The sequence below is a fragment of the Rousettus aegyptiacus genome, unplaced genomic scaffold (genome assembly GCF_014176215.1).
Source record: "Rousettus aegyptiacus isolate mRouAeg1 unplaced genomic scaffold, mRouAeg1.p scaffold_m13_p_1, whole genome shotgun sequence".
Lineage (NCBI taxonomy): Eukaryota > Metazoa > Chordata > Mammalia > Chiroptera > Pteropodidae > Rousettus > Rousettus aegyptiacus.
In genome coordinates this window covers 64,390,563-64,655,132 of record NW_023416284.1, presented here as the reverse complement: position 1 = coordinate 64,655,132, position 264,570 = coordinate 64,390,563, and the positions used below count along the sequence as shown (strand labels likewise).

At 34.9% G+C, this 264,570-nt stretch overlaps 4 protein-coding genes, 1 long non-coding RNA gene and 1 pseudogene across 17 annotated transcripts; 3 read left to right on the top strand and 3 right to left on the bottom strand.

The window, feature by feature from the left end:
* Positions 1–22,794: 22,794 nt before the first annotated feature.
* Positions 22,795–99,409, bottom strand: RPAP2 (RNA polymerase II associated protein 2). Of its 2 annotated transcripts, none has more exons than XM_016134273.2 (13): positions 99,275–99,409; positions 98,527–98,569; positions 88,078–88,192; positions 86,620–86,718; positions 86,351–86,416; positions 84,393–84,481; positions 74,646–74,681; positions 71,905–72,835; positions 67,184–67,266; positions 64,466–64,546; positions 55,515–55,583; positions 31,170–31,319; positions 22,795–23,247 (listed from the first exon to the last, which is right to left on the bottom strand). In XM_016134273.2, exons 1-12 carry the CDS (start codon positions 99,345–99,347, stop codon positions 31,178–31,180), a joined length of 1,827 nt encoding a protein of 608 aa, XP_015989759.2. In that variant the 5' UTR covers positions 99,348–99,409; the 3' UTR covers positions 22,795–23,247; positions 31,170–31,177. The 2 variants fall into 2 exon arrangements, with proteins under 2 accessions (XP_015989759.2, XP_036092263.1); XM_036236370.1 differs by lacking the exon at positions 99,275–99,409 and adding an exon at positions 89,780–89,841 and having other exon boundaries at positions 98,527–98,565.
* On the top strand, positions 60,278–60,397 carry LOC118606750 (annotated as a pseudogene).
* A 41-nt stretch (positions 99,410–99,450) lies between the features above and the next one.
* Positions 99,451–132,763, top strand: GLMN (glomulin, FKBP associated protein). Of its 4 annotated transcripts, none has more exons than XM_016134275.2 (19): positions 99,451–99,532; positions 100,353–100,428; positions 100,845–100,970; positions 105,303–105,419; positions 107,108–107,216; positions 108,164–108,404; positions 109,619–109,721; positions 115,894–116,081; positions 116,825–116,878; positions 118,251–118,281; positions 118,387–118,476; positions 119,381–119,422; positions 119,525–119,598; positions 120,799–120,883; positions 121,390–121,496; positions 122,283–122,346; positions 131,482–131,605; positions 132,296–132,378; positions 132,498–132,763. In XM_016134275.2, exons 2-19 carry the CDS (start codon positions 100,390–100,392, stop codon positions 132,612–132,614), a joined length of 1,794 nt encoding a protein of 597 aa, XP_015989761.2. In that variant the 5' UTR covers positions 99,451–99,532; positions 100,353–100,389; the 3' UTR covers positions 132,615–132,763. The 4 variants fall into 4 exon arrangements, with proteins under 4 accessions (XP_015989761.2, XP_015989763.2, XP_015989762.2 ...); XM_016134277.2 differs by lacking the exon at positions 99,451–99,532 and adding an exon at positions 99,543–99,717; XM_016134276.2 differs by lacking the exon at positions 99,451–99,532 and adding an exon at positions 99,543–99,921.
* LOC118613643 lies at positions 124,367–126,401 on the top strand. Its single transcript, XR_004955599.1, has 2 exons — positions 124,367–125,253; positions 125,300–126,401. It is a non-coding gene; the product is annotated as an uncharacterized LOC118613643 (long non-coding RNA).
* A 500-nt stretch (positions 132,764–133,263) lies between the features above and the next one.
* On the bottom strand, positions 133,264–160,634 carry CUNH1orf146 (chromosome unknown C1orf146 homolog). 6 transcript variants are annotated; one of them, XM_016134279.2, is made up of 7 exons: positions 160,574–160,612; positions 158,396–158,465; positions 145,438–145,549; positions 136,050–136,143; positions 134,668–134,836; positions 134,206–134,284; positions 133,264–133,574 (listed from the first exon to the last, which is right to left on the bottom strand). In XM_016134279.2, the coding sequence occupies exons 3-7, from the start codon at positions 145,504–145,506 to the stop codon at positions 133,440–133,442; spliced, it is 546 nt and encodes a 181-aa protein (XP_015989765.2). In that variant the 5' UTR covers positions 145,507–145,549; positions 158,396–158,465; positions 160,574–160,612; the 3' UTR covers positions 133,264–133,439. The 6 variants fall into 6 exon arrangements, with proteins under 6 accessions (XP_015989765.2, XP_015989767.2, XP_015989766.2 ...); XM_016134281.2 differs by lacking the exon at positions 160,574–160,612 and adding an exon at positions 158,042–158,109 and having other exon boundaries at positions 158,396–158,972; XM_016134280.2 differs by lacking the exon at positions 158,396–158,465 and having other exon boundaries at positions 160,574–160,634.
* Positions 160,635–172,892: 12,258 nt separating this feature from the next.
* BTBD8 (BTB domain containing 8) lies at positions 172,893–263,998 on the bottom strand. 4 transcript variants are annotated; one of them, XM_016134283.2, is made up of 18 exons: positions 263,648–263,998; positions 258,030–258,227; positions 246,930–247,165; positions 239,823–239,940; positions 219,945–220,034; positions 211,286–211,366; positions 209,977–210,073; positions 205,976–206,064; positions 205,465–205,567; positions 194,401–194,583; positions 193,592–193,738; positions 192,589–192,718; positions 190,138–190,199; positions 185,375–186,083; positions 185,038–185,125; positions 184,477–184,616; positions 180,835–183,159; positions 172,894–179,558 (listed from the first exon to the last, which is right to left on the bottom strand). In XM_016134283.2, the coding sequence occupies exons 1-18, from the start codon at positions 263,794–263,796 to the stop codon at positions 179,092–179,094; spliced, it is 5,412 nt and encodes a 1,803-aa protein (XP_015989769.2). In that variant the 5' UTR covers positions 263,797–263,998; the 3' UTR covers positions 172,894–179,091. The 4 variants fall into 4 exon arrangements, with proteins under 4 accessions (XP_015989772.2, XP_015989771.2, XP_015989769.2 ...); XM_016134284.2 differs by having other exon boundaries at positions 193,601–193,738; XM_016134286.2 differs by lacking the exons at positions 239,823–239,940; positions 258,030–258,227; positions 263,648–263,998 and having other exon boundaries at positions 172,893–179,558; positions 246,930–247,036.
* Between the last annotated feature and the right edge of the window lie 572 nt (positions 263,999–264,570).

Below are 264,570 nucleotides of genomic sequence, written 5' to 3'. Positions count from 1 at the left end.
TTTTGTGTTGCTTTCTCCCACTGGAGTGGAGTTTCTCGAGGAAGAGACTGTGTCTGATTCTCCATGGTATCCCCCACACTTAGCATAAGACCTGGCAGAGTGTTCAGTTCAGATAATTGAGTGATTATGGCTTTTATTACTGCCCGAGTCTCCTGAAGTACAAGTGCCTTGGTTTGGGGAGGGAGATGTTCTGAGTGGACAGGACTAGAAGCTTCCTGACAGTTTACAGCAAGAACAGGATATAAGATAGGGGCTGAAGAATAAGAGAAAGTATTCAATAGTGGTGAAAGGAGCCTGGTGCCATCAAAGGAAGGAACATTTTGCACTTTACATATATTATCTTATTTAATCCTTTAAACAGTACCAGCCCCATTTTACGGGTGAGAAAATTGAGGACAGGATATAAAGTTCCTAGCACAGGCTCACATGGTGAGTAGCAGAGTCAAGATTCAAACCCGGTTCTGTATGAGTTCAAAGTCCAAGGTGTTATACACTGTGCACATTGGTAATCAGGTTGGTATGGTATGGTCCACACCTGTCATTTCTCTAGACCCTTCAGGGGTATCTGGAAAAAGTTTGTGTCTAGTAGCTTCCGAACAGAGATACTTAAAGGCTTTTAGCCTCTTGGTAGATAGCAAGTGACAGACCCAGTGTCCCCATCTTCAGACACCATGAGCCTTTTCACTTCCATATGCCCTGAAAGGGGTGCTAAGGCTTCTAGTTTATCTGAAGGGAGTTAGTCTCTCAGGCTTCTTGAGAAGGCCATCAAAGCCTGTGGGGAGTCTCACCCAGCCAAGCCTTTCCCAGTTCTCCCTCAGGCAGCTATGACAGTCCTTAGTTTCCTCCTGGTCCCTCCCTGGTCCAGATCAGCCTTGGTTGCTGTGTCATTTTAGGACCTGCTAGTCTGAGCAGACCTATGGGGCAAGGGCCCCAGCCCTTTGGTATCTGAGCTTTGGATATTTCTTGGCAGTTTTGAGTACTTTGCGATAGGTTGGGGAGAGCACCATAGGACAGTGGTGGGAGGCTAAGGGACTGCTGGAGTAAGGAGCTGTGTCCAGGGGCAGGCCAGCTCACAGTGGATGCTAGTCCTTTAGTCCACAGATGTTCACTGATGCTACCTAGGTATCGTTTGGTCTTTGAGGGCAGGGATGCTAGGCCTGAGGGAGGCACTGATAGTAATAATAACAGCTACTTTTTATCCAGATCTTCAAATTCACTTAATCCTCTAACAACACTGTGAGAGCACTATTAACAGTTGTATTTTATAGATTAGTCAATAAAAAAATAACTTGAAGCTCAGAGAGGCTACACATAACCACTGAAGGAGTTGGGATTTGAATGCAATCCTACATCCGTTTATCTCAAGCCTGCCAAACTGCCTAGGAAATATAAATTCCATTCCCACCATTAAGGAGCTCACAATCCTTGTCTGCTCTGCCCAGCCATTCAACATTGTCTCTTGTCATTGCCCGCCTCACTCTGTGCTCCAGGTGTACTGAAATACTAGCAGTTCCGGCATGCATCATGTTATCTCTGAGCTCCAGAACTTTATACATGCTGTTTGCTCTGCCTGAAATGCCTTCTACCCCTTCATTCCCATGCTAACTCCTTTTCATTCTTCTGGTCTCAGCTTGCTTGTCGCTGGGCTCTCTAAGGCTGGGGACCTCACACTTCTTTTGGGTGGGGGCATTGCCTGGTTAACTGCACTTCCATTTCCCCCCTTCTCTTGAAGGAAGTTCTTGGACTCTCTAGTTTGGGAAATTCACTTCCCTGTAGTTAGCCTACTAGTTAATGTGACTGACACCCCTCCCCACAGCTCCAGGCCTAGGTCTTGTTGTTTAAACCAATCAGTGTGTCTCATTCTGCCTGTCACTGCGATCAGTTCAGGGATAGGGGTATACTCAGAAACAGTGAACCAAGGAGAAACTAGAGAGTTTAAGAGTTACCAGAAAAGTCTACCTTCTTTTCTGTGAGGTCAAATGAGGATGGACGTAGCTATACAGAGTGGCTATGAGCAACCTAGAATTTAATAGAGGAGAGGCTTAAGGGGTGACATTCTGGTGGGAATAGAGGCTAGGGAACTCAGCTGCTATTATTAAAAATAGGATCTTTTGTCCCCCACATTTACTTTTTTACTTTCAACTTTTTTAGAACCTTGGGCAAGAAAGAAGGATGCTATTTATGGAGGCCCATTGGAGTTGCAGCATTATCTTTGTAGATACACACAAATGGTCTCCGGTCATTTAATACAATATACTTTTTAGATTATATTCACTTACTTTTTAATAAAAATCAACTTTTAAAATCTGAATGACAAATATTTCCCTAGGTATTTTATTTCTCTATGACCTTTATGGTGCAAAAGTTATAAACATTTATTTAGTCAAATATATCATTTATTTTTAGGGCCTCCAACTTTCCAGTCTTTGTCATGAAGGTCTCCCCTATTCTCAGTTTATAGTCTAGTCTCCAAAGTGTTCTTGCAATATATTTTACTATTTTACTCTTTACTTTTTTATTTTTTGTCTATTTGGAATTTTATTGATTTGGAATTGTGTGTTCAAGGGTACTGTGTTAGTAGGAGTCAATTCCACTGTGAGCAGCTATAACAGAGACCTAAAAAATAGTGCATTAAATAGAATAACATTTATTTCTCTTTTATATAAAAGAAGTCTACTGTAGTCCATTCAGGTGCTAAAGTCCTCAGGAACCTAGACTGCTTTCAGCTTTACATTCTGCTATGCTTTATCTGTGGCTCTCATTATTACGGTCCAAGGTGAACTCCAGGCGTCACATCCATGTTCCAAGCAGAAGGATGGAGGAAGGGGTAGATGAGACAAAGGGCACATCTCGGGTATATCTTAAAGAAATTTCCCAGAAGCTGTTACACAATAAATCTCCTCATCGTATTGGCCATAACTGAGTTATGTGGCTATCACTAGCTCCAACGGATACTAGGAAATATTTTTATTCAAGACCAAAATTCTAAAGATTACAAAGATTTTTATTCCAAATGAAGATTCCAAGATGGCCTTAATAGATGTTAGGATGAGCAATCAACAGTTTCTGGTGCAGGCACATTTGTGGGGCAGTGGGGGCATGTGATTTTTTTCTGTAGCACTCAGCTACCAGGGCAGAAAAGAGAAAAGAGAAGGTGAATGGCACATGATGCAGAGGTTTGAGAGGCAGAAAAAGGACAGGAGTGCCAGCAGGGTATGAATAAATGAGCAGTTTAAGATTGATTGGAAAGGAGAGGAGGCAGTTTTGGGGATGATGGATCAGGAGAAAGAGGAGGGAATCAAAGGATTAATGATCTCAGAGAGACTGAAAAACAGATACACAGCTAGAGGGCTGAGAGGCTGTGTCAAAGAATGGCAGTGACAAGAAAAACAGTGTGGCTGTGGCAGTGGGTGATGGATTTGGAAGGGAGATCAGTGTCACTCAGTGTAGTAAGGTAAGGCATGGCATGGGAGGGTTCGGCCCCTGCAATGTGAACTCTCCAAGAGAGTGGCAGGAGTAGGGAGACAGAGGAATACGGGGAATCTGGTAAGCCAGACAGTGTGAGCCCCAAAGGAGTTACACTGGAGGAAAGTAATGGTCTTGAGGCACAACGGGGGTGTGAAGACACTCACCCCACCTTCTGGCTTTATCTGCTGACCCAGGTAGACACACATGTATGAGAGAACAAAAAGTCATCATTAAGGGAATGACCAGGTCTCAGAGAGGTCCAAGAAGAGGAGAGAGCCTTCTGTGAGAAGGTGAAGAATAAAGGGGATTGATTTGCCATGGAATAAGGGATCCAGTGGGCACAGAGGAAAGTTTTGCAGGGAAGAGGAGAAGCTGGCATTTGGGAGAAGAGACACAGAACAATATTCGTGGGATTGAGAATGAGAGAGAAGAAATGAGAAGGCTTACCTTTTGGACAGTGACTTAGGCCTACAAGATGAAACATCTAGATATAGAGAGTCCACACAGATCACTGAGGTCAGGTTGTTTGGGAGACCCAAGCTGCAGCACCAGAGAGAGTCGGGCTGTGCAGGACTGATGTCCAACTGAGGGATGGGCTCTAGGTGGTCAGAGGCCACACCAAGAATTTCCAAAGACCTAAATGTAGAGCAGTAACAGGCCAAAAAGAAATACTTTCCTTCCTAGTAAGCCTCCCTTGCTTAGCTCCTAAGGCTTCCAGGATAAACTCTGAGCCCAGAAACAACCATCACTCACCCTCTCAGCTCCAAAGAAAATCCTGGCTGCCCAACAATGCCAGGAATCATGCTCTTCTAACATCCATTTTGATTTAAAATCTTTTATGTTTGAGATGGGCTTTTCTTTGTTGACAATGGGCTGGGTTTGGACTGTACATTAGGTGTGGAACTCCTGGCTTGTGGTAAATCCTGATTGGAAAACAATATAAACACATTTCCTGGTGAATGTATAAATATATATGGAAGTTGGTTGTTCCCCTCCCCACCACCAGTGCACACGTAGAAGCAATTTGAAGCAATTGACATGCTCAGCATCTGGCCCTCATAAAAGACCTAGAGTGAGTCATGATTTTTTCAGCAACACAGCAGGCTTGTCTTGCTTGTGGAGAGAATTATATTTACCTCCCATTCTGCTTGTGACCCTCTCTATTGCTTTATGACGATCAATCTGATTTGTATGTGAAGAGACTAGTGAGATAAGAATTTGGGGAAAGGGAGCAAGATGAGGAGGAGGAACCAGACAGCTATATATTCAAGGCAAAACCACCAGTTTTAGGGAGAATGATCTGTTTTTGCTTTTGAGGAGCCAGCAAAAAATGAAACAAAACAGTGGAAAGAACCTTGTCTTGTGAGTTAGGAGTCAGCCTTTACCACTAGCTGGAGGCCACTCAACCTCTTGGCACCTCGTTTTGCTCATCTGATAATTGGGACCAATAACTGCTGTCCTATCAAGTTGAGAGGGGAAAGGAAGAGCTCTTGCTCGAGAGCACTGTTGGGTGCCAGTTGTGGAGTGAGCTTCTTAATGCCATCTGATTTAATGCCTAAGACAATCTATGGGGAAAGTGGCATCAGACCATTCTTCAGCTGAAGGAACCAAGACATGGATAGGCTCAGTAAGCTTGTCCAAGGTCACAAAGGTTATCGGGACTCAAACCCACATCTGTCTGGCTCCGAATCCTGTGTTCGTCCCATTAGTCCATGCTGACATCAGGTCAAAGGACATATTCTAGTTTCCCCTGAGGAAGGGAAAAGCAGAAGGTGGCTTCCCTACTCCAAGGCCCAAGGTGTCCCTATGTCCTTTCCTTACAGAAAGCCCAGCCAAGCCCACTTGTTACTTCAGAGCCCTGCTCTCTGTTGTGGGAGCAGGTGGGTTGTTAATCTGATAAACGGCTTCCTGCTAAGGTGGGAGGGTGAGCCAAAGAGCTGCCGAATTGCCCTCCAAAGTGGCAGGTGGGAGAATCTAGTGCCTTCACCCACCAAATTGCTCTAGGACTGTGAGCTGAAAGGGTGAGGGCTTTGGGTTCGGCCAGCCCTAGGTAGGAGTCCTGACTCTGCCCCTTGCTAGCATGTGACATAACTTGTCTAACCTTCAGTTTTCTTATCAGTTAATATGGAGAGTGCTCACCTTAATTTTGAATATTAAACAAGATCATGTGAGAAATGCGCCTAGTATCTTATGTCATATGTACATTATACACAACTAAGTGAAAAGCAGCTGTCGTTTCCATGGAGGGGACCTCCAGGGGAGCTATTAGAACACTGAGTAGCTTTTGTGTCCCATCCCCTAAATCTACACCATTGTCAGTTATTTATTCATTTGTTCATAAAAAATGTCTTCTAAACACTTTTTCAGCTTCTGGGGAAAAGCACGTATGAGCCCTTGTGGAGTCCCCAGGTGAGCTGGAACCACATGATGGAGACATATCTGGTTCAGTCACAGAGGGAGCAAGGTCTGGAATCCAAACCTGACCACCCTAGTGGGGTCTGTTAGAAAGTCTGGCATTTTAAAGTCCAGGCCTCCTCTCCATGTGTAACAGAGGTCTTACGGAGTTGTGGGGCACACCCCTTCCTTAGTGGAGACAGGAAAGAGGGGGCTGCCAGACTACTGAGGAAAGGAGGAGGCAGTGCTCTGGGGATGTGTGATCTCCAAGGCAGCCCTGGGGGTGCTTCCCATCTGATGCTGACAAAAACCCACCACCTTTGACGGAGAGAGACCGATGCCCCTAGCTCAGAGTTTATGGGATAAGTTGTCTGAGGGAGGCATTTAGAGAGTGTTAGGTGTTGCCATATTTGCAGTGGATGGTAAATGTATCAGAGAGCTGTTCTAGCTCCCAGCCACACTCCCTAACTCACAGGTCACCTCGATGTTGGACAGATCAGTGAGCTCTCCTGTGAGGCAGTAAGACAGGTGCCTGGGTCCAGACATGGACCCAGAAAGCGCTCATTGCCAGTCTGCTTGGTAGGAAGACCAAGGTGTAGCTGTCCTGGGGATTGGGTAGGGGTTAGGCACAGAGTTCACCCTTCTGTGTTTTCCAGAGCTTCCATGCTCCAGCCCCTTCCCATCCCCCTCTACCCCACTATCCTGCTTGTTCTTCAGCAGCCAACACCTTCACCAAGATAGCTGGCAGTTCCTCATGAGCCCCTGAACACTTGGAAGCTCATTCCCACATCACTGATTTTGTTTGCAATTGGATCCCTACTGTTTCACTTTTTCAGCCATAATAGCTCATCTCTCAAGCCCAGTTCTCATTCTGCCTTTTCCAGAAAGCTTTCCTTAACCTCTGCAGCACATGCTGACCTTCCTCCTCTTGCAGCTCTCATTTTAGTGACTGTTCATTAGTGATCTTATTCATTGATTCGTTCAATGCATTAACAAGTTTTACCTGTTCTATATGAAAAGTACTTTGCAAATCCATCCATATCTATCCATCTCTATTGCTTCCATCTTAGTCACCTCTTACTTGGATTATTAAATACCCTCTCAACCCGGTCTTCTTGCTTTCACTCTGCCTTTCTTCAACCCCTCCATACTCTATGGGGCATCCTGTGATCTTTCATAAAGGTGAATTAGCTCCTGTCACACCCCTGGTCTCTTTCAGTAGCTTTCCAAACTCCTTACTACAGCCCACAGGCTCTGCTAATCTGCCACTTGGGTGCCTTCTCAGCCTCTTCTCATCCAATCATTCCTCTTGCTCATTTCGCTTCAGGCACCTCAGCCTTCTTTCTGTCCATTCAAAAACCCAAACTGTTACCACTGCCTCAAGGCCTTTACCCTTGCAGAGCCTTCCGCCTTGAATAATATCAGCAACTCAGTGACTACCTCCTCCTCACCACTCAGCGTTCTGTTCAGCTGCAACCTCCTCAGTGAGATCTTTCCCGAATACCTTGTCTAAAGAACCCTTGCCCAACTCAAGGCACATTTTATTTTATTTTCTGTTCTATCATTATCATTTTCTGAATTCGTTTTTTTCCTGTATTGTCTGCTTTTTTCCACTAAAGAGGAAGTGCCTCCAGAATAGAAACAGTGTCTGTCCTGTTCATTGTTGTATCCTCAGAGTTTAAAATAGTGCTTAACATGTATGACACCAAAAAATATTGCTTAATAATTTATTATGTGGATATTAAATGTCTCCTATGTACGAAGCACTGAAAATCAGTAATCAGTACTATTGATTAGAGATAGAAATGCTGTCCTTGAAATAGGGTTTCTCAAAGTGATCCATGAAACTGGTGGACTGTCACGGAATTCGCAAGTGGTTTGATGGTTTTAGAGGAAAAACTGAGGAAACAATTTTGTTCACATATACGTAACTAATTTAAAATTTAAGATTCCTATAGAAATTACTGTTTTAATGAAATTCATTGCAAGGTTTGTATTGGTCAGTTCATCATAGCTAATTTCAGTTATCGACTATAGGTTATTTTGGATAATGTGTTTCAAATCATGACAGTGTTAAAATTCTTAATTGTAAAAATCTACCTTTTGCTGTTACTTTTGTGTTGCATGAAATCTCTCAGAACTCAAAAGGAGTTCATTAAAGAGTAAAATTAATGATGAAGGTATCAATAGTGCAATACAGAATAATTAAGTATAAATATTGAATATTGTTACAGTATGAATATACGCTATCAATCTGTATGAGCTAGGACAAAATAATCTATAAAAGTGTTGATTTTGCACAGTAAGTAGCTGAAAAAGAGAAACCGTAGTAAAAAAGGAAATATAGTGCTGAATGTTTGAAAATTGGGCTTTATTGGGTTGTAATTGTCTCCAATGGCCTTGTTTCTTGTGACACTTTGTAGTAGCACAAAGCCATCAAATTTTGACACAGTTTTCAAAGTTGGTCACCACTCTGGTAAATCAAGTGATATTTTCCAGAGTAAGTGTAGGAAACTGATTAATTTTGTCAGTAAAGGTAGAAAAAAGACCAAAACTACAAAAGTATTGTACAGAATTGTACTACTTAGAGCAAAATCCCATAGAAGTCACATTACTGTGAAGACACTTGAATTATAAGTGAAGTAAATGATTAAGTATTGAGCTTTGAGACAAAGCAGAATAAGCTTTTGGCACAATTTTATTGAAAGAGCCTGCTGAAAGTAAGTAAACAACTAGATGTGGAACTGAATTATGGTTTCAAGCCAGTTATCATTGCACTGACTATAGTGTGACCTTGGGCAAGTCACTCAACCTCTCTGTGCCTCAGTTACATCATTTGTTGAAAATTGGGTTATTAATTTACCTCAGAAGGTTGTTAGGGTGAACTACTTTAGTCTATGTAAAATACTTGGAATAGTGCCTTGTATGAAGTGAGTGCTAAGTGTTACTGTTAAAATCATATACCAGCACTAGTTTGAAACATATTAAAATGATAAAAATTGTGCTGAATCTTAAAAAAAGTTTCTACTTAATATTGGTGGTCTCTATGTCTTTATGTCCCATTAAAGAAATAACCCTGTAAGGTGTATATTATTCTCCATTTTCAAATAAAGAAGCTGAGGCTCAGAGAAGTTAACCACCTGCCCAAGATCAGGCAGATAGTTACTGCCAGTTGCCTCAGTGTTAGCATTTTAATTGGGCCAGGCTGACTACAAACCACAGTCTTTTCCCATTTTGTCTCCCGTGCTCAGTGTTTACTGAATGTTTTATAAGCCCGATCTAAATCTCAAGCTCCTGTGGCCAGTGAGGGAGTGAGCAGGGTACCCCTCTCTCTCTCTCTCTCTCTCTAAATGCCTCATAGAGAAATTGCACAGGGCAGGCACCTTGGAAAGGCACTCAGGATGGGAAGGCCTGGTCCATGGTAAGTGCTCAATAAATATTTGTTGAATGAATGAATATGCTCTGGTTCAGGAGCCCTGGGAAGATGTTAAGACACTCCCCAGAAATGCAGGATGGGGGTGAAGGGAGAAGGGGAAGCTTCAGGGAGACGCTGAAAGCTCCATGCTGCTTAGACTCTAAAACTCAGGCTGCCCTGTCAGGCCTGCCCACTCCCATCCCCCGTCCCCCCCCCCCTCCCCAGCCCTCCTCCCAGGGCCTGGGGCTGAACAAGATGAGACTGAGTGTGATTGCATTTATTTATCTAGTAAATTCCATATATTCCTGAAAAGTAATCCAGAAACCTTTACAGACCATGATATTAATGCCAACTTTATTACTTCCACCCCCAAAGTGGCTCAGAACCCAATGTGTGTGAGCTAGAAAGATCTTCATTAATAGCTTCTTCTCCCACTTAGTAAACATTCCTTCTCTGTCTTAGAGGTTTTCCCTGAGAAACTGTTAATGAGACTGAGGTTGTTTTCCCAAACTGAAAAGCCAATGGCTACTCAGTAGCCCCATGGTTTCTAAGCCTCTAACCAAATGTGGTGACTTCAAATAAAAGATTTCTGGGCCTTAAAACCAAATTGCACACTGACTGAAACCAGACCCCATCCACAAAGTTCAGCTCTCCCTGGCAATGACCCTTGTTCTGCAACAGAAGTGGGGGTGGAGGTGGAGGAATCTCGGTTTTGCTCACCTAGATAGGGCCAGGTGGGTTTTGATTGAGTCCTGTTTTGAGCTCCCTCTTCAAAGCTCATTGGGCTTTTTTGTTGCCATAGACTAGTAGTTTGAGACTTGGTTTCCAGGAATTGCTCTGTTAAAAGTGGCTGACCTTGTGATCAAGACCTCTCTAGGTCTTTGTGTTGTTTTAAAGTGAGGGATTTAGATTAGCTCGGTGATTTTCAGTCTTTTCCCTAGTAGCAAGACTTTTTGTACAAAGGAAATCTACCTGGATTCCCAGTATGGAAAAGAGGTAGAGCTGCTCTGGACTCTCCCCATGTGTGGCAATACTGAATGTGACTCTAAAATTATGTGTCTTATTTTTTTCCCCCCAAAGATAGATGGTATGTTAATAAGATAATGGGAAAAAGACAATAAATAAATAAATAAATAAATAAATAAATAAATAAATAAGGATGTGTTAGGGAGTAAGTTAATATAGATCACAGGCTATGTTTTTCCACATCAACATGAAGATAAAAAGTATTATCTATTAGTAGTAAATTTTCTCCTGTCTTATAAAGTGTGACATGAAACTCTATTGTTGTACATATGCCAGCTTCAAAAGAATAACATTTTAGTACCTTATATGGACACCGTCTTGATGGTATGACCCTAGTAAGGGGTCAGATGCACATCCAAGGGTTTGGCTTTTCCTTCTTATCTAAATAATAAAAGTTTTCACTGCTGCAACTTCATTTTATTGCTATCTTATTTCTGTCAGAGGCCCTGTGAGCTTAGTTTGGTCAAGGGACACCCAGAAAATAACCAGCTTCCACTTTCTTTAATTATGCAAACTAGAGCTAGGTGACTGAGATCTAGCCTTTAGTCTGTAAGACAGAGGGAGTTTTGCAAGCCCTAGGGGAGTGCGGAATTTCCTGAAGATGTTGCAGGGTGGCTGGCTTTGTTTTAAATCATACAATATTCTCCTTCAGTTTAGTTATGACTGCAGAAGTGCCAGGAAGCAAACTGAAAACTAGCACCTTGGAGGGGGCTTCTCTGTGGGCCGGGGAGGTGAGGCCAGCTCACTTAGAGGGAAGGGCTTGCTGCTGCTGCTGCTGCTGCTGCTGCTGCTGCTGCTGCTGCTGCTCCTGCTCATTCACCTGAAGGTATTTTGATCCAGTCCTGTCTCCCAGTTCCTTCACTGGGTACATTTTCTAAAACAGTTGTTTTTACTGAGAGCAGAACACACGCAAAGTATTGAAAATTGATAGAACTGATACCTGGGCAGGTTGAAATTTTACAAAAGTTCTTACTTTGCTAGTTTAATTTGGAAAAGAACACATGAATTCCCAGAGAAAACAAGCTTTAGTAAGAAAGAATTTCGTCAGGTTATTTCATCTGCAATCACGCAGCTCACTGCCCCAAACCTCTTAGCCTCCATTTTGTGTTTTAGTGAAGGAGGGCCTGGACAGCAGATGCCCCAGGGGTCAGTCCCCACTTCACTCAGGCCTCCCTTGGCACATTTCAGATGAAAGTCACCACTGCTCCTCACCTCACTCAGTCTGGCAGAGTGGGCTTCTAGGTAGCTTTTCTTTTTCTACCAAGGCTTATAATGTGAGACTATTAACATTTCAGATTTCAGAAAGGCATCACTTTCCTTGGGTCTAGGTAAATCTTTAGAGAAGTGATACTGTTCTCGAATGAGCAGGAAGATCTCCTGGTTTTTGGACATGACTATAAGCAGAAGATGCTAAATAATACCTTACAGACTCTACTAATTATATTAAAGCAGAAGATGCTAAATAATACCTTACAGACTCTAATTATATTAAGTCTGGTTGGATTTTTATGTGTTTGAGAATCTCATTGGAATGGAATTATTCAAAGGAGAAAATTTTAAAGTCATTCTCTGAATATAAAAACATATAAACCAGTTCCTTATTTAAATAGAAAGTGAAACCGAATAACACTGTTTACTTTTCATAATAAAAGCTATTTAGAATTGAAGTCTTCTTCCCTGAAAGACTAACAGGGTTTTCGTTAAATATCTCTTCTCATTCTTTGAAATTTGGAGTTCATGAGGAAACCTGGAGTTTATGTTTTACTGAAGGTGATGTTTACTTCTATAATGAAGACTGCCACATGAGGGTCAGGGGATGGTGTTCCAGAGAGGAGACAGTGTAGGTTGCGAGTCAGCAGAGCACACGACTGAACCAGAATGGACCATCAGACGCCCAAGACCTGGGGAAGCAAAGATCTTTCTTCAGAAAACTGATTCATAGGTTTTTCATTTATAGGGTGGTATAGTCACTTTCCAGCCCATCTGCTTGAACATACATTACTCCAGTAGAATTCAGTAGAATTCTACTGAACCAGAATGGACCATCAGACGCCCAAGACCTGGGGAAGCAAAGATCTTTCTTCAGAAAACTGATTCATAGGTTTTTCATTTATAGGGTGGTATAGTCACTTTCCAGCCCATCTGCTTGAACATACATTACTCCAGTAGAATTCTAGTCCTTTCAGCCTGTTCCAAACCCTAGTTGACTCCATCTTCTTAATCATGTTTGTAGCTTTTCCAAAGTGTCTTCTCCAACTTCAGGCTTTTGTGTCTTAAAAAGAACATACCCTGGGGCTTACCTGCCTCTGGGCCTTTCCTCCTGAGGCTGCCCCTGCCTGGGCAGTACCTCCCCCTTTCCAGCCTGCTGTCTCCGCTTTCTAACACCATCTATCCTTCCCTACCATCACAAACGTCCCCTCTCTGACCACAGCATACTCTGCCTTTTAGGTTATGTGACCATTTAATTTAATGTCCAAATCAGAATACTTTTGAAAGTAAAAGCCTGTAAGTAATAATGATGCATAATTAATGGATATGAACTGGGGACTGTCCCAGGCAAGCAGGATGTTCCTTTTTAGGGCATTTACCCTAGTGCCTCCTTCCCATAGGCAGGCTGAAGATTCTGAGGGCCATGACCGTCTTGTCTCTGCACCCCCCTTCTCGTGTCCAGCCAGTAATTTAAATGAAATTTTTATTTTGAAAAAACTTTAGATTTACAGACAGTTGCAAAGATAGTACAGAGTTTTGTATACACTTCACCCAATCTCCCCCATCGTTTACATTTTGTATTTTCATGATACATTAGTTAAAACTAAAAAATTCCATTGGTTTATTACTATTAAACTCCAGACTTTATTTGGATTTCTCGTTTTCCATTAATGTCTTCTTTCTGTTTTTATCTAGATCAGGACACCATATCGCATTTAGTTATGTCTCCCTTGGTCTGTGATAGTTTTTCGGTCTTTGTTTTTCATGACCTTGACAGTCTTGACAGGCCAAGTTTCCTGTAGAAATGTCCCCCGAACTGGATTTGTCTGTTTTCTCATGATTAGACTGAGGTTATGATTTTGGAGAAGAATGCCATAAAGGTGAAGTGTTCTCATCACACTTATCAGGGGCACATGATATGCACAGGACATCACTGGGGATGTGAAACTTCATCACTTGGTGAAGGTGGTTTTTCCCTTCCCTATTTGGGAGCAAGTCACTTAGTTTAACCCACTCTCTAAGGGTGAACTATGCTCCACTTCCTGGAAGGGACAGTATCTACATATAATATTATTTATTTAAAAATCAATATTTTCTGACAACTGTATTTCCATTTTCTTTAAGGGCCTGTGGAAGAACAGCTTAAGGTGACAGTGATTTTTCCTACCCATTCAGTAGCTTGAGCAGTGGGAGCAGCAGACCAGTCTTATCTTGTATTTTTGCTCCCCCAGCTTTAGAACTAGCCATTTTCCCAAGAAACCTTGGTTCCTTTTATCGGATAAAGATCTTGGACTTTTAGAAACCAAGATCTCGCATGATTCTTTGAACTGAACTGAACTGAACTCTGTTTCAGTCCTCCCAAGCTAACATAAGCCTGGCAGTAGTAGCATGGGAGGCAGATGCAAAAATGCTGCTGGCCCTGTAGTAATCTGGTGGCAGAGGTGGTAGTGTTCTATATGGCTAATGTTTCTATAATGAGCTGTTGGCTCCTTACCTGAGAGCCCTAGACCTGCAGGGTATGGGAAACAACTAAAGAGGTGTCTCTCAGCACAGAGGGGAGAGTGGGATACAGCGGCTTCTTCCCTTCTTTACCTTGGAGAATTGTTACTAGTAGGTCAGAAGGAGGGGCCCTGTCATTATTTATGATTTTCTAAAATTTTTATTTTAAGGTATAACTGACATGTATTAGTTTCAGATGTATTACACAATGGTTTGATAATATATAAGTATTGTGAAATGATCACAGTAATTCTAGATAGCATGGCACCATATATAGATCCCCCAAATTTTTTTGTGGTAAATTTTGAAATCTACTCTCTCAGCAACTTTCAAATATGCAATACAGTATTAACTGTAGTCACCATGCTGTATATCACATCCCCAGGACGTCTGTATTTTATAACTGGAAGTTTGTCCCTTTTGACAACTTTCCCCCATTTGCCCACTCCTCACCTCTGGCAACCAGCAATCGGTTCTCTGTATCTGTGAGCTTGGATTTTTTTCATTAATTTTTAGATTCCACATATAAGTGAGAGCATATAGTATTTGTCCTTCTCTGCCTTATTTCACTTAGCATAATACCCTCTAGATTCATCCATGTTGTCACATGTGACAAGATTTCATTCCTTCTTATGGCTGAATAATATTCCATTGTACGTATGACAATTTCTTTATCTGTTCATCCACTCATGAACACTTAGGCTGTTTCCATATCTTGGCTTTTGTTAATAATGCTGCAGTGAACATGGGGGTGCATCTTTTCAAGTTAGTGTTTTTGCTTTCTTCGGATAACTACCCAGAAGTGGAATTACTGGATCATATAGTTATTGTTTTTTTGAGGAACCTCCATACTGTTTGCTCTAGCGGCTGTACCAATTTACATTCTCACCAAGAGTAGGCAAGGGTTCCCTTTTCTCCACATCCTCTCCAACACTTGTAGTTTTAGGTAACAGCCATTCTAACAGTTGTGAGGTGATATTGCACTGTGGTTTTGATTTGAATTTCCCTGATGACTAGTGGTGTTAAGCATCTTTTAATGTACCTGGTAGCCATGTTTATCATCTTTGGAAAAATGCCTATTTAGATCCTCTGTCCATTTTTTAACCTATTTCCTATTTGTTCTGAGACTACTCACCAGTGGTGCTTGTAGCTGCAGCATTTACCCCGAACTGTGCAGATTACAGTCCTAACCTCACTCTCAAAGTTTACACAAAATATTTCACTTTTATTATTTTTGCATTGCTCTAGTGTATCCATAGTCTTTGGAAACAAATGATATCATTCTACTTATAGCATTGTTTTTAGTAGTGGTATTTCCATTTACGATATATAGTAATTCTCGATCGCCGAAAATGTCGAATTCTAGAAAACGCAGCACTCCTATGCGCGATGTTAACATTGTTTTCGAATAGCTGTCAGCCAGATTTATTTGATGAGTCCCATTTATGTATATATTTGTTACATTAGGATTAGAGACAAGCTGTTTAGAAATGACTCCAAGAAGTTTTTATATTTTTCACATTGAAAACCAGATTTGCTTTAGCCTCAGAGCGTTTATATAAAATGAATTCTAGCAGTGAACTGCATTTTTTTCCTAAATGAGAAATGTTATTTTTTTTAAGCAATTAAGTTGTATGATTTTTCTATATATTTTGGATAGTAACCCCTTATCAGATGTATATTTACAAATCTTTTCCCCTTCTGTAGTTCCTTTTTGTTAGTTTTCTTTGTTGTGCAGAAGCTTTTTAATTTGATGTTTTATGGTTTCATATCTTACATTCAAGACTTTAATACATTTTTAGTTATTTTTTGTGTATGGCATAAGATAATGGTCCTGTTTCATCCTTTTGCATGTGGCTGTCCAGTTTTCCCAATGCCATTTATTGAAGAGACTATTCTTTCTCCATTGTATATTTTGGCTCCTTTGTTGTTAATTGACCATATATGTGTGGGTTTATTTCCAGGCTTTGTATTCTGTTCCATTGATCTGTGTGTCTGTTTTTATGCCTGTACCATAGTGATTACTGTAGCTTTAATATAGTTTGGAATCAGGGAGCATGCCTCCAGCTTTGTTCTTTGTTGAGAGTGTTTGGTTATTCAAAGTCTTTTGTGGTCCCATACAGTTTTAAAGACTATTTGTTCTATTTTTGTGAAAAATACCATTGGAATTTTGATAGGGATTACACTGAATCTGTAGATTGACTTGGGTAGTATGGACATCATCTATAATTTTGAGCAGGTTTATTAAAACAACTTATATACAGAAAGTTCACCTGTTTTAAGTGCACAAGTCATTTATTTTTAGAGTTTACAAAAAATCAGAATTTAGTTTTAGAACATTTCATCACCTCAAAGAGATCCTTTGTGCCCATTTGCAGACAATCCCTGTTCCCAACCCTGGCCCATGCTTTAAAGATTTTCCTTTTCTAACATTTTATGAAATGGAATCATACCTTATATGGTTTATGTGTCAGACTTATTTCACTTAGTGTAATGTTTCTGAGGTTCGTCTGTTTATAACATGTATCGGTACTCCACTGTATGACTTATTTTTTCTTCAATTATAGTTGACATTCAATATTTTACATTAGCATCAGGTATACAGCATAGTGGTTACATATTTATGTAATTTATGAAGTGATCCCCCATCAGTCTAGTAACTCACTGACACTATACATAGTTACTAGAATATTTTTGACTATGTTCTCTATGCTGTACTTTACATCTCTCTGTCTTGTAACTACCAATTTGTATTTCTTAATCCCTTCACCTTTTTCACCCAGCCCCCAACTGCCTTCTGGCAACCATCAGCTTGTTCTCTGTATTTATGAGTCTGTTTCTGTTTTGTTTCTTTTGTTCTTTAGATTCCACATATAATTGAGATCATATGGTTAGTCTTTCTCTTATTTCACTTACCATAATACTTTCTAGGTCCATCCATATTGTCACAAATGGTAGGATTTCATTCTTTATTATGGCTGAGTTCTATTCCATTGTAGATATGTACCACTGCTTCTTTTATCCAGCCGTCTATCAATAGACATTTAGGTTGCTTCCATATCTTGGCTATTGTAAATAATACTTCAGTGAATTAGGGGTGCATGTATCTTTTCAAATTAGTATTTTGGATGTCTTTGTATAAATACCCAGAATTGGAATTGCTGAGTCATAAGGTAGTTCTGTTTTTAATTTTTTGAGGCACTTCCATACTGTTTTCAATAGTGGCTGCACCAGTTTGCAATCCTACCAATAGTGCACAAGAGTTCCCTTTTCTCCACATCCTCACCAACACTTGTCATTTTTTGATTTATTGATGATAGCCATTCTGACAGATGTGAGGTGGTAGCACATTGTGATTTTAATTTGCATTTCTCTGATGATTAGTGATGCTGAACACCTTTTCATGTCTTCTGGCCATCTGTACATCCTCTTCGGAGAAATGTCTATTCAGGTCCTCTGCTCATTTTTAAATTGGATTGATATATATTTTTTTGGTGTTGAGTTGTGTTGAGTTCTTCATAAATTTTGAGAGTTAACCCCTTGTTGGATATATCTTTGGTGAGTATATTCTCCCATTGATTGTCTTTTCATTTTGTTGGTTTACTTTGCTATGCAAAAACTTCTATTTGATGTAGTTCCACTCATTTTTCCTTTCGTTTCCCTTGTCTGAGGAGATGTATCAGAAAAAATATTACCTAAGAGCAGTGTCACAGAGTTTACTGCCTATGTTTTCTTCTAGGAGTTTTATAGTTCCAAGTGTTGCATGTGTTTAATCCATTTTGAGTTTAATTCTTGTATATGTTGTGAGAAGGCAGTCTGGTTTCATCTTTTTTCATGTATTGGTCCAGTTTTCCCAACAGCACTTACTGAATAGACTCTTTCCCCATTGTATATTCTTCTTTTGTCATATATTGACCATCTAGTCTGTTCCAATGCTCTATGTGTGTTTTTATGCCTGTATCATGCTTTTTATTACTATAGACTTGTAGTATAGTTTGACATCAAGTAGTGTGACACCTTCTCCCCCCCGCCCCCACCTCAGGAGAGCTGTGGCTATTCAGGATCTTTTGTGGGTCTGTATAAATTTTAGGATTATTTTTTCTAGTTCTGTGGAAAATGTCATTGGTATTTTGATAGGGATTGCATTGCATCTATTGATTGCTTTGCATAGTATGGACATTTTTAACAATGTTATTTTTTCCTATCCGAGTTCACTATATGTTTCCATTTGTATCTTCTTCAGTTTCTTTCTTCAATGTCTTATACTTTTCCGAGTACAGGTCTTTCATCTCCTTGGTCAAATTTATTCTTAGGTACTTTATTCTTTTTGATGCAATTGTAAATGGGATTATTTTCTTAATTTAACTTTCTGATAATTCATTAATGGTGTATAAAATGAAACTGATTGCTGAATATTAATTTTGTATCTTGCTATTTTATTGAATTCAATTTCAGTTCGAAAAGTGCTTTGGTGGAATCTTTTAGGGTTCTCTCTATATAGTGTCACACCATCTGCAAATAATGACAGTTTTACTTCTTCCTTCCAATTTGGATGCCTTTTCTTTTTCTTGTTAGATTGCTGTGGCTGGGACTTCGAATAATACTATGTTGAAAAAAGTGATGAATGTGGACATTCTTGTCTTTTCCCTGATCTTAAGGAAACACTTTTTTTGAAAAAAATTCTAACTGAATTATATCTTTTTAAAATATATATTTTTTCAATTATAGCTGATATACTGTATTAGTTTCAGGTGTACAACAGTGATTAGACATTTATATAACATGAAGCAATCACCCCCGATAAATCCAGTATTCACAGACACCAGTTATTACAGTACTATTTTACCCATGCGTGTGTTTAATCCATTTTGAGTTTATACATCCCCATGACACTTTTGTAAGTACCAATTTGTAACTCTTAATCCTCTCCACACCTTCACCCATATCCACCCGTAATCCAGTAACCATCAAAATGCTATCTAGAATCTTATTTCTGTTATTTTGTTCTCCAGATTCCATATATAAGAGAAATCATATAACATTTGTCTTTTCCTGTCTTACTCCACTCAGTACAATACCAAGTCAATCTATATTGTTGCAGATGGCAAGATTTCATTCTTATTTTATGCCTGAGTAATAGTCCACTGTATATATGTATCACCTCTTCTTTATCCATCCATCCATTGATGGACACCCAGGTGGCCTCCATACTTCACTATTGTAAATAATGCTGCAATGAACATATGGATTCTTCTTTGTCTCTTGTTATAGCCTTTGTTTTAAAATCTATTTTGTCTGGTTATTAGCATTGCTATCTCCTAGTATTTTTTCCATTTTCATGAACTATCTTTTTCCATCCCTTTCAGTCTGTGTGTCTTTCGATCTGAAGTGAGTCTCTAACAAGCAGCATATGTAAGGGTCTTACATTTGTAGTATTTTCTTTGTATTTCTGTGGTGTCAGATATCACTTTTATTTCTAACTTATTTGGATCTCTTTTTCTTGATGAGTCTGGTTAAAGGTTTATGAATTTTGTTTATCTTTTCAAAGAACCAGCTCTTGGTTTCATTGACCTTTTGTACTGCTTCTTTTAGACGATATTTTGTTTATTTCTGTTCTGATCTTTATTATTGCCTTCCTTTACTCTAGGTTTTGTTTGCTGTTCTTTTTCTAGTTCCTTTAGGTGTAGGGTTAGATTGAGATTTTTTTGTTTCTTAAGGAAGGCCTGCATTGCTATGCATTTCCCTCGTAGGACTGCTTTTCATTGTGTTCCAAAGATTTTGGGTCATATTTTCATTTGTCTCAATGTCGTATCTTTTGATTTCTTCTTTGATCTCATTGTTAACCCATTCATTGTTTAGTAGCATGTTATTTAGCTTCCTTGTGTTTGTTTTCAATTTCTTTCTTGTAATTGATTTCTAGTTCCATACCATTGATGGTTGATGAAGACACTGGATATGATTTCAATATTCTTAGATTTATTGACGCATGTTTTGTGGCCTAACATGTGGTCTATCTTGGAAAATGTTCCACATGTACTTTAAAAGAATGTATATTCTTTTGCTTTGGGGTGAAATGCTCTAAAAACATCAATTAAATCCATCTGGTCTAAGGTGTCATTTAAGGCAGCTGTTTCTGTATTTTCTGTCTGGAAAACCTATCCATGGATGTCAATGGAGTGTTAAAGTCCCCTACTATGACTGTATTACTGTCGATCTACATCCATCAATACTTGCTTTATATATTTAGGTGCTCCTGTGTTGGGTGCAAAAATGTTTACAGGGATTATAGCCTTTTGTTAGATTGATCCTTTAACATTATGAAATGTTCTTCTCTTATTATAGCCTTTGTTTTAAAGTCTATTTTGTCTAAGTATTGCTACCCCCCTTTTTAAAAATTTCCATTTGCATGAAATATTTTTACATCCCTTTTTGTTTCTTTTGATCTGAAGTGAGGCTCTTGCAAACAGCATATGCATGGGTCTTGTTTTCTTATCCATTCAGCTAACCTATGTCTTTTGATTGGAGCATTTACTCCATTTACACTTAAAGTGATTATTAATAGGTACGTAGTCACTGCCATTTTATTATTCATATTTTCTGTTTTTTTCTTCTTCTTAAAGAAGTCTAACACTTCTTTGTAGTACCGGTTTGGTGGCAATTAACTCCTTTAGTTTTTTCTTGTCTGGGAAGCTCTTTCTCTCTCCTTCAGTTTTAATTAATAGCCTTGCTACTTTTCATCACTTTGAATATTTGTGGCAATCCCTTTGGGCCAGCAGAGTTTCTGTTGAGAAATTAACTGACAGTCTTATGGGAGCTCCCTTATAGTAGTTGCTTTTTTCTTGCTGCTTTTAATATTCTCTGTCTTTAACCTTGGGCAGTTTAATTATAATGTGTCTTGATGTGGACCTCTTTGGGTTCATCTTATTTGGGACTCTCTGTACTTCCTGGACTTGTCTATTTCCTTTGACAGGTCAGGGAAATTTTGTCATTATTTCAAATAGGTCTCAAGCTCTTGCTCTCTTTTCCTTCTGGTACCCTTTGGACTTTGTGTATCTATATACCAGTTAACGCTTATTTGGGTTTCCCAAATATGGTTAATGCTGCTATGAACATATGCCTGTGAGACTGTGTAAACGTTTTTATTTCTTTTGGGATGGAACACCAAGTGGAATTTCTTAGTCATATGGTAAACTCATGTTTAAGAAACCATGACTGTTTTCCAAAATAGCTGCAGTTTTACATTCCCACCAGCAATGGATTAGGGCTCGTTTCTCCACATCTCACCAACACTATGATAGTGTGTCAAGTGATATCTAATTTTGGTTTTAACCTGCATTTCCCTAATGACTAGTGATGCTTAAGATCTTTTCATATGCTAAGCCATTTGTGTATGTTCTTTGCTGAAATGTCTTTTCAACGTTTTGTCCATTTTAAAAGTGAGTTGTCTCATATTTGAGTTTTAAGAATTCTTTAGTTTGGATATAAGTCCTTTATAAAATATAATTTGAAAATATTTTCTCAGTCTGTGGTTTGTCAGTTTCTTAATGTTAAAATTTTGATGAAATTCAACTTATATATTCCTTTTTACACTATGCTTTTGGGATCTTACTTAAGAACTCTTTTCCTAAATCAATGCCATGTAGGTATTATCTTGTTTTCTTCTAAAAGATATATAGTTTCTGCTTAACATTTAGGTCTCTGATCCATTTTGAATTTATTTTTGCATATAGTAGGAGGTAAGGGTCTAAATTAATCTTTTTTGCATCTGATACTGGTAGCTTAGCTGAAAACCAATTGACCATATGTGTGTGTGTGTGTGTGTGTGTGTGTGTGTGTGTGTGTGTGTGTGTATATATATATATATATATATGAAAGCTTACTTCTGGACTCTAAAGTTCTGTTCCACTGATCTTTATATCAATACCACACTGTCTTCTTGAATACTGTAGATTTGTAGTAAGTTTTGAAATCAGGAAGTATTTTGCATTTTCAGAATTGTTTTGGCTATTCTGGATCCTTTGATTTCCCTAGAAATTGTAGGATTGACTTATCAATTTTTCAAAAAACTCTGTGTTGGGGTTTTGACAGGGATTGCATTGATCTATAGATTAATTTGGAGAGCACTGCCATCTTAACAATGTTGCATCTTCTAATTTATGAACACGGACTATGTTTATATCTTTAATTTCTCTGAATGTTGTATAGTTTTCATTGTACAAGTCTTATACTTCCTTCGTTAAATTTATTTTTAAGTATTTCATTCTTTTGGTGCTATTGTGGATAGAATTCTTCATTTCATTTTTGGATTTTTCATTGCTAGCATACAAAACACAATTGATTTTTGTATATTGATGTAGCTTGTGACCTTGCAGAGCTTGTAGTTGCCTGTTTGTTGAGCTCTCTGTTCTACCAGGCTGTTTTCTGGCCCCTTTTCATGGCTTTGCTTTTAGCAGCTGTTATTTTTTCCACTGTCCAAGAGTATATAGATCTCGTTTTGTTTCTTGGCCCTCTAGTAAAGCTGCTCAAATTGTCTGTCTGAGGCCCTCCACAGCTCCAACTACCCTGGAGGTCCTGCTTACCTGCATGCTTCATATCCATTTTGAAGCAGTGTAAATTCTAGAGATTGTCTTTCTTGAACACAAACTACAGATTCATTTTTTTTTTTTTTTTGAAACTTCCTTGAGTCCAGAAAATTTTGGGAAACTCTTGTTTTGGACTTGTGAGGTTAACCACATTCTAGCACAGTCAGCTTCTTTAAAAGACTAATGACTAGACTTCCAAAGGACTTTCTCTTAGATTGTATTTATTAACCTCTTTACTGTTTTTAAGAATCTAGAGTTTTGATTATGTGGCCAAAATAAGACTTTTCTCAATTTTTCAGTCAAGTGATGTGATGGTTGGAATCATCCAGAAAAAATACAAGGTCAAATTTTCTTGAATATTCATTTAAGCTTCAATATAAGACTTTGACTTTCATTTTCAAATAAATAAAAATACCATGTCTTATAGCCAGGGATGCATAGACTTGGTTATCTTTGTTGGGATAATGGCTCTCCTCTATCTTGGGAAGTCACTCTGTACAGGTAAGAGATGAGAAGGCAGGGGTTTGAAATCTAAAAAGGTAAAGATTTTTCTGGGAACAAAGCTAGTTATCAGTTAGCACCAGACCATCACTGTGGCTAGAATTCCAGAAATGACGAATAGTTCATTTTCTATTCAGTCTTCATGGATTATACCTGTGAAGCAAAAAAGGACAGTCTGAATAAAACACCTACTTTACCAGGTTTAGGGAACACTGTTGCTTTCCCAATATATTTCATTTTCCCTCATTATGTAGCAATAATGATTTGGGTGGAATACACCCAAGGTCATATTCAGCTCAAGGGGTATTAGGTCTTGATGGGTCTAGGTCAATAAGAAAAGCCTCTCTCTGACCTCCCCCCCCCCCCCCCCAAACATCTCTTCCCAGAATGAAAGGGTTAGCTCAGAGTATTCTTATGGCCATATGGATTGGTTCAGGGGTGTCCTCAATTAGTGTGAAGTTCAAGACTCACTTGGGACAGTATAGTATATAATATGTAAAGCTGGGACCTACTAAGCAACTTTGACATCTATAGTAGACAGCTTCTAAGATGGGCCCCCAATGATCCTTGCCTCCTGGTATTCATGTCCTTATACAATCCTCTCATCTTGAGTGTGGGCAAGGTGGTGAGTTTTTAACCAGTCGTGGTTAAAGCAGCAAAAATGCTGGGATATCACTTTCGAGCTTAGTTACAAAAAGAGTGTGGCTTCCACCTTGGATACTGTCTCACTTGCTCACTCTGAGGAAAGCCATATGCCAAGTTGTGAGGTGCACTATGGAAAGGCCCATGTAGCAAGGAACTGTGAGCAGTCTCTCGACGACAGCCACTGAGAAATTGAGGCCCTGAGTTCAACACGTATGAGGAACTAAATCCTGCCAACAACCACATAGATGAGCTTAAAAGGGGATCTTCTTCCAGTTGGGCCTTCAGATGATATCATAGACCTGGCAGAAAGCTAAATTGCAACCTCATGAGAGATTGGGTCAGAAGCCCTAAGCTAAACTATGTCCATATTCCTGACTCACAGAAACAGATAAAAAAAATAGTTTTAAGTCACTAAGTTTTGGAGTAATTTGTTAAGCAACAAAAGATAATATATCACAAGAAAGATTGGTTTGGGCTGGATTTTGTTCCCATTATTTGTAACTGAAAGTGTATTAACATATACTAGCTAGTAGAAGTAATATAATCTTGAGAAGGTTAATAGACATTAAAATCTTGATGTTTAAATGAACTTATAGCTTACAAAAACCACGCAAACAGAACAAAACTGATTTGTGTACTCACGACCATCGCCATTTCTCATGTGGAAAATTAGGTCATAAGGCCAATTCATTCAGAATTCCTTATAATACTGACAAAGCCTGGGAAAAAGTTTGATTATTTATATAAACAGTGGTCACAGGGAACTCCTAAGTTGGCTTAAAACATCTTGTTGAAAGTCCTTTAATATCATCTGTTTACATGTTTTAAATATGCTAATTAGAATGATTAATTGCTACCTATTCATTAAAGGAGGTCTGAAAGGACCTCTAGTTAGGCATTCTTTGTTTTTAGTTTATCTGGGGGAAAAAAAAAAAAAACTCATTCAATAAAGATAGGGTGTCATGAACTAATGAATGATTAGTTCAATTCTTGGTATCTGAAGCCTAATAAAATAAACTCCAACCTCACTACCTTCTTAGAAGGGCCTTTGAATTGATGCTTACTTAGGCTAATCTGAGTTTACTCCCCAAAATTTCTGTTTTATGGGAAAATTTGAAAGGTCATATAAGTTGGGAGGCACTTACAGTGCTGATTCTTTATATTCTAGTTTCCAGCAGGTTCAAGGGATACTGCACTTTCTTGCCTGCCAAAATATCTCCCTCAAATATCATTTTCATATATTTAAAGATTTGCTTGAAGTTTTTCTTATAGACATTCAAATAAAATATAAAATGATATATATCAAGTATGCTTCTGGAAAGAAGACAGCCTTGAAGGCAGAGGTGAGAGGGAATTTTCCTTTTTAAAATTATGCAGTTGTGTATTAATTTTAACTTTTATAAAAAGTTTATATTGCTTTTATAATTTAAAAATTGGAAATTAAAAAAAAACAAGTTCCCTGAGAGGGTCTCTTTTGTAGTTTAGGATGAATTTCTTCAATCATAACATTAAACCAACACCTATTAGGTGGGTCCAAAATAGTGGCATAGGAGGAAGCTCCCTCTCATGACCACACCACATGTACACCTACATTTAGAGCAGTTCCTCCTGAGAGACAACAGAAGGCCGACTGAAGAGCTTCTGCACAACCAAGGAAAGAGAAACCAACTAATGAAGGTCGGTGGGGAGAGCGATAGCACTTTGGGACCTGAGGGAACTCTCTCGGATCAGAGATGCTGCTGAATGCCAATGTTTACATTCCCCTTCCACCTGGATAGTGCAGGCAGGAGCTCTATGCAGGTGCTCTGGCAGACCTACGAGGCTGCTGGTATGTGTGGACTGGACTACCCTGCCTGGACCTCTGCTCTGGCTGTGGACAATAGCATCAATGGGGTGCTGCCCGCCCCCCAGAGCTCGATCTGGCAGGACCGAGGGGTGCCAAAGCATGCATGCGCTGGATTGCCCTACTAGAACCTCAGATAGCCACTGCATGTATGTGTACACTGGGCTACCCTCCTCTCCCCGGCCAGCCTGCATTGTAGGTACCCACCCTGACTCCAATCACTTTGCCAAAACCCAGAACACAGTCTGCACAGAGGTTGCTTCTACACAAGACTGCTTTTTCAAGATTGGGAGAGAAGGGTATTACATCTCATTCATAGGAAAAATACAAAGTCAAAATTGGAAGACAATATGTTCCAAATGAAGGGAAATCCTATAAGGCTATCAGCTAATTTCTCAGCCGAAACTTTACAGGTCAGAAGGAAGTGGCAGGATATATAAAGTGCTGAAATAAAGGAACTTGCAAACTAGAATCATATACCCAACAAGGTTATCATTCAGAATGGGAGAAAGAGAGTTTCCCAGATGGGCAAAAACTAACAGAGTTCATCATTGCTGACCTGGCTTTATAAAAAATGTTAAAGGGTCAGCTTTAAGCAGAAAGCAAAGGCTACAATAAGAAATTAAGAAAATACGTGAAAGATAAAATCTTGCAGGTAAAGGCAAATATATAATGCACTGAATCAGCCACTTAAAAAGCTAGTATGAAGACAAAAAGTAGCAAAATTAACTATGACTATAATAAATGGGATAAAAAACAAAGATCTAAATATCACATCAAAATCAAAGCATGGAGGGAGAGTAAAAATGCAGTGCTTCTAGAATGCATTTGAACATAAACACCTATTAGCTTAGAACAGACTGTTATAGATGGATATATATGAACCTCATGGTAAGCATAAATCAAAAAATTAGATAAAGTACATATAAAACAAAGAACGCCAAAACACTAAAAAGCCAGCAAGCTACAAGGGAAGAGATCAAGAGAAGAAAGGAACAGAATTACAAAAACATTAACAAAATGACAGTAAGTACATACCTATCTATATTTACTTTCAATTTAAATGGACTAAATGCTCCAATAAAAAGACACTGAGTGGCTGAATAGATAAAAAAAAAAAAACCCCAAAAACCCAAATATATGCTGCCTACAAGAGACTCACTTCAGACTGAAAGACACAAAGACTAAAATTGAAGGGATGGAAAAAGATATTTCATGCAAAAAGAAATGAAAAGGAAGGTAGGGTAGCAATACTTGTATCAGACAAAATAGACTTTAAAACAGAAACTGTAAAAAGAGACAAAGAAGGGCATTACATGATGATAAAGGGGGCATTCTAACAAGATGATGTAACAATTGTATATATCTACACACCTAACATAGGAGCACATAAAGATAATATATTAACAGACATAAGGGGAAAAATTGACTGACAGTAATACAATAATAGGAGGGGACCTTAATATCCCACTTACATCAATGGATAGATAGATCATTCAGACAAAATCAAGGGAACAGTGGCCTTAAACATCACATTAGACCAGATCAACTGAAACACTTCATCCTCAAACTGCACAAATATGCAGGCTTTACAAGTACACATGGAACATTCTTCAAGACTGATCACATATTAGGTCACAAAACAAATCTCGAAAATTCAAGAATACTGAAATCATACCAAGCATCTTTTCCTACCACAAGAAGAAAACCAGAAAAAACACAAACAGGAAATAAAAAAATACTTTGAGACAAATAAAAATGAAAATACAACTTTCCAAAATGTATAGGATGCAGCAAAAGCAGTTCTAAGGGAAGTTCATAGTGATATAGGCCTATCTCTAGAAACGAGAAAAATCTCAAATAAACAACCTAATATTACACCTGAAGGAATTAAAAAATAAGGACAAAACCTAATGTTAGTAGGAGGAAATACACAAAATAGACTAAAAAAAAATTAGCAAAGATCAATAAAGCTAATAGCTGGTTCTTTAACAGGATAAACAAAATTGACAAACCTTTAGCTAGACTCATCAAGTATATAAGAAGGCCCAAATAAAATGAGAAATGAAAGAGAAGTGAAAAATAACACTAGAGAAATACAAAGTGAACCATTAAAGAATACCATGACCAATTATATGCTACCCGGTTGGACAAACTAGGAGAAATGGATAAACTTCTAGAAACATACAGCCTTCCGAGACTGAATGAGGAACAGGAAATCTGAACAGACCAATTACTAGCAATGAAATTTAAGTAGTAATCAAAAAAACTCCCAACAAGCAAAAGTTCAGGACCAGGTGGCTTAGCAGGTGAATTCTACCAAACATTTCGAGAAGACTTAATACATGTTCTTCTCAAACTATTCCAAAAAACTGAAGAGGAAGACTTCCAAACCCATTCTATGGGGCCAGCATTACCCTGATACCAAAAATAGACAGACACTACAAAATAAATAAATAAATAAAAATCACAAGCTAATATCCCTGATGAATACATATGCGAAAATTCTCAACAAAATATTAGCAAGCCAAATTCAACAATACATTAAAAAGATCATACACCATAATCAAGTGAGATTTATTCCAGGGATGCATGGCTGGTTCATTGTCTGAAAATCAGACAACATTATACCACATCAATAAAACCAAGGATAAAAATCATATGATCATTTCAATAGATGCAGAAAAAGCATTTGACAAAATTCAACATCCATTTATGATAAAAATTCTCAACAAAGTGAGTATAGAGAGAACTTACCTCTACATAAAAATGACTATACATATGACACACCCATAGCTAACATCATACTCAATGGTAAAAAGCTGAAAGTTTTTCATTTAAGATCAGAAACAAGACAAGGATGCTTATTCTCACCATTTTTAATTCAATATAGAAGTTCTAGTCACAGCAACGAGACAAGAAAAAGAAATAATACTGGAAAGGAAGAATTAAAACTGTTTTCTACTTACAGATGACATGATACTATATATAGCAAACTGTAAAGACTCTACCAAAGAACTATTAGAACTAATAAATTTAGTAAAGTAGCAGGATACAAAATTAATATATAAATCTATTTCATTTCTATAGACTAATAATGAATGATCAGGAGATATTAAGAAAACAATCCTATTCATAACTGCATCAAAAATAATAAAATACCAAGGAATAAATTTAACCTAGATGAAAGACCTGTACTGTGAAAACTGTAAGACACTGAAAAAAGAAATTGAAGAGGACACACAAAAATGGAAGACTATACCATGTTAATGGATTGGAAGAATATCGTTAAAATGTTCATAACTACCCAATGCAACCTAAAGATTCAGTGCAGTCCCTTTCAAAATATCAAGGGCATTCTTCTCAGTACTAGAATAATTCTAACATTTATATGGAACCACAAAAGACCCCAAAGAGCCAAAACAATCTTGAGAAAATAGAACAAGTTGGAGTATCACACTCCCTGATTCAAACTATTCTACAAAGCTATAATAACCAAAACAGTATGACATTGGTACAAAAACAGACACACAGATCAATGGCACAGGTTAGAAAGCCCAGAAATAAACTCTTGCTTATATGGTCAATCTACAACAAAGGAGGCAAGAATATACAAAACTTCTTCAATAAGCACTGCTGGGAAAACTGAATAGATATATCATAAATTAAAAAAAAAAAAAGGAAGGAAAAAACTGAACCACTCTAGTATATCATACAAAAATAAACTCAAAATAAAGACAACAATGTAAGATCTGAATTAAAAAAACTCTTAGGAGAAAACATAGTAAACTGTTTGACATCAGTCTTAACAATATCTTTTTGGAAATGTCTCTATGGTCAAGGGAAACAAAAGCAGAAATAAACAAATGGAACCTCATCCAACTAAAAAGCTTCTGCACAGTGATGGAAACCACCAACAAAATAAAAAGACAGCCTACTGAATGGGAGAAGATGTTTACAAATGACATATACAGTAAGGGGTTAATATCCAAAATATATAAGTAACTCATGCAACTCAACAACAAAAAAAACCTGATTAAAAACTAGGCAGAGGAGCTGCATGGACATTTCTCCATGTGTCTTATGACCAGCAGACATATGAAAAGATGCTCAACATCAGTAATCATCAGGGAAATGCAAGTGAAAACCACAAGGAGATTCCACCTCAAATCTGTCAGAATGGCTGTTATCAAAAAGGCAAGAAGGAAGTGTTAGAAATGATGCAGAGAAAAGGGAGCTCTTGTGTGGAATTGTAAAATGGAACATAGTATGAAGATTCCTCAAAAAATGAGAATGATCATGAAACCCAGCAATTCCACTTCTTAGTATTAATCCCCAGAAAACATTATTTGCAATAGCCAAGATATGGAAACAATCTAGGTATCTATTGACAGATGAATGGATAAAGCAAATGTGACACACACACACACACACACACACACACACACACACACACACACACACGCAAACGGAATATTACTCAGCCATTCTTTTTATACAAAGAATGAAATCTTGCCATTTGTGACAACATTGATGGACCTAGAGAACATTATGCTAAGTGAAATAAGTCAGAAAGACAGATACTATATAATTTTCCTTATATGTAGAATCTAAAAACACAAAATAGGAACAAACAAAACAAAAATAGACTCATAGGAATGGAGAATAATCACAATTGCCACAGGAGAGGAGGGGGGTGAGATGGATGAAAAAGGTGAAGGGGAATAAGAGGTACAAAATTCTAGTTATAAACAAACCAAGGAGTTGTAATGAATAGCATTGGGAATATAATGAATAATATTGTAATAACTCGGGATGGTGACAGATAGTTACTAGACATAGTGTGGTGATCACTTCATAAGATGCACAAATGCTGAATCATTATGTTGTACACCTAAAACTAATAAACTGTTGTATGCCAACTATATTTTAATAAGAAATAAAATTTTAAAAAGCTACCTGAGTACTTAAGAGTGTGTAAAATGAGAAGAGCAGGGAGAAGAGTTATGATTAAGGCAGGATGAGGGAGGGGACATTCTGATGGGCAGTTTGGAAAGAGGTAAGAACTTGGGAGAGTGGCGGAGGGCTATATAACTGGGAGCAGTGTTAGGATTCAACTAAGTGAAACTTGTAAATTCACTTATCTGCACAGGAGATTACCAACATATTGGCTGGGTTGTGGGGTGATTTCCTCGAAGAGGGAAGTAGGATGAGGATGTTCTCAATGGGTCATTGCAGTATTTGGGATAATTGCTACTTCCTGGGAAGAAACTTACTGGATGGACATGCAGGATGGTCTAGGTTTGAGTATGAAGGTGATAGTGGGAGCTTCCTGGATTGCAAGAAACAGAATTAACCATGGTAAACTTATACAGGAGGAATAACAACAAGGGTGGGGCACAAAGTAACAACAGTGGAGACAGGAAGTGAGTGGGGCAGCTGAGAACTAAGAGACGTCATGATCTTCTTTAGCAATTTAAAGACATCTTGAGGTCTGTATTTGGTTTTCAAAATTTCCAATACAAAAAAAGAATCCAAACAGGCAACAAATGAAAAATAAATCAAACTAAAACACAATCCAACTCACCGGTCTGGTTAACAGCTGGTTCTAAATATGATGGTTAAACTTTCGAGGTCTTCATTTTTTAAATGTAATTCTTCCAGAAGGGTGGCTATAAACTGTGTAAACACCACATTTTCTTGAGAATGCTTCCGAATGCCAAGAATTGGGGTCACTCTGAAACAACCAAAAATATTAAATATATATCCATGAAATGGGAAGGACTAAGGGGGCTTCCATCTTCAACATGGCGGAGGGGATTTTGTCATGGCAGAGAGATGAAGTCTCTCTAATATAACGGTATTCCCAGAGAGATGGCTTTACTAACAAAAGCAGAAGAGAAATCTCAGAAAAAGAATGAAAGATCAAACATACTGTTAAGTACAGAAAGAAGCCTAAAAGCCTGAGTCTATAACATGTTCTGCATCATGCCAGCAAAAACTACCAAAACTGTATTCGGAAAAGAAAATGAAGTCTTTCCAATGGGGAGAGGAGGTGTCGAGAGAAGCTTAGAGCTAAGAATTACTTTAAAAACTTAATATATAAAAATTAAGACTACCTTTTGGAAGAAACCTTAATTTTTATTTTTAAAACACTAAATAGATGAATTACATCTTATAATGCACTTAATCTGACCTTCAAAAGGAACATCGCTTTTTCTCTAACCATTTCCAGTAAATACCCCAAAAGATTGACTACATATAATAGATTCTTAAAAGTAATTTACATTGAAATGTGATTAGTAAGATGATTTAAAAAAGTGTCTAATCTAATCACAAAGACGAAAAACCATTACTTTCCATAAATATATATATATTTTTATCTCCAGAGATCTTGCTTCACAGAACCTTTATAAGTTACATTCTTGGAAAGCTTTCTGGGAGAAATTTTTTTCCCCCAAATAGTCATACATCCCACAAAGCTCTTCCAAATGCTTATTAAATCTTGGTCATTGTCACTGGGCACATCTAATATAAATAACTCTGATTTAAATCAATAAATCTCAAAAAAATCAGAGCAGAACAATTCTGCAGTAGTATGTGGAATTGGAAATGTTATTTTGAGAGACAGATTTCTTCCTTGCTTGGCCACTTCACACAGAAAGCAAAAGTAAAAATTTTCAGAATAGTCCGGGGATTGCCGAGACTTTGAAGAGATGGTATATTCTCTATCTCTCTGAAAGTGTCTTAGCCAGAACTGGTGGACGAGGTGATTTTAATAGTTCAGTGAAATCCTGAGTTCTAAATGAGAGAAGCACTGTAGTATATTTCCTCCTCGCCTCTTCTTTAGAGCTATGGGATGGAGTACCAGGTTCTTATACTTCATGAGTTTCATCTGCTGGTATTTCTCAAAGGTAGTTCATACTGGGAAACAAACAGGACTATCCAAGCCTTCCAACACCAAGGCCAACCTGGGCACTTGGATGAATGTGGGCAGTTTTGGCCAGCTTTTCCTAAGGCGGCTGCCTGCAGAGAAGGTGGAACCAGAAGTCAACTCTGGTTTTTCCCATACTTAGGTGATGTCAACATTTAAAATATAAAGTTGCTCCTTCCCCACAGTAAGACCAAAGATACTGGGGGATGAGATAAGATTGGCAAAATAAAACCAAGAAGTCAGAGGCAGTGGATTAGATATGTCAACTCTATAGAAACCTAGCTTTTTGTGTATGCATTTAAAATGGTACTTAGATGACACATCCTAGACAATTTCTCTCACTTTCAAGGAGACTAGAATTTGTTCATATATGATAATAAAGTTTTCTCAATTAATTCTCAACTTGCCATTAGTATATTTAAAACTTAACCCTCAAGTTAGAAGTAACTGGTGACTACTAGACTTTTCAACCTGTGTGCTCATAAGAGAGAAAATGAGAAGAGTAATAAACGGCTTGTAAGAGAATTGTTCTATCAATTGCCCTAGTTAGAAAATATTTTAGAAATAGCAATACTCCTCTAGCAAACATATATTTACTCTATAAATTAGTAACTTCATTATAAGATGTGTTCAAATTTACCTAAAATTTTGTTCAGAAAGAAAAACTAAGGTTAATGGGAAGCTTTAGGAGTTTAAAAAAAAAAAAGCAACAGTGCAATCCTGCTCCAGGCTTCTGAGCCAATGGCCTATGATGCTGATAATCAGGCATTCTTAATGAGCCTGGATCTGCTTTAAGAATCTTCAAAACGGCTCTGAGCAACCACTTCGACTATTTAGAACTTTTGAGATGAAACCTATTCACTCCCCAGTCTAACTGCAAACCCTAGCATAGTTCTAATTTTAGCTCTGCCAGGCATATTTGTTAATGATTTTGGCAAGTTGAACATGAAAGCCTTAGGATCTAGCTATAAAAGAGGGCTAATGATACTTAAGTTCCTTAAAAGTTACTACTGCGAAATTTAAGTAGGATATTGTAGATGAACAGGTTTTTTAAAAATCAGTTATAATGACTATAATATTAACATTTACAATATGCTACCTATGAATACTTACTATGTACATGGTCTAAGCATGAATTATTTCCTTTAACTACACAGTGGTGCTGAGGAATGTAGTTATCGCTCCCATTTTATGGATGAGGAAATGAAGGCACGAAAAATTGAAGTTCCTTCCTTAAGATCACAAAGTGGCAGGTCAGGGCTTTGAACCTAAGCAATTTATCTCAAAAAGCCCATGCTCTTAATATGTTAGTTTTCATTCTTTGTTGGCTGTAGAGCACTCTGTACGTTTAATCTTTACCTGACTGATGTGTACTGAGGGAGGCCTCAAAGAATATGCAGAAAGAATAGAATGTTTTAAATTTGCTTTAGAGAACTGGAGGACTACAAATATAAAAATGGCAAGTAGCTGGCCGGCTGAAGTGCTAATGGAGAAATCATACAACGTCTGGTATCTCTTGGGAGATAGGTATATCAGCTTGGGACCTGTAGATTTCTGTAGCAAGTCATTAAATGGATATATAGCAAACTTTAGGCATTTGGAGCCAGGATTTCCTGACTACTCATAACCCTGGAGCTCTAAGTGTTGTTGCATAATTAGACTCCTGGAAAGTTAGCTAACAAGATTTCCTTTAACTTTATTCCCTTGCATTTCCCCTATAATCTTTAACTGAAAAGACACCTTCTTCCTCATCCCCCAGTCCCTAACACAGCATGTAAATGATTAGAGAACTACACATTAACTTTCTAAAAATTTTAAGTTGATTTAAATCCTTTTGGGAATAAGGTGTGAAATATAAATGAATAACTACTCTAACAGTTCTTGTGCACCTCTAAACATTAATAATTTAGTGGATTACTCTGAGTCATGTAAAAATTTTCTCTTTAAAATCATCTTTTCTAGAAACCAGGCTCGTGAATACAAAAAAAGGAAAGTTCTGACAAGTTATAGTCATAATGAACATATCAAGAAAGATGCTGAACCTTGAAAAATTTTATAGTATACAGTAATTTTATGAATTCATTCAAAAGAATTACTTTGCTTCAATCACCAAAATAATTTACATTTAAAGTTGAATAAGGACTATATACAATCTTTACATTTTCCAGATTCCTTGGCTCATCTACTTTAACATGTTTTATTACTTTATAGCAATTGACTGCCTGCCCACTCTTCCAGCCTGCTGCTCACTGGGTATTTGCTGAATTTCCATGTCATCTCTGTAGCCAGAGGCCTACTGCACAGATAAATCAGAGGCAAGATCAATCTTTATGGTTTTGGACAATGATGGGAGTTGGTTGTAGCCATTGCCTAAGATGCTACTACCAAACTGCTGAGACTGTTTGGTAGTAGCATCTTGGGTAATGGCTACAACCAGCAGGGTAGCAGCCCTTAGCCTTTCTGACACCAGGGAAGGGTGCTCCTGTAAGACTCAAACGCCTGATAATCTGAGGTGGAGCTGAGGTGGTGATGCTAGCACTGGGGAGCAGCTGCAAATACAGATGAAGCTTTGCACACTTGCCTGCCACTCAACTCCTGCTGTGTGGGCCAGTTCCTAACAGGCCATGTGGGGGTTAGAGACCCCTATTTTAGGATATATGCAGCCCTGATAGGTGCAGTTGGGCTGAATGTAGTTTGAGGACCTACCTGATATAGAAGAGCATTACACTGAGCTTGGAGACAGGGTTCTATAGAGTCTGCTTTTTTAGCAGTGACCATGGAAGAGGGCTTTGGAAGCCATGAAGGACTAAAGCAGTACAGTCCCTATGTATGCTCAATGACAAATAAAGACAGAGTTATTTCTGTAACTATTCTTTTCATGGCCCAAAATGGTTTCTTTTATTGCTACATCTAAAAGCCCCTTCTTAGTTCTCTTCCCAGTTGACTCTGCAGTGTTTGATGTCCCTGATCATTTCCTCTCTTCCTAGAATTCTCCTCTGGCTTTTGAGGCACTCTAGGTCTTGGCTCTCCTTCAACTTGATTCTTTACAATCTCTCTTGTTGGCATTTCTTTTTTCACCAGCCCATGAATGATAGCTCTTACCTAAAGTTTCACATTAACTTTCTTCTTTGTACTGCATCCCATCTTATGGCTTTGACTATCAACAATTCAAATCTCTTAACTTCTCTCCTGGGATTCTTCTTTCCTTGGATGTCCAACAGGTACCTCAAATACATATACTCAAACCTGAATTTCTAACCTCACATTTTCTTCAAAACCTTCTGATATCAGAAACTTAAGTCTTCTTTAAGTATGACCCCGTAATGTCCTTTGTCTAATCAGGTGCCAAGTCCTGGTGACTCTCCTCTGAGGTGCTCCTAAATTCATTTCGTCTTCTCCATTCTCACGTCCTTGTCCTAATTCGGATGTGTTCTCTCTTGCCTGGACTAGAGCTACAGCCTCCTAAGTGGTCTCCCACTCCAATGCATTCTCCTCCACATTGCCATCATGATCCTTTCTCACAGATTTCATCACTTTGTGTTCTTGCTTTGAATAACTACTTGTAGGAGAAATTCAATTTCTTTGGGTCTTTTTCCTTACTCCAATCCAGCCAAACTGACCAACCTTGCCTCAATTATGCCAAGTTTTAGTCTAGAGTAGGTGCTTGGTATTAGGCTGTTATTATTGTTCCTGAATGGGGTGTATTCTTATTCTTTTTAGGTCAAAGAAAGTAGCAGAATGTAGCCTCAAAACAAGAACTGAACTGTTTTTGGAATCTATACTTCTTTTCAGTCTCCTCTCATTAAGAATTAAATGATCTAAGAAAAGAGACTCAAGATCCTTTCTTAATGTAGTGATTTGGTCCCTTTACACAAGACTGTAAATAAACTACCTCCATTATCTCGAAGGAAGGAGATTCTATACTTCTATGTGTAGCATTCTGCAATGGTTAACAAATTTTAAATTTTAGATATTGTTCCTCATATATAACCTAAATGTCTCTTGCAGAATTTTATTTTCTGCTTCACAGAACTTATCTTGGGGGCAAGCTCTTAATAGCTATTCCTTCATATTCTAGAAAATGGTTGTCAATTAATTCCAAGTCCTTTTACTCTTTCCTCATAGATAACACCCGACTGCTCCTTATTCAGATTGGTATTCTTCCATATACCCCCTTCTAGTTTCTCATTTTCCTAAAATGTAGTGCCCCATAATATATTGTCCAGATTCATTACTTCGAAACATAAAACAACACATTTTCCATCCACAAAAAGATATCATAAAATCTTACACATCTGAGTTATCTTTGAAGTACAATCTAAGGACCTTATCCAACACCCTCTTCCCTCCCCATTTTTGTTTTGTTTTTTGTTAAATTGACTCCCCAGGCTCCTCTTTTCCCCTTAATTCTTTATCTGTACACTATTAATTATGATATGGTAATCACTTATCTGTTTAACCTTGTCATTAAAGAATAGATCCCACCCTATTATATATATATTGAAAAAGATTCGAGCTTCTGTTCCAGTCCTGCAACTTCTAATAGTGAATATAAAAGAAAACCACAATATACTGGGCCCAGATAACTACTTCTGCTCAAATAAAAAACAGTAATATACCACAGTTGGTATTTAACAATGTGTTTTATGTAGGAAATACCTTTAAAACAATAGAAAATGTGACTGTCCGTAAGTAAAACCAAAAGATTTTTATGTTTCAATTTGTTTCCTTCAAGTTCTTTTAAGTATGAATAAAAACCTCTAAAGATGACACTAAAAGGATGGCTTACCACAAATAGTCTGTGTGCTGCAGAACATAATTTGAAAAAAAACTACATAATAACCAGCAAGGTATAAATCACAAACGAAGGAGGAAAGTTCTCATGAAAACGCCACTGATTCAAATCTCTATTCTGAAAAGGCTGTCAGCCTTCTATGACTAGCTCTTTACCATATGGTAAATGGCATGACAACAAAAGCAAAAAGCCAAGAGTCAAACTGTATCTTAATGATAAGACCTTTATTTAGCTGACTGCTCCACATATGCTGCACATCAAAAAGAGAATGCAAGTCAGGTTAGGACAAGTACTCTCCATTTGTTATTACTAAGCTATCAAACAACATCTGGTTAACAGGAATTATTATACACAGTAGTAAGAAGAGTTTCAAAGTTTGACAACAGAGAGATTTTTCATTAAAAAGTGGCATTTTTATAGATCCTTACATCAAAGGATTTGGAGCTGTACAAACTCTTGATTAAGCCTCAGAGAAAGTTACCCATAATTTTGTGAATCACTGGTTTGTATCTTACCAATAGAGAAAGCTATATAAAAAGAGTTAAAGTTGTGGTTTATTGAGCAAGTGGAGCTTAACAACTGATGAACTGTTATCTCTCTCTCATAGTGCAGTAAAAGTTAGTAATGAACTTGGATTTTTCAATGGCCTTCCCAATCGTGGTCCCTAGTGCTTTGCTGAATGCACTCATTCCTACTGGGGAATACACAATGCAGCACCTGGAACACTGGAAATCATAGCACAATCTAAATTATGCTTTTTTGAATAATCTGTGTGAAATGTGTGAAGATCACATCAGACACTTGCCTGAAATGATACAGCACAGACATTCCTTACCCTATCCTCAAACTAAGAGAAGCAAAAACTCTGGGAATTTTATGGGAATTTATTATTGATTTCTACAGTCCCAGAATCAAACTGGTAGGCTGTTGTAAAATGACAGTGAACAACACTCCTCATACCCAACATAATCTTAAGGGAAGAAAGAGCTATGAGAACGTCTATGTGAATAAATGTAACCAGAAAGCATGCTTCTCTATGGTTTGGGGTTGGAGGAAGGGACGGGAAGTGAAAAGCCACACACTTTCCGTACCTATCAGATTTGAGAATTTACTGGGTTCATACAGAGTTCTGTTGCAACAGGGAAACCTGTTCTGCTGATTACCATGCATAAAGGTGATGAACCTGCAGAGACTGCTGAAAGATAATACTGGGCTTAAAATAATTTTTACACATTCATTCTCTCATCCCTGGGAAGTTAAAGCTGGAATGGAAAGGTAAGAGGAATATTTCTGTTAAACAGAAATACTTTCAACATTTACAAGTATAGGCACTATCTATGCCTGTCACTTTATAATTTGAAACAGAACAAATATAATACTTGACACTTTAGGGGCTTAGAATCAAACAAAAACAAAAGTCTTCTGGGACAGATGAGCCATCTTTATTAACAACGGCCTGGGTAAGTGAAGAATCTAAAAGATGAGGTTTAACTAAATAGTTTTAAGAGGCTATACCACCATTTAATTTCTTCAAGTGTGACTTAGTCCCAACCTGTACAGCTAGTTTCCTTTTGACAGCTGAAGTAACTGAGGCTTTGGACAGAATAAGGAATTTATCCAGGGACCCACTGGTTAAGAACAGTGCTTAATCACAAAGGCATCTCACTTATCAAATCTCACTATTCCTTTCTTCCTACATGGCAGTAACGATGATCACTTTACCCACATTTTGTCTTCTTGTAAAAACTAAGTTGGGATTTTCCCTTCTTCTCTATATTAACAAGTGCTAAGTGGTAAAGTATTAAACCAGAATACCTGTCTGAACAAACATACACTCAAAACTGAAACAAAGAGCTGTGACCAGTAAGTAACACGATGGGTCAAAATGTCATCTATTTTCAGAAATGTAAGGGCCCACAGAAACCCAAGACATTTTGCAAAATGCCTGTCTCAGATATTAAAAAAAAAATTCTAATATAAACTTTCAAAAGGAATTTATCTGTATATTCAGGGCTCTTTATCATGTGAGTAATTAGGATTTCATATTCAACATAACTTTTTCTACCTTGCTTGTTTCTTACCGGGGAAAACGCAGAAAATTCAATTTATCAAAGATTCTCTAAAAACATTTGTTGAATCTGTGGCCCCTGGCTTCCTCCCAGAAGCAACACAGCAGACTCTAGGGCACAGGGAAAGAAACAAAAAAATTCACCCTGTGGAAGAGCTTTTCTTTTTCCATAAAGTAACACGGACTGGGCATGTGCCTAGGTAATGACTTCACAGCACTTCCCTAAGTTGCCGTTGACATTAAGGAGACAGTACACACGGCTTTATACCTGACAAGGAAGCAAATGCCAAGAGGTCAGAGCTGAGTTTAAAATTCAGATACTTTAAATTGGGTGGTAGGTGGTTTCTGAATTAAAGGAAATTTGTTTCCCTTGAAGAATGTTAGTTCTTCTTCCCAGTTCCCTTTGTGGCAGGTTCTTAACCACTGAGTCAAACATAAGAAGCATCCGTGATTTCCAAGTTTATAAAAAGATTTTTTTTCTTTATGAAACTAACTTGTTGGTTTCAGCCTTTCTGTGAAGTTGCTATAAGTGTGAACTCCAAAGCGAGGTTCAAGTGACTTTCTTAAATTAAGGTCAGGCTGTCAGTAAGAGATGAGTAAAAAACCCCAGAAGTACTCCCCACTAGTCTACACTTCTAACCACTATACCATACAAGCTCATGTCTGATTCATTTTAATAACTGAGTATATCTTGTGATTTCAAAGGCCCACTTGTATATGCTTTCAATAATTTTTGAAATGTCATAAATGTGCTAATGAAAACTGACAATTCTATTATTTCTAATTCATCCTTTTTTCCTGACAGTCAAGAAGCACCTTTCCAACACCATTAACTAATGCAGACTTTGGAAGAAAGCTAAGAAGTACCTCTAAGCAAGCAAATCCTGGCAGGCATAGCTAAATCAAGTGATTTAGCATATCTTTACTTAGCACACTAATAATTGTGCTAGAATTAAAGATGGTGACTCTCAATTCTGTCTGCACAAATTATTATCACTTGGGGAACTTAAAAAATACGTATGTCCAGGCCCCACCCCAGACTAAAGCATCAAAATCTTAGAATCAGGTATTAGCATTTTTTAAAAAAGCTCCCTATGTGATTGTAATGTACAACCGGTGTTGAGAACCACTGCTGAATTTCTGAAGTGAATAAATTTGTACAGTTCTGATCATCTGTTATACTTGTTAAGTATTCTACTGGAAGAAACTGAATAGCAAAGGAAATGGGATCTTCACATAAATACCTACGTAACAAAGTAGAAGGTAATATGGTCCATTTCACATTTGAAGACTAGGACAGACAGCTACAAAAAAGAAAGGCATTTTAAGCACAGGTCACAGTGCTAACAAAGATGCTTACAGGGAGAAACAGAACACAATGTAGGGACATAAAAGAGAAACAAGTTGGATAGGCATGTTGGACCACTTTTGGAGGGTCTTGAATTTCAAGCAAAATTATGTGATAGGAGCTGGGATGTCACTAGGTTACTGAAGGAAGGCTTACCCTGACCAGAATTAAGCCTTAGGGAGATTCTTATAGCTGGAGGAAAAATAGACTAGCTGAAGGCAAAGATACAAAGCAAGACCTGTTCAAGCAGTCTAGGCAAATAATGAAAGCCTGAAGCAAGCTAGTAGCAATGAAATGGAGAAAAACAACTGGATAAGAGAAGTTACAAAGGCAGGACTTAGCAACTGATTAGATATGGGAGTTAAGGGCATGAGAAGCACTAAAGACAAATCGGATTTTAATTCTAGACAATTAGAAAGATGGAAATGTCACCAGAGAAAAGGGACATTTGAAACAGAAATGAGCTCAGTCTCAGATCTGAGCATTTGAATTACTTGAGGGATATCTGAATAGAGATGCCCAGGAAAAAAAATTAAAAAATTTCGTCTTCAACCTAGGAGAGATGTCAGAGCTGAAGATAGAGCTTTGAGGGGAGGGACACAAGAAGTATTTGGGAAGACTAATTTTCTTCCTAACTCCATTATCCTGTACCGATTATGTTTGTGTTGATTTCTTAAATTAATCTCTTTCACCAGCACTCTTTTTGAATCTTTTGCATCCTTGTTTTAGCTTTTCTAGTCATCAAAAGTACAACCCGAGATCAATGGTACAACCTGCTTTCTCCATACCTACAACAGGGTAGCTGAAAACTACTGGGGATGGGGGTGTGGGAAAAAGAAGGGAACTCTGAAGGCTGATACCACTACAAATCTGTGATCTCTCATCTCATCTGGGCCCTCAGTGTCACTTGTCAATTTTCTTTGACATTGGTTAGTTCCTTTTCCAGATCCTCTCAGTGACTACTCTGTTATCACTATTTTGACTCTCTACCCAACCATCATCTCTTTACTCTTAGAGCACAATCTCATATCCTACTTTGTTGAAAAATGAAAATGTCAGGTATGATTTCAAAATCTCTCCCTTTGACTTACAAACTTACCTATAATTATACATCCTTCATTTATTTTCTTCCTGTCTCAGATGACACAGTGGTTTTCTCCTGTTCAAGCTACTCCATCTGCATGTGACCAGGATCCTAGTTCTTTGTGCCTCCTCTGGGTCTCTGTTCTACCACACGTATCTATACTCCCCACCCTCACTTTCAGCTTCAGATTGTTTTTCTTTACCATATCTATCTTCTCCATATCCTACAAACATGCTTAAGTCTCTTTTATCCAGAACAAATTGTTACTGTTCTATCTCTCACCTATCCTTATCAAGAAATCTACATTCACTGACTCTACTTTCTCATTTTAATTTGGTATATGGATGTTCATGTATTCCTTCAAATTAAAATAAATTTTTTTTCAAATAAAAATTTTTTTCCAAATGTGTACTTTTTTCCCTTGGGGAAAGAAATAAATATAACTATTCCTACTTTCAATGTATCTCAATGTATCTATGTATCTCAATGTATAACCTTAGCTGCAGAAAATGTCAGTGGCATTTAATTTTATAATTTTGGGAATTTTGGAGCACGTGGCAGTTGTGTATGTCTTAGTGTTTCAGATAGCAACATTTTTCTCTGCAAGGAAACCATGGGAATACTAGTGTTTGCTTTATTTTTATGAAACATTTTTGCAGTGCAGCTGATCTGTCACTCACCACAATTAAAAACCTCCATGTAATAAACAAGATTATAATATGGGGCTTAAAAAACTCATCAGATACAAAATAAGTAAATAAATGAAACTGAAATAGTGCAGCCATAATATACAAAATGATGTGATTTTACCTCCACAGAAATCGCAGGTGTTCACCAAGCAGTTTGTAGCAGTTCCTAAAGTATTTTTACTCCAGTGGAATTACTGCTACTAAACCTTATATATTTTGGTATGTCTTGTCTTGTAAGACAGCATATACCTGAGTTGTATTAAAAATGACAAAAAGCGAACTCTCAAATTCCTCATTCAAAATGAATAGTGGGACAACGCGAACAGCAGTAGTGAGAACTAGATAACACCAACCCCGATTTTACCCTCTGGTCTTTATAACTTGCTCTGAACCTTTGTAAAAATATTTTAAACACATAGCAAAATGGAGGCATCTTAATTTTTCCTCTAAGAACCATATGACTTTACTGTTGACTAAAGCTATCGGAATGAGAAGAGTCAGAGGCAGGAAAAATATTACAAAGGTATTAAGTCTCTATAATATACAATCTAAATGGAAGTGTTTAAAGACAACAGAGAAAAAATACACTAAGCAATTAAGATCTTGAACTTAATAAGTACTCAATATATTTGGGAACAATAATTTTTTTCTTTTTATAACTTTTATTCAAGTTTGCAAGACTAGTTAATAAAAATATAATCAGTAAAACTAGTTAAAGTTTGCCTCTAGAGTGAAATTTTCCATTAGGACTCATTAATATTTGATAAATGCTTCCAATTCAATGAACAAATACCAACAAGTAAAACGTTTAAAGAATTCTCCAGAATTGTGTCTGTGATGCATCAGATAAATAAAAGATTTAGTGTCACATCTACATACTTGGTGATTAACTGCTTTCTGATTTTTCTATCAGTCCACAGAAGATAAGAGTAAGTCCATGGGAGATGAGAAAAGTATTTAAAACAAAGTTTTGAATCAAAGAAAAATTTTAAAAAATTAAACTGTTCATTAATTTTACAATTATGAGTTAAAGGATAATCTCACATTTACAAAATCTGATTGTTTTTCATTAATTTTATTAAAGGTTTTACGAAAATATATTTGTGAAAAAGCAATGCTAGATTTAGTTAAAAGTAGTGATTCTTTTTAGCCTGAAGAGTCACATTCCTTATCAGACTATACCTACCCTGGAAAATATGAATCATTACAGAGACACAGGGTCATTGTCTTTCCTTTCATTTATAATACTAAACAACTAGTTTTGTTTCTCCTTGTGCAATGAATTTTACCAGTGCTACCAATTGTGTTTAAGTTCATAACATCAACAATAATTTATCCATTTTTCCCATCCATTCATTCATTTGATTTATTCTACAAATACTGAGCGCTTATGAAACGACAAACTGAGTGCTTCGCACTAGGGAGACAAAGAAATCTATGCAATATCCTTGGAGATTATGTTTCGATAAGAAAACAGTTTCAAATTCACCTCCCTTACTATAGATATCTTTCATGGTTTAGTACTGTTTACACATTGTCCAAACACAATTTTTTAATGAATGGAAAGTATCTTATTCTCATGTGGAAACGTGTGTGTGTGCGTGTGTGTGTGTGTTGGGGGTTTGGGGGTGTAGTACATGTATATGTCCCTAACATTGACTTGTGGGTCAGAGAAGGCAGGGAAGGTAAAAATCACGAATATGAAAAAAAAAGTTAATTACCAAAATTAAATATAGTATATACAGGACGATATCAGAAATGCTGTTCTGAGTTAATTTTATGAGGGCAGATCATTGACCTGTGGTGGTGATGGGGTAAGAATCAATCAGAGCAAGTAATCAAATAATACCGAAATGGGTTTTTAGAAGGAGAAACATAAAAAAGGTTGGTTCGATCACTCTTAAAATTAAGTACAGGAGGCAAAATGTTACCAAATAACACTGACATTCAAGGCAAGGAGAGAGTAAGCTGTGGAGGAAAGTGGGTAAGGGGATGGGCAATATGGTTAGGGGAAGAAAAAGTAAAACCCAAATATGACTTCGATGACATTCCCAGTTTCTTCAGGGGCCATATCCCATCTGTTACTCTGTCTTTTTAGTACTCCCAAGACTGCCTAATATCTTGCTTCTGCTACCAAGATGCTCAAGCCTATCCTGAGAGGTCTTCTGAAGATCTGCCATATCCTATCAGGTTACAACCCCTCTCCCTGTTCCTCTTCTGCCAACCACATGAAAAGACTGGTCAACATCTGCTACATCTGATATCTTCATAACTGTCTACAATCTGGTTTCCATGCCTATCATTCTATGGAAATTGCTTTCTTGAAGGTCACCTACAACCACCTAACTGCCAAAACCATAGCCATTTTCAGTCCTTCTCCTTGTTCAGAAGATAATTTACCTGGCCCTCAGAAAGGTAGTTACCACTTCTTTCGTGAACGTCAAACCCATTTTGGATTCCTTGACAGTGTTCTGTTTGTCTACATACCTTTCTGAGGTACACTGTGCAGTGGAAAGTGCACACGTTTTGAAGTTAGACAGGTCTGTGACTTAGGACAAAGTACTTGTCTTCCCAAAGTCTGCTTTCTTCCTTTGGGAGGTGGGACATGATCACTGACCTCACTGAATTGTGAGGATCAAATGAAATGATGTACAGAGTCCAGCACAGCATTTCCACAGAGCTGATGTTCAAAAAAATGTCTGTTTCACCCTTTTTTGCTTTCTATGTATTCCTCAGACATCCTTGGCATGGATGTGGATATACCACAGGTTCTACCTCATGTTGACTCTGCATTTAACACCCACTACCTCTGCCACCTCACCCATCTCAATGCTGACTTCAAAATCTAGGTCTCTGATTTTCTTTCCCATTCTTCGGCACTAATTCCACATTTTTGACTGCCTACTACAGAACCTCCCAACTGCCTACACCTTACACGGGAATAGCCTTGTAGAATAGTACCATCTCTTTCAATTAGCTCCTACTACCCACTTCCCTAAAGCCACCAGTATTTTCCCAGTCATCTGTCTTAACATTGTGAAATCATGTTTGACTTCCCCTCCCTCATCCCATTGCTAAACCTTTTAGCTTCTGGATCTGTAACGTCTCTGAGCATGTCTCTCCCATTTCATTTTCATTGTAATAATTTTAGTTCACTGCCTCAGTGCTCTTTGGTTAACTAGGCTGTTACTAGCTAAGGCTTTGAGATCAATTTCATAAATTGTCTGGACAAGAGCCAGAATGCAAGAGATTAATGAAAAGTGTTATAATCACTGACATCAGACTAGCCCTTCAAGAACTTTAGTTAAGTGAATGGATGATAGTCTGATGGGTCAGTGAGGTTAAGAATAAAGGATAGGTGTGTTTGTTTTTTCCATTTTGTTTTCTAAACTTTAAATATAAATCAGCACTTGTAGGTAGGAGGTAAGGAGTCAAAAAAGAGCAAGAAATAGCTTCCTAATTAATCTCATTCATTCATTCTGCCAGATATTTATATAAATCTATGATCTAGACACAATGCTTAGTGCTGAGCATACAATGGTGAGTAAAATCAGACACAGAACCAGCCCCTCAAATCTACAAGTTGAGTAAGGGAAGCAAATTAATCAAGTAGTCATACAGTTAAATATGAAATTGAAAACTGGACAAGTATTAGGAAAGATAAGTTCATGATATTATGAAGGACTATTTATAAAGATATTTGATCCAGTCAGGGAAGTCAGAAAAAGATTCCTAGGGAAGAAACATTTCCAAAGAAAAAGAGGAAGGAAGGACATTCTGGACATAGGGAGTAACCTGTGTCTCATGGTGAAAAAGAGTATGATGAGAAGGGCTAAAAGAAAGGCAAAGTGGCAGGAATGGGGCGAACAAGGTAGGATGCTGTGAATGAAGCTGGAGAAGAAGGGTCTGGACCACGCAGGGCCATGCAGGTCACAGTAGAGCCTTTTCTTTAAAAGCCATGGAAGACTTTGAAGGGTTGGTACAAGGTGAAAGACAAGATCAGATCTCATCTGACCTTAAATGACTTTCGCTGTCCACTAAAATGAGTTTACTTGCCAGTAAAAGATCTATCTCTACAAGAGATCCGACTTCCCGACCACTCTTTCCAGTTATCTGGTATTTTTAACTATATCTCTCTTTGCTTTTTTCATGCTGTAGTTACCTCCTAGAGTGTCCCCATCCTTTCCTTTCTTTCTTAAAACCCTTTCTATCTTTTGGGCCCATTTCAAATCCCACTTCTTTGTAACCTTTTTTGATCTTCCAAGTTGAGATCTTTTGCTTCTTTGAACCCATACAACATTTGTGCTCCTTTTTGCCATTTAATACATTCAACTTTTTATTGTACTTACCTGTGCTCGTGTTGATCTCCCCCTCCCAGGCTATAAACTCTTTGAGGGCAGGAGCTTTGTTTAATTTAACCTTTTGCATCACTCACAAGGCCTAACAGACAGTCTTACCCATAAACATCTGTTGGCTATTTTTTTGAGTCAGATTTCTAAGTATTTGGAAACTTTGCCATTATTGTATATAAGCCTCTGCACTGATTTATAGTTGTGATGCTACAGCAATGTGTAAATCTCATCTCTTTTTCTGGTATACATAGATACTACTTATGCTGGTTTTCATGGCATCATATTAAAGACAAAAAAAAAAAAAAAAATCCAAACAAATTCTTAAGAAAAATCAAGGCTACAAGTAAGGTACTTCTCAGAAAAGAAACTCAAGTTACTTCACCTAACCTAGTTCAAAAAAGATGTATCAATGAACATTAGGGATCTTTTCATAAATGAGGAAAAAAAGTAAAAAGTAAAAGATGAAAACATACTAGAACTACTTCAAAAATTTTCCTAGATGTGATCTGAACACAAATCAGAAATTCTCACATAAAATAAGCTTTCCAGACATCTCTATTCATTGATAAGATTTATTTCCAGAATAAAATATAAAGAATAAAATAGAAGTGAGAGAAAAGGGTCCACAGTTATAGTGAGAACTCTGTAAGCAAGATATTTGTAATCATTTTTACATTAAAAAAATCAATTCACACATTTTATTTTGCTTTTTACCACCTTTAGTATAACGCTGAGATACTAAACTACTTCACTGTTTCCTTTTGCATCCAGGGAAGGTTCCTCATCTTTGATATGGAGAGCAATATGTCAGCTATGTCTGTAGTAGAAGGAATCTTGGAGCTGTTCTCATTTACTTAAAATCTTTCCACAAAGAAAAGTGACTAGCCATATCATTCACCGCATGTCTTTGCGGAGCTTAATGATTGAGACACCTGACAAATTAGTAATACTTAGGCAGTGTCACCATGGGTCACTATCAGCAAAATTAAATCGTTTCCTATGCTAAATATACTCATGTGTGCTGTTTCTTTCAGTAGTCTCAGACATACTGCATTACAATAGCTTCTTATTACATCTCACAGTTGAATTCTCTCTGCCAAGTTGATTTAACCTGGATTTAGTCCAACCCCTCATATTGCCAACAAGAAAAATGCACAATAAGGCTAGTAAATTTGTGCGAGGTTGTACGCTGCTACTGTAAGGAAAAAAAAAATAGGATATCATCAGAATGCAACTGATTTTAGAGTTTTAAGAGACCCTTAATAGCAAATGTGGCCTCTGGGGTAACGGAATTACATTTAATAAAAATATTATTCTTGATAAAAATTATTTACCTAAAGTTAAATTGCACTTAGTTTTATCTTAAGCACATAGCTGAAGTCCCAAAATTTGAAAGAGGCACGTGAGGCTATTATTAGTAAGGACTTCTAAGAAAAATAAGGTAGACAAGAAGAACGTACCGTAAAGAAGCATGGGCTATTTCAGAACTACTATCTAGAAAATTGAGATAAAAACTTTGATTATAAAAGACTATGATAGCCAAATAAAATAAAATGTATTTCTTATAACAGATGGTTTATGCCCTGATAATGTTTGCATTTAATGCTTTAGGATTACCTATTAATAAGGAAGCAGAGGATGCTTTCCATTGATATTTCTAATTCAAAAGAAACACGCTCTTTGTAACTCACTTTGCAGTGACATATTATACATAGGTTTGCTTAAAGGGCTGGGCTGTAGTGATTTTAAAACTTTATATCTAAATCCTGTTTATGACAGATATATAGGGCGGCTTTGTAGATGAGAGTTGGAAAGCTTTTTGTCAATTGTTGCTATGTAACAATTTCCTTAGAATAGCGGCTCCACCTTTTTTCAGTGTTCTAAGATTGAAGTCGAACCAACCAGTAGAGTCCACCAGACAATGACTATCACAGTGTTACAGCACAGAATCCTGAGGCTAGAGATATTAGTGCCCTTAAGCTTCTGTTTCCTAGCTTCTTCTGCTCTGTCTGCTCAGTGAGCTAGGTCAGGATGTGAAGATGTCACTGGTAGATATGGAGACTGACTCCTCTCAAGTCAAGGCTGTGACTTACTCATTACTGTCACCATTGCCACTGCTGCTTGGGATGGGGAAGTGGAGAGAGAGCACATCTCTTTGCTGAGAATCCTTAGTGACTTTAATATGTATATGGCTAAAGGCTGCAGACTCTCCGTCACTTATGGATAAAAATAATAACATAGAATTGCCAAAAATACAGGAGAGTCTGAGGGGGAAAAATCATTGCAGAAAGTAGGCTTTGTTTAAAAATTTAAGTATTGTTTTTACGTAGGAAAATGTCTGGTTTCCCGCATAGCCCTGCTGGCTGAGAGTAAAGTTACTTCAATTAGAACAAAATTTTTTAAATATAAACTCTCAGCAATGAGCATAGGGAGGTTGGAAATAATGTAATCATTGTTTAATCCTCAGTAAATAGGTAAAAACTTAAACTTAACAATGATAAAGGTACTGTGAGAGTAAATATCCAAAGATAAATCCAAGATTTACACAAGCAAAAAAAAAAAAAAAAAGGAATTTTATGGATATGGAAGAATCTAAAATAAATACCACTAGTTACATGGTTCAGATATTTATTAGGTCTCACGTTCAACACTATGATTTTCTGTGTGGGGGCTGGGGTAGGGCTCAAAGGTACTCATTTTGCATATGTAGAAATTCCCATAAGAAATTGATATTGCAAGTCCATGAAGGTCTAAAATCAATTAGCACTGGCATATTTAAGTTTGAAAGAACTACAACTACAAGCCTCTAAAATGGCTACTGGGTGTGAGGCAAGAAGATGACCTTTAAAGTTAAATCTATGGAGCCCCCATACATTGTCAGTGGAAATCTGAAACTGAAGTATATATCCCTAGGTATATACTTCAGAGAACTGAAAATATATGTTCACACAAAAACTTTTATACAAATGTTTCATAATAGCCCAAAAAAGAAACCCAAAGAACCATCAACTGAATGAAAAAAAATGTATTATCCATAAAATAGACTATTACTCAGCCGTCAACAAGAATGAAGTACTGTTACAACATGAATGAACCTCGAAAACAGTATGTCAAATGAAAGAAGCCAAACACAAAATGCCACATATTATATGATTCTGTCTATGTGAAATGTTCAGAATAGGTAAATCCATAAACACAGAAAGTAGATTAGTGATTGCCAGGAAATGGAGGAAGGAGAAATTGGGACTAAACCAACAGATGTGAAATTTATTTTTGGGGTGATGGATATGTTCTGGAAGTAGATAGTGGTGACGGTTGTACAACACGGTGAATATACTAAAAACCAGTGAATTGTACACTTTAAAATGGTGGATTTTATGTTATATGAATTACATCTCAATAACAATTCACTTAAATATGTAAAATTCCACAATCACAAGAAAACATAAAAAATTATTTCAATGCTCTTCTACTACAGTCTCAGAACTAAACTGGGAATGTTAGGAGAGAGGCTTTGGAATACTTCTGAGAACCAATAAATTTCTAAGGAACTATCTCTTCATTTTTCATTGTGTGTTCACACATTTCCCTAAGGAAATTAGTGATGGGCGGGCTATGAAAAAACAATATGCTGAGGCAAAAAGCCTTAGTCACACCTTTCCATTCATGCCTGGTACCCTAGGGAAGTGACTCTCTCGAGTGTCTATGTGTATGATGGTTACTGAAAGTGGCTGCCCATGTCCAGTGAAGGCTTTTGTTTAGTGATCATGGTTAAGTTGAGCTTGTATAAATACGATTTCCCAGGACTTACATGCTACTCCCCGAACGACGGGAACACTCAAAGCTTTTAGGGGGAATAAACTATTGCATGGACTCTGCCTAGGAAGTGGGCCACAGTTCACTGGAAACAGACAGTTCAGATAAATAAAATGAAAGCAGACATTTTGGGAGATCATCTTGAAAGCTTTCCATTAGAGAACATCAAGGGCATAAAACTATGAACAGCCTGTATGTATGTTAGACTGCCACAGCCACTCTCTACCCTCTGTTCTAAGTAATACAGAGTAAGTATTCATTTTTCCTTCATTAGATAACCAAATTGTTCTCACAGAATCTCTCTCCCTGGCTACCCACTAAGCAATATTTGACTCCTATCTCCAATTAACCATACATAGATCATCGTAACACAAAGTAGTGGCCTATTTATAAAGGTTCCATATTAAGCTTGGGTGAAAAGGTTGCATTTTAAATACAAGAAGTCTTTACAGAAACTGATTCCCATTGTTGGTATGTGGGCTGCACATAAAGAAAGTCAGGCTAAGTTAACCTACTTCTTTATACCCTTGGTCTGGACCTTTCCCTAGATCTCTCAGCTTTAGATCAACATCTGCATAATTTTATCTTGTGTTACAGGTTCAAGTATAATGACAAAGGTGAAGGAGGACTGGAAAGACTAAGGGCAAAAGGAAGAGGGAAGAAGAACAGAGACTGAACTGAGAAAGGTGTCCTATAGCTATAATGGCTATAAAATCTCAAAGTACCAGTTAAAAATCTTTTCAGAGAAACTATTCTGAATACAGTGACCATGAAGACAAGTGATTCTTTGGTTTCTGTTTTCCTATATTAAGGGTAAGATGAAAATTATGAGAAATATAAAGACAAATATATGATATATAATGAGGAAACATCATAAAATACCCTTGATTATAACTATTATGCTTTCTAATTTGGTATATAAACATGTCAAAATATATAAATACATTAACTATTACACAATAGAATACATAAGTACTATTTTTAGCAGACTTTCTATATATAATTATATACATTTTTATGAAAAATCATGCATCAAGACAGTGGAAAGAGCCTAATATCTTATTAGGTAATTATTTATGTGGGAAAATTAGATTCAGCTTTGTATTATTTCAACATACAGTATGTAAAAATAAAGTCTGATTAAGTTCAGCTAAGATATAAAATTACTATAACCAAGTGTTTAAACATTAACATCAATTACTAGGTTAGTTTATTGCATTTCTAATCAATTATTTTAAAAAACTGTGTCATTTTTCATTAATATAGATGTTCTATATGTAAAGAGTTCTTGAGAACCTTTGTCAATTATAACTTTTATTAAATAAAAATTAGTGAACTAAAAGGACATTAACTCCTTCACTGTTAAATAAATGTATACTGCATAAGCCCTGCTTTTAATAGGTCTTTCCCTGCACTCTTGGTAACTATTTAGGGTCTGAATACATAGTATAAACATTAAAAATGTTGCAGTCACAGTGGCCATGCAAATCCTCTGGCAGTAGTGAGAAATCTAAATGAAGTGGAAATGGGTCATGATGTATTTTTATATATAGGTGCATTTCACTGAGTGTGTGAAGATCAGGCATACCAATTTGATTTGATCAATTCCTTTCTGATATTATAAGGTATAACATTCTCATCAGTATACAGTGAAATTACATGTTATAGTTCAAATTTTAATGTTACTACATCTATGAAAGTACAAGGGAAGTTACCAGGAAAAAATGATTTGCTACAGAAACATCTTATTTACTAATTTTATAAATATAGATGTGAAAATTCAAGACTTAGCTTTCTTTCTTTCTTCTGGACTATCATGTTTTGCTCAAAATGCTGATTTTTTTCCCTCTCCAACAAAAGTTATACTTGAACCAGTATAACAACATACTAAGAAAATTTTATATGTACATATGTGTCCTTTTCTGTTTTCATGAGGAATTTTGAAAACAGCTTTCACGCATTAAACAAATGCTAGTAATAACAAAACTTTGCAATATTCATATACAAATAGTACCACTGCTGTACTAATACTGAACATATTTCCTTATTATACATCTTCAGTGACTAGAACTCCTAGTCAGAATCTTTTTCCTAGCTATAAAGACTTTCAAGAAGTTCATTTTTTAATATAAATTCTAGAAATTTCTACAAGTAATGACTAAAAACATTCCACTAGAAATTTGAGAACAGATACAAAGGTTTTCTGAGTCATAATTATGTGGGGAAAAAAGATAATCCCATGTATGCCTATATTCAGTCTTATAGGCAACAAATTAAAAGGCTGAATGGTTGGGTTACTTTACTGCTCTACGAATATATAGGAGTGTGTTACCTCTTTTCTCTTTATCTGTTCATGTCTCTTTGAGTGTCTAAAATCTCCATATTTTTCACTGTGTTTATGGTTCTTTATCTAATGCTGGCCCTCATGCCTGCTTTTTCTCTCTCCTGTGACAAAGTGCCTTCTATAAAAAGTAATAGTGAACTGTAAGTGGGAGGAAAGAAGAGTGTAAATATAAAGTATAATTATACTTTATAAAAGTCAATGGGATTAGTTTTAACACCATGAATATATTTTAATTTTATCCGCATCTCATGTAGTAATATTTACTCTAAAAGGGTAATAGAAGGATAAGGCTGAAAATGAAAGGGGCTCTCAGTTGAGTCACAGATTTCCTGGGCTGGGAGTGGGGGGTGGGGGAGGGGAGTGGGCAGAAATATGAAAAGCCAAAGGGGACTTTCTGAGAAAAGAGGAAATAAATAAAATATGGGGGCAGGAGACAGAAGTCTTAGAAGCTGATGACCAAAGAATAAGGAGATTGATTCAGCTAGTGAAGATACAGAATGTACAAATGTAGAATGGAAAGAATCAGTGATATCTTATGAGGGCCTCTGGCAAAAGTTAGAATTATGAGAAAAGAAGATTTGAAAGGCAAAAACCAAGGAAGATCTAGCTGACTTGGTGTCTACAGTGACTGAGGATTTTTTAAAAAGCCAAAAGAGACCTAACTGAAAAGAATTTTGATTGTCCAGAAATCAAAAGGACCAAGGACTAGGAGAAAGATGGGTAGATCTAGCTGTAGGTGTTAGGGAGTAATGAAAGGATTCAAGGCAAATGACAAAAGTTAATATAGTGTTTACTGCTAAGAACTAAAGACTGATAGCACAATGTGAAGCATACAATACACCTAAGATGTAAGTAGTCTGTTTCTTGAATTAAGTTACTATTTTTATGGGTCACTGACCCTAAAGAGGTTCCCTACACTATATTCAAAGTTAGGGAAGTCAAACAGCACATAAAGGACTAGCAAAGTTTTCATTATTTTGTGTCACATGGGTACCTTTATTAAATCAAATACTAGAGGTTTATTTATTTATTTTTTATGGAAAAATCATGTGAAATTTTATGTAGACTTTATTATTTCATTTCCACAATTTTTTGTTCCTTGCTATACATTTTGGAGAAGATGTGGCAAGAGTCTGATACAAAAAAAGTAGGACCTAGAATGTGTCATCCGTAAGCAGCTGCTCATTAAGATAATACTTCCAGTTACTGGCTTAGAAAGCAAGATTCTGAGATTACTGCTGGGCCTGGGCTTCTGACTTGTCAACCAAAAAAGTTACTTCCTCTTTAGCATAATGAATTGCAGAAGTACAGTTAAACAGTTATCTATGAGGGTTTATTAGCAGGCATAGGATATGGTGGGTGAGCAGAGATACTGATTTTTTTTTTTTGCCAGTGACCAAAATATTTACGAATTTCATAAAATGGAATGAACTTTCTAAAAAATTAATAAGATCTGTTTCACAAGTAACCAATTCAACTGGAACATTGAATAGTAGAAATGATAAAAGATTTGTTCTTATGGTTGATAAAAAATTTATATCAAGGCATTCAAGTAAAGTTATTTTCTATGTTCTGATTTAATGAATCATGTGAGTTGTATCTGGTGAGGTGACATGAATGCTGGCTCACTGAAGCCTACTCTAATGCTTACCAGCACAGCCTTCCTTGGGACAGTGAAGCCAGAATAACATGTCAAACTAAAGTAATATCAAAGTAAGAGAAAGCAGGGCTGGAGATGCTATGAGGTTGGCTCATAGCACTTCCTGACCTGTGAGTGTCCAGTACGTATTCAATGTCCTATGGGCTTCAATGACCTAACAAGCACCAAGTAGCAACAATGCAGTAATGAATGGTCTTCAAAAGAAGACTTTCGCAATTCAAGCTGAAAAACACTACACTTACTAGATGTTGTTTTAACCCTATTGAAAGACATCTTTAGAAACCACTAGTGATTTCTTAAAAGGTGAATGACTATTAAATGTTTTATATATGCTTGTGCAGTAATCATCTACTTCAGTTCCTTTAAATCTGCTTGATTTTTAAAGATATACATTAATTTGGAAGATAAAACTTTTCTGATGCTATTAATGATAAAATGCTAAATAAAACTGAAATAGCATTAGATATGTTGGTAAAAATACAGATTTAAAATAATGAGGCCCATTTGATGTTAATAAAATTCACTATTAAAAGTGAAATTAGACTGTTCTGTACATATCCCACACAGGGATGTTATTCTTTCAAAAAAACATATTTATTTGTGAAGAAAAAGGCCCTCAGAAGAAAAGATAGTAAAAAAATATAATGATTACAGCTTATCAAAATATAGCATACCACTTTACATAAAAAAGTTATTGTATCATATAGGAAAGGAAAATAAGGCACAAAAACTAAGTACAACATTTTCTACGGATATTTACAAAATCAATGAACGACTTTGTTTTTCTCTAATCAAAATTCTTCACATTTAGTTCTTAAGAGTTAAAATCTGAAAGTACTTACAATAACAGTAACACCACAGCAATTAAGGTCCATTCTGCAGGTTTGTGTATAATATTTCTATTTGTTAATCTGAAAGACAGCAAGACAAAATTTACCAAAGTTTGTTTCATTTATATATATAAACCTTCTATTTTTAGAAAAATCCAATTTATGCCATCATATACCAAAGAGCACTATTTTTTATTTTTGCTATATTTGACAGGAAAGAGTCAACAGCATAATAATGTGGCTTGATATTAATCATCTGATAATGACCATCTCAAGTAAGTGCTCCAGCCCTGCTTTCTATACTCATAATAATACTGTTAGAAAAAATGGAAATACAGGAACAATATGGGGAACTAAATTGCATGGTTTATTAAAATATGCACACATACACACCTTATCGTAACCATGTTCTTTTTTCCCTAATAAAACATTTTATTAAAACTTAACAAGGTAAGCAATTTCTGATTTTAATTTTAATTTACCTTTTGCACCTTTCTACCTTGTGCTAGATTGGCAGCAGGCAATTAAAGGATGTCATAATACATAATTTACAGAAGTGAGAGTTTACTTAATAAGTTTTAAGACTTTATCAAGAAAACTTAAGTTGTAAAAAATCAGTAGTAAATTCTACCACTTAGCAGTTGATGACCACAAAATACATCGTAATTACCTTAGTTTCTCAGAAGGCATTTAGAAAGATCACTCTAAATAAAAAACTATCAATCAATAAGAAAAAATGAGCCAATAACATCTAATAAAAGGCTGTTATCCAAAATCACAAAGGACTCCTAAAATTTAACAACAGGAAAACAAAGAGGTCAATGAAAAAATGGGCCAAACACCTTACTGAAGATAAACAAATGGCAAATAAACATAATAAAAGATGTTCCATATCATATGTCATGAGGGAAATGCAATTTAAAACAATGCAATACCACTCTACACCTATTAGGATGGCCCAAATCCTGAACATCAACAAAACGAAATACTGACAAGGATGTGGAGCAAGAGGAATTTCCACTCACTGCTGGTGGGAATGCAAAATGGTCTAGTCACTTTGGAAGACAGTTTGGCAGTGCATCATAAAACTAAACATTCCTACCATAAGACCCAGCAATCATGCTTCTCGGTATTTAACCAAAGGTAGGTGAATGGATAAACAGTGGCATATCTAGACAATGGACTTTATGACAATGGACTATTACTCAGTGGTAAAAAGAAATGAGCTAACAAACCACAAAAAGATATGGAGATACTTTATATGCATATTACTAAAGTGAAACAAGCCAGCCTGAAAAGACTATATATTATATGATTCTAACTATACAACATTCTTGAAAAAGTAAAAGTTTGAAGATATTAAGAAGATCAGTGGTTGCCAGGGGTGTGGGACAAGGGCAAAGTGGAGTGGGGCAGATGAACAGGTGGAGCACCGAGAATTTTTAGGGCAGTGAAAATACTCTATGATACTATAATGATCGATACATGTCATTATACATTTGTCCAAACCCATGACTATACAACTCCAAGAGTGAACTCTAATGTAAACTATGAACTCTGGATGATAATGATGTCATCAATATAGGTTCATTGAGTATAGCAAATGTATGACTTTGGTGGTGAATGCTGATAACAAGGAAGACTATGTATGTGTGGGGGTATGGGGCATATGGGAAATCTCTGTTATGAACCTAAAACTGCTCTAAAAAAATAAAGTCTTAAAAAAATCCATCTAATAAATATATGGACAAAGAAACGAGCAGGTAATTTACAGAGTAGGAAAACTGAATTTTAGTAAACATTTGAAAAGGGGCTCTCGATCTCACTAACAATCTGGGAAATTAATATAAAAATAATTCACACCATCACATTTGCAAAAATACTAATAATACCAAGCAAGGTTGAGGAAGACATGAAAAAACAGTACATTTAACCACTGTTGATGTGAGCAATTGAACAACAATATGACAATACTTAATAAGGCTGAAAATGCATAAAGTAGCTCAGCTATTTCATTTCTAGATATAAACCCTAAAGTTCTCCCACTGATGCATAAGGAACAGTATATGAAGATAGTGCAACAGGACTTGTAATAAAAAAATAAGTTGTGGCACTTTTAAAGAATGTTAAATAGCTATCAAAATGAATGAACTAGACTTACATAATTTGAATGAAAGACAGCAAGTACAGTATCACATTATTTATATAAATCAAGAACAGACAATACTTAATATTATTTATGGACAGATCCATATGTAGTAAAAGTGTAAAAACAAAGATTAGAAAGATATACATCAAATTCACAGTATCTGTTACTTTTGGGGAGGAAAGACTGGATCAGGAAAGTGAACAAACAGGAGGACTTTTGCAATGGCTATTCCACCTGCCTTCTTTCCCCGGATAAGTTTCCTCTACCTTAAGGCCCATCTGGACCACCCTATTAAAAAGTGAAACCTTCTCTCCACCCCCCAGCCCCAAATTTCTGACTTCCTTACCTACCCTCTCTATATTTTTTTTTCCCTGTACTATTTCTTACTTTCTAACATATAATTATTGTTTATTATGTTTTCCCTGAGGGTAGGAATCTATGTTCTTTACCTATTTATTCTAAGTACCCAGAACAAGTGCCTGTCAGTAGGCAATTACTTTTTTATTAAACAAATGAATTAGCTTAAAAATGTACATCTGAATCAAAGACTAAAGAACATTAAAATCTATTATTTGAGTGAATATGTGTATCTTTGTTAATATGAATTTTTTTCCATAGTAAAAAATTTAAAAAAGTCTAGAAGATATAAAATTACTATATAGTGGTTAAAATGTTTGACAGACATGGGTTCAATACACAGATCTGTCACTTAGTAGTGTTTTACCTTGGACACATTCGATGGCTGTAAAACTTTTTTTTTTAATTTAGTAGAACAAGAACAATAGTACTACCTACCTCACAGGGTTCTTGTGAGGACTGAATGTTTAAAATACGTCTTAAGTTGACAAATTCAATGGACAGTTCTCAGTCCTCACCTTAATTCATCAGCAACATTTGACACAATTGATCACTTTATTCTTCTTGGAACACTTTCTTCATCTGGTTTCCACTTGCCTGATTTCCCTCCTTCTCACCTGCACTCCTTTTCCGACCTTTTAATTTTGGATTGCCCCAGGTACTCTGCCCTTTGGTCTCTCATCCCCTCTATATATGCTCATTCCCTTGGCAATGTCATCCAATCTTATAGCTTTAAATATTAGATAACTATAGGCTAACAATTCTTGAATTTATTTTCTCTAGTCTGGACCTCTTCCTTGAATTCCGGACTTCTATATCTAATGGTTTACTTTACATTTCCACTTGAATGTATAATAGGCATCTCAAAACTTGGTACAGCGAAAACTGAGCGAGCTTCTTTCCCACACAGTCTCAGTAAATGAGATTGTATATACACCCATCTCAGTAAATGACTATCCAATCCTTCCAGAATCCAGTGACTCAGACCAAAAATCTTATGGTTAACCTTGATTCCCTTCACATCCTATGTCCAACCAGTCATCAAACCTTGACGGTCCTATCTTCAAAAGAGAATCTGATTATTTATGACCTCCACTGCTTTCATATCATTTGGTGCATATCATTTCTTGCTTAGGTTACCAAAACAGCATCCTAAAAGGTCATCTTGCCTCTGCCCATTTACTGTAATTCTCAAATCATTACCTAGAGTAATGCTGTTAAAAATGTATGGCAGATCATGTCATTCCTCTGTTCAGAATCTACCAAGTGCTCTCTCTCCATCTCAGAGTAGAAGTCCAAGAAGAAACATGGCTACAGACCTATATAATCTATCTATGCCCACTCCCTGACCTATACTTTTCTGACTGTATCTCTTTGTACCCTTGCCTCTGTTCATTTCCCCAGCCTCACCAACATTCCTAATGTTCTGTGAACACACCGGGCCTACTCTGTCTCCAAAGTCTTTGCACCTGCTGTTCCCTGATATGTTTTCACAGATAGCAAGATGGCTTGCTCCCTTACCAACTTTTAGATCTTTCTACACATGGCATCTTCTCAATTAAGTTGTCCCTGACTAGCCTATTTAAAATCACACCTTCCTCCCTCCTCAGTACCATTCCCCTTACCTCTTATGGGATGACCCGGGTAAGGGGAAAGAGAATATCACTACCAACAATAATATATATATTGTTTTAAAAATTTTACATATCTTCTCCATTAGTATAGTTCTGTGAGAGAAGGAATTTTGTCTGTTTTGTTCACTGCTTTGTTCGTAGCAACTAAAACAGAATCTAGCATATAACCAAAAAAGTCATAGAAGAATAAGCAAGAAAAAAACTGGTAAATGTATTTAAGTAGAATTTTTTTTTCTATTTTATTCAAATCCTCCAAAGTTAACATAAATTTAAGATTTCATGAATTCATTTACTCATTCAGCAAAAATGTATTATGTGCCTGCTCTATCTACATCACTATTTTAGGCACTGAGGAAAACATGACAATAGTCTTTGTTTTCACTTCAAAGTACTTCTAGTACTTACAGACCAGCAAAATATTACATGTTTTTATAGTTTTCCTTTTGCTGAGTCAAAATAATTTCAAGCACAGATGCTAAATGAATATATTTACTATTGTCTGAGTGATAATTCAAAAAGGAAAATAAATATTTGATAGAAAACATTTAAAAGTTTCAAAATATAATTTGAAATTCAATACAGATTAAGAAAAATGCCTTGATTTATCACTGATGAAATTTAAAAAGGACTTTTGTGTCTATAGTCACACCTTCCTGAACAAGCCCGAATCCCATCTGATCTCGGAAGCTATGCAGGGTCAGGCCTGGTTAGTACTTGGATGGGAGACCACCTAGGAAGACCAGGTGCTGTAGGCGTAAACAATAAAAAAATAAGGGATTGCAAACTGACAAGGTCCTTGCAATCTGTGAGGTCAACCTAGGGTTGCCTCGCCTAAAAAAAGAAAAAAAAAAAAAAAAGGACTTTTGTGTCAAGATATAATTTTCATTCAAACCAGATTTAGAAAAATATCTTGATTAAACAATGAGGACAGTGAATCATTATCAAGCAACTTCTGATGGAACCACTATGACAGGTAAATCAATGTAACATTCCAGATAAATGACTGTGATGCAATTCAGTGGAAAGGACAGCTCTATTCACTGGGGAAAGATTCTATGAAGAGCTGAAAAAGCTGCTTTATGTTTAAGTTCTAACAGGCTTTCAACTCTGGCTGCACATAAGAATCACCTGGGGGGCTTTTAAAAAATACTAACGCAGGAGCCCAACCCTAACCAAATGAAACTCAATCTCTAGGGGTGGAGTCAGGCATCTGTAGTTGTTAAAAGCTCCCCAGGTAATTCTGATGCACAATTGGCTTGAGAATCACTGTTCTACAAGTTCCTATTATTGATTATCATTTCAAAGTGAAGGATATGGTTATTTATGTCAACTCTTTTCCACTGCTAGTATTGACTGAAAAGATCTCTCAACACTAGTCAGTCATCACTATAGCATTTTTTCAGACTTCACTTAGAAGCTCTAGCCTATAACTTCACATAGTTACTGAAGTTGTACTGCCAGAATCTGAAGACCCCCAATGAGTGATCTTACCAGAGGTCATTCTGTACTTTAAGTAACTGACATTTCCCTAAAAAGCAGCAAAGTCAATTTAAGCAATTTTTATTAAAGCTATAGACTTTGACCTGTAGGTAGTAAGGATTTCAAAAATAAATTAACATCATGGTTTTTATAACATCTCCTACACTAAAATAATGCATAACTTTGGGGCTAACTTGGATAATTTTGAAATCCCAGACATCATATTGTTTCTTCTAGGCTTTATTTTAATGTAAATAATGCAGAACCTGAAAAAAATTTACACAATAGGAATGACAGAAAAGGGTGATAAAATAATAGTTTATAAAAGGAAAATGATGACATCTGAGTCTCTTCATATCTGTAGTCTGTTAGCTACCTCTTAAAGGACTGATAAACACTGTGATTACTGTTTTGGCTAGTCCAGGTGTCACCAAGGCTTTGTTTCATAGGTAACAGAACCCTCTTAAGTACAGTTCTTTCTTGGAGTCTAGACAGGTGATAAATGAAATGACATTTTTTTTAACATTTCTGATATTAATGACTACCAAGACAACAAATGATAGATTTCTATTTTTTTTTTCAGTTTTAATAAGGTATAATTGACACATAGTAATTATATATATTTAAAGTATTCAACTTGATATTTTGATATATGTATATATTGTGAAATGATCACTACAGTCAAGCTAAATAACATATCCAACATTTCACCATACAGTTATCATTTTCTTTCTTTTCTTTTCTTTTTTTTATAGAGAGAACACTTAAGACCTATCCTCTTAAACTTTGCGGTCTAAAACCAACTACTAGTTGTGTGATTCAAGAGATTAATCTCTCATCTCATCTGTAAAATGAGGATAACACTATTTTCTGCATATTAAATAATATATGTAATTTACCAAGTACAACCTGGCACACAGTAATTAATGACTACATATATTGACATGGACCAAACATTAGCAAAAGACCAAAAATCACAGGCTGGATGGTGGTTTCCAACCTAAAGTACCTTAATTCTGAGGGCATATGAAAGTAATAATGGGGCAATCTTGCAGCTGTGGCCTAATATCTTTCTAATGGGCTTCTAGTAAGTTCTGAGAACCTCAGAGTAATTTTTTTTTAAAAAAAGAGAAGATATGCAATTAGATCTATAGAAAAACAGTTCTAGAAAATATAGTCGAAGTAGATTAAATTACTTGTTAATCTATTCTAAATGAGCAGAGTAAAATTTGAAGTACAAAATTCTTATTTGTAGTTCGAGAACCAAAAGCTTATTCTAATCTCTTCTGATAAATCTTCAGTTACTTTACTGTCTGCAAGAAACCATATGGGAAGTTCTTTAAAAATCAGTGAAATAGGGCATCTGGTCTTCATCTTTCCTCAGCTAACTTTTCTGTTAATATGATACGTCCTGAAAAATACTGAACAAATCCTAAACTTCAGTGCTTCCACACAGTATATACCTATTCAAATTTTTCATTAATGTAGACAGTTGAAAAGTACCTTTTTTTTTTTTTTTTCTTTTGAATGTATAGTTCTGGGACTGGTGTAAGAGAGAGCATCTAAAAAATCAAGTTCTCTCTCTTCATCACTAATTGGGACACAGAGAAATTCAACTTTGGTCTTGACATAAGAACCCTCTTTTTGGCAAAGCATTTACTTAGTCTTCTAAAGGCATAGGCCAGTCTGATAATCATTTCTGGCCTTCTTAAATTTATATGTGATAAATGATCTTGTGATTGCACAGCTTCCATGATATCTAGTGAATGTAACAATCTCAGTAATTAGTACAATCATGTCATTCAGATTTACTGTTATTACCTGAACATTCACTTTCAAATATAAACATTTAGATGAAATACAGTGAAAAATATATCCTTATATGTTTATCAGTCAACAGAAGAATATGCTGCAGTAATTAATGTTTATTAAAACATAATTTTATGTATAAAACAAATAGTAAAAATTTTCAATTATTTAGGAAAAGATAATATTATTGAATATTAAATAGATTACTTTCTCAAGAACATATCTTAAAACTTGTTTATAAAAATTTAAATAAGGTAAGAGAATTAGATTTTATAATAAGTCAATCTTTACAGAACTGTATTATGTACTAGCATTTATAACATTAAAAATAACTTTTGAGAATTGTATTTAAATTTTGATTACTTCCATTTAAGTCATAAGTCTTTCAAGAAAAAATCCTATTGGGAATTCTTCATATCTTATGATTATGAATTTTAAAAAGTCACTTCAAAATATCATGAGTTGGAAAAACATCACAATTATGTAAACAACAGATATGCAATAATCCAAATCTCTAATCGAAATAAAAAATGCTAAAGGCAAAACTGTTAGAGGAAATTGAGATATCCCACACACATTTTGTTTAGTCAAACTTCACAACAAAGACTACAAACATGTCTTAAGACAACTTCTATAGCCCTGACTCTATGAAAGATAAATATCTAAATGTAAAGTGTTACACGTGATCCTTTTCAGTATCTGAAGATGAAGAATTCTGAGATTTGCTTAAACTATGAATCCTAGTTCCTTCGAGTAAATACCGTATTGAAAAAATGTTTTCCTTAACTCCTCTGGCACACAAAAGGGTTAGTGATTTTTTTAATGTGTTAGTTGAAAAACAATGTCTATTTGGTATTACCGATATACAGTACAGTGACTGCAAGAGAAATCTCACAGCTGACAGTGCCAAGAAATTGTTTCTGTACTATAATTTTAAACTTTTAAAACCTTACTACTACTATTGATAATAATAAACCATAATGATAATTAATTTTCTGGATGAAATGATTCTTCTATCCTAGTTTATTCTATGTTGGTGCTATCTGGCTTTAGCCAATGACAAACATTAATTTTAATATTTGGTCACTGGCATTTGGCTAAATGTGTATTTGGTACACCTCTATTAATAAGTATTCCTAGGCCTCTAAATAAATAAGTATTTAGAGGCCTATACCTAGCTAGGCCTCTAAATATTTACTTCTTGGTAAAGAATCTAGCAGTCTTAGCCTGGCTGAATATTTTTACCCCAACTCCACAATTGGTATTCTCTATTCTTCCTTTCTTATCCCTTTAAATCTGTTGCACACAATTCCATATTAAATTACTCACTGTTTTGTACTGTTCACTGTGATCACCTTACCCTTATCACCTTACCCTATTTTCTCCCTGGAGGAGAAAACAGAACTGTATTTTTTAGATCTAAGACACTGAAAGTCACTCACTTTTTTCATGCCTTAGTTTACCTCTGGATTCTGCAAGGCAACCACATTAAAGTCAAAATAACTGAGAAGGAAAATTATAATATTAATACCAACCTGAAAGTTCGGACAAGATTTTTAAGTTGTGTGTAAACATCTCCTAATGTAACCTGAAGAGGCCCCAAAAGTCCAGGCAATCTGAAAATAAAAAATTACATTTCTTTTAAAATATAATTTAATTATGTAGATTTTTGGGGGGTCTTACCTACATCTGGATTTTCTTTAGGTAATAATGGCAGTTAAGCTAGGCTATGACTGGTAAGATGTTATAAAGAAATATTTCACAGTAACCTCACACTCCACTTTGTAGTCTATACTACAGTGTGAGACACTAAAATATAAAAATGTTATTTTGGCTATCTATATTTTTATCTCTAGTTTTTCTTACCTCTTTACTTTCAAATATTAGACCAAATAGAAAGAACACAAGGCCAGAGGAATTGCCCCCAAAATGGTCAAATTGTAGAGTGTAGCATATTTCTCTTTATTAAATCTCTATGGTGGGAGTGAAGATTGGTACATTTCTAGAAAGCAAGTTGACAATATATATTGACATTTTAAATATGTATACTCTTTTGACCCAATAGTTTTATTACTATGAAAAAATTTATCCTAAACAAATCATCAGATAAACATAAAAAGATGCTTGTTGCAAAAATATTTTTAGTAGTGAAAAAAATGGAAATAAATGTTCATCAATAGGAGATTGGTTAAATAAATTATGATATACCCATACAGAATAGAGCCTTTAATATGATAATGTGAATCTATTTCTTTAATGTGGAAAGATATTCATGATAAATCCATATGTAGTATTATCCCATTTTTATGAAAACAAATATTACATAATGCTATTGTATATAATCCATAGGATATACAAATATGTTCCATTTCTTCAAGGTTTAAAACGGATGGAACTAAAGAGAATATAGATATACCACATATATCACATATGTCAAGGATAAACATCAAAATATGAATTGTAGCTATTGCTGAATTGTAGGGTTACAGGTGATTTTCACTTCTATATACCATTTTGTACTGCCTATATCTTCTGCAATAGCACATACTGCTTTTCTTTTTTAAAACTTATGAAAGCTGCAAACGTGTTTCAAAATAGAATAGCCATAATAACCCCATATATCTATTTTCAGATTCAACCTCCCAATTTTACTTACATGTGCTTCTTTTCTTTTTTATTTTTGGCAGTAATATTTTAAAGTGAATCCCTGACATTGTCACTTGACACCTAAATACTTCCTTAAGTATACCTAAATAGAAGAGTATTTTCTAATATAACCACAATAAAATGATTATACCCAACCAATTAACAATTCCTTAATTCATCTCATATTCAGTATTTATTTCATTTTCTTTGATTATCTAAAAAAGTCCTTTTACAATTGGTTTGTTCCAATCAAAAACCAAAAAAAAAAAAAACTTTTATAAGAAAAAAACTCAACTGCTTTTCCAACCAACCAAAAAACCTCTATGTCATATAATTATTTTATTTTCAGTGTTTTTTGTGTGTTTCTTTAAAGTTATTCAACCTCTTCTCAAATTCAGTTCTTGTGCTAATATTAATTTTTGGTTTTCTTGCAGGGGTCCTTTTGATATCTTCTGTTACAGCCATAATCCAGAAGAACAGAATTTCTTCAATGACATGTCTATGTGGTCTTAAATTGGGTATTTTTATTAGCTAAAATTCTATAAAACTATTTTCAGATAAATCCCTATCTACTGATTAAACAGCAGTATAGATAATCCATCCTCATTTTCAAAACCTATGTAACTAAAGGGCTGATATCTTCTTGTCCTTTAAATCATATAGATGGTGACTGTTTTCTAACCTAGTATTTAACAGAAACAAATATACAAGTATAAGGAATGTAAAAAAGGTAAAACAATAAAGATTTATTATATATGAAGACACTAACATATAACAGGGGCTCGATAAATATTAAAGATTTATTATTTAAAATGCAAAACTTAGAGGAGTAAGCTGTTCAAAAATATTATGGCTTCCAACAATATGTTTTTCTAATTTTTGAACTACTACCAAATTAAGGATTCTCTATATGCACGACACCTTAAACAATGCCTAAACATGCCTTTCCATGTTTTCTGCTAAACAAAGAAAATGCAGGTTGATAAGTTCAAGAGAACTCACACTGCTAGAAAAAAAGATTTTTAAGCTCCTTTTGAAAGAGAAAGAAACCAAGATTGAGATTTTTAAATGTCACTTATGACTGGGCTAATTACAAGAATAGTAATTTCCACCACAAGAAGCTTAAAACTAAAGTGCAAAGTTGAGCTTAACAAAATCTCAAGTTGCTGAGTGTGAAATGCTTCTATGACTATGTATGCAGAGTGAGTTAATAGACCGTTAAAACCTTATGAAGTCTTATTCACATGTGAAACTGATGTGACACATTTACCACAAATCAGTATTTAAATGGATCTACCTTTGGTATTTTTTCCCTGACTTCATTGGATTATTAAGTGGAAGTTAGGTAGCTTGGTTTTCTACTCCCATAATCTCAACCTTCCTCTTTATTTTGTGCCTCCATGTCTTGACACAAAACTTAATTTTAATATTCCCTTGGTAGAATATCTTAAAAAATCTAAATTTCTCAGGTGAAGAAATTCATGTAAACTTTTCGCATTATTTTTCAAACTGTTCAAAATTCAAGGATAACACCTATAAATTATGAACCCATAAATACCAAGTTAATTTTAAAATATGTAAAAGTAGAATGACAATTACATACTTACACTTTACTCAATTTTTCAAGTACGATGCGTTTCCTGATCTGGTTCTGAGAACTTGAATCTATCAGTGGAAAGGTGGGATCATGCTGAATCACATTTTTAAACAAAGAAATACAAAATCATGAATTTACATTCGTCCTCTGATAATAGTAACATTAAAACACGAAAGTTTATACCTGTGATACAGTAGAATAAAAACTAGACTTGAGAATTAGAAGATTTAAATTTTAATATCAGTTCAGTCATTAGGCTGATGTTAACTTGCTTGAGTCATTTATCCTATTTAGTGAATGTTTTCTCATTTAAATAAAAGGAATATTAATACCTTCTTTATTAAATGAGAAAATATAGACAGAAGGATTTTGTAAATTGCTAAATGCCATGTGACTGTAGGAGATTAAAAGATTACAATTAGCAAATACTATAAATATATAATGGGGAATTCCACTTCTAGAAATGGCAGACAGGATAATTCAAACCCCTCCTCCTGCTGAGAAATGAAAAAGCTGGGAAAAAAACCCACATTTGTTTGAAAGCATCAGAGGGCTAACAAGGCAGTAGAGAATTATGGCCTTACATTTTGGAGAAGGTAATTCCAGAGAGGGCACTGTCTAATTTCGGACGAGTCAATGTAGATACTGAGAACCTGAGTATTGCTTTTCTAATAAATATTAGAGTTTGGGGCATGCCAAAAAGGGAGAGGCACTAGCAACCCTCCCCAAGCTTGAGACTAGGCCTTACAAGGTTCACACTTTAGGAGTAAGAATGATTAGGAAACAGACGAGCCCTTACAGGGGGCGAAACCCAGCTTCAAATCATCTTAATTTCTGAATGGATTAAAGTGATTTGGGACTGCTACAAATCATCTGCCAGAAGCAAACAAATCCATTTGAAAGGAAGATAAACATCAGCCTAGGTCTCAAGTTATCGTTATAATTTTTAGTATTCAATGTTTGCCACATAATAAAACATAAGAAAATAAGATATGATGATCAAAATCTGAAATGTGAGCCTGTAAAAATTAACTCCTAAGAAATCCAGATAATGAAGTTTTATCAGCTTTATTTAAAATAACTCTCAATATATTCAAAGAAAATGACAAGACTGAAAATTTTGGCAGAGAACCAAATAAAAATCCTAAAACTGAAAAATATAACACTTAAAAGTAAGAACTCAATGGATAGATATAATACAGTAGAAATAACTGAAGAGAGAATGCTTAGAAAATATCCAAGAATCACAGTCACACCCCACACTTTCCTCCCCTTCCCCACCCTACACACAAACAGGGCAAAGCACAAAAGAATATGAGACAAGATACAGTGAAAAAGACTAACATAACTGGAGTACTGGATAGACGGGAAAAGGAGAATGAAACAGAATATCTGTAGAGATAATAACTGAGGATATTCCAAAACTGATGAAAGAAGTCACAGATTCAAGTATTACAAAAGCCATAAGAACATAGTCACACCTACGCAAAGCATTATAAAATTGATGGTAACCAAAAAAAAAAAAAAAAAAGTCTCAATGTGCTAAAGAAAGAACACAATATTTTCAAAGCAACAGCAATAAGAAAAATAAATGGAAGACAAAAGACTAGGAAATATTTTGTTACAAACAAAAACAGAAAATTCATCATGAGCGAACTGGCACTAACAGAGACAAAGGATATTCTTCAGGCCCAAGGTAAATGATCCCAGGTGGAAGAACAGAGATGCAGGAAGGAATGAAAAACAATGAAGGAGTAATTTAATTGGACAAATCCAAATAAATACTGACCCTAAATAATCTTGTAAGATTTAAAATGTAGAGAGAACACAAGTACACAACAAGAGCACACAAGAGGGGATAAATGGAGTTAAAGTTCCTACGTTTTTACTGTCGAGCAATAAAAGTACTAACTTACATTGGACTTTAATAAAACAAAGATTCAGGTTTTAATCCTTAGGGTAATCACTTAACAATCAGCAAAAGAATGTATTAAAAATAAGCTAAGAGAAGGTAAAAAGTCAATAATGATATTTAATACAAAGAAAGAGGAACACAAAACAGGAAAAACATGCAATAAGCAATGAATGAGATGGTAGATTTAAACCCAAATATATCAATTACGATATTAAATGTAAATTGACTAACTTCTCCACATAAAGGACAAAGATTATCAGCCTAGATTTTTAAAAAAGATAGTCCTTGAAAATACTAAAAGAATGCTAGTGTCAGCAAAGCAGACTCTAAGAAAAAAAAAAAATCAGTGTAGAGAAAGGTTACTCCATAATGCTAAAGGTTCAATTTTCCAGGAAGACTTACAATCTTATATTTGTACACAATAACGTGATTTCAAAATATTAAAAAATCATAAAACTAAAAGGAAAAATAATAAACCCATAATTATGATGAGAGATTCTGACCTACCTCTTCCACCTGATGGGATAAGCTATCGAACAAAAAATCAATAGTGCTTCTCAAACTTTAAATGTGCATACATTTCCCCAAATAAAAATGTGAAATCTGATCTATGCTCCTCACCATAAACAAAAATCAATCCCAGATGAATTGCAGATCTAAATGTGAAAGGAAAAACAACAAAGCTTCTAAAAGATTAAACAACGTAGGCTAAGCAAAGATTTCTTAAAGAAGTCACTAAAGGGAACAATTAATAAACTAGACTTAAGATGCCATTAATGAGAGTGTAAGGGCAAGTCTCAGAGTGAAAGATGGTATTTACAATACACCTAACTAAAAATGGGTTTGAATCCTGATTATATAAAGAATTCCTACAGATCAATAAGAAAAAAAATACCTAGATACTCCTAGTAGTAAAATGGAAAAAAGCCTCAAACAGGGACTTCACAAGAGACTATACAAATGGTCAATATGCAAATAAAATGTTCAACTCATTAATCATCACAGAAATGTATTATAGCCAAAAAATCAATACCACCAGAATGGTAAAAAGTAACAACATCAAGTACTGGTGAGAATGTGGAGTCATGGAAACTCTCATACAGTGGTAGTGGAATATACACTGGCACAACCAATTTGGGAAACTATTTGGCATTATCTAGTATATTATCTAGTATAGCTGCATACATTATGACCCAGAAATTCCAGTCCTAGATATATACCTAACAGAAATGCATGCACATTAGAAAAAAACATATAAACAACAGCATAATTTATAATAGCCCTAAACTGAAACAGCTTAAATGCTCATTAATATAAATTGTGGTACATTTCTATAATGGAATACAATGCAGCAATACAAGAATGAACTAGAGCTACATGCGGCAACACAAATGATTCACGAACATGATGCATGAAATTGGACACCAAAGAAAATATATATTGTGTGAATCCATTTACATACAGTTCAAAATTGGCAAAACTTACCTACACCATTATAATTGCCATTCATTTTGGAAAGAAGTAATGATTAAGAGAAGGCATAGCAGGGCTCTGGTTTACTCCAATTTCTTGGCCTGGGTAGTATTCATTTGTGGTAATTCAATGAGCTGTACACTATTTGCATTACACTTCAATGACAAAGTTTTAAAATGTTATGCAAAGAGGAACAGTCAAATTTCAAGCAGTAATTTTTCCTCATCACAGTTTATAAGTGCAAAAATGATAAATCAAGGTAAATTTATTCAGCTAACTGACAGATCAATGTTTCTCCAAACATAACACAAATACAGTTGAAGTGATTTCAAATGCAGTACTGGGCGAGGTAACATCATGTGGAAATATAAGAAATGTCTAAATTTTTACTATATGTTCACTTTTACCCTCTAAGTCTAAATCTGTTTTTAAATTTAAAGCCACATTTACTCAGAAATCTTTACTAAGTTTTGTGGTAAAAACAAGACTATCACCTACTCCTCTTCATGCCAAATGACTTCATTTCCCAAACTACACATCAAGCCAAAATGGGTAACAGAGATGCTGAAAAGTCTCCCTAAATCTCAGTGGGATACATTCATTCTCTAAATATAAGTACTATTTACTGACTACCAATTATATGTCAAGCAATGTGATAAACGCTTTATATACATTATCTTTAAAATTCCTAACAAGGTAAGCTATTTATATTCTAATTTACAGATGAGCAAACAGACTTAAGAAACTACCTTTTCATACAGCTTAGTAAATGGGAGTAGATACTGAAATCTAGATCTAGATGAAGATGCTCTTTCCATTTTCTCCTATGTCTGTCATTTCCCAACAAGTCTCCTTTACTGTACTATTTTCATTTATATTTTAAATGGGCATGCTTGCCAAAATCAATGCTATTATTTTACCATTCAACTAGTAAGTCCACTCCACTGCATTGAGTCCTACTGGAAATAAAACACAAAGATCACACTCCATGTAGAAATCTGAAAGAATACATACCAATAAAGAAAAAAAACAAGTCTCTTCAGAAGTTCTACATATTATATGAAGGACTTGGTTTAAAGAAAACTATGTCCTACAATTTTAGACTATTTCTACATTAGAGAAAAATGCTGAAAGTTTCTTGAAAATTTTCAGAGGCAAACTTCAACTTATTTGGAAAATAGTAATGCCAGTGTTGGAGATGGCATTTTAAACCAAAGGACTGACTAAAGAAGCTTTCTAAAATTTTAACAATTATCTTTTTAGTATTCTTCCTGCTCCAAGATTGCTATGGTGAATGTTACGTATGTTAGCAGCATGGAAAACTTATTCTCATGAAGACATACCTCTTCTGAGTCTTGTGATGTGGTGGTTTCTTCATTTAAAATGTATCGTCCTCTATAAAACTCCCGGATCCTCAGGTTTAATGTTTCAGTTTCTTTTTTCAAGTTCTCATAACTTGGTAGTGGTTTAATGGCAGTATCGGAGGCTCTAAAAGGCAAAGACTCATCCAAGCTGTCCTGAAACTTCTGCAAGGCAGGGGAATGACTACCTGGGTCAGAGTTTATGTCATCTTCATCAAGTTCTTCTTTAACCAGAGAGGCTGAAGAGGGTTTCAGACAAACAGAAGCATAATTCTGGCCATACAAAAACCTCAAAGTTTCTTCTGTCTTCCACTCAATCAAAGTCTCCTTCAGAACTTTAAGTAAGTTTGCCTTTGCAACTTCAGGACACACCTGCACTGAACTAGAAGCTGACCTAGAAACTTGGTTTGATTTGGCAAATTTCCTCTTAAAATGCTCAGCACTTTTCTTACTTATGCCTAATAGAGTTATTTCGGAATTGTTTTTATTTTCAGCAATTTCTGAAGCTTTTAATTTTTCTTGTAAAGAACTATTTAAAAAAATCTGAGTATTTACTTTCTGTAGAGGAAGTTCACAAGCAGCAGCTTTCTTCTGATTATCTAATCTGCAATTGCCTAACTGCTCCGTGACATCTATTACTGTCTGTTCTTTGCCTTCTTGCTTGAAGTTAGCTTTTTGACCAATTTTCTTTTTCACTATGCTTTTTTTGTGCAGCTGTGGCCTTATACCTGTTGCATTTGGTCTGTTTCTTGATAGAATGGAGGAAACAAAGTCTTGCTCATTATCACTGCTACTGTCACTATGAGTGCTAGAAGAACTGGATTTATACTGCTTCTCAAAATCTCCAGGACTGTCAATATCTGATGTTTTAATGGCCTTACAGCATAACTGTACTTCTTCTCCAGAATGGCCACTGTAGAAGGAAAGAAACAAAATGACCATAATGGAAATGCAGAATGTTCCGCAGTATTTATACTTTGTATCTTCTGAGAAAGAAATTTTTATTCCCTAGGCAAAGCCTTATTTATAGGCTTATATTTATAAGTTTGCACACACACACCCCCCAGAAGAAAGCTACAATTCCATCATTTCTCTATATCTTATTTGATATAGTTCTCTTCTTTCCTTGTCTCTCCCCTAGTGTTTAAAAAGTATTAAAAGAGTACACTAAAAAGAAAAAAAACACACTTGATAATTCTATCCTACTAAATTATTTTGATTTGGGGCTGCTCTATTTCTGTAACTGTTTTAGCTATCCTTTTTTAAAAAAGGGTTTTCTTTAGAAACTTCACTAGTGGTTTTCAATTTCAATAAATATTTATAATAGGACACACATAAAATAGGAACTCTGTTTAGGCTTTGACAGGTAAGAGATGTCTAAACATTTTCCGATGCTTGTTGATAGTTACACAGAAAATTCCATAAAATAAAAACTATAAAAATGACACAACAGAAAATAAAGTTGAAAAATAAAATTTATCGATGAAAGATATTTCTTATGAAAATCTAGAATTACAACATAATGCTAACAATAAAAGATTAATTTTTCATTTGACTATAGTTCTTCAATTTTCAGATTAGGTTTTTAAAAGAATTAAGAATTAGTGAAGGCAAAGAGTAGCTTTGTCTATACAAACTTGAGCTAAAGGACACATGAGCAATTACTATCAAGCAAATGCACGTATAGAACTTTAAAGGGTTCGGAAGAGAAGGATTTTGGGTCAAGAAGCATATATAGAGGGTGGTGACAGGCTGTATGGGAACTCTTTACTTTTCAAGTAATTTTTCTGTAAACCTAAAATTGATCCCCCAAAAGGCTAACTTTTAGAAATATTTTTAAAAAATTAAACAAAATAAAATAATGCAGTAATAAAAAAAAAAAAGCATGCTGGGGGGGACATGTGTAAAAGAAGAAAATGAGTTGAAAGTGAGGCTGCAGATTAGAACAGAGAAAAAATGACAATGTATATTCAGTATTAGGTATCAGTTTTTAGTTAGAATCTAGCCTTTGTAGTTATGAGACCTGTATTATGTGAGTATAATTTCAAAAAAGTTAGAACAATTAAACTTTTATGCATTTCATACTTTCTCTTGGAATTTAAAGGTAATCATATTTTTCTATACTACTTTGAAAATTAAATTAAAGATATACATCAATAAATAAATATCTCTCACTTGTGCTAAAGTCCACATAGTTAAAGTAGTGACAGGAAAATTTATTCTAGGATATAAAAGGATGTGTTTTGAGAAATGATTATGGTTGGGCAAGCAAGAGCATGAGGAGAGCTTAGAAAAAAAATCACAACTTGGAATTTCTATTAATGCTTAGATACTCTTTCAAATAATTATATAATTGATATATTGTTTTGAAAACCTATTAAATAAGACTATAAAAATCTTTCAACAAATGTAATTGGCACACTCTAGTTGAGTAAGCATCACAATATCTCTGATGGAAGCTTTGTTTGTGTCATATTTCAACAGGTTCAATTAGACTTCCTTGGTAGAAACAGCTGTACAATAAAGCATACAGATCAAACACGTCAGCTTACTATCACAAAAGAAAAAGCTGTACGAGGCAAATATTTCTTTGTGTGGGCTAGAATGGGCACTTACATAATGCATCAGCACAGGAAGTCCAAGAGCCCATATCACTTGGTTTACCCTTAGTGTTTCTATTAACATGAATATATAGAAGGTAAATGATACTGATTCAACCATACCTTTGTCCTTCCTGTAGCAGCTGAAAATTAGGATGCCTGTGACAAAAACACAGAAACGGAAAACTGAAGGCAACTAATATGTCACACTTTCAAGTGGTTTATCATAAATACATTAGATAGAAAACGGAACTAAAAGGAAATAAGAGACAAGGTATTGTGAAATTCATCCACAAGAAATCTGGATTAATACTCTTATCCAAAATTTACTCACATTTCAGAATTAAGTTCAAATTCCATGAGCCCAATAAAGTTTTCCCTAATCTGTTAATGTAAATCACTCCCTAAATTCCAAAATCATTGTCTGTACAATCTGTATTAATCATGTACTCTTCTATGACATAATAGAATTATTACCATTTTAAATATTCCACTTTTCATACGTTTAACTTTGGTTTTGTAAGTAGAGTACAAGCTCCTTGGAAGCACAGATTACGCACTATAATTCTCTTGTATTCCTTTATATGGTTAATAAGACTTTTTGCCCTAACTTCTGAGAAAGCAGTTGTATTGTGGTATGGATGTGAACTATGTGGACCAGGTGATTTACGTTAACTCTAGGAATAATTGTGCTAGCAATACCAGAAATCATATTTGGCTGGGCATCATCGGGGAAGAAAATGCTCTTAGAAACCCAAATATAAAAAGGAATAACAACAAATGAATCCAAGAGAACAGGGAAACTGTAACATACTTCCAAAGTGACTCAGAAAAAGTGCCTTCTAAAAGACTACAAAACATTAAAGTAAAAATACAAATAACTAAATAAATGAAGTGATAGTCCATGTTCATCAAAGAAAGACTCAATATTGTCAAGATGTCTGTTCTTCTCAACTTGATCTATAGATTCAATGCCATTCAACCATAATCCCAGTAAATTATTTTGTGAATATCAACAAGTTGATTCTAAAGTTTTAATGGAGAGGCAAAGACCCAGAATAGAATACATAACACAATCTTGAAGGAGAAGAACGAAGGTGGAGAACTGATACTACTTGACTTCCAAGACTTACTTTAAAGTTACAGTAATCAAGATAGCGTGGTAGGGGAGAAAGAACAAATGGATAATTGGAACAGAACAGAGAGCCCTAGAAATAGAACCACATGAATAAAGTCCACCAACCTTTGATAAAGAAGTAAAAAGCAACACAATGGAAAAAAGATAGGCTTTTCAACAAATGGTGCTGGAACAACTGGGTATCTATGCACAAGAAAATGAATCTGTACACAGACCTTGTATCCTTTACAAAAATTAACTGAAAAGGAATTACAGATGTAAATATAAAATGCAAAATTATAAAACTACTAAAAGAACATATAGGAGAAAACCCGGGTGACTTTTTAGATACGACACCAAAGGCACAATCCATGAAAGAACTGGTAAGTCAGACTTCATTAAAATTAAAAATTTCTGCTGAGAAAAATACCACAAGAATAAAAAGACAAGTCACAGCCTAGGAGAAAGTATTTGCAAAAGACATATCTGATAAAGAACTGTTATTCAAATATCAAAAAACTCTTATAATAAGAAGAAAACAAACAACTCAAATGAAAAATGGGCCAAAGAACTTAACAGATACCTCACAAAAGAAGATATATAACTATGGCCATGCCACCCTGAACACGCCTGATCTCGGAAGCTAAGCAGTGTTGGGCCTGGATCGTAGTTGGATGGGAGACCAACTAGGAAGACCAGGTGCTACAGGCTTAAAAAAAAGATATATTAAGAAAAAAATATATACGGACAGCAAATAATCATATGAAACGATGTTCTACCTGATATGCCATCAGAGAAATGAAAATTAAAACAAATATGAGATACCAGTACCCATTAGAATAGCTCAAATCCAGAACACTAACATCAAATGCTTGTGAGGACAAACTCACATTTATTGCTGGTAGAAAGGCAAAAAAGTACAGCCATTTTGGAAGACGGTTTGGTGATTTCTTATAAAACTAAACATACTCTTACCATATAGTCCAGAAATCATGCTCCTTTGTATTTACACAAAGGAGCTGAAAACTCATGTCCACACAAAAACCTGAACATGGATGTTTATAGCAGCTCTATTCATAACTGCCAAAACTTGGAAGTAACCAAGATGTCCTTCAGTATGAGAGTGGAAAAACTGTCACATATCCAGACAATGGAATATTTTTCAGTACTAAAAGAAATGAACCATCAAGTTATGAAAAGACATGCAGAAAACTTAAGTGCATATTACTTGGGTGATAATGATGTGTCCATGTAGGCTCATCACATGTAATAAGTATACCATTTTGGCGGAGGTTGCTGATAAGGGGGTAAGGTATGATTTATGTAGGGACAGAGGGCATATGGGAAATATCTGTACCTTCTCCATTTTGCTGTGAACCCAAAATTGTTCTAAAAGTCAATTAAAAGGAAAAAAAGTACATATAAAAAACTAGGTGTGTACTAAAGAGAAGCTAAGGCATGAGCATAAATCTCATTAAAAGGCAAAATAGAGCTGCAACAAGGGCCATATTATAAAAATCTTCAATTAAAAACAGCTGAGCTAAGTGAATAAAGAAACATAAGTCATTTGAGTTTGACATTTAAAGGCTACCAGGCAAAAATGTCAATTATGAGTATTTTCCTATAGAATTAAACAGCATAGCATCAATCATATAACTGTTACCTATAAAATCCATTCATCTTTTGTTCAGTCTCAAGTGTAGGAGGCAATGCAGGGAATGGACTCTCTTGGCAATCCTCTCCTTAGTTATGGGAGGCACTGATGACTGACCAAAGCGTGATTTCCTATGGAATTCCTTCTCAGTTAGCACACATTAGGAAACATACAGGATGAAATCAATATTTGCCATCCTCGCTCTAGAGATTCCCCCACAGTTCAGGAATTCCCCAAGACCGATGATAAAAAATTTAAGAGGAAAAGGTAAAATAAGGCAATGGCAGTGAGTGCCTGAGAGTAAAAATGTAATCTATTTTTTTTCTTCTTTAGCTCCTCAGCCAATTGAGGCATATTCTTTCCTAATCATCCAAATTACTCTGTTTACTCTACTTCTTCCCACTCAACAGAACTCTAGTCATAGAAGCTCTATGGTTTGGTGTTGCTCAAAGAAAACAAATGACACTGCTTGGGTGGTGATCAGCCTCAACTGCTCCAGGGATATTTATAACTCCCATTAAGAGTTTTTTTTTGGCCTAAATAATATGCTACCATCTACAATAGAGCTGTTTTATTGTCTGTTGACTACTTTCTCCCACTTTCACTTGTAGTTCTCTAACTCTTCCTATCCTGCATCCCCACCCAAGTCTTCCTGTCTAAAATTATCAAGGTTCAGGACCAAGCGGCTGTCTGGCATCTGGTCCTAACTGGGTCTGAATATCACTGTAGGAAAGAAAGTATGTATAGACAGTGATTCTCAATAGGATTCTTACACTAAATGGCTAACCTGAAAATGTAGAGTATATCCCTTAATTTGACAAATTCCTTCAAAATAAAATTATGAACTATGATATATATGGACTATGCTGGGTATCATAAACAATACAAAGAATTGGTTCCTAGTCTTAAGGACTTTACAATTTAGTGGGAGGAAAATGTGTGTTCTATGAGCTTTATAATATTAATCCTCATAAGAATGACATAGCTACTACTATCATCCCCATGTTATAGATAAAAATCCTGAATACTAAGAGAGTAAGTAATTTGCTCAAAGTCACATAGCTTGTAAGAGGTAAAGCAGGAATCAAAACCAGACAGCATGGCTCATAATAACTATACTGTTCATCATTTTGTATGAACTGCTACAGGAAATTAGAGAAGACAAACTTCCTGCTGAGCCAATAAAGAAAAGCTTCAGATTCAGCTGGGCCTATAAAGATCGACCCTGATTGTATGTAAAGGCATTTGAGGCTAATCCTATGGATTTTACTCAGGTATTTTAATTCTGCAAACCTCTTCCTTTTTTCTTTCCTTTTGTATGTTTCCCTTTTTAGCAAATCCATCCTATCTCTTAAACCCTGTCCTTCAATCATACAGCCCCTACCCCTTTCCTTGTAAGCCTTCTTTAAAGAAGTCTGCACTCATCATTTCCAATTCCTTATCTCCTATTCAGTCATCAACCCTCTGCCTCCTGGAATCTGCAGGCATTACTGAAATGCCTCTTGCTAACATCACTAGTTACATAGGAGTGCTAAATTCCATGGATATTTTTCAGGATTTTTTTCCTTTTTAAAGAATCGGTATGAAAGGAGAGCTTGAAAAAAATAGAAAACAGGAATAAATTATGAAGCAAAGCCTTGATGAGAAAAGAATGGATTCAGTAACATAGAGGATACTATATTAGCAATGAGGAGGCAGAGAAATGAGAGCGAATAAAGAAAATAATGTTGAAGAGATTCTGCTGGATCCCCTTAAATCATCTCAGTGAAATTATCTACTAAGGAGTGAGGAAAAAGGTCAGAATGTATCACATGGTCGGTAAGAACTAGAAAAAAAAAAAAAACAAGCACAAAGTTAAGAGGAGACAGAATGAATTAGAACAGGGCCAAAGGAATGCAAAGAAAGCAGGTTTTGGTGTTAGACAAATCTAGGTTTAGATCCGAAAGTACACGTATGAGCCAAATGAGTCTCTAAACCTTTCTGAGCCTCAGTTTTACCATCAATACATTCCCAGGGATGCTGTGAGGCCTGAATTAAATAATACAGCTTGCCTGAAGTGCTAATCATCTTATTTGAAAACTTTACCCTAAAATATTCAGCAACCTAGGCACAGCAAAAAAGGATGACATTTAAAAAAGGAGACATGGTAGGTTAAAGGAGAAAGAATCTGGGATTATTAGAGAGGACAATACTGTAACTGCTAACTGTAGAGCTCAAGAAAACACACACACACACACACACACACACACACACACACACACACAAATTTAATGAGGGTCTGCCAACCTAGAACAGAGAGAGGTAAGGTAGAGACAGGAGGTCAAAACGAGGTCAGAAAGCACACTAAGGAGTAATAGCTGTAGATGAGATAGAGGTTGTGGTCAGAGACTGAAAGCTCTTATTTCAAGATCTTGGAGGTAGAATTGTTCCAAATAAGAATAAGGTCTAAGTATGGCTGAATTAAGAGGTATCAAAATGTAAACATTATTCTAAATCATGCACACAATTTAAGACAGTTTTATGAGAAATCTCTATATAACTTGATAGTTTTTGAGAAAAACACTAAGAGTTAAAAGAAAATTCAATCTATAAAGAAGGGGAAAATTAGAATATACTAAATGCCTATTATATGGTAGGTTTTTTTTTTAATTGTGACAAAATATATAACATAAAATTTATCCCTTTAACTTTTTAAGTGTACTGCTGTAGCAACAAAGTATATTCATATTGTTCTGCATCTATCACCACCATCCATCTCCAGAACTTTTTCATTTTTCTACACATTATGCTAGGTGGTTTTATATACCATTTTATTTAATCTTCACCCAACTTACATAACTTTTTATAGTGGAGGAATCTGAAGCTTAGGGAGGTTAACTGAGTTCCTAAGGTCAATAGAGCTAACAAATAGTAAATCCATTATTTGAATTTAGGTCTTTCAAGGTCTAAGCTCTTTCTACAACATGTTGCCTCTAATTAAAGTCAGAAAAAAGACACCAAAAAGTTAATAATACTTTTGCTTAAACCCTTTCATAGGAACTGAATATACTTCACCAGCTATTATTTTCCTCTCCTTTGTTTCATTTTTCTGACTATAGTAAAAAAACAAAACAAAAAAACTACATTAAACATTGCTTCTAGATATTGTATGAGTGAATTTAAGACTCTCCCTGATTCCCAATCCACAAAATGAAGAATAGTACTCGACACTAATATAAACTGAATTTAACGATGGAATAAAAACTTCAATATAAAACTTCACTTGGTTTTTGCTATGAGCTGTTTTAAAAAGAATAAGGCAGCAAGTATGTTGCTTTTCTATCCTTTCTTAGATGACATTCGAAGCTTTTTGTCATTTCTTGTTGCTCTAAGTATCTTCCACTCCTTTCAAAGTTTATGTTGCCCTGGAGATAATTCTCAATTTAACTGCAATAAGCTCAATTTTAAAAACAAAAATAGGTAATCATGTTAAAGAATACCTTCAAGCTTATTCTTCATAAACATTTTCATATTATTTTCATTAAAGTATAATAAATTAGATGAATAACTTTAGCATAGTAAATCTAAAACTAAAAATACCATACTAAAAAACCTTGTGTGCATATATGTACATACATGTGTGAAACGCTTAGAATAGGTATGCTGTATGTAAACTAACAGAAGCAGCAGGCTACAATTGCCCTTGTGGTGGCAATTTTTCAAATATATTTGAGACATGTTAAAACCTGTTTCAGAAAGATTTTACTCTGTATACCCAGCAACGGAGGTTCAGGAAGAGGTTATAGAAGTTGTTCTGCAGAGGTTTTTTGGCTTCCGCACCTCTGAGATTATACTGTTTATTGCCAAGAAATATGTGTGAAAATCCCCTACTCTGAGCCACATGATGGCGCTTTTAGCTCTGTCAGCATTAACCATTCACCTCAATTTGAGCTTTAAAAAAAATCATTATTTGATTCTCAACATTTGTCCTTCCTTCTTAGTTTTAACTCCTGATTTTTTAGGTTGCAATTCAAGAAACTTCTTTCTTTCAAAGATCTGTCAGAGCCTACACTCAACCAAATGGAATTTATAAATGCTACTGTGTGACTATCTAAATAAGCATATTTAGGAACAAAACTGTATGTGGTCTGTTTCTGGCCACCAAGTGGGTAAAAAATTTCTAACTCACAACTGAGTCATGACCCAGGCCATCTAGGTCAATGTTTTGGCTTTGACAGGGCATCAGGAGACATTTTGTGAGAAGTATTACTGCTCTCCATGACATCAAGGATATATTCCAGATATTATTTTCATACCTTAATAAAAATGAGAGATTAGAAAATCTCAATGGCCCTTTCTGACTCCAAAGCCTCAATAGAAATATGAACCTAGAATACATGAATTTGTCTCAATCTTTCTTAAATCTATTTATACATTTTTACCAATGAGATAGAGATTATGGTATGAAACAATATCTTAGAAATTTTAAGAGACACTATAGGTTTTGGATTTATGAATCTGATGAATAATTTTATATAATATAAGAAAGACCAAACTGTCAAATTTAATATTCTACTTGCAAATAATGTGTAAGATCATGGTGTCCCTGCAGATGTCAACTTTAAGTTGTTCTGGACACAGTATAAAACATTCCAGCTTTTTCTTCATAATTTAAGATCTCTGATCCAATCCTTTTATCAGTGTTTATCTTTCAGACCAAAAAGTTCAAATTCTTTAAGTCAATAGCTTTTATTCTATATTCCCAAATGAGACAAATTTCCCTACAAGGACAAGATAGCAGTATAAATTTCCTTAGTCTTAGGCTGGTAATTTTAATTTTTATAATTTTTATACATAAGACATTTCCTTACCTAGAAAACTTTCACTATAGCAGCAGCGACTGACTCAGAACTGTAAAACATTAGAACTAAAGGGAATTAAGAGATTAAATGCAACTTTCTACTTTACAAATGGGAAAACTGAGGCTTAGTGTTGATAAGACTTTCCTACAGTAAAACAACAAATATTCTAAGCTACATCCAACAAAACAGTGCTCTTAAAACTACAGATCAGGACCAAGCAATTAATTGGGCTGCTAGCAGCATTTTTAAAAAGCAACAGAGTACAAAATATCAGGGGTTTTTCATGAAGGATAAGTATTATTCCATAAAACTTTTGTTTCAGTTTTATGTATATGTTGGATATACTGTAAACACATTTATGAGCAGTTAAGAATTGTGTAAGTCACTGCAATAAAATGTCTAATTTCAGTGCATTTTAAAATTTATTCTTATTTTTATGATTAATAAAACTAACATTAATTAAATAACTATAATTTAAAATATGATGTAATTTTTTATTTATTAATAACTCACTTTAATAAAAATCTCAGCATTAAATACTAAATGCTGCCATTTAAAAAAAAGGCCATTTTCCCCCTTTAAAATAGGTTCTGAATGTTGTACCCCACATCATATGTGAACAGGTTTTCTTTAAAGTATCACATTTCCGTTGAGCTTATATGTACAATTGCTAGACAACCTTTTTAAAAAGAATACTGAATTCTAGACTTCTGATCATTAGCACATAAAAAAATATCACTCTCTGTGAAAACACAGTGACCTCTAGTGGATTCATTAAATAAACTGACATCCTCACCCCTAAGAATTTAGAAATTAAGGTAACACTGGTGCCTCTAGATATAAAAGATACTGATATGGTTGTATATTGACAAGCATTATACATAAATAAGGGCTATAGTTATACTATGTAAAATGTGACAATTTAATATTATAGCTTACTCGCTGGTTACTACCAATCAAGTGGAACATGATAAAAGAATCCTGACCTTGTTTAGAATCTATCACTAGCTTAAGAAATACTCTTTCTGAACCTGTTTGATAAAACAGGTTGGATCAAATTACCTCTAAAAATCCTTTTGGTTCTTTATAATTATGATCCTTGCTTCTTTAATTCATCTTATACACCAATGCCAAGTTATATTATGTTCAAAAATATCAGATGGCTCCCCAGTACCTGAAGATAGGTCACACTTAGCTTGGACCCTTTTTATATACCATTATCTTCTTGAAACAAGAAAGTCAGATAGGCTGGTAGAGAAATGATGAACAACTTAGTCTTCTTTATGTTTAATTCAACTAACAAAGGCCATTGGGTGGTATGTTTTACATATTCTAAACCACACACTATTGGATCATCATGCAAAAGTGTCTGCTAACTAACATATTGTCATTAATACAATTGATGCTAGCTGAACTTACAGTAGTACCATATTACCCTGTGCATAAAATTAAGACTTTTGTTTTTTTTTTTTCAGGCAAAGATCTTTAGTCAATTTACATCTCATTACATTTGTTATTAACTTTATTTAGCATAGATAATTATACAAAAACCTATTTTACCACAAATGACACTGCCTTGTTATAATATTCTATCAAACATGAATTACTTGGGACATTATCTCATTACTTTAAGCCTTTGTTTGGAATTTCTAGACAATATAGTTTAATTATATGACAATTTTTGTTACTTTTTAAATATTACTATGCCATTTGCCCCGCAATAAATTCTCTCAAATTTAGCAACTACTAAAATATTGTAAATGTTTAAACACTTCTCAAGAGGCAAAATCTCAGGAATGCTCATACACTTTTTTGCTAAAAATGACTCTCAACTGGGACTCTTTAAATTTATGAAATATTACATATTTTTAATAAAGGTTGAATGAATTAATAACCTGAACTTTTTAACCTTAGTACATAGTTTCCTAATGAACGTGAGTTCATCTAGATTCCAAGATCTAGTTTCTTTTAAAAAAATTTAACAGTTATTCCAGGACTATTATATTAATAGAATTAAAAGAAATAACTGGCAGAGCAGGAAGCAAAGTTTAGGTTTTGTGATTAAAGCTAAAACTACAAATAACATTTATATGCAATATTATTAATAGCTATGCTTAAAATATAACCATTTCTTCACAATTAAAATAGATACTGTGGTAACATACTAAAGAAAATAACCTATTATTCTCTGCATATCTCAAAAAGCAGAGAAATTTTTAGAATACATGAACAAAAATATACATAATGATTTAAATTACCTTTCTTGTTCTCGCACCCATACTGGAGTTTTAGGAATTTGTGCTTGGAAAAACTTAGATGCTTTGTAACAAAAATTGCTGCAAAAACACTGAAAAGAACATTTTAAAACTAGTTTTAAACAACACAACTTACGTACAGGAGAGTATAAAACATAAATATGTAGTTCAAAGAAAAGAATGAAAACTCATTACTCTACCATTCAATGTAAGCCACTGTGTGCTCCTCCCCAACGCCACCACTCTCCCCAAAGGGTAACCACTGTCATAAATTTTGTTACTCATTCCCTCACTTTCCTTTAGTTTTTTTGCTAACTGTATACATATCCATATAAAATCTATTCATTCAATTTTGCCTTTTAAACTTTGCCTAAAAAAAATCATAGTTATATATATTCTTGTCATCATTTTTTCTAATTGTTTTTGAGATTCATTCATATAGTTGTAGCTTATTCATTTACACTGTGTATTATATTCCACTGAGTAAACGATTATTATTTATGGATAACTGAATTGTTTCTCATTGTTTTGTTATTACTGCAATGTCACTATGAATCTTTTTATACAATTTTTTAAATTAAAGAAATTGTGGCAAAATATAAAAAAATTTATCTTAACCATTTTTAAGTGTACAGTTCAGTGGCATTAAGTTACCTTCTCACTGCAACCGTCACTACCATCCATCTCAACTCTCTTCAAATTTCGCAAAGCAAACTCTACATCCATAAAACAATAACTCCCTCCTCCTCTGACACTTCTTCCACCTCTTCTGACAACCACCATTATACTTTGTCTCCATGAATTTGACTACTCTAGTTACATTTAAGTGGAATCATATATTTATCCTTTTGTGCTGGCTTATTTCACTTAGCATATCTTCAAATTTCATCCATGTTGCAGCATGGGTCAGAATTTCCCTCCTTTTTAAGCTGAATGGTATTCCATTCTATGCATATATCACATTTTGTTTATCCAACTAGGAACACATATTACCAAGAATTTCCTTAAGATATACACTAAAGAAGAGAAAGGCTTGGTCATAAAGAATATAGAAATTTGACTTTACTAGATGACAAACAGCTTCTCAAAGAGATTGTCTGACCAGAAGTACAGAGTCACTAATATTGTCAGATTTTTATAATTTTGCTAATTTGGGGGCTATGAAAATTTAACTCAATATATTTTTGCTATTTTCCTTATTACTGATAAGACTAAGTACCTTTTCATATACTCATTAGTCATTCAAGTTCCTTCTATAAAATTTTCTATTAGGCTGTTTGACTTTTTCTCATAGATTATATATTTTGGTTATGAATCTGTGGTCAGATATGTGAGAAATACAACTCCTGATTTGTAGTTTATATTTTCACTCTTTTTTGAAAACTTCTAATGACTATTTATTTTAATGTAAAAAATTTATCAATTTTTCCCCTACAGTCTGCAATTTTCTATCTTATTTAAGAAATTCTCTCTAGTCCAAGTTTATAAAAATATTCTCTCTTATTGTTTTTGAAAAGATTTGTCTTTTATGCTTGGGTCCCTAAATAGACTAAAATTGATCTTTGTATGTACTCTGAGATAAAGGTCAATTTTCATTTCTTCCATTTGGTAACTAGTTGTGTTGGTACTACTTATTAATCCATCCTTTCTTCACTGATCTACAATACTCCTGTTGTCATATACCAAATGTCTACATGCAGTGATTATTTCTTCTTTTCTATTGCTCTACAATTTATTTGTTTGAATTTGTTCTAATATATACTTTTGATTTTTAAATGTTCAAGTACTAATTAAAGCAAAAGCAGAGTTTTTTTTAAACACCTTGAATAAAATACTTATAAATGAAAAACTTCTACTGTGACTGTTTTCTAAAAAGCAAGATTTTTAAAGCTATTTTTAGAATTGCATTTAGTATAATATTTAACATTAACTGCCAAATTGAAAATAGCCTTTAAACTTACCTTTCTTTCAGTAATATCATAGACTTTATTGGTTTTGGTAGAAATTTTATATTTCTGTTTTGGTACCTAAAGAAAAGAAAGTATGGCTTACAAAAGAATTCAAGTAATAAATTTGAACTTATGTTACAAGATTAAGTTATCTATATAACATATCTTTGGCTCACCCATGTCATTAGTTCAGGACCTCAGTTTTACTTCTTGCTCTTTCTCATTCAAAGTATTTCATTGAATATAAAAATTAAAAGTCTATATTTAAAAAAATTACTTACAATTCCTAGCTTCTTCTGACATAAGGGATAACCACAGAGCTTGATAATAGAACGCTCATCCACGACATCTCTGTAGTGAGCAGGTGTAATAAACTTCCCCTGTAATGAAATAAAAGGGGGCATTCCCCACCCCCGGCCAGATTATTGGAAAAAGTTCATTTATCAGCTCTCTAGACCCCATAGATCTCATGTGAAAACACAGGGATAACAACAGTATCTATCTCAAAAACAAACGATAGTACCTATCTCATAAGTTTGATGTTAGAATCAGAGGAGAAAATAAAGAAAAAAACTAAGAAAAGTGCTCAACACATAGTAGTACTCAAAAAATGTGAGCAATTATTTAAAAAGAACAAAAAACAAAAACTTCTGCCACAGCAGACTATGCAAATTTGTAGATTATACAATTCATGAAATAATTCTGAGGCAGGAAGAAGAAATGGTGCTATAGTGATTGTTATCCCAAAGCAAAATATTACTAGTATATATTTTTTTAAAAAAATATTAAATACATAAAATAAAATTTTACCTATTTTTAAAGCACAATCTTAAAAAAAACAAAGTTTATCAAAGGTGTTATTGTGACTTCTAAACAAATTTTTGTGCGAAATCTTCCAGTTTCTAAAGAAAACTATACAAGAGAATGGTGACATGATAGTTATAAACTAACAGTATTTTTATGTTGATATCTTCATGTTCAAGTAATCTCAAATCTTGATATTATTTTTGAAGTTTTTGTTTTTGAAAGGACTGAAAAACTTTTTGAAAGTAATATAAGGTACTTGTTTCAAACTAAGCATTTCTGAATTGTGTTTATCTTCTTTATAGTCATTATGTATGAAGATTCTGATGCAGTTACCCATGTAAATTTAATAGTCATATTTATATTCTTGTTTTGAAAAATCTCTGAGCCACACTAGGAATTACTTTTGCAATAGAAGCTCTGAGTTTTAATTTTTCTTTTTTTCTTCTCGAGGATTATGAGACTATAACAGAAATTTCCATTCAAACTTTTAACTCAATAAAACCATTAGGTGAAAACAAACAAAAAAAATTTATGCATTTTATAATTCTATTGTTATGTGCTAAATCATAAAGGATCTGTATTTCAGGTCTAGAATATCGAAATTAATTAAATTATATTGACAAAAACATTAATCTTCTGTTACTAAAATAGGACAACATAGAATACGGAAAATGACATTGGGATCATAAATGCAAATGATAAAAATCAAATTAGATTAGCAGACTTGCTAAAACAACTACTACTAAGGGGTAAAATATGTATGTTATTTTTCATTTGTGTATTTAAAGTCATTATGCAAGGAATGCATAATTGATTATTTTGAAATGCATGATACCATGATACCTGCAAAGATTTCAATAATGCAAGGAAGTTTCAGGTTGCACAGATTTAAAGAATTTATACTACAAAAATAATAATTTGTCAACACATACACATTCCCTTAAGAATTCTTCTGTAATATTTTCTTCTAAAAGCTGTTCAACAATATTTAGAGCTTTTCTCTCAAACTCAATCTTCTTTCTCATAGTTTCTTCCAGTTCTGCTTTCCTAAAATTAAAAAATGATTATTCAAAATTTAAAAATTCTACTTTTAAGTTTTATCACAGCTAATTGGTTTAAAACAGTAACAACTTACTATTTTGCTATTTAAATTAATATCATTCAATGCTGTTACTTTTGATCCAATACTTTTCGAAAAGGAAACAAGCTACTTGTTGCACTGTACAAACAGAAGGTCTGACATAACTAAATTATTTGATTTCCAGAACTCAGAGCACAAAGAAGAACTTAAAAAATTCTTATAGAGAAGAAAATGAGGTGAAATTTTTTAACCAGTTAAGAGTTTATATTCTATTGCTTCTATGTGTACCTAAAAAAGGAGGCTTTTTCTCCTAAATCCTTAGAAAAAAAGAAGAGATTAGAGAGGAAAAATACAACTTTGGCTGTTCTTACAAGGAAAAATTTATTAAGTATCAAAAGTCAACAGATGGCCAGTTTAACAGGACAGAGTCATATTTGCAAAGAAGTGTTTGCTTACTTTTATTGTAAAGTCTTATTAAATAATTACATCGACATGATTGTGTGGTTTAGAAAAACAGCAATCTTCCTGGAAGGGCTGGTACTTATCATGGCATCCATGGAATTCTGTCAGCCTTTACTTGCCCCACACATTATGTAACATAAAAGCACAGGCTGTTAGATCAAACAACGGCCCCAGGACAGTGGTTCTCAGTTCTAGCTACATATTAGAATGATCTGATGAGATTTTTTTTTAAAAAAGATACCATGCCCAGGTTCCACTGCAGGCTCATTAAGTCAGAATCTCTGAGGCTGGGGCCTGATTATTGGTATTTTCTTAAAAGTCTTCCAGATAATCTTAGTGTGCAAGCAGGGTTGAGAATCACCACCATAGGACCAAAGATACCAATTATTTTGGTGATGCATTTGCTCTTTCTGCACTGGTTTCTGCTTGTTTATTAGAATAATATTTGCTGGCCTCTTGGGCCTTGCCTCAGCTCTTATATCTGGACCTGGAATGTACTCACCATTTCTCCCTACATTCACTGACTTCCAAAACTTTAGGCTCTAATTCCTTGCCCAAAGCAATATGTTTTACGGAAACAATTTGAATAACTGACACAGGACGGCCAAGTAGGAAAAAATAAGGACATTAAAACTTAAAGGAGTTCTGAGGAAGATGGACTAGGTAAAAGCAGGGTTCGTCTCCTCCCAGGTCTGCATTGAAATTACAAACAAATTATAAAATAATCAATGCGGAGAATCACTTAAGTCCACCTGATCATAACACCAACATCTGATAATATAAAGGAGCCACATGGAAGCCGGTAGGAGGGGCAAAGTCTCAAATCAGGCTGGACCCGCACCCGCGGGTGGTGGAGCATCACCGGGAGGGAGAGCGAGGTTGCAAAGGCTCTCCTGAAGGAGAGGGGGGTCCTGGTCTCATCTGGAGCTCCCTAGCCCAGGGTACCAGCCCAGGAAAGAGGAGAATCCAATAACTCTGACTATAAAAACCAGAGAGGATTCCAGCCTTCTGGGTAAGCCAGAAGGAGACTGAATCTCTAGATGCCCCTTTGAAGGATCTGCTCACAGGCTTTCTGACCTGCAGACACTTACCCGGGACACCAGTTGTGGGTCAGAAGCCCACACAGGATTCATACTGAGAAAGTCTGCATTACCTGGTGCGAGAACAAGGGGTGGAAAGGCAGACATCATTGTGCTTTAGTCCAGGCCCCCTACAGGGAAATTTACAGACCAGACCACTCCCACAGAGCCATTAGGAAGCACTGGTTAGAGGGCATCATTCTGCCCCACCCGACCTGCAGATTGCCCAGAGCTTTTGTTGCTAGAGGGCTGCCAAGCCCTGCTCAGATTCAGGGCCAAGCATTCACAGTGGGCGGCCAGCGCTGTGAGCCCCATTTCCAAGATAGGATCAGACAGATCACTGCTGCCAACTCGAACTTGGGCAGATATCAAGGTCTTGTAGGGCAGTCCCAGAAAGCAGCTGGTCTGGCTGTCATCTCAGACTTATGCTATGTGGGAACTCACAGTTACCAAAGTTGCAGCAAGACTGAGGCTGTATTGCTCTGACTGCCATTGTCTCTCTGAGACCCCGCCCCACCCTACCCACAAATTGCCCCAGATGGCCCATTGACAGTGAACTGCCACAGCCCTGCCCCTCTCCTGATCTCCCGAACCACACAGGCAATAAAAGTTGGCTGGCACAGCATGGAAATCAACAGCGGGCAGACCTTTGCTGCCTGTAAAAGTTGTAATATTGTGTCCAGGGAGCACAGGGGTCTGTGGGACCACCCTAGACGGCAACTGGTCTCACTGTGATCTGTATCTACAGCAGGAACCCTCAGGCAAAGAAGTTGCAAAACTGAGGCTGTACTGGCAGATGGACCTTCTCTCCCTGAAATCCCGTTTCATCCAAGCCACAAAGTGCCTCTTGTGCCCTGCTTGGCTCTGAGGTTGTGAATCAGTGCAGGCAACAGACTTCGGCTAGAGCATGAGCTTATTTCGAGGAAAACAGTTGCAGACAGACCACTGCTGCCTGTATGAGCTGATATCTCTCTTAAGGGGAATGCGGGGGTCTGTATCCGCCTAACAGGCCTTGACTCTCTGAGCTCCTGCTCCATCCAATACACAAAGTGCCCACTGCATATTGATAGGCCGCTGCTCCTGCCCTGGTGCAGCACATTTAGGCTCAGTGTGGGCAGCAGCTGACCTTGCTATGAGTGGAAGCTAGTACAGTGAGCCACAGAAACAGCGTGGGCACGTAAACTGACACTGCAGTGGCAGGGGGACATTTACTCCTGGGGTCCCTGCGCCACCCAACGTGTGTATCACCCAGAGGCTCATCTAGTTTCAGAGACTTACAGGCAACTGACAGGCAGCATCAGGCTGTGAGAAGCACTGGTCCCTATGCTAAATTGCCATAGGTCAAAGATGGAGGATAACTGACCGCTGCCTAATGTGTGTCTCTTCCACATACCTATAGATTCAGCATAGGCAACAACCATCTGAGGATTGCTCTGTAGTTCTCACTGGGTAGCCATGAGCAATCAGAGCAGTGGCTGACCTTGGCCTCCAGGGGAGCCCCTCCCATGGGGCCACAAAACCAATGCATCTGGAGGCTGGCACCAGACCACAACAGAGCAACTCCTGACTAGTCTCATTAGTGATACACACAAAGGGTGGTTGCAACAAGTACACAAGCCTGCTAGGGCAAATCCCATTCAGTAGGGTCAGTCCCCACACATCAACTCTTACCCTGTGAGTACACCCAATTTCCACAATTGGTCAGCCTGAATGTTAATCCTATCCATTGATGTACTAACAACAATAAAGGCTTGACGATGACATAAGATCACACACAAATCACACAAAGGTCACGTCCAGAGGCCCCCGCATACGCGATCAGGGAGAATGTGCCACTGGGCCACAGAGGACACCTTCCACATTAGACCATCTGGTTAAGGCTGAGAGATGAAACAAATATTCCTGACACATAGAAACTAACACAAAGAGGCTAATAAAATGAGAAAACAAAGAAACATGACACAAATAAAACAACAGGAGAAAACTCCATAAAATAAACTAAATGAAATGGAGGCAAGCAACCTAACAGAGACAGAGGTCAAGATAATGGTTATAAGGATGCTCAATGAACTTATGGGAGAATGGATGAGCACAATGAGAATCTCAACTGCATAGAAAAGGAAACAGAAACCATAAAAAAGAACCAGATAGAAATGAGGAATACAATAACGGAAATGAAGAATACACAAGAAGGATTCAACAGCAGATTGGACAAAGCAGCAGATGGAATCAGAGAATTGGAAGACACGGTTTCAGAATACACTCAATCAGAACAACAAAAAGAAAAAAGAATTTAAAAAAATGAGGAAGAGAGAGAACAAGAGATTGAGACTCTACTTGAAGAAATGACAGAAAACTTCCCTAACCTGGGAAAGGAATTAGACATACAATTTCAGGAAGCACAGAGTCACAAACAAGAGGAATTCAAACAGATCTACACCAAGACACATTGCAATTAAAATGCCAAAGGTCAAAAACAAAGAGAGACTTTAAGAGCAGCAAGAGAAAGGAAGCTAGTCACTTACAAGGGTACCCCCATAAGAATGTCTGCTGACTTCTCAATAAACTTTGCAGACCAGAAGGGGATGGCAAGAAATATTCAAAGTTATGGAAACCGAGAATCTACAACCATCTACCCAGCAAGGCTTTCAATTAAAATTAAAATGGAAGGTGAGATAAAGAGCTTCCCAGACAGGAAAAAGCTTAAGGAAGGAATTCTTCACCAACACGCCAGCATTACAAGAAATGCTCAAGGGACTTCTGTAAAAAGAAAAGGGGTAAAAAAAAAAAATCAAAATAACGAATATGAATAATAAAATGGCAGTAACAATGTACCTATCAGTAATCACTTTAAATGTAAATGGATTAAATGTTCCCATGAAAAGACATAAGGTAACCAATTGGATAAGAAAACAAAACCCATGCATATGCTGTCTACAAGAGACCCACTTCAAATCAAATGACACTCACAGACTGACAGTAAAGGGATGGAAAAAGATATTTCACGCAAATGGAAATGAAAAAAAAAAAAAAAACCCGGGTAGCAATACTTATATCGGATAAAACAGACTTCAAAACAAAGGCTATAATAAGAGACAAAAAAGGGCATTAAATAATGATAAAGGGATCGATAAATCAAGAGGACATAAACCTAGTAAACATATATACACCCAATATAGGAGCACCTATATGCATAAAGCAGTTATTGACTGACATAAAAGGAGAGATCAATAGTTATACACCCATAGTTGGAGACTTTAATGCCCCATTGACACCAATGGACAGATCTTCCAGGAAAAGAATCAACAAGGAAACAATGGGTCTAAAAGACATATTAGAACAGATGGATTTAATAGATATTTTCAGAGCATTTTACCCCAAAGCAGCAAAATATACATTTTTCTCAAGTGCACATGGAACATTTTCAAGGATAGACATGTTAGGACACAAATCAAGTCTCAATACATTTAAGAATATTGAAATCATATTAACCATCTTCTCTGATCACAATAGTATGAAACTAGATATCAATGACAAGAAAAAAACTGGAAAATACACAAACACACGGAGGCTAAATAACATGCTACTAAACAATGAATGCATTATTAATGAGATCAAGGAAGAAATCAAAAGATACCTAGAGACAAATGAAAATGAAAACACAACTCAAAATTTATGGGACACAGTGAAAGCAGTCCTAAGAGGGAAATTCATAGCAATACAGGCCTACCTCAAGAAACAAGAAAAAACTCAGATAAACAATCTAACTTTACAATTAAAAGAACTAGAAAAAGAACAGCAAACAGCCCAAATTGAAGAGAATAAAGGAAATACTAAAGAATGTAAAGGAAATAAATGAAATAGAGTCTAGAAAAACAATACAGAAGATAAATGAAACCAAGAGCTGGTTCTTTGAAAGGATAAAATTGACAGACTCTTAGCCAGACTCATCAAAGAAAAAAGAGAGAGGACTCGAATAAATAAAATCAGAAATGAAAGAGAAATAACCATGGACTCCACAGAAATACAACGGACCATAAAAAAATACTACAAGCAATTGTATGTCAACAAATTAGACAAAATGGACACATTTCTAGAAACATACCATCTCCCAAGACTGAGTTAAAAAGAAACAGAAAATCTGAACTGACCGATTACCACCAATGAAATAGAATCAGTAATCAAAAACCTCCCCCCGCCAAAAAATTCTAGACTAGATGGCTTCATAGGCAAATTTGACCAAACATTCAAAGAATTGTCACCTATTCTTCTCAAACTATGCCAAAAATTTCAAGAAGAGAGAAAGTTCCTTAACTCCTTTTATAAGGGCACTATTACCTTGATTCCAAACCAAAGATATCAAAAAAGAGAAAACTATAGACCGATATCTCTTATGAACACTGATGTAAAAATCCTCAACAAAATATTAGCAAACTGAATTTAGCACTAAATTAAAAATATCATACATCACGATCAAGCTGGATTTATTCCTGGGATGCATGGCTGGTACAATATCCGCAAATCAATTAATGTGATACACTGCATTAACAAATCGAAAGATACAAACAATATGATCCTATCAATAGATGTAGAAAAAACATTTGATAAAATCCAGCACCCATTTTTGATAAAAACTCACAGCAAAGTAGGAATAGAGGGAACACACCTCAACATAATAAAAGCCATATATGACAAATCTACAGCTAACATCATACTCAATGGGGAAAGGCTAAAAGCATTTTCCTTAAGATCAGGAACAAGACAAAGATGCTTACTTTCACTACTCCTCTTCAATACTGTGTTGGAAGTCTTAGCCACGGCAACATGACAAAAGAAATAAAAGGCAATCAAATTGGAAAGGAAGAGTAAATCTCTCATTAGTTGCTGATGACATGATACTATATATAGAGAAGCCTAAAGATTTCACCAAAAAACTGTTAGAACTGATCAATGAATTCAATAAAGTAGCAGGTTACAAAATAGAAGTCAGCGGTATTTTTTATACATCAATGATGAACTTTCAGAAAGAGAAATTAAGAAAACAACTCCGTTTACAATTGCATCTAAAACTATAAAATACCAGGGAATCAAATTAACCGAGAAAGTAAAAGACCTCTTTTCAGAAAATTATAAGTCATTGAAAAAAGAAATTGAAGAAGATACAAATAAATGGAAGCATATACTGTGTTCATGGGTAGGAAGAAACAACATCATTAAAATGGCCACAATACCCAAAGCAATCTATAGATACAGTACGATCCCTATCAAAATACCAATGGCATTTTTCAGAGAGCCAGAACAAATATTCCTAAAATTTATATGGAGCCATAAAAATCCCTGAATAGCCACGGCAATCTTGAGAAAGAAGAACATAGCTGGAGGTATTACACTACCTGATATCAAACTATACAATAAGGCTACAGTAATCAAAACACATGGCACTGGCATAAAAACAGAGACATTGATCAATGGAACAGAATAAAGAGCCCAGAAATAAATCCATACCTATACGCTCACTTAATATGTGACAAAGGGATAAGTATAAACAATGGGGTAAAGACAGTCTCTTTAATAAATGGTGTTGGGGAAAAAAAAGAAGCTGGACCACCTTCTTACACCATATACAAGAATAGAATCAAAATGGGCTAAAGACTTAAATGTAAGGCCTGAAACCATAAAACTTCTAGAAGAAAACATAGGCAGTAAACTCTCTGATATTACTAACAGGAATTTCTTTTCAGATATATTTCCTCAAGCAAGTGAAACAAAAGACAAAAATGGGACTACATCAAATGAAAGGTTTTGTACACAGCAAAGGAAACCATCAACAAAACAATAAGACAACCGACTGGGAGAAGATATTCACTAATGATACATCTGATAAGGGGTTAATATCCAAAATATATAAAGAATTTATACAACTCAACAACAAAAAAACAAACAATCCAATGAAAAAATGGGCAGAAGACCTGAACAGATACCTCTCCAAAGAGGAAATACAGATGGATAATAGACATATGAAAAGATACTCAAGGCTGCTAATCATCAGAGAAATGCAAATTTAAACCACAATGAGATATCACCTCACACCTGTCAGAATGGCTATCAATAAATCAGGATGCAGAGAAAAGAGAACCCTCATGTATTGTTGGTGGGACTGCAAATTGGTATAGCCACTATGGAAAACAGTATGGAGGTTTCTCAAAACATTGAAAATGGATATATTTTTTGACCCAGCAATTGCACTTCTGGGTATTTATCCAAAGAAAACCAAAACAATAATTTGGAAAGCTCTATGCACTCCAATATTCATGGCAGCACAATTTACAATAGCCAAGATACGGTCACAACCTAAATGCCCAACAACAGACAATTGGATAAAGAAATTATGGTTCATATATACAATGGAATATTACTCAGCCATTAAAAAACATGAAATCCTACCATTTGCAACGAAATGAATGGACCTAGAGGTCATTACACCGAATGAAATAAGTCAGACAGAGAAAGATAAATACCATATGATTTCATTTGTATGCAGAATCTATAAGGAACAAAAAGAATAAACTAATCAAAAAACAGACTCACAAATATAGTGGACAATTTGGTGACAGATAGAGGGGAGTGGAAACACCTGTTCTCCCATCATTTCATAAAGGCCATGCTTACATCGAAAAAGTATAAAACATGAAGAACACAAATGAAAAGGCTTTTCTTTATAATGACTATATTTAGCTTTATGAAAAATATTTTATTTTTCTTATTTTGCTGCCTACCAGTAAAAGTTATGCCATGTACTAAGGTCAGCACACAACTTGCATTAGCAATTGCTGATTTAAACATTAACTATTTAAACCTGCAATAACAGCAACACTGTTCTTAACTAATGGATACAGTACAGCTGCTTCCCATGGATAACCTTGTTTCACAGCTGCCCTATCTGAAATAATGATAGGTAGTGTGGTATACAGCAGTGGTCCTCACACTTTTTGGTCTTGGCACTCCTTCGTACTCTTAGAATTAGAACTTTTGCTTATGTACATTATATCTGCCAACATCTACCACATTAGGATTAAAAATGAGAAAATTTTAAAGCGTTTATTTAATAATATAGCAGTACACGTTAACATATTTTTAAACAAAAAATTTAGTGGGAAGTGAAATTGTTTTATAATTTTGTGAAGTTCTTTAATTTCGGGCTTAAAAGTATTCACCAGGATTGAATACAGAAGTATTCTGCAGTTGGAATAAATTTCAAAGGACCACTTCCCTCAACAACTTTTTGTTTAATCCTATAGATTTTTAATTATTTGATCATCTTGGATGAACTGCTCAAAATACATTTCAGCTTATTATTTTCTACAAATTGTAGTGCTCAGAACAAAATATAATCTCAAGTTTGTGGTCAGATCAGTGTTGAAGAGAGTTGCAAATTACCATCATTATCAATATTAACTAAACTTTACTCTTCAGTATTTCCTAAAGCCAAGTCAGTATAATCATGCTCCACAAGGAAATAATAGGTATACCTCGTTTTACTCTACTTTATTGCACTTGAGAGATGTTGCATCTTTTACAAATTGAAGGCAAGACCCTCTCCCAGCAAAAAGATTACAACTCGCTTTATTGCAGTAATCTGGAGCTGAACCTGCCAGTATCTCTAAGGAATGCCTGTACTCTCCAAAACAAATACTGAATTCATCCAATTTCTCCATTCTCAGATCACCATCCCTAACATTCTAAAATTTTTTACACTTAAATTCCACCACTTTATTAGTTTTCCCATTTGCACTAAGAAAATCTAAATTTCTCACCATAGCCTGCCTACCAGGTACTGTACGAACGGAATCCTGTCTCTATAACCTTTTCCAATGGTCCTTTCTTCCCCTGCTCAGAATGCTACACATCACCCTTGGTATCTCTGCTTTCTTCAAATGACCAAGACTTTCCTTTTCACACATACTTCCCCTCTGGCTACAGGTCTCTCCCACTACTTTGGTTAACGCCTACTTAGCCCTCAGGTCACGGCTTAATTATTACTTTCAGAGAAGCCTTTTCCCGAAAACCCACCACCCTCCCTGCCAACCTCCGGCTAAATTGGACTCCTGTTATTCGGTCTTTCTCCTTTACAACATTTATCACAATATGTAATTATGTATTTATTTATAATTATTTAATTGGTATTTGTTTCACTAGACAAGAATTGTGTCTATTCTGTTCAAAACCATATTCTCAGGGCCTAACATAGGACTGGCATACCTTAATTTTTGAAAGAATAATTAAGGCAAAAGCCAATACTTCATAAAATGATATTTCATAGATATTGTATTTTTCAATCATTACTCCTAGTCTAGAAAACTTCTGTGACAGAAGATAAATCTGGCCTTTTTAAGAGAAGCTAAGAGACAGTACAAGACAACTTTTTGTTGAAAATATGGACATGATGTAAGCAAGGAACAGAAAAGGTTTCCAAAGATGTGGAAAAAAAGAGTACCTGGTTAGAAATGTTTATTCACATACATAGACACTTTCTATATTTATAGACACTTTCTACAGATACTTGTATTTTTACCAGAAAACTAAATGCATCTGATTTGGTTTTTCTTAAAGAATGGAGTAGGAGGGTGTAACGGTCCACATGAGAATTTACAGTGCTTCCCAGATCTTTTCCTTTTTAATAATTTTCTCTAATGGGAGCACTCATTGTTTTTAAAAATGCGATAAACAGCTAAGTAAATGCAGTTGTCAAGTTCTCATACCTTTTAGAAGTATCTTGTTGCAAAGCATTTGTCTGTTTAGTACCTAAAATTAAAAAACAAAGTTGATCAGGTCTACACAAACACACCAAGTTATTGGACAGATTCCTAGCCATATAAACTGTATACCATCTTTTCTTCTTTTCCATATATTTCATTTCCAATTCTGTGTAAATCAAATGAAATAGGAATGGAATGCAATTTGTTTTTATAAATTAACTAGTTTCCCCCCAAATTTTCCTGGTTAACACGTATCTCTTTCCGGATTGAATTTTCTCCTTTATCACAGGTGCAGAGTTAAGCACTCCTGAAAATCTGAGACCTGGATACTTTTAGAGATAACCTCTGTCGCCCAAATGTTCACTCCCGGGCAAGAGAGGAAGAGGTTCTCGAATATCTGAGAGAGTCGGGGCAGTAAAATTGGAAGGAGGGCCAGTGCTAGGTTCACGGGCTGCTGCACAGGGCGGGCCGACGCTGCCCTGGTCACTTGCCCACCCTGGGTTCTCAGAGACTGGAACACAGCCCATTCTGGGGAAAATCTTGGAACGCTAGTGTAAAGAATTGGGGGTCTGGCAAGAGGTGTTTCCCAGGAGGCGGGAGGGCTGCGGTGGGAAGAAGTGCGCGGCCTTCTCTGCCGGAAGACCCCTTCCCCTGGGGCAGCTTTTCCGGGGCACCCCGCGCGCCTTAGTCTGGAACTCTGTTGGGGCTCAGTTTCCACGGTCAAAGAGTGGGAACAGGCCCTTTCGCCTACCTGCAGGGTTTCGAGGGGCGCGGGGAACCCGGGCCTTGAGGCAGGCCGCGCGAGGCCGAGCGGACTCAGCCATGGGAAGCGTCGTTAGACGGCTGGGACCGACCCAAGCGTCCCCTCCGAGACCCCGCCTCCGCTCGCGTAGCGCGAGGCGGGGCCGGCGGGGCGGGGCGGGGCCGGCGGGGCGGGGCGGGGCCGGGACGGCGGCCTACGCGCCCCGCGGAGGTGGAGGAGGATCCTGGGAGGCCCGGGGCCGGGCGGGTAAGTGGACGTAGCGGGAAGTCCCGGTGGGCCCGGGCTCGCGGCGACCCTTGAGCCTTGCTGGATGCAGCCCGGCGAGGTGGTGGGGTCCAAACGCCAAGGCGAGCGGGAATCGGGAGAAATGGCTTCCCTTGGATGCCGCCCGCACGCGCACTGGGGTTTTATCCGCTCTGGAGCGCGCTGCGGTGAGGACCCGGCGGACTCGCGCCCCACTGCGGGCCTGGGGCCGGGCCTTCAAGCCGGGAGGAATGGTGGCCTGCGGGGATGGAACAGGTTCTCCTAGAGTCGCTGTTGGATTTCACTGGATTGATTATTTGGGAGACTGCATCTATTAAGGGTGCTTCTGTCACACTGGGGGTGGAGGGCATCTGAACTTTCACCCCCTTTGGGTGAGTTGTGTTGACTTCAATTTTTGTCAAGGGGGACGCTAAAAAATAAAAAATTCCCTATTGATTAGAACTGATTTCTGGCCTACCTTTTGGAATTGTTTTCAGAAATGAAATACTTTGCCTTTTTAATGCACTTTATGTAGTCCATATTTGCGATCTTCTTGGGAGTGCTCTAGAGGTTTTTTTTTGGATGTATCTGTCAAAACCACAATAAGCAAAACTATTTTTAAGAAAACTTGAAAGATGCGTCAGGAGTTTATTTAAAATAGAGTTTATATTTCCTTAGGTTAACATACTACTATCAGTGAAAATATTTCAGCTTTAAAACTACATTTTTAACATATTTACTAATAGTTTATCAGAATGAAATATCACTTATTAATACTGCAGTGTACAATATCTCTGATAGTTAACAGTGTGTTTCATATCAGTACATTTCAGTATCAAAACTAGGAAAAATAACGAAGAATGGCGGTGGAGGAACTTCAGTCTGTAATAAAAAGATGTGTAAGTAATTTTTTCCGTTTGTAAAGTTAAATACCTTTCAAAATATGGGAAGGGCACGGATTATTTTTAATTATATTTGCAGTCACTCAAATTGTTTATCTTCTTTAATCCTTGCTTATTTTGACCTATGAATAAATAGCATGAGGACAAGAAGGCAGATTGGATTATTTCTCCAAGTGACATACTTGTCTAAATAACCTTTAAAATTTTTAATACTGATCCTTATTACAGATTTCTTTGAAACAGTGATACTTCCATTAAAGAATTTATTAGGCTAATCCTGATTTTCATGTATATGCATATGTGCAATTTACCTAGCTTTACACGGATTTACTTTTTTTAGAGATAAATCAAGTAGTTACTGAATTTTTATTTGCCTAAACATGTTTGGTTTTTGTTTATTTTGTTTTTGCCAGCAAATCCTAGAAGAGCAAGACTTTAAAGAAGAAGATTTTGGCCTATTTCAGTTAGCAGGCCAAAGATGCATAGATGAAGGGCACATAGACCAACTATTAGAAATTATTCAAAATGAAAAGAATAAAGTAAGTACAATCTTTGTGCGTTACTAAGAAGAGAATAGCCACATGGTGCTATTATTCATTTATTCATCAAACATTTAAGAATCAAATTTCCATAGTAGGAAACTGGAAAACAAAAAAGGAACCAGGACTGTTCATATACTTTAAGGTACCTAGAGCCTGGTAGAAGAGATAAACATATAAACAACTAATAGTAAGGAGATAGAATAAATGAAATAAGTGTTATAGTTGAAGTGTAAGTAAAATGTTTTAGAAAAGCAGGGATTACTTCTGGTTAAGGCATCAAAAGTGGCATTTGGATCGTTAATTTACATTGAGAAATATAAATATTAGGCTAGATAATAATCTTTGCTGATCTGCATATTCTGTTTCTGAAGCCTGTATATAGAAAACCAAATATTAAGTGAGTTTATATTTTGGATACGTAGAATCAGAATGGGGAAGAGCTGGATGACCGGGCCAATATCATCCACCTACAGGTGTCTAAGAAATCATTCTCCACAATGGGAAAAGATCTTTTTCGGATCAGAAACAACTTTTTCTTGGACCCAGTATTGGCACTACTGCCAGATTTTGTGTCTCTGGACTCCTTGCGCAAGGAAAGACAATCTTGTTTCCAGGAACATACTCTTCATTTATAATACTATTCGTTTCTACAGAAGTTTTCTTTGTTGCTATCACAATCTAGTCATGTTGGCCTGTGATTATATCCAGGGCACCTTGATTGTATTTGGGAGATTCCTAAAACTTTAAAATCACACATTGTTGTAAAATCTCTTAGTATTTAAAGGGCTTATCCCTTTTTTAGTAATGTTTTTTTAAGAAAAATTAGGACATTTTATTTAATACATTTGTTTTTGATGTGTTTATGGTACCTTTGTAGCCCTAAATAAAGTAAATTTAATGTTTTCTTTAACTCCTTAATTTTTTCCAATTGAGTTCTCAGAAGATAACCTTTGAAAGTATCTTGTGTTTAGCTAATAATAATAAAGTTGGTAATAGTTAATATTATTTACTATGTGCCAGATGCTGTCTGTCTTAAGTGTTTTACATCTGTTAACTCTTTTAGCTTTTCCAGAATCCCATAATGTACTGCTATTCATTTTGTAAAAAAAGGAAATAGTCACTGAAAGATAAGACTTGCCCAAAATAACTCGGCTGTTACGTGCCATCCAGGATTCAGACTTGTGCAGTATAGTTTCAGAGCTTTTAACTAACCACTCTGCTCTGCCTCCATCTGGCACCATGTAGCACTTACAAGGAAGTTTTAGAGTCATATAGAGGAGACTCATTGATGTGGGGGTGAGAGAGAGTGAGGTGTCAAAGACAGCTGGGTTTCTAGCCTCTGAGAGGATAATATATCCCAAGCAGAATAAGGCAGAATAAGCCTAAGAAGACCTGAAGGAGGATAAATAAGTTTACTTTGGAAATGTTGAGTGTAAGATGCAGCAGGCAATTGAAAAGGTGTGTGGAACTCAATAGAGAATTAGGAGATTAAGATGTAGACTTTTCTATGACTATCAGAGATTAGGTGATTGTGATAGTTTAAGCATAGTGAGGCTTAGTCTTAATAGCTTGAGAATCACCTTGGTAATGTGCGATCTGCTAAATTCAAAAGTTCAGATATTGATAGAATAGCATTTAAAAACTACAACTTATTTATTTATTTGCCAAGTGGTACAATCAAGATTGATCAAGATTTACTGTTAATCTGCTTTGTGTTAAAAAAATTTTTTTTTTAAGCCACATGAATAGTTTGTTCTGAGGCACACACTACTGGATTTCTCAACATTGGCACTATTGATATTTTATAGCAATCCACCCCCCACACCACCCCCGCCCAGTACCCAGTAATGACAATCAGAAATGTCTCAGAGATTGCCAAATATTCCCTGGTAGGTAGGGAACAAAATTGCCCCCATCGAAAGCCACTGGTATAGTGGGAAAAACATGGGCTTTGGAGCTGGAGAGACTTGTATGCAAATCCTGGCTCTGCCACGTTTTAGTTGTTAGACATTGGGCATGTCAGTAATCTCCAAACTATGGCTTTCTCATCGGTCAATTGGAGGTAATAATCTCACCCTGTAAGGTTGTTAGTATTAAACTAAACTAAACTATGGATAGTCAGTATTTATTCATAATCATAACTATTTACTGTTTGTGTAATGACTTGGAAACTTTGTAGCCGAAATTATATTTGTAAAATATTTCACCAAAATTCCTTTTTCAGTTCAGATGCCTAAAATCTTACTCAAATCTGGAATTTCTCTTATAGTTAATTATTCTCAGATAATCACTTACAGAAAAGGAAAGACATGTATAGTCGGAAAATTAGAATCTCACAGGAATTAAGTCTTAAAAAATAAGTTTTTGCTTATTTAATAAGTAATGGACAAATAAATGTTTAGTAATTTGGAAAAAAAACACATAAGTTCCTGATTCATAAAAACCTAAATATTAAAATCCAAGCCACACAAAAGTAGAATAAAACCGAACAGAATATCAACTGTTTAGAGGGAAAATAATTTATTGTACTTAAAAGTAAAAGATACCATTCAACCTGTATTTATGGAACACTTCTTTTGTAACAGGCCCTACTCTAGATGCTGGGAGTATGTATAGCAGTGAACAAAAATCACTGCCCACATGGATCTTAAATTCTAAGGAAGATATATACACGATGAATAAATAATGTAGTATGTTAAAAAGTGATAAATATCATAGGCAAAGCATGGTAGGGGGTTGGACTGTGTTGGGTGACATTGCATAGAGGTTTAAAAAGAAGCTTGGTGTAAACTATGGGACTATTTGGGAGAAGAGTGTGCCAGGCAGAAGAAATAACTAGTATGAAAAGGATATTAAGGGATCAGCTGAGCTGTCTATCTCATTAGGTAAAAAACGTGATTGTTTTGCTGTTTGTTTTTTTTAAACATTAATTTAATTCTTCATTTTTGTCATGTTTCCAACATAACTCTTGATGAGTAAAAAGAATGGCAAAGTACCTTTTTTAAAAATGTAAATGAATATTTATTTTTAAAGGGGAAATCCATATTAGATATAAAAGCAGTAGAAAAGGGACAAAAGAAAAAAAATCAGTATATTTCACTGTGTAAAAAATAAGGACAACCAAAATCAAATAATTATTTGTCATAAATACACCTAGGTAAATATTAATATATATGGAGCTCATGCAGATTGATAAGACAAACACACTAAAATGTTCAATTAGTTAAAGAGCAAAGATATAAATAGTGTTTCTTCTTTTGTGAACTATATGTTCATGTACCCTAACATATTCTGTTGCTAGTTCTCTAGGACATGTTAAGTCTTATACCTTTATACATTGCCATTTCAGAGCCGTGAATGTATTTTCCACCTATCTATGCCTGACAAACTTCTGTATTTCTCTGACAAGACTTAGCTTAGCCATCACCTCTTCTAGGAAGCCTTTTGCCTTCCTCAGATGGAAGTGACTATTCTCCTGGTATACCTTATACTCTACTTTTGTTTATCATCTTACAAGATTGGGGTCACAGAGTGGGTATTGTACCTATTTATCTTCCTAGATATGTGTTGTGTTCTTTTTTTTTTTCCCCTTAAAATGAACCTAGGATGTAAACTATAATGATAGAGATCTTAACTGATATATTTTCTTCCTATTTCTAATCCCTAGAGTATTCTAGGGAGCCGACATTGTATATGCTTGATAAATATTGATGAGTTGAAGTAGAATGCAGGCCAAAGAAGTGGAGTATATTTTTGATAGTTTTGAAAATCAGTAATTTTGATAATGAATGTTAATCACGAATTGTAAACTTTCACTTGTATGGTAAGCATTCTGAAAGATCTTTGAAAATAGAAGCATTATATGTAGGAGAGAAAATTAATGAAATGGCACCCTCTCCTTCTACATAAGTTACATGATTATAATATATTTAGAGATTCTGCAAGGAACTTTAAAAGGTTCATGAGTTCATGAATATTGGCTGGATTTCCTTATGAATCAGGGGAGCAAAATTCTCCATGAAAATTAAGTACTTGCACATAGTAAGCAAATTATCTTGTTGGAAATAGAGGAACTATTTAAATTCTGGGAAAGACCAACTTGATTAAAATTAAAGGCCCATTTACCTTTCTTCAGTAACAGTATTAAAAGCTTTTAAAACGTTAATATTTTTTAGCAGCCTACCCTAGGAAGTCAATGGTGAAATGTTGTAGGACTCGCTTGCCTGTCTTTTCCATTTAGAGGAAATTTCTAAACTCCAAGTTAAGAAAGCTCACTGTGAGAGTCCTATAGATGGCAGTATTTGCTTTACTCTGAAAATGTTATTCCAGGTCATCATCAAGAGTATGGCCTGGAATCTTGTTGGTCCTGTTGTTCGATCCCTTTTATGGAAAAATAAGGAAGATGATAAAAGAAAACATTTTCTGATCCTTGATTTATTGATAAAGGTAAGTTAACAAAACTAGATTCTCTTTGTCCCAATACAAAGCAGTATTTTATAATGTTTTAATTATATGTCTTTAATGTCTAATGCTTGTTTTTGATGAGAAAATTTTTAGTTCATGAAAATACAGGAGGGAACTCTTTGAAGAAAAAGCCCAGCTTTATTGATTGGATGGGCAAGTTCATGTCCTATTCCTCAAATCTTCCAGATGTAAGAATTTTCTAACCATCTCAGATCCACTAATTCAGAAGCTCCAAGGAGAGACCTAAGAAGCTTTATTTTTAATAAGTAGTTTATTGTATAGCTGTGGGATTCAAGGTTTAGAGAGGTAGTTCAAAGCCACATTGATTTTTTGGCAATGTTGGAACTAGAATCAAATCTCAGTACTCTTTCCTCTGTGGTATGTTCCCTAAAAGAATATGAAAAACCAGAGAAAGATAAATTCCATATGATTTCACTTATATGCAGAATCTAAGAAACAAAAGAAACGAATAAACTAAATGAAAACACTCACAGATACAGAGAACAAACTGGTGATTGCCAGAGGGAAGGGGGTGTAGGTGTAAAAAGTGAAGAGATGAAGAAGTACAAATTGGTTATAGAACAGTCACAAGGATTTAGAGTATAGCATAGGGCAGCAGTCCCCAACCTTTTTGGCAGGGACAGTGTTCCTATGAGAATCTAATGCCCAATGATCTGAGGTGGAACTGAGGTGGTAACACTAGCGCTGGGGAGTGGGTGCAAATACAGATGAAGCTTCACTTGCTTACCTGCCACTCACTGCCTGTGTGGTCTGGTTCCTAATAGGTACCAGTCCGTGGCACAGGTAGGTATATAGTCAATATTATTGTAATTGTTGTGTTTAGTGCCAGATAGGTGCTAGAGTAATCAGGGGGGATCACATCATGGATTGCATAAATGTCTAACTTTTAAATTTAAAATAAATATATGAAAAACAATGCAGCGATCACAATGAAAAAAGGAATAGGAAGGAAACTAGTTGTGACAGACAACTTCAGAAAGTGACTCTGGGTAAAAGATTAATAGTTATAAGTGAAAAATGATGATTAAAAAGATAAATTTTGAGAAAAATGACAAAAATCTACTTAGAGATCAGTGCACATAAACACAAATATATACTTGGAAAGAGGGGAGTCCATCTACATATTAGCTATTAACTATGAGGCCTTTTAAAAAGGTAAGCGAGGTGATAAGACATGGCCATTCAGAAGGCAATGTCTTCTCTTTGTCCTTCTCTGTTCAAAAAGGACAAAAGAGACTGCATTCATCTAAATACCCTGACAACGTGAGAAAAAAGGTCCACCTGACGGAAGCTCTGAGAAACTTCAGAGTAGACAGGAAAAGCTCAAGGAAACCTCAGCTCTGGTGATCAGGCTCTCCTTTATCATTCTTCTAACTTTTCTTTTAGCCAGGAATTTAAGTCTCCAAAATGTAGTTGTCCATTAGAGACCCTTTGACTTTTGAATTCTTGTTTTGTTTTGGTTTTACAGTGATTTGACAATCACAGATTCTGTTTTGCTACTGTATTTTTTAAACAATAGTATGAAGTATTTTATTGTTAAGCAAAAAATAATTATCTTTTCTCAGTATATGCCCTCTTTTAAAAATAGTAATCATGTGGCTTTAAATACAACTTGTATTAAACAGGTTCAATTGTGAATATTTTTATAGTTATGTAATCCAAAGGAATTATTGTTGGGTTTGCTTGAACTGATTGAGGAGCCCTCAGGAAAACAGATATCCCAAATTATTCTTCTTTTACTTCAGCCATTACAAACAGGTAATGAATATTTAGATATCTAAGTGTTTTTTTTATTTTATCTGTATAATTGCCTTGATATTACTCCAAAATGTCAAGACTATACCAAAGTAAAGTTTATGACTAATTAATGAGTATTCTGCTTAAACTGTAGTAGCAGTGCCAATTTAAATACTCATAGATGACAATACCTGGCTCAGAGTGGGTACCCAGGAAATATTTTATGGAATGTCATTCTGTTTTTCTTTGTGCTGTATTATAACCTATAGCTTTTGCCTTCCCTTCCTATCTGCAACTTAGATATAGAATTTTCCCTATAAACATATTTAAAAGAGTGCCTCAGTGATGAATGCAATACTCAGTCTTGGTTAAGAACAGTATCAAGCAGGGCATTGCTCATCCTTGGCATTGGGAAGTTAGGGTTGAGAATAGCAGAGGTATTACCGAAGAATGAAACAAGTATGGTAAGTAACGGACCTTAGCAACCAGCACAGACTTGGAAAGAGACTACTTTTTAATTTAATGACCTACATATAACTCAGTCTGGTAGAAAGGCCCAGAATCAGAAATTAGAGTAAATCTGTTTTAAGTATGAATGCCCAGCAGCTTTGTACCACATGAAATACTCAGTCTTACAGTGCCTTATAATTTATAAGACACTTTCTCTTACACTTAAAACAACCAAAAAAAAAAAAAAAAAAGGAAAGCATTTCTGTCCTAAATTTGTAACCTGTTTTACACATACTTAAACAAGATTTCATGGCATCTGTTGAAGAATGCCACACCCCATTATTTTATTCACCTCTAAGAAAACACTGTCAATTAAGCTATATATATGTCATCCTGATTTCAGAGTTCTTAAAATATGAGAAAATATGTATTATAATGCTACATCAGTTGGACTTTTTGTCCCATCTTTAGTGTGCTTGATGAGGCTACCTCAAGTAACAACTTGGTCTCTGTTTTAGTAATACAGAAACTTCATAACAACAAGGCATATTCAGTTGGATTAGCATTGTCTACCATTTGGAGTCAGCTATCTCTCCTTCCTGTTCCATACTCAAAGGAACAAATACAGACAGATAACTATGGCCTTTGTCAGTGTTGCAAGGCCTTAATAGAATTCACTAAGCCTTTTGTGGAAGAAGTCATTGATGACAAAGAAAACTCACTGGAAAATGAAAAATTAAAGGACGAATTACTTAAATTGTAAGTATATTTTTAAGAACATTTCACAGTGGATCTAAGTAATTGATAGTTCAATTATTTTATATTTCTTTGTTTCATTTGTTAGCAATGGAAATAAAAATCTGGTTTCAGTTTTTGAATTTAGAAGAATATGGGGTTCATTTGACATGGGCATTTCATGAGGCATTGATATTTTTAAAACTTAAAAATTCATTTGTTTATATTTTATGAATTGGCTTTGCTCATCATAATAAGTGAATAATAGAAGTGGGGAAAATAGATGAACAAATGATCTGGTCTCGCTGTGAGAGAATTGTGTTTTCCCTCTCCCTTTGCAAGCGAAAGCAGAAGAAGCACCAGATTGTTGAGTGTACCACTTGACTGCAAAAACAATAGAGTATACAGTAGGGGAACTATAAACTAATCATGCCCTGTTCAATATGGCTTTCAAACATGTGACGTATGAGTAGTCCAAATTAAGATGTGCTCTAAGTATAAAATATACTTGGATTTTGAATACTTGTTATTAAAAAAATACTAAATTATCTCAATTTTTATATTGATAGCATGTTGAAATATTTCAGATATGTTGGGTTAATTATTAAAATTAATGTCTCTTATTTCTTACTATTTTTAATGTGACTGCTAAAAAATTAAATTATATATGGGGCTCGCATTATATTTATATTTGATAGTACTAGATTGTATTATTGAATTACATGGGCCAATAATTTTACTTTTTAAATTTTGGAGACTAAAACTACTGTTAGCTTTATGTCCTGTCAGGTTAGGACATTAAAAATTTTTTACTATTTATAAAACCCATTTCATGAAAGGAAAGATATTTTCACTAAAGATACAGGAAAAGCTTTATCACAAAATAAAGTTTGGTTTTCTGAATAAAACAAATACAGTTTTATGAAAAAATTACACTGTCCTGATTTTTTCTTGAACTAATGAAAACTACATGGACTAGCCCCGGTCCTCAGACAAATATTCAGTGTCCATTGGTATAGTCCAGACATGAGAGTAAATCCCACCACATTGTAGCAAGGTGTTCTTGTGCTCTCCTCATTACTAGTATAAAGGATCTTGTATCACCAGTTTGAAAAGCCATTGATTTATTGGTGCTTACATTATTTTTTACATAAAATTAACTTAGATGTGCTTATTGAACTAGATGTTTTATACTTACGAAGTGTTGTATTCATAGTTACCCATTTCTTATACCTTAGTTGTTTCAAATGCTTGAAATGCCCTTTGCTGACAGCACAATTCCTTGAGCAGTCTGAAGAAGCTGGAAATGATCCTTTAAGGTGTTTTGCATCTGAAGTAATAGTAAGTACAGCTAATTTTATCAGCTATAAATACTGCTATAATGCTGCTATATTCTCATGTACTACATCTGAGCATGTACATTGATACATTTAATAGAGCAATATGTATTTTTTGTATAATAAATAAACAAAAAGAAGATAAACAGCAATAATTTCATTACCCAAATATAAATAATAGCAATACCTTCCAGACTTTTTCTGGTTTTATAGTTGTAAATAAATGTTTACATATATAATTTTTTCAGTGAGTATTATACATACTTTTTTGTAATCTATTTCATTTTTCTTAGAATACTATGAATGTTTTTCCATTGGCTTAAAAGTACTCCATGGTACAGATTTAGCATAATATGTTTAACCTGGGCCATGCAGTTCAACACATATTTTTTACTATTTTTCATTACTATACAATACTCCACTTTTTTTAACTGTCGAATCTGTGATAAGTATCCTTTTAACCAAATCTTTGCATGTTTAATTGTTAAATTAATTCCTAGAAGTGGAATTTCTGTGCCAAAGAATATCCTCACTTTTAAGGCTCATGATAAATCCTCTCAAAATAACTCCAAAATTAAGTAAATTTTATTTTAAATGCAACTTGATTTTATGCATCAAGAGTATTTTAGAATGTTCTGAGATTCTAATCTTAAATTTAGAAAAATATGTACTTGAGATTGATAGCCATGAATTTCAAGTTAGAGGTGTAATTGTGGCTGTGTTCGTTTGCATGAATGCAAGTGCAGCATAGGAGGAAAGTTGGATTTAATTAACTTGGAGTTTTGAGAACTGTGTGAGTTCTAGAAAGCAAAGGAAGGACAAGAGCACTGAGCATGTATGCAAGGGAATGACTAATGTTGGACAGTAGAATTTTAGCTGAGTAAGGAGGGAAGTTAAGATATACTAAATGTGAGAGATAATGGAAAGACGATGGGCTCACTGGATTATAGGTCCTGTTGGAGTTAGGTTACTAAAAGGAATAAGATGAAAATATCAGAGATTAAAGAAAAGGATACTTGAAATTAATATTATGGAAAAGTTACAGTTCCTAATAATAGTGTCACATTATGAGTGCATATTTTAAGGAGAGGGTAGAAGCCAAGATCACTGGACTGGACAAAATGAAGTGCCTGAGATTCCAGGGAATTAGAAGATCTTTGGTTGTACATTCAAGTCACATAATTGTGATAAGTGTGATGTTGGAAAGCCAATTAAGGAGTGACCTTGGAGTCTGCTAATGACTGCAACAAAGAGGGGGAGAAGTGGTATGGTCCCATGGAATGAGTTTCAGAGCTGAGAGATTTTTGAGAGGATTGGGTGGAATGGTCTGGAAGCAGCAAGGAAAACAGATATTTTATTTCGAGGCTCAGTGGTACAATGGATATGAATGAAAAAGTAACAACCCTTTGAGAGGGTTGTAAAGAAAACAGTTATTTTCAGAGGAGAACCAGATTTCATTTAGAGCAAGAGAGGTGAGAGACTATTTAGAGAATTGATTTTGCTAATGACTGAGTTCCATAGTCTATGTTCGAAGGGTGTCTAAAATTTGAGGAGAGGTAGGAGAAAAGATGAGGAGATGCCAGAATTTTAGGGTAACTGCATTCTGAGTATGAGAGATGATTTGGTGACTGATAAAAATAGGGATGCATACTTTGTGTTAATGCTGATGGTCAAGATAGTAGTAGAGAGGCTATGAATGATAAGGGAGGGGAGGGCAAGAGAGAGGAGGGATGTTCCTAGGTGCACGGGAGGGTCTGGGGCCTCTTCATTGTTGCCAGTGCTAAAGTCCAGTATAAATCCCCCGGGTACAGTGTAAACACCACTGTATATAATATATGTACCCTGTTTTGAGAAGATAGCTGTGAAAGTTGGAAACAGTTAAAGGATTTTAAGCCTGGGAGTGATGTGATCGAACTGTGTTTCGGACTCCTCACTTTAATGGAGAGTGAATTTAAGCATGATAAGATTGGAAACAGGGAGACTGGTTAGGTGTCTTTTGGTTAAGTGAGAATGATGAGAGGAGCCTGAATATGAAATGGTGGTGAAGATGAAGAGGAGAAGGCAGATTTGAGAACTTTATAGTAGATAAAATTAACAAAATTTGGTTATCGATTTAGATTTAAAAGAATAGTTAAAAGGTTGAATCATGGATAAGGTTTTTGCTTGGGTAACTGGGCAGAGGTAAATAATTGAGACAGAGAATACAAAGCAAAGTGCAGGGAAATTGTGTGCTTTAAAAACATTTTTTTATTATGGAAATTTAAAAACATTTCAAAAAGTGGAGAGAACAATATAATGTATCCTCATGTACCTGTCACTCAGCTTTAACAGTTACTGACATTTTGCCAATGTTTTTTGCTACAGTATTTTATAGAAAGTCCTAGATATATCATTTCATTCATAAGTCTGTATGTTTCCCTAATTGGTAAGGATTTTTTTAAAAACCATGACCACATGCCATTATGACACATAACAAGATTAACAATAATTTCTTAATATATTTCTAATACCCAGAGAGAGCAGATTTTTAAGGAGGAAATTTGGAATAAGAGTAGATGAGATCCCCTAAAGAGATAAATCAATGTGAAGAGAGAAAAGGACTCAGGACTGAACCCTACAGAGTGCCTGCCAGTGCTTAAGATGAGCCCATCTCTTTGACCAAAGAAGAGTCGAAGGGTTGGTAGAAATATCACAGAAACTGGGGTAGTAGAATTTTAAGAAGAAAGAAGTGATTGATAGTGATAAATGCAACAGAGAGAGTCTATAAAGTAAGAGCTGAAAAGCATCCATTGGATGTAGGAAGATGGTATTGGTAATCTTAGCAAGAACAGTTTAGAGAGTTGGAGACAAAAATTGGTGGAATGGATAAAGGAGTGCATAAAAAAATGAGGAAAAAGATGACTAGTATAAGCTATTCTCTAAAAGAGTTTAGAAAAGTAAGAAGAGGCAACAGCTAGAAGACATGGCCGTAGGGTAGGAAAGTAATAGGGGAGATAGGGAGCATGTTTATAGGCCAAAGGGGTGGGAATCATTAAAGGAGAAAAGAAGTTTTCTCGCATGACTGAAATAATGTGTCTTGAGGAGAGCAGACAGCTGGGCATATGGTCCAGGACACCTGAAAAGGAGGAGGTAAGAATGGGTGTGCATGTAGAGAAATTTGTAGCAGGAATGTAATATAATGGAGGGGAATCGGACCCAATGGCCTCAAATTTCTAGGTAAAGGAGACCTCTTAGGAGTGAGTAGGTAGAAATGAGGATTGATAAGGGGCTTCGGGAAACTGGAAAAGAATTGGAATACTGAGGGAAAAGGAAAAGGAGATGGCAGAAGACCATGAAAGCATAAGTAGTGCTGAGCACTCGACTGTGGTTGGAGACTACAACTGTAGTGACAACAAGTATATTTTTGTGTGATTTTTCTATACTCAGCTCCACGGACATAGTAGAGAAGGTGGAATATAGCAGTTTTTCCAAGGCAGGCATTTTATTTAGCATAGAGTGCAGGTAGTTCAAATGACCAATAGTGTATTGGTTGGACAGAGAAAGAAGGGGAGTTAAGAGGGGATGGATGGGTAGGTTAAAATGAAGGACTCATAGGACTGGAGAAGTCAGAGGTAGGAAAGCAGGTTGGTAGGAGAGACAGGATAAGAGGTTATGGTTAGAAAATGAGTTGTTGGAGTTTAGATATCTAATATGGAATAGCTCTGAATGTTGACAGATCCAAAATGGAATTAGGTGTTGAAATGAATTCGAAATTAAGGTCACTAGAATTTAGAAATCAAGAACCATGAGGGTAGCCTGTTAGAGGAGTTATCTACATGAATATTCTACGTTCCCAGGATTATAGCAGGAGTTGGATAGAGGTAAAGATTGTGGGCAGATACCAGAGTCTACAATGAAATGTGGGGAAATGACCAGGATGTCAGCATATGACGGAAATAAGGACAGATAAAGGGCATTATAGCATCTGCCTCAAGCTTTTGCTTGAGAGTACAGCATGAACCAAAATAATCCTAAGCCTTTGCCCATACCACCCGTCCCAGCTGCTGCCTTCCTGGCTGTGTGATGTAAGAGGGGTGAGAGTATGAGCAGCTCCCACCAGAAATCAGTCCAGTTTAATTAAATCAATGAGATAGAGCAAAGTATCCTATGTAGAGTTTGAAGGTGTCGGGGAGAGTTTCTGAGATCTCAGTGGAGATCTTCCTTACAAGTAAGGAGGCACAAAGTAATAAAGAAGTAAAGGTGAAATCAGGGTAGGAGATAAAGTGAGGAGGTGCCTTCTCAGAAGTACAGCTACTTCTTAGAGAAGTACAGTTAAGTATGGAGTGCTTGAGATTAATGGCCTCAGCCATCCCTCCTTTGGCACAAGTTGTTTTTGGTATAGAACTGCTTGAATGTCCCAAGGGTTGCAGCGTAGGAATATTTCTGAAAGTGCACAGGCTGCCATGAGAAATTGTGGAGTGGCAGGTAGGTGCTGGGTCTGAGCAGGACTGTTGAATAGTGTGTGGATAGATGGTGAAGGCCCTAATTTGGACACAGGTGGACTCTAGATATCCAAAGCAGCACTGTTTACATATGACGTTTTTAAAGAGGCTAACCTTAGCTCTGGGGAAAAAAACGCATGTTGCATTGGCTGCATGAAGAAGTGGAGCTTCATGATTAAGAGGACATTTGGAATATGAATAAACTTTTTATGGTATAGCTTAACAAGAATGTGTAGCTTTGAAAATCAGTATAGCAGTATATATTTAACATCTGGTAACTGAATTGCAGTCTCTTGTGACTGAAGATAATTTTCCATGCTTCCTTTTTGTGTTCTGAAATGACAAATGGAGCCATCTGGGATCAGCAGATTTTAACTCCCTGAAGGCTGGAAAAATGTTATTTGGCTTTATAATACCCTACAATGTCATGCCTAGTGCTTGGCACTCAAGCATTTATTAAATGAGTGAATATGTAGAAGGTATTCGTTCTAATTTAGCTGTTTTTTATTCCCTTCTGACTTATATATAGCATTTTGTTGTGGCCTTAACTTTTTGTAGAGCTCAGTAAATATTTGACATTGGTAGTATGTCATTTTCTAGAAAAGGAAACTGAGGCTTTAGAGAGGTTAGATAACTCATCTAGTGTCTTAAAAGTAGTAGGTGGTAGCACCAAAACTCAGTTCAATTCCATTGGATTCTGAAGGTCAGGTGCTTTCTAGTATACTAGAATTAGAAATAGTATAAGAAGCATAGGAGTGACCTTTTATTTCCTGAGTCTCTCTTTTTCTCCTTCCTTCCTTAATAAAAAGAGGTAAAACTGTAGTCCTATCCACCAATAAAGGGATGCTTCTCTTTCTCTTAAGAATGACACAAGAGCCCATACGACCTGAGATCTTAGCACTGTTTCCTCAATCTTTGCTGCCACTGACTAGTATTTCTCCTGCCCACTCTAGGTAGACAGTGGTCAGTGGAGCATTGTCCCCAGAATATTCTTCATCTGAGTAGTTAACTATCATTTCATGATATCTGTATGTCTCACATTGTTTGGGTTGCTATCAAATATTTCTGAAGCACTGATAAAATATGCATAACAAAATTTACCATTTTAAGCATTTTTAAGTATACAGTTCAGTTGCATTAAGTACTATGCAACTATCACCACCATCTATATGTGGAACTTTTTTGTATTCTCACTCAGTTCCTTCAGTTATTGGCAAAATTTTATCTTCTTGAAGTTATAAGATTGAGGTCCCCATTTTCTTGCTGGCTGTTGGTCAGAGACCATTTTCAGTTCCTGGAGGCTGCCTGTAGTTCCTTGCCACGCAGCCTCCTCCAGAGGCCCTCTCATAGCATGGCAGCCTAGTACTTTAAAGTCAGCAGGGGTGAGTTTCTGACTGTCAAGAAGGGCCTGGACACTCTTAAAACTTTACCTGATGAACTCAGGCACAGCTAAGATAGTCTTTCTCAAAAACTCAGTCAACTGATTTTTGACCTTAATTACAGCTGCAAAAACGCCCTCTTTTGTCATATAACAATCTAATCATGAAGTGGCATCTTGCCATATTCCAATGGTTAGAAGCAAGTCTCACAGGTTCCACCTGAAGGGGGGGGGGGGTGGATTATACAGGATGTGACTATGGTGGGGGCCACATTAGCATCTGTCTGCTATAGCTTCCTTTTTTATCCATTTCACAGGGCTTTTTATCAGCAATTGGACACCCTTTCCCCAAAATGATTTTTAATCGTGGAAGGAAAAAGAGGACTTGGAATTATCTTGAATTCGAAGAAGAAGAAGACAAACAATTAGCAGACTCTATGGCTTCTCTGGCATATCTAGTATTTGTACAAGGCATCACTATTGATCAGCTTCCAATGGTCTTAAGGTGGGTAGTAGTGTTTGGCTTATTCATGTATTCTAAAAGGAGTATCATCAAACTCATTTATTTAATGTCCAATATATGTTTACTAGTGTAGTGAATGAAGCATAAACAAAAGCTATCTTTTAAGTAATGCTGCCTGTAATCTGTTAAAGCCAGTATTAGTCAAGTAGTGAAAGGGAAGGGGGTAGTATTGAAATAGACATGAGGGAATGATAGGGACAAGAGTCAAAGTGTTAACTGGGCTTTGTTTTGAAGCTGTTGGGATCATCCTGGGCTATAAGGGAGAGAACTGGCCAGTTACCTATGGGGTAGTCTAAATTACCATCTTTTTACTGGATTATTGATATAATCCTGAGTGGACATTTATCAATCCTTTAATCCAACTCATTTTAAACACACTAGGAAATGAAGCTTTAGAGTAGTCCCTTAATGAAAACCCTTCAGTGGCTTCTTATTGCTCTAAGAATAGAATAAAGTCTAAATGCCTTCACATGAGACAAGCTTCACAATATCTGGTCCCTGCTTGATTTTCCTGATTCACTTTCTGCCACCTGCTCATTCCTATGGCAATTTAAAAAAAAAAAAAAAAAAAAAAAAAGATCCTATTTCCAAATAAGATAATATGCTGAGGTACTGGAGGTTAGGATTCCAACATATTTTTTTTGAGGGGGACACAATTCAACCCATAACAGTGTGTATGTAAAATTTATAAAATTTGTGTGTCTGTATGTGTGTTTCTATTTTAGCCCATCGTACCTTTTGCAATTTAATATGGAACATATTGAAGTTTTTTTGCAAAGGTAAGATCATTTCAGATGGCATCTTGGAATTCCATAGTAGTACTAAAATAATCCTTGTCAAGATCAGTGGAGACTACTTTCTCTTTGCCAGGCCTTAATTAATTAATTGGTTATTTTATAAAACAGTGAAGTAGTATTCACAACAGAGACAAAAGGTAGTGAAAGAGGTTTTACAACAAAATCTCTTTTATTTTAAACCAAAGATAAGAAAAAAAAAATATTGTCTTATAAGTCGATTTCAAATCATCTTCTTAGGTTTCTTCCCTTAATTCAAAATTTGGTAAATTAAAACACTTTTATCCCACTGTAACCTCCACCATCTAAGGCGAAGTGGTCAATGAAAGCAATTCAGGGAGCATTTGAGATCTTGCTCCCTGGTGTATGTCATCAGTTTTGGTTCAAATAAACTCTTATAAAAATTCAAAAAAGTGATACTGTTCAACAACTTTTTTTATTTGAGACACTGAGAAGCAAGACTTTCTCTTTTTAAAAAAATTACAAAGTAACAGGTATCCACAATTTTTCCACACAGTTATATAAGAATTTTGCAAAACTACATGCTTTGTTTTCTTTTTCCATAACATGTTTAAATTATATCTTGAGATCAGTCAGGACTTTTCAGTACCATCTCTTAGGAACACTAGTGACAGTTTATCAATCCCATTTCTTCCCAGATGACAAATGTCCAAAGTAGGCAGGGATTTCCAAGGGTCTCCTGGCACAAATAGTTATTAACTCTGTAAATTTACCGTATTATATGTGTTTTAATGATTTTATATTTTTAGTTTGTTATATTCATACGATGAGACTATGTATTGATATATTCTTAAGATATTCAAACTGTTTAGTCATTGAGCGAAAAATATAACACTTGGATGGTTGGAATAAGAACCTGGAACCTGAGATAATATTTTTTGCCACAGATCTTAAATATTTAATTAACAATGATTATAAAACTTAAAAAAAATATTATCACAAATGGAAAGAACTTAATTCATTTTTGTATAAAAAGAATTGAAAAGATTTTACAGACTAATCAACAAGAATACAAAATATTATAGCAGGTGTAATTGATTTCTTAGCACTTGCTGTTTGAGGATCTGTCGATCTGATACCAGGAAGCAAGCCCTGAGTAGGCCGATTCTGGTCAGATTTGGATGTCAATAGTAAAATCAAAAGACAGATCAAGGATGGATTAAAAATTTTTTTGATTAAGTTCTTTAACAGATTTTCTCCTTAATGATAACATATTTTTAAAGTCTTTGAATTTTGATTTTTGGTAAAACAGATTTTTGGTATGTTTCCTAAAATGAAGAATTATTCTAAAGCAATTTAGAGAATCATGTCAATAAATTTTAATATTCTCTTCCAGGACAGAAGAGTCTGTTCTCTCTAAAGGATTGGTAAGATTTGTTTGCACCCATCATAATTTAAATACATAGTAATGTCAACAAATACAGCTATTGACTTTATAATATATGTACCTCTGCATCTATTTCAATCTGTAGGATCTGTTGGAGAATGGTTTATTGAGAATAGAAGACAACAGCCTTCCTCACCAGTACTTAGAAATCAAGAGTTTTCTTACTGTACCTCAGGTAAGTGAAATATATATTCTCATCTTAAAAATAACCCCTTTCCTATTCCGAACTTTAGTATAAGGGTCTTTTCCGACTCCTCCCACTTTCTTCTCTGTATCTTTTGGAAATTAGTGCCATGCTGTCCAGTAGAACTTTGTCTGTGATGGTAGAAGTGGTTTTCTATCTGTTCAGTAAAGCATGATAGCCACTAGCCACACTGAACCCTTGAAATGTGGCTAGTGTGACTGAGGAATTGAATTTAAAATTTAATTTAATTTAAACTTAAATAGCTATATGTGGCTAATGGCTACCATAGTTGACAGCATAGCATCTAGTGGAAAAAATAACTTTCTTCTCTAACACTTTGTTTCTATAGGGACCTTGGAAAATAAAACTCCTTTTATTGTAACTCAAGTCCTTTGGCCTTCATCAAGACATGAACTAACTCATTATTAGAAAGACGTTTTGTTTTTCCCTCCTATGATAAATTTTGCCAACTACTCTTAGTTTTCATAGTCAAGTAGGTCCTTAACTATTGATGTAGAAACTTGTTTTTCACTGTTTAAATAGAAAAATGTGGCTTTTTTAGTGTAGTAATAAACCTGAATATTTTTAATGGTGGATTATGTTTCTGCATGTTTGGTATCATTTTTGGCCACTCTAGACATAATTGAAAATTAGCATTCACTTCTAAATTTACACTTTGTAACACCCTACTCAATATCAGTTATAAAATGGATTGTATTCAATTTCCTGTAGACCTAACGATGGAATGAAAGGCTCAGGGGAAATTTTACTTCCTTTTAAAATCTCCTACCTTAACTTCTCTGAATTTTCGGTATCTACCATTGATGACATAGTTGTTAGTTTGTAGTCAATGTAATCTATTACTATCTGAATTAAATTTTTTTTTTATTTTCAGGGCTTAGTTAAAGTTATGACGCTTTGCCCTATTGAGACATTGGTATGTAAATGTTTTCAGACTAGAAATGAGTTACAGTGAGAAATTTTGATAAACAATTGAATCTTTATTCAGTTCATGTAACTATTATTTCTTCTATTTTAGAGGAAAAAGGGTTTAGCTATGCTTCAGCTGTATATTAACAAGTTGGATTCTCAAGGCAAATATACGTTATTTAGGTATGTATCAAGAATGGTTAATTGTGAAGTGTAGGGTTGATTAAAACCCAAATTAATGCATTTGATTATTCTAGATTACAGTATTTCAGTATGTTTTACATGTAATTCAACTCTACTTGGAAACCTTATTACAATAAATTATATGTGATGATAGAGAAGGGTTAATCAATATGGGTACGTATATACACATATATTACATGAATAATAGTGTATATTTCATTCAGTTAATTGACATACTATAAAAGTAAAATAGACTTAAAAGATTAAACTGAGATTGATTAGGCTCCTGCTAGAACTTTACATATGTCAGTAATCTTCCTTATTCACAGTTGAATTTAATGGCTCTGGAGTTATAACTTGACAGGCTGTTCACTTCAAGTTAGTGTAGAGCTTATTAATAGTGTCGTTTGAGGGGGAAAGCAATTCTCTGAGTTAAAGAAGAGCAAATTTTCTATAAAAGGCCAAATAGTAAATATAGGATTAATGGGCCAGTCTGTGTTGCAGATGCTCAATTTTGTCTTTGTATTAAGGGTGAGTTTATTCTCATAAAACAGGCAGCAGGCTGAATTTGGCTTGCAGATCTTAGTTTGTTGGGACCTAGGTAATACAAATGAATTAAGAACAGATTTGAGCATTGTTAAAATGCTAAGTCTTCTTTGGGATTGGCCAAAACTAGCATCCTTGATCTAATCGTTTCTTCATTTCTATTGATAAGAGTCAAAGCAGGTTTATGAAATCTCAGTTTGATGCTTAGGTCTTGTACTTGCCTTCCTCTTCTGATCTACCTGTATTCCTACCAAGAAATCCTTTTTTTCTTGGGCTAGTCATATTGAGTTTCCTTTCTTTGCAATTTAATTAGTGTAACCAGACTAGTCAACTTTCACAGGGAATAATTTGGAGAGTTTTTAGGTTATTATATACTAGTGCCTATTCTTGCCATGTTAAATCATTGCAACTATATGTACAAAAAGATGCAAATTTGGTTTGATAGAAAATTCTCGTTGGAAAAATCCAGTTAAATAGAATTTGCTAGTTAGAGCAGTAACCATAATAAGTGACTGTAATTGGTTGACCATCTTCTCTGGTTTTTGTATTCCTAGAAGTACTACATGGCCCATTTGAATTCGTAAAATTTGCACCATTATTTAATTATAATGAAGTCCAGGATAATTTCAAATGTATTGTAATTTTGCCTTAAAGGTGCTTATTGAATACAAGTAATCACTCAGGTGTGGAGGCCTTTATTATTCAAAATATCAAAAATCAGATCGACATATCATTAAAGGTAAGAGCATAGCTAAGGTGTAAATTATCAATTTAGTTTGTTTTATAGGATATATTTATTCATTTGTGGATTACATTAATATGGATTTTTTTCCCTATCAACTTTTTCTGTCTCTAGTATTATAGTGTATTTCTTCTTTTTGTTGCATATTTAAAAAAATGAATTTTTAAATTTTGATGACTATAAATTTAAATTATATTCTTTGTGCTGATAATGTGACTTTTTTGATTTGCTATGTACTTTTGAAATATTAATAAAAAATGATGTCTAATTTGTGAATACTCAGTAATTCCATATAGAAAAAAAAAAATAATGCACCAGTGTTCACAAACTAGCCAAGTTTGTTCCAGGTGTTGGAAATAGTGAAAGAAAAAATGGAAATTAAACTTAAAATATATGTTTTAAATGTTTAATAGTTTATTCTTGTAGTATCAAGGTATTAGAAAACACATGAATTTATCAAGCTATTACTTAAAGCCTTTCTCAGTTTTTCTTTTGCTTTTCAGAGAACACATAACAAATGGTTTACAGGACCACAGCTGATTTCCCTTCTAGATTTGGTACTCTTTCTCCCAGAGGGTGCTGAAACAGATCTACTGCAAAACTCTGATAGGTGAGGTAATCATTACTAAGAGTCATATAGTAAATTCAGAATAAAATGAGCAACCTAAAGTAGTAAAAGGTATTTTCCTATGGTTTTTATGATCTGTGGTTAATTCATACAATTACATAAAGATTTTCCTATTTAAGCAATTCGATACTGTGTAAAAACAAAGTCAAAAACTTCTTTCCAGAAGTATGACCAACAGTATGATTTTTTACCTTTGACATACCCCAGTATTTTAATATAGCTCATAGAGATTTGCAACTGCAGCATTGGTGACTAAAAACTAAGAATTTCATGTATGTAAGTTATAAAAAGTATATGTGTTTAAGTTTTGTTGCTTTTTTCAGGACATCATGTTTTTTTAAATATAGAACATGTAATTTCACTTTCAGTATAATAGAATGGATGTTGAGAAATGGTTGTAAAGCATTAATAAAAGGAATCTTAAAATTCAGGAAGCAAGAGACGATTCTCTCAAATATTAAGTAAGGTTCCTTAGGGGAAAAAATAATATTAATTTTCACAATTGTGTTTTGTGAACTCGGAGAACAAGAGTGATAAGTTATTACCACTCCAAAAGATATGTTAAAGGGAATACATAGTCATACACACGATTTTTAGTTGCACAGGGTTTGGTGTCCCTAACCCCTGCATTATTCAAGGATCAGCTGTACTTTTAATGGCAAACATAATTACAAAATATACCCTAGGTTTTAGCTTACTTTATTCATTGACATTACTGTTGATTTTATATAACTGTATTATAACAAATTATGTATTTTCAATTAACAGGATAATGGCCTCATTAAATTTATTGAGGTACTTGGTTATCAAAGATAATGAACATGACAATCAAGTAAGTGAATTTTTTGAAAAAGAAACTGACTGTATTCAACATGCATAAGGAATGTTTCAGATTTTCATATCAATATCTACTTAAGCCAGTATTTCTTAACCAGCTACAAAGGCTGGAAGAACTACTAACAATTACTCTGAAACCTAAAGTTAATCCCCAGGAGTCCTCACTACCCCACATCCCTTTTCTTTTCCTTTTGTACCTCTGCTTTCTGCCTTTTTTTTTTTTTTTAATGGTGATATTGGTTAACAAAATCCAGTAAGTTTCAGCTGTACATTTTAACAGTAAGGCATATATATATTTACATTGTGTGTTCACCTACCATAATTAGATTTCTTTCTGTTACCACATATTTGACCCCTTTTACCCCATCTACTTCCCCCCTATCCCTTACCCTCTGGTAACCACTAGTCCGTGGTCCATGTCCATGAGTCTCTGTCCTGTTCACTTGCTTTTAGGTTTATATCCCACCTATAAGTGATATTATGTGATTTTCAACCTTTTCCGTCTGGGTTATTTTGCTTAGCATGATTATCTCGAGGTCCATCTATGTTGTCCGCCTTCTTGTATAAGCATTGCTTAGACCTGTTAGATAAGTTGGAGGTCCTAAGTTAACTAACCTTTTGGAGTTCAACATATTTGGGTGTCTTGTTCAGCTGCCTCCACCTATAAGTCATGATTTCAGTCTCAGCTATATAAAATAAAACTATCTGATAATTCGATGTCCTCTCAACATGACAAATTGAAGCATTTTCAGCACTAAAACAGAATCTGTTAACAGCACCTTATGGAGAATGTGTAGGAAGTTTGATTTGTTTTTAATAGTACATGATTAGAGGTATTCAATAAATAGAAAACTATTTGAGAGAGATTTGTCATACAGTAGAATAGTGCTTTTTATCCTCTATTTTAATAATTGCTTTCCCTATGTGTCATCTCTATTAATTTTAACTACCTGAATCATTTGTTAATGTTTCTTTTTTTAGAAATGATAGTAATTGACTTTTATATAAGGATGTTAAAGAGCTTTTATTTCTTTTTTAAGTAAATTATAATTTGGAATAAAAAGTTTCTAAGTAGCAGTTTCCTTCCCTCTAGACTAAATCTAGTAGATTTAGTGATTTGACCTCATTTATCATCCCTTTTCAGCCAAAAATTGTTATTTGCTACCATTGACTATTGCTTATTTTGTGCCAGGGTGCATTTTTCTTTTCTAACATTTTAAGTTTTTCAACCATACAGCTAAGTTGAAAGGATTTTACAGTGATCACTGATTTACCTACCACCAAGATTCCATCATTAACATTTTACTTTACCATGTATCCATCCATCAATCTCTTAAGTTTTTTGATACATTTCAGGGTAAACGACAAACATCACCATACTTTGCCCTAAATATTTCAGCATGTTTTTCATTAAGTAGAGTCAAATATCTGGCGATAGCTTTTCTTTTAGTTAAAATTCAAATAAAATGAAATGCACAGATTTTGAGTACATTCACTAAGTTTTAACAAATGGATAGATCTGTATTATCCAAATCTTCATCAAATGTAGAATACTACTATCATCACAAGAAGTTCCCTGTTTTTCTCCTCAATTCTGACCTCATTACTCCACACCCATCCCCACCTCCTGCCAGTGACAACCACTATTCTGGTCAGGTGCTATATATCATTTATTCTTCATAATGCTATCAGTACTTTTTTTTTTTTTTACCTTTCATAGGTAATGTAGGCACAGGAAAGATCTTTAACTGGCACAAGGACATATACCTAGTGGCTAGAGTCTTAGAGTCACAAACTAAATCCTGACTTCTAAAGGAGTTTCTGATAAAAGTAGAAAAGATAAGTAAAATTCAGCATCAGTGGATGCCCTTCTTTAGGAAGGTGTCATTAGGGTAAGAGATATGTTTTTACTTTTTCAGTAATCCAGAAAAGCCATACCTAGAGGTGATCTGATTTGCCTGACATGAAGAAAAAGAGTCTTCTTGAGTAAGAGTTGATAGATTTATCAGGTATGGAATACAGTGTACTTAACAGGGGCAGTAGAAGGGCTTCTGCCTAAGACGGAAGACAGATAAGTTTAGTACTGTGCCAGGTCAGCTGTGATATTCACAACTAATGCCTCACTTTTATTTGGCTTGAACATTATATGGTGAAAAAAAGGATATAACCAATTTATAAGATTGTTTTCTTATTTAATGGTTTTTAATTTTTTCTTAGGTATCAAATAATCCAAAGTATCATTGCCATGCAAGTTGCCATAAGAATTATCATACCAAGGAAATTAGCAAAAAACAAAAAACAAAAAAATTCATGATGGCAACCTGACATCTTTCAGACAACTTAATTGCCTATTCATCACAGAAGAATTTCTCCCAAGTACAATTATAATAGGTCATGGGTATAAATGAGAGGCAAATCTGTTTGCTGTGGTTAATCAAAAAAATGACAGTTTCTTAGTTCTTAGAAATTTTGATTAAAGGAGAAACCAAAAGGTACTCTGGTGATACTGAATTGTGGGTAGTTATTCAAAAGGACTCCTACCAGTACCTATTTTTGAGCAGTTAAATGTACTGAGAGGGTAGTCATATGAAAAGCTGAAAAGCAGTCAGAAAGGTATATAAGAAAATTAAGAACATAATCAAATGATACAAGTGATTCATAATTGAGTAATGATCCATTTCTTTTCCTGCTATTTTAGGTTACTGTCAGCTGGCTTATTCTTTTCATAAGTCATTCCCCTCCTCACCCTATTTCATGCCTCTTTATTTCTCTGCATAAGTTAAAGGCATCTTCTCCCACACTTCATTTTCACATAACTTTTCTTGAACCTTGAACTTCAGTCTCTACTGGTAAAACCAACGTAGCTTTTATACTTAGTATTCTCTTTTTATTTGGTAGGTTAGTTTTGAATTACAATAATATTTTAATACATAGTCTATAATTTTAAGCCTTTAAATATGGGTTAGTTTTGAATTACAATAATATTTTAATACATAGTCTATAATTTTAAGCCTTACCTTTTGTCTTATATACTCATATCCTTTCCCATTTGCCTGCTTATCTATTCTTTTTCTTAAGTTGTGGTGAAGTATGTAGAATGAATACAGCGTCAAAGGAAGCAATGTGAGATTGTAAAGGCTACAAGTATCAGTAATTTTTTAATGGAATTAATTATGTAATATATGCACATATGATTTTCATTTAGGAAAAAATTGGCATATAAATACACATACATATAATTCTATATAATCCATATTTTGAGTTCTCATTTAAATTGTTTCTCCAAGATTAAAACATATCCTTTATGTGTCATTTGCAGAGCTAAATGACTTCAGGTCATAAATATTACTTAATATTACAAGTGATAGAAGTTGTGCAATATTACCTCATAAATCAGAAGTCATATATGAATTAGGAAAAAGGGGAAAACTGGGTCTTATTTATCTCTTTTTTTATTCATTGTCATGGTTGATTTGATCTTTGCAAGGTCCTTGTTTGTTCTGGCAATCTCAGTGTGGCAACGAACTCTCTAGTCTTCCTTTTGTGAGACAGGCTGCAGTGAATTTTTAAATGTATAGTTAAGCTTTAGAACTGAAAAGATTTCAGTACTCCATCAATGAGACTGGGTATAATATTAAAAAGCAGGCATTTGTGAACATTCTAAGTTTTTATCCTTATAACTATTTTTTAAAATATTAAGTTACTTTTTCTAGACATCAAAGATGAAAGAAATCTTAAAATGATTTTCTTTGTAGTTTTTTTAAGATCTAGTAACCTTAATGTCCAAGAGAAAATATACTTATTTCTATGGCTTCTTCACTCCTACATGCTTCTAAAAATATGACTATTGTTCATCATATGAAAGATTTGTAGAATTATGCTGAACACAATGGGCAACAAATTTTCTTAAGCCTAATTTTGAAACACGTTTTTATTACCTTTAGGTTTTATGATTATGGGCTGTGTATTAAATGATTGAAAAACAACTAAGTTCTTAATAAAGACTTAGTAACGACTTGTATTGCAATACAGTAGACAGTAGCCACATGTGACCATTTAGATTTTAAATTAATTTTCAAATTTTAATTAAAAATTAAGTTCTTCATTGGCATTGGACAGGATCATTCTTATTGTTTCTTAGCATATGTTCCTAATCAAAATCACCTGGGTATTTTTTTTTAAATATATACATAAATGCAGATTCTTGGGTTCAGCTCCAAATCTTATCAAAGCCTCTGAGGAAGAACAGAAATCTCTCTATATATTTTTTTAATTTTTAGGTAAGGCAACCCTTGGTTGACCTCATAGATTTCAAGGACCTTGTCAGCTTACAATCCCTTTTTTATTTTTTACGCCTACAACAACCTGGTCTTCCTAGGTGGCCTCCCATCCAAGTACTAACCAAGGCCCGACCCTTCTTAGCTTCCAAGACCAGTCATCAGCCTTGTTCAGGGTAGCATGGCCAGAAATCTACATTTTTAACTTAGTGAAGTTTGAGAACTTCTATATATTATGAAATATTGCAAAGACTAGAAAAAGAATAGTTGTGACTAATATGAGTCTATTTAGCAAGATATGACCTTAATACCAAAACAGACAAGAATAGTATGCTGAGGGAAGGTTATAGGCTAATCTCATTTATGAATATAAATACTAATATTACCATCAAATCTATCAAATTTTTTTTAAAGTCATGCAACTAAGTGGGGTTTCCAGCAGTGGAACATTAATGTAATTATACATTAAATACTTGATCTTCTCAGTAGCTACAGAAAAAAACATTTGATCCTTTCAACACATAATAATAATAAAAATTCAATTCTTAGTCAACTAGAAAATATTTACAACTGCAACAAAAATGAGATACTTAGGAAAATATGTATAAATATATGTAAAACTGGAGAAAATTATACTACTAGAAGGATTTTTAAAAGGCCTAGAGAATCAGTGATCTATTTGGATGGAAAGATGCAGTATCTTAAAGTCAGTTCTTCTTAAATTAATCTAAAAATTCAGTATAATTCAAATCAAAACACGAATTGGGTTTTTAAAAATGAGATTTGATGGGTTGATCACAAGTTTCATGTGGAACAATTAAGGGTCAGGAATATCCACGACAATTTTGAAGAACAACGTTTGTGGAGGGGGATTTGCTTTGCTAGATATCATAAATTATAAAGCCATAGTAACTTAATGTGGCATTACCATAAGGAGAGTTAGATTGGATAGATTGGTAGAATGTAATAGCCTATATATATATGTATATACATATATATATATATATATAAAATGATGATGATGATGCTAATAATGATAATATATCTATTGAGTCATATGCCAAACTGTGCTTTAAGTGTGTATTAATGCATTTAGTCCTCCTATGAGGGTATTACTGTTTTCTTCATTTTACATATGAGGAAATAGAGGCATAGAGAAGGAAGTATAACTTGCTCAAAGTCACATAGCTAATTGAGCAGCCAGTTTGTGAACTTGGGCAGTCTCCCAGAGCTCATTTCATAATTCACCATTGCATTGTACTCTGCCTGAAATGAAGATGCCATTGCAAATTAGAAGAGAAGAATGGGAGTATTCAGTAAATGATGCTGGGTAATTTGTCACCCACGGGAGAAATTAGTTGCCTGTTTCACATACAAAACAAAATTCCAAACGGATTAAAGACTTAAAATTGAAAAGGAACTTAGATTTTCAGAACACATTATAGGAGATTATCTGAGTGACTTAAGGGAGTAGGGAAGGGTTTCTTAAGTAAAAAAGCACTAACCACAAAAGAAAAGATAAATATGATATTAAAACTAACCTATTCAAGAAAGAAATGTGTATAAACTGCAAAAATAATCTTACATGAATAACAAAGCAAGAAGAACACTACAAATAAGAAAAATAGGGGAAGGATACAGCTATTAAATAGGCAAACAACAGACAAGGAAACCCAAATGGCTGATGACCACAAGACACAATTCCCTAGTATCACTAGTGCTTATCGAAATAAAACTTCAGCGAGATACCATTTTGCACCCGTCAGAATGGCATGCTTAAAAGGTAGGTAGCATAGCTGAAGATATGGAACAATGATGAAACAAATTGGTATAATCACTTTTAGAGAGTAGTTTGGCATTATCCAATAAAATTAAAGAATGACTAACTCAGAAACTTCTTCCGTAGGTATATGATTTAGTGTTCTTCAAATTCCTGGTCATAACCAAACATCAGTGAGTCATTAAATCAATTTAGTGGGTCAGACCAGCAGTTCTTACAAAATAAAATATAATGTGATTGAAAACATCAGGTTGCTTCTACAGATTTTTAATAAAAGTTAATGGATATTGCATCAAATTTTGTGGCCAGAATTGTAAGGAACAGTGTGAGAAAGTGGAGGGAATTTCACAAATTGGCTAGGAATAAGATGTTTAGTGTATTGCTTACTAACATCTCTTATGTATTTACCAGTCAGATTGACCATTGTCAGAGCAGAAGAGCTAATATTTAATTTTATAGTAATATGTAGTTTTAGCTGTGAAGTGAAATGTACCTGCTGTCAGTAAAATTGTGAAGTTTTACAATCAAATTATTTTCACTATTTTCAGTATGAATTTTGAGGGAGATACTTTGTTTTCAAATTCATAACTGCAAAACTTATATCCAGCATGTATAAATTGCACTCCATCTGTTTTATTAGGAAAATAATTTTTAAAAAATACAGAACCATGTTCAAGTTGGACTGCTGATCTGAAAGTGCAGTGACAATATTCAGACAAATGACTAATTAGCAAACTTTGACTTAATTTGAGCCATGTTCTAAAAAGAAAGTATAAGACTTTAAAGTTAAAATTATGTAAAATAGTTTCATCAAAAGTAAATGCCTCGTGAAAATAGAATCTAGTAAGTTTTCTCACAAATAAAAACTTAAAACCTTCAGAATTAAAGATACTTAGAAATAGCATGCTGAACTTGTTATTGAGACAGCCTAATATTCTGAAAGATAGTTATCAACATTCTTTGTCTTTGTAGAAATTAAAAAGAAACCTTATTATTTGTGTATATAATTGCATATTATTTGGCAAATGAGAAAATGGTTCACTGGGGATTGGAAAATTTATTTTTCTAGAATTATGGATATAATGCATACAGTGTTTTATTACATCTATTGATATATTAAGAGGTATGTTTTAATGATGTCAAATCTATTGCAAAACATGGATGCAAAGGTTATGCTTCTTGATGAGGTCTGTTATCAGTTGTGCAACACTTTATATCTTGATATTTGCAAAATTGTATAACTTAACCTTACAGCTAAAGATTATATTTACCAAATTAGAAACTGTGGATCTTTAAAACTTAAAGTGAAAATATTTTACAGGAATGACAAGTGACATAGCAGAACTGCAGCAATTCTCTTTTTAAATGTCAGAAACTACCAAAGTTGTTTGAAATCAGTGTATTTTATTTCGGAAAGCTTTGGTATCTAAGGAACTCCTTCTAGATTGTATATTGTAAAGGAGGTGAAAATTGTTAATTTTAAAAGTTCATTGAGTAGCCAAAGTTTGAAACTTTATTCACTAATTAGAGTTAAGCATGACCATTGTGTCATCAAAGTTCATTTATTGTTCTCATGGAAAGTTCTAGGTAGGGCATATGAACTCAGGAATAACATTTTTCTAGTTGAAAAGCAATCTCGTTTGGCAAATATTTTCAAAGATGATATTTGAGTAGAAAAACTGACATGTATATCTGATTTTCTGGCATTCCTAAGAAATGAAATTTGAACCTATAGGGGAAACATGATTATATATTTCAATATGTTAAACTATCTGTGGGTTGCAAAACACTTTCTTATAGAAGGCTTAAATGTAGTTGCTTTAATTAATATTCCTGAGATTAATGAATAGATTATTAATGAATATAGTCTGAATATAATAAAATTAGATTTCTTGTTTCATCTCATTTTTCTCTTATAAACTTTTAATCCTTTCTAAAGGAGAAATTTAAAACAAAAATGTTGATTTTTAAAATCTTGTATCAGTAATTACATCAATCTTGTTGGCTGAAGAGACTTGGTAGAGCTCAGTTCTTTATTTACACTTTATACCAAAGAATGAATATAAAACATTTAGCATTTTCGGAATAAAATTTTAAAGAATTTCTAATACTAAGTAAAAGTTAAAGGGTAAAAGAAAAAAAGTTCAACCTAAAGCAACTTTTTAAAAGGAAACCTTTTCCTGTCCTTTTATTAAGTATGGTTTTGTAAATATCTTCCAAAGAGCAGACATTTTTAATTTGATGAATCAAACTTACCAGTTTTATTCTATGATTTATGCTTTTGGGATTCTAAGAAATCTTTGCTTAACCCAAGATCACAAAGATTTTCTCCTAGGTTTTCTAGAAGAACTAGTGGTCCAGTTCTAGTTAAGGATAATTGGTTTCCTAAGTTTCCTTTTTTTACTTAAGATATTTTCCTTTGTAAAGAATACTTAATAATACCAATGAACTTTCTTCTTTTTCAAATAAAATTAAGACTTTATGACTCCCATCCTTTAGTACTATAGAAAGAAATACTCTTGGAATAAAAACCTCTAATGTGGATGACCAAATAACCCTAAGCTGTCCTAAGCAGATTAAAATCTCCTGGATTTGTCACCAGGAAAGTCCATATCAGCTTTGTGTTAGAAAAGTTTCTATACCAGGGAAGGAAAAGAATCCTCTAGATCTATGAGACAGGGATATCAATTGAAAGGTCAAGAGTTGAAAGTATATATAAGGTAGAATCATGGTGGTGATGGTTTATAGGGAAAAAGAAATGTCCTAGACCATGTAGATTAACCTCAAATTATTTTCTTATAGTTAAGACTTGTAAGTTACAGATCTCAAAGCCAGGAGCTGTGAATGTACCGACTAAAGTACATTTTTGTTTTGATTGGTATTTTTTGTTTTGATCAGTATTCACATAAAAATAACTAGATGTAATGAATGCATTGTTAAAAAGTAAACTACCTTGAAAGGCAAGGCCCATGTCTTATTCATTCTTGTTTCTCCAACTCTCAAACACATGCTTAATAATAGTAGGCAATAAATGTCCCAGGTAACTAATTATTTCATTAATTCTTCTGAACAGACTGGATTATGGACAGAACTTGGAAAGATTGAGGATAAATTCTTAAAGCCACTCCATACAGGACTTAATATGTCAAAAGCACATTATGAAGCAGAAATTAAAAATAGCCAAGAAAATAGACAAGGTTGGTAATGTGTAATTTCATTTTCATTTACATCTAAAAATTAGTCAGCTTTTAAAACTGCTATTTATATTCAAAATAGAGATTTTGAATCCTGTATTCTGATTTGTAGCAGACAAGGAACCATGGCAGTTAAGTCATTTTATTTATAATTAAAGTGAATCTTTGTAGCCAGTTAACACTGAAATTGGGTTAACAAAGATTTAAACCAAATTGAAACATTCTGGTTTAAAATCTCAAGTCCTTTGGCATTGCTTGGTCCACCTCCCCCACACCCTATCCTCAAGTAAAGGAGTATAGATTACGAAAAAGATACTTAGATCCAGAATTACTTTTTAAAGTTGGCAATTCTTCTATAATAATCTTATGATCTTTTCCATAGATATAGTGATATTTCTATAGGCATTACTAGAAATTTTGTCTTTTTTAGAAAAAGTTTACAAATTTTCATTCATCCCGTACATGCCAAAATAGTTACCTAAAGAAACACTAATTCGCATGTTGCAGAATTTTTGTTATTTTCTAATAGCTTGATTTAAGCATACCTTGCATTATTAAACACTAAAATTAAAAATGTATACAAATAACAGATTTTTTAAGTGAATAATGAAAGTAGCTTATCAATTTATTATTAAAACCTGAGAATTGTTTTATTGGTTAAGTGTGAAACATGATTTTTTCTTCTTCTCACAGAAGTCCAGAAATCTAAAGATTTTTGTTCTGTAACTGTAAGTGGAGAAGAGATCCCTAATATGCCTCCTGAAATGCAGCTTAAGGTAGATCTAAAAATGTAGATCTGCAATTTTCCTAAGCCACATCCAGATGAAGTCTTTTCTGTTTTCGCTTTGTTTTATTTAAATGCAGCCTTAATAACACAATTTTCTTGGCATTGCAGGTCCTACATTCAGCACTTTTCACATTTGATTTGATTGAAAGTGTTCTGGCTCGGGTAGAAGAACTCATTGAAATAAAAACAAAGTCTACCTCTGAAGAAAATACTGGGATAAAGTGAAAGCTCCATGTCCAAAATAAAAAACTAGTAAAATACTGTATTTCCCATTATGATTTATTTAACACCTTTACAAAAATTTTCTGTAAAACACTTACTGACAGAAAAATAAATGTAACTTTTCATTTATAAGTTTCTATAATGACACATTATGTAATTAGTAGTAGTCTTTGATTTTGAAAAGATATCTCCATGGTAAATAATGCCCATAATATGCATTCTAAATACTACTGTTAAAATCCAATACAAATTAATAATTTGTTATAATTTCAAAGTATAGTTGAATTGCCTTTATTCATATAGTTGTAGTCAGTTTATAAAAATATTGATGCAATTTATGTTCCAGTTAGATACTACTTTACATTTGAGAACTCTTAATGTCAAATTGGGTATCACACCATTTTAAGAAAGAAAATAGGGAAAAGTTTTGAGTTTAAGCCAGTTGACTGCTTCTCTTAATTTCCCTCTCTTTTCCCACCTTAGAAGTCTTAGGGGGAAAAGTCCCACAACCGCCTCTCAAGCAGCAGTTATAAAGTAAATGTAACAAAGATTAATTTTAGATACACTGACTGCCTTGTGGAAAAGCTGAAAAGATTTTCTTTTATTTCCTAATAGTTGTACATTTAACTTGTACCATTAAGAAACTGCATCTGAGTTTTGTAACATGTCTGTACCAATGTTTTCTAAACATTAAAGGAATTAGTCAAAAAACTGAAAAAACTTTTAATTGTATATATTTTAAATTTCAAAAATCTTTAAATATGTATTTGAACATAATTCAACTAATTATTTTAATATTCTTCTAAAAGAACATTTATAATTGATACTCTAATTTGGGTTACATGAATCACTACTCAGTTTTATCTTCTGAAGTGTTTTCCAAACAGGACTCTGCTCAATGATGTAAGCTTTAGTTGTTATCATTCTGTAGCAGATGCTATCTATGTATGGTTTGGAGGTGATCTAGAAAAAGATAAACATTCAACATTATTTACAGACATAAGGTATTTTTACAGGGTCACATAAAAAATGTCTTTCAATTATTCAAGTATCAATCACCTTCTATGTGCTAAATACTATAATATGAGTGACGAATCTGATCTGATCTCTGTCATGAAGAATTGCAAACATGCAAGCCAAAAAGTAGAATACTATAAGAACTGCTTTAATATTTGAAGTGTAAGAGTAGGGAACATGTAACTACCTATGGGAATTGAGGGCGTGCTTCACAGAGGATAAGCATGAAAAGAAAGTAGACAACTGGTTAAGAGTATTCTATAAACAGTATGTTGCACTCTGACAGTTCATGGCTACAACCTGGCCAATATATATACTTTAGAATTTGAAAGAAGATTTAAGTAACCAATAGGGCCAAACAGTATATATATGGCCAAAAGCTCCTGGCCCAGAATGAATCATTCTTGTAGTGACTACCAGAAATAGAGACTTGAGAAAGAGTTGCATACTGAAACAGGAAGTTCTCTGAGGGGAATAGAAGCAAAGAATTTGTCAGTCCTCAAGAGGGTGTGTGTTTTGAAGTCAAGAACCATAATGTGTATGAGTGTGTATGTGTCATTTTCCTCAGGCGACTCACCTTAGCTATAGTACACATAAGATTAATGGCATTTACTGTGTTGTGTACTGGAAGTATCCGTAAGTTACTACCCAGGAATCTGAAAAAGAGTTCATAAGTTAAAAAGATTATGTGACTTATCTGTTATTATAAGTGGAAAAAAGAGACAAACCTCTTATTATGTTTTGTTCATTCATGCCCTGCCTTATTCCACAGGAATTAATAACGCTTTCTAGCCAGAACGTAAATGAATAAAAAAGTGTTTACTTTTGGTTTGGTCTTGCAGTGGAATCCCATGAATTAGCATGAACTTTGAAACTTGTCACCCTGATTCACAGAATATAGCCCTCTGGCCTGCATTTTATTAAATATGACAGGTTAACATTATAAAGTTTATCTTTTGGGAAAACATAATTCACCTGCTGAAAAGAATGAACTAAAGTAAACAATGTAATGTAGGAAAAAATTTAGGGCTATTCATACCTCTGCTGAATCTTGAACATCAGTTTCCATTCTTCGGGCCCATGGAGGGCAGCAGACAGAACCAAAAAACTATTTTGGTGCATGTTAATAAACTTTTCAATTTTGGCTAGAAATATTTCTTCAGTTGACATAAAGCATTCTTTAGCATCCATCAGTAAAAATGCAACTCCTACAAAAGGTGGACATAATATAAAACATCATCATACTAATCAAAATTTTTTGTAAACTCAGTAAAATCAATAAAAATAGCTCTAAGTATAACACCTGTAAGTGTCCAGGCCCCAAACCCATAAGAAGTAGAAATTACTATAAGAAAATTCTTAACAAAATAGGCTGTTCTTTGAAGTGCTCTATATAAAAGGATGACTTATTCTAAATATTTAGAGAAAAAACTTTTGGTCAGTAACCATTTTCTTTTTCAGTTAAGGTATTGTCCATAATGAAGGTAATACCCAATTTTAAAGTTAATTTTCCATGTTACAGTGATTTTTGGGGGGAGTGTGGGGGTATAATTTTCACATTTCTTGGCTTTTTATTTTTTATTTATTTTTTAATTAATTTATTTTTTATTGGTTAATGAATTCCAAAAAGTTTCAGCTGTACACTTTAACAGTAAGACATATATATTTACACTGTGTGTTCACCTCCCATGGTTAGATTTCTTTCTGTCACCACATATTTGACCCCCTTTATCCCGTCTACCTCCCTCCTCCTCCCACCCCCTACCCTCTAGTAACCACTAGTCTATATACAATGATTTTTAAAAGCTGGAAATCAGCTAAAGAAAAATAGTCTTAAGCAAGCCTTTGTTTCTTAAAAAAACCTTTGTACCAGAACATAAACTATTATATATACTTTTTCTCGGTTTTAGGTTTTTTAAAAAAACTTACTGGGCTGACCTTGGTTAATAAAATCATATAAGTCTCAAGTATACAGTTGAATAATACATCATACATATACTGCATTGTGTTCACCACCCAAAGTTAAAATTCTTGTACGAAATCATCAAAAACATTCTCTCATATTGTTTTTATATATGGATTTTGACCAATATTGTGATGCTGGCTTTTTTGTTAATACCAATAATACAATTACTGGGGAGGTGGCTTTGTTCTATTTCACATTAGTTTCAAAGCAAGTAATTTTTACCATCCTGTACCAGATTCCACTGGTTAAGTTTTAGTTCAACAATTCCAATCTTAAAAAGGGATATATTTTGTAATTGGCCATATGTACTGCCTTTGCAGCAGTAACAGTTTTGTACATTTACCTCAGAAGATAACATCTTAACCTTAATACCTGGTTAATGAACTACCAAATTATTAAAACTTACACTCACATATTTTATAAGAAACTTAAAGCAGTTAGCAAATATACTGTACCAGTACGAGAAAATATAATTGATCCATTTTCCACTGAATCTGAATACCGAACCTTGTGGCTTCGATTTTCTAAGGCAGTTGCAACTTCACAACTCTAAAAAAATTTTTCAGAAATACAAAGACATGCTTTAGAATTTTTTTTTTATTAAAGCTAATAAGTTTAATAGTTTATTTTATACCTATACCACTTAAAGATGTGATCATCAAAAGAGACACTAAGTGTGCTCTCTTCAGAGAAGAAAAATTTAGTTCTGCTCAAATGCACTGATTCTAGCTTTGGAAATGGGTACTACAGTTATATTAGGAACAGAAATTGAGGACAGAAAGAACTAAACTATAAGAACTAAATAAAAACAAAAAACAATTTGGAGATGAATTCTGAGATGAATTAATGTATAACTGGGTGGTGATGTGTTTCTTAGTTGATCGAACCATGAAGTGCCAGACATATAAAATACCACAAGAAGACGACCAGTTCTCCAATTCATCTGTTTTCGTTATACTTAAAGTACACTTTTAAAATGTCTGAAGCCTTAGGTAGTCATAAAACCTGTATGAAGACAGCAACCAGACTTTTGGTTTAAATACTACCCATTTGAAAACTCATTTCCTAGTCCACCAAGTAATTAGATCATAATATCCAAGACACTAAAATATAAGTAATTAATAATATTGCTTGATTGGTCAAAACTCAAGCTTGTTCTCCAAATAGATAAAAATTCCTTACATATATTCATTTTATTCTATATTTTTCCTCAGATCATGTATATCTTAAGTACTCAGGTTGGATTTAAATATAAAATATATGCTTTCTTTCCTTCCTAAAGACAGTATTTTATGCTATTCAAACAGATCCTGACCTAGAGTTCAACTATGACACTTCCCATGAGTTTCTTTTGCTGTTTTAAAATTATATATTGCTTCCAGCGATGGCAGACTAAGTAATTTAGGCCAACCCTCCTGCTAAAGGCAACTGGAAAAGCTGGAAAATTTTAAAAGTCTGCTTAATGCATCAGAGAGCTAGCCGGATAGTGAAAAATTATAACACCAAGATCTATATAGAAACTCAAAGATATACAACCAGCATTTAGGCCATTTTTCTCCCAAGGGCATCTATCTGCCAATTCAGGAAAAGACAGATGAGAGACTAAAAGGAGCTTTTGACAAAAGTAGAACAGCTCTCACAGGGACTGCAGCCTAACTTCAAATCATTTCAATCCCTGAAATTGTATTAAGGTGAGACTGTATTACTAGTGTTCCCAAGAACCTTACACAAGCACTCCTTAGAGCAACCTTTTTCAATCAGGTCTCCTCATGTAAACTACAAAACAAGAAAATGATTTGGGTGACAATTTTCATAATTCTCCTATAACAAGTATTATTCTAGATGCACAGGAGATAAGTTTATTTATTACATACAACAGACACCTTAAGGCTTGGGTTGCCAGATTAGCAAATAAAAATACAGAACACACAGTTAAATTTAAATTTCAAATAGATAACATAATTTTTTAGCATATGTATGTCCCATGAGATGTACTTATACTAAATTCACTGTTTATCTGAAATTCAAATTTAACTGGGTGTCCTGCATTTTATCTGGCAACCCTACTTAGGACATTAGGGATTTAATTATCTTGCAGAATTAAGACTTCTCTAGAGGAACAGAACACTACTTTAGGCCTCAAATTATTTCTAGAAACAATATTTCAAATATAAATTCCATCACACAATAAAAAGTAATCAGACAAGAACCAGGCAAGATGGTGGAGATGGTAGAGATTCTGTACATCTCCTCTTGCGATCACACCAGAGTTGTGATGGAAACATGGAGCAAACAGCAAGCAGAGTCATTTGGGGTCTGGATGAACGGAAATAAGAAACCACCCTGCAATGGTAGGAGGTAAAAGTGGGCAGAGATGCAAGGCTGCCTAGTCCAAGAAGCTGAGACTTACAGGCAGACACTGAGTTGTCGGAGCGAGGGCCAGATGCGAGGCTCTCTCCCAGGCAGTGGTGCCGGCAGTATCCACTGTTCCTCTGTTCAGCCCTCCCCACTCCCAGAATGCAGATGCAGGTGCCGCACAGCTGAGATGTCATCAAATTGAAGAACAGAGATCACTGTGCCCACAGGATTCCCTAAAACTCTGCCTCTCCCATCTTGTAGCCCTACCCAAGCCACACCCAATGGTGTCCTCGGCATGCCCTGCGCCCCTTGCTGAGCAGCTCCAAGCCCTACACTGGTGGCAGCTGGCCTTGGTTTCTGGTGTGGCCTCTTGAGGCAACTATAAGCACAGCATCTGTGGATTGCTTGCTGAATATTAACAGGTGGCCCCAGAGGGGCACAGGCTGGGGCTAAACGTGGCCTGCCCCTGAACCCCTCTTAGGACTGTGCTGCTGGACGCCTACTACACAAAGCCATGTTAATAAGACTAGGACACTTAGGAGCTTTGCTTAGTACATTGAAACAGACATATAAAGGCAGACAAAATGGGGAGACAAAGAAACATGCCCTGTATGAAAGAACACAACAGAGCTCCAGGAAAAATGGAGTCAAGCAATCTACCAGATGCAGAATTCAAAACATTGATAATAAAGATGCTCAATAACCTAGGGGAAGTGTAGATGAACTCAGTGAGAACTTTAAAAAAGAGATAAAAAACATAAAAATGGAAATTATAAAAGGAACCAGTAAGAAATGAAGAATACAATATCTAAGATGAAGAGTATATTTAGAGGGAATCGACAGTGTGTGTGAAGCGAAGGAGCAAATCACCAACATAGAAAATGGGGTAGTGGAAGATGCCCAATCAGAATAGCAGCAAGAAAAAAGAATAAAAAATAATGAAGATTTAAGGAGCCTATGAGATAACGTCAAACGTAACAACATTCACATTATAGGGGTACCAGAAGGAGAAGAGAGAGCAAGAAGTTGAAAACTTATTTGAAGAAATAATTATGGAAAACTTCCCTAACCTGGTGAAGGAAATAGACATACAACCCTAGGAAGTTCAGAGAGTCCCAAAAAAATGAACCCACAGAGGTCCGCACCAAGACACATCAACATTAAAATGCCAAAGGTTAAATACAAATAAAGAATCTTCGAAGCAGCAAGAGAAAAGCAGTTAATTTCCTACAAGGGAATAACCATAAGACTGGCAGCTGATTTCTCAACAGAAATTTTGGATGACAGAAGGGCTTGGCACAAAATATTCAAAGTGATGAAAACCCAGGATCTACAACCAAAATTACTTTATCCAGCAAAGCTATCATTTGGAGTCAAAGGACAGACAAAAACAAGCGGAAGGAATTCATCAATACCAAGCCACTATTATAGGAAATGTTGGAGGGACTGACTTCTTTAAGAAGAAAAAATATGTATCAAAATCATGAATAAAGAATAGCAATAACTACATATCTATTAACGAATACCTCAAATGGAAAAGAATTAAGGGCTCCAATCAAAAGATAATACAGCTGAATGGATAAGAAAACAAGATCCTTACATATGCTGCTTACAAGAGACTCATTTCAGATTAAAAGACACATACAAACTAACAGGAACAAGATCCAAAAAGATATTATATGATGGACCTAAGTGGTATTGTGCTGAATAGAGTAAGTCAGATAAAGACATATGCCACATGGTTTCACATACATGTAGAATCTAAAGGACAAAATAAATGACTACAAAAAATACAAAAAACAAACTTGTAGATACAGAGAATATTTTGAGGGCTACTAGACAAGATTGGTGAAAAATGGCAAAGAGATTAAGAAGTACAAATGGATAGTTACAGAATAGTCATGGAGATATAAAGTGGAGAAATAACATAAGGAAAGTAGTCAACAATGTTGTAATAAATATGTAGGGGGGAAATGGGTGTTAGATTTAGTGGAGTGATCACTTTGTGAGTCATACGAATCTCTAATCACTATGCTATACAACTGAAACTAATATATTATTGTATGCCAACAATAATTGAAAAAAACTAATTTAATTGTACAATGTAAATAGGAGCAACTAATTGTCTATTACATTTCAATAAAGCTTTAAAATAATGAAAAAAAAGACAACATAAAAAACGTAATCAGACATACAAAGAGACAAGATTACATGTAAGAGAATCATCACAAACATCAGGAAGTAGAAACAGATTCACAGGGTATACATAGAGTGAAGTTGTCAGATACATGCCTTAAAATAGATATTTACTATGTTCTAGAAGATAGAAGACAAAGTTGATAATTTTGGCAAAGAACCAGAAACTATGTAAAAGGGTGTAACAGATGAGAAAGAGTCAGGAAAGTGTAATAAAGTTTGAGTCAAAGCTTTAAAGTGGAAAGCAGTTTATTAATCAGGCAAGAAGACAAATGTATAGCATGGACAGAAAAAGAAATATAGGCAAAGGCATTCAGAGCTTAAAGTATGATCTTTATATGTTAAGTGTGTAAGATGCATTTGAGTCAGTTAATTGGGGACAGTGTTAGAAGTAACTGCTGGGAAGATCATGAGGACCCAATATGCCATGCTAATGAATTTCAATTCAATCCTATTCTATCATCCTATCCATGTGCATACAGGGGAGCAACTAAAAGAATTATAATACAAATAATAGAAGAAAATAATAAAGGTAAAGTTAGAAAGTACTGACTGCAGGAAAAAAATAGGCAAGTTGAAGAGTTAATTTTTCAAAATAACCTGGAGCTAAGACTAAATTTTCCGAAGTATGTTTCAAGGAATATTTGCCCCACAAGATATTAAATGACATTCCATACTCCATAAGATTGAGAAATACTGAATACTCTTTTGTCTTTAAGGAAATTATAATGCATTTGAGCAAGCAAAGGCTCTGAAGAGTAGTGCAGTAAAAAAACTTGTGTAACTTTTTTTATACCAGCATTCCAAATAAAATCCATCACAATACTTCTACTTACATATGTAACATCTATTAATATTCTGTAAAACTAGTGTTCTGCCTAGAAAAATCTATTCATAAGAAAGGAAATAAGTAAAAACAAATGAAAAGGGAGACTTAATAACTGATAGTTTATTAGAAAATTAAAAGAATGCCAATATGAAATTGAAGTCACAGAAATGGAAGTTTCATAAAGTTCGACTTAATCAATTTAATGACCTCTATAAAATGGGTAATTTTTTTTTGAAAAAATATCATTTGTGAAAGACTCACAACATAGTACAAAACCTAACAGAACAAAAACCATAAAAAAACACAATTTTTCTACATTTCTTAAAATATTAGCAGCATAGAAATTTAATAAAAAAGCTCCTTTATATCTAAAGAATAATTTCTATACTATATAAACTTCTTAGATAAAAACAAAAGGAATTTTTAAAAAATGAAAAAAACCTCCCCTACTCCCTACAAAAAAAAAGCATGACAAGGGAAAAACCACAGCACGATATTTAATAAACAATTCAAAAATAAAATATTGGCAAACCAAAGTTTAAGAGAACATGAAAGAAAAATCCACTATGATCAACTAGTTTAATGAAAAAAATGCAAAGATTAGTCATTTAGGCTCTTCTCAATAGATACAAATACAATGCATTTGAAAAATGTACACTTATTTCTGATTAAGAGAAAAAAATTTTATGAATTAAGCTTAGATCAATATTAACATAATAAATATTATTTTATAGCCACAGATAACATTGTAAATAATAAAACACTGAAGGTAATTCCATTAAAATCAGAAACCCTGTTTTGGATGCTCTGGTCACAGCAAAAGGCCATGAAATAAAAATAACAGATATAGCTGTCAGAAATTCTCATCAAGTGCAAATTATGACTGCCTACCTTGAAAATCCAACAGAATCAACTGATAATGTATTATGAAAATTCAGTAAAGTGACCAAATATAAAATAAATTACCACAAACTCAATAATTCCTCTATTATAGTTTGAAAACATGGGGGAAAATATTTCATAATAGCAACAAAAACATCAACTATCTAGGTAATGAAAAACAGAAACAATATGATGAAAAAAATTTTTAAATATACCTGACAAAATAAAGACTTGATAAAGAAATACAGTGATATCATATGTGTTCATGAGATGGGAAAAATAATTTCCTCTAATAAGTTAGTTCAATTCTAATCAAGTGTAATGGAATTTTTAATTTAATGTGATTCTGAAGTTCATCTAGAACAAAGTTTGACAAACTTTTTCAATATAAGGCCAGATTACAAATATTTTAGGCTTTTCAGGATGCATATGATATGTTACATTAAAAAAAATTTTTTTCTTTCTCTTTTCCTTCCTCCCACTCTCTTTCCTTCCTTCTTTTCTTCCCCTTTTTCTCTATCTTCTTCCCTCTCTCTCTTTCTGGCTCTCTCTCTTTCTCTATCTCTTTCTTTTTTACAAGCCTTTAAAAATGTAAAAATCATTTTTAATTTGCTGGCTGGGCAAAAACAGGCTGTTTGTAGGCCAGGCCACAGGCCATAGTTTACTGATTCTCCGATCTAGAAGAATAAGCATGTTTTAAAAAACATAAGAGTAGTATGGAAGAAACATGCCTTACCAGGTTTTAAGATACATCACAAAACTATAATGAATTGAAAAGTGTGATAATGATTCAATATTTCATACACCAATTAAACAAAAGAACAGACTCAAGATTATATAATATATAATGATTATTTGTATGTAAGCATGTGTGTATATGTATAACACACATTTATTTAAGCTTGATATAAAAAAATTTATAATAAGAGCTATTTAAGAAATCTCAAAAGCAAAAAGCTCTTCAATTTGACTATATAATAAAAACAGCTACCTTAATTCCTCAAGAGCAAGCAGAAATAAAAATCTGCAACTTATGTCATAAATATCAAATGTTGAAAAGCAAAAAAACCTGAAAATATTGTAATCAATATTATCACACAAATGTATATTTTTAATATTTTGAAAGAAAAAAATTTAGTTTTTATGTCAATAGCAAAAAAGGACATAATTATAAAAGAAATGAAAATAATGACTATATATGAAAAAATGTTTAACCTCCCTTGTCATCAAATAAAAATATAAGCTATCAAACTAGCAAATATTTTCATATGATAATACTTGGAAGTGAGCCTGAGGGTAGGTTAACTCTCTTATGTACTGCTGATCAGTGTAAATACATTCTGCAAGATAATTTGACAATATATATCAAAAGTCTTAAAATGTGCATGCCTTTTTTATAACCTGATTATTCTACTTGTAAAAATTTTTCTAAAATAATAATTAGCAAAAAACAAAAAGATTTATGTGAACAAATGGTTTACAAAGCACCATTTAGAATATTTAAAAAATAGGAACTATTGGAATAAAAATGATGATGTCCCCTCTTTCTTTGGAAAGTATAAAAAAGCCAGAGGAGACAAAAGCAAACTTTATAGTTAATGAAACTAAGAGACATGTATAACCCCAAAGAAAATACATGGAAAAGAATACACCCTCTACTGTGGGGGACATTTTTGAAAGCCATGTCTGACGATTTTGGCTTCTCCAGGGAAAGAATCTTTCATCTATGCCTAATGCTTATCTGATGGGTCATTAATAAAGTTAGGTGTTGGAAAGACCTACCTTTTACATGAAAACTATAAGTAAACACTGAATCCACTTAATTGTGTAATTAATATTAAAATAAACGTGGGAATTATGGCTATAGAAAAATTGTTATAGACATTTTGAAACCAGAGGGATACTGAGTCTGGGGCTTGTGAGACATGCACCACTCACAGCCAAAAGACTGACACAGCTGACACAGGAGTTGGACTAAACAGAATAAGCATTTATGAGAAAGTTGCAACTTCCAGAGACATAGGTGGGCTATTGCTCCAAAAGCCTGGCTCCCAGAGTGTCTTGGGAGCACTGATTAGTCATGGAAACTAAGGGAGTGGGGGTGGCCAAGGCCACCTATCCTGTCTTTTCAGCTGGGTTTTTTCCCCCCAGGCTATTTGGAGGGAGGGCAAGAACTGCGTGTCTAGTCCTGGAATCAGCTGCTGTGTCATCCGTGACCTTGCTCCTTGGCAAACTAGCTCATTAGGGGAATAACTGCCTTTCCAAACAAGTGAGAGCAAAATGTGCTGCTTAGTTACAGGAGCGGATAGTGTTTTTGAGAACAACGGACCATCCACCTTCTAGAGCAGAGCAGGCAGAAAATATCTATGGGAACAGCAGAAGGAGCATTGAGTGCCCAATGGGAACAGCAGAAAAGGCTTTTGGGAGCAGGTATTGCCCAGCAAGTCCTTTGTTCATGATCTCCTTGGTCAGCAGCCCTTTTTCCAAGTATGTGGAGGGGCTATACTTAAATTAACCCTATATTCTACCCTGACATGGCTCCTTTACATCACATTCTTGATGACAGTTCTTCCAGACAGGGGGTCTTTGTATTAGGTCCTTCTTCAATTTGACATAAAAAAAGTTTTAAATATCTAATTAGTATTTTATCATTGACATAATTAATAGAAGTGAGGGAAAAGGGAATTAGTAATGTCCTTTTTGTTTATCAGACTGGCTACATAGTATTCTCTTTATAATAAGTCTATTAAATTGTTTCTATATATATTTTATGTACTCTTCTCTATGCATATTTCATAATTTGAAAAAAGTAAAAAAAAAAAAAACTAAGCAAAGTGAAAAAGAGAATACTCTCAATGGATAAGTGTGACAGAGTAAAGAGAGAAATACTGACATGAAAGATAGAACTGATGAAATTACCTAGACAGCAGCCCAGAGATACAGGAAAGATGAAAAAGAAATCAAAATGTATGGAAATATTGTGAGACAATCTAACGCATGTGTAATTGGAGTTAAGAGGGGAAGGACTGAAAGAATAAGACAGAGGCAATATTAAAGGAGATGATAAATAAGAACTTGATAAATGACACCAATTCACAGATTCATGAAGTCTCAAAAGGTAAAAAGAAATCCATACGTTAAACTATAGTGCCAAAATCTGAAAAGCAGTCAGAGAGGAAAGATAAGCAATCATTAGGAAATGACAATTAAACTGACTGTTCTTCCCAATGCCACTAAGACTAGAAAGATTAGTTTCTGTTCATCTCTCAAAAAACCCTAAGTAATATTTATGTGCACATGCTTTACCATTTCTGAAATTCCTTAACATCTCTATTAGAACAGGCTTAGAGGGGGGGAAAAAAAAAAGACTTCAGAAAACTTCCAACCTTCAAATATTTAGAGAAGGAGGATGCTGAATATGGATGTAGTAAAGTTTATAATTTATCTTTAAAATACATTTAGCTGATATAATTGTTCATCCACACAACTTTGGATAATCAAGCTAAGGCTCTTTTAAAAAATTGTTCTATTTATTTTAATTTTTAAATTAAAGACCAGTGTTCCAAATGCCTCTTTACCTTAAGAGTTGAGCTAATAATAATGGTGGTTGTCCATTTTGTTTTTTCATTTCCAGCACTTTCTGCCATTTGCCTGCCTTTGGCCCAACCGACCTTCTAAGAGTGCCACAATCTGAAAAAAAAATAAGAACAAAAAGAACACATAGAAATGTTTGTTTGATGAATGAGTAAACTAAAAGTAGAAATAAAACCAGGGTAATGGAGACATTCTAAAAAATATTTGAAAGTCAAAATTTGACAATGAAAAAGTATGTGTCTTATTAAGTTTATTCAATAACATACTTCCTATTAATTATTAAAAGCAATGGCTCCCATTTTGGAGCACTAACTTAATGAAAGAAAACTTGTGTCAAGAACTGTGAAAGCTCTGCTTACAAGGTAGCTAACTCTCCTACTTGCAAGCTAAACAGCTAGCCTGCCAGAGTTTCATGGATATAGCAAAAGACATAAGACTCAAGGATCAGAGAGAAAGGACAGTTTTTTACTCATAAAAATAAGAATACCATCATTTTCTTATGGCAGTTCCACAAGTCCAGGTAACAGCACACGAAGTGGGGTAAGCACAGGAAACACCAATCTTTTATAATGGGCTACAAGCAAACCTATCCTCTGCTCTAGAGGGAAATTCTATCTCTAACTTAAAAGTTTTCACTGTACAAACAGCCTTGAAAAGAGAATGCAGGGGTGGGGCCAGGATATTTGCATTTCTAACAAGTACATTGATGACGCTGCTGATGCTGGTGGTGTGTGGGGGGGGGGGGGACAACAAGGAAGAACACTCTAGGCAACGATAACAACAAAACACTGTACACTGGCAACCAAATAACAAAAGAAATAACAGAATTTCAAAAGTTTGGTGCACTAAAGTTTAAGGTATACATATCTAAGATGAATGAAGAAAAAGATAAAAATTAATTACTGTAAATCCAATAGCGTAACATGGAATTTTGCTGTGGTCGAAATTTGGTACTTCCTGATCTTATTAAGACTGAACACCCTTAAGCCATGTTTCCACTTCTGTTTAATACTTATGTCTTTTGTGTATTTTTCAATTATTCTTTTTCTTTTTCTCATTTATTTGTAGGTTTTCTTTATATTTTCTGGATATCAATCTTTATTAGCTTTATGTTTATTCTCCTAGTTTGGACTAGTCTTTTCCCCTTCTTTATGGTACTATAAACACAAGTTTAAATTTTCAATACTGTCAAATTTACCCATCTTTTCATTCATGGTTAGCACTTTTTGTTTCTTATTTAAGAAATCCTTCCCTACCCCAAAGTCACAGATATTCTCATTCTCTTACATTGTCTTCTAAAGTTTAGTTTTCAAATTTAAGTCTTAATCCATCTGAATTTTTGCATAGAGTCTGAAGTAGAGAATCAGTTTCATTTTTTAAAACTAGTTATCTAGTGCTCGCTTTGACAGCACATATACTAAAAACATGGCTATCTAGTTGCCTCAAACCTATTTATTCAGTGTTCTCCCTCCCACTCTCATCATCTGCATTGCTACCTTAGTCATACATTGTTTTCATACATGCATAGGTCTGTTTCTGGGTTCTCTATTCTTTTTTTTTTTTCCTCATAATTTTAGGTTCTCTATTCTATCTTATTGTTCAGTTTAATTATTCCTATTGAATAATTACATTAAATGTGAATGGCTAAAATGTTCTAGTCAAAGCAAGATCCAATTATATGCTGCCTTTAGATACAAGGATATAAGTATGTCGAAAGTAACTGAACAGAAAAAGATACATCATACAAACAGTAACCATAAAAGAGATGGAGTGTTTATATTAATAAACAAAATAGACTTTAAGATAATATAACTAGAGACAAAGACAGATGTTATATAATAACTATATAACAATTATAAATGTATATTCATCAATTAGAGAAACAAAAAGTCATACAAACTATGTCCTTTAATTACAAAAGAATTATATTAGAAATTAATATAAAGAAAAAATGTGAGAAATTCCCAAATACTTGGAAATTAAATACGTACTTATAAGTACTTATGAGTCAAAGACGAAATCACAACAGAAATTAGACAATACTTTGAACTAAATAAAAGCAAAAATACAACAAATCAAAATTTATGGCATATAAAGCAGTACTTAAAAATTTATAGCTTTAAGACTAAATTAGAAAAGATCTCAGATTAGTACCTTACTCCGCTTTCTAAAAAAAAACTAGAACGAATTAAATTCAAAGCAATTAAAAAGGAAGTAACAAATACGTAATCAATGACATAAAAATCAATGACATAAAAAAACCAAAAAATTTAAAAAATTAATGGAACAAAAAGTTGGTTCTTTGAAAAGATCAACAAAATTGGCATGTAGCTATATTAAACAAGAAAAAAATAAGATATAAACTATCAAATCTGGAATGAAAGAAGGATAATCACTGCCAACCTTTCAGCAGTTAAAAACATTATAAGAGAATATTATAGACAACTTTGTGCCAAAAAATTTGATAACTTATATAGAATAGATACTTCTGTAAAAAATGACACTATTTGCCAATAGTGAAGAAAGAGAAATCAGAAAATATAAATCTAAATAGATCTATTAACAAGTAAAGAAATCAAATTAGTAGCTAAAAATTTTCCCACAAAGAAAAGCCAAGGTCCAGATGGCTTCACTAGTGAATCTTATCAAATAATGATTTCAGAAAATAGAGAATGATTTCCAATTCACTTTTTGAGGCTAGTATTCCCCTAATATTAAAGCCAAAGACATCATAAGAAAACTAGAGACCAATTTCTTTCATAAAAATAGACCCAAAGTTTAAAAAAAAATATTAGCACACTGAATCCAGAAATTTATAAAAAGAATTACAGACCTTTTAAACTCAAGTGGGATGGAGGCAAGATAGGGATGTTCCCCCTCCCCTCCAGGATGTGGCTCTGGAATTTTTCCTTAGTCCATTAGTCAGCTATTTCCTCGTTTTGACTCTGTGAGAAACAAGCCACAGGAGACAGGAGACAGGATAGATGGCTTTGGGCCGCCCCTCCCTTCCAGATGGCTTAAGAAACAAGCCAAGATCAGGAGGCAGGATGGATAGATAGCCTTGGATAATGTTCCAGAGTCTCATGATTAGCTTTGGCTAATCATATCATTATAATATCACCTGCACTGCAAGTACCACGTCTCTACCCCAACCCCAAGAAAACAAAAGCCTGTGATCCAGACAGCTTGGCTCAACTTGCTCTCCAAGTTGGCTTGAACTTTTAAGTGTGTACTTCTGCTTTAATAAAACTTACACTTTCCTGCTTTCTGTTTGTCATGTCCTTGAATTTTTTTTTTTTTTTTTTTTTTTTTTTTAGGTAAGGCAACCCTTGGTTGATCTCACTGATTCCAAGGACCCTGTCAGCTTACGATCACTTATTTGTTTTTATTTTTTACACCTACAGGACCTGATATTCCTAAGTGGCCTCCCATCCAAGTACTAACCAGGTCCCTGCTTAGCTTCCAAGATCAGACGGGATCAGGCTTGTGCAGGGTAGCATGGCCATAGACTGAATTCTTTCTCACAGCATAAGACAAGAACCTGGTCATGGGCTGGGTTCTCTCTTTGGATTCCCACCCCACTGAGCTCTACAGTATCAAGATTTATGTTAGAAATGCAAGATTGCTTTAATGTTCAAAAATAAATTAATATATCATATTAATAAAATAAAGGACAAGAATTACATGAGCGTTTCATTAAATGTAAAAAAAGCATTTGATAAAATCCAATACACATTCATAATGAAAACTCAACCAACCAGGAACAGAAGGAAACTTCCTCAAGCTAATAAAGGACACTTAACAAAAGTCTATAGCCAACATCATTCTTAAACGTGAAGGACTGAATGTTTTCTTCCTAGGATGTGAAACGTGGCAAAGATACCTGCTCTGGCCACTTTTTATATATTTAGAATATAAATTGGAAAGGGAGAAGTAAAAAATTGTCTTTATTTACAGATGGCATAATCCTTGTTAGAAAATCGAGCAAGTTTTATGAGCTCATAGGATATAAAATCAGTATATACTAGTAATGAACAATCTAAAAATGAAATTAAGAACAACTGCATTCACAATATAAAAAAAAATATTTTAAAATAAATTTACCAAAAGAAGAGCAAGAATTATATCTTGAGATCCGTCAATCATTGCTGAAAAAAATTAAAGATCTAAATGGAGACATTTCATATTCATGAACTGGAAACTCAATATTAGTTAAGGCGATTCTTTCTAAATTGGTCTGTGACTATAATAAACACAACCTCTATTAAGGGACCAGGTAAAATGGCATAGATGATAGTGGCTTTGTTCATCTGCTCTTAAGATTACATCAAAGTTGTGAAGGAAACAGAACAAACAGCAAGCAGAGTTACCTGGGGTCTAGAAGCCCTACAAGTAGAGAGAGAAATAAAAAATCACCCTGCAATGAGAGGAGGTAAGAGGAGGCAAGGACATGAGGCTGCTCAGTCCTGAGCAGCTGATTGGACAGAGGCCACCATAGCTGTGGTCAGCAGCTGTAGAAGCCTTTTAACGGGGCCATGTCCACAACTGGACTTTCATGGTGATGGACTTGCTTGCTCTGAGCACCAGTGCCCCATCAGCTGCTTGGGCGGGGGGCACCAGGGACTTACAGGGGGATGCTGAGCTGTCGAAGCAAGGGCCAGAGACAAGGCTTTCTCCAGAGCAGAAGTGCTGATGGTGTCCACTGTTCCTCTGTTGAGCCCTTCCCTCTCCTAGTGTGCAGGCGCAGGGAACTCCATAGCTGAAACATCATCAAACTGTATAACAGAGGTCATTCTGCCCAGAGGATTCCCTGAAACTCCACCTCCCCCAACTGGTGGCCCTACCCAAACCATATCCAGCTGTGTCCTTGGCAAGTCCTGTGCAACTTGCTGAGCAGTCCCAAGACCCACACTGGTGGCAGCTGACTTTGGTTTCTGGCATGGTTTTTTGAGGCAACTATAAGCACAGCATCTGTGGATTGCTTCCTGAATCTTAACAGGTGGCCCGATAGGGATACAGGCTGGGGCTTAAACTGGCCTGCTGCTGAACTCCTCTCAGGACTGTGCCTCTGGACACCTACTACTCAAAGCCACACTAATAAGACTGGGGAGACTTAGGAGCTTTGCTTAGTACATACGAAAGACAGAGAAAAGCAGCAAAAATGGGAAGACAAAGAAGCAGAAACCATATGAGAGAACAGAACAGAGATCCAGATATAATGGAGTCAAGTAATCTAATAGATACAGAGTTCAAAACACTGGTTATAAAGATGCTCAATGAACTTTTGGGAAATGTAGATAAATTCATTCAGTGAGAACTTCAACAAAGAGATAAAAAAACATAAAAATGGAAATGAAAATTATAAAAGGGAACCAGTCTGAAATGAAAAATACATTATCTGAGATTAAGAGTATATTAGAGGGAATTAACAAAGTACACAAAGTAGAGGATCAAACCACTGATATAAAGAATAGGGAAGCCAAAGTCACCCAATCAGAATAGCAAGAAAAAAGTAGCCAGGAATATAATAAAAAATCAAGGGGTCTTTGGGACAAAATTAAGTGTAAAAACATCTGTGTAATAACAGTTCCTGAAGGAGGAGAGGGAGAACAAGAAGTGGAAAAGCTATCTGAAGAAATAATTATGGAAAACTTCCCTAACCTGGTGAAGGAAATAGACATACAACCCTAGGAAGTTCAGAGAGTCCCAAAAAAATGAACCCGCAGAGGTCCACACCAAGACACATCAACATTAAAACGCCAAAGGTTAAATACAAATAAAGAATCTTCGAAGCAGCAAGAGAAAAGCAGTTAATTTCCTACAAGGGAATAACCATAAGACTGGCAGCTGATTTCTCAACAGAAATTTTGGATGACAGAAGGGCTTGGCACAAAATATTCAAAGTGATGAAAACCCAGGATCTACAACCAAGATTACTTTATCCAGCAAAGCTATCATTTGGAGTCAAAGGACAGACAAAAACAAGCGGAAGGAATTCATCAATACCAAGCCACTATTACAGGAAATGTTGGAGGGACTGACTTCTTTAAGAAGAAAATATATGTATCAAAATCATGAATAAAGAATGGCAATAACTACATATCTATCAACAAGTGCTTAAAATGGAAAAGAATTAGCGTTCCAACCAAAAGACAGGGTGGCTAAATGGATAAGAAAACAAGACCCCTACACATGCTGCCTATGAGAGACTCACTTCAGATGAAAAGACACACAGACTAAAAGGAAGGGGATGGAAAAAGATATTGTCTTGATGGTCCTAGAGAGTATTGCGCTAAATGAAGTCAGATAGAGAAAAACAAATACTATATGATTGCACTACATATGGAATCCAAAGGACAAAATAAACAACAAAAACAAAAATGGAAACAAACTCATAGATACAGAGAATATTTTGAGGGCTACTAGACAGGAAGGAGGTTGGGAGGAAGGTGTAAAAGGGTGAAGGGATTAAGAAATACAAATGGATAGTTACAAAATAGTCATGGAGATATAAAGTGTAGCATAAGGAAAATAGTCAACAATGTTGTAATAAATATATAAGGGAGAAGAGGGGTTCTATATTTAGTGGGGAGATCACTTGATCTCTAATCACTATGCTATACAACTGAAACTAATATATTATTGTATGCCAACTTAACTGAAAAAAAAAAAACCTCATTGAATTGTACTATGTAAATATGAGCAACTAATTGTCTATTATATTTCAACAAAGCTGTGGAAAAATAAGAAATTCTAGTAGGTTTTTCCTTTTTAGTAGAACTTGTTCATCTGATCCTAAAATTAATATGGAAAGTTAAAGGACATAGACTAGTCAAAAGAATTTTAGAAAAGAACAAAGCCGGAGGACACACTACCCAATTTCGAAACTTACTAAAAACCCATAGCAAACAAGAAACTGTGGTATTGGTATAAGAAAAAAATATATAGATCATTGGAACTGAACCCTCACACTTATGGTTAAATAATTTGTGACAGAAGTGCCAAGGCAACTGAATTAAGAATAGACTTTTCAACAGAGGGTATTGGAACAATTAGATATTTATATTCAAAAACAAATAAACAAAAAACTTGGATCCATAACTCACACCACATAACTGTAAACTCGGACTGGATAATAGATCTACATGTAAAACAGAACTATGTATCTTCTAGAAGAAAACAAGACGTTTTTGTGACCTTGGGATAGGGAAAGAATGCTTAGATATGAAACAAAATAAATACACAGTGCATTAAAAAAAAATGATAACTTGGACTTCATCAAAGTTAAAAGCCTCCATTTCAACACTGGAGAATAAAAATACAAGTTACAGACTAGAAGAAAATACTTGTAAAGCACATACCTGGTAAACGACTTGTATCCAGAATATCTATTTAAAGACTCTCAAAACTCAATAACATAAAAACTAAGAACCCCATTTTAAAATGTGCAAAAGAGCTGACCAGATACTTCACCAAAAAACATAAATAAATGGCAAATAAGCATGTGAAAATGTACTAAACACCATTTGTTATCAGGGAAGAGCAAATTAAAACCAAATGAGATACCATTACATACCTACTAAAATGGTTAAAATTTAAAAGACTAGCTGAATGAAGTGCTGGTGAGGATGTGAAGAAACTGCCACTTGGAAAGGATGCAGTACAACCATTTTGGAAAACAATTTGGCAATTTCTTTAAAAGTTAATCACACACCTACCATATAATCCAGGCATTTCACTTCTAGATATTTTACCAAAACAAAAAGAAAGCATCTATATAAAAACTTAAATACAAATGCTTTATTCATAATAGCTAAAAATGGAAACCACCCAAATGTCCCTCGATAGGTGAATGGATATTGGGTTATAGCCATACAATGATATACTATTCAGCAATGAAAAGAATGAACTGTTGATACACATAATAACCCAATCAGTGTCAAAAACTATTACGCTGAGAAAAGAAGCCAAAAAAAAAGTGACAGAAAACAGGATGATTATAATGGAGAGGTAATAGGGACAGAAGGGAGGATTACAAAAGTACAGGAGAAAACTTTTGAGAATGATATGTTCCTTATATTGACTGGTGGTGATGGTTTCACAGGTGTATAAATGTAGTAAAACATCCTATCATACACTATAATTTATTACATGTCAATTATACCTCAATATGGCTGCATATGTTTAATTATGATATAGATGTGTATTATGTAAATATATACATACACATGTATATGTTTAATAATAATGAGTGCATAATTTTTAAGTTAGGAAATTCTGTTGTGTCAGAAAATCATAGGTGTTCAACACTGAAACTATTCAAAATATTTCCTGTGGTGAAGTTCTGAAATCTGCAGCAATTCTAGCTACTCCATTATCAATTAAACAACAATTCTAGCTACTACATTACCAGTTAAACTCTTGCTGCTACAGAAACCAAACTAATGTCAGGCAATTGAAATGAAATAAAAAGTGAAGAATAACTTTTTGAAATACCTTGATAATCAATGTAAAAGGTCCTATAAGTTACCACATCCCAATTATTTTCCAAAAGAAAAAATACATTCAACTTTTAAATAAAACCACCCGCCCTGCTTATAAAGCTAGGGAAAAAAGCATCTTTAATTTTACAGTATCTTCCTTCAGTGCTAAGATCTTTTACAATAGCAAAAAAATGAAAGGGTTCTAATGATCAAAACAGGGATCGCCTACATTTTTGTAAGAAGATGCTATTTTTCATTTCCTCAAAGCATACAAATCATTATGTGAGGATATACTGATAGTGTTTCTTTGTCCACAGACGGAAGGATAAGCAGCATGAAAGGAAGGTGAGTTCTGAAAGGAGGACAGGAAGTCCCAGATAAATATGCCTTTCAAGATTGGGAATTGAGACAAAACTCAGGAAAACACGTTTTGAAAATTAATGTGTTACTATACTATACATAAAGCACATAAAACAGTGGAGCACATAGTAAGAGAATCAGTAGTCATTACTGAATTGTGCTTTCCAAATAGTAAGTGTTAATACATGTTAACTACTACTATTAAACAAAAGGCACAATGCACACTTCATTCTCAATGTATAATTTATATATTTTAAAGAGAATGCTTGGGTGATCCAAGTAGAAAGAGAGCTGGCCATTGTTTTATAAATAACAGAATTTCACCTCTGTTATTTCTACTTCTCTTAGAATATTCAAATCATATGGTTATTTTGTAGTTTATACCTCAACGTTTCTAAGAAACTTTCCTTGAATAACATTTCAATTTTTAGTCTTCTTCCATACAAGTACTGCATTAGATATTTAATAACCATTTTGATATTGGATTTAATTGGATAACTGAGGCATCTACATCCCAGGCATTTCCTTCCTGCATAGACACTTTGGGGAGACAAGAAGGGAGAGAGGATGCTGAAATGATACAAACTTGGTAATAAAATTAAAGGCTGCTCAGAATGGAGACATAACTATCACAAAAGATCAGTTAAAAATGGAATACGAATGTGTGTATACATATAAATATATTTTTTTAAATAATATGAGGAATGTTCTAAGAAACTGAACACTGAACTTCAACTTTTACTGGGTTTTGAAAGACAAATCTGAAAAAGAAAAGAAATATTTATATAATTTTATACTTTAGGAAATTCAGGCTGAGAGAGGATGGTGTCAAAAGTCATATACACCTATAAAGTGAAAGCAAATGGGTTCACTTTGGGTAGTATGAACATGTTATCAATACTGTCTTCCAATCCATGTACACAAGATGTCTTTCCATTTATTTGTGTCTTCTATTTCTTTCATCAACATTTTGTAGTTTTCAGTATACAAGTCTTTCATCTCCTTAGTTTATTCCTAAATATTTTATTCTTTTTGGTACTATTGTAAATAGGATGTTTTCCTAATTTCCTTTTCATATAATTCATTGTTAGGATATAGAAATGCAACTAATTTTTGTATGTTGATTTTGTATTTTGCAACTTTACTGAATTTATTAGTTCTAACGGTTTTTTGATTTTTTTTTTAAAAATAGTCTTTAAGGTTTCCAAAATATGAGATCAAGCCTACAAACAGGGACAACTTAACTTCTTCCTTTCTAATTGGTACCTTTTATTTCTTTTTCTTGCCTAATTGATCTGGCTAGTACTTCCAGTACCATGCTGAATACAAAAGGTGAGAACAGGTATTATTCCTCATCTTTGTTTTTCACCTTTGAGTGTGATACTAGCTGTGGGCTTGTCATATATCATTTTTATAACACAATCTTGCACCACATAACAACATTTTGGTCAACAAAAAATTCCGTAAGTGACAGTAGTCCCCTAAGATTATAATGGAGCTGAAAAATTCCTATCGCTTAGTGACATCATCATGGTCCTATGGTTTTGCAACCATAGTGCAAAGGTTGCAAAACTCGACAAGGCTGTATTGAGAGGACAAACTACTTTAACCTGGGTATGGATAAGGATAACATTGAGGAGCTCCTAGGGATGCCTCCTGAGGAACTAGAGTTGTTTGAACAGGAGTGCATAGCTGAAGAAGATGCAAGAGAAAAAGAAACTTCAGGAGAAGAAAAAAGGGAAGAATCCCCCAAAAAGTCATAGTGAACTGTTTAGGAGAAACTTTTACAGACCTCAACAAGTTCCTTAAAAGGTTTGAAAACATGGACCTCAACACCAAAAAGTTTTCATTAACAGAGAGGAATGTTCATCATCCATTATCTACTGATAAGAAAATCTATGATGAAAAAAAAAAAGAAAGAAAGAAAAAAACTAAGCGTACCACCATGGATGTATTTCTGAAGAGTGACAACTCTTGAAGAGCCTCAGGGAGCTTCAGGAGGTATTCCAGAAGAAGGCATTGTTACCATAGGAGATCACGGCTCCACATGTGTTATTGATCCTGACTCTGTGTAGGCCAAGGCTAATGTGTATTTGTGATGTTGTAATTTATAATAAGAAATATATATTTGATCTTAGTCCCATTTCTGGCAAAGAGCTCCTAAAACTCTTGGAATTTCCTAAGTGTTGAAAGTGAAAAAATGGCGTCTTTTGTTATGTTAATGAAGTGACTTTTCAAAGAGCATCTACCAGGAGAGCTGGTCACCAGGAGACCCAATCATGAGATTAGAGGGCTGGGATTTTTAGTCCTACCCCCAAACTTCCAAGGAGGAAAAAGGGCTGGAAGATGAATCATTTGCCAATGGCCAATGATTTAATCAACCACGACCATGTAATGAAGCCTCCATAACAGCCTAAAAGGATATGGTTCAGAGAGCTTCTGGGTTGGTGAACATGTGGAGGTGACGGGAGGGTGCTGCACGTGGAGAAGGTGTGGAAGCTCCATGCCTTTTTCGACCTAACTTGCCCTATGCATCTCTTCCATTTGGCTGATCCTGAGTTATATACTTTTATAATAAATTGGTGAGCTAGTAAGTAAAATGTTTCTGAGTTCTGTGAGCAGCCCTAACAAATTAATCAAAATTCTGATTTATAGCCAGTCAGAAGTACAGGAAACAGCCTGGGCTAGTGACTGGCATCTGAAGTGGGGATGGGAGCAGTTTTACAGGACTGAACCCTTAATCTGCAAATTCCAATGTTATCTCTGGGTAGAGAGTATCACAATGAGATAAATTCTCAAACACCCTACTGGTGTTTGGTCTGAGAATTCCTTAACACACCCTCCAAACACGTACTGGGTCTCAGAATACCTACTTCAGTGTGTTTTTGTCTTAGTTTTTCAGCAAAAGGTTTAAATGGTAACAAAAATAATAATAACTTAAAAACATAAAAGCTTAGAGAATGAGGATATAAAGAAAATACTTCTGTATGCTGTAAAATGTTTTAAGCTAAGTGTGATTACAAGAGTAGAAAAGTTTTAGAAAATTAAAAAGTTTATACAGTAAAGTAAAAAAGTTACAGTAAACTAGGATTATTACTAAAGACATCTTTTTTCTATAAATTTAGTGTACCCTAAGTATGCAGTAGTATACAGCAATGTCCTAGGCCTTCACATTGACTGACCACTCAATCACTGACTCATCCAGAGCAAATTCCAGTGCTGTAAGCTCCATTCATGGTAAGTACCCTATACAGGTAAATCGTTTTAAATCTTTATTCTGTATTTTTACTATACTTTTTTATGTTTAGTCTTCCATTGAGTGTTCATCTGTTACATGACCAACTGTAAGTGCAACCATCTAGTCCACTTGTGTTATTTCCACACATCTACCCACCTGTGAGATTTGAGGGCCAGGGGAACCAACAGATACCTGCACCTTTGGCTACTGCTTTTGACTGAAATTTTAAAACCCTTTGTTTCTAGTCCAGGCATTTTGTATCTTCTGTCAGCATCAATAAAACAATAATGGGCTACCTTCTTTGTTTGTATGTAGGATAAAATCTGACTTTTCACAGCCCTTTTCAGATATTATCTATTAAGATAAAGATACACATAAACTATATCCCAGCAATTCCACTCTTAGTTTATACTCAAAAGACATGCATGCAACATGCACTTGTATAAGAATGTGCATAACATTTTTTTTTAACATTCTTCATACTTCAGTTTTTCTTTTTACTCTTACCTCTCAAGGCTAGAATGATTCATGTGGCAATGGCCCGGAGTTGGTGACATCAGTATGAACTCAGTTAGCTTAATATAAATACAAATAAATATATAAATACTTACAGATATGTATATATACATGGATTAGTATACACTCTTTGATTTCTTTGCCTTGTCCGCTGAGAGGAGCCTACAAGAAATGATACCCTAGCCACCCTTCGGTTTCTAATACCATTCTCCAATAAAAGGAACAAAGGGTCTTTGGAGAAATGGTTAATTCTAGGACCGGGACAAGAAATATACAAGATGAATCTAGAGTATTTTGTAGTACCAGAAAATAATGAAGTGACAAAAATAAACAGAGAACACTCACATTGAAAGGGTATGTCAAAAGAGTAGATGAATCAACTGAAAGAGATCCCAATTGTCAGAGCTGGAACAATCTGAGCAGGAAAATAAAATACTGTTATCTTATCATTCAAAGTATAAAATAAATATCCATCAGTCCATAGTAATATAAATGATTGGATACATTAGTAAGTAGGGGAGAAGAGATAAATCTCCTGACATTGTCTCTAAGAAACATTGGAGAAACCTAACAAACACTACCTCAGTCAAGTGGTCAAAGTTGACATTAATAGTAATAAATCATGTTGATATTATGTACCCTTGATATGATGTAATTTTCATTTCAATAATCCATAACCCCATTCCTATCATGAGAAAAAATTCAAACAAATTCCAATAGCAGGGCATCCTATAAAATATCCAACCAGCACTCCTGAAAGCTGTCAAAGTTATCAAAAACAAAGATGGTCTGCAAAATTGTCACAACGTAAGTAAACACTGCATCTAAATGTAATGTATATATACTGGTTGGAATCCTCGAACAGAAAAAAAGGGACATTAGGCAAAAAAAGGAAAACAAAAAACAACAAAAAAACCCAACAACTAAGGAAATCTGAATAAATTATGGACTTTAGTATTAATGGAAATCTGAATAAATTATGGACTTTAGTAATAATGTAGTAATATTGGTTTGTTAATTGTTAACAAGTGTACCATACTAATTTAAGATGTTGATAATAAAGGAAATTAGGTATAGAGTATGTGGGATAACACTGTATTATTGTCTCAATTATTCTGTAAATCTAAAACTGTTCTAAAAAAACTGTTTTATTAAAAAAACTCTTCTCTCTTCTTCAAGGTCCACTAGAAATTCCGCCTCCTGCAAGAAACTATTCCTGATCTCAAATGAAACAAGACCACTCCTTCCTCAGAATCTACCTTACTATGGATCTGTTAAGCCGCATTTTGTCCAACAAACTTATTTATAAACATATTTCAGTTCCCCTGAATCATAAGCTTCTTAATGTCAAACGAACTTATAGTCTTCATGTTACTCAACAGAAAATTAGTTCAAAGCGAAATTTAGAAACCAATTAATCCAAATAAATGTCACTTTCCATAGTGTTGAGTTAGTATCTCCTAGGGCGGTTTCATTCTCCTTTTGAACAACTCTAATAATTAGAAAGTTCTTCCTGCTGGGTTGAAACCAGCTGCTCTATAATTCCTCATTTATTGCATGAATGAATGAATGATAAGTTAACTAGCTCTATGAAACCAAGGACACCTTCTGTTTTATCTAATACTGTATCTCCAACACCTGGTACACAGTACATACTCAAAAAATATTCGATTTTGAATGTCTTGCTAGCTGGCTGGGGGAAGGGCTACAACTTTTATTTCCTCCTATACGATTTAATATACTAATGATAATCCACACGAAAAAACAGCCAAATAATATAGTCATTTAAATCTTTACACTCTTATACGTAGGTTTTATAAACAATTTTAACTAAGTTAGCTGAATTAAGGGAGGTTAAGTAATTCTGTTCACTGATAACTGAGAAAGGAATAGGTGGCGGTAGATCCTCAAGAGCGTACTGTTAACGACTAAGAACGAATTAGAAAAATAGGGCTAAGATAGCAAGGCTGCCTCAATGTCTCCAAGGCCATAGTATTTTGGGCTTTTGTAGTTATGGTTTTGTTTGCTTTTCCCAAGTTTTCAAATTTAAATAAATTTAACACGTCACAATAATCTCCCATGACTAGCTTTCCCACCTACTCTTCTCAGCTGTCAATCGAGATAAGTTAACCTGCATTGCTCTTCACTACCCATTCCACTCTTTAATTTTTAAAATTCATTCTCCCCCCCCCCCCCGCCCCGGGGGTGGCAGGTGGCGGAAGAGGACAGAGGTTATGAATAACAACTAAAGTAAATAAAATATAAATTCTCCCAGGTGGATGCCCAAGCTTCTTCAAAAGAAGCAGGTCTACAATGCTAGATGAAAAACTATGGAAACCCCTTTCCACACAACTCTCAAAGCGAGAAAAGGGTGGGGAGGATACGCTCTCATCCCGCCTAAACTCGGAGGTAAAGATTTGCTCTCCGCAAATGTGAAAAAAAGACACGTAGTAGAAGAACTAAGGATGAAGAACGTGAGAAAGCCTAGACCTCGTCATCTCACCCCCAAAGCTGCAAACAAACCTGATTAGCAAGTCCTTCGTGCCCGCTTGGCCACTCCCAAGCTTCCAGAACCTTCTGTGAGCAGCGAGCGGCGTGCGGAGCAGAGAGGCCCAAGCGTCGTCTCTGGCCGCTCTAGCCGCCGAGCGCCCTCTCCGCTCGCCCGGCTTCCGCGCAGCCGCAGACCTCGCTACCACGGCCCCGCCCCGCGTTTTCCACTCTTCAGATCGCGAATTTGCTCGAACCTGTTAAGTGCTTAAGAAAAAAGTAAGGTTTTTTTGGTGTGTGTTAGACTTAGTTGATGGAATTGGTTTTTTAATAATTTTCTAAAATTTAGCCTCAATTCTTGTCCCACTACCATTAACAACATGAAGCCAAAGTAATATCATTCTAATGTTCCTTCATTGTTATCTGTCAATCCTACAATTATCTGGCCAGTCCATTCATTTTCCCACTCTCCTAGATAACTGTTTCACACTTTCTCCTCTCTTCAAATCTCCAGCATTTCTTCCTCGTCTTCACTTTCAGTCGAAGGTCTTGCTTACTATTTAAAATGAGATTAAACATCCAAAAGTGACCTTCCACCAATACCCGTAAGCATGTCAACCCTACTATCTTTTGTACCCACAGAGTGTGCTATTCTAGTTATAGTACATGAACTATGCATACTCTTATATAAGGCCAACCTTCCAGGTGGACAGCTGATCCCGTCTTTGCTTGTTCACTCAAGAATATAGTTCTAACAATTCTCTCCTGTCTTTCTTGCAACATCAATTTACTCATCTTCAGTGACCATTCTCAATAGCAAATAAATATGCTGTTACTTCTCCAATCTTAAAATCTCTTGGTTCTGCTTCCCACTGCAGCTAACCATCTCATTTCTCTGCCATCTTTTAGAGTAAAACTTGAAAAGATTGTCTACAGCTTCTATTTCTAACAACTCTTCTCCCATTCTTTCTCAAACTGACTTCAACCAGACTTTTTCATTTTCACCATGACACAGAAATTGCTTTTGTCAAGGTCATTGCTAAATTCAGCAGACTAATTTTACTTGGTCAACAGGCAAGCATTTGTTGCAATTGATCACTTCCTCCTCTTAGGAACACTTCCTTCCCTTGGCTCTCCCATACCATGCTCTCATGGTGTTCCTCTAACCTCTCTGGCCGTTTTAAAATCCTTTACTGTTTTTCCTCAATACCCCAAGTACAATTCTTGGCCCCCTTTTCTTCTCTGGCTGTATTCTCTCCCTTGACGATCTCATTAACTCGTGGCTTAAGATAAAATCCATATGCTGACAAATCCAAGTTTTCATGTCTAGCCATAGCCTTTTCCTTGAGCTCCAGATTGGTATAAGCAGCTGCCTATTTAATATTTCAACTAACAGACATCTCAAGTTTCACATGTTTAAAATTGGACTCTTATTTCCCCCTGAAAACCTATACCACCCATAGTCTTCCCCATCTCAGTTAATAACTCACATCTTTCCTATTGTTAAATACCTTGCCTGTCTCTTATAAGCCTCATCTCACCAGCCAGAAAGTCTTGTTGCCTGTAGTTTCAAATTATATTCAGGGTCTGACCACCTACCTAGTCTGAACCATCATCAATTCTCACCTGGATTATTGCAATAGCCTCCTAACAGGTTTCCCTGTTTATGCCCCGCCCCCCCCCCAAAGTCCTTTTCAACACAATCAACTGAAGTAATCCTGTTAAAATAGAAGTCATAATTAAAGCTAAAGTCCTATGATGGCCTGCAAGGGCCCCTATTACCTATCTAACCTCTTCTGCTACTATCTCGCTACCTTTCTCTGTTCCAGCCACACTGGGCCCCCTCCGTCTCATACCTGCCAGGTGTGCTCTTGTCTCGGGGCTTTTGCATCCGCTTTTCTGACTGAAGTGCTCTCTTCACACATATACTCAGAGTTCACTCTCTCTCAAATCTTCACTCAACTATCATCTTCCCAATAAAGCCCAACCTGACTTCCTCAATTAAAACTGAAACCACTCCTGATTCCTCTTAGCCTGCTCTAGCCTAATTTATCTGAGAGGTATTTGCTGGTAATAAATGTTTCACAACTAACTCTGCTAATGAGTTTTCATTCAGGAGGCTTATGTATTACCATGATTCATTCATTACCAGAACAAATAAGGCTGTTTGAGTTGTGCTTTAAAAGGTATCTACATTGGGGAGGTAAAAGGGATAAAGAGGGTCAAATATGTGGTGACAGAAAGAAATCTAACTATGGGAAGTGAACACACAGTGTAAATATATATATATGCCTTACTGTTAAAATGTACAGCTGAAACTTACTGAATTTTGTTAACCAATACCATAAAAATTAAACAAACAAACAAATAAAAGGAGTCTACATGATTCAGGCCCAAATATACTGAAATTGAGCACACAAATATATTTGGCAATCCTATAATAACCCAACTCCCCAATTGACTATTCCCTAGAATTCCTGCACAGAAATATGTTCAATTTTCTTTCTTGCTTAGTGTCAGAACATTCCTAATGCAGCAGCTGTGAGAAAGTTATAATGAAAAATTAATTCCATAAATTATTGATCTCTGAATTGAGAATGTAAACTTGAACTTGAAAGCAGAGAATCAATAAAAAATATATATATTTCATAAACCTTGCAATGCCATATTTCCACATTAGTTGCAGAATGACAGGCTGGTATGAGACTGTGCAAAGAATGCTTAATGTTTTTGTGAGATGCCTCAGTTTCATAAGCCAGCAAACCCTCTAATCTACTTAGTAGCTTGAATGCTTTGATAGATCTATAATAATGAATGTACTTAAATATTTTTCCCTTTTAGTTGCTTGCAAATATTGAACAAGCATTTCCTTTTGAGGCTCCACTGTATGTTCTTTTCGTTGTTTCATTCCTGATTTTCTGACCTTGATGTTGTAATCTGTCAGAAGGAAATATGAATATATACACACACAAACACGCAAAGACTAAGGGGATTGTAGAGGAAACCTGGTGAACAAAAAAATGGCTCTTTTCAAACTAGCCTTTCGCCAGTTTTCTTTGATATGGAAATCTGACACAGTACAATATACTATATTCTCAGACCCTAACCTGTATATAAATTCTTATTTTTAAATGGTCAGATTTAAATATTTTATCGTTTTGAAAACAGGTTCAATTTAATTAAACCATAGCATGCTTTTAAAATAGCTGGTTGTTTGGCTTCAAAAGCTTTTCTATTTCCAAATAAGTTTGAATATATGTGTATGATTTAAGTAATCAAAGCAAAACATATTCAGTTCTCTACTCTGGCACTAGAAAAAATTTTTGCACTCTCCTACCTCACCAGTCCTGTTTGTCCTCTTTAACTTAAGTCTCTTCCAATTCTCAGCTGACTCTAAATGGTAATCCCTGTGCTTTAGCTACTGTTGGTTTAATGTGATTATTGAGCTTAACTGTCATTCAATGGTGAATTCCTCAAAGTTTAGACATTTTGACAGATTCTTGTTTTGGGTAAGGGAAACTGCCTTCAGTCCTCAGTTATAATGTAAAAACAACTAAGGTGAAAAGTCAACACACCAGCAAAATACCATATCTGAGAACAGAAAATTCCCAAATTAAAGGCATACTGAACTGGATAAGGAAATTTCTACCTAGACTTTTCTTCAAAGCCTAGTCAAATTTATCATAAGAATCAGACACTATCTAAAAAAGGACAAGAGATACATAATACCTATCCTTTTGCCCTCTGCCTCAGATCAAGGGTCTGCACCAACCAGAAATTTTGTGGTTATCACTTTACCAGATATGCATTGCTTTTTGAGGCAGCCAGAGTTGTATTTCTTACCTCTTTCTCTCTTTCTCCCTTTACCTCCATTATCCCTCTCCTGCTGTTCTACACCATGAGAGAGAAGAGCTCCACAAAAACAGCTGGGCAGGAAGGAGGGAGCAGGCTACATGATGAGAAATACAGTGTCCCAATATATAGCATTGTAGGGGTAGAGGCGGAGATAAGATGAACCTAAGAGCAGTACACACTAAGAATTTTGTTGTTTTTCATGTACTCTATCATATCAGAGTAACAAATGATCAGACAATGGGATAGAAAAAGCCAGCAGAGCAAAACTGCAGTAGGTCAATGCCTAGTAGACATGGAAATTGACATCAGAACTAACATACATACAAGTAGATAGGAAATAGGACCAAAAGAAATATATACATTGTCTGTTGATAAACGCTAAGTCTGAAGACTCTTACTTATGGACAGGTGAGTAAAAGAAGAAAAAAAGTCAACATGGAGCCAATGAAAAAGTATGTTAGAATAAGGAAAATGAAATAGTATCATAAACTCAAAGGAAAAGTGTAAGAATGATCTACTGCAGGATTCAAAAGAAAACTTCAAGAGATTACCTGCATCCTTAATAGAGTCCCAAAAGCCATGCATGTTCTATAAACATGTATCCATGAAGTGGGAGAAGAAATATAAGAGAACAGGCTGGAATGGAAAGTCTATAGAATGTTATGAATAGAATAAAGGAGGACTGGAATGATACATAAGTGATGTAACCACAGAATCAAAATCCACGTTGGCAATAAAGAAAGACTGGATTCTGGAGAAATATTGAATAAACAGTGAGGATTATTTGAGACACTTCAAAATGAAGAGGTAAAGGTCAGAAGTATATGGTAGAGACAAAGGCAAGAAAAGAGAAAAGATAATTGGTAATCATGAAGAAGAAACCAAAATAATTAGCAGAAAATCAAATATATTGCCATGTTTCTGGCAAAAATAAATGATAAAGATCTAGACATGTCCTGACAATGTTTAAATTATATATATAAAGCTACAGGAGAAATTCTACAAACATCCATGATGGAAATAAAAAGATGTTAACTAGAAAGAACAAAAATCACATTAGCCTTGGACTTCTCTACTGCCACACACTAAATTACAGGAGGTAATTATTCTAAGCTATTTTTCTGCCAACTGTGAGATAAGAAGGACTGACAGTGAGCACTAAATGAGTTAATGAAGACATAAATCTAAAGAAGTACAAATATGGTTACAAAAGTTAAACAGAAATGTAATGCACTAATTTATACATCTCTTCAGACTCCGTGTCCCTCTGGTCTCAGCACTTGCTCTGCTTTTCAGCCCAAGCAACCCTGTCAAAGGTTCTTGCCATTCCTGCAATAATCACTCCTGAATGGACCAACTGCATTTTATCTCCTGACACCACTAGCTGGCTCAGGCTTCCCAGGCAAATATTCAAGTCTAGCTTTGGCATGGGCTATGTAATACATGCTATAGTGGGAGCTGTGTTGGCCCAGTAGAATTCACATAGGTTCTGGCTTCTAAGAGCTGTCAGTAGGAGCCCATCTCACAGTCTGAAAGTATGGGGGAGATAACTCCTGTTGGGCACATTTTGAACAATGAGAGAAAAGAGGGAGGAGTGGGCAGATAAATGGTTCAGCCTGTTCCCCAATTGTTCCAAGATTCGAAAGTTCCTTGATCTCTTCAAAGATGTCCTGTGTGACCAAGAAACCAACTATTTCTCGTGGAGCTGAGGGCAACTTGCCACCTTGTATTTGCTCCCCTGATCCCCTGATCCCCTGCTTTACTTTACTTTCCCCCTCACCATTGCTTCCTTGTAATTGAACTCTCCAATAAAGCTTTGCCTTAGTCTAAAACAAAAGTCGAACTGGGCTAAAACAGAAGTCAAAATTACTCTTAAAAGAGAAGACACACAATGTAAAAAATCTGAATGATAATCTGGATCGAAACATTACAAATATTTTAATAATATCACAGAAAGGAATAAGAAAAAGATGTAAGGTAGAAGAGAGTGGTGTAGAGTGAGGTATGCTAATTCCTCATCTTAAATAGGAAAAGCTCAAAAGATGAAATTAGGTGTTTGATTCTCATAGATTGGAGAAATACAAGTTAAAGAATGTTTTAGGGGAAATAAGGTTAACTGAAGAGTTAGAAACAGAATATTGACGTTTGTAAACACTAGAGAACAGCAAATAAAATTTGATTTATATTGAAAAAGAAAAACAAGAAGGAAGCATAAAACATAAAAATCTGAAATAAAATGACAAATTTAATAAATTTAAATCTTATAAGTGGAGTTGAAGATATTTAAAGAAAAATCAAAGTATCCACTAACAAAGATAAAAGAGAATGGCAGAGGAGATGATAACCAAATTTTAGAAGCTGGAAGCAAAAGAGAGAGTGCTAATTAACCTAATAAATCCAAAAAGCTGAAACCTAACCCAGCAAGGGGGAACGTCAAAGAGCAACTTAAAACTCCCAAAAGCTTAGGAATGTTCCAGAGGTGTCTGGTGTACCAGAGATGTGACTACAAGTCAAGAGAATTGTCGAAAGTCTGTTTAAGGAGTATTCAGAACTCAAGATGCTCTCTTCATAGCCAGGCGACTCCACCCCCTTCACCTCAGCAGAACTCGAGAGACTAACCTGAGAGTGTCTGAAGGGGACTGCAGGTACAGTTGGAAATGGAACTTACTGAAAACAGGAGGATAAGGGAATATTTGCACATAGAAAATGAGTCCTAAAGATTTCTTCCCACAATCACTTCCTAGAATATTAGTATCCAGGTCATTTCTTTTGGGCAGGAGATAGGAGGATTATTCTCTGAGGAACCAGGTCAAGTGAAAAGACCTCAAGATTGCTGACATTGGTGTTTAACAAGAAATGAACTTGACCACATGACCCTGAAGAGCTTTTGATACCCTAAAATATGAGCAAATAGCCAGGGAATACTTCTAACGTAAAAAAAAATAAAAATAATAAAGGAAGGAAGGAAGGAAGGAAGGAAGGAAGGAAGGAAGGAAGGAAGGAAGGAAGAAAGGAAGAAAGGAAGAAAGGACGAAAGAACGAACCTAGGAACTGAAACACATAAAAAAAGCAAAGGAGGAAACTCACTGTGGAGAGAGTTTAAAACACAGTTTATGTCCTCAGATAGATAAGGAAAATATTGCATCCAAGGAACAAAAACAAAATACTATTAAGGAAAATTTCAAAGAACAAGATTAAAACTATAATAGCAATAATGAAATGAAAAGCTGAATGGAAGGGCTGGGAGATAAAGTTGAGGAAATGCCCCAAGAAGTAAAGCACAAAGATGAAGATATTAGTATGAAGGAAGAAGTATTAGTGGTCCCATATCTAACTAATAGGAGTTCCAAAAAGACAGAACAGAGAAAATAGAGGAAGAAAAATTGTGAAAATAGTTTAAAATTTTTCTAGAACTGAGGGACATGTGTTTCCACATTGAAAGGACTTGCTAAATGCTTAAAGCACTGGATGAAAATATGCCCACGTTAAGCACATGATCATACAACTTTATGACATTGAGGACAAAGAGAAAATCCTAAGATTCTCCAGGCTACTTGTAAAGAATCAAGAACCAGAATAACATCAACTTCTCAACGACTAGAAACAACATAATCAAAATTTGGAGGTAAAATTATTTATATTCAACAATTTTATATCCAATTAAGTTATCTTGGAAATGTATGGGTAGAATAAAAATGCTTTCTGAATTTCAAGTTCTCAAAAATCGTGCCTACTACTCACTCCTTTGGAGAAAGTACTCCACCAAAATGAGAATATAAAACAAGGAGGAAGATGTGGGACCCAGGCAACAGGGAGAAAGTGAAGAATGATTCATGTTGAAGTTAAAGGAAACCCTAGGGAGACAGCATTGCCGCGCTCCTGGAGAATAAACTATCCAGATTGGAACAGGTTAGAAGGCTCCAGGAGAAGTATTTCCAGGAAGATAAATTGAAATGAATACCTCATGTGTTTGAACATACTGGAAAAATAACTAGATAATTGAGGTAGAGTTTAGCTATGAATATGTGATATTTATATAGAAAGCAGACAAACAAAGAGTACAGCTATAACTCCTGGGAGAAGAAAAACTGCATATTGAAGAAAAAACAATCATGTTACTTACTGACTTAGCAGTTAGTATTTTTATAATTACAATAATGTAAACTCTAAATTCTGATATAACTAAAATTATGATACAACTATGTTGGGTCATGGAGGTTGGTGAATGAGAACCAGATTCTCATCTTCCAAAATGAGATGACAATAGATAATGCCTAAACTGAAAAGTTAATTTGTGACAGATTCTGTCACAGGGAGTTCATGTTATTTAGAAAAATAACAGTAAGCAAGAAATAGCTAAGAGACTTAAAAGTGGTAGCTGTTGGAGTTGGATAGAATCAGACAGGGGACTTATTTTGGCTTGTTTTTTACAAAACCTGCAAAACTGTCTCACTCTTTAAACTACATGCATACATAACTTTGATGAAAAGAAAAACTAAAATGCATAGGTCCCTTTCCTAGTTAGTTCTGTGCTTCTAAACTCATTTGACTTGCTTGGTATACAAAATTTTTAATAATAATATCAAAGTCTATCATCTTTCTTTTAAAGACACAATGAGATCCATCCCTTATGTTTTAATTACAATATCTATTATAATAAAAAATCGTTAGGGAAAATAATTTGTATTCATTTTCTTAAAGATTTTTATTATAGAGGTAATTAATACATGCTTAATATAAAAAACAAAGAATAGTATAACAACAACAACAATCTCCAAATCCAGAGTTAACTATGACCAATATATTGGTGTATTTAATTTTAGTTACATACTCATATGCAGTATATCAATTGGTATTAAGTTTGCCTGCATGTAAGAGAAAATTCAAAAAAAAAGTAGTTTAAATTACTAAGTTCAATATACAAATTTTTAAATTGGATTATTTGTTTTTCGTTGAGTTCTATGAATTCTTTATATATTTTGGATATTAATACCTTATCAGATGTATAATATGCTAATATCTTTTCCCATTCATTTGGTTTTTTGTTTTGTTGATGGTTTCCTTTGCTGTGTAAAACGTTTTTAGTTTGATGTAGTCCTTTTTTCTTTTGTTTCCCATGCCCGAGGAGATATGTCTAAAAAGAAATTACTAGTAGCAATATCAGAGAGATTACCGTCTATGTTTTCTTCTAGAAGTTTTATGGTTTTATGGTCTTACATTTAAATCTTTAATCCATTTTGAGTCTATTCTTACATATAAGAAGGTGGTCCAGTTTCATTTTTTTTTTTTTTTGCATATATCTGTGCCATTTTCCCAACACTATTTATTGAAGTGACTATCTTTACCCCAGTGTATATATATTTTTTTATTTACAAATATCCATAATTCAACTCTGCTGAGATTTTAATGTGCAGTCTTTCCCAGTGTATATTCTTGCCTCCTTTGTCATATATTAAGTGAGCGTATAGGCGCAGATTTATTTATAGGCTCTCTATTCTGTTCCATTGATCAATGTGTCTGTTTTCATGCCAGTACCATGCAGTTTTTATTACTGTAGCCTTGTAGTATAGTTTGATATCAGGTAGTGTGATACCTCCAACTTTGTTCTTTCTTAAGATTGCCATAGCTATTTGGGGTCTTTTGGTTCCACATAAATTTTAGGATTATTTGTTCTAGCTCTCTGAAAAATGCCATTGGCATTTTGATAGGGATCGTATTGAATCTATATATTACTTTGGCCATTTTAATGACATTAATTATTCCTACACATGAGTGTGGTTGATTACGAAGATTTTTAAGGCCCTTATTCCTGTAGCCAAAGTGCTTTCCAGAAAGTTTGCACCAATTACACTTAAACCAGCAATATATGAATTCAATGCCAATTTTGTTGTACTCCAGACATTGTTTCATAATTTTATCTTTATGTATTAAATAAACATGTTTAGTTTTATACCTCTTTACTAATAAGTATAAAAACATTTTATCATTCATGATTTTGATCATTTCTATTTCTGCTTTTGTTAATTTTGTTTTTAATTTTTGACTAGTTTTCTGGTCGATATACAAGATGTATCTATACATTAAGAATATAAGACTTTGTTATATTTCTTACAAATATGATTCCTAATTTGCTTTCCTACATTTTTCTTGTTATAAAGTTTTAAGGATATAAATTATATAATGAAAGAAACTATATATATTTCAACTTTTCACTTAGATAAACACTCAAACACAATTAATAAAGATATAGTCTTTATTAGTGACTAAAAAACATGAAACATGAAAATGAGATTATTTTTATACACAATTGAAGCATCACTCCCACAGATGACTCAGGTAACCAGTCACATCTTTCCAAAAAAAGTACTTGGGAAAATTCAATTTTTTTCCCTTATGAATTCTCATATATATATATATTAATTTTCTTCATTTAGTAGTATTACTAACATTAGAATCTACTGGCTAAATTGTTTCTAAGATGTTAAGTCAACACTATGCTCAAATGAATTTTAAGATGATCAATAATTTTAAGAAAAATAACTATGAGAGAATGAACTAAACAATGATCTTATGATTTCTATCCTGTTTCTGAAGAAATTAAAAAATTAAAAAATAGCATGTAAGGGTGTTAAATCTGAGATGGCAATAATAGCTGCATGACACTGGCATGGACAAGTAAATTTGTGTAATATAAATTGGCTCAGGCATTTGTGTCACATGTGACAGCCTAACATGTCTATGAAAAGCACAATCATCCCACACACTGCTTTTGGATTGAGATTTAATCTAATCTGCCCAGAATTTTAGCTTGATTTTCAAAATGAGAAATGAAATTGAATTCCAAGCAAGTTATCTAATTTGACCAATAATTTAAATTTGTATAGTATAGTAATACTTGGAATTGTTTTTCTACTTTAATATATTTCCATTGGTTAGTTCATTCTAATTAACTCTAATAATTTTTATAATGTTGGCAAAGCATCTAATTTGTTTTCATTTGTTATCTCTGAGTAATTAAAATGGGTTTGTTGATGGCATGGTATTGGCAGAAAAACAGACACATGGACCAGTGGTACAGAATCGAGAGTCCAGAAGTAAATCCATATTTATACGGGCAAATAATTTTTGACAAAAAGCAAAAAACATACAGTAGAGAAAGGAAAGCCTCTTCAATAAAGGTGAGGGAAAACTGGAAAGCCACCTGCAAACACTGAAACTAGACTGTTGTCTATCACCATACACCAAAATTTACTCAAAATCGATTAAGGACCTGAATATAAGACCTGAAACCATAAAGTGCACAGAAGAAAACATAGGAACTAAACTCAAGGACCTTGAACTTAAAGAGGATTTTATGAATTTGACCTCAAAAACAGGAGAAGTAAAAGCAAAAATAAATGAATGGGACTACATCAAACTAAAAAGCTTCTGCTCAGCAGAAGAAATCATCAACAAGGTAAAGAGACAACCATCCAAATGGAAAAATATATTTGCAAGCAACACCTCCGATAAGGGCCTAATATCCAAAATATACGAAGAATTCATACAACTCAATAACAATGAAAAACAAATAGTCCAATCAAAAAATGGGCAGAGGACATGAACAGACACCTCTCCCTACAGGACATACAAATGGCCAACAAATATTTGAAAAGATGCTCAACATCACTAGCTTTTAGGGACAACATTTATAGCTATAATGAGATACCATCTAAGACCTGGTAGAATAGCTGTTATCAACAGCACAACTAATAACAAATGTTGGAGAGGATGCAGAGAAAAAGGAACCCTCATCTACTGCTAGTGGAACTGTGAATTGGTACAGCCTCTATGGAAAACAGTATGGAGGTTCCTCAAAATACTAAGAATTGGTTTACGATATGATCCAGCAATCCCTCTACTGGGTATTTACCCCAAAGACTTGAAAACCTATATCCGAAAAGATATTGCACACCGACGTTTATAATAGCATATTCGCAGTGGTCAAGACATGGAAGTAACCGAAGTGTCCTACGATAGATGATTGGCTAAAAAAGCCGTGGTACATATATACAATGCAATATTACTCAGCCATAAGAAGAGATGAAATACTGCCATTTGTGACAACATGGATGGACCTTGAGATAATCATGCTAAGCGAAATAAGCTAGACAGAAAAGGTTGAAAATATCATGATATCACTTATATGTGGGATATAAACCTAAAAGCAACAAACGATCAGGACAAAGAAACAGAGACTCATGGACATGGACTATAGGCTAGTGGTTACCAGAAGGTAGCGGGTGGGGGAGGAGGGGGGAAGTAGACAGGGTAAAGGGGTCAAATGTAAGGGGGTAGGAGTAGGGCGAAGTGGGTAAAAGGGATCAAATATATGGTAGTTGAAGGAAACTGGACTTTGGGTGGTAAACACAATAGAATATACAGATGTCAAATTATATAATTGTATTAACCAATGTTACCTCAATAAACCTAATTAAAAAATAAAATAAAAATAAAATGGATTTGTGGAGATTCGATTACTTACTTATAATATTCCCACTTATCAAATTAATTATTACTTATTGACTAGTCATATTTTCAAAAACGCCCTTTTTTTGGTTCTTTTTCTAAAAGTAACTTGTACAGTACTAACATGATAGAAACATACACTTCCCGTATCTAGCTAAGCTTGGGTTCAAAGTAGTCTTGGTATAAGAATTTACAATATAAAAATAATATAAATATTACTGGAGAAGAGTATGTAGACAATACCAACTCCAAAATATCTCTTGCGATAGATTATTAAACTGAACCAAACCAAGCCCACACCTCTCTCCCTCACCAAAAACACCTAATGGAAGATGGAGTGGAGAGTATAGAGATCAAAGTTTGTTGAGTTTCTAAATTTTGAAAGACATTATTATGTACCTTGGTTGTCTCAATTGTATCCTAGAGACATGTCCAAATTGAAAATGATCTTTTTTTCAAGTAGGGACAATCAGCCTTCCATTTTTTACCTATTAGAATTCTGGGATATGGGGAGGAAATCATCTTTATCCTTTCTTCCAAGTCTTCATACCCAGTTGGCAACCACATCTTATCCATTCTGCCTTCTAATTATCTCTCAAATCCATACTCTTATTTCTATGCCCACTATAACTTCCTTAGTGTGAGCCTATTTTTTAAAAATGTTATTTTATTGCAGTGACCCCCTTACGGGTCTTCCTTCCTCCAGTCTCTTCTCCTTCCCAGATATGTTTTTACACTGTACAGCTAGAGTAATCTTAATTTTAAAAAGTCCTATAATGTGTCTACATTTGATTTAAAAATTTTAAAAATATGTTTTCTCTCAGTCCTTTGCGTACTTTACAGGGCTCTTCGTGTTTTGGCCTGCCTGCACTTTTCCAGCTTTATCTTCCACTGCCGTCCTGTGTGCATTGGGTACTTAAGTTATATTAAACACCTGAAGTTTTTTGAAATGCCTGTATCAGTTAATACTCTTTGTGCTTGATCCTGCCTCCTCCTGCTTTTTCCTCGATGGTCCCTGATTCATTGATTATTCCCAATTTATTTTCAAACTGTTTTATCTTAAAAGTAACAGTATCTTTAAACTACTCCTGTCTCCTTTTCAGTCAAGCACCCTGAAAGGATAAGTTCTACTTTACTTCCTGCTCATCTTTCAACCCACTGTAGTCTAGATTCTGCCCTTACTACTACTCTAAAAAATAAAATAAAATACCCTTCCCCCTCACCCATTGACAAATCTACCAATAAAAAACCCTAATGTCCAAATCCAATGGACTAGGTGTCACCTTAACTGATACCTCAATTATCATTTGACACTGTTAACTGCTACTATTTATCTAAAAACACACCAACCCACTTATTTTTCTGTGCCTTGTAGAAAACATGGAAAATATGTGTTAAAGATAAAAGTAATAAGCACCACTTAACCATAACAACCATTAACATTTTTTACTTATTTCCTTCAAGTCTCTTTTTCTATGTACCTGTAAGTATAGAAAATTGGATATTATATTTCTAAATGTGTATTCTGGGTTTTTTTCTTATTAGTGTCTTCCCTTGGCAGTAAACAGATATTTTGGAAATAACCTTAATCATTGCATAATTTGTTATAGAAATATACCATAATTTACTTAGCCTTTCTCCTGTTGACATTTAGCTAGTTTTTAATTTTCACTAATATATCTAGCTTTCTTATAACATTTTTAGACAAATCTCAGTCTCAGATTCTTATTTCTTAATGATAGAACCCAAGAGGGGAAAGAACTAGGTTAAGGATATGAAGTTTAAACATTCTTGATATAGACTGCCTAATTACTTCCTGGAAAGATAATTTACACTCCCATGGCAGCATTTGAAGATCTCGAACTTATTCTCTTGCTAACATTGAATTTCTTGAAAACCTTTTAAAATCCTTGCCAATTTGATAAGTGAAAGTAGAATGTTTTCATTTGCTTTTCTTTAGTAGTGAGATTATACATTCATCGCTTCTCACCTTGGCCTCCTAATTCTCTTACTTCTATATATTCCTTTTCACTCACCTCAGGCTTTTCTTTTTCTAGCTTTTCCACAGTATTTTGTCCTCAACTCCTTGACTCTTCCACAGGCATCTCGAACTATGTCCTAAATTAATCTCTTCCTCACTCCTAAACTTGCTTCAATTTTTGGTTAATGACAACATCCACCACTTAGGCTCCCCAGTTAAAAACCTTTTAGGATGACTCCATCCTCTCAACCCATTAGTCACTAAGCTTTTCCAATTCACATCTTAAATATCTCAAATATATCCATTCCTATCTTCACAGCCACTGCTTTAGTTCAAGCCTTTATTATTAAATGTCATCACCAGTATCCCTGCCTTGTCATCCTGCTCCATTCCATCCTACATACTGCTTCCAGTGTGACCTTTCTAAAATGAAAACTTTATCATGTTACTCTCTGGACTCAATGTCCCTATCCAACTTCATCTCTTGTCTTTGCCATCCACTCCCTTCTCTCCAGCCACATGGAACAACCAGAATTCCCCACTGCCTCTAAACTCTTTTTCTGCCAACAGCGTGCCTTTTCACTTGTCTTGTAAATTCTACTAATCCTAAAATAGTAAGGGAGCCTATCCAAGTATATTGTATCATTTCCTTTTCCTTTATCCAATGATAACACTTTATACAGAGCTTTATTGTGACTTACCATCATGATTTGGTAATTTTTGTCCAACAATCTGTCTCTCTCACTAAACCAAGATGCTCAAGGACAGATTCTATGCCATTCACCTTTTAATCCCTAGCACTAGGATAGTTCCAGGAATTTATTAGGCTCTCAAATATGTGTGGAATAGGTGTTATTTTTGACAGTGACTTAAAAGTTCTTTCCATTTTCTCCCATTATGTGATCATTCTATAATCTCAGTCTATCTAATATTTCTGTTACCAGATCCTCCTCCATTCTCCACTTCTAAGGTTGACAAAACTATTAAAATGCATTTGGAGATTTGTGTGCTTCTACAAAATAGGCCATTTTCATTACTGCTGACAGTTATTATTCTAAAACACACCTGCTTATGTTACATAATGACTTAAAAACAACTTTGATGACTACCTAGTGTGAGTTGTAGGTGCTATTTCCCAAGAAAAGGAAACAGATTGTCCTGAGTTAAAAACAAAGAAATGAAATCATAATAGAAAAAAAGACATAATGCCTATCAAATCCAGGGCATTGACTACTTAAACATAATGTTTAATAACTTTCAGAATCCAACTCTAGCTCAGCTTTTTAGCCCTATGTCCAACACACATCCTGGTCACCATTCTTTAATGTACAGTTGTGGCTAGAATGCCCTATCACTAAGCAAATTCCTGTTCATCCTTGAAAGCTAGAGTCACATGTGACCTAGTTGCTCCAAGAGATGGTATAAAGGGGCTTAAGGTTCTCTCCATAACCTTCACCAATCCACCCAAAGCAACCCAAATCAAAATAAATATAATAAAATTGTTTTTTTTGGTATGATTAGAGTTTTTGCAATCTCATGTAAACTAATACAAAAGCATCAATTAAATACATTTATATTTTTATTGATCTTTAACATATAATCTAAGTAAAAGCAAAGCACTTCCTATACAAGTGCATTTTCAAGACAAGTCCCCAGACCTACACTTCCAACTAGATTGCAGCCACTAAGCCCCTTCTTTACAGAAATTCTAAGCAGCTTTCTCTAATCTTCTCTTCCTGACAAGCTATTCATAGCTCCTCTCTGGGCTCCCACAACTCTGACCACATACAGCTATTAGCTTACCAAACAATAATTTAGTATGTTATTTCTTTTACTTTGTTCCACTAGGGTAGCTCATCAAGGGTGAGGGCCCTGCATCAGTTTTCTCATGTATAAAATAAAGATAAGAAGACATATCCTCAAAGAGCTGTTGTATTAAATGTTATGCATATTTAAAGCACTCAGCACAGTGTCTAACATATAATAAATGCTAAATAAATGTTGGCAATTATTTTTCAATATGTTTATTGAACAATGAACTAGCTCAAAGAGCTAGTTCATTGTTCAATAAATATATATTGTTCAATAAACAAGCAAACAGACTGGTAGACATGTTGTTTACAAAAGAGCTTGAGCTTGATTAGAAAACACACGTGTTCTGAAATTACCTTAAGGGCCACTATGTAAGCAAAATGCCTTCCCTATTGTCTATTTGCAAATGTGACATGGAATTGAATAACTTTTAATGTCTGGTAGTTTAAGAAGAGTTTTCAAGACCTTGATACTGGGAAAGAAGTTTCAATTATAAATTTCTGAACTTCTGAGGTAGTTTATTAAAAATAACACTTAAAACAATTTCACATTTGGAGAAAAAGAAAATGTCTTGGGAATTTGTGCTGTTTCTGACACTATCATATATTGCTTCTTTGTAATACAAACTATCCATAAATGTGTTTGCTCTTAGGTTTTACGATAAAAAATCAAGTGAAGTGTGTTGTGTGGTAGAAACAACATCAAACTGAAATTAAGGGATATTGGATTCTAGCCCACAAATTAGCTGTGGGACCTTGGGCAATTTTAATTCCTCTGGGCTTCAGAGTCCTTTGGAATTTGACAGGATTAGATTGTCTAAATTCCCATCTAGTAATGAAATACAGAGTTCTTATAATAATGTATTTTAACCTTTTTTTTTTTTTTTATGGATTTTCCCCTTACTAGAAACTAAACTCTCTTTTTGAGAGGGAGGGGGCAAGAATCAAACCTTATTCAACTTTGCAACTCAGTGCCTAGAACCAATTTCTTGACTGTTTGAATGAATGAGTGCCACTGCAGAACTTCTACTTAAAAAAGGCATAGCAGATTTATGGTATAACAAGTTAGTAGTTAATGTTAATGCAATTGTATTACTATATAAGAATAACCACTGACATGCATTCATATGATTTTTGATATGCAATAGACAGATTATATTGTTGACCATTTGAAACTTTGTTCATTTAAAAAAGAAATTCTAAACCAAAATTCTAAGACTCACTTCGGACATATTTGAAATTATGAGTTAACAAAGCTTTTGAGAGAGGCCAATTATTTTTTAAATTATTTTTATATATTTACTTAATTGAAGAAATTATTTAAATTTTTGCCCCATCTACTTTCCCCCTCTCCCCTACATGAGAGAGGCCAATTCTAACTCACGACCCTAAAGACAATGTTCGCCAATATCAAGTTGGTATCCAAGCGTTCATTCCTCAATGGAATTTTGTAGAAAAGATTTTTATCCTTGCCTTGCTACCAAAATTACAGAGTGAAAGGCAATCTGATCAATGTCTTAAGGAAGTATATAGACAAATGGAGAAAGCAAACATATATGTGTATGTGTGCGCACATACACACAGTTTAACTCAGTAACTCTATTGCCTCATAAACCCATTTTCAAGTTAATATTTAGTGCAGGCTCATTGCAGGTGCAGTTCCAAAATACCTCTAATACGAAATGGAAAATGGGAGTGATTAACTATAAAGGGAATCTCTCAATAAAACAGAAGTTTTCCTTCCCACTTCTTTTGAACAAAGGCAGATGTCTCTTTCTGGATGTATCCCCAAAATTTAGAGTGATGTGAGATTTCATTTCTCTATTTTAGTAACAATGTGATTGAAATTTGAGATGCATTTACTTCACAATTTCCTGAACCTGAGTTGTTGGGGAAGTGAAGGTTTTTTTCTAATATTCAGCTGTCTGCCTCAACCACACCAGCCCACTGATCCCAAGTTTGAATGTTACTAATAGATTAACTCTACATAAATTGACACAAGCATAGTAAGTTTTTTTTTATTGTTAAATTACTATGTTATCATATGCCGAGCAAAAAGTAAAAGGGACAGATCCACTTGTGCATTCACATTTTAAATTCTTGAATGTAAGTGAACAAATGATCAGTTAGGACATGAAAACTGAAGGAAGGGCTTCTTTATATGTCTTCTAATTTCTCTAATAATTAATAAAACATGCTCAAAAATTTTAGAAAAACTTGTTTTCTACATGTGATATAATATTAATAAATAAACTATGTTTACTTCAATAAATTGGAAAGACTCCCTCAATATTAAGGGCAGTCTATCTCTGGCTAATGCAATTATCATTTGTATATAATATAAACATCAAAAAATAAAGGGATGGCATAGTTTAACATTTTCCAAAGTGTTAGTACTCTTAATGCTGAGTTTCCAGTTCCAGAATTGTCCATTCCCCTTGGGGTGAACAATCTTCAGAAGAAAAACTAGCCATGGTGATGCTTGCTGAGGAGTCAAGTGGAGAGGTTAGTTCACTCCATCTGTTCAAAGTGTCAACATGTGCTTTACCCTGAGGTTTTGAGCTGTCTCGTGCTAAAAGTAGTGTCTGATTGATTAGATACTGTGCTAAATTTAAGTCTTCAGGAACAGAATTTGTAATATTTAAGTTTGAATCCTGTTCAGAGAGCAGTTGCTTTAACAGTGTCCAATCTTGTTTTGCAAAGTGTTGATCATCTTCAAAATCCACGTCTGTAACGTGTGTTTCTGATTCCATTTTCTGCTCAAATGCTTCTATTACATCCATCTCATATATTGGAGAGAGGGTTTTTGAAGGCCGATGGTCATACATGTAGGTTTGTGCCAGTGTGTCACAATCATCTATGTCTCCTGAAATAATTCATAATACTACACAATGTAAAAATTGCACATGTTGGTACCCCTCAGAGTTCTGTAGAACGATATAACAGTTATAGTCCAAAAAAACACAGAATGAGAATAACATTTATACAAAATCGAAAAGATTTCTGAGGAATTTATTTTTCTATCTTAAAAAAAACCAAACAACTCAAAGATAATGTTAAGCAGCAAAATTGACACTGGTGACTAACAATAATTCTCCGTACTTTAATTTGAAAACTTGTAATACAGAAAACAACAGAAATTATTTAAACATAAACAAAGAATGTGCACATATACCTAATTCGCTACAGTAAAAGCTAAAGAGAAAAAGAAAGATATGATTATTTGATGGTGACTTTTAAGGTCTGTTCCAAAAAGAGAATAAATACATTTTATCTAAAGCCTTATTTGTGTATTGCACATGCAAAGAAGGATGCAAGCAAGGACAGACAAAAAATACAACTTTAAGAAGCTCCCTATTCTTGTGATTTTGCTGAACAGGGACTACTGATCAGTATTTTTCGTAGTTCTGATATACGATAATTACTCAGTCGGTGACTATTGCATATTTTAAATGTAGGTCATTAGTTCAAATTAATATAATAAGGAAGACAACACACAAAACAATTAGACAGGAAATCATTTATACATGTGAAATAAGCCTGGGCTTTTTCATATATGATTGTTGCTTCTAAATATACTCTCTTTTAGGAAATTTATCTTTTTACTTGAAAATTTTAGAATAGAATTATAGTGATCCTTAAAGTCTTAATCTCTGTAAAATGTATATAAATTGTAATAATTAATCTAGTTAAAATAGTTCAGTGCTTTTAGTTACATATTACTATAGTTATTGCACAACCCTCATAGATATATACTAGCGTAATTCTTAAATCATATCCGATGTATAATAAAATTTCTAATAGTCAAGAATTCCTATTAAATAAGACATAAATCACTAAATAATAGAAACTAAGGTTTTCTCTTTATTCTTTAACGTAAAATCTCTAAGTAAGTTAGCTCTAATAAATAACCAAAATTTTTACTAGATATTGATTCTGCACTAGGATTTTAAGTTTACAATGAAGACTAACTAGCTAATTTTAGTATTATTAAGAAATTTAAGTTTTTACTTAAAATTTGAATCTGTTGCTTAAGTAATTATTCTATCTAACTACAATATAACATTCAGGGCTACATACAATTTGAACATTCTACAAACTAATTTTCTTATGGATTTAACATTTCTATTTCTGTACATTACCTGCAGATAAAGCAATATTAGCTTTTTCGGTAGCTGCAGAATGGCTCTCTTTCACTTGACCTTCCTGAGGCAGAAGTTGACTCTGACAGGAGTCCATAGATTTTGTAGAGCTGTTCTTTGGTATGTCCGTGTTGGGTTCTCTTTGATGAAGCTCCAAATGACATGGTCTTTCTTGAGATTTTATATCACTATCTGAGAGTTTGCAGTGTTGCTGCAAGTCATTATCTACATCACTTCCACTCTTTACTTTATCTTCCAGAGGAAGCTGTATGCCTCCTTTGGACAGGACATCTATTGTGTACTTTTTTTCAGTGGCTGAAGTACTCTGTTTATCTTTTCTTGAAGAGTCAATGCTACTAAGACCTAAGAGAGCACTTTTGTTTTTACATTCGCTATTTCCCTTATCTTGTTTACATTCTAAAACACCATCTTCATCTCCTTGTGAGTATCTGGAATAGCAGGTCCTTCCATGTTGTTGAGGAATGCCATCAAAAACATCAGAAGGTGAAAGAGAATCTATAGAATGCTGAAAGGGAATATGGACTTCCCCTTCATCAGATCCTAATTCTTCACATTCATCAACTGAAAGTAAAACTGACCTTCTAAATTTTTTAGTTGCAGAAAACTCATGACCTTCGTTTTCAGTTGCATCTTCAAAAGCTAAATTAATTATCCCCTGAAACTGCTGAGGAGCTGAGTTACGTGCAGAGAAATTTTCTGCAACATTTTCAGCTTCAGATCTTTCATCTTCTGTTTCATCTGCTGAGGAAGAAACTTGATCTACTTCCTGAGCAAAGTGGACACTGCCTCGGAGAATATTTTCTTTTTCCCTCGGGTGGACCATTGCAGATCGAGACCAAATTTCTGGTCTTTTCCTAGGAATCTCATCATCACTTGTTGAATTAACTTGGAAAAGATCATTACTACTTTGCTTTTTCATTTTCACTTCAATTCTTAAGTTGCTATCATATATTTTTAATTCTTCAGGAGTACTGGTATCACTGCTACTTCTTCCAAGAAAATCATGACACAGCATAGTGCCACACTTAGAAATACCTCTGTCATTTGACCCATCATCATCCTGAGACCCTCCAGCATCATAGTCTTCAGACCTGGGCTTTATGTCATCAGAGGATGTGGTAGCACTGCCAGTATCAGATTCAGGACTCTCTCTCTGATGCAGAACACTGGTACTCAAATTCCAGTGGCTCATGAATGGAGCTTCTGGAGTTCCATGGCTCTCTGGAGTTTCTGTTGTTTCCATATCTTTAGGAGAATTTTTTCCTGACATTTGTTCTAAAAAACACTTGGAGGAACTATCTGAGTTTGCTGCAGCATATTTATCTTCATTTATAGCAGACTCATCAGACAACTGACTAGGAATTGTCTGTTCTACATGAAATTTAGATTTTCTGTCACCTTGAAGAACAGTATTTAAGGACCCATTTGTCCTTTCAGTAACACAAGGTAAAACATTTTTCACATATTTAATGCCTGACTTTTTGTTTATGTCTTTATTCCCCATTTGCTTCTCCTGATCTGATACTGAATGATTTTTCTCTGCATTTGTTGAGTTTAAATCACAAACTGGATTAGAGTTCAAGGAGTTTTCATTTGGATTTGAAATCATGCATTTTAGCGCAGTGGTGCTACAAAGTTTTGAATCTACATTATCACTCCCATTGGAATGACAATGCAGTTTAGCTGTGTTGCAATGACCTGTTTCTTTGTGATCAGAAAATTTTGTTTTACTTTTATCTAAACAAATCTGTCTTGATTCCAGTTCATGTTTTATCGATTTATCCAAATTTGAAACATTTTGGCATTCTAATACCAATTTCTCTTTTTCTTGATTGTTTAATGGCTTTTGTAGGTCAGGCAAGCATGATGAATGGAATGCTTCCATACCTCTAATTTCAGATGTGAGATTAAATAGAGGTTCGTGAGGCTTCTGTTCAGTAACACTGCCCCTGTTATTATTATCACATGCATCAAGAAGCACACTTTTTTGGACAACAGAGGTTTCACTTTTTAAAGGTCTTTGAGGCGAAGACTGAGTCTTCAATATTACTTGTCCAGGAAGCATTTTCTGTTTTGAATCTCTGTTATTCAAAGTTTCACCTTTCTTAGATTGATTCAGGTTTTTAGGCATTGCCACTATTTTTGCATTAACCTTGGGCAAAGTCGTGTGTCCTTGCTTGACAAGTTTTCTCTTAGGTGTTTGTTTATCCATCGTTGTACTGTGGTCCAACTTTGTCACATTTCCATCAGACTGTCTTGAAGAGACTGAAGATTTTACTGAATTTGGTGACTCTCCTTGGGATCCTTAGAAAAGAAAATTCAAAAATATACCTTCCAATTTGTGAATGAAATTCAATATTTGTTTTTAAATAACTTTAGAAGAAATAAAATAAATAAAACAATGAAATGGCAACACATCTTCAAATGGACAATTACAGATTACGAGTTAGTGGCATGATAAAATAAAAAAAGGAAATATTTTTTTATTACAAAAATAAATAAACTATTCTAGAGTCTTAGTAAAATTATTAAAATAGGATGTCTCTTAGTCAAGTAAAGGGCTTTGATCCTTTTGCCAGAATTGGATTTGCATAAACATATGGGGGGTGGAAAATTCTGATTTCCTTATACCAAAGGAACAGGAAGAAATGTCCCTTTGAAGTTTTAAGGGGAAAAAAGACTGTATTCCAAACAACTGAAAAGGAGAATCAAGCTAAACATAAAATAGAAATGTTGAAATTGCTGTAATTTTTTTCCCTCAAACATGAACAAAACTAATTTATTTCTTATAACAAGATCATTATTATTATAGATCATTAGGATTAACAACTTAGATATGCAGTGGAAACCAAACCTGGTAACTGGAGGGAAAGAGGATTAATTTTGGGAGTCTGTTTGTTTATACTGGTTAAAAGTCCTAGAGATCATATTTTGAGCACTGTCAAAGAGAATTATCAAATATTTAAAAATATTTTAAACATTTAAAAAATTTTAAGTATAATTAGAACATGATTAATTTTTCTTTGCCTTATTTTTTAATTTACTTTCAGTATTAATTGTTTAACTCAAAATTGTTTTTAGGATTTTACAAGTTGCTCAGTGCATAAGGCAAATTCATTTTTAAAGTTAGTTATTATGTTACCAATCTGATCAGTATTCTTTTCTTTCTTAGAACATGGAAAAACAACTGGCACAGTACAGATTCCAGAGAAAAAAATTCTTTCTCCTACGTATTACAGCTCTCTATACTGTACCATTACTTTTTAAAGAACTCTTTAGTGCTCGTTTTACAGATGGAATTTCTAGTTATCAATGAAATGAAGAAGAAACATGGGTATAATATATAAAAGGATCAGTAATGTAGATAAACTAGTGACTCCCTTAATTATCGCTCTCACAAAGACAATAAAAAACAACAACAAAAAAATGAACACCCCCAAACACCAAAATACTAGTCTGAAAAGTATAAGTATAAAATCTCATCTCTACAGCATGAAATAAATGTAAAATGAGTAAACCCATGTTATATCTTGCTTATCTGCTGCTCAAGTTCCAAATCAGAGTTCTGTTTATTCAGTTTCAACAAGGCAGTAAAACCCTGCAGGACTACTTCAGCTTTACCTTGAGTTTTAACATGATTAGATGGGGCATTCTTTGTCCTCGGCTGTATTGTAGCACATCCATTGTCATTTCCTCTTTTCTTTAAAATTGCCTGTGGTACTGGATCACTATATCCTTTGCTACTGACCTTCTTTAGCACACTAAGAAAAATGATTTGCATTTAGTATTACATTGAAATTCCAAAACATGAGGCTTTAAAAGACCCATACATGAAATACATTTTTTCTCAAAGAAATAAAAAATATATCTCTTTTCTGAAAAAAAAAACCGTGCTCATAAATCTTTAAGTTTATAAAATAGTAGTTCAAGTATGATAAAGCAATGCATAATCAAGTATCACAAGTGTAAATTAAAACAATGTTTTATTGTTTTGCAGTAATCATCATTTTCGATAAATATACTAACTTCCTTTAATAAATAAGAAAAAAATTTAAAATATCATTGTGTAAATATATTAATTTTTCTAACAAAAAAAGTAATTTTAAAAATAGTTAGAAGTTAGTATATAATTAACTTTCAGAGAAAGTTAATGTATAGGTAAAACAATGAATGCAGACTTACCTGTTATTTGTATTACTTTCTTGTTCATGAATACTTTTTTTATTGGAAGTTCCATTGGTGGCTTTTGAAACAGGTCGAGATTTTACTGCTGTAAATTAAGAAAAAGTGAGTCATGAGATTAAACACTAAATATATAACAATTACGTAAAAATTCACTGGTCAGATACTATAAACAAAATCAAATGTCAATGTGGGAAGACGGTGTTTTCTGTTTGCATGACTATATGGAAACAAATACTTATGTGGATTTGAAATGAAAAAAAAGTCCAAACACAGGTCATTTTCCTAGGACCTTTGGCAGGAGCTAAAAAAATAAAATTAGAGCGCTAAAACCTACCTACAGTGGAAGTTTTGCTACTTTCTACACTGTTTTTCACGATCTGTCCTAGAGATTCACAAGAGGACAGCTTATGACCAGGTGGCTTCTTTTCTCCTATTGATCCATTTTCTTTTGGTTCAACTAGACATTCAGTGGAAACCAATAATTCCATACTTGAGTTTACAGATCTGCTGGAGAGTCCTGTGATGCCAAGGCAAGGAGAATCTTTTCCTGTCGATTTCTTCAAGGGCTTTGCTTTGGCTTGCACGTTTAAGTTTCCAGTGAGTACCTTGGGTCTGGCACCTGCAATTTGTCCTTCCTGATTTCTCACTCCTTTTTCATGCAATACATTTTTCTGTTCATTTGCTGCTGCTGTTGTTGATCTTTCCACAACTTGCCTAGGTGACATGTTTGCTGACTTTGCATTATCACTATTTTCTGTTTTGGGTTTTATTATAGCTTTGGGCTTTCCAGAAATATTCTTCTCCCCAGATTTTAATTCTTTTGTAATTTTAGATGTTATTTTTGTACCATCTTTTTCCTTTAAATCATTATGTTTCAAAGTTTTATTTATAGTATTTCTATTAGTACTTGATGAATGTCCAGATGCTCCTAATCCATCGGATTTCATCTTTTGATTAGTAGAGTGACAACTCCAACACTCTTTGTTATTTTCTCTCAAAGATTTGCTTTTTAGAACACCAGAGTCAGAAACTTGTCTCCTTTGCTACAAAAGAGAAAAAAAAAATACTCTGTAACTTGACTGAAGTCTTTGGCATACAATATTTTATGTTTTAATAAGCCAGTTTTTCAAAGAAAAAATCTTCAGCATATTATAATTTAGGGCCACTCAAAACTTAAGTTATCTTTGGTCTCTTTGAGCAGTACTTTCAATATGTCTTTGATAATATTACCTTATATCTAAATACAACATAAAAAATTCAAATACTATACTATTTAGAAGGTATATTATTTAATTTTATAAAGTTATGATAAAGAAAGCATACCTAACAGTGACAGAAAGCCTTGAGTGAATAACATTATCTAGTTTTTTTGAGGATCCACACTCCCAGGTTCTGTGCTAAAACCCTTTTCATACATAATCTCACTTAATCTTCACAACAATCCTAAGAGCTCCTGCTACAAGAAATCACATATGTGATTTATATATGATTACATGCTGATAAGAGATGAAACTAGGCCTTGAGCTCATGATTTACTGTTTTAAGTAGGTAGTCATCTACATGGTTTAATTTGAGGGACATTATCAAGATTTTCACTAAAAATTCTCTCTTTAACCCAAATGCTAGAAATTTTACTCTCTGTGGTAAGAATTATTTACTTCTTGGAGTCCTCATGGTGGGGGGGGGGGGGGCGGGGGGGAAGCTCCTGAGAAACAACATATTATACCTGAAAAGTTTGGTTTTTTTGAAAGAAACAAGATAGTAATACAGGGGGGAAAATACTAATACAGTGTTGGTTGTCTGGAGGAAGTAGAGGAAAAGGGGTCCTAAAATTAGGTAAAAAGAGGAAAACAGAGGGCAATGAAGACAAATGCATCTATTTTGTCATTTTGTTTAGAACCAACCTTGATATGGAAGGAAACATAAAATTTTTTAAATTGGTAGAGATTTTAGAATATAAATTTAAGATTATATTGCTACTCTTTATAGAAATACTTTACCCTCCTTTTGAAAGCTGTATGAGAAAGTAGAGGTATGAGGTGGAGCCTATGTCATCTTCATCTTTGTATCCCTGAATACCGTGCCCATCACATACTGGGTACTCGGAAAAATGTGATGAATGCTGTTAAACCTGAGCATATATTGATATATAGTTCAAAGTTTAACTATTTCTAAATATAGAAATATTCTAATTACATTAAAATTTTGTCTGAGATAAAAATAACACATATGTATATGGGTGTGTGATTATACACACACCCACACCCACACCCTTAGATAATACATAATCACTAATACATAGATAATACATAATGATAAGTTTAGGAAAAAGCAAGGTATGATAATAAAAGAATCATTAGGTTCTTATCCTAGGCTTTGCCTCTGACTTAGGTTATTTAAGAAATCATTCACATCTCTGGGCCTCAGATTATGTATATCCAAAGGGTAGGGACTGGTCCTAGTCAGTGCAATGTTCAACAATTTTATGTAATATTTATAAAGTTCAAATATGCTTGGTCTTCATTTTTAGTTTTCTTGATCAAATCTTAGCTTGAAAAATATTTTTTGAAATATTTATTTTCAATACCTAAAACCAGGTAGACCTCTTCCCACCCCTAAAACTAATCTATTTAATTTATTCTATCATTGAATCTATTTTAAAGCATCATGCTATGAGAGGAATCTATGTAACTACACTCCTTTAGAAAGTTCACATTAACATAGTACAGCATGATGAATACTCAATGTACGGGCATTTCTAGGCAGTCTCTGACTTATGTCTGTCTACAAAGTTTACATATATTTCCTATATACAAATGGCCAACTGAGAATGGTCACCATGTGCTATTGACAAAAATGAAAAAAAAAGAGGTTAACCCTCTAAAGTAATCCTCTTAGATATCCTTTTGATTTTAGTACTGTTCTCTTCTTTAAAAAGTTTTTAATATAGAAAAATTTAAACATAATCAAAAGAAGACAGATGAGTACACTGAGTCTCCATATATCTATTCCCTATCTTTAACAATTATAAACTCTATGAGCTAATTTTGCTTCATATATGACTAACTCCATTTTATTTAGAAGCAAATACAAAACGTCATATTTTACCCTTAAGTATTTCAGTAATAGCATTACTCTTAAACTCTTCTCTGCCTTATTAACTTTCTTCCACCTCTAAAAGAGCTCATCTCTTTTTGGAAAACACATTTATTCATTCCACACTTATTGAGCACTTACTCTACACCAGACAACGGCATGTACATTATTTCACTAAATTTTCACAATAACCCTGCTAGGTTTTATCACTCTATTTTACAGATAAGCAAACTAGAATTCAAAGATGACACAGATAATAAATGTGAAGTCAAGACTGGAACTCTTCTGATTCTTGGTCCAGCACATATTTCAGTATACCACTGCCTTTCTGAGGGAAACATATTACTCTGGTTTTTTTCCCTTGTGCTTAAGAGCAAAAACCCTTGGACAACTGGAAAGGTAAGAAGATATGAAAGAGCAATGAGACTTTGTTCTATTCTGCTGTAAGGAAAGGAAGGAGGAAAAACCTGGCTGATAACAGTTAGTAGAGCAGGGGAAAGACAAACAGGTAGGCTAATTTCCAGGGATTTAAAAATAACTCACAGGGGATAACGAGAAACTGGTACATGGGGAAAAAATGTCCTAAGGTGTTATTTCCTAGCATATGTTCAGTGTAGTTATATAATATGCCTAAAAGGGACTGAGGGGGAGTCTATTGGTGTTCTGTGATAAGAAAATTTGGGGAAATTTCGGTAAAACAGAATTCAAAATTGTTCTTTACTGTAATCTTACTCAGTGCTTTTAAGGTGCTACTGTATATCATCAGTCTCTATGAGATATGGTGTCCAGAAATTCTCAAACAGTTGATTTTACATGTTTTTAGGTAGAACATCTGATGGAGCTGATACTGTGGAATGGCACTTTGGGCAATAGTCCTAGGAAGTTTACTGGAAAAAAGCTCCAGTATCTCGCAGTTTTTCACTCAAGACATTTGGAGCTTAACCTCTGCCTCAAGCCATGAGAGCTTTCTTTCATTTGTGGTTTAGAGTTGTGAGTTCCTATCTAGTGGCTAATAAGAAAGAAAAAATTCCCTATTCTATTCCGTGAGGGCAGTATGTTCTATACATTCCAAACTGCAACTCTCAATGTGTGTCTCCTTATCTTTGTAATGCATGTGCTAGGTTAGTATAATTTCATATTTCAAATATATTATTAAGTGACTATCTGTACATTAACTAGCTTGAAAATTCTAACCATCATTAATAGTATTTTTGAAGAAAAAAAAAAGTATTTCACATTATAATGAGTACACCAAGTAACTTTTTTATGTGAATGTGTGTGGTAAAAAGCAAATAACATAGAATTTACCATTTTAACCATTTTTAAGTGGGCTATACAGTAATGTTAACCTTACGCACCCTACTGTGCAATAGATCTCTAGAACTTTTTCATCTTGTAAAACTCTATAGCCATTGAACAATTCCCCTTTTCCCTGTTCCTCTAGGCCCTGGCAACCAACATTCTTTCTGTTTTTAAGAATATGTACTATTTTAGATACCTTATGTAAGTACACCAAGTAACTTTTAAAGAAAACACAACTGTATTCTTCGTACTGATTGCCTTTTTCACATCAAATATTTATTATGTGAATTAAAATCTTAGTATAAAGATTTTATACTAAGTATAAATTTGGGACAACCAAATTTTTCTTTTGGAAGAAGTAGGTTAATTAGAAAAATAGACATTAAATTAGGTCTTGAATTCTAGACAATTTCTGATATACTGGAACAGGTCCAATATGTTAGTTGCCAAAAAAGTTTTCAAGGAAATAAAAAAGGTTGACAATATTACACTTCTTATGCCAGCCAGATATCAAAAATTTACACCACTTAAAAATTTATTAAATGTTCACTGGATTAAAAAAGACTCAAAATTATTTCCATTAATAGCTTTAATTAATGAAAGAATAAATTTTTAAAAATTATTCTGAAATACATAATAATAAAATTTAAATCATTTGATATCTTTTTTCATTTGGCCTATAAAATTTTTAAAATTTACCTGAGAGCTACTAAATATAGGCTTTTTACCAAGTCTTCGATCATCACCTTTGTCAAATGCAGCTGTAAAAAGAAACAATTTATTTTTATAGGAGGCACTACTATTAACATAGAATTAGAGAGAAAATAGTATACTAGCAGAATAAGATTATGTTTTGATGCAAAATAACTTTAAAATAGCTAAAACCAATCTAGTACACATAGACAATTCCTATTAAAGAATCATATTTTTAACCTTATTGTCTGTCCCTATAGATTTTGTTATTAAAATTAATAAATGAGAAATGTACAATCTCACAGAATATTCATACATGTATAAAAACCAAAATTTTAGAGATAACTGGTTTCATTCAGTTTTCCGAATTATAAAAAATTACAGACTGTAACAAATGTAATATTTTATAATCTATTAAACGTGAGTAATTGTTTATCCTAAAAATTAAAAATACTCTCTTGAAATTAACTACACATATTTTCTAGTTTTGCAGGTATATCTCAAGGAAAGATGAAAGAAAAAAATAAGGTTCTGTTAAAAATAAAATAAAAAGCAAATCTCAAACTCATATCATTCTTCTTAGAATTTATAAACTTCATTTTACAGATTAGGTTATGTGGGAATTATTGGCAACTCATGTTTACATTCTTCAAATAAGAATTTGAATGATACTAGGAAAATATATAGGAATAATGGTATGAGAGCTATAAATACAGTTTAGATAATGCATTTTTGCCTTTTGAAGGTTACCTGGCTCTAAAATATGTTTTGAAGAAATACATATAATTTCCAAAAATTATTTGTTTTTTATTAAAGCAGTTGATGAAAAGTACATTAAATTATCTGTAACTCTACCATGCATCTTCTACTATCTCTATTCTATAGGACCTGTGCTATAAGACAAAGCAGAATCCTAGAAATGGCATTATTGGGACTGATTTATAGTTAGCAAATGACTTTTCACAATAGTATATAGAGATAAATTAATATAAGATTTCTCCCAAAAGTTAGTAACTCAAACTAGAATATAAGAAATGTTATAACAAAGGCAACCTAGAATCACCCCTTTCTCTGGGGTTTCCAATGCAGTAATTATCCATAAGTCAGGAATCATCATCATTTAAAACAGTTAAGATTTAAAAAACATTATTTTTACATTGAAAAGTTACTTTTGACAATTAGTTGGATTACCAATAACATTTTGTTTTAGATATGTGTATGTATATATATATATGTGTGTATTTATATGTAATTTTAATTAGCATTTTGAAGAATTAAGATCAGCTGTTTGAGGCCTAACTTAACTATGAAAGCCTCTAAAATGGAGAAAAATAAAGTTTACTGCCAATCAGAAGAACTGAATGGCACTTACTAATGGAATGCTGATCTTATTTCTTCACATCGTACAGATTTTACAGTAAAGATTAAAGTGTCTCCTAATATCAGTACAGAAATAGTCACATGAAAAAAATTCAATTTTTTAAAGACCTCATGATTCTTGTTTCATGATTTTATTATTTTATTTTTTTGTTGGAATTTCTTTGAAAAGTGTTCTTGAGGTCATATTTAGCTACATTATTATTTATGCTCAAAACGCAAAACAGAGCAAATCATACTCTGACTAAACCATTACAGAATTTAACATATCTATGTACTATCAAGAATATATTATACCACACATGGCTTCCATGTTTTATAGTACAAAAGTATTTGCTTCATAAAATACAGTTTCTTAACTTAAAACATTTAAAGCATACTTGCTGAATCTGCCAATATTTTTTCTAAAGCACCTGCTTTAACCCAAAAATAGTCATGAAGCCATTTTTAGTTCCATACCCTCAAAATTTTATTTTAATATTTTTGAAACAAACACATTCTGAGCAAGCTACGTCTTTTGTTTAATGCTAATGTTTCAAATGGTACCTATTAAATGTCAGAGACCACTGTGCGGCTCCTGAGGGACACTCCGCAATAGCACACACCATATCAGTGAACCAATCAATTATGAAATAAAGCCATCTAATCCAAGCAAAACCCAAGCAAAGGTATCTTATACGAAAGACAGAAGAGGTTTATGAAAAAAAAAATATTTAAAAAGGGAGAGAAAGCATATTTAGCAATCTTTTCTATATGGATTACATTTTCCTACACTTCTAATCTCTACGAATAAAACAAGAATGCTTTTAAGTAAATTTGGCTGGAACATTATTGCTAATAAAAAGTAAGATTAGAAATTGACATATATATATATGTAAAAGAAATGAGTTTAATTTTTTTAAAAACAGAAAAAAAGCATGATTTATTAAAACTGCCTAAACATACTAACACTAGTTTCAATTAGCAGGCTATTATTGAACAGAAGCAAACAAACAATCTACTACTTATTAGAATCCCCTCAAAATACATCTTGTCACAAAGATTATAATACAAGAATAAAAAATCTCAAGGCTAACATACCTGCTTGGATTTCCTGTTGATCATCTGTGCTCATCAGCTTCCAGCTTTCTGTGTGACGAACAGCGTAGAAAGACTGAACCAGGAAGATCCACAGCTTATCACGCAGAGCCTGGATCTTGCACGTAAAACCCTGTGTTCAAGCAACAAATCAGCAGCTGGTGAGAGCCACATTGTCATAGCAACCAGTCATTACTCCTTTCCGAATCTAGTTATTCCTAAGCTAGATCAATGATGTCACCACTTAGATTTTTAAGATTGTCAGGTACATGTTATTTATAAAGGCTTACTCTTCACAACAGAATTTTACAGTGAATGTGAAGCTAAACCTTATCCTTTCAACCAAACATTATTTTAAACCACCAATGGCCTTTACATGAATACCTTTCACAGCCTTTTCAAATCTACTATGACATTACAAGGTCAAATACTCCATGCAATAGTAATAAATATGATGGAATTTTTTGATTCTTGTTGAACAAATACAAAATCTTAATAATTTGCAATTAGCTTATTATTTGCCATTAATTGCATTTAAAAATATTTTGATTTTGCTTTTTCCCAGTGAATCTTATTTTAAATATGATTATTTAAACACTAAAAAAATAAGAATATATTACAAAAATAAAAGATACTGATGGATAAAAATTCTAAAAATTATTTAAAGTTCTATGTAAGTTTTATATTTAGGAAATTTAATGTAGTGACCAGAAAGAAATACTAGAATTACGCTGTACCAATTAATACTGTTAAGTACCAAACTGTGTCTAGAATTAGTAAGTAAAACTGCCAAATTCTAAACTTTTATAGTAAGTCCATTTGGAGGTAAACGAAATTAAAAAATTTTTGTATTATAAAAAAATTCCAAATGTACACAAAAATAGAGACTATAACCTCCAGGTATCCATTACGTAGTTTCAATGAACCAAGCAACATTTAAAATGTGCATATGTTTTAAAATCTTAAAACAGTTCAAATGTTATACCACTGTAATGAATTTTATTACATTTAATACCATTTCTTTTGTACTGTCAGAGTTCAGTAACATATCCAGAGCCATAAGAAGAGAGCAACTATTCTCTGTGGTAATGTTTTCTTCAATTGCTTTTAAAATTTTGTCCAACAGATCAGCTGTGCTGCTCATTGCTTGTGACTACAAAACACAGAAATTGATATTTAATAGGAATACATGTAAACTTGTGTAAGAAATGTGATAGTCTGACATAATAGCAGACCATCATAACTAGTTGTACAAAGTCAACAGGAAATCTTATCTCCTCTGTTAATAATTATTATTAAAATTGCATAATGATAACTATTATTATAATTCCTTTCCTTTGTTAAAAATATCTGTACACACACACACACACACAGTTTTTAAGAGCCAAAATAGTCCTAAAAACAAAGCCTAGAAATAAGTAATGCAAGTTCTTTATTCAATTACTAAATTTAGACAATGTAGGTCCCCAGTAATACAATTCTGCACATACTATAACTGTATTACTGACAAAACAATATCATTATGACTTCAGTTTCTAAAATATGGCTTATGTTGATAGAGGGCTAGAGTTGGCCAGAGTTATACTGTGCCTTGCCAGGGTACTCAAACCTCTCCCCTACTGCCTTCTTTATCTTGTGAGCCAAAAATCCTTTCCATCACTGCTCTAAATCCTATGCAAACATGCCATCTGCTATGGAATTTATTTAAGCCACACTAATTTAATCAAAGGCAACCTGCATGTAAAAACTCTTGTGTAATTATAATCGGAACACAAAGATGGAACTAAATATAGGATATAATTTTAGACATGGTACCTGTAAGAAAAGACCAAAATTTTCACTTTGAATGATCTTGGAGAAGTTTTCTATAATAAATGCAATACATTCTTCTTGGAGGCGAGATGCCATAGTCAGTGCTGCTTCTGTCCACTTCACTCTGGGTAAACTGATGATGAGCCTGTCGCTTTCCATCAGAAGAAAAGCAGCATTCTTATCATTCTTATAATTTAAAAAATATTGAAAAAAGTTAGATTGCTGCTCATAAAATAATTTTCTAAGCAAATCAAATATTTTCGTTTTCATATAATGTTGCCTGCAAAAAACACAAAATTTCTGATAGCCAATATCTTTGTCATTAGTTTTTGCATGTAATATGTATTTATTCATTCAGAATTATCCAAAAGGGCAAACTTTGAGTTGGGAAAAAGTCACCTTTAAAAGACAGCTAAAACAAACCTGAGAATAAAGTTATAACATAACTACAAAGAAAAACTAGACTTTCATGAGGTTTTCACTACTGAATAAATTTTTGTCCTTATCAATATCATAAGTATATGGCTACAATGACGAAGCCTTAATTCTTTTAAAATACATGTTCTTTTTACAAATTTAGAAAGGTTAAAAATTATTTATAATCTCCAGTGATTTTTATTCATCTAATGATGACTCATTTTTATACCACAGAATAAAGTTCGCAAAAACTGATCTCTGTAAAAAATAGAATGACAATACACAAATACCATGAGCTCCTAGTAAAAGAACAAAATAGCACTTATAGATTACTATATCTTATTCATGTTTGATTTCTAGTTCTTAAAATAATAATTCGTAAATAACTATTGATTAAATAGTTGCCTGATAAGATTGCAGTAGATTGAAAACCATGGCCACAAATTCTTTGTAGCTCTATCTACCAAGAGGTAGAATCTATTTCCTCATCCATTGTATCTAGACCAGCCTTTCACTTGCTCACACAAATAGTGATGATGTGCAAGGTTCCAGACTCTAGGCCTCCAAAACTCAAAAAGCCTTGCAGCTTCTGTCTTTACTGTCTTGGAATCCTGGGAACGTAAGGCCGTCCAGAAGCCTGGTAAGAATGACCACATGGAGTGGGATGCCTAGCCTCCGACTTAGCTTTCGATGGAAAGCAGCCACGGGACTGAGCTCTGGCAAGATCGGCAGAAGAATCACCCAGTCAACCTACAGAATTGTGAGAAATAACTGTAGTTTTAAATCACAGTTTTGGGGTGGTTTGTTACACAGCAATAGATATGATAAATTTGGAAATGACAGCCTGAAATCCTTAACATAGGCTTCACGATGTTAACTTTGCACACCCTCTGTATCTTTCAGATCTCAATTCAAGCACTATTTCTTCTCTGATTCCTGTACTTATATCGGATTCCCTTTATATATGCCAGAACAAGAGAACTTGTTCCTTTTCTTTAGATAACTTAATTAATTTGCAATTATTCAGTCATGAACATGACTATCTGATTAATATCTGTTTCTCTCTCACTAGGCTGTATGTTTGATGAATGTGAAACCATGTCTGTTTGGTTTACCATTGTATCCCCAGGGTCTAGTATAGAAATGGATCATAGTAGACACTTAAAAATTTGTTGATTTCTTAGTACTATCAGAGACATAGAGTCTATAAGTGAATTCCTAAGCTAAATTAAGTTTAAGTCTTGAACATTAAGACTTTAAAATTTTCACCCATTTACCAAGAATTATTTAAAAATATATACTCCCTCTGTTTTATTTATTAGAGCAAGAGGAAATCATACTTTATTATAATTTGTCTTTTTAAATTTTTTTGTACAACCAATCTTTCCTCCTCTGATGACTTATTGAATAGCTGCAGTTACTAAGATTTTTAGGTAATAAGCCCAATTTGCTCTACTATAGGAATTTTTCTGGTAGTAGAGCCAAATGTAGGGTATTCAAATGAACTTGACAGGTATCTACAAAGTGTTTATTATATACATGTGTTATGTAATCTGACAGTAATAGATTTTTCAAAATACAGATATAGAGTACAGTTGTCATAATTTAGCTTACAATCCACTGAAAAACTAAAATATGGACATAAATGATAACATAGGTGATATGTGATCTTATTTCATACTGAACTGAATAAATGATAATATTAAATGTCAGAGTAACCTGAGGTTCACAGAAGAAAATGTAACACACTTACAGAACACACACATAAAATTTTAATTCAATAATTAACACATGGTTCAATCTTCAAATATAAAGGGCATTACTAAGAAAATTCTCCCTCCTCTTCCTGTCCCAAGCCACCATTTTCCCTTGTTCCAATCAATATTATTTATTTTCTGTATCTTTCCAGAGTTATTTTATGGATTTATAAATTTTTTTAAAAAAGTGTAATTTTCCCCTTATTTTACTCAACTGGAGGCATTAATATGCATAGTACTCTTTATCTTGCCTTTTACACTTAACATACATCTGGAATATTTTTCTTACCACAACATAAAGAACCTTGTTTTAACAGCTATGTAACAGTCCGTAATACAGACATACCATAAGTCATTCAATCAGTCTTCTTACAGACATTTATGTTGTTTCTAAATTTTTGCTATTGTGGTAATGTAATAACCTTGTACATGACACTATTTCACACATATATGAATATATCTATAGTATAAATTCCTAGAAGTAGAATTTCTGGATCAGTACTACTTGTTTTAGATGGGGTTCTGCCTAATAACTGAACCTGAAAAACGGGCCTCGCCTCTTTGATGATAGTTTATTTTGAGAAGTGATCCAGTAGGACTGAGGCACTACGAGAGGGAAACAGGGAAGGAGGGAAAGCCAGTGGAGGGGTATGTTTTCTAGCTCCTTTCTACTCGAAGTGTTATCCATGGCATCAACATCACCTAAAGCTTGTTAGAAATGCTGAATCTCAGGCTCTACTCCTGACTTACTTAATTTGAATCTACAATGAACCCATATTCTGAAATGTTTTATACATACATTTAAGTTTGAGAAGCACTAATAGAGCATTCACGATTGTAGGCAACTGGGGTGCAATCTTGCTGGGGACCCTCTGAAGAGCCACAGAGAATGCACTTTTATGATTCACCCAAGGGACAGAACAGGGAAACGTTTAACCAGTGGCTCCCATATACCATTGGTCAAGATTTGTCCCCCGAGTTGTTAATTCTCTTTTATTTCCAGGTATGCATAGTTGTCAGAATTGCAGAGCTGGAGGTACACCGTGTGGAGTAGCAGTGAAGCATTCGGATAGAAAATGAGATATAAGTGTAATGCGGCAGAGGGAAAGTGCTGTCAGATTATATCCGTGTGCAGCTGGATGCAGCAGGAATGACTGGAGTACACACATGGGCCAAGAAGATACCGGGTGGAGCACCTGGAGTACCCAAAACACTGGCAACATAAATTCGGTGGAACACTGTTTCCAAACTGTAGATTTCTCTCCTAGCAACCCAAAGAAATATTTTTAGTGGTTCATCATCAGCATTACAAAACAAAAAGGAGAGAGAGAGAGAGAGAAAGGGGAAAAAAACCCCAGAAAATATCAGTACCTCATACGTAATAACAGTCTGTATTCTTTTATTATAAAACCCATTTCAGTTCTATATGCATGAGCGTGCTGGGCTACGATGTAAAAAGAACATCTTACTTTGGGTTACAGTCAAAAAAGTTTGAAAAACACAGCAAAAGTTGTGCTAATTTATACCCTTGCCAGGATTGAATAAAAGTGCTTATTTTCCTATATCCTTATTAATACATTACAAAGTTTCTTATTTTTTTATTCTATTTTTTATTCTTTAAATATATTGGGGAGAAGCATGGTGGAGTGAGAGATGTCTCCGGATCTCTCCCCTTGAAACAACAATAAGCTAAACATCTAAAACTCAAATAAAAACACCTAACCTGCAATAAGCACGTCTGAGAGAGGGATCTGTGAATAAGAGCTATCACAAATCAGAATTGTGGGAGTTGGGCAGTAGGCAGGGAGAAACAAATAAGCTGCCTCTTACAGCTGGAGCTCCCTGCAGGAGGAGGGGGAGGAGAGAAAGTGCGGCAGGTTCCCTGAACAACTCTGCCTGAGAGAGCTGTGAGCTCCACTCAGCAGCAGTGCCCAGGGATCAGGGCAAAAAGCACAGAAGTGGAGACAGCAGAGAAACAACAGCTGATTATTACTAGCCCTGGATGCAAAACATGAAGCTGAGCCACAGCCCCTGCAGCCACTGTGTCCCAACCCAGAGGGTCCCTCCCCTCATATCCTCCCAGAAAAAACACTGTGGAGCCCCAGGGGTATCTGAGCAAATGCCACCAAACTGTCACTAACACTGACAGGGACTGAGACTGAGGGTAGCAATCGTGATTGAATCTTTATAAGAAAAAAAAAGAGAGAGAGAATATTAAGACAATATAACGCAGGTATCCAAAAGGTTTAGATGCCATCTACTGGAAACCAAGAGAAAAACGCCAGTTAGCAACAGGCATTGAGAGACCTTTTTATATAACAAATCTCCTTTCTGGGGGGGAAGAAAAGGAAAGCAGAATACACTTCCACTAATGCCCAGGTGGGAAAATAGTCCATTAAACACCAAGAACAACCAAGATGACAAGGCAGCTCAGAAAGAAAAAGAAAAATCTCCAGAAAATAAGCTTAAAGATATAAAAATATGTGATTTAAATGACCGAGAACTTAGGACGGTACTTCTTAAAAAACTCAGATCTAAAATAATTTATATCAACAATTCCAGGACTCGAGAAAAGCAACTAGATTATCAGAATGAGTTTTTCAGCAAGAAGATTGAAACCCTTACAAAGAACCAAACAAAACTTCTGGAGATGAAGAACACATTGAGAGATGAAGAATGAAAGAGCAAGCCTGGGAAATAGAGTTGACCAAACGGAGGAAAGGATCAGTGGTGTCGAAGACAGAAACCTAGAAATAAATCAGAAAGAATAAGAAAGACACTGAAGAATGAAAAATAATGAAAGAAATACAAGAACTAGCTGATACCATCAGGCGAGGAAACATAAGAACAATGGGCAATCTTGAAGGGGAGGAAAAGGAGCAGGGACTAGAAATCATTTTCAGACAAATAGTGGACGAGAATTTCCCAAATCTAAGGAATGAACTGGAGCTTGGAATTCAAGAAGTCAACAGAATACCCAATTATCTCAACCGAAAAAGGCCTTCTCCAAGATACATTATAATAAAATTATCAAAAATCAATGACAAAGAAAGAATTCTCAGGGGATCCAGGGAGAAGAAGATGGTAACCTATAAAAGGAAAATCCATTAGATTATCGTTGGGCTTCTCAGCACAAACCTTATGAGCAAGAAAGGAGTAGAATCAAATATTCAAACTATTAAATGAAAGGAACTACTATCCAAGAATAATGTATCCAGCAAGGCTCTTCTTTAGATATGAAGGAGAAATTAAGACCTTTCTAGACATACAAAAATTGAGGGAACTCTCCACTACGAGGCCTGTACTACAGGAAATACTGAAAGGGGTCAGCTCACCTAAAACAAAATGACAAAAAAATACACAACTATGAGTACGGTGACTAGCAGGCAAATAGAAGCAGAGTAGTGCAACCCTTATTAAGAACAGGACATTATAAACTTAAACAATAAGAAGACATTTGCTATTGCAAGACAGTAATGAATGTTCAGCATTCATACAGACAAACAGAGACAACAACAAAAGAAAAGGGGAGGATTCAAAGATCCAAATTCACAAAGGGTAATGGAGATAAAGCACATGCAGAAGAAAATGAACTATCCTTTACATATTCGTAATGGTAACCACATGCCAAGGATTCAGAACTGAAGTATATAACAAAAAACAAGAAGGACCAGAAAGAAAATCCACAAAACCCAATGAAAAATAAACAAAAACAAAAAAACAAAAAAACAAACCCAGTAACACAAGAACAAGGAAGTAATGGAAACACTGAGCTACCAGAAAGCAAAAGATAAAATGGCTACAGGAAAACCTCAGATTTCAATAATTACTCAAAATGTAAATGGACTGAACTCACCAATAAAGAGAGACAGAGTTGCAGATCGTACCAAAAAAAAAACAAAACCCAACCATATGCTTTCTCCAGGAGACACATCTCAGTTCCAAACACAAATACAGACTCAAAGTGAAAGGGTAGAAAATGATATTTCAAGCAAATGGTATTCAAAGAACAGCGGGAGTAGCGGTACTAATATTGGATGAAATAGACTTTAAAATAAAAGAAAGATACTGAGGGACACTTCATAATGATAAAGGGAATCATGCATCAAAAAGACATAACACTTATTAATATCTATGCTCCCAATCAGGGAGCCCTGAAATATGTAAAGCAATTACTAACAGAACTAAAGGAAGAAACAGACCAAAACACTATCGTAGCAGGGGACCTAAATACCCCACTTTGGACATGGACCTTTGATCCATTTGGAATATTTCCTGGCATAAAAGAATATATAGTGAAGATCCAATTCGAATTTTTTCCAGCTAGCTTTCTGGTTGTCCCAACACCATACATTGAATAAACACAATGACTCATACTATTTCTTAATCCTTACATTGTTTTAACTTTATTAAATTTAAAAAAAACACTTAAAAATTTGCCTTTTTAAAGACCTTAAACAAAGAATTTTGAAACAGAAAATTTTAATCATGTTTTGAAATAATTCAAGTATTTATGTCATGAAGTTCTAAATTTTCGAACACTCTCCTCTCTTCCACTCACTCCCTACCCTGCTCTCTCTTTCTCCCAAAAGCAATGGTTTGTACTTGGTAGGAGAGAGCAGCCACATTTCACTGAACTGCTGAAAAACTTCAAAATCCCTCACATTAAAAAGATCTTTTAAATCTCCAAACACAGTCTAGAGCAGCACTTTCTTGTCTTCCGTAGTATAAGACAGTTTGGGGCATATCACTGATAGAGTGAAGTGACTGCCATGGTACATCTGGTTGAACTAAATCAGAACTAAATAAGACTTCTGACTGCTAGCTCTTTATTTATTTTTTTGGATAACATATTTCCAATTTTAATTTGAAAACATAAAAATATTCTATTTTTTATCAAAGGCTAAATGTTATTTATATAATAAATTGTGAAAAATAAGTCAATGTTTATTAAAACATTAAAAAAATCAAAAACATTTGATTTTTTTCTCCCAAAAAAATCAAAGGCGCAATTTCAAATTTTCATTATAATCACCATGATGCCAAAAGGCTAGTGATGAAACTGGGTGTTCGGCTTTTCTAACGTTCATCTTTTTATCTGTTTGGAAAGGTAAAAAGCAAGCATTCACAAAACTTACAAAGACCTGATCAAAATAAAATAAAAATAAATTATTGCAGGGGAGGAAAGGTATAGTATGAAGGGCTTATTTTTCAATTAAACTCACATACCACTTGTAAAAAAAAAAAAAATCAAACTTCTTAATAAGACAGGTAAGAGTCTTCCCAATCTGGCCTTAGCATCTCCCCAGACTCATCTTTTCTCATTCCAGTTACAGCAGAATATTAGAGCTACCCAGTCTCCAGGACCCTGGACACATTTTAAAAATATGTCAGGAATCCCCTAATGTACTTTTATTTTGAAATTGTCCTTATCTTCAGGTTCATCTCAAATTACTTCTCTCATCCTTCTAATCAGAATCAATTGTTTTACCCTCTGTGACTCCATGTATACACCTAAAATACAAATTATACTTATTCATTCATTTATTTACTTTTTTGACAATATACACTGAATGCCTAACATGTGCTGGGCACTGCTCTAAGGTTGAGGCTCTAAAGGTAAATAAGACTGATGTGGAAATGAATGTTAGTACTCATTGTCAAACTTTTATTTTACTTTGCCTATTCTTCTACCAATTCGTGAGTTACTTGAAGTCAAGGCCCACACTTCTTTTTAAAAAAATCTTTGCCCACATCGAATACGTATCATATCATCTTTAGGATTGCAGTAACTGGTTTTAAGACTTGGCTTTGTCATTTACTGACATTGTGAACTTGAATAAAACACTTAGCTCTCTGACTCTCTTTTCTCATATGTGAAATGGAGATAATAGTACCTGTCTTATACCAAATTACAAAAAATAAAAAGTATTTTTTTGGAATTGTAAAAAAATGCCACCAAATACCCCTCCACCTCTTCCTTGTCTTCCACATAGTAGTAGTAATAGTTGTTGTAGTGGTGGTAAATGATGTTTCTCCCCCTGATGAACTGAATCATAGCTGGGCCATTTGTTTGCCTCGATGAACAGGGAATACGATTCAATGACCAAAGGAACTAACATAAAATAGTAAGCAACAAAACTACAAAGTTCTTGGAACTGGGCACTGAGTGGATGACCCAGGTGGCTCCCAAAGCTGGCATGGTTGTGCCAATCTGCTCAGCTTCACACCTCAGGGAATACTGACACCTCCCCCACAGACATCTTGCTTCTCTCCTTTCTGCTGGAGGGCAAGGCCAAAAAAGAAACCTGGAGCATCCCAGAGGCTAGGTATTACTGAAGGAAGCACAGGCATTCAGTTCCTATCCAGCTCTGCCATTTCCTGGCTCTGAGAAGTGGCCCAGTCCCCTGACCTCATCTCCTTGTGAGACACTAATCATCTCGGATTGATTTCCTACTTGTACAAAAATCAACAACACAAAACTACAAAGTCCTTCATTAGCATAAGCAGACTTAGATATATATTTTGCAATTGTATCTCACTAGCTGATGGCCTACATTTATACTCCCACTTAGATTTAGATGTATCATCTATGTGACTGATGTACATTCAGGGTTTAATCAGAGAAACAGGACCAACCACTACGAGGTGTTTATATGCATAAAGGAAATTATTATAGGGATTTGACCTTATGCAATTGTGGGAGATGGTGAAACAGTCTTTGTATACAATGCTGCAGTTGGAAGTTCACAGGGAAGGCAGTCAGGAAGGGAAGATGGATATAAAGTACAGAAGAGCAAGGACAAGCTGACCCTCAAGAGCACAAGCTGTAACCCATAAGGATGAACTCGTTTCAGTTCTCACTTCCTCCAATCTGGATAAAATGATGCCCTTCAGGAGATGCTGGCATCCTTCAACATGAAGGTAAACACATCCCCAGCTCATAGGTAAGAGAAGCCAAAAGAGGATACAGGGCAAGGTGGAGCAGTTGCAGGCTTAGCTACTGTTCCACTCCAACAAGCTGCACCAGTAAATAAATGAACATGTATGAGCTAAAAGTACCTGCTCCAGTCTTCCTTGTGTTTACGAAAAAAAAAAAAAAAAAAAGTTGCTGCTTCATTTCTATCCTCCAAATTTCACGCCAAATTGTATCTTATGGCCACTCTAACTGGAAACATACAAAGAAGGAAATTCTGGGAAGTATAATTCATCCTAGCCAAGCTGACACATTACAAAGCTACTACAATTCCACCTCTTGTCAACCTGGCACCCATATACATCTCTTTTAACCATACTTAATTCTCAAATGGAGACATAACACAGTCATGCTTCTGCCTAACATAATATCACTATCCCCTTACAGAAAAACATGCTAACCCTTTCCTAAAAGTGGGTAAAAATTCACTTCTTTTGTCTTTTGGTGATTGTTCTTCAAACTATTTCACATTCCCATTTGCTATCCTGTAACTGGAAAAAATACTTGGCTTAATTTATATACAAACATTCATAGAAAAAGGAAAAGTGAATATAGGTATATCATAACTATTACAGTGCTCATTTCTATAAATGGTCATTTGGTTATAGCTGATATTTATAACTACCTTTTTTCCACTATCACTGCATATTCTCTTTGCCCTCAGCAAGTACCTCTGCTATCTATAGTTCTTTATCTGAACGGTGACCCAAAATTTCATTCCTGAAGACTATGGGCCACTATCAGTGTTGCCTACAGTGGGTTGTTAGCTTTCCACTGATTTTAATCATAGGACATGGGAGTGCTGCATTCCAAATGCACTCCTTCCTTATTACTCCCATTACATAGTACCAACCCTATTTCCCCTAGATAGTCAGGCTCAATCTACCAATTCCCTTTCTTTGCCTATTGATTTACAAAGTGGCCAGTAGGAGGCAGTCTCAACTTTAAATTCAGGGGAATCACTGTTGCATCCCCAGATGGACAAATTCTTCTATTTGGAACTAAAACTTCTAGGATCAGCAGAAACTAAAGTTGCAGGGGCAGGAAACAAAACTTTGCTAGTGGATCACTACGAATAATTGTATGTGGAGCCACTCTCATTTCCTAGTTTCTGGAACCCATGAATTCTAGTTCTGGGAGAAATAGCATCATACATCAAAAACTATTTAGAGCATATAGAACCTCCTGGAGGGTGTTACCCCAACCCCAGAAGTCACCGTCACCTAACCTGTGCTGCAAGTGAATCCTAATGCCATTCTTCCATTCTATAAAGCCAGCTACTTCAAGATAATATGAAACATGGTAAGACCAGTGAAACTGTGAGTATGGGCCCACTGCTATACTTCATTTGCTAGGAAGTGAGCTCTTCAGTAAGAAGTGATGTTGTGTGGAATACCAGTATGGCAGAGAAGGCATTCTACAAGTCCATGGTTTTAGCAGAAAAACTAGGAGAAAGGAAGGCAAATTTATGTACAGAGCAAATGTCTAGCTCACAAAGAACACAGCATTGTCTTCTCTATGATGTAGTGGTCCAATGTAACTGACTTGCCAAATATATGGCTGGTTCTTTTGGGGAATGTTGCCGTAGAAAAGTTTCAGCGTTATACCCCAATCCACCTTAGCAAGTAGAAGTTCATGTCGCCGAGCCTATGGATAACCTACATCCCTGGCACCATGTACCTTTTGTTCAAGAGCCAATATATACCTCCTAGTGGTTCTACTTCTTTGATTGAACCCTGACTGAATGAATTTGGTACAGAGGAGCAGAACTTTGAGGCTAGGTTCTTAGAATTGGTTCTCTCATCTTGCTTTTATAATATAATTCTACATTTATATTTAAACATTGAAAGCACCTATATACAACTGAATAAACTTTTTGAAGGCAAACACAAACAAGGGTATTCAGGTTATACTTACTAAGGACTGAATCAACATATTAAGACAACTTTTTTGAATCTCAGGAGGTACATTTGCAAAGCTTCTTTCCGACCAAAACCTTGCAAAATGCTTTACAATCCACCTATTAAAAATCAAAGAATCCCAAGTTAGAGAAATGAAACTATTTTTCATTATAATATTTGCATTTTCAATTTGTACATATGTTTTGACTAACCCCTACAGTTAATGTAGTGAGCTCTATGATGGACTTAAGTATGTTCCCTTTTCGGTAAATATATATTTGAAATCCTTTTTGGGTTAATGTGCATGGATTTTAACATAACTAACAATGGTTGAGCTAAAATAAAATTGGTCTCAAGCATCTTAAATAACATCCAAATCAATGCTTCTTTTCAATTGCTGCAACTAGTTAAGCACCACACATTGTGTCCAAGAAAACAGACCAAGTCGAGAATTTCCCAGAAAATTAAGAGAATGGAAGAACAAATTCTCTAAGTTAACAGGATCAGCGCTACTTTAGATCACTTACTTCATGCAATCAGCAAAAAGACTTTCCACTCCAACTGAATGAGCGATAATCAGACATTCTAGTATTGATGTCAACCTTCTGGGAACAGGCTAAAATTGATAGAAAATACTACATTTATTCCTTTTCAATTTACAAAAGCTAAAAGTATTTAGTTCATGAAGATGACCAGATTTATGTACCAAAACTGCAGAATAAATAAATATGTGTAATTCAAAGTCTGTTATTCTTTTAAAATCAAGTATCACTAATAACCTTTAGTCTTATAGAATAGCATTGGAGTTATTTTAGCTGCCAAAATGTATACAATTTCTATTCTAATTTCATTTAGCTTTAATTTTTTGAAAGTGAAAGTGGTACAATAATTACTAGCACATCATGTGGCAATACAATACAATCTGCTTCTCAAAGTATAAATATAACTTTAAGTACATGTGCAACGGGAGGTTCTACACTGACCTCAGATAAAAAGAACATAATTACATAATAATTATATAATGTATATTTAAAAGCACATATATAAAACAACAAATAAATAAAATGTATGTACGAGTAGTGAAAATTCACTGCTCTTGGTGATAAGCCTCTGTGCTAAATGTTGTTTTGCATACTAACAATTTAGTTATTCCTTTTAGATAACTGGAGGTTCTCTAAGTTGCTCTAAAATCAGAAATGACTATCTCTATATAGATTATACAGTGATAATTCTATAAAATTAAATAATTTGTTTTTCTGATCTGCTTCAGATAAGCGTATCAAACTAATATGCGTGAAGAGACTATTGACGCAGACATACCTTACAACCTAAAAGCTGCCAGAAGTCTGAAAAAGTATAAAGTAAACACAAGAGTTAAAAAGTCCAGCAGTCTGTATTTAGGAATGACCAGCCTTCTATAACAAAGTCCACTAATTGATATATAACAACAATAATTTCCATAAAGATTGTTAAAATACAAAATAATTTGCTGCTTAAAGTGGAGACCGGCAAATTGTAGCTTGTAGGTCAAATCTAGCCCATTATTGCTTTTGTAAATAAAATTTTACTGGAACATTACTATGCTGTTCCATTTACATAGTGTCTATGGCTACTTTTACTCTATAACATCAGAGTTAAGTAGTTGTGATAGAGCCCAGATAGCCCACAAAATCTAGAATATTTACTATCTGGCCTTTTACTGAACAAGTTTACTGACCCCTAACTTAAAGGGTTAAATTCAGCTCTAAAATTTTCACTTATATGGAAATGCTGATTCCCAAGTATTTTTGTAATAGGATGACTGACAGTTATTTTCAAAACCTGCTTGTATAATTTGAGGGACACATATATTTAAATCGTTACCTAAAAAATATTTTTAAATCAGTGGCAAAAAAGATATGTAAAGTCCACTATAATCCAATAAATAAAGTCCAAAAATCATGTAAAAGACAAGATTGTGGAATTAATGCAATAACTGAAGCTAGCTTGCCAGGAGTTCCATGGCCACTTAACCACCATATTATAACTCAAATGTGTGTTACTATAGAGTGTGTTACTAAAGATTTATTATATCCAAGTCACTGCTGAGAAACTGCATAACCAAGATCTAGAAGTTAAAATTAAATATTTAAAAATATGTTTACACAATTATATATTATCAAAATATATAAAGCCAATAATTTAAAGATCAGGTCAATAAAAATAGCAATTGTTCTTACAAAAATGTTACCACAGCAATACAGACTACATTAAAATAAGTAAAATAAAGTGGAAAAGCTTTCAATAAAATATCGTTATTAATTTTTTCAAATTCCATTTCTGTTGTTTTAATGGCAACAAATGTCCCTTTAATGTTTTAAAACTAAGTGGATTATTAAAAGTAAAATAAAGTAAGCTGCATATAACCCATGTATTGTCATGAACATATTAACAAATAGATGCAATGGTCCAAAGAGATTATTTTTTAAATGTTAGATGTTATTGGTTTATTGAGGAGTCTCAGTTTAGAGGATAACAGAAAACTTCTTTTTCCCAACTAGTGCTGTCAACCATGCTGTGTCAAATTCCCCCCTTTTCCATTCCTTAATGCCATTATAGGCAAATTACTTTTGGTACTGAAATTCAGTATAGTATTGTTTAAACATCTAGCTCATATCTGACTTAAATCTTTCCCTGCCCCATCACTGACTACATTTATAGTTGGGAGATATGGAATAGGGACTACAGCATGATCTGGTCTCTTGCTCCTCTATTTTCTGGGTCTAGCTCCTGTGGAAGAAAGCTATGGATGGCTATGGTCACCTTATGTAACTAACTAATGCAGCAGTAGGGAGAGGTCCTTGACTTGGCTCTAATTCAAACATTAGTGGCCTTTGTTGATGTGGTAGCTTTTAGGGGCAGACCGGATTTCACCCTAGCTTCTCAGTGGGTAAAAATTCTTCTAGTGGTTCATGATGCACAATGACTCCCGAGGTGGGACACAGTGTCATTTGGCCCTGTATAAGTCTCCTCTAATCTTCATGGGACCACTAAGGTTCCCCTCCTTCCCTGAGTACCATGTGTAACAGGTATGGAGTGAACTCCCCATAGTTTTTTTTTCTATTTATGACAACAACTACTGTCCCTAAACACCAGGCTAGTCCTGGCTTCTCCAGTAAGCCTCCTCCTCCCTTTAGAAATCTCTACATTCAAGTATACTCTCACTGGTTTCTGAAGCATAGTCTAGGCTCTCCTAAGAAATCTCTTACCACTTTCTTTTTTTTTTTCATTAATGGAAGCTCCAGAGTGGGCTGGCTTTATAGATATGGTAGCTGTCCCTATGTAGGATAAGATATTTTTATCTCACTGTAGATACCCTCCATTTTTAATCTTTATTTGGAATATGCTAGGATTTCCCTCCTAACTTCCACTTGGTTGAGGAAATGGGAGAAGCAGATGAAAGAAAAGGAGTATCTTTCACCAGAATTCTTCACTTTCTACAGAGCTGAGGACACCACTGACTACACTCCTTCTTCCAGTTCCCTTACATAAAGAGGCTGGAATAAATGGTTGATTAAAGGCAGCTGAGAAGCTTAATTGCTTCTCAGTAAACCCTGAGGAGGTGGTAGTGCTACTGGTGGTGGTGGTGCTGGTCCCAGCAATTCATGGTTCTGTTTTAGTACATGGAATGCCTCCTTAGCTACAACTTATAGAGAGGTAGGAAAAGTCTTATCCAATACAAAAATCTAAATTTAAATGTTATTAAAATTATCTATGTACAATTCATAAAATGCATATTATTGTCTTGAGTACCCAATAAGAGGGGAATATTGATGTGAACAATTCTTAGATTTGTTTTTTGTTGATTATAAAAGTAATATGTGATCATTGTGGAAAATTGAGAAAATGCAGAAAAGCCTGAATGAGAAAATAAAAAATAACCTACAGTCACAGAGTAAATGAAAACAATGAAGAATCTAAAAACAATGTGCAAAATGGCATCTGTACAAATGCACAGTATGGGATCTTTCTTGAGACAATAAATTTATGTTTACATAAACTAAAATTTAAAAGTGAGTATTTATTCTCTACCTGGGCAGACAGGTAGAAGAGAATTATATTCCACCCCAAGTACATGCTATAAAGAGAAGTGGTAGAAAGGAAGAGTATAATTTCAGGGAAAAGTACTGATGAAGCACAGTAATAAACACACTTTGATAAATGAAGAAGGTAACTTTGGTTCCTGATTTCCTTTCTTAGTTTCAAACCCTGAGCCCCGGTTATACACTCTACCTTTGAATTAAAGGACACTCCTATATCCTTTCAAAACCCCTACCTCAATTTTATTTTACTTAAAATGATCTTAATTAATGTCTGTTTTTTGCAATCATGCAATAGGAGTTATTTCTCAACTAAAGTTCCCATTAGTTAAATTGACTTAATATTTTAAAAATTTAAAGCACTATTTACTATCAGAGTTAAAAGTCTAGTAGGTAATAATAGGTGACCTTAAGCAATGGATAAAAGATTTCTGAGACTCGGTAATTACCTTCTGAAAGAAATTACAGTAATCTCTTCTTAAAATATAGATTGCTACTTCTTTTAATCCTTCAAGTCCATACATATCAGCCATATTGAGTATCTGACTAAAATAAAAACAGATATAATGTTAACTCTCCAATTTAAAAACCAAGGCATAATACACAGTGGTTTCCTGATAACGTATAGTATGTTTAGAAAAATATCTGAATTATTTTAATTCTAATTTTCTGTCCTACATGATAGCTACTCTTCATGGATTATAAAAAGGATACAAGCCAAAAGTTGAAAGCATTGTCACATGATCTGAATAGTGGAGAATAAAAAGAAGCAATTTCGGAGATGTTTCAATCAAATTCTCCTCAGATTCTCAGTGACATATATATCGAAGTACAGAAACTCCTTTGAAAGCTGTTAAAGTTACAGAACTTTTGTGATAAATTTGTGTAATAAAAATTTGGGGGTGGGGGTTGGGAAACTGACACTTATCATTATTGAAAATGCTTACAAATGACCCTAAGGTTGGAGACAGCATCCAATGACTCAGAAGGCTTCTTTCATCTGTCAAGTATTTCTGAACATCCATACATACTCTAGGTACTTAGGAAACCAAAAAGCCTTGAGTGATAAAATTCATATAGGTTTCCAGAGGGAAAACTTTAGTACTTAATCCTTGTGACTTAAGATGCTTTCTCCCCAAAATCATATTTATTAAGTTTGCAATTAAAGAAACCAATGCATATTTAAAATTAAAAGAGCAGCTTTCATTTGTCTCATGTTAGAATAGCAATAAAAAGAGAAGACATCTAGAAAATTAGAAGAGCAAAGTAGATTTCATTCTCCAGTAGGATTTCAGCAGCTTAAGTGGCGTTTCACTATAGAGCACTTAATCACATCCTTGGTGGTATTTAAGATGTCAATGTTCTTAAATTAATTTTAATGTTTTTCTTTTTAAAAGAAACACCATAAAGTTAAAAAATAAAGTGGTAAAATAAGTGTTCAAAATCTGATAAAGTTTCAATCCATTTTATTTTATAAAAACCTGTCATTTAATTTCCACAACAATATAAGGTTTTCTAACATAAGTCTAATAAAGACATTTCTTAATCTTATGACTTTAAGTTGCTTTTTTTTCTAAATACAGTAACTTATTATTTTTAGATATTCTCAAACACACACAAGATATGGTAAAAGGAGAAATAAAAGTGAAGCTATTATTTCAAAGTTTGTTTCAAAGTGACACTTTTAAACATAGCTCAAAAACAGAAGCCAAAAATTTTAACACATTTATATTTAAAATTATTAAAAGTAATACATACCCAACATTAGCTTTGTCTGGAAAGTCCAAAGTTCCTCCATATATAAAATGCATCATAACATTCATTTCTACATGATTTATACTGAGAAATAAAAGAAAAAGAAACTCAAATTCAGAAATAATTACAATTTAACTGTTATCAATGATACTATTTTCCCATAAACTTTAAGCCAAGATAAAAGTTTAGTCTCACTTTTATCTGAAAAATATATTCTTCCAATAACATCGATGCAAGTATGCCATTAATTTAATATGAAGTATAACTGCAGCTATGTTTTTATATGTTACAAAATGTTATTATTATATTATCAAATCATTGATTACTTGTTAAGCATCTTCCATTACAGGCTTTAGGAGTTAGAAAGGACCTTAGAGGTCACAGTTCAGCCTCTGGCTCATTAAGAAATCCTCTCCTCAGCATGTTTGAAAAATGGCCTCCAGTCTTGCTTAAAGCCTCAGAAGGGCAACTCTACTCACTAGAAAGATTCTTGTTATGCTGTACAGATTTCTAATTAGTAATTCCTATCCAGCGGCTCTAGACCACTTTTCTCATTATACAGGTAAAAAGTAAATCTATGACTTAAGTAGTAGTCTAGAGGAATAATCTTTATGTTCCAATGACTATGAGATCTCAAACTCTGAATTCATAACCTCCCTCCTCTTTCCTGCCTCTCCCGACAGCCCAAATTCAGTCTTCTGTTATTCATAGCACTGTTATGGGACTTCTCGCATCTTGTCCTACTCTCTATTTCTATACCAAGGGGAGTGAATTATCTGGTTCATGGACATCCACCACTGGTCATTGGTCAGGAAGAACCTGAGATGAGAGGTAATTTGGTTTCTCCTTTCTTCTATACTGAACTAGTAGAAAGAGGTGATAAAGAAAAAGTGCAACTGCTATATCCAAATTCAGACTTTCTCTCAGGTGGGCTGTCTTAGAGAGGACTTCGTCTCTTGCATTAAAGGACATTTTAGTACTCTAACCATTTTTACCAATAATAAAGGAAATGTTTTATCTGACGATTCTTTCGTCTTATTTTGAACAAAAAGAAAATACATTAGTTATTGTCCCCCCTCAAAATTCTAACAGCATCTAGATTATCATCTACGTGTTTAAATCAGAGCCTAAGGTTCATTTAGATCCTCTTCCTCATTAGATCCCATCATTTACATCTTCAAAACTTACTTGAATTCAGCTTCTCCCTTCTCACTCCCCTGGTTTGGCCTCTCATTTTCTTTCAGTACTGACAAAATCCTCTCATGCCAGTTTCCTGCCTGAAATAATTTCCTTGCATTCTGTTTCCCACATAGCTACTAGAGTGACTTTGCTAAAATGTAAATCTGATACAGTCTTTCACTTTGAAAACCCTTCACAATTCTCCACAGTTCTTAGAAAAAAAGCCAAAATTCCTTAGCTTGGTGTACAATGTTTTTTCTCATCTGACCTCTGGTTCTTCTTAGCAGCTATTTCAAGATAAGTGAACTACTCATTTCTTATACCTGAACTACTCCAATGCCTTATACATCCATGCCTTAGCACATACTGGCTTAAAATACTCTCCCTCTCTATTGCATCTTTCAGACATAAGACCTGCGACTCTTTATCTTTGGTTGTTCCCTTAATGCCCTTAAGGTCAAAAGAAAAAAAAAAGTCACTGTATGTTAAACACAGTCATAACTAACACCTATTTAGCACTTATTATGAGCCAGTCCCTGAGTAAGTTGCCCAAAGTCAAATGGCTAGTAATGCACTGCAATTTAAATCCAGGGAGACTAACTCCAAAGCTTGGGCTCTTAAGAAGTATACTACATATACTTCCATTATCACATCAATCAAACTGACTTGTAGTATTTTTGTTGGCATACTTCTTTCTCCTTCTAGACTGAGTTCTGTGAGGGCAGGTTTTGTATCTCATCCCTGCATCTCTAAAAGCAGCAGAATGTCAGCATCGATTCAATATTCTCAGGATGAGATTTTCCTTTCCCCATATAATAATGGAGCTATGCAGTGAAATCATGTAGGGGCAATGCTGACTAGACCCAAAAAGTTTGTTAAGCATAGTATCTAAATACATGCTAGCGGAACAAAAGGAAGAAGGCAAGAAGTAAAGGAATGGCATCCCACAGGGTAGGACTCAGAAAGGTGTTTGATTTGATTCTATGGCCTTAAATAATATACTCTCAATAAATGTTTGATGAATGTTTAAATGAATGGTTTATAGGGCACTTACATCATCTTCCCAAACCTTCAGAGGAAAACTGAGTTAAAAATATATAAATAACTTTATAATTAATTTTATAAATATTAACTGGCCCCTACTATGGCCAAATACTGGCTTCTGCTGATTTGAAACTCTAAATCTTTACTTTAATACTTAGGAAAAAAGTCAGTCTCTAAATATTCTTATTTACATGCTATGGATATGACAAGAATAATTATGCCATATTATTTGTAGTTGGTTAATCTAAAATACTAGCATAATTACTAGAATGTATACTATTCCATATACTTTCCCTCAAATATCAAGAGCCATTCTTATCAATATTAATGAGAAGTTGTCATTTATGTTGAATGAACAGTTTCTTTCAAGACTTGACATATTTAAGCAAAAGATAGTAATGACTAAATGAAAACAAAAAATTGTAAAATCGAGACACTTGAGACTAGTCGGTACATATGATAGCTATAAAAACAGGAAAAAAATGTTTTCCTTTTGTCTTGACAGACGTTTTACTAAACTGCATTCTCCTCATTGTGTTGTAAGTCATTTGTATTTTTACTATGTGTTTATAAAAACATGATCGACTAACAGAAAAACAAAGTACTCTAATAGCCTACAGTTTAAATAAAAAAGATTTAAAGCACTATTTTCATTTAAACATAATAAGAAAAAAGCTTGTAGGAGATGAAAAATTTACATATACACAGAAAAAAGAAAAATGTATGCAAGAACAGAGCTCAAAGATCCGAGAGTGAACATGTACCTAATCCACTAAAATCTCTGTGCTTTCTGTGTACTTCTAAAAATTTCAGATTCCTATGTGTGTGGGTCAAAGTAACATAGGGAATCATTCATTCATTCATCAGTTCATTCATTCACATTCAATATAGGTAGGCTCTATTCTAGACCTTGAGGATATAAGAAGCTTACATTCTAGAGGGAGGACATGGATGATTAATATGTAAACAAATGTGTAAAAAAAGATCATTTTAAAAGTGAAAAGTGCTGTAAAGACAACAGAACAAGATAACATAAAGGGGAATAACTGGAGAACTGGGCTGTAGCTACTTTAGGTGTAGTAGTCTGGGAAAAGACCAGGGCCCAGACTATATATCTTGTAGGTTATGGTAAAGATTTGGGTTTAATTTTAATTGTGATGAGAAGGTATTGAAGAATTTTAGTCAAAAAAGAAATATGATCTGATTTATATTTCAAAAGATCATACTGAAGGTTCAGAGCATTCCCAGGAATATCCTGAGGGAGATGAGAAAATCCAATTTTATGTTTCAAAGCCCCAAGACACACGGGAAGACTTCTATTTATACAGAATGGAAATATGTGAGGTTTCATACAGAAATATTGGCTGTGGTTCAATTTCCAGTACAGGATGTAGAAAAATTCCCCCTTTCTCCACCAGAACAGGAAAATTTCTTCTAACCATACCCTTCAATCCTTCCTTTGTAGCATGTGCTAGGATTGAAGGACTCTACTACTCCTATCTCAATTTATTGAAGACTGTCCCACTTGAAAAATATCACATGCTTTGTCTTTTAGGTACCTACTCATTAAAAACATTGTGGTTCTTTTCTATCAGGACAGACGGGATTTCATTGTAATCTGTTGCAGAAAACATCCTGCAGACATGCAACAGTAGCATAGTTCCAAAAGAGGCTGCTGATCAAGCAAAGCAGACATTGATGTCCTAGTATGGTAATGACCCTCACTTGAACCCATTTCTCTCTAGAATATAAAAGCAATCTAATTTAGGGAAAGAAAAAAAAGACAAATATTGAGCACTACATACTATATACCAGGTACTATGCCAGGTTCTTGCCTTGTATCTCACTTAATCTTTTCAACGACCTCAGGAAGCTCAGGCAAGGTAAGCAATGTCCCTAAAGCCATGTAACAAGTTAGGACTGGATATAGGGCTGCCCATAAGGACACCAAAGTCAGTTATCTTTCTACTATACCACATTACCCATGCAAACATCTATGAAGGTTTGCAATTAAGTTAATATGAAAACAGAATTTGTTTTGTAGATTACTTTGTTACAATAAAAATTCCTAAAAGATGTGATTAAAAATTTTTTAAATTACAGTCGACATTTAACATTTTATTAGTTTCAGGTGTATGGCATAGTAGTTAGACATTTATATAACTTAAAAAGTGATCCCCTTATTATTCTAGTGCCCACCTAGTACCATACACAGTTATTACAATATTATTAACTATATTCCCTATGCTGTATTTTACATCCCCATGACTGTTTTGTAATTGCCAATTTGTACTTATAAATCCTACCACCTTTTTCACCCACACCCCGCCCCCCTTGCCCAAGGAGATATATCCAAAAAAATATTGCTGAGAGCAATGTTAAAGAGTTTACTGCCTGTATTTTCTTCTAGGAGTTTTATGATTTTGGGTTTTACATTTAAGTCTTTAATCCATTTTGAATTTATTCTTATATATGGTACAAGAAAGTGGTTTAGTTTCATTTTTTTTTTGCAGGTAAAATGTAATTTTTTACAGCAAAATTCCTGAATTCCCTCTAGTCTTTGTAGCTTTATATACCATGATACTAATAACATTTAGATAGTAATATGAGACAGTCAATTTGATATGTGATATATGAGGAAAAAAACATATTTTGTGATAATAAAGGATACAGATAAAACCCTATCTGTCAGGAGATAGTTTATTTTAGTATTAGAAAACCTTGCTTTAACAAGCAAGATAAAAAAAAAAAAATGCACATCATTTCCAGTGTGCCACCATTAGAAGTGAATAAGCTGATTAGAAGTGTGCCTTTACTGCTGATATAGCAGCTCTGGGTAAGATGAACCAGTAAAGAGCAGGGCCTTCCTTATTATAACAGGAGTAAAGGGAAAATACTATAAGATGAGTTAGACTTGTCATTGGTGGCAGTACTGCAATGTATAGTCTACTTATTTTGAATAACACTCAAAACATATTTGGTTACTTCTATTTGGCTTTTCCTTGAACAAGCTATTAAAGTTGGTCAGTAGTAGTCAAGTCATATTATAAGAGGAGATATTTATCCATTACCTCCATCGTGATCAAAGATGGAAAATTACAAGTGAGGGAGTAGAAACTAGTAGTTGATGCCATTAATTCTTTCTTGTCTACTGACCTCTTAATAAACAGACTTCATCTTTAAAGGCCTGTATGTTTTGAATATTTAATCTGATTGCTCATGAGGTTTGATTAAGGATTACTTTTACTCCTATAACTAAAATTGGAGGTCATCCTGAACAATATACAACAGATAAAGGTAGAGCAGCTCTGTTTGAAAAGGTGTCCCTTCCCAAATCTCCTTCTTCTCAGATTCCAACCTACACCATGTGTTTCCTAACATACCTCCAAGATCTTTAGGGTCCTAAGAGATAAAAGTTTAAAAGTCACTGATGTCAACAGTGGAGGACTGTTTAGTTAGTTCAAGAAAACATGCCAATGGGAAACTTTTTAATTTCTTCAGTGACTACGGTGGAATGGACTCTGAATTAAGAATCAACAAACATGTGATTTATATTCAGCATAGATGTTTATTTACTGAGTGACTCCACGAAGACATTTAACTTACCTGATCCTGTTTTTTTCATTCATTTGTAATATGTGAATAGACTTATTCTGTCAAAGATAGACTCTAAAAATTAAAAGGCATAGTAAATGTGGAAGAAATCTAGAAAATACATGGTGTTATTGTAAGGTATATTTTACTGCCAAGGACAGAATCTATTTGGAGAAAAGAATAAAAGTGTACAGTAATAGGTTTCAGGTAGTAAAAATTGTCATTTTATGTATAAGGACAAGATTTCATCCAAGAAAAACTTAGACATGTGCTCTCTGTAAATTACTTTCTCCTGCTATAGAATAAGATCTCATACTCGTATACTTCTTTTGATCTTTCTCTCACTACACACAATCACATGATTAATGAATGCCCAAAAGCTGCATTGAGTCAAACTAGTGTTTTTTCTCCCTTTAAAATTTTATAGACTTCAGTTCTAATGAGAGTGGATTAACAGTTTTTTAATGATGTCTAAAATATCTACAAGGTAGTCCTTAGACAAGTTTCCAAAATCGCACCACACTGATTATCCCTAGGACTGGCACACACATAGAAATTCTGGACTCAGAAACTCTGGACTCTGCGCACTATCCCTCTTCTTATAGTCAAGGGATAATTTTAAATTCATTTTTAAGGAAGAGAGCTTATGAGTAGGATATATATATCTTTAAGGCTGTTTTTCAACGGTGATGACAAAATGTCACCAATTGATTCGTCTACACATTCCTTTTACCCACGGGATAATAAACTTTTTAGCTTGGCATATAAAATCTTCCATAATCAGAAACTACCTGGTTGCCAGAGGCAGAGGATAGAGGGGTGAGCAAAATGGGTGAAGGTGGTCAAAAGGTACAAGCTTCCAGTTATAAAATAAATAAATCCTAGGGATATAATGTACAGCATGGTGATTATAGCTAATAATACTGTTTGCATATTTGAAAGTTGCTGTGAGAAAAGATCTTAAAAGTTCTCATCACAAGAAAATAATGTATAACTACATGTGGTAATGAATGTTAACTACACTTATTGTCATAATAATTTTCATAATATATATATATATAGTATGGACTATGTATATCAAATTATTATTTTGTACACATAAACTAACATAATGATACATGTCAATTATGTTTCAATAAAAATAATTTTCAAAATAAATAATTAAGGAGCTCAGATGAAAAGACAACAGTTATTTAGATACAAATGTTACTTTTTTTGAAATCACCAAAGAAATTCATGTTACGTTTTAATGCTATTTTAGTGAGAGATTGAAAAAAACAAAAGAAAAACAAACCATCCATTTAGAAGTATTTTATGCATGTAGGGGACGAATTGGTTAGACAGGAAGTTTATTTTAGTAGCAATATCGACTAAAAACTTGGTGATTATATATGCAATTTTACATCCTCCATTATTTTTCTTTATTACTATTTCATTAGTCTAGTATTTTTTCTTTAAAAAATTACCTTGTAATAAAGGCATCCATGTGATTTCCATGGATGCATAACTTAAATCACTAACAGTGGCAGCTGCTGAAACTATACCCCCAAAATAGGTTGCAAAATACATTGTGATATGCGTACTGAAACCTCAGCAGTATACTTAAATTGGAACCTTCTAAAGGCCCTGGTATGAAAGAAAAGAGGTTAGGTCCTTTTGCATATGCGTTTCATTTATATTAAATGAATAAAATATGAAAAAATAAGAACACATTATATATTCTTACAAATAATGTTTCAAAATTCTGTGTTTTATAGAGTGAGAAATTACAAAATGAGAGATATTTGGGAATCTGTTTTAGTTAGTAAGGGAACTAGGTCACTGTAACCTAGAAAGCTCAAAATTATTGGCCTGTGTGACAAATAAATGGTCAGCAAGAATTTATCAATACTTTCCATGCATCCACTGTTATGGAATTGCCACTATCACCATTTCTGGCCAAGATTGACCAGTCAAGGAAACATCTATGGTGAGAATGATGCAGAACTGAGAGGCTCTGTTAGAACTCCCAGGCAATTTTCCTACTGAGAAAGCCCTTCCCCATACTGCACACTATAGATTCTCAGAGTGATCAGTTGTGACCAAAAATGTTCCATTTCACCAATTGATGAAGTAGTTCACCTCTTAATAACTTAATCGGTAGTTTATATAAACTATCACCAGTTGTGTAGATTCACCATTACACTATCATAGGTCATTGAAATCCACACCCATCCAAATTATTCTTTAAAAAAAGAAAAATAAAAAGAAAAGAAACTACCTGTTATAGGTTGAATATTTGTATTTCCTCACCCACCCAAATTCATATTTTGAGCCCTCACCCAGTATGGCTATATAAGAAAATAATTAAAGTTAAATGAGGGTAATAGGGTAATAAGAGTGTGGCCCTACCCTAATATGATAGAATTAGTGTCTCTATAAGAAAAACACCACAGCACTCTCTCTCTCCCTCCATCTTCCTTTCACCTACCCCTATGCACTGAGGAAAGCCCAATTGAGCACACAGCAAGAAGCAACTGTTTGCAACCCAGGGATCCAAGGGAAGAGCTCTAACTAGACATGAACCTTGTTGTCACTTTGATCTTACAGAACAGTGAGAAAATAAATTTCTGTTGTTTAAGCTATCTAGTCTGTGGTATTTTGTTATAGCAGTCGGAAAATTCTATACACTATCTCTATTACTAAATGTTCCCTACTACCTCTTATTTTCAGAAGATGCACTTTGTTGAATTCTACCACATGAGAAATATTTCATTGAACTTGCAGGGAAATTAGATTCATAAAAAGTGCTTTGTATTATTTCCGATCACTTGCAATCAAGCTGCCTTGTAAAAATTATGCTTACCTTTGAAGAGTAATGCACTCTTGAGAGCTTTCAGCCCAACGGCCACTCAGCATTGCAGCAAAATAACTAGATCTGGCACTTAAAATGGCTCTAAAAGGAAGAGGGGGATAAAACACAGGTAAACATTCATGCAGTAAGCAAAATGTAATTCTTTATGAAACTCTTCAATTTTACCTTTTAAAACATGTTAAGCTATTTATCTTATTTGTAATCACTGACAGATTATAATAAAAATTATAAGCCTAAGTATTTTGATTGCCTGATTATAAATTAATCATTAATCATTAATTCCAATGTCCTCTTACCTTTTTAATTTTTTCTCTTGAAAGCTCTTTAATTTTAATAATAACCGAAACTATTTCCATTAAGTAAGAGAGTAATGAATCATTTACAAATGAAGAAATAAAGACCAAAGATGTTACTTTCTTGAGGAAATTTCAATAAGAGACTAAAACTCCAAAGGTCCTGAATGTGAGTTCAGAATTCAACCTAATTGTGCTCAAAAATGTCTATATCTTAGGTTTGAGCAAATGATAGTAAAGGCATTTCCTTTTGAATTTTCATTCTATCTTCTCAGATTAAATATTCCTTAATTTGAAAATATCAATCGACTTCTATTCTAGGTACCACTTTAGATGCTGGGAATACAGAAGTAAATGAAATACTACAGAGAACAATATTATATTCTAGTGGAGGATAGGATGGAAGGGTGGAGGGGGAAAGGAAGACATTTCTGGCTATGGTTTACTAAGTTGTCTCAGACCAACCCTCCTGCTGAAAATAGCTAGAAAATATGGGCAGAATATATATCTTTGAAAAAAAAGCAAGCAAGCAAAGCAAGCATGATTTAAGGCATCAGAAAGCTACTATGGTGGTAGCTTTTGAGACAAGTTACAAGAGAGAAGACAAAAGAGGTTGATTCAATTATTTGAGGCAACCTTCCACTGAGGCAATTGATAAATTTTAAAGTAAAAGCAATAGCTGAGAGACTAAAAAGCTGAGCATAGCTTCTAGCAATCTTCACAGGCTTAGAGGCATGAAAATTGGACTTTGGGGTCCATCAAAGAGGGGAGGCTTTGGTGGTTATCCCAGGATTACAGTTGGATTCTGAAGGTCTACATGCTAAGAAGAAGGATGAATGAGAAATAGATAAGCCTTTATTTGAATTGAAGTCCAGCTTTGAATCAGCTCAATCTCTGACTAGATTAAAGTGATCTGCATCTAGCTTAACAGCTGGCCAGAAACAAAAAGAAATCTTGTCTTCATTAAAATAACTGCACCTGGAGTATCAAATTATTTCTATAAATTTTCATAAAATGACCAAAAATCACCCAAAGATAACTAGGCATAAAAATCAACAACTAGAAAATTAAAAATTTCATTTATACAAGTCAAGTAAAATGTCAAATACATAGGAACAAATAAAAAAGTGCAATACCTTTACATTAAAAGCCATAAAACATTGTCGAGATACATAAAAGATTTAAGAGAGAGGTAAACTGTGCTCATAGATTTGAAGACCCAAAATTGTTAACATATTCATTCTAAGTTAATTTCCAGATTCCACACAGTCTTGATTATTTTTTAGTGGCAACTGATAACTTCATTTAAAACTGTATAAGGACATGCAAAGAACCTACAATAGCCCAACAACCATCAAACAGAAGGAAAATGTTGGAAGACATAATTCAAAAACTACTATAAAGTGAAAGTAATCAAGATAATACAGTCTTGATGTAAGAATAGACGTAGATTACTAGAACAGAACTAAAGGTCCAAAAATAGATCCACACATATATGACCAATTGCTCTTCAACAAAGGTGTTAAGGTCATTCAACAGAGAAAAGACAATCTTATCAACAAAAGGTACTAGAATTGAAAGTCTGAAGGGAAAGACCAATAAACCTCAGCAGTTTACCTCACACTGATACACAACAATCAACTCGAAATGGTCTAAAACCTAAATATAAAAGCTAATACTATAAAATCTCTAGGAAAAAAAAAAAACCACGTGAAAATCTTTACAACTTTGGGGTAGGCAATGATTTCTTTGGACACAAAAAGCATGAAACACTTTTTTAAAAAACCAAAAATTTAAACTTTGACCCTATCAAAGATTCTTTTAAGAAAATGGAAAGAAGCAGTTTGTTGGGAGAAAGTATTTGCAAAATATACATCTGCCAAATAACTAAAATCCAGAATACATAAAGAAGCACTGCAGCTCAGTATAAGAACATAATAAACAACCCAACTAAAAATTGAGCCAAATTGATAGAAATAGTTTTACTTTAAAACTAAAGTTTATGGCTAATTTTAAAGAATAATATCACATCGTTTTGAGCATTAGATTAGGATTGGAAAAAGCTATGGTCAGAACAGGACATACATGATTCATTTTAAGGGGGAAAAAGGCAAATGTCTCTTTCTCAATAGCTTACTTACATTAAAATTTATACCGAATCACGCTCTTTAAGAGTCCTTTAAAAAACTGGGCAAATGATTTGAACAGAAATATCATAAGATTTGTAAATGGCAAATAAGCACATGAGAAGACACTCATGTGGTCAGGGGAATGCAAATTCAAACTACAGTGTGATAGCACTACACGCCTACCAGAGTGGCAAAAATTTAAAAGACTAACAATGTCAAGAGGTGGTGAAGAAATGGAATAACTGGAACTCTTCATAGCATGCAGATGGGAGTGTAAAAATGGCACAATCTCTTTGGAGAAATGTTTGTCAATTTTATAAAAAGTTAACATCCACTTGTCATATGATCCAGTAATTCTACTCCTAGGTTTTTACCCAAGAGAAATGAAAATATATATTGACACAAAGACTTGTACACAAATGTTCATACCAGTTTTATTAATAATAGCTAACTACTGGAAACAACCGTTATATCCATCTATAAGAGAATGAATAAACAAATTGTGATATATCCACATAATTCTACTCAGCAATAAAAATTGAATGAAATACTGACATACATAATATCCAAGGATAAAGCTCAAAAACATTATGCTAAGCAAAAAAAGCCAAAGACAATAATATGTTAGAGTTGATTTATATTAAATTCTAGGACAGGTAGAATAACCTAATTTAGAAAACAGAACAATAAGAAAACAAACAACCCAATTAAAAAAATAGGCAAAAGATATGAACATCAAAGATAAACAGGTAAGCATATAAAACTCGGTTTTTGACTGGAGCTAGGAAAAATGGAGGAACTGATGGCAAATGAGCACAGGAAAACTTTTTAGGTGATGAAAATTTTTAACATCTTGATTGTGGTGAGATTACAGAGGCTTATAAATTAGTCAAAACTCATCAAATCGGACTTTTAATTGTATGTATTTAATTACATATGAATTCTAACTCAATACATTAAACTGCAAAAAAAAGAAAGAAAATAAAACCTACTTAATAAAGATCGGGCCAAGATGATTCCCTGGTGAATTGCAATAAATATATAAATAAGATATAAAATCAATCTTACTCAAATAAATAAAAAGGTAAAATAATATAGAAAAAGAAGAAATACTTCTAACTCATTTTATGAAGTCAATATAACCTTGAGATCTAAGATTGACCTATTAAAAGGACATTACAAAAAAAGAAAATTATAGGCCAGTCTTTCTCATGAATATAGATACAAAAATAATTAAAGTGAATCTGGCAATAAATACAATGAATAAAACATCACAACCAAGTTGAAATTATTCCAAGAATGCAAGACTGCCTTTATATTTCAAAACCAAGCAATTTAGACATTAAAAAAAAGGAGAAAAATCATGTGATCATCAAAATACAGTAAAGTATTTTACAAAATTCAACATCTGTTTATGATTTTAAAAATTTAGGCAATTGCAAAAAATACCAGAAAGCTATTTTATAGATATTGATGAAGTGATTCTAAAATTTATATGGGAAGGCAAAGAACATGAAATAGCCAAAAAATTACTGAAAAAGAACAAAATTGAGGATTCATGCTACCTGATTCCAAGAGTTACTATACAGTTACAGTACTAAAGACAGTATGTACTGGTGAAAAAAGAGATAGAGATCAATGCAATAAAATAGAGATGCCAAAATAGACCTACATAAATATAGTCAATTGAGTTTTGACAAAACCACAGTGGTAGATCAACTGAGAAAGGATAGTCTTTCAACAAATGGTGCTAAAACAACCAAACTTCAACATGCAAAAAAATAAACCTAGAGACTTCACAAAAAATTAAGCCAAAATGGGTCATAGATCTAAATATAAAACAAAACAAAAAAACCCATAAACTTCCAGAAGAGCACATAAAATTTTGGGTTTGGTGATGAGTTTAGATTCATCAAGTGAAATACATACAAGAAAAAACTGACAAGAGGAACTCCATTAAAATCAAAAATTTTTGCTCTGTAAAAGGGACTTTTAAGAGAATGAAAAGACAAAGCATCAACTGGGGAAAAGTATTTGCAAACCATATATCAGAAAAAAAACTTCTATCCCATATATACGAAGAATTCTTTAAACTGAACAATAAGATGAACAACTCAATCTTTAAATGAGCAAAAGATTTGAAAAAAAAAAAAAAACAAACAAACTCCTGATGATCTACAAATGAAAACACCCTAAGATAATTTGTCATTAGGTAAATAAAATGTAAAACAGCAACAAAATACCAGCACACACCTATTAGAATAACTAAAATCCAAAAAACTAAATATCAATTGCTGATGAGGACCAAAAAGAATTCACTATATGCAAGTGATACAGCCACTTTGAAAGACAGTTTTTCAGTTTCTCACAAAGCTAAACATAGTCTACCATATGATCCGGCAATCACACTCCTAGATACTTACCTGACGGATCTTTAAACGCATTTTCACACAAAAAGTTGCATACAAATGTTTATAACAACTTTACTCATAATCACCAAAACTCAGGTAACCATAATGTCCTTCAATAGGTGAATAGATAACAAACCTTGGTACATGCATTATAATGAAATATTACTCAGCGATAAAAAAGGAATTAGCTATCAAGCCACGCAAAAATATAGATGAATTGTAAATGCAAACTAAGTGAAAGAATCCAACCTGAAAAAGGTTACGTACTGCATGATTCTGTTTATATGACATTCTGGAAAAGGCAAAAACCATGGAGAGGGTTAAAAAATTGCCAGAGGTTTGGGGAAGGGGAAAAGTTGAATAGGTCTATTACAGAAGATTTTCAGTTGAAACTATTCTGTATGATACTGTAATGGTAGATATAGGACAATATGCATTTATAAAAACCTATAAAACTTTACAGCACAAGTCAACCTTAGTGTATACAAATTAAAACAAAAACACTTAGGAATTAGTTAGGGGTCTCATGATGAAATGCAGACTCTGATAAAAGAATCTAACTATATTGCAAATGTATGGAATAACCTCACTGAAGGAAGTGAGAAAGAAAGAAATAACTGGAAGTGAGTAGAGACTGTAAGTATAAAAACAAAAGAACTATATACAAGCCACTGTACTCTAGTTAGTAAAGTTATTTCCCACAGAGGTACAAATTAATAATTTTGAAACTGCTATACACGAATACTAGAACTGAACAATTAAGTACTAGATGTTGGATAATGAAAGCCAGGTTTCTCATTGTTATAGTGAAAGATTATAGACAAACAGGGAAGTAAGACTAGGGTTATCCATGTAGTAACAGATTACTGTTGGAGACATCAGTATGAACTCATGTTTAGCTTAGTATAAAGATGGATTTATACAGAAATATTTGTAGATATATGCAGGTTAATATATACACATATACTTCCTTGCTGTCAGCTGAGAGGACCTAAAAGTAATAGCAATAAGCACATCCACTGTTCAGATATTAGTTTCTAATGCCATTAGAATAAAAATAACCAGTGTTCATTAAACAGATGGATGATTCTAGGACAGATGAGGCTAGGGTATCTTTTAGTGTCAAAAAGTAAGAAAATGCTTCACAGACACAAAATGATGGGGTGGGGTATGTTGAAGGAACATAAGAATCAATTGAAATAAGAAAAACATCAGATAAATAAATGCCAACTGGGGGACATTCCGAAAAATACTTGCCCAGTACTCCTCAAACTGTCAAGGTCATTAAAAACAGAGAAGTCTCAGAAACTGTCATAGTCAAGAGAAGCTTAAGGAGACATAACCACTAACTGTAATATGGCATCCTAATGGGATCTTAGAATAGAAAAATGACAGGCAAAAACTAAGGCATTCTGAATAAAATATGGACTGTATTAACAATGTCTCAATATCGGTTCATTAATTGTTAACAAACCCAGTATGCTAAGATGTATACATAAGATGTTGACAATAGAGGAATTGAGTGTGGAGACATATGGGAATTCTCTGTATTCTCTTCTGAATTTTTCTGTAAATTTACAACTTTTCTAAAACATAAACTACATCAAGAAGAAAATTAGGGATTCTGCTTCCACTCATGGAACTTGCCTAACCTCCATTAACAAGTAGAGATGTGAGTAATATATGACATTGAAAAAAGGCACTACAGGACACTGATCTCTAAGAGAAGGAAAATAAATGAGGCAAGCCCTATAATCACAATGCTTTTCTTCCTGAAAACAATTTCTAGATTATGGCCACAGAGGGAACAAATATGAGCAAAACCAAGCTGTTTTGCTGAGTTGAGAAGACAAATATAGGAGCTCTGGGAGGATGAGTCAGTTGGAATTTATGGGGCACATTAGTACAGAAGAGGGAGTTATGAAGAAAAAGAGCTGTAGAATTTAGAAGAGGAATCCCTTGAGCCTTTATCTGAATATAATCTGAGCATATATAGAGTCAGGCAAAGAATAAAGGCCAGGGAGCTATACGCCTGCTTACACAGGGCTGGCAGACATTCGATTTCCTTCTAGTTAGAACTGAATACTCGGGGTACTAAGAAAAGATCCCAGAAGGGTCACATCTCAGTAGAAGAGCTATATAACATTTAGACCAAAGGCTACTGTCGATCTACCCTAACAATGTTTAAAAACAAGCCTCGTAAAGACAATGCTGATCCACAATAACTTGTCTGCTAAAACAAAGTCCAATACTCTTTTAAAAATTTTAGTTTCAAGTATACAGTACATTGGTTAGATATCTATATAGTTCATAAAACGATCCCCTCAATTGCTCCCGCCCTCTCCTGACCCTCCACCTAGCTGATGTGTTAATGCTAATTGCATTCCTTATGCTGAGCTTCCCATTCCCATGACCATCCATCATCTACTAATCTGTACTTCTTTAACCCTTCACCCTATTCTCCCAGCCCTCCAAACCCCTCTCCCCTCTGTTCATCACCACACTGTCCACTCTATTTGTGAGTCTGTTTTTGATTATTTGTTCTTTTTATTCCTTAAATTCTGCATATAAGTGCAATCATATAGCGTTTATCTTTCTCCGCCTGACTTAAATACCTTCTAGGTTCATCAGAGCAATATCTTTTTTTATCTCCTTCCTTTTCATATGTAGAGGTCTTCTTTTCTTATCCTGTCAGCCACTCTATCTTTTAGTTGGAGCACTTAATTCTTTTCCATTTAAGATACTTATTGATAGAAATGGAGTTGTTACTATTCTTTATTCCTGTTGATACATGTTTTTTCTTCTTAAAGAAGTCCTTCCAACATTTCCTGTAATTCTGGCTTGGTAGTGATAAATCCCTTTAGTTTATTTTTGTCTGGGAAGCTCTTTATCTGTCCTTCAACTCTAAATGATAGCTTTGCTGGATAAATTATTCTTAGTTCTATATTATTATTCTATGTTCTATATTCATTCGGTTGAATATTTTTTGCCAAGTCTTCTGTCCTGCATAGCTTCTTTTGAGAAATCAGTTGCCAGTCTTATGGGTGTTCCCTTTATAAGTAATTAATTCTTTTTCTCTTGCTGCTTTTAATATTCTTTCTTTGTATTTAACCATTTGCATTTTAATTATGATGTGTCTTGGTGTGGGCCTCCTTGGATCCCTGATTTTTGGAATTCTCTGAGCTTCTTGGGGGTTTATGTCCATTTCCTCACCAAGTTAGGGAAGTTTTCCATCATTATTTCTTCAAACAGCTGTTCAACATGTTGATTTTCTTCTGTTATGCCGATCAGATGAATATTTGGAGCCTTAATAGTGCCTCATATCCTCCTTAAATTATTTTTATAGTCTTGGCATCTTTGCTCTTGCCATGCTGACTGAGTGTCCTGATTGGTTTTCCTGTCCTCTAGATAGGGAATGTGATCCTCTTCTTTATTCACTGTTTATTCCTTTGTTTATTCCATTTAATATACTTCTCATCTCAGATAATGTGTTCTCCATTTCAGAATAGTTCTCTTTTATAATTTCCATTTCCATTTTTATCTCTTTTTTGGAGTTCTCTAAATTTCCCAAAAGTTCACTGAGCATCTTTAGAACTAGTGTTTTGAACTCTGCATCTATTAGATCACTTGACTCCATTATATCTGGATCTCTATTTTGTTCTGTCATATGGTTTCTGCTGCTTTGTCTTCCCATTTTGGCTGCCTTTCCGTGTCTGTTTCTATGTACTAAGCAAAGCTCCTAAGTCTCTCTGTCTTATTAGTGTGGATTTGTGAAGTAGGTGTCCAGCACAGTCCGGAGGAGCGTTCAGCTGCAGGCCAAATATAGCTCAAGCCTGTACCTCTCCGGGGGCCACACCAGAAACAGGCCAGCTGTTTCCGCCAGTGTGTCTCAGCAAGGAACACCTAACTCGCTAAGAATACACCTGGATATGGCTTGGGTGGGGCCCGAATTGGGAGAGGCAGGGTTTCAGGCAATCCTCTGGGAAGAGTGACCTTTGTTATCCAGTTTGATGACATCACGGCAATGGCCAGCGCTGTGTCACTGTACTGGGAGGGGAGAGGGCTCAAGAGGGAACAATGGATACCACCGGCACTTCTGTACCGAGCAAGTCTCCTCTGGGTCCTCACTCCAACAATGTCTCTCTGTAAATCCTGGGTGCCCTCTGCATGCAACCAACTCGGCACTGGTGCCCAGAGCGAGCAGGTCTGTCACCACAAAAACCTGCTCGGGGATGCTGCCCCTTTAAGAGGCATCTGATGCTGCTGCTGCCATAGCCTCCGTCTCAATCAGTTGCTCGGGACCAGGCAGCCCTGCATCCTCGCCTCGTCCTGCCTTCTGCCATTGCAGAGTGCTTTCTTGGATTTCTCTGTAGTTGTATGGTTTGTTCATCTAGATTGCAGGCGATTTTTCTATACTGCTGCTCCTTGTTTCTGTCACAACTTTGATTTGGTTGCCAGAGGGATGAAAAGAGCCTCTATCATCTACGCCATTTTTTTCTCTCTCCCCTCCAACACTCTTTTTAATGGAACAAAGCAAACTTCAAACACTTAACAACATAATATTCATAATATCCAGCATCTAATAAAAATTATTAGGTATGTAAAGAAGTAGCGAAATATGAACTATAACCAGGAGAAAAATCAGTCAATAGAAACAGACCCAGAAATAAAAGATATGATGGAATTAGCAAAGCATTTTAAAAAGCTGTTATAGACATGCTCAAGAATTTTTATTTTTATTTATTTATTTTTTGAGGCTAGGCAACCTTTGGTTGACCTCACAGAGTGCAAGAACCTTGTCATCTTACAATGCCTTATTTTTTATTATTTTTTTATGCCTACAGCACCTGGTCTTCCTAGGTGGTCTCCCATCCAAGAACTAATCAGGCCCAACCCTGCTTAGCTTCCGAGATCAGAAAGGATCCAGCTTATTCAGGGTGGCAAGAATTTTTAAATAAGAAACATAATAAAGAGAGAAATTAAAGTTTTTTTTTAAAAAAAACACAATTTTTAGAGATGAAATATATAATAACAAAAACATTATGCATGGACTTAAAAGATTAGATGCTGAAGAAGAAAGTATCAGTGTACCTGTACACATGGCAATAAAAATTATCCAAATAAAACATAAGATGAAAAAATAAACTGGAAAAAAAGTGAGCTGTGGGATTAGCATACATATAATTGTAGTCCCATCGGAAAGGAGATAAAGAAGGGGATGTTAATAAAATTTGGGGAAAAAAAGGTGGTAATTTTCATATTTTATAAAAACAACAAACCCACATATCCAAGACGCTCAACAAATCACAACCATGACAAAGAAAAGCACAAGGAAGATCATGATCAAATTGCTAAAAACTAATTATAGAGAAATTAAAAAATAGCCAGAGAAAAAAGGCACATCACATACTGACAAGCAAAACTAGAAATGATCGCAGACTTCTTGTCAGAAACAATGCAAGCCAGATAATAGTAAAATTACACTTTTAATTTTAAAGGACTGAAAGAAATAAAAGTTTGCCAACCTATAATTCTGTATTTAGCAAAAATATCTTTCAAAAATAAAGGCTGAATGAAGACTTTTCTAGACAAATAAAAGTTCAGGAAAGCCATTACCAGCTGACTTGTATTATAAGAAATTTAAAGAAAGTTCTCAGTCTGAAGGAAAATTATAACAGATAGAAACCTGGACCTATATAAAAGATTGAAAGTGCTAGAAATGTAGGGACATGTGAAATACTTTCTTCCTCGTTTTAGAAACTACCTAAAAAAATAATCATTTAAAAGATTAAGTACAATTTATAGTGGGGTTTAGAATATGTGTAAAAATGAACTGTAAAACAGCAATAGCACAAAGAATAGGAGGGGTAAGGGTCCTAACATTATACATGAAGATGTAGAATAGTAATTGAAAGTAATTAATGACAATTTAACAATGCATATTGTAGAACTTCTAGTCAAGATCCCAGTGTAGGCAAACGCAGTGCTTGTCTACTCCCATGACCATATCAAAATTACAACTAAGTTGTAGGACAACAACCCTTGAGAATCACCTGAAGACTAGCTGAACAGACCTACTATAATTAAGAATATAAAGAAGCCATGTAGAGACAGGAGGGTCAGAGACACAAAATGAGCTGTTCCTACACCCGCATATGGTGGTTAAGAACTGGGAGGGATATATCAGCTACGGAGGTCTCCTCCTAGGGGTCCCAGTCCCACACCTGGCTCCCCAACCCAGACTAACAGTGCTGGAAAGAGGAGTCCCCATCACATCTGGCTGTGAAAATCAGCAGAGATTCTGTTCAGGTGAGACAGAGGGCTGCTGGAGTCCCAGGTATTCCTCTAAAGGGGCCTTACTCACTGACAAACTCACTTGCTTTGGGGTCCAGTGCTGGAGCAGCAACTTGAAAAGCTCCAGGGACATATGGGGGAGAAACTGAATTGTCTGACTTCATGGTGAGGGCAGGAGGGGTAACGCTGGCTGGAGGGCAAGCTGTGGCTGAAACAGAAGTGCTAGCAAGTGCCACAGTTCCTTTGCTGAGACCTCCCCCCACACAGCCAGCAGTCAGGCGCCATTGTTCCTTTGCTGAGCCCACCCCCTACATAGCCTGCAGGCACAGGCAGGCACCAAATCTACAAACTTGCTAACATCACTCCTCCACCCTGATAATTTCCTGAGAACCCACCCCACCCAACTCTCGCATAGACCTGAACCTCTTTCAGCGGCTGTTCCTCATAGGTGGCTTATTCTTCACAAGCCCAGGCTGTACAGACTTCCCTAAAATTTCTGAAAGATCCACAAACCCCACACAAGCTGTGGCTGGCCTCAGCATGCCCTGTACCCATCCCAACACTAGTGGTAGCCAGCTTTAGTTCTCAGCATAGCATCGCCCAGGTGCCTCCACGCAACACAGGCAGCTACCACCTAACACAGTTCTGAGAGGGAAATTCATAGCAATACAGGTCTACCTCAAGAAAGGAGAAAAATTCCAAACCTAAAAGAACTAGAAAAAGAACAAACAAAGCCCAAAGTAGGTAGAAGAGAAAAAATAATAAAGATGAGAGCAAAAATAATCGAAATAGAGTAAAAAAGCAATATAAAAGATTAATGAAACTAAGAGCTGGTTCTTTGAAAAGGTAAAATTGATAAACCTTTAACCAGAACCATCAGGAAAAAAGAGAGTGGACCCAATAAATAGTATCAGAAATAACACATATTGTAAATCTGAGCGTAACCACTAAAAAAACCCCTCAAAAATAACATGCGTGCATGTGTATATTTGCAATATACACAAACATCAAATAATTATGCTGCACACCTGAAACTAGTATATGTCAATTTTATACCTCAGTTTAAAAAATGAAACAGGAAAGCTGGAGTGGCTCTATTAACATCACACGACAGACTTTAAAACAAAGAATATTACTTGGAGGTAAAGAGTGATATTTCATAATAAAAAAAAAGGGGTCAAATCTTATTCTCTAAAAATCCTATGTGTACCAAATAAGAAACCTTCATAATACACAAAGCAAAAACTGATAGAACTAAATGGAGAAATAGACAAATTCAAAATTATACTTAGAGACTTCAACATTTTTCTTAGTAATTAAAAAAACAAGTAGACAGAAAATCAGTTAAAGGTATGGAAGACTTAAACAATACTATCAACCAATTTGACATTTATAGAACACACCATCCCAGTGTAACAGAACACACATTATGTTCAAGTACAGATGAACATTCATTAACATGGGCTATATTCTGGGCCATAAAACAAGTCTCAATAAATTTAAGTGAACTAATATAGAACATTCTATGGATATGATAGAATTAAACTAGAAGTTAATTACAGAGAACTGAAAAATTCTCAAATATCTGGAAGGCACACATCTAAATAATCCATAGGTCAAAGAAGAAATCAAAAGGAAAATTAGAAAATACATTTACTCTCATGAAAATAAAAATACAATATACCAAAATTTGTGGAATGCAGTGCCTAGAGGTAAATTTTTAGCTTTTAAATGCTTACCTTAGTAAAGAAAAAGGTGTCAAATCAATGACCTAAGAATCCACCTTAAGAGACTATAAAAAGAAACATAAATTACACCTTAAATAAGCATAAGAGAAAAAGGAATAAAATCTAGTATTTAGTGAAATATTTTAATTCACTAAGTTTGCTATGAAATTTTTCTTTTTCTATAAAAGAGGACAAAGATAGTAACCTTAGAGTATGACTGAACCTATATAAAGAGATCAAAATTATTAAGTGGTCTACAATTCTTTCCTCAAGTATGAAAGCTAAAATTTTAAAAACATTTTTAAATTATAAAAATAATTTATGCTTATAATAAACTCCAATAAAGAATCTTAAAAGGTGAACATTTTAAGTCCTCTCCTTGTTCCTTACTGATTTCAATTCACTCTATACAAATAATTAACTGTTAACAGTTTATTGGCTGTCCTGCCAAATCTTATTCTATGGCACTCATTTTTAATATATGATTATGCTGTATTTTAATACATATTTCTATTTGATCCTCTGTGCTTTATTCTTTCTTTCTGTATAAATCTCAATCTCAGCACAAAACACAGTAGTACCTGGCATATAATTAGTGCTCATTAAATGAAAAATACTATTAGAATTCTATCCTTCTACTTACTTTATCTGACTATGCCTAATGGTAAAGATATATAAATATATAGCATATCATGACTGACATGTGTGGCAAGTCACAAAAATGCATCTCTCTGATTGCTGACTGTATAATTGACCTACAGCCCTAGCCTCAGCACTCTTAAAACTATACCACATTGGTCCCAAGGCCACCTTCTCACTGGCTGTTCCCTGCTAGTGACTGAGCACATCAGGGATACTAAAGCAGGCCTATTCCTGGGAGACTGGGCCTTTTCTGATGGGTGACTTTAGCTTGGGAACTTTCCAACAGCCTAACTTTCCTCAGAACTGCACTGCAGTCTAAAATGCTTCTACACAAGCTTCCTTCCTTTCCTTTCTCCTTTACTAAGGATCAGATCAACACTGTAGTTTAATAGCTCTTCCACTCATCTCTGGATCCCTTCCCATGTTGTCTCACATGCATTTACCTTAATACATTTCTTGCAAATCTAATCCCATCTTTGTGTCTGCTTCTCAGAGACTTGAACTAACACAGCAGGCTAGCTATTTCCACCCAACTAAACATAAAAGCATCTGAGGCTTCAACAATTACCCTGACCTTAAGACAGAAACTTAGACAACATTCCTCTTTAATTAGGATATGAGCCTCAGTTTAAAAAATAATGTTGTAGATGAATTAGTGTATTAAAAATTGCCAGATTTTTCATTTTCCCACATGCCAAAAAACTATTTTCTCCTTTTGATTACATTTAATCTCAACTGACAAGGCTGCTTCTGGCTCTCTGGAGATGCCCTAATTTCTCCCTTGCTCTTGCTTTAGTACATTGCTATTTAATACTTCCTGATGTTAGCTGAACTAGATTCACTACTCCAGGCAGAATAATGACCTGGATTACTCAAAGAAGCTCTAAAGAAGGAATGTTTTTTACTAGGACTATTTTTTAAAGTACTCTTGCTCCAAGAATATTTTTTTTCCCTTTAGTTCCCAATAACTTAATAAGGAATAAATTCAGAGTAGTACATCTAAACTTTTTGGAGCTGTCACTATTACCTACTCCACTTCTTTGTAAATATTTTAGTGAACATAAACTTTAAAAAAGGAAAGTTAGCTGTTTCTTGAGAAATCCACTTTGACATCCACTGACTATAGCTTTCGAAGGATTATTAGCCTTTCCTAAGTTAAAAGATGGTTTGTAAAGTGTAGTGGATATCCTATTATCCAACACAATTAGTTGCTTGGTTAATAAAAAAAAAAGGGAGAGAATTTTTAAAATTACTTGCATATACCATAATCATTTTATTCTAACAAGAATATGCATCATTCAAAAATCTTTCATAAGGCCGATCTTTCTTTTTCTTAAAATGTGGGTTCGATTAGAGCCTCATATTTCTTGTAAAAACTATACCCATATATGTTTGTCTATGATTTCTAGTTCAAACTGCTTTAAAGAAAAATTTAAAACTTTTGTGAAGCAATATGCAGAACAGAATCATTTCAGAGTTTTATAACTTCTCAAATTTCTACATTGTTTCACCTATTCTGAATTTAATAGCAATTTTAAAGTGCCTCTCCTTTATTAAATCTTTCTAAAACATTCACTTAGTTTTCCCTGGCACAATAAGTAACTCTTTTCATACTTCATATATCATTGGTTTATATGATATTTCATTAAGTTATGCCATCAAAACAATAAATTCAAATGGCATTAAAAAGGTTCGGTAGCAAACCCAACTGACTCTTGGAAGGCACAAATTCAATAATAGAAATGGAAATGTGTAGGTATGCTACAGAATGGCCTCCTAAGCCTTGAGAGTTCTGCCTAACATGTGGTTAGCATGTTCTATACACAACATCTAAAGAGAAGGTTTATTCAAATTCAGTCAAGGAGCTTCCATTATAGGTGGTTTGTTCCCTTTCAGGCAGTACCTTTTGCTTTAGTTCCCCATTGTAATCACCCTCAAATGCCTGTGGTACTAAGAAATTTTATCTCTTTTCCCTCTACTGTTCCCACTTCTAATTTATCATTATTTTAAACCTCTCAAGTGAACAGGGTTGATCATTTATCACTAATAAATTAGTATTAAGATGTTAGTAATTCACTTTATTGCATAGTAATTTGAAATTTTATTATAATTATTTCATTAAAGTTTCCTGGCAAACCTAGTAAGAGGAATTTTCTACTCAAATGGCTAACTTTCTAATCAGCCCTTTGTTCTGCTTCTGCTGCATAAATGAAGGGCAGAGTGATCTCAAAATTAACTAAAGACTCATCCTTCCCTTTGATTGTTCTGTCTAGGTAACAGATGTGTTGCCTAAGAACAGATGTATTGCTTTTGCTTGTTAAGAACAGATGTATTGCCTTTGCTTGTAAGGTTACCCCTGAGCTCGGGGCCCAGATCTTGAGTTCTCCACCTTTCCAAGTGCTGCTTGGTTTCTCACTGGTCTGATTTTTGGAATTTTTCTGCAACAGTAAGACAGGGAAATACAAACTTTTCTGTAAAGGGGCAGACAGTAAAGAACAGACAAAATACTGGTTCCTGTTGCATATTCTCTTTGTTTTTTGTTGTTTTCTATAAAAAGAGGCCACTGATTGGATTTGGGCCACAGTTTGCCAACCCCTTCCCATAAGATAAGGTAGAATAGGCAACAACGGTGCCTCCCTTCCATATATCTAATACATACTTATAGCAACTAACCTTTACTGAAAGCTTGCCAGATATTGTGCTAAGTGTTTTGTTATGTGATTCAATCCTCACAGCCACCTTATACTACAATTACTATTGTTTTTCCTTTCACAGATAAAGAAATTCAGAGTTAGAAAGATTAAGTTAACTTCCCAACCATTCCATAAATGGTAGAATCAGAATCTAAACCCAGAAAGACTGACTTCTGAATGATTAAACAAGTGCTTCTGAAAAAGCTTTCTGTTGATTACCCAAGTACACATAGCTAATTAGTGGTACAGCAGACTAGAACATGGACCTCCTGATCCAGTGCAGATTTATTAAACTGTCAAAGAAATCTACATTTTAAAGGGAGATTTGACAATGTTTTAACTCAGTAAATAAATGTCTAATGGTGTAATATCAGGCACTGAAAAGAAAGGTATTTTGGAAGGGATATCAAATCTGGAGTATTGCAAAGCTAAAATTAAAAATCACTGCCCTATTTTTTCAATAAAGCAGCATAAGAAAATCTTAAATGTGGAACACAGACTGCAACAAATAAATTATCTTTAAAATGTAACAGATTCAATTTTTCTCTGAAAACACTAAAATGATAACACTATAAAATGGAAGATCAGCAAAAGAGTGGGTCAAGTACATACTTAGAGGTAGGCTGCAGATGACAGGAGGGAAGTACAAGCAGAGAAAAATGTACACTATCCAGAGAGTATTCATCGGGTAACTGAGAGCAATTCGGTCAGGAGAGTAATGTTGCAGAGGTCCACGACAAGGGATAATGTGTAGTAGTGTCGAAGGAAGCAATACTCAGAAAGGTAGTAACTTAACTTAGTAAATTAAGTTACTAAAAGTAGTAACTTAATGAACACTAATTGGTCCTTCTTTTATTATAACCTACCTCCCCCCAATTAAAAAGACCTCTCTTAATTTCTCCTCTGAGCAGAGTATTGGAGATAAACAAGGACGAAGATGTGGGAGGGGGTGGAGAAATGTGCTTCAGAGAGGGAAAGGTTTGTATAGATGGAGAAGAGTGTAATAAATGTGACTTTCCTTTGAGGCATAATTCTATCCCATCTCTCCTTGGATTGAGGGAAAAGGCAAATGATTCAAACCACATTTCTCTGCATGCAGGCTGCTATACCATCTACACAAAAGCTTATGCCAAAGGCCTGCCACCTAGATGATGATAGCAGACTTACAGAGTAGTTACTATGTGCCAAGTACTGTTCAAAATGCTTTAAATATAATAAGTAATGTAGTCCTCATAATCATCCTATGAGATGGGTACTGTTATAATCTTCATGTTTCATAAGGACACTGAAGCAGAGAATGGTTAAATAACTTGCCTAAATCCACACAGTTCAATGATGGTGAAGCTAGAATTCAAACCCAAGCATACCGGCTCCACACACACAGCCCATACACTCTTAACCACTCTGTTCTAAGTAACTTCTTTGGCTTATTTGTGCCACCACAGCAAATGAATGGCATCAGACTATATTGCAGCAAATAAAGGGCTCCAGGTATTGAGCTGTGGATCAAGAAAACTACTGGACAGAGCAACCAGCAACTGGAGAGATAATCTTGGAAGAACTTGGTATTAGGGGTGTTTCAGAGGAAGGAACTTGAGCCTGAGAGGAGGACGCTGACTCAATCAAAGAAGAAACTACCACATTACCATACCAATTTAGATGTATTAAAGTAGCAAACTAAACTGTTCTAAAATTTGAGACCTAAACGTAATATAATTCTGATTATAAATCCTGGTCTTTGTGACTATTTGATCTTTCAATATATAAATATATATAATTTAAAAATTAAAGCAGCCATTTTAAAAATGAATTTTTAGCCACACTTTTTGGATAAATGTTGGCACTGATTATCTAGAAAAAGAAGAAAATCAGAAAGTTCTGATGTTGGGCTTCAGACTATATTATATGAATGTGTTTTTGGAACTACTGACATAATATTCCTAGAAATGAATATTAAAATTAATATGCACCAAACAGAGAGATGGCTGAATTTGGACTGGGAAAGTAATATTGGGATTTACAACTTGCCATTGTTAACTCACATTACGGACACTAACAACAAAGGAGGAAAACTTGAAACATAGCCTCAGGAAATTGCCTTTCTACTTATTATAAGTTTACTTTTTGCTTCTAGGTGGACAATTTAAACCAGGAATGTGAGCAAGAGATGTTCTGGAATACGAACCTAATATTCTAGATCCATCACCTAAAACACAGTCCATTGTCAGGCAGCACACTGAGGGAGGCAAAATATAGACACTACTTGAGGACATTTTGCAAATTGTCACAGGGTCTTGCTTTCCCTCTATTACAACAATAGCCTTAGGGCTCTACAAGTAGAACTTTGGTAGGATGCCCACATGGTTTCAAGAAAAACCTGGACACAAAAAATTAAATTAATTTTAAAGATAAAATTGTATTGCCCTCTCCTCCCAAAAGAGACAGACAGACACACACACACATAATGAATTGGGAAACATATATCTATGATATGGAAAATGTATTGATAACTCTGTATTGCCCTCTGTGTTTTATTATACATAAAGCAGATTTTATAAAAATTAGGGAAATGTGTATACACATACATATATAATTAAAAATATATGTTCCTAGAGAGAAAAGCTCAAATTCTGAATGGTAAGTAGTCTGCTTGAAACTGGCAATCCTAGAGTTTAGCTATATACTATCAATTAACTGGCAAAACTAGCATGATTTTTGAAAGCACAAACATCACTACTATTTGACTTGGTGAATTCCTGAAATCTAAACCCATGGCTAATATTTTTAAGGCTGTGCACCCTTGGACCTCAAACACTACTTCTTGCCATTGCATACAGTCTGGGTCTTCCTCTCAGGAGCATCAGAATAACTTATGAACATTCCATTTGAAATGTAACACATAGAGTGAAGGGGAATGTCTGAGTTCCTTAGTTTTCTAGTTTTGATTCTAGCCCATTGTGAAGCCCAGCTGTATTTCTTTCCCTTGATTTCCAACAGGAAATCTGTATTTCTTATTAAAATTTTTTCTGCTTTTAAGCAGATTTTAGTTACTTGCAAAAAAGAATCGGACCAAAACAGGCAGCAGGCTTTAATTTGAAATCTAAAAGCCTGGAATGTCTAAGCAACCCAATTGTAAAGCGGAATAATGATTTTTCAAAAGTACATTGAAATAATAACCTTCTAATCAATGCTATTCATGAGAATCACCCATTTTGACTCAAAGACTTTGAGCCAAAATGCATCCAGAGAAAATACACGTCATTCATGTAAAAATAATCATTCTCAATACTATTGTGCTTGTGAAATTAAAAACTGCATTTAATTACATTTTCCATGACAGTAGCTTTCAAACCTATTTTAGGCAATATTTAGAATATTTAGAATATTTTCCTCTAATGACATCTTAGGTTCATGCCCAATGCAAAGCACAGATCTGCTCTGGCTGAAGCATGTGCGGATGTCTGGGTAAGGGCATGTCTGCATGTGTGCACCTGCAGGCAGAACATCCTGCCTGATGGCCAACCTCTCCCCTGCCAGAGACCCCCTGAGACATCACCAGAGAACCCCTGTGGCCTATGTGAATCAGAGCCTGAAAACCACTGTACTAGAAAAAGATAGACACCCTTTTAAACTTTGTCATGAAGAAGAGACACCAAATCAATTACACTCCTATCATTTACCTGTGAGTTTTAAAACTCTTTCCATCAACATAAATATCGATATCTGGGCAACAATGTTTCACATAAAGTTTCAATAAATCTTCTCCCAATTCAGATGCAGGTTCCAAATCATAAATATCTTTAAAAGAGAAAAAAAACAAGACTAAAAAATAGTTTAACATTATATATATCTTAAATATTTGCATTCTAATATTAACGAAAGTTTTTTTCACATAGTTATCTTGATTAGCTATTGAGAGCAACAGTGATTGAAATATTTAAGTGGTAAATTAAAAAGAAAACATTTTTAAATCACCTATCCTTTCTGCTTTGAAATATATATTTCCACTTATATTTAAATTTAGACATACTTTTAAATATATATGTACATTTAAATATAGGTAATATTATCAAAAAATTATACATCAACATTGAAGCAACTGCATAAACATCTGACTTAGAACATTTTCCAATTTTGGTATTTTCACTACTTAATTCTTTAGTGTTCCTGGATTTACGGCCAGAATAATTTGTGAACCAACAGATGTTTAACTGATATCAATGGGATTTACACAGTACTTACTATTAGTTTAGTACTATACATGGTATGGCGAGATATAGAAAATAAATATTCTAAAAACTACATCTACTTCAAAAAATTCACAATTTAGGTAGAGAGAAAAACACTACAGTGTATATCTCATAGCTTTGGCAGTCCAGACGTACTTTCTTCAGTCTATCAGATGAGGATCAGTCACTGGGGACAGATTCCCACTAAATAAATTTACAAATGTATATATTTATAAACCAGATGCCAATATTAGCTCTACTATCAAAAGAGATCCAGAATCGAATCACTACTCAATATCTCCACTACTACCACCCTAGTCTAAGCCACCATCACCTCTCATCTGGATTTCTGCAGTAACTTCCTAATAGGTCTCCCACTCTTGATGCCCCCAGTCTATTTTTAACAAAGCATTCAGAGGCATGATTTTAAAACTTAATTCAGATCATGGCCCATCCCAGTTTAAAAACATATGGCTCTATTCTTTTAAAGTAAAAGCCAAAGTCTTACAATGGCTTACTAGTCTCCACAACATCTGGTTCTTCAGTTACTTCTCTGACTTTGCTGCCTAACCTTTTGCTAATTTCCATATTGAACTCTTTCTCATGCCTTCAAATGGCAGTTTATGCTCCCATGTTAGGATATTTTCACTGCTATTTCTTCTGCCGTGACCACTCTTATTCCAGATATCTACTTGGCTATCTTTCTTACCATTTTCAAATCTTTTGTCTAAATGCCACCTTTTCAATGAGGCTGACCATGACCACCCATCTGTAGTTGCAACTGCCATCAATAGCACTCTGTTAGGGAGGAAAACTTTTACTATCCTAGGAAAATTTCTACTATCCTAGGTTCTTTCAGCTGGTCTAATAATTAAATTGACATGAGATATATTAACAAGAGACAATAACCAAATTTTGTTACATACATATGTATAGGAACCCTATATACATGAGAGTCAGGGACCTCACATACATGAGAGGTTCAGAGTCAAAAAGGTAAAATGAGGTAGAAATGACATCCTGAGCTAAGGAATGAGGTAAAGTACCTGGAGCTTCAGAGGGGATGACGGTAACTCACAGGACAATAAGAAGAGTAGATGTTTAGTAATTAGATGCTTGCCTTGCCATGTGGATAGCTCATAAAAAGTTATTTCTGATTATAACACTTATTACGGGCAAGGCCTCCAATTTAAATTCTTTAAGGAAGAGGTAAAAGTTTCTCTGGAGCCTGCAGAGTCTCAAATGCTTTCAGTTCAAAATAATCCACATGAAGTGGCACAACTTGAGTAGGCTTATTCTGAACCCCCTCAACTCCTAATGCCCCTTTCTCCATCCTATTTTTATTATAGCATCTCCCTTTCTAACTTCTTCAAAATATTTATTATCTATCTCCACCCCACCTTACCTTCACTAACTAAAATGTAAGTTCTCAATGGGCTGGAATATTTTAGTCATTGAAACATCCCTTAGAGCTAGAACACAGTGCCTGCCATATAGTAGATCCTTAATATTTGTTGAATAATTAACATATCAAATACTACATAATAAAGATTTTTGAAGAGAAAACATAAAACTGCAACCAAAATTAGACAGAGGAAGAAGGGAGATCTTACTGTTTCTCGATATTCTTATAGAAGACTTAAAGCACATAAATTAATGGGAGATACCCAGGACAAAGAGTCTTCATTTTGATGATTCAAAGATCAGAATCTAATTTTTGACACATAGGGAAACTATACTTTTCAAAAGAAAACCAAATTAACTTGATAGATGATTACCTATATCAAATTCCATTTATATATTCAAGTAACCTACTAAACTTGAAAATATCACAGTGTGGTATAATAAAAATAAATATTTAGTCTTTGCCCCCCAGTTTCTTGCACAGAACTCCTAAAGCTCTTGGAATTTCATAAGTTATAGGAATGTATTTATATATTTATAAACCAGAAGAAAAATAACAAGCCCTTTTCAACCATATCTGAGTTTATGCTAATGTGGAGGGGCCCCTAGATGGACTCTTGTGGGAGCTGGTCACCAGAAAGACCAAACATGTGAATAGAAAGTGGAAACTTTCAGTCCCACTAGCCTCTCAACTCCCACATCCCCAGGGAATGAAAGGGGCTGGAAATTAAGTTATAAAAACTCTTGAACAACGAGATTTAGAGAGCTACTGAGTTGGGCAACACATTAACTTGCTGGAAGGGTGGTGCACCTTGAGAGAGAATGGATGTTTGCTCTGTATACTGTCCCTTCCATCTCATACCTCACTCTATGCATCTTTTCAATTTGGCTGTTCCTGAGTTGCGTTTTTTACAATAACTCAAATATTAGAAACATAAATAAAATATGAGTCATTCTAACAAATTATTAAACCTTGAAGTGGGATGGTCATGGGAAATCCCGAATTTTAGTTGCTGGGCACAAGTGTGGGTAGTAAAAGGACCATAATATGTCAACCCCAAACAAGCCACTTTGGCATAAGGAATATTTTGAGCTAAAGATACTTGAGAATCAGCAAATGCAGGAAAAGCTCTTTACCTCCCCCTAACTGCCTAAAAATAAAGCATAAATTTTCCCTTTTGTAAAGCAAATTTACATTCATAAAAGAAATTTCCATTTGTAAAGACATCTCCTTATCAGGAAGAAATTACTTTCATCACTTGACTCATCTACATAACAAGATAACTCTATTTACCACACATTTTCTCCCCTCACCTTCCTTTAATTTGCCTCCACCACCCAGTAGCTCAAAACTCTTTTCATTAGTTTAGCCCAAAATGATAGAAAGGCTCAATCATCTGACCATCTTCTGAGTCTCATTTCTTTGTGAAACTCCTGGTGCAAAAGTAAGTACATAATGAAAGCCCTTTCCTCTTCCTGTTAATCTGTTTTATTTCAGTTTAATTCGTAGGCCAGTCACAGAACCTAAGATGGTAGAGAAAACATCTTCCTCTCCTACATTAACCTAGGCACCCCACTGGTGACTAGAATCTGAAGTGAGGGCAATCTTGTAGGACTAAGCCCTTAATCTGTGGGGTCTGTGCTAACTCTGGTTGTTAGTGTCAGAATCAAATTTTTGGATATCTAGTTAGTGTCAGAAAATTGGTTGGTGTGTGGGGAAAACACACACACATTTGGTGTCAGGAGTGGTACTGAAAAAAATATATAATCTAAAAAACTCAAAACTCAATGTTCCTCAACCAGAAGTTACTATTCCACTCTACCCTAAACGTGTTCTGCTTATAGTCCTTAAGCCTGCAAAATGGTACCACCCAACACCTTAAAATGGTTTATGAATAAGATGACTACATGTCTTAGTTTGCTTGGGACAGTCTCACTTAATGCCTCTAGCCCCAGAATAATTATCAACAGCAATAATAATTTTTCACTTTCACTCTCTCAATAGAGTCCCAGTTTGAACAATAAAATATAAGGTCATCCTTTATATAAGGCTCTTCATGATCTGGCTTCTGCTTATATCTCCAGTCTCATCTCTCACTGTGACCATTCTTGTCCCCGACTCCAACACATACAACAAACCATTTCCAGTTGTCCCAATATGTCAGCTAGGTACCTGCCTCTCTGTCTCTATGCATGCAGTTTCCTTTGCCTAGAACACTCCCCTACACTCCTTTAGCTTGGTTAACTCCTGAATTTTCTTTTGGGATTCAATGCAGACATCACTCCCTTTGGAAGCCTAAATCCAGGTTATATGTGCCCTATTTGCGTCCTAATCACACTTTGTACATAACCCACTTATCTCCTACTAGACTGCAAAAGAGGTATGCTATCTGCTTTGTTCACTCTTCAATCTTCAAAACATAGCACAAAGTCAATACTCAATTAAATAATGCAATGATTAGAATGGCATTCTGTGAACAAATAGCTAGTAAAAAACACAAGAGGTGATAAAAAATAGTTCTTTGGAAGGAAATGCCAAGTAATTCAGTAAGATAAGAGCCTAGATGATATGAAGGGGTTGTGAAGACAGGGGGCAGCAGAGTTCTAGGCAGCAGTCAGTTCAAAAAATCCCTTTAAAGCATAGCGAAGAATTTGAGATTTATATTAAGGCTACAGGAGATTACTGAAAAATTTTAATAAGGGGAGTGCCGTGATCGGACTTGTAATTAACATTGTATTACTTAAGTGGAGAGGCTTGGTGACTAGCTGGGGTACAAATTCTCAAGGAAGATATAGCAAAGTCCTGAAATAAAGAAATGGCGGGAGGATAAAAAAGAGAAGTATTTAAGAATATTTAGGAGATAAATCAGTAGACATGGTCATGAGTCAAATGAAGGGTGAGAGAGTAACTGAGTAGAAATATGGGGATATAATTCACACTGATAGAATATTTAAGAAAAGAGCAGGCTGGAGAGACAAGCAATTAGGTCAGTTTGGGACAGGGTAAATTTTGAGATTTAAGATATATTTAGACAGATACTTGGTTGTTGACTTTGAAGCTCAAAAAAATTACAGAATACCAATTATTTAAAGAGCAGAAAGATGACATGCCAGCAAAGGATACTTAGGAGTGGCCAAGAAAGAAAATCTAGAGAGCACAGTGTCATAGAAGACAGAAGAAGTTTCAAGGAGGGTGGCACTGACAGTATGAAAGACTGCAAAGTTAATAACATGTGGATGACAAGTGTCTGTTAAACTAGTAAACATGGGGTTTTCTATGGAGTGATGAAGAAAGTAGCTAAAAGACAGGGAGCTAAAAGGTAAAAGAGCTCTTTTCACTTACAATTTGTTTGGTCACTATAGTCTGGTGCAGTGGGGCCACTGCAGAGCTCTAGACTAGAGGCAGGAAAAAATGTGTATGGAATACCAGCTCTGCCAACTGCTACATCTGTACGACTGTGGGAAAGTCCTTTACACTCTTTGAGTCTTAGAGTCTTATCTATAAAAGTCTATAATCACATCTTAGTGTGATCGAAGACTAAAGGATCTGTCTCAAATCTAGAATAGACATTTATTCATTTGTTCATTCATTTACCATAATTAGGTATATGAATGTATACGAGAAGAATCTAACTGACCTTAAATCATTTTGTTATTGTTGTGGTTGTACTAAACATCAATAATAAAATCCTTTAGTTATACCTATATATGCATTCAATTCTGCTGTAACACTTGCTTTGAAAACATAAGTTTGATCCAACACGATAGATACACTAGGAAATAATCTGAGAATAATGTGAAATTTTCATTTGCTTAGGTCCAAGTTTGTCCACAAGAAGCACTAAGTCAATGCAAAAAACTGCACCCACTGAACTGAACCATGTAAGAACACATGAAACACACATAAACACCTAAAACATCTACCAGATACTTTAGTTAATTGTATACATCATGAGCCACACCCATCCATATCTGGTATTACAAATTCCCATCTGTTTTGAGATGGATTTCAACCAAAGGTTGAGAAACCATTTTCTATGAATATATTTGTGTTTCTGCATAGTCTGGCCTTTCTGAGTAGATCACTGGAAAATTTGGATAAAGGATAATTAAACAGCAAACATGCCTTGGAAACTAAAGATAATGTGATGCTTCAGAAAGATTTACAGATGTTCCTCCCTCCCTCTCTCCCACCCAAACCATTTTCTTACACTCCGGGGTAGTGAAGCTACCTTGCCATTCCCTTCATTAGAGAAGATTTATTTACCTTACATACAAAGTGTCTGTCTTTCTGTCTGTCTGTATCTCTCTCTTTCTCTCTGCTTGGGAGGATAAGCAAATCTGCTAGCAGCCTATAAAAGTCTTCAAATTTTGGCATTCTTCTCCTGTGGTGCAATCCCACTACATGTAAAGGGTAAGATCAGGCCCTCATGACATAGCCTCATGAAGATTGGGATTGAGAACTGATACTTAGATGTTCTGTGAGTAATAAAAGGTTTGTTCTCTCATCTAGAGATCTCGAGCTTCCTGTTAGAATATATACTACATATCTATTGACTATATCTATATTCTTAACATCCTCCTTCCACCAATTCACAATAATTCACAAGCTGTAACCCCTGTGACACCCACTTCTACAAACAAACCACGTCAAATGCCTTATTTATCATAGTATTTATGTATTTCTTAACCATTTGACAAGTTTGAAACTATGCTACCATTCTTATTAGGTTCCTATATTTTTAAAATGTGTCACAACATAATTTTCAGTAATTTTTTGTGTCATGACGAAAAGTAACACAGTGATTTTTGTGTTGCACAGTGCATTATATTGCATTATAACAGAAATGGCTCTGTGGTCTGCTAAAGCTTTTATTGGTATAGATTAGAGTAAGAATGATGACATGTGAAGGCTTAAAAGGAAAATTGTGAACTGTGTGTGTATTTATTCATAATAACTCCATCTCTAATTACTTGGGAAAACTGGAAGTTGACCACACTATTATTTTCATTTACGCATAAAAAATTTACTTTCATGTACTTATTATAAAAAGAGATATTGAGCTGATTTTTGAAGTATGTTTTTCTCTTACCGTATATAATTACTTTCATGGCTATCAAGCTTTATAAAAATCCACAAATAAAATGCCTCACCAGTGGAAATTAAATTGTCTTCCCAGTTGCTGATAGCATCTGGAATTTCATGCTTCAGAAGAGAAGAGTCAGGTGATTTTTCACCTAAAAATTCCATAGATGGTCTTCCGTCATTGGCAGGACACTTTCCAAAACTGAAGTCATGTTTCATTTGTGGTGTCCCACTCTCGACTATTTTTTTCCTAAGAATTTCCTCTTCATAGTTTTTTATGTTTCTGTTTGATGAGTATATTATCCTAAAAGACAAAATATAAAAAATTAACAAAATAATGGTGAATTTTAAAAGCTAGTTTCCCAATGTGTGGCTTTCATATATAACTACATATTTTTAAAACCTTTTAAAAATCTGGACTACCGTAAAAAAATCAATCTAAAATAGCAAAAAGTTTTAAAAATAGTCTATAAAATTTTTAATGTTAAAAAGGAATATATAATGCCAACGAATTCGATAACCTAGATGAAATGGACAATTTCTAGAAAGATATTTACCATCATATCTCACTTAAGAAGAAACAGGGTATCTGAGTAGATGTAATAAGAGCCTGAATTAATAATCAAAAACTTGCCACAAAGAAAGACCTAGAATAAGGTGACTTCCATGGTGAATTCTACCAATGTTAAAGAAGCATTAACACCAATCCTTCACAAACTTTTCCAAAGAACAGAAGAAAGCACTTCATAACTCATTATGTGAGGTCAGTATTTTGATCTTGATACAAAAGCAAATGCAGCCATCACAAAAAAAGAAAACCACAGGCCAGTATTCCTTAAGGATGAAAACATCCTTAACAAAATAGTAGCAAATTGAATCCAGCAACATATAAAAAGAATTACATACCATGATCAACTGAGGTTTATCTCAGGAATTCAAGGATGGTTAAACACATAAAAATATCAATTTTTACACCATGTTCTACGGTCTGAATATTTGTGTCCCTTCAAAATTCAAACATTGAGCCCTCATGAATGGGATTAGTACCTTGTGAATGGGATTAGTACCCTTATGAAAGAAACTTCAAAGAGATCCCTTGCCTCTTTCCACCATGTGAGGGCACAGTGAGAATTCAGAAATCTGCAACACGGAACAAGGCCGTCACCAGAATTCTACCATGCTGGCACTCTGATCTTAGACTCCAGCCTTCAGAACTGTGAGAAATAAATTTCTGTTGTTTATAAGCCACCTAGTCTATGGTATTTTGTTATAGCAGCCTAAGTGGGCTAAGATACTACATCAATAGGACAAAATCTACACGATCATCTTAATAAACACAAAAAATGCATTTGACAAAATCCAACACTTAGGATAAAACACTAAACAAACTAGGACTAGAAGGGAACATGCTTAACCTGATAAAGGACATCTAAAAACACTATAACTAACATCATACTTAACAGTAAAAGTCTGAAAGCTTTCCTTCTAAGGTCAGCAGAATATCTTCTCTCACTTCTATTCAACATTTAACTGGAGGTTCTAGCCAGGGCAGTTAGGCAAGAAAATAAATAAAAGGCATCTGGATTGGAAAGGAATAAATAAAGCTCTCTTTAATTACAGATGACAAACTTGTATGTAGAAAATCCTTGGAAATCCACCAAAATAAAAAAAATCTGTTAAGTTCTGCAAGGTTGCAGTATACAAGATCAATATGCAAAATTCAACTGTATTTCAACATACTAGCAATGAACAAACCAAAATGAAATTAGAAAATAATTCTATTTACAACAGCATCAAAAAAATAAGACACTTAGGAACATATTTAATAAAAAATGTAAGGCTTGGATACTGAAAACTACAAAACAATGCTGAAATCAATTAAATAAGTGAAAACACCCTATATTCATGAATTGGAAAATTTAACATTCTTAAGACAGCACTACTCTCCGAATTAATCTATAAATTCAATACTTATCAAAATTCTGGCTGTCTTTTTTTGCCGAAATTGACAGGCCAATCATCAAATCCAAACAGAAATGTTAAGAGACACAGAGAGCCAAAACAATCCTGACAAAGAACAAAGTTGGAGGATTCCCCAAATTCTAAACTTCCTACAAGGCTACAATCAACAATACTGTGTGGTACTGGCATAAGGATGAACATATACATATCAGTAGAATAGAATTGAGTGTCCAGAACATACATTTATGGGCGACTGATTTTCAACAAGGGTGTTGTGAGATATTGTGATTAACAATAAGAACTATATAGTTGGTCTCTGTCCACAGTTCCTGGAACACAGCTCCTAAAACTCTTGTAATTTCTTATTTAAGAACCATAGAGAAGTCTTTTGTTATAATACTTGGTTTTGTTCCCAGTTCCTGAAATAGCTCCAGAGGGATAAAGATGAAATGGGTGTCTTTTGTCCTTCATAACAAGCCCCTTTCGACCATACCAGAGTTTACATTAATGAGGTGATTTTTGGAAAGTCCTCAAGGAGAAGGGTAGTTTTTATGGAAACCAACCATGTGATTAGAGTTGTCATTTTCTGTGCCTCCCCCACCTCTGAGGAGGGGAAAGGTTAAATTAACACTAATGACCAATGATTTAATCAATCATGCCTGTGCATTGAAGCCTCCATAAAAGCTCTAATATATGGGGTTCGAAGAACCTCCAGGTTGATGAACACGTGAAGGTACTGGGAGAATGGTGTGCCCAGAGAGGACATAGAAGCTCTTGCTCTTTCCCACATACTTTGCTCTATCTATCTCTTCCATCTCACTGTGCCCAAGTTGCATCCTTTTATAATAAAATGGTAATCTAAGAAACGTGTTTTCCCCAGTTGTGTGACTAGCTCCAACAAATTAACTGAACATAGAAGGAGGTCGGGGGAAACCTCCAAGTTATAGCCAGTTGGCCAGAAGCATAGGTAACACCCTGGTCTTGGGACTGGCATCTAAATTCAGGGAGTAGGGGACAGTCTTGTGGGAATGAACATTTAACCTGTGAGATCTGATGCTTTCTCCAAGTATACAGAATCAGAATTGAGTTAAATCTATAGGATACCCAGCCAGCTGTTATCTGGAGAATCTCAGAATTGCTTGGTTGGGGGGTGGGGGAAATCTCCACAAAAACATCAGAAATGAAGTATTCTATAAGTACAGTATTAAGAGTGAAGGAGAAACATAGAAGTGTGTTTTTCTTTACAAGTATCTTATCCAAGGGGAAAAGAACAGCATCTTCAAAAAAATGCTGCTGGGACAGTTGGATATCCAAATGCAAAAGAATGTTAATTTCATTTTGGATTGTTCATATTATATACAAAAATTAATTAAGGATAGGTCAAAAATCTAAATTTAAGAACTAGAAGTATAAAACTTTTTAAAAGTGAACACAGGTATAAATCTTCATAACTTTGTATTAGGTAATGGTTTCTTAGATATGTCATCAAATGCACAAGTAACAAAAGAAAAGGTAGATAAAAATGGAAATTATAGAAATTAAAATTTTTTATGCTTTCAAGGATATCATCAAGAAAGTTAAAAGACAACCCACATGATGGGAGAAAACTTTTATAAATCATATATACAATAAAAGACTTGTGCCAAGAATATATAAAAAAGTTCTACAACTCAATAACATAAAGACAAATAACCCAATTAAAAAATTAAATGTTAATAGGTAATTCTCCAAAGAAGATATCCAATCTGCCAAAATACACATGAAAAGATGTTCAACATCATTAGTCATCAGAGGAACACAAATCAAATCCACAAGATATCATTTCATACCCACGGCGTGGCTAAGATCAAAAAGACAGATGATAACAAGTGTTATTAAGAATATGGGAAAATTCAAACCCTCCTACATGCTGGTAGGAATGTGAAATGGTGTATCCTCTTTAGAAAAAAATCTGGCCATTCTTCAAAAGTTTACCATATGACCCAGTACTCCTAGTGTATAACACAAGACAACGGAAAACATGTTGATTTAAAAATCTGTACATAAATGTTCACAGTAGAATTATTGATAACAACTAAAAGGTCAAAAGAACCCAAGTGTCTATCAGTTGATGAATGGATAAACAAAATGTAGTATATATTCATATGTACCGAAAAGAATTAATATAGCAGGCCTGTTATCCTTTGAAAGACCTGCTTACAAGGTTGCCCCTTGGCTGGTATCTGAAAACATGATTTCAGAAGTGTTCCTAGCATTCTCTAAAAGATAAGAGTGGCTCATTATACCTAAACAACTGGTTTATGCTGCACTCCTGCTTTCTTTCGAGGAGTCTGAAATATGGGTGGCTATATATTAGGCAAATCCTGCATATGTAACCAATCCCCAATAAAAAACCCTGGATGTTGAGCCTCTAATAAGCTTTTCTGGTTGGCAACATTCCAGAAATGTTGTCACAAGTTGTTGCTAGGGCTTAAGCATGTCCTGTGTGACTCCACAGGGATGGAACGGTTGAAAGCTTGTGCCTGGTTTCTAGTGGACTTCAACCCATGTGCCTTTTCTCTTTGTTTTCTTTGTGATAAATCACAAAGTGGACAGGAGAGGGTTCTGTTTTTTAGGTGAGAGAAGAGATATCATGTTCATATGCTAACAATAGAGAAGATCTAAGAGAAGAGAAACATTTTTTTGAAAACTAAAAGTTGCTGAAGCAATGTTTCTCAATAGGTGAAAAGGAATAGGTTGAGATCTACTGGAGAAGCAGTGGAATTGATTTTAGAAGCACTGACAGTTCATAACAGTAACAAGAGGAAAGACAAAGCATAAGATGCAGATCCAAGTAAGTGAGTAGATGTGGGAGAAATCTGTGAAAGTTTTCTTCCAATTACCTTGCTTTTTCTCAATGAAATAGAAGCAAAGTCATCAAGTGAGAATGAAGTTAAGGGAAGAGCAGTTGAAAGTTCATGAAAGAGCTGTAAAACAATCCTCAAGGAAGAGTGGGAGACAAAGGAAAATACAGGATTGCATGTAGCATGACCCACATACTAATCTGTCTTAAATCACTAGCATGATTTAAAAGCTTGTGTCTGGTTTTCCATGGACTTCGACCCATGTGCCTTTCTCTTTGTTTCCTTTGTAATAAATCATAACCTAGAGTAAAGGACCATGATTTAAAGTGAGACTGATGAGTATGTTTTTCCTCCTGCCATATTCAACTGTATGGATGCAGGATTGGAGTTGTCACCAAGAGCTGCATTTAAGGTTTGGGGTCTTCATATGTAAATATGACAAATTCTGCTAGGATAAGGGAACAGAGGCTGTATGTAAAGGAAGTAATACAATGACAGGAATTTAAACAGTTAGGATGGAAATGAGGACATAACAGGATAAGAAACAATAAAAATATGATGAGATTAATTGCAGTTCCTGGTGCTATTGATGAATTATTAAGAGTTGAAGTTTTAAGGGAGTAAGCTAGAAAGATAGGAGGTAGAAATTAAGAGAGTGAGATGCTTGGAATCAGATTATGGTTTCAGTAATTGATAATGACATGATTTAGAATTTCACATGATAGTGAGTGGTTGAAATAGGGTAGAAAACAGGAATTAAAGGAATTAAAAGACCACGGTATCAGAAACACTATCTACGTGGTAATTGCAATTATCAAGATTTATGTTACTAGAGGAACGAGGAGGACTAACCTGGGGGTCTATACATGACCAGTGGCATAGACTTACAAGATGAGATTCAAAGACAGGGGGTTTAGGAAGAAGGGAGGGAAAGGTCTAAAGACAGTTATAAAGTTTATAAGCATTTTAAAATGTACCTGGGAATTTGGTTTTATTGAAGTATGGTGAAGTCAACAGATAGAATATGACTGCCATTGAAAAGATAGTTACTTAAAGTTCCCAAGAGAAGGGGGCCAAATCACACCAGGCAGGGCCAAATGGGGAAGCAAATGTCTTGGTCTGGAGGCAGGAGATGTCTGAGGGCAAGGCATAAGCAAAAAAGCCTTTATTGTGGTATTGTGGTAAGCAACTGAGCAGGTTTAGTTTTGGATAGTTTGAATAATGAAGGGGCCCTCTGGGCTGTAAGGGTGGTCTTTAGTTGTCTGGTAGCAGGCGCTGTGATGATCAGGACATAGGAATACTGCTTCCCGGAGTGTAAGAACCAGATAAAGGAAGTGGGTGTCAGAATGAACTCCAGATTGGTTGGTTGGTTTGCATATCAAATGCATACTTAGAGGAATTAGCGAACCCTGGGAAGAGCAGTCATTCCCTCCATCAGGGTCAGTAGGGCCCCAAATGCCAAGTTTTCCAGTACACAGAAAATAAGAAAATACAGTTAAATATAGTAAATACAACAGGACACTTATCACACTGACTTCTAGCCCCACTAATATAAGGGATTTTTCAAATAGCCACCACCTGAGAAGGCTGCAGGGGAAATGGAATCCTTTGTTCTGTGTTCTGTGTTTACCCGACTGATACTTTATCCTCGCATCTCCTAGTTACTGATGTTAAACCGAAAATTCAAAAGTCTTCCTTGTTTTCTTTCCTTCACACACAAACATACACGCATTCTCTCACACCATTATAACAGGGAAAGTCTTATTGGGAAATCAAAGATTTTTATGATCCTGAGTTGAATTTTAGTCACAAAGCACTTTCCACTGTCAATCATTTGAAGCATATCTGAAGTCACTATATAAAAAAAAAAAAACTTCTCAAAGACAGTATTTCCTACTCCAACTCAAGTACACACCAAAGGACTCTACAATAAGTAACAGCATAAAAGAGTATTTCAAAATCTTTACTGATTATTTAAAGAGAAAGGGTGTGCATTGAAGACACTTATAAGGCATGAATTTCATACAGTAAAAACTCAAAAATCTATTTTATCAGAATTTTTACTGAAAAATTTTAAACTCGTATTTCACATTATAATCCTCTACTTACGCTTTATATTAATAAAGATAGGTTTCAAGGCAATATGCTAAAAAAAAGGGGGGGAGGGTACATACAAGCACTGTCTATGTGTAAGAATTTACATGAGATGCCACTGGGGATGTTCACATCAATGAGATGACCTAATCTCAAGTTTACATAACCACAGACATACATGACTAATCTAATACAAAATAAAATGTGATTAAGTGCTTAAAATAGAAGACTATAAAGTGCTTTGAAGCTCAAAGCCATTTACTCCAAACTCCTTGTTCTAAGAGAAAACCAGGCTAAAAGAAATCATAAAACAAGATAACGCACAGCCAGAGGCAGATCTCTGCCTTGTTAAGTCTAGTGCTTTCTCCACTCTACTGTCTCTCATTCAATCTTTTTTTCTATCAGTTTATTTTTAATTGTATTATTAAGGAATCCACTTCTATGATTGTCACTAAGCCCAGGCTGGGTTAACAGTGATTAATTCCGTAAGTAACTACACCCAACTCTGGACTTTCTGGTTATAATCACTATCTTCTCTATTTCAACTGAAAACCCAAACTCACAAGGCCTCAATCCCTGGCCTCCTTTTATTCCTGTAAAATGCTAAAGAAAACTATGTAAGAGGCTTTTTCAGAAGAGAAGATCACTTTGTCTTCCCAGAAGGCAAACCTTCTACTTTGCTTTATGAGGCAGATAGCAACCCCAAACCATGAACAGATTGGGACCTGCGCAGGCCTCAATTCTATCCCTTTTAATAGCAACAAAGTATAACATTAATGTAATTTCTCACCTTCTCTGACACATAAAACTTTGACCTATTCCAAGCATCTTCTAAGCATACACTTAATAGCAAAAAATATGTATAATTTCATAGGGCCTACTACTATGAATAACACATTAAAATGTATTCAGTGTTTACTGTGTGCCTGGTCACTGTGCTAAGTGCTGCAAAAGCATCTCATTTAACCTTCACAATAACACTTTGAGGTAGATATTGTTATTATGTCCATTTTTTCAGGTGAGGAAGCTAATGGCAAGTGATTAGTTCAAGTTCATACTGTTAGAAGTGGTGAACTTGACTTGACTACAGAGCCTGCTCTTAAAACAAAGCCAGTATACCACCTACTAGGAAATAAACATACATTTAAAATAGAACAGTGATGAGCCTATGATCTATACTGAAAAATAATAATGATTTTCTAAGCTGCTCTTAAAGTATCTGTTTAAATTATATACGTCATACTGTTCTTATACACGGGAGAAGCCAAGGTTAAGGCAACATTCCATTTATATTATACAAGTTTCATACAAGAAACTCCAAAATAATAGAAAAATAGATAACTCAAGCAATGGTCGGAGCATAAAATGAAGAAAAATAAGCCAAATTACAAAAATTTAATCATTTAAAAAGAATTTTCTATACTAAAGTCAACATGATTTTGATTATAAACAAAAAGTATGTCAGCAAATGGCTAAAAGATTAGCATCTTAAAAAAATACTTAGGATTCAGGACATAAAAACACAAAAATCCAACTGATTAATCATAAGTCAAACAGATAACTGGCACTGGCATTAAGGACACACATACAGACAAATAGAATAGAATTGAGAAACCAGAAATAAACCCTAACGTTTATGTGTGTATTAGTCAGCTTGGGTTGTCATAACAAAATATCATAGACTGGTAGCTTAAACAACAAAAATTTATTTCTCAATATTCTAGAGTCTGGAAGTCCAAGATCCGGGTGCCCGCATGCTTAGGTTCTGGTGAGAACTCTCTTCGAGGCTTGTAGTCGGTCACCTTCTCACTGTGTCCTCACAAGGCAGAGAGAGAGTAAACTCTCTTGAATCTCTTCTTACAAGGGCACTACTCCTATCATGAGGGTCCCACTCTCATGACCTCATCCAAAACTATTTACCTCCCAAAGGCACAATCTCCAAATATCATGATATTGGGGGTTAGGGATTCAAAATATTTATTTTGGGGTAAAACAATTCAGTCAATAGCAATGGACATCTGATGTTCAACAAGGATGTACAGGGAATCCAATGGGGAAAGAATAATCTCCAAAAAAGGTACTGGGATAACCACACACAAAAGAATGAAGTTGGATTCCTTCCTTACACTATATGAAAAAATTAACTCAAAATGGATTATAGACCTAAATATAAGAGCTAAAAGCATAAAACCAGGAAATGTTGCCTTCTCCACCTAGAACTGCTGCTGGTGGTTTGAACTTCATACCCCACGACCTGGTCCTCTTCTGGCTAACATATGGCTCAATAAACATTTTCTTTAAAAAAAGGGGGGGGGGACAATGTGGATAAACTTTGAAAACTTTATGTTTAGTAAAATAAGTCAGTCACAAAAGACCACAGGTTGTATGATTCCAATTTTGTGAGAAGTCCAGAAAAGGCAAATCCATATGTACAGAAAATAGATTAATACTGCCTAAGGCGGGGAGGTGAGGGAAAGGAGAGCGACAGATAATGAGTATGGGGTTTCTTTTTGGGGTGTTTAAAATGTTCTAAAATTAAATTGTGGTCATGGTTGCACAACTGTGGAAATAATGAAACCACTGAATTGTGCACTTTAAATGGGTGAATCATATGTGACATGTGAATGTGCCCTTTTCATTGCTAGATAGGATGCTGCCTGATTCATGAATCGCTTAATAAAGCCAGTTAGATCTTCAAAAAAATAAATAAAAGATGTTTTTCAGAACCAGTATTTGACATATTTGTAGTACTATACAATGACATAATAGCTAGTACTGGCTTGAAAAGTTAGTTCCACATTTACTTATGTGGGGGTTCAGAACGAGCTACCTCAAAATGTGCCTTGGTGGTGTGCAGATTATTTTGAGCTAAAGGCAATTTTAGCTTCAGGCTTCAGAGAAACTTCTGGCCCTCCCTTTAACTACCTAAGAACCTGAATTAGGGACCTTGACTCTTTTAAGAGGTTATTACCTTCTACTTACTAAACATCAGCTATTCTCATGATCCTGCAATGATCCTTAAAAGTCCCTAAGGTGTATTATCTCATCTCTAGCTCAGAATGTATTATAGATTTCAATCCCTCTTTCTATCTCTCTCATGTATGTGGGGTTTCCGTGTACATGAGATTAAATTTGAGTTTCTCTTGTCATTCTGCCTCCTATTAATTTGATTATTTGCTCAGGTGAAAGAAAATGGGAATTTTCCTCTTTCCCCACACTTACCATCAATACACACTGAAACCAAGTATCACTAACCAGTACACACCTATCCCTTTATAAAGGGTCTTAACCCAAAACAGGGCACAATAAATATTTGCTGAGTAAGTGTATGTGAAGGATAGCAGGACAGAAACCACACTGAAGTATTTAGGACCTCTCTAAAGTCATTTAAATAGGTTTTTAAAAAAGAGATGTAATTTCAAGGAACTACTTCGTATTTAGAAAATACTTCCTGGATACAGTTAGCAAAAATGAGTGTCAAAAAATTACACACACGTGCAGGTAACAACAAAGTATTAAAATGGAATTCTATTCAATAACAATGAAGATTAATTTAAACTAGTTTCTCCCATTATTTAGCTGATGACAGTTCTCTAAGTTTACCAACTACAAGTTCCCTAAACTACTAACAAGTTCAATTAAAGTTCTATTTTCAAAAATTCTGCCCACATATAAGCCATGAGAATAAAAAGTTATTTCATATTTTTATCAACATACATAATTTATTTAATGCTTTGCCTATCAATAATGCGAAAGTCAGTATATAGCAACAGTTCCCCAGAAGACTTTTGGCAGTATCTGGAGGCATTTTGGTTGTCACAAGTGGGGGAAGGGGCACTATAGGAAGAATGGGGAGGGACAGTGCTACTGGCATCTAGTGGCTAGAGGCCAGGGATGCTGCTAAACATCCTAAAATGCACAGCACGGCCCCCACAACCGAGTATTATCTAACCGGAAATGTCAACAGTGCCACTGTTGAGAAACTCTAGCATAATTCATTCAGATTACCAGAGAGCACACAATTCATTTCTTCTCTCTCAGGATCAATCTCAGCTTAGTTAGTACTTCTCCTCTCCTAATTCAAGGGTTCTAATATTCTAATACTAATACTTAATCTCTACTAATATTAATTACTCAGATAATTGGGAATTTAAAGGATTTTTCTTAGAAAGTTATAAAACATGAAAATATATAAAATAAAAACACACATACATGTTTTAAAAATTACATATTAGGTTTAAATTTTAAAGATTTTTAAAAAGCACTTACTGCAAAAATGTTCTAAATTCTGAAGCTTCAAAGTTCTCCACAGCAATAGGCTCATGATTTGTTAAATTATTTGATGTCTGTCCAACAGTATGAAAATAGAAGTCAGGAACCCTTGCTAAAAGTACTGCTCTGTGGGCTTTGAACAAAGTACAGCCTACAGAGAAAATAACATCTGCATGGAGTTCTTCCCTTAGAAGCCTGTCAGGAATAAAAAGGAACCATAGTTCAGTTAGCGATGTTCGGATATATATAATATACACATTATTATAAGTTTTAAAAATAGCATATACATATACACTAAAAAATACAGAGGCAATGTAAAATAAATATAAGTTAATATAAAAATGAGTTTGTTCTCAGTACATTCCAAAGAACACTGTTTAACATTTAGACCCTAATTTTCTAAAAGTTATAGTGAAAACAAAAGTAATTTCACTAAAAGAGTAAGACTACTTTTCTGAAAAATATCTTTTTAATTCCTTCTAAATACAAAATTTACCTTCTGCTATTTATGTTTATTTTCTATTTTAAGACATATTTTGAAAAAAGAACACAAAGTAACATGGTTATTGGCTACTGCGAAGAATCGATTTTTTAAAATCTTACTAATACTGAAGCAAGAAAAGTACAGTCAACACGAGCAAACCAGATACAACAATAGACAATACAGATTAGAAACTGGTACACTTTGTTCTGACTACTGTTAAATACCAAGCCTGAAATGTAGGCTTGGCTGTCAAGAATGTGACATTTGAACCCTTTCCCTAGCCTCCTCGCCCCCACATAAATATAACTAATCATGCTCTAATCTATTATTAAAATGATAGACTCATGGGGGAAACCCATTCGAATCCCTTTACTTAGGTACAGACATAGTACATAAGCCCACTAATTACATGTACAATAAAGTGATGGAAGAGTGGAAACCAGCATCATAATAGAAATTATCATAATCTTTTGTCTCTGTGGTAACTATATATTTTTACTCTCTAAATACTAAATAATACTTCACATTACTGTAACATCAGCAGTAGCAAGGTATGTATTCTCAGAGGACTTCTGTATTGCAGGATATAATTGGCAATCGCCCCAGTTCGCTACAGGAGGTACAAGTAATGGATAAATATATCCATTACAGTGAAGCTTAGAATGTTGCCATTGACATCGACACTCCCTTAAGACCAAGTTAATGGCTCCTTCCTCTGATCCCATCACACTCAGTACATACCTCTATTACAGCGCTTCTGTCATTGCATCATTATTTTTATGTCTTACTCTCTACTAGACAATGAACTCCCCAAAGGCAAAAACGGTACATCGTCAGTATATATCAAGAGCTCAGTATCTGCTTGTTAAATTTTGTTGTGTTTTACCCTAAACAAAACAAATGTTTCAGAGCACAAAGCTTTCAGAATCTTGGAAATAAGGATCAAACAGATATATTTTAGTCAATATTTTCATCAATAAATTATTTACATAAGTGATTTCTAAAGTTATACGAAAATGTATTGGTCTCTCGAACATTAATAAAAACTTAAATTTTACAAATAATTTGTTCCTTCCTCCCACCCACCTTCTCCCCATCCCCAACTCTTTCCCAAGTGAGTAAGAAAGCACTGCAGCTAGTAGCCATACAATCTTCACTGGGGAATTTGCTCTGTTCATAATAGATGTTCGCAGTATTTGTTAAACAAAAAAAGGTTAATGTGTTTAAAAAATTAACTGAAAATATAGTGCTTTTTATTTTATAGTGAAACCACTTGTATCAGTTATTAGTATATATTGTATGTGTTACAAGTAACAGAATATTTCACCCAGACCTCTTATGGCTCATCTAATAGTAATGTCTAGAGGAAGGGTAGGTTGGAGCAAAGACTCAACCATAGGTACATGTCAAGGTACAGCTTCCTTCCATCTCATTTCTCTGCTAACTACTGTATTAACCTATCTAAAGCATTTTAGACTGCTGATTAAACCTGGTTATCACTAAAAATTTATTGAGCATATACTACGTACTAAGCACAAGTGACATAAAGATGACTAAAACATAAAATCTCGCCTCAAGGACTGCATAGGATAGTAGGGACGCCAGGCCTGAAAATTAAATAGCACAAATAAGTAAATGTTTTTTCAGAGACAGTCATAAGAGAAGACTTTATAGAGGACATGAAAACCAAAGGGGATTTTAAAGATTGAATAAGAGTTGGTCAGAAAAGCAAAGTAAGGTAGAAAGGAGTTCGTGGCTCCATGATTGTTACAAAGGTATGTGTGAGTGTGGAGCTATAAACTGGTCAGCAGAGAGTATTTGGAGATGAGAAGTGGCAGATGAAGCTTTAGGAATAAAGATGAACAAGAGGTAAAGAGCTTAACTCTCTTTTATAGTTGAAGGGAAATCACCAAATGATCTGAAACATGGGCAAATTTATTTTTCAAAATATTACCTGTTTCTCGTGTGGAAGAGGAATTAGAGGAAAATGAGAATGAAGATGAGAAAACTACTGCACGGCACAGATGAATGATGTAAAGGGCTTGAGCGAGGAGAGGATCAATGGTGACAGAGAGTATGGATGGAATTAAAATAGGCAGTACTTGGTGACTGGATGTAGAGGGTGAAGGGAAGGGAATAACCTAGGATCTCTCTCTTGGCTTGGACAACTAGGTGCTGGTGATGCCACCAACCTTTAATCTATATTTGCTATGCCAATTTCCCTCTTAAACTCCAGATTGTCTCCTTGATATGGCTTCCTGAAAATTCACCATATTCCTACCTTTCAAATGTCCTAAGTTTTGGTGCCACTTTCCCTGTTCTTACATATCTAATTGGTCACCAAGCTCATAAATTGCATATATAAATCCCTTTCATCTTTTCCATTTTCACTGCCATTATGTATCTGCTGACTATTACAAATCTAGCTGGTTTCCTTATTTCTAATTACTTTCCTCAATTCAAGACTTAATCTTCTATTTAAGACACCACTGGCTCTCCACTGCCTCCAGAATACATTCTAAACTCTTCACTGAAAAAAAGGCCTCCACAATCTATTCTTAGTTTACTTATTCACTTTCATCTACTGTCACTCTGATTGCCCGCTGTACTCCTTCCAAATAAAGCTACCAAATTCACTTATTATTTATATAGGGCCTTGCTTTGCACCACATGACCCTAATGCTCTTAACCACATCTTACCGGACAATGGACTGAGCTAAGTTTAGCCATCAGCCAACATGGTAGTTAAACAAGTAAACTCTAGCAGAGATATTCTATAGTAAACGGGGATCAAATGATTGCACTCTAAGAGAGCTGTAAAGCAAATCCAAGGTAGAATAAGAAAAAGAAATGTGTAAGGAGAGAAGCAGAGATGAAGGAACAAAGTTACTGGAAGATAAGTATGCATAACTAATGTAGCAGAGTAGGCAGAACGACTGGCCTCATATTCTGATCGTGTGACCTTGAGCAAGTCACTTTAATGTCCCTGGGGCCAGACTTCCAAAGTTCTTATTCTGACTCCACCATTTCTTCTCTAATGCTCAGTTTCGTTATATGTTAAATGGAAATAATAACAAGACTTACCTCACAGGAGAGTAAATAAACCACGACATGACAACCTAGTATCTAGGTAGTAGTAAATATTAGGTATTTTTACAACAATTGTCCTGAATAAGGTCCATTTCTCAATGAGGTCTTACTGTACAGCTGTTGTCATATTCCCAGCAGCTTTCCAATGCTACAGCAGACCTTGCTTTTTGTCCGTTGAAACTGTTTCCTGTTTTTCTTCACTTCTCCTTATATCCTATTACCTCAGGTAACCCAGAGATGTCTCTGTTCCTTACTATTGGGAAGAATCTAATTAACTTGCTTTCTCAAGCTAATAATATCAAGCTCTTTCAAATCTCCGTGCCTTTGTAAACCATCATCCTTGTTTAGATACCCTCTGACTTCTCCCATCCTAGTCTGTACCTAATCAGCCTTCACAAGGTAACTCAAACGGCACCCTATAAAGCCTTCTCTAACTCACTTAAGTCCCCATTACTTTGGTTTGGTTATTATCTCTCTCACCAAAGTGTAAGCACAAATACCAAAGCCATATTAATCTTTGATTCTTTAGGACCTAGTACAGAGTTAGGTACATGGTAGGTGCTAGCTACTTCATTAATATTTGCAGAATAAATCAACGATATTGCTGAACTTGAAGAAGATAAATTTAGCATAACATTTAAGGTGGTTGGATGAGTGTACAAAGTTTATTTGTAGTTAAAAAGACACTGTACCTATTTTTCTTTACTTGGAATAAGGACTTGGGAGTTCAGTATCCTATCCTTACTTGCTGCTAGGATGAGGATTAACTGTTCATCTGCTATATTTTAAACCTCATTTTCTCTACATAAATTAGATGTGTTACCTTCTTTAAATTAATGACACTTTAATGCTCACAATACAGCCAAAAGAATTAAGCCATTGAAGAAAAGCACCTCATCCTTAGGTATTCATTTATCCTAAAAACAGAACAACTTCAGTCTTATTTTTTCCATCTTTTACATCCATCCCCCACTGGTGGAGACAAAGAGACAAAGTGTCTCTGGTAGACGGGCTCAAATTAAAAGGACATATTTTCACTTTACAAAGTTCAGTTTATAGCTGCAGAGCTTTATAAGTGTGAGCAAGAGGAAACACTTTTTAAATGTAGAAAGCTGCACAACTGTTAGATATTAGTGTGTTTATGCCAGTTTAGTAGTTCTCAAAGTGTGACCTAGGCCAGCAGCACCAGCATCACTGATTTGGACCTTGTTAGAAAGTCAAAAATCTCAGGACTCATCCCAGACTAACTGAATCAGAACAATGGTCTGGGACCCAGTAAATCTAAGTTTTAATAAGCCCTCCACGTGATTCTGATGCACACTAAAGTTCAAGAAACAATGTTTGGGTAAAAATAAAAATTCGGGAATATTTCTAAGCTTAATTTTTTTAATAAACAGAAATGATGTCAGCTGGATTACCGTAGCCTGGGTTAAGCTGCACAACAACCCTCCATTTGCTTGGGTCTTCATGGGAGCTGGGAGTTGCTGGCAGCTGTAGAGTGTTTTGGGTGGAGAAGGGAAGCTAGGTGGCAATCACGGAGGTATCTCTATGTAAGCATCTCTGGTAAATTGTTTAAAGAGAGCTCAGAAGAAAGAGACCTCCAAGGCTCCAATAATTCGTTCTATTTTCCTCATCCTAAATAATTTTTTTCTGCCTAACTTTATTATTTTTCTTAAAATTGTTTAAGCTTATAAAAAATTGTGTACGTTTCGGGGTCATGAACCCTGGAAGCACCCGACCTTAGAGATACGTCTTTCAAAGAACTAAGCCTATTCGTGTTTTTTGGCATGAACTGGCGCTGCACATAAATACACTAACTTAGGTTTTCTTTTTGAATTTGGTACGTGGTCACCCACGTGCTCAGGATTGGTTGCTTAGGAAGAGCGAACGGGCTACGTGGTGAGGATACGGGTAAACGTCCAGCAGTAGCCTGAGACGAGAACATGGTGGAGTGGAACGAAGGGACCGAGAAGCAGCAGTTTCTGCAGCGAAGGTTGGCGCCTTAAAAACTGAAGCTGCCAGAGTTCCCGCCTCCTCCTACCTGAGCAGATCCTGGCTGAGCTGCTCCGACACCATCGCCTTCAGCCGGCGCCGCTCACAAGGCCCCTTCCTCTGCAACCCCTTATTGCAAACTTCGGGGGACCCTAGAAGTACGACGGGGTTCGCGCTACCCTCCCCACATCCAGCCATGTCCCACAAAGGTACTGGCGGCACCCAGCAGGCCCAGCACACGGTCTCACTCCCCGCTTCGCGAAGAAAGGGGCGTTTCCGACCGAAGGTTCGGCCCCTACCGGAATCCGCCCCCTAAGGGAAAAGGTTGACGCCTCTCATCAGTTTGTAGACTGTCCCTTACAGCAGCCGGACCGCAGTCCGGGGAAACCCCGGAGGCCGGGGCCGTACCGGCACGTGACCCGACGAGGCTTTGCGCAGGCGTAGTAGGCTTTGTTTATCTCTGTTGGTCGGTACCCCGCCCCTCGTTGCGTTGGGGCGAACTGTCCCCCGACGCTAACCAATCCTACCTGGTCCTCTTTTCTTTCCGGGTGGTGCTAACCATATATTTTAGCGGGTGTTTTATTGAGGCCCAGTTCAAATCAACTTATGCAGCCTTACTACAGTGTTATCTCTTCCTGGGATGTCAGTACATTTTTTTGCCAAGAAAAGACGGGTTTCACAAGACCATTCTTGCGGGCAAGTCGCACTCCCTTAATAACTGTAGGCAGGAAAAATTAAGGATGAAAAAAAATCGAGAGGGTGAAAGAGAACTTTATAGAATTAGCGGGAGTCACAACACTCCAGAGTCCTCTACAAAAGGTGTATACAGTATCTAGAGTGGTGCATATAACTGCTCTTGGTCTTTAGCTGAGAAATGCTAGGTTAATATTACAGTGCTTTGCATATAAAGCCATAAAACTTATGATGGGAAAGAGGAAATAAAGTTGTAGGGGCAGAGCCTTTGAGCACGGA

Coding starts and splice junctions, on each gene's coding strand:
- RPAP2 (XM_016134273.2), bottom strand. CDS start 99,347: ATGGCTGAGTCCGCTCGGCCTCGCGCGGCCTGCCTCAAGGCCCGGGTT. Junction 86,719..88,077: donor AAGAATTCTTAAGGGAATGT/GTATGTGTTGAC, acceptor ATTTCATTACAG/GGGAAGTTTATTACACCTGC. Junction 64,547..67,183: donor CTTGAAAAATTGAGTAAAGT/GTAAGTATGTAA, acceptor TTTTATTTTCAG/ATTGCCTGGACTTTTGGGGC.
- GLMN (XM_016134275.2), top strand. CDS start 100,390: ATGGCGGTGGAGGAACTTCAGTCTGTAATAAAAAGATGT. Junction 119,599..120,798: donor GGCAAATATACGTTATTTAG/GTATGTATCAAG, acceptor TTTGCCTTAAAG/GTGCTTATTGAATACAAGTA. Junction 121,497..122,282: donor CTACTGCAAAACTCTGATAG/GTGAGGTAATCA, acceptor TTCAATTAACAG/GATAATGGCCTCATTAAATT.
- CUNH1orf146 (XM_016134280.2), bottom strand. CDS start 145,506: ATGGCAGAAAGTGCTGGAAATGAAAAAACAAAATGGACAACCACCATT. Junction 134,285..134,667: donor ATGTTCAAGATTCAGCAGAG/GTATGAATAGCC, acceptor ACTCTTTTTCAG/ATTCCTGGGTAGTAACTTAC. Junction 133,575..134,205: donor TTATGTGTACTATAGCTAAG/GTGAGTCGCCTG, acceptor ATCTTTTTCTAG/ATCACCTCCAAACCATACAT.
- BTBD8 (XM_016134283.2), bottom strand. CDS start 263,796: ATGGCTGGATGTGGGGAGGGTAGCGCGAACCCCGTCGTACTTCTAGGG. Junction 258,228..263,647: donor CTCAGCCAGGATCTGCTCAG/GTAGGAGGAGGC, acceptor TATTCCTGACAG/GCTTCTAAGGGAAGAACTCC. Junction 239,941..246,929: donor AGACAATTTAATTTCCACTG/GTGAGGCATTTT, acceptor TCTCTTTTAAAG/ATATTTATGATTTGGAACCT.